Below are 288,358 nucleotides of genomic sequence, written 5' to 3' on the forward strand. Positions count from 1 at the left end.
CGATATGCATGGCTTACACAAGAGCGGTGAGGGATATGCATGGGTTACACGAGAGCGGTGAGCGATATGCATGGGTTACACAAGAGCACTGAGCGATATGCATGGGTTACACAAGAGCAGTGAGCGATATGCATCGCTTACACAAGAGCGGTGAGGGATATGCATGGGTTACACGAGAGCGGTGAGCGATATGCATGGGTTACACAAGAGCACTGAGCGATATGCATGGGTTACACAAGAGCAGTGAGCGATATGCATGGGTTGCACGAGAGCGTGAGCGATATGCATGGGTTGCACGAGAGCGTGAGCGATATGCATAGCTTACACTATGTTCCCATTATAAATGTGGCCCGAGTGCACCTATTCTCTGCCATCGGGTGTTCAAGAAAGAAAGATTGCTAAAACGGAGCTGCAGTACCCTGCCCCCGAACTCCCCCCCCTCTCATGCAGTACCCGGCTTCTGTGCATCCAGTGCCACCTGGCATACAGCGTCCCCGAGTCTCCAGACCCAAGTGCTTTGTGGGAAGGGGCCCTAATGTATGCAGATGCACAAGTCTCTGATCTGTTCCAAGCAGAGGATTGTGGGTAATGCCGACATGGGTGAATTGTGCAATGACATCTGCACACTCGGGTGCATTCAAAGTGCTCGTGAGAATTGTAGAGAGCGGAATGCGACCCTTGTTTTAAGCTTAGAATGGATGTGAATGAGAAGGAAGTGGGAGAACGTGCCACAGGCTGCCCTCTCTTCAGTCTCAGTTCCCTTGCAGGCAGCAGTGCTTCAGTCAGGGGCGTTGCTGGGGGGGGGGGGGACGGGGGCTATAGCCCCTGATCTTTGGGTTGTAGCCCCGGATAGAATCTCAGGAGCTACAGCCAAAAGACTAGCTAGCCCCCAGTCCCGACAGTTCTGACATCAGCTTAGCCCCGGGCCTTTTCCAGACCTAGCAACACCCCTGACTTCAGTTGCTCTTAGAACCTCTCCAGTCCTGCAGGACCTTCCCAGTCCCAGTCCTGCTGCTGCTGCGCGGCTCCTCCCTCTTGGGTCCATCCGGTGTTGATGAGGTGGCTGCCAAGTGACGCAGTGTGCTTGGCAAGGGGCGACCCTGTCCATTCCCATTTTGGCAATGACTCCATTTCGCTGCTCTGTGCCGGGGTTTTGTCATACGGGCCAAGGTGCATAGTGATAGTGGTCATTAGATTGTTCATGGAGAAAAAGAGACCGAGGCAAAAGTGCCTTCGGTGTGGGCCGCACACCCTTGATTCCCACTAAGGGTTAATCGATTTCTTTTGTGCTCGTTATTCAGTTGATAAAATCCAACTTCAATCGTAGTTCAAAGATATGTGAATTTTTTAATTTTTCAATTGTTGTGTTTATAAAGCTCATAAAGAATTGTGCTTAATTGGTTAAACTTCACCAAAAAAGCTAATTATCTCAGTTGAGGCAAAACAGAAAACCCATCCGGCTAATGCATTTCGGATTGTATCCTTCGTCAGAGCCAGGTTAGTGCTACACACATTATAATGCATTGTAGGTGGATTGAGAAGGTTTACAATGTTTAAGTTCATAATTGATCCGTACATCATGTGTAACAACCAGATATTCAAAAATTAACAACCAAAACAATCATAATTAACAATCAGGGCGCCCACAAGGACAAACAAATATTTGACATAAAAGTGAAATTGGAGAAAGGAGACAAGAAAACAAACAAGTAGGCATACATCATTACAGATAGTAAAAATACAATGTTTACACAGATAATGATTTTACTCTATGGTTCAAACAGTTAATGGGACTGATCAACTACATACTAAAATTGCAGGTTGAACCCTTTTGGTGACTACGGTGCTTAGAGGTCAAGCTAGGCGGCGTGTGCTTACTATGCCAAAGTGTTAATTGTCCTACTATATTGTGTGAGAATCCCTGTGGCTAGTTAAACATTTCACTAACCTGTATGCTAGTATGCAACCCACGCGTGCTGTCCGCGTGTGGTGTTTTTCTATGAAGCACTGCCTGGTGTGGAGAGAACAAACGTGTTATCTCCTCCGTGTAATTAGCTGCTATCAGTCTATACGCAATCTGACTTCGCGTCGCATTGTGCAAAGGTAGGGCTTACCTGGAGCGTTGTGAGCAGCGTCTTGCTCAATCAACTCCGAACAGCGTCTGGGACACGCGGTTCGTGTCGTTGCCCTGGGCAACGTTATGTAAACAAAATGGCCGTTCGTGTATTACCAAGTCGGCCATATTGGTAAAGGCAATATTAGAACATGAATGGCATAGAGTGTGAACTATGATTGGTAAATATAAAAAATGTAAATGTTAAGATATTAATTGCGCATGTAAAGATATTACAGCTTCTGCGTGTTGTAAATTGTGCAGCTAACACATGTATGTTTCTAATAGTATATTAAGATCCATCGTGTACCTCATGGCTTGAGGTGTCTAATTGGCTATTAATGTAAAGTCATGTAGCGTAAAGATATACTGTCTAATTTACATAAACAAAAGGTAATACAAAATAAATACTAAATAATAAATGATAAATGTTACAAGAACTATCTGAAGATAGTTTAGCAGAAGACAACAGTGTTTTCAAATCGGGTAGTGATTTATACTTATTGCATGAGCATGAAACAATTTAGCATGTTCATTATTGGCATTGCACGGTGAACAAATAGTGACATTATTACAGAAAGCAGTTGAGATCAAATTCCTCATTGAGTCCTCGTGGTGCCAAAGAATCGAGACGATCTATCCAATAGGCTTCTCTTTGTTGCCTTCTTTTTTTCAGATCAGCATATATGCTTGTCATTTCCAGGGTTTCCAGAATTTGGAACTTGACTTGAGAGATGTTGTGCTGCTTTGCATTAAAGTGTCTTGCTACGGCTGAATTGATGTTCTTATTGCGTATGCACGATTTATGTTCATTCATCCGAATTCTCAGTTTACGCCCTGTTTCCCCTACATAGTAAAGTCCACATGGGCAACGTATGCAGTAAATGCAGTTTTCAGTGTTACAGGTGCCATAGCTTTTTATCATGATCTTTTCTCCCGTGTATGGATGTGGAACCAGTCCTCCTTTAATAATGTTGTTACAATTACTACAATTTAAACATGGAAATGTTCCCGTCTTTTTTAGTTTGATCCTTTTGGTTCTGGTATCTCTTGTGTTGACTAAATAGTCCCTAAGGTTGCTGGATCTTTGATAAGCAAACGTTGGGGTTTCTAAGAAGAGATTCTTAGTTCTTTCGTCATTTTTAAGTATTGTCCAATGTTTATTTATACATCTTTTGATCTGCATGCTTTGGGATGAATATTTAGACACATATACAAGTGATGGGGATTGTTTTTTGTCCTTTGGTACTAAAGTGCTGGTTCTTGTTATTGTTTGTACCTTTTCTTTTGCTGACTGTAGATCTTCGTTCGGGTATCCCCTATCTTTAAGTTTTTTGCTTAGTTTTTCAAGTTCTTGTTCGTACTCTCTGTCATCACTGATAATTCTTTTTAATCGCAACATTTGTCCATAAGGTAAATTCTTCAGAGTGTTTTGTGGATGGAAACTCATACAGTGTAATAGATTGTTCCTGTCTGTAGGTTTTGTGAACAAAGAGGTAGTAATTTGTTGGTTATTTACATTCACCAGGATATCCAGATAATGGATTCCAGGATTGCCAATTTCCGAGGTAAACTGAATACGCGGGTCTATATTGTTGATATAACTTATAAACTCATTGAGTTCTTCTCTTGTACCTTGCCAGATGCCGAATATATCATCTATATAACGCACCCATGTTTTCAATTTATTCTGCCATTCAGGTTTTTGCAAGATATGGGTCATTTCGAATTGGTACATAAACGCATTTGCGTAAGCTGGTGCCATTGTAGCTCCCATCGCTGTTCCGGAAGTTTGGATGTAAAATTCGTTCTTATGTTCAAAATATGAATTCATTGCAATAAAAGAGAGTAGTAATAAGATAAATTCTTTCACTGCTCCTATATCGTTTTCCTGTAACAGGAGCCACTCTACGGCTTCCTGTCCCAAGTCGTGTGGAATGCTTGTGTAGAGGTTAACCACATCTATGGTGAAAAGTATGTCGTTCTCTATAAGTTGGACTCCTTCTATGATGTTCAGAAAATGTGTACTGTCTTTCACATACGTAGATGTCTTCTGTATTAAAGGGTTCAAGAAATAGTCTATGTATGTTCCTAGTGGTTGTAAAATCCCTCCTGTGGCTGCTACTATCGGTCTTCCAGGTGGATTATTAAGATTTTTATGGATTTTGGGCAGCAAGTAAAAGTGAGGAATGTTTGGTTTTAAGTTCAATAGAAAGGCCTTTGTCTTATGTGTTATCATCTCTCTTTCTTCTGCTTTTGTAAGAAGTTCATCTAGATCTTTTAATATTCCCATAGTCGGGTCGTGATCTATTTTGGCGTAAACATTATGATTGTCCGGTTGTCTTTTGCATTCATTTTCGTAATCTGAGGTGTTTAATAATACCAATGCACCCCCTTTGTCTGCTGGTCTAATGGTTATTTTTTCATCAGAGTATAGGTTCTGAACAATTGACATTTCCCCTCTGCTGAGGTTTCTGTTCTTTGTCATTCCATATTTGATCTTTTTAAGATCTGTTATAACCATTTTTTCAAAAATGTCGATTGCTGGTACATTAATTGGAGGAGAAAATTTACAACACGCAGAAGCTGTAATATCTTTACATGCGCAATTAATATCTTAACATTTACATTTTTTATATTTACCAATCATAGTTCACACTCTATGCCATTCATGTTCTAATATTGCCTTTACCAATATGGCCGACTTGGTAATACACGAACGGCCATTTTGTTTACATAACGTTGCCCAGGGCAACGACACGAACCGCGAGTCCCAGACGCTGTTCGGAGTTGATTGAGCAAGACGCTGCTCACAACGCTCCAGGTAAGCCCTACCTTTGCACAATGCGACGCCAAGTCAGATCGCGTATAGACTGATAGCAGCTAATTACACGGAGGAGATAACACGTTTGTTCTCTCCACACCAGGCAGTGCTTCATAGAAAAACACCACACGCGGACAGCACGCGTGGGTTGCATACTGGCATACAGGTTAGTGAAATGTTTAACTAGCCACAGGGATTCTCACACAATATAGTACGACAATTAACACTTTGGCATAGTAAGCACACGCCGCCTAGCTTGACCTCTAAGCACCGTAGTCACCAAAAGGGTTCAACCTGCAATTTTAGTATGTAGTTGATCAGTCCCATTAACTGTTTGAACCATAGAGTAAAATCATTATCTGTGTAAACATTGTATTTTTACTATCTGTAATGATGTATGCCTACTTGTTTGTTTTCTTGTCTCCTTTCTCCAATTTCACTTTTATGTCAAATATTTGTTTGTCCTTGTGGGCACCCTGATTGTTAATTATGATTGTTTTGGTTGTTAATTTTTGAATATCTGGTTGTTACACATGATGTACGGATCAATTATGAACTTAAACATTGTAAACCTTCTCAATCCACCTACAATGCATTATAATGTGTGTAGCACTAACCTGGCTCTGACGAAGGATACAATCCGAAATGCATTAGCCGGATGGGTTTTCTGTTTTGCCTCAACTGAGATAATTAGCTTTTTTGGTGAAGTTTAACCAATTAAGCACAATTCTTTATGAGCTTTATAAACACAACAATTGAAAAATTAAAAAATTCACATATCTTTGAACTACGATTGAAGTTGGATTTTATCAACTGAATAACGAGCACAAAAGAAATCGATTAACCCTTAGTGGGAATCAAGGGTGTGCGGCCCACACCGAAGGCACTTTTGCCTCGGTCTCTTTTTCTCCATGTTCATTTTCTGTGCCCAACACGGTGGCACATGATAGTGGGCTGCACCCCATTAACACATTTATTTACAAAATAACATTCCATTGGAAACGAAATACACTATTAAGAAAGGAAGCAGTGCACTCTCGCCCCTCTCTCTTATCATTAGATTGTTCATCCCTTTGTATTTCTTCTCTGGATCCGGGATTGGTAACAGGCTTCTGAGGGCTCAAGTGTTTGATGGACTTCTAAAAAAAGAAGAAAAATAGACCTGACCAGGACAGAAGCTGACACGTACTGGTCAGTGAGAAGACCACAAATTGCATGCATGACTCCAGGCACACTGGTGAGCTGGGGACATAGCCCCCTAAGCCCCCCCTTCTCTTGACCAAGTCATAGCCATGACCCTGTCACAGATAGCAGGGGTGTTGCTAGGTCTGGAAAAGACCCGGGGCTAAACTGATGTCAGAACTGTTGGGACGGGGGGCTAGCTAGCCTTTTGGCTGTAGCTCCTGAGATTCTATCCTGGGCTACAACCAAAAGACCAGGGGCTGTAGCCCCCTTAGCCCCCCCCCCCTGGCAACGCTCTCTGACAGAAAGCCCTTTCTATCAGAGTGACAGCAAGGGCGCCAACACAAACTGACAACCTACCTGTAGCACGTTCCAAGGAGAGCTATCTGCCCTGTCACTTTAGTTTTGGCACATTACAGGAGTCACTCCCTTTTCTTAAACAGCTGACCGTGTATGGAGTGCAACATTTCTGCCCAACGCTCAGAGGGCAGGGCTACTGGGAACTACTGGGAAGTACTGCAAGTGAGAGGGTACCCAAGGAAGAGTGTGGGACAAAACTAAAGAGAAATGCTCAGTCAGACAGAGTCAGTCGAGCAGGAATGTAAAAGAGAGCAGCACACGGGACAGGTTAAGGGCCTAATTCACAGAAGTGTTTTATAATGGCAAGACGCCATTGGAAAATGCTCTATGAATAAGGGCCTAAGTATCCTGGAGTCAAGGTCAGATGCCTTATGTTGACTGACTGATGTCTTGCACGTGTACCCCGCAAACACTATTCTTGGGGTCTCCTGTCACTTACATGCTATGCTGAAAGTATACACATTCTGAAACAATGACTTCTCATATTACCTAAAGAAGCAGCGTTCTCTACCTAGTGATGTCCCTAGTTACTAATGGCAGTGTGACACAGGTGGGCAACAACCATGGTTGAAGCCCAGCAATACGGATGCCAGTTAGAGTTGGGCCAGCGGGTACGTTTCTGTGGGAACATCGCCATGCAAATCTCCTCAGCGCATTGGCTACATTCCTGCATTTGGGAGTCAATCTGGAATTGCAATACAACTGGCATTGTCCAAATACTGCCCTGAACATCATGCCGCTTCCTTGCCTCGGCTACTTCCTCCTTCCCTAATCACTCTTGAAGCTTTGAAGCAAACTCACGGCAAAAGCACTACACAAGCACCATGAGCATGTTAATATTAATGTTAAAGGATATTTGTACCGCGCAATATCACCACCGAGTGGTCCCCTGGCGCTCTGGCGGCTCTGAAAGAGGGGAAAGGGAGGGTGAGTTAGTGGGAAAAGGCTGGAAAAGTGCACAGTGATGTGCTGTGGGCACCCTCAGCCCGGTGGGTCCGTTGGCTGGGCTTGGGGTTTTTACGGTCGGTAGCCGTCATGTGCTGTTGTGTGAGTCTATGTGTGGTTTGTTTTGTTGTTGCAGTGTAGTGAAGTTTGTGCAGATTGTTGTGCTTTAGGCTTGTGGTTGTGTTTGTTTAGCGTTTGAGAGGTGTATGCAGAGGGGTGAAATTGTTAGTGGATTGGTTCATTGGCATTGCTGTCCGGAAGTGAGGCGCTGAATTTCCGTATTCTCTCCAGGTGCCGTGCAGGAGCATCTCTGCGTCTCTCCTGATCTGGCCCGGAAGTGAGGCGCTGAATTTCCGTATTCTCTCCAGGTGCAGTGCAGGAGCATCTCTGCGTCTCTGTCCTGATCTGGCCCCGAAGTGAGGCGCTGAATTTCCGTATTCTCTCCAGGTGCAGTGCAGGAGCATCTCTGCGTCTCTGTCCTGATCTGGCCCGGAAGTGAGGCGCTGAATTTCCGTATACTCTCCAGGTGCCGTGCAGGAGCATCTCTGCGTCTCTGTCCTGATCTGGTCCCGAAGTGAGGCGCTGAATTTCCGTATACTCTCCAGGTGCCGTGCAGGAGCATCTCTGCGTCTCTGTCCTGATCTGGCCCGGAAGTGAGGCGCTGAATTTCCGTATTCTCTCCAGGTGCAGTGCAGGAGCATCTCTGCGTCTCTGTCCTGATCTGGCCCCGAAGTGAGGCGTTGAATTTCCGTATTCTCTCCAGGTGCAGTGCAGGAGCATCTCTGCGTCTCTGTCCTGATCTGGCCCCGAAGTGAGGCGCTGAATTTCCGTATACTCTCCAGGTGCCGTGCAGGAGCATCTCTGCGTCTCTGTCCTGATCTGGCCCCGAAGTGAGGCGCTGAATTTCCGTATATTCTCCAGGTGCCGTGCAGGAGCATCTCTGCGTCTCTGTCCTGATCTGGGCAGGAAGTGAGGCGCTGAATTTCCGTATACTCTCCAGGTGCCGTGCAGAAGCATCTCTGCGTCTCTGTCCTGATCTGGCCCCAAAGTGAGGCGCTGAATTTCCGTATACTCTCCAGGTGCCGTGCAGGAGCATCTCTGCGTCTCTGTCCTGATCTGGCCCCGAAGTGAGGCGCTGAATTTCCGTATACTCTCCAGGTGCCGTGCAGGAGCATCTCTGCGTCTCTGTCCTGATCTGGCCAGGAAGTGAGGCGCTGAATTTCCGTATTCTCTCCAGGTGCCGTGCAGGAGCATCTCTGCGTCTCTGTCCTGATCTGGCCCATCCGATACTCACAGTCCCTTTCGCACGTGGCATCCACTCACATTCATCACCTTAGCCAAGTTCGGCCTCGGCCACCTACGTGACACCTGTCCGTATGCAAACTTAAATGCAACAAAGGTTACTGTGGGATCTTCAAGCACGAGAATGTGTGTACGCAAAAAGGAAGACCGTTGCCCAATGAAGAGGTTAACCCAGACCCCAGAGCCTTAAGTCCATGTGAGCAGCATGAGACATGGACATTAGCGATCCATCGTCACAAAACCAACAGGACATGTGCGCCAGGCAACACCAATGCCTTCGTGCATTGTATAACAGGTACTGACTTGGCACCTTTTAAGTGATTTCATGCAAATGACATGTCTATTAGCGCAGGTTAATGGCCACTAGAAAAACTACCTTTCAAGGGAGGTGCTGAAGGTGAGATACATTCAAAAGCGTAAAGATAACACAGACACTTAGCAACGCCAGTGTGGCATCAGAGCTTCGGTTTCAAGCCACGTAAATCTGATTTCAATGACCAATGACCTTCGAGCCATTCCTGTGGAGACATCAGTGCTGGGTGCGCACGGGACACTATGAAGACATTTGATGGTTTGATGCCGAAGCACTCTGGAGAGATAAACCGGTCTGTCAAGCGAGAGGTTGTTAGCAGACGTTACCAGCTGTTGGACACATCTGCGCCCAAACACGGGTTCACAAAGATCTCTCAGTTTCTCCTTTAGCCTGAAGGAAGAACCTGGCACTGGTATTAAAAGACCAATTACCTTCCTGGTTCTGGCTAGGAACTGGAAAACAGTGGACCCGCCACACATCAAGGATTGGCATTATACATTTTGGAATTTTGTCTCTATGGAATGGGTGTCTTACTCGATCCAAGGGGAACAAGCTAAGTTTTCGTCAGAGTGGGCAATGATTCTGAATTTCTTACATGGAGACTATATGGGACAATATTGCCTGCAGAACCTACGAATTTTGGACATATTGTAAATGTGTAAAAATGTGCTTGTCCGCTGTACCAAGTGGGAGGGGGGTACATGGGATAGAGGTTAGGAGGGTTAGGGAGGGGGGAGGAGTTCTGTCAGGGGAAATTTGATTTTAATTGTGTTTTTTTGAAAATTTGAAAATCCAATAAATAAAAAAAATAAAAATTAAAAAAAAGACCAATTACCACAGCCACAAGAATGACTGGTGTTCTCGGATTATGAAGACATAGGGCCTCATTACGACTTTTGCATAATGGGTTAACGGGCTCCGCTAATGGAGGCGGACCCGTTAAACCCATTACGCAAAATTACGAGGTCCCCTCGCGGGACCCGGTAAGGACGCCTGGTAAAACCAGGCGTCGTTACCGGGTCCCGCGAGGGGACCAGAGAGGTAACAAGGGGCCAGTCTTAATCGGCCCGTTGTTAGCTCCCTCTCCCATTCCCATTGAGCCCTATGGGGGCTCAGATGCGAATGGGGAAGGCCCGGGCCCGGGTTCCCAGAGGGAGGAATTACCGGGCCCTCCAAACTTGGAATGGCCTGGTAATTCCCCATTTTGGGAACCCGGACCCGGTTTTGGTGGCAGCCATGCCGCCAATAGCGGCATGGCTACCGCCAAAGCCGTAATGAGGCCCATGGAATTGCAGATCCCACATTCTTTAATGTGTATGCTTTAGGCTTTTTCCAGGTCTCGTCCTGTTTTGTGTCTGTACCAAAGAGTGCCAACCCTGAAAAATGGAGGTCCAGAATCTTGGGCTGAGCAACTACTCTCTGGTTTGTTAACCTGAGCCAAGAGGATCTCCTCCATCACACCAGTATTCGTGGCTGCCACCTTTTTTGGCGGGAAGCATCCCCCTTTAACCATCTTTAAGAAGCCTTCATGTTCTTTAGTGGAAAGACAATGGCCAAGTGCTCCCTCCACGTACACAGGGACCCATTCTATCTAACCAGAAGGGCAGGCACGTTAGAAGCTTCTTGCATAACTGGACACTTAGTGCACCCCTTCTTCACAATGCATTCATTTGGGGTCAGGATGTCAAGGTGGATGAGGGAAATGGTTTCCACTACACTGCCAAGATACTCAGTCTGAATAAAGATTATTTCGGATGAAAGAAGGATCAAAATCCCCAGTCCTGCATTTTTTGCTGCATCTATTCTTAGTATTGGCTGATGCCGGACGCCAAAAAGGTTTCCATTAGAAGTTCTAAAATACTTATATAACTAACAGTACTAGGTTCCATTTATCTATCTGCATTGAAGAGCCAGAATGCAGCTGCCTCCTGAAGTTAAGTAATGTGCAACGCTCGAAGCACTAAGTGTCACAACTGTGAAGGTGATCAAATGTCCCTGTGAGGTATTCTAGATGTGCGTGAGGCAGCTTAGTGGCAAGGTGCTCGCCTTGGAAGCAAGACCAACACGAAGCAACACAGGTTCGATCCCCAGGTCCGCGCGTTATAAATATGCAACTAAGACAACAACAAACAATTCAGTAACGCTGTGTGCGCGCTTTAAAAATGCAAAAAAAAAAAAAAGTTCAGAGAGATTATTCCGTCTATTAGGTGTATCATAGGCGTTGGTGGGGTTGGAACCCTCAAAGGGGCACGTTTCACGCCAAAACGTGTTTTGACTTAGGGCCTCATTACGACCCTGGCGCTAAGTGTTTAACGGAGCCGTAAAAGGCTGTGGCGCCGTTAAACACTTAGCGCCTTACTACGAGGTCCCTTTGTGGGACCCGACCTTAATGGCTGGTCTACACCAGCCGTTAAAGTAGGGACCCGTAAGTACGGTACCGCAATTTGCGGTACCGTACTGAGCGCCTTCCCCGTTCCCATAGAGCCTTATGGGGCGAAAATGGGAATGGGTAAGGGCCATGGTTCAATGGGGAATTACCGCCCGCCAACCTTGGAATGGGGGTGGTAATTCCCCATTGAACCATGGCAGACCCGTTACAACACCGGCACCAACCATGGTGCTAATAGCGCCATGGTTTAGCGCCGGTGTTGTAATGAGGGCCTTAGTCTTTGCTGGTGCTGACGCCACTTGGAGTGATGCTTCAGCTGGTTTGGGTCTAATGGCGTTCAATCCTGATCAGTTGCGTCAACCAAAAAATAATGGGCAGTTGGATTCGGCCTCATTGGCACTGCTGTGTGCCCGCAGAGCGGGCAGCATTTGCAGCTGCGGCCAGCATCCTTGGTGTCTTGTCCGTAAATCCACTTGTGTCTGGAAAATGGAACATGGTGGCAAAAGTCTGAACAGTCAACCCTCCAGTGACACCGAGTATGCCTCAATGCCAAGTGCGACCTAAACCCCTGACTGTCCCTCGATTCCGAACATGACGCTGAAAAAAAAATCAATGACGCTACCAGAGCTCTGAGTAACCCCTCAGGGATGCAAAAATGGGCCCACAATGGTCCAAGGATGGGAAACCCTCCAATGAAATGCTGTATAGACGCTTGCGCCATTACTCTGAATCCAAGTCCTTCTCTATCCTTCACCTTTCTCTGTGGGATTGTTCTCAGACATAAAGCACACCCACTCATTCAAGTTTGGAACAAATAAGTGTAGAAAACCTAGCAAGTGTTCAGAAAGCCTTAGCTGACAGAGCGCTGAAAATCAATGGAGTATCAGTGAAACAGAGGAAACGGTCAGCACCTTGCTTGGTGGGCCTCTGTAGCAGCTGGGCTGCTTACACTTACATGCTCCGTGTCTATGGCTGATGTTACCTTCTTGTCTGTTTCCTTGTTTCGTTTCGACTGTTTTATACAAGGTACAGAACGTGCTGTACAATCTAACTGGTGTGGTTTTTGGCGAGGCAAACTAGTCAAAAACAAAACAGAAAAGCTAGGTAGGCATTTTCTCTTCTGAAAATAAAATGTTCTGTCTGTTAAAAAGTGTTCCGAGATCCGGTGACTACATGAGCAACATTACACCAATCACTTTGTGCCACCCCTCTTGCAACACTGATCTGCCGATTGCAAAGAAATGCACACCGACAAACTCTGGAAATACCGTGAAATACATGGAAATGAGGTGGGGCGGAAGGATGAGACAATACAAGTACAAAGCCACTCTTCAATCTCCAGCATAAAAAATGATAATCCTTGCTATTAATGTGCAATGTTTGCTCCTAAGCTTTCATTTTTACCCATGCTATTCTTCACTAGACAATGGGATCTTTAACCGTGTCCCTTTTTCACTCCAGTGCTGACATCTATCCCAAAAATAGCGTGTTTTCTATTAGTTGGGAAACAGATATGTCACACCTACCTTCCCTGGCAGCTCCAATGAGGAAATAGGCTTTGGCCAAACATCAGATACCCTGTTTTAGTGAGGAGGCCAGTGATTAATGGACCGTTCAGGTGCGCCTTCTAGCGCGTGGCAACTGACGCATGAAGAAAACCAAAGAGTTTTGTGCTCTAGTCAGTTATTCGCATAATGATGTGTTCAATTGAAGACTAGATGTTTTCATAGACCCTTTCTTTTGAGTCCTGTATTACTACTGTTATCACATTCAAACCCTTAAGATTATAGTCTGCCCTCGTCCCGGTTGCCACAAAAGGCAAAGGGGGTAAATCCATTGATTGTCCCGGTTTCACTTTTATGATTGGGATCAATGTAGGCGGTTTAGACACTACTCACACTTGTACTCCTGCAGAGCAGTAATCATTCAATCACACAATCCCAATTCCCTGCCCCCTCCCCCCCAGAAGATTTCCTGGTTTGAGCAGGCATGCAGTCTTATTTTATGTCTGTGGAGACTTTGAGACTGAGTTTTGTATTTGTATTTGTATTTATTGTGTTTATATAGCGCTTTAATCCAAAGCGCTTTACATTATAACAACAAGTTACATAGAAAAATATAACAGTAGAAGCAATTTACAAGACATGAATCAAACCAATAAAACAGTAGGTAGAGCAATTAACCTGTGAGGGTAAGTAAGGGAAGGAGGGGGATGAGAAAGGGAAGGAGGAGGGAGACAGAAAGGGCATTAGGGTGAGGATGTAAGGAGGGAGATGTAATGGTGAGGGAAAGAAGCAGGTAGGGAAGGTGAGTAGGGGAAGATGTGAGGGAGGAGAGAGAGAAGTGAGAGGGGGTAAGGGTATCAGGGCGGGAAATGTAGAAGGAGAGATTTCAAGGAAGTACGGAAGGAGGAAAAGGTGGTGATGGAGCGGATAGAGAGAGGGAGGGGGTTCCAGTGCAGTTAAATTGCAGAGTTTAATTGGAGAATGCTTTAGTCTTTTCTGAAGCTAAATTATAGTACGGGCAGATATGCATTTTAACACAGAAGATCATTCACATATTCAGCAATGCAGCATTGAGAGGTGTCTGACATTCTGCGATAGCACAATGGAGCTTACAATGCATTCAATGGGGTTGTGCTATGTGACCGGATTTCAGCTGTTACATGTTCAATGCATTCAATTGTTGACATAAGCTGCTGCTGTCTATTGGAATTTTGCTGTGCAATGTTGCAACTGAAAGACCCATTTTTGTGTCTTCTTGGCATCCCCACTAGAGTCTAGGACAATGTGAGGGTATTAAATAAAACTGGCCTTTGAATGCGAAACAATGTTTCCCAATTAAGGACAATTCACATGAAATCGGAAGAGTTTGTATTTCATGGAAATGATACCTGGCCTATATATTGGCTGAATGTCAGATGAAATAAATATTTAAGAAGAATGGTGGCTAAGGGTTGATGATCAAGATACACTAATCTCCCGGAGATGGATCCACTTTGCTGTGTGAATGTGTGGTCCAATATGGACTAATGATCACAACTTTCAAATGCCATCTATTCCAATATAAGCAAATCACACAGACAAGCGTTTCTTTGACATCTGAGCTGGAAGGCTAGCTCAGGGGCAACTAGGTTCGAATCCCGGTTCCCTGCTTAGAGACTGGTCTCCAGTATTTAGCGTGTTATAAAAGCTTAATTAATATGGACTACCACAAACAAGAACCATTAAACAGCCACAAATGTTGGCATATCCTTCTCACTTGTTAACTAAGAAAACTTGAATGGGCAGCAATGGGTTGGGATGTGACAACAACTGATTCTAGCTAGAAATACGTTCTGCTCTGTACTTGGGAGTGAGGCTTCACCCTGAAATTTCAGAACCTGGAAGAGGCAAGAGAAGGTACTTGAGCAGGTTCTCCCTTTCGTAATCTGAGAAGAAAGAGATCCTTGCATCCTTCCAGACTCGTAGCTCTGTGATTAGAATTGAGAAAGTGACGGATCCTCAAGCACATATGGGCCCACTGTAAGGAACTCATGGTGGCAACAGTAAAGACAGACACAAGTGATCACAGTTCAAGGGTGTTTATTACACTATAAATGCAGGGTGGAAAAACGCCTCATCTAAACCTAAATTTAAGATGGGAGCAAGCTACCATCAAATGAAAAATAAGGCAGTCCTTGTGGCGTCTTTTCTAAGTAAAAAGGACTATACTAAAAAAAACTATTGCCAAATCCTTACAACTAATTACAGAACAAGTTTTCAATAAAGGAAATAGGGTTCACAAATATTAGGTCAGGATGTGATTGCCAGGGGTCTCCCTTCCCCGCGTTTTGAGCACGGGACAAGGTGGATCTCATGAGCACAGAACACACTTGAGCATTCCCAGCATGAGCCGACAGTTCCGTTCCAGCTATCAGGTTCTTCAATGGTTAAGTCTCTTTTAACAAAAGTCTCTTGCGTTCTAGGGCCTGATATTTTCAACAACCAAACATAAGGTTCTGTTCCACGGTTTGGGTGACGGCTTCACCCCTGGTTCCCCTCTTCCGGGCGCTGACCCCTCACAAGTCGTATTCAACAAATCAATTGAACAGTTCCTGTCTCAATGAACTTTGGGTGATGACTTTCCACTGAGGGATCTCCCAGGACGTGATTGCCAGGGGTCTCCCTTCCCCACGTTTTGAGCACAGGACAAGGTGGATCTCATGAGTATAGAACACACTCGAGCTTTCCCAGCATGAGCCGACAGTTCCGTTCAAGCTATCAGGTTCTTTGATGGTTAAGTCTCTTTTAACAAAAGTCTCTTGCGTTCGAGGGCCTGATATTTTCAACAACCAAACATAAGGTTCTGTTCCACGTATGGGTTTAGGTGACGGCTTCACCTCTGGACCCCCCTCTTCCGGACGCTGACCCCTCACAAGTCGTATTTAACAAATCAATTGAACAGTTCCTTTCTCAATGAACTTTGGGTGATGACTTTCCACCCAGGGATGTCCCTCTTCCGGGTTCAGAGCCCTTTTCAAATGTTATCCTCCCTCCTTCGGGTTTACAATGGCTTTACTTGCATTCACGAGTCTTAATGTCTTTTCAAACAATTCACTGTGGACATCCCTCCGTCGGGTTCATTCCTGTCAACACACTGTGCATGTACTAATTTATACCATGAAGAATGAATTTCCCTTAACTTTCACAAACATCTGGCGGTCAAAGACTTTCAACGTTACAGAGGATTTTACAAGACCCCTGTATGACCACTTTGACCTCTCTTCGCCCCTTCACAAGGTCTTCTGGTTACAGTAGTCTCTACCATATGGTAATCGGCCAGAGTTTCGTGCGTGAGTGCCGGACTGCTCGGTTGCTGGTTTTCCCCCTTTTTATCAATGGTTCTTTTAAAGTTTAAATCAGCCGTTTGCTACTTTTTGTTCAACACAGTTCGGTTTCTTATCGACTCTTCCCTCGACTCACTGGCTGTGATAAACCACTTGGCTTTCCTTCTCTTTGGAGTCAAGGTTGGTACCACTGAGACAAGTGTCTCTCCCCTGCTTGGTAATCAGCGGAGGAGGGTCTTGTGTACCATTGACATCTGCTGCAACACACGTTGGCCTTTCTTCGCTGTCGTATGTTTCCATCTGCAGAGGTTTCACAGGCTTTGATCGGAAAGGGCAAGGCCATTTCTCTCCTTGTCACCCTCTCGGTATTCACCGTCTTTTGCCTCCTCTTGAACTGCCTTGTTTAGCAAGCTCTCACGTCGTGCGGTCTGCCTTGTTCGTCCTGTGCTCTCATGCTCCACCTTTTATCCCTGTGGGGAAGGGCAAGAGACGTCAGGTGTGTGTGATTCTGGTCAATTGCCTGACTTTGCCTGACCCTTGTATTGGGAGATGTCAGGAAAAACGGCTCTGGTGTTAGTCGGTTGTCTTTCACGTTGAGCTAAAGTGTTTGTGTTGGAAAAGGGGAGGGGGCAGTGTTTTGGAATAGGTAGGATGGGAAAAGGTGTTGAAAGAAGGGGGATACCGCTTCTCACCTGTCCGTGTACCACTCCCACTCCCCAAGGACCCCCCATGCAGGTGATCCTCCCTCAATGGTCCACCCACAGGAACTGGATCCAATAGCGATGGCCGTGTCCTGGCCACCTGTATGGCAGATCCACGGGAACTAGCTAGGGAGACTCCTTCAGGTTTCTCACATCACTCAGCAAAATGATGTTTGCAACCACTCACATAAACACAATAAATGGTCCACATTCTTCCCCTGCTCTTCAATGCATATGTGCAGCCCCTGAAAATAAAATGGGGCTTCAAATGAATGGGGATAACAGCTAGATGCTTGTCAACATTGATGCAAGATGGGGTTTAGGAAAATAGAACGCATCACTACTTACAGAAAGAAACTGGGATGGCTTTAAATTCTGGAAAAGATCATACTGTCTATACTCTGGAAGGCTTGCCTGGCCATTATCCCACAATATCTGACAGTGTGGGCTGTACCTCACTACCCCACTGGAGGACTGCTGCACTCTCTATCTCTATGTAGCAGGGACGTCATTTAGGGGTCGCCATAGGTCGCAAGTGCGACCTCTGAGGTCTCCTTTGCGCCCTCTGTGGTCTCCCTTGCGACCTCTAAAAAAAATGTAAGAAATAAAAGGTTATTATTTTTTTCTTTTTTTGTAATGCAAGCTCCTGGGCTGTGGCCAGCACCATGTGGCTGTTTACTTCTGGAGTGGCTGGCTTTCTTATTCAGGCCCCTTAAAAAAAAGAAGAAAATAAGAACAGGAGTGCCACAAGTCTAACACTTTCAGCACTGACCCTAAATAAGAAAGAATAGGAATACCAAATAATGTGTCTTTCTGGAATCCTATACAATAATTGCTAGACTCATTAAAGGTTTTTTTCAGTCACACTTCAGGGGGTGAGTCACTGATTTAGTCTGTTCTTAAACACCTCAACTCAGCCTTTCATTCTTCTGAGGTCGATAAATGAGTACCAACACACATTAGGTGATATTTGGTGTATATTTTTCCTACATAAAGCGCTTAAGCGTAAGTGCTATATAATAACACATCATTATCATTTGGTCATGGACGTCTGCTTGCATTCACAGTAATTTGGTAATATGGGCCTATACACACCAATTCTAACAATACATATGGCGATCCATTCTTGTATGAAATGTACATCACATTATACTGATCTCATAACCCTATGTTTCGTAGTGTGCAATGCTATGTGATGCCACTTCCTGTTTTGTCAACGGGTGAAAGGTCATGTTCCATCGCTTCCTGCGATATCACTTCGGGGCGGGGTCAAATTACATCACTTCCTGTGATGTCATCAGGGGGTCAAGGGTCGTGTGATGTCACTTCCGCTACCCCTGGCATTTTAGTGAAATGAAGTCCCTGTGGGGTAGGCGTGTGGCATGGCACTCATTGCCCCCAGCCTTCAGGCTCCAGACAGCCTACATTTTTCTGTAGCAGCGGAAAGGGTATTTGAAGGAACATGGGTAGTCATCTTCACTGACAACTAGAAAGATTGACTTAAGCTGGATCGCAGGTTCGTATTTATTGCTGTTATACATTGTTCAATGTTTTACTTGTTATCCACTGTCTGTGAGCTCAGAGAAGCTCCTTAGGCATTTGTGGGCTTAACAAATAAAAGAAATGAGATGAAATGACTCACTGTGGAAAAACATGTTGCTTTTACATGTTGACGCGCTTGGCGTGCAGCGATGAGAGTGTCAACAGAAAGGGCACTGGGAAGCTGCAAACTGCCAAACAGAAAGAAACTGTTGGCAGCTAAGCACCCAATTATCGGTTAATGTGCAAAAGCGAGTGCTCCCAGTGGGGGGTGGCGGGGGGCGGGAGGGTTGGTGGCGGAGAGGAATAAGCCCACTCCACAAAATCGAAGCGGAAAACTAAGAGGCAGCAAAGCTGCTGTTGGAGACCATCCCCAGTCGCATCAGCACGAGGGTGGCACCGCTTATACACAGGCTCTAGTATGTCAGCAATAAATGGTATCAGCACCACCAAAGAATAGAACTAGACACGACTGTGAAGGTCCTCCAATGTTCATGTCCATGACAGGTGCTGCTGTCTCTCCAACCAGCATGGCGGGAAAGCCAAGTTTCGGGACTAAATGCAGCCTTTCCTCTGAATACAGCATATAGATGTGACGGTAAGAGCTATCTTCAGAATATGTTAGATTCTATCAGTGCTAACTTAAAATGGTAACCTATTGCATTCTGATGAATACCTTTGTACTCACATCACGAAAACAGATGGCAGGTCATTTTTGAGTCCACAATGTTTGCTGATTTCTCAGTTGTTGTTAAAATGGCTGTGCAAGGCAAGTTTGTCCCTCAATCAAGTTAGTGCAACTAAGTCATAATGAGGTGATAGATTGCCTGGAGCCCATAATCTCCCACATGAGTAAGTACACCTGCCCTGTTAGCATTACCGCAGCAAATAATTTTTTCATAAATCGGATCCCTGTTTTCAATCCCTCTGCCCTTGTACTCTCTCCTCCTCTCACCAAGCGGCTGCACTGAACACTCCGCTCCTGAGTCCACCATTTGGCCCCTGCTTGCCTGCAACCTTCCCAGCTGGACCCCAGGTGCCTTCTTATCCCTGCTGTGTTCTGCCCCAAAGACTCCAGCCACCCATCTGCATGTTCATGTGGCCAGATTCTGTAGCTCTTGCCCAGCCTGACCGGCGTCCCACCTTCACTGTCACACACTATTAAGCAGACCCCAGGACCAGGTCTAGGGGACATATATCGAAATTCTCTAATGAAGTGAATGTCTGGGTGGTGACTCAAGTAAGACAGACACAAATTATCACAGTTCAAAGGTGTTTATTGAACAATGAAAAATGGTGTGCGGTTTGGGAAACACGCCCAATCTAAGCCTATATCTAAGATGGGGACAGGTGTTGACCATCACATGAAAAATAAGGCAGTCCTAGTGGCGTCGTGTCAAAATAAAAGAGACCTATACTAAGAAACCTATTGCCAAACCTTACAACTATTCCAGAAAATGGTGTGGGATAGTTCTCAAGAAAAGAAAGAAGTGTTCTCAAATAATAAGTCAGGATGCAGTGGTTTGGGTCTCCCTTGCCCATGTTTTAGCACGGGTTAGGATGGCAGCTGGTGGAGCACAGTACAGTCTCGGGCTTCTCTAGCACGAGACGACAGTTTGTAATGGCAAACAGACTCATGCTTCTCTAGGCTGTTCTCAGGTCTTAGATGGCCAAGTCTCATTTCTCCTGAAAGTCTCTTGGCTTCAGGGCCTGATGTGTTCAGATAACCAACAAAACAAAAGTTAATTTAACAAATGAAAGTTTGTTCCCAATATTCCTTGGGTGATGGGTTCACCCCTGGGCCCCCCTCTTCTGGGCAGACCCCTGTCAATTATCATTCCCTAGCTTAAATAGGGTGATGGCTTCACCCCTGGGTCCCCCTCTTCTGGGCTAACCCTTTCTCACTCGTATTTCTTTACCTCTGTTATTCTTTTCTCTCACTGGGAATTTACGTCCCTTTCTTTCAGCCATTTTACGGATCAAAGTCTTTGGATTGTACAGGGTTTTTGCACGCCCCTAACGTATGACCACTGTGAATTCCTTTGTCAGCCTTCCTATGGCCTTCTGGTATTTGTAGTTTCTCAATATGGGGCTCGATCAGAGTCTCTCGAGTTAGCACCCACGTGGTGCTGCTTTCCCTCTGCAGCTGGTCTGCCGCACACACTTTTAACAGTTCCTTTAAAGTTCATTAGCTTTGTTCAAAACGTGCCACTTTGCAATTCTCACTGAACACAGCCCGGTGCTTATCGATTCTTCCCTTCACTCACCAGCTGTGATGAACCACTTGGCTTTTGCTTCTCTGGAGTCAAGGCCGGTACCTCAGGCGCGAGAGTCTCCTCTGCTCTGCCTTATCAACATAGGCTTGGCCCGTGTACCATTGACATCTGCAGCAGGACACTTGCTCTATTGTACGCAGCCTTAGCTTCCTCTCCACGAAGGTTCTGCGGTCCTGGGGTGAAATGGGCAAGGTTGTGTCTCTCCTTGCCACACTCTTGCCTCCCGCCGCCTTTTTCCTTCTCTTGAACTGCCACCTTCTATTAGCCGTCTCCTCGTCCTGCCGGTCTTATCCGTCCTGCTCCTGCTGTGCTCTATGGCTTCACCTTTTATCCCTGTGGGGAAGGGAAAGGGCTGTGTGTGATTCTGATCAATTGCCTGACTTTGCCTGACCCTGGTATTGGGACATGTCAGGTAAAACGGCTCTAGTGTTAGTCCGGTGTCCGTTGTGTTGTGCAAAAGTGTTTGTGGTGGAAAACAGGTGTGGGGGAAGTGGTTTGGAATGACCTATGTGAGAGAATGGGGAAAAGGTGTTAAAGGAAAGGGGATACCACGTCTCACCCATCAGTGTCCCTCTCCCCCCTCCAGGTGATCCTCTCTCACTGGTCCATTCCCAGGAACTGGATCCAATAGCGACTGCTGGGTCCTGGCCTTCTGCATGACAGATCCCCAGGGACTAGCTCGGGAGACACTTTCAGGTTTCTCGCAGTGGGTGACATTGTGAAGGCGGCACCACACCCCGTAGGGTGAACTAGAGCAAGGGGGTGAAAGGAAGCTGAAAAGTAGTGCTGGCTCCTAAAAATGGTGCTGACTATGAGGCAGAAAGGGTGCACTCCGGTTTTATTAAGTCTCAAAGATAACAGCACACAGAATGATATACCCTTCTGTGGTGGTTTGTGCCTCGCGGCGCTAAATGGGCCTCATAACTGCACTTGAGGGCCTGTCACAGGTAGGCAACCAACAGAGATAATTCCCAGTACATGCTTGGCTTCCCCCTTATAGACACTCTCTCATGCCTCTGAAACGCCTCAGACACACCGCTGAATAAACTCCTGCTCGGGTCCATACAACCTTTTTCTTCTCCCAGCTGCATTTTCCATGCATGTGAGCAGCTCCTACAGATGCGCTGAATGTGATCCTGTTGGTTTTAAAGACTGGCAACCCCACCCACTTCTGAAAAATGCAGAAGAAGGAACAGGGTGGGAGGAGGAGGGGGCAGTCATGTGCAGAGGAGTAACTTTGCTGAAAATGTTGGGAGGGACATGGCATCTGATGAAAAGGTGCCCACGCCAAATGAATGGGGACAAAATGGTGTGCCATGAAAGTTGGGGGGGGGACAAACACCCCTGTCCCCCCCTAAAATTACGCCCATGGTCATGTGCTGCTGGTGAGGGCACCTCCCCAGCACTGCTTTCAGTGGCTTTTTTCGGACTGTAATACTGTCCACTTATATAATGTGGCTTACGATAGAAATGTTATTGTAAATAGTTTATCTTATTATTTCCCAAATCTGTGGCACACTTTTTTTTATCATCCTCGAATAATCCTGTTGTATTTAAAACATGTGGCTGGCCTGTGGGTTACAAGAAGGGGTCTGCAGCAGTTGCTCAGGGGTCTAAAGGCTGAGGATTGGCGTTTCCTTGTTTTAACACCTCAGGCTGGTGCAGAAAGGGGTGATCTTCCAGCTGCCCGAATGAGCAAGCGGTTGGGAAGTGTGCACTGGGGTGACTTCACAGAGTTTACGAGGGTTTACTAAGAATTATAAGTAATACAGGGGTTTTTCTGTTTGAAATTTTCTTTAGAGAGCACAACCTTATACACATGGAGCAAAGGAGAGCTGGAAATAGCAAGGGAGGGCACACACTGTGGGGGGCAGTTATTCCATTGGGCGATACATTATACTTGGGTGCAGACACAACTATAACTGATACAATTGTCAGGGGACTGGGGGTAGATGTTTCATTCATCTGTCGGACACGGCCCCAGTGACTCTGAAGTTCCAAGATTAACAAACAGAGGGTTACTTGGATTGAGATTGGTATTCCCCCAGTTAGAACATAAATTTAATTTCTGATAAACGTGATAGTTGTAGTACACTGGTGGCAGCAAACATCTTCCTCTAAATTGCACTCTTCGTCGAACTGAAGTCATTTTTATTATACTGAAACATAAATAGAAAAGGACGTTACGGGCAGATTTCAGGCTGCATCGAGGCTCGCCTGGGCTCTCAGCCCGCTGCCCCAGTGCAACGTTGGATGGGTCCGGACTGTGGGTGCGAATATTGTGCAGCCTTGTTGGCACGGTTACAGTGCCTGATTGTGGGTGGCCCTGGGCCACTCGCTGGCCCTAGAGGGGCCTACGGCTGCTTAAAGTAGCTGATATTCATTCCGCGTAATAAGCTGTAAAGCGGAACGAGTATCAGCTACTTTAAGCCGCCGTAGGGCCTCACCGACACCATCAGATAATGGAGAAAACCAGACTAACTTGATTATTTTCAGATCAAGGGAAGGCCAAGTGACCAGTGCCACCCAACTATTTGGCCTTCTCTTGATCTGAAAATAATCGTGTTTCAGAGTTAGTCTGTAGGGCTAGCTGTTAGGTGAGAGCCCATCCCCAGCCGAGCTTCGAGGCCCGGACTAGATGGTGTCTACAACTAGGCCCTGCATTCCCCTCGAGGATGGTTCTGGAGCCCTGTCCTGGGGAATGAAGGCCAGGCTGCACGTAAGTGTAACTTGGTAAGGTGGTTCACTTAACTTACCACCACGGTCTGACTCTGGAGTTGGGTAGGTCCATGCAGGTGGGCCCTGGCCTCTGCTGGGCAGCTGCTCTTCTTCAATCAGTTCACTCTCTCAGCAAGATTGGAAGTGAGAAGGTTGCACGCACTGTGTGCCTGTCACTCCACCCACACTGAAATGTCATTGGCTGGCAAACAGTATAATTCTGTTGCTATGCCCAATTGTAAGCAACAGAACTAATAAGATCCGCTAGTGTGCTGTTTGCGCACAGATCTATACTGGCAGGGCCACCCCTCTAGCACCCAGCTAGAATCCTAGTTCAGATGGATTACGTAGAGTGCGCGGAGCTACGAGCTGTACAAGAAAGCTGCGTAAAATGGGACGTGTCCCTGTGGCAGGCCCATGAGTGAAGTTGCAGCAAGACACAGAGCGGCAGAAGATAATTATTTATGTATTTATTTGCAGGACTGCCGCCGCGCTGCTCAATGCAGAACAGATTCAGAACTTCTGAATCTGTTCTGCACAACTGGAAGTGGTGGAAAACATACACACTGTTCTCTCGCACACTTCGGGGCCCATGGTGGGGGGGGGTGGGCAGAGCCCCCCACCCTATCAAACCACCCGCCACTGCTTATAACAATTTGCAGGTTACATCTGAAAGCAAGAGAGTGGGTGTACAGTATTCCATACCCCCCAGCAATGACCCTTCCTAGAGTGTACAACCACCAACAAGAGCAAAGTACATTTCCCAAAACACTGCTGTCTGGGCTGAGGATCTTGAATGCATTTTCTCTCATGGAAAGGGGACCATGGTGAAAAATTCTAACTATAGTGGAATCTATCGCCTCATTCCATATCAGCCGAGATATGATCAGATTTTATGAAGGTCTGCGTCCTTTGCAACAGTTGTTTTCAACATAAGCAAGAAATAATGTATGCACATAATAGCCACCAAGTAGTTGGCCACCAAAGGCAAAATCAGGAAGTATAGGGGGGGCATGTGGTTGAAGGTAATTGGCACAGAGAGTAGAGCTCACACATTGTGTTTTTAGTAAACTCTCTATCCCATATGATCTATTATCTATTCATGCAACATATAGATCGGAGTGGGGGCACTACAAGCCGGTAATTGCCCTTGGCTGCAAGTTAGAGGTATGAGCTAAGTGAGTTGTCTCAAAGGCAGGCCCTGGAGCATGACGGCAAATAATGCCGCCTCATCCCCCTTCTCTGAGATGTTCCTAGCCATTAGCATTCTGGTTAAGCAAGTTGGTTTAAAGGATTTAGGCTTTGTCCCAAGCATGCGGACAAAAACTTAATGAATAGGAAAACGCTACAAACTAGGCCGACTATCATGAACATAGAAACAGGGTCCTTTTTCCTATGTCTATAGCCGCAGTGATGACCAACGGCGGACCAGATAATGGATTAATGGATGGCCAGGTAAGGAGAGTTGAGGGGATGAGGGGTGTGGGGAGATGGGCCCCTGGTGTAGAGGGGGGGTGTAGAGGGTATGGAGGGGCTTTTGTGGGAGTTTAGGGGGTTAGTGGGAAAGTACAGCCAGAAAACCGTGGCATCTTGATGGGGAAAGTAGCCAGTACCAATTTAGTAAAACCTACATATGCAGGCACACGGTTATCTGGCGACTTTCCCCCGGGTGCACATTTGCATTTAAGCAATGGAATCAAGGGGTGTAGAGACTCATGTAGGAAGTGCACTCATAAACCTAGCATCAGCCCAGAAATGAGAATGATGTCATTCTACAATTGTCCCAAAACAAACCTAGCTATTTTTAAGAGGGCATTGCGAGTTAAAAGCAGTGAAAATGGATGCAGTAATACTTTCACCATACAGAGGCAACCCGTAGTCAAGGAGAAATGCATTAAAGCATTGAAGAAATGGAGAAATAGTAAAAGTCGCAAACAGTTCGTGTGACCCTTGTCAGGGTCTTAGTTCTCTGGGGGAGGGAGTGCAAAGCAGCATTTCTGCCCCTGCAGAAGGTTGTGAAATCAGAAGAACATCAAATGGGTCACAACTGTTTCTGTGTCGAATACAAGAGAGAAGAGTTTGTTATCTGGACAATGGTCTCCTATTGGGCACCATACAGAGATGATCGGCTTAGGAAGCATGGCCTAGCTGAAGGAATGAGCCAAGGCACTTTAATGAAAGCCTGAGGCTCCAGAGGCCAGTAGTCAATGGACTGAAGCCTAAAGCTCCTCAAGATTCACAAGACCGGATTTAAACTCCAAGAAGGAGTAGGACTGTCACCAGGGGGGGATTCAACCGTTTATATATTTCCTCCAATTCTTAGCTAGGCATCAAGAACACAATGAATCCTAAAAGCTGAGATGGTACACTTATTAGCTGTGCCAGCATTAAACGTAAGGCACGGTCTGGTCAAATACTAACAGCAAGAAAGAAATGGACATTCATATAGGTCATCATTCTAGGAAGGTCAAGGTGGCTTTCCAGAGACTATGCAGAACATAGGCGCCGTTTCTTTAGATACCCTAGTGATGAAAATAAAATAGGACCTCATAGTCATTCAGCTACCCTTAGTCTACAGCTCTCCCTCCTCCACGCTGGTTGGGAGCACTGCTCTTGCAGCGGGCCAGGCCAGGAAAGTGTTCTTTTCCATGGAGAAATATATAAATTATATAATTTAGAAACCCTAGGGCCATCGCACATGCTAGAGGCTCCGACTCCTCCCCTCGCCACATACAGAGAGATAACATCTTTATTCAGCGTGAGCCATGAACAACACCATTATCGTCACAATACACACATACAACTCAGACGTTTCATACACAATAGACACCCTGCATACAAAAAAAATGCAGACCGAAATCTGTACACGACATCCAAAGCTTCCTTAATAAAATAGACAGATTCAATTAAAAACTTCTCATCATCACTGTTCATAAAAAAAAAGCCATAGCGTCCACACGATTCCATATTTGATTCTTGATAAGGTGGAGCCTTAGCCACTGTTTTCTTAAATTAACCAAAAATGTACAGTCCGTTAAAAAGTGCGCAAGATCCTCTCTGCGCCCAAGGCCGCATGGACACACCTTATCCGAACCTAGCCACGGCACTCTTGACCTAAGTGGGAGGACGTTTAACCTAGACATTGAAATATATCTGCGGCTGCGCGCCGGAACAGAAATAGAACCAGCTTTTTTAAGTGTAGGGGCATAGCATACATCTCACTTGGAAAGCTTCAAATTCAAGCTCCACAGCTCTCTCCCTTAGAAGACACCTGCGCTGACTGCGGGTTAATTCCCCCAATGCTGTTACGTCCCGCAACTCCCACCCTTTCAGTAGGCGAAGCCCATTATTGTACCAGCACTTCTGCGATATATTAGCGTAGCTCAAAAAAATCGGCACAGGCCACCGGGATATTTCAATTTACAAAAGCGCTTAATTTACAAAAGAATTCCATAAACCTCTGTTGAACCTTCAGGCTGCAGGCTGACGAGGCCTAGCTGGTGCCTTATAGCATCCCACGGTGATCTAGAGGGGGGATCCATTATGCTCCTAAAACCCGAGATCATAAGAATGTTCAAGCTGCCACATGGAGCTGCTCCCCATACTTCTGCTCCATAAAGTACAACAGCATTAATGTTGGTATCCATAACCTGCAGACATTTATCCAGGCATTCCCCCCCCCACATATAATACAAATGAGAAAAACCCCTCACGCTCACATTCATCTGCGTCGCCACTGCATTTATACGGTTACTCCAAACTCCCCCATTAGAAAACACCAAACCAAGATACCTATATCCATCCACCACCACAATGGGAGAGTCGTTCAAAACCCCTTTAGATGTCACGTTCCCTTTACTGAATCTGAGTATCTTGGTTTTCAGGAGTTTCAACTTCAGACGGTGCTCCCGAAAATAATCGAACTAATACTCTAAACTGGGCCAGCGGGGTGTTAAATCCAAAAGCACTGTATCATCTGCATAAAACAGAGCGCTAAAATCCACGCCAATCAGACGTGGTGGGATCAAAGCAGATGACACCTGAGAGGGGTTACAATTGTGAAAAAATAAGGAAAATAAAAGGGTGGCCGGGGGACAAACTTGTTTTACCCCTCTATTATTCATCATATCACCTGAATATTTATGGCTGGCAGCACACCTAATCCTTACTGTGGAGTCCTCATAAAGCAAGGTTACGACTTGAAGAAGCCTTACCGGACCCCCATTCTTCTGAGTTTTGTCCATAGAAGATTACGGCCAGTGTTAGAAGTGAGCGGGAACGGTCAGGAGCAGTGTTCCACTACTTTGATTTTTTTCCGTTTACCACTCCTCTACTTTTTACAACCATATTCACCATTCTAATTAGAGGATTTGTCCATTAATTTCCCTGTGCAAGTGTAAAGTTGTAATAGGAGCCTTAGTTACTCGTCACTCGACTATTGCAATGCTCTGGCCGCAACACCTTGTCACACGTTGCACTATGCTTCCGCCTATCCTCTTCCCTGCCGAGACCACAGTTCCACTACTATTTCGACACCCTTCTACCACTGATTGCGTCTTACCGAATTGAAAGCCTTTGTGAGATAAAGAAATGCCACATACAAATGGCTCTTTCTCCTTTTAACATATTTCTCAACTATGTTTATTTAACATGAATCATTGATGGACAGTGGAGAAAACTTTTCGAAAACCTGCACTGGAATGGGCATTTTCCAGTGCCCATTCTTCCAAACGCGAGGCCAAACACCCCGCAAACATTTTGTTAGAGGCAACTAAAAGCGCAATTGGGCAGTAAAAGGGGGTGGGGGTCCAAGGTATTACCCTTTTTAAATACTGGGACAAGTAAGCTTTTTTTCCAAAAGTGGGGTTTCGAAGAGATATTAGCAATTGAGTTAAAAACACAGGACTAGGGCCCACCATTGAATTGCAGCACTAAATATTTCTGGTCTCAAACCATCAGACCAAGGAGTTTTAGGCTGATTAATGCACTTTACTTGAACCACAATTTTTTCATGCTCCAAGAGAAAAAGCTCACGATGAACTTCACTTCCTCCTGTGTAAATAACTGTTGCCTGTGTCTCTGGCCTACACAGAATCTCTCAGAAATGCCCAATCCAGCAATCTGCAGGTATTTGCCCGATATTACATTCATGCACACCAGTAAAACCCTTTTCCACCATTTTCCTAAATCTTTTAGGACAGTTATCGTGGACACTCCCATATTGCCTTTCGATCCCATTGCCTTTTGATAAAACAATTCTTTTTTAATTTTAAAAGCTTTTTATACTCTCTTTTAAGCTGAGCGAGTTGCCAAGATGAACAGCGCACTCCCCACGAAACCTGGTGGAGAACCCTTTTTGCTTGTTTACGTTCAGCATCGAACCATGTTGTGTTCTCCTTGCTTACACCAGAGTAAACTCTGTTAACTACTGGAGCCTGTGGGGCAATATCATAAGTACGATGCTTTAAAAGCACAGAGAGGTCCAAGAGAGATCAACCCGCGGGTGCGTGGCCCAACCGGCCTGGGGTGTAAGGGACTCGAGTCCGGTAACGGTCCCGGGTGATGGTTACACTGGTCCACAAGCCTGGTCCCACGCCTGGTCCACGGGCTGGTCCAGCAGATAAATCACCGGAAGCCCAAGGCGCCTGGGGCAAGGCCCCTGGGCAAGGCCACAAGAGGAACCAACGCACACATGCCTCTTCTGTAAACTGACAACAGGCAATGTTACCAACTCCTCAGTAGAGAAAGTAGCTATTGGCTGTCCTAAAAGTCACCAGAAGTAGCTAAATGACATCATTGCCTAATTTGCATGATTGCCTGTGCATGTTGTGTAATGGGCGTTGTAGGAGAGAGGACTAATGACGTGGGAGAGACAAAAAGTGAGTTAAAAACTCCTTAACAGCAAATATGACCCAAAAATACACACTGGCAGAGTTACGTTCTTTGTTTTATTTATTTTTTATTTTTGTTTTCTTAAGTTTGCTTTTTAATCGTATGGTCCCGTTAGGAACCCTCAACAAGTCACAGTAAAACATGAACATTTGTAATTATAACATTTTTTTGTATACAATTTGCATTAAGTTATTAACACTCTCAATGGACCAAAAGGAGACAATAGAAAAAACTGTCAATGGCAATGTGGGAAAATAGATGGTAACTTAACTAGTCTGGCCCTAATTCAAGTTCATTGTTTTGTTTTCCAGACCCTCCTCCACACACACAAGCTGTGCTGGCTCACAGCAAGAGTGGGTCATCATCATTTGGGTCAAGTCTCTCTATGGCGACTGAGGGAGCTGACTTAAATGAGTAAGCAGCTGATGTGCTAAAAAGCTGCAAAACATTGTCAGGCAGCTGGTGCTCGTAGCAGGCCTCACCAGACAGTTTCAGTCCATATTGGGTGTACAGGACGGAGTTAAAAGTCTGCAAGGACATCTGATTTCGAAGTTTACTTTTTAGCACACTCATCTGGCTGAATACTCTTTCGACTTCAGCATTCGAGTGTGGCAAGGACAACACAGACACAGCAGCCATGCAAAGTTCTTGAAACGGGTTGATATCCACTGCATCCCTGAACTTCCAAATCTCACTCTAGAAGCCCAGTGTGCATTTAGTCTTGTTCCATTTACTACGGTGGATGGCACAGCATTGCTGGACAATCTTGTCTATCTCGGCAGGGGAGTAGCCAAGGGGCTTGGCTATTTTTTCTACTTCCCCGGGGCTCTTATTGTGCTTTAGAGTTTCCTGCACATTGAAAACAGACATTTGCTGCAATGCTTCAATGTTGTCTGGCAGTCTGACTCTCACCTCATTGGTGAGGAGGATGGTGAAGGATACACAACACTTTCAGACATTGTTTTCATCCTCTGGCGCAAGGTGGAGTTCAGCAGCCTTGGACTGAAAAAGGTACACAAGGTATGGTTAGGGACAGATGTAACCATCTTTCAGTACATCGACATTTGCCAGTGGATTCAGAACCCTGCTGCTCACAGACATGATCAGGCTAACCAAGCTGTGAAGTAGCTTAAGAGGATCTACCTGCTCTCCCTCAAAAGCCTTGATGGCCAACTGTACGTCGTCCAGCACTAACTTTAAAAAAGTCAGATATATGTTTTGTGGATCACTGTACATGGGAGTATAAAACCTCAGCCATGTAGCAGCGTTCACTGGACTTGGTGACTGTGAAATGCAGTCTAAGCTCCTCCCACTGGTCCAAAATGTGTGAAACCGCGTGTTCAATGGAGATCCAACGTGTGGCACACACCTTTGTTATCTGTAAAGGTTTCTCCCCACAGTTTATGGTCTCATATATGGACTTGTAGGCCTCTCTGCCCTTTGGAGACACTGACAACCTGTTATAAGTCTCCCGTACCCACTACTCCACACTACCGGGGATGGTGTCAATGGAAGCATGACTTACAGCAAGCTGCAGAGAGTGGCACACACAGTGAATAAGAACCAGATCTTCGAGGCCATACTCCTCCTTCAGCACTTTTATGGACCCATTGTTAATCCCTGTCATAACAGAGGCATTGTCAGTCCCTATCCCCAGGAGTTTCTCTTTTTTGAGACAACACTTCTCGACGAAAGCCACAACAGCACAGGCTATAGATCTGGCATCTCCTCCCTCCAACTCAACAATGTCGAGAAATGTTGACACAATGTTCTGCTTGGTGTCACTAAAGTACCTTATGTTTTACTTAGCCTAGTGCACATCTATTCTTATTGAAGAATGTATTTACTTTCAAATGGGTAATGTGGTGCCGGGGAGAAAACCAACCCTGACACTGGGTTGTACTAACAAATGTAAAGACAACAGATATCCACAAACTTGTGGACCACTCCCGTCCCCTGCACACCCAATTGGTATTGTATAAACAACCAAATGTTTAGATTATTGACAAATTATATTAGATTAAATAATAACATTCATGCTCCAGTTTTTGATAAAACAGATCAAATATTTGTACTTAATCATATGGTTTCTTGACCATTGGTTCGTATTACATCATATTTGATTTGCAATTAGTTCAAACTGGTGACTTATAGTCATAGAATAAGCCATTCACTTTTTAGCAAAAAAAGACTTCTTATCTTTTCATCACAGGTAGACAATGTCATACAGTGAATTTCAGACAGTCCCACATATGGCTAGATCAAACAAGTCAATATTATGTGATGTGTTCAATCCTTGTATGCTTCTCTACGCGTTTCGGGGTGAGTGGTCCCCCTTCTTCAGGAGTTGTCTATCCAATTCTTTATTTCCTTTTCCAATCTACAATGAATAATTGATAATCATAATTTAGTAATTCTTATGTAAACTAATCCATTATTGTAGTCTGTCATGATTCTATATTTTATAATCACCTGGATACATCTCTCATGGGAATTTGTTCCAAGATTTCTTCCTCCTATCTAATTCTTATGTAATGACATATAATTCTCCCGAAAAAATCAAAAATGCATATGTAAAATCTCACTACCCTTAATAAAAGACAATAGTTGCAATGTCTGTGATCAATATCATGAACTAGTATCTATATCAGGTACTCAGAAATGACAAGAGGGCAGGGCTGGATTGCCCCACCGGGACAGCGGGACATCCCCCGGTAGGCCTCTGGGCATAGGGCCTCTTTGGCCATGGCTCATAGCGGAAGGATACAAAATTAGGCCGAAAATGATCACGTTGCGTACACTTCCAATCAGCCTGGGTGGTTTGAATTGAATTGGCTGCCACCCAGGCACGCTCTGCGCATTTCTTTTCTTCCCCAGCAGGGCTCACGGCTGTGCATGATGAGGACACCGCCTGGGGAACCCGGTGGTGTGTGTTCGCACTGCAGTAGAGTCTGTTCTACGCACAGATTGCACAGGGGAGGTGAAGCATCCGGGTGGCTAAAGTGCACCGGCGGCAGTCTGGGTAGGGTGTAGCAGCCAGGCAGGCCTGCTTTCTGACGACGACAAGCGAGACCAGCAGGTGAGATTGAGAACGGAGCTGACTTGATGGCAGAGAGTCGGCCATTTCGGGAACGGGTGTGTGAAAAAAGGCATTATATGTATGTCGATTATCGACGTATTATATATGGCTTTTTTCACAACTTTCACATTTACACGTTGCGAGAAGGAGGAATTAAAAAAGTTTGCTTGGTGGCTTTTGGGGGTGGGGATTGTTGGGCTGGGCCGGGTGTAGTGTAATGTTGTTGTCTGGCTGTTGGCTGGAACAGGGCCTTCAAACATGGACTGCTACGGATTGTTCTATGAAAGCAAATATATTCCCTGTGTTGCCTGACAAAGGGAGCAGGGAAGTTCTGCATTGACTGCGTACAAATGTTGAGTAGAAGAGATTATGCAAGCCATCGGATGAGGGGTTAATGGCATTTAATGCACTGATTGTTTACCCATAACACCTCCTAGTCTGCTCATGTACTCTACTGATTCAGTTTAGCTGTGCAAAGGGGCGGCTATTTCAAAGAGCCACCAGCTCTTCCCAAACCTTACCCCGTTGGGTGGAGATATCTCCGCATGAGGATGCAGGTGTGCAAGGAGTGGATTGTGCTGCAGAGAGCCCCTACCCTTCCCAACTCTCACCCACTGGGCCAGAGCGAGGTCCCTGAGTTATCCCATCTAGGCTCCGATGTTCTGGCTGTGATTTTACACTAGCCTGATGCCCTCTCAGCATTTCAGATGTCCTCCTGGCTTTGTCCTAGGCAGCACAAAGCCCCTCTGGTATGACCCACGCCCCTTTTGAAAAATAGCGCACATGTTTGTGACACCACACACCCTTTTATCAGTGCTATTGGAATGTGGGGCCATAATGTTCACAAGCATGAAAGCAGGTATACAAGTTTTGGCCCACGCAGTCATGCTACTGCTGCAGAGTAACAGCAAGCATTATGTGCGTTAGTGTGTGTCGGAGGCTTTAAAGCATAGGGACCGGACATAGGCCCTCTGCTGAAGGCTTACTGGTGTCCATTTTGGCGACAGTTCATTTCACTGCCAGGTGCCAGCAGCAGCACTTTGCTAATGATCCTCTGCTGGACACCACACGCCATAGATGGATACGAAGAAGAGCTGGATAAATACGTGCATTTCTTTATACCTGCATTTTAGTGCACACGTTGCCTCTCGTATACACTTGTTGGCACAGTTTACACAATGTTGGGGCCACTCTGCTCTGAGCAGTCTGCTGCACTGAGGGTAGGAGTCTGTGCACGACCCACCAACCCAGTTTAGGCAACTGGCTGGCAGAGAGCACGGCTGGGCCTGTGGCCACCATGGTGATGCCGAAGAAGCAATACACTGGGCCGCTGCCCGACCCCCAGTGTTGGTTTTCGATTTTTCGGTGTAAGTGGTATGCCCGTGCTATCGTTGTAAATGATAGCACAGCCATAGCACTTTACTTAACAAACCAGAAAAACAACACTGAGGGCAGGGGACCTGCCCCGCCCACCGGGGCAATTATCGACGTATGTATAATAAATGCATTTTTCACACTGTCATTTTCCTGCTGCAAGACCATCTCATTTTGACATCTAGACGCAGTTGCATTGCGCAGCGTGATTATCTGGTGCATAAATACTCAGGCACTGAGGCACATTTGTTCATTGAACTACTTCACGTTCTATAGCCTGCCAATACAACCACCCAAATAAAGTGAAGAAGAAGCCGAAATTCTCCTGGCCTGAACTGTACTTAGACCAGGCCAGATGCCCATTCTTCCACAAGGAGATTTACGCATTTGATTTGTTGGATGAAGTATTACCTTCACACCGTTTAAGGTGAGGGGTGGATCACTGCCATAGTAAGCATACTGGGTGGCCAATTCATACACTGGGCCTTATTACGACTGTGGCGGCCACGGTATGAATGGTGCCGGTAAGGGACCGGCACCGTTCATACCGGGCCGCCACATTACGAGTTCTGCAGCGGGGATGTACCGGGTCCGGGTCCCGCGAATGGGAATTACCGGGCCTGCAAAGGTCGGAATGGCCCGGTAATTCCCATTTTGCAGGACCCGGACCCGGACCCGAGTTTGGGGGTTGCCATGCCGCTAAAATCGGCATAGCTACCTCCAAACTTGTAATGAGGCCCATTGAATATTTATTAGGAAGAGGACACTAAGGCCTTTAAAATGGGAATATTCACTCCCTCTGATTTAGGAGCCTGCCACCCGTGATTAAACTATTATGATGATTGTACTAGGCAGTTTTAATCCAAATCCCAGTTTCTTAAGTGGAGCTGTAGAAAGCGTTACTTGGGCTTACTCCCTCCCCTCCCATCCAGAGTTCTCTCAGTCGCTGCGCCATCAGTTGCACTGCAGAGCGTTACAAAATAAAGGGCTTTTTTCAGCCTATATAGGGTCTGTCTGCAGTGTTGGTGGTACAAAGAGAGGATCAGTGGGTTGAGTGGCTGCTGCAGAGACGGTTGTCACTGATTGCCTGCATCACACAGCAGCACCATGTAGAGGATTGGTGCATAGTTATGATTAGCACACTGAATTGCCTTTAGTCACTGATAATAGGTGCTGTGTTTTTCCTGCAATGAATAGTACTCTTAATTGGGAAGGAAGGGCTGTCAAAATGACTGTCTGAATTACATATATGCATGCAATTTCTTTTTCTGACATACGAAAGGTAGGGCGAGCCTCTGAACACAGAATTCTGATATTTTATTTTCTGGCACGCAGATGGACTGTGAATCTGTACCGTGACTACATGCCCATCCCATGTTTTCATATTTTGGATGTATGGTACTGAATAAGGCCCCACACTCTCAATACAGCTTTCACCATAACAACAAGTGCAACATGAAACACAGTGTCATTGGTGAAGTGGATCCACTGATAAGTGTACAACTATGGTTGAAAGCACAGGCGCTGAGTCGCTTTCTCAGGACACTGCGGGCGCTTCATTGCCAGGACTCACTCTCTATCTATGTTAGTTTTGGATAAAATGCCACCTATAAACTGAAACTATTGCAATAGAGTGCAGCTAGGGAGAAATATATGAGGTGAGACACCAAACTTGTATGTGTTGTTTGGTTATTTACCTACCCATTGACTGCCCATGGCCATGCTAATTCTTATGGCCATTTCCACCTGTTTTCTGCCCCTCTCCACCCAAAACACATCCTCCTGGGATCTCTTTTTGCTAGCCTTGCCATCAAACTGTGTTCTCTTTAGTGCCTGCCAGTGTTTTCTCACAGCAGTCTTCTGAGAGTTAATGACTTCATTGGAACTGTAAACGCTCTACTGGTGTAATAGCAATGTCAACCAGGCCTGCCTTCAGCCACTCGATTTATAAGCACTATGCCTGTCCTTCACTGAAGTTCTGTTCAAAACAAGCATTGGCAAAGTCATCTGTTTAAACTTGTGTATCAATATGAGGCATTGACCAGGCACTGCTATTATTTGCCCAGGTACTCTCGCCACTTTGCAGCTGCAACAGTCCAGTTAATACCACTATGGCAGTGACTGGTAAATTTCTTTTCCATGCTTACTCAAAAGTCAAAACTGTTGGCACTGCCAATGCACATTTAAGAATGCCTTTTATCTGTGTACCCTTCCCAACATGGGAATAGGATTATCATTATAATTTCTCATTTATTGCGACAAATACGCTGCCCCTGAGCTGTTCACCTCACCAATGGATGAAATGGATTAGGGATGCATGTTGTCTGGGTACCTTTAATACCAGATGAATTTGTTTTTCTAATCTGTAAATATGGAACGTCCCCAGTTCCTATATCATTGAAGATCTACTTTGAGGGATCATGAATTTATTTAAAGCATCACTTTTCAATCCATATATGTTTAAATCCAGCTTCAAATGCACTAATTTTGACATATTTCATTCAACATTTTCTTGGGGGATACTCCCAATCCCCTCATATGAAGGTTGGGCTTGTGCGCTGTGCTCGCTCCGTCGGCGAAATATGGGGCCACCATGAAAAAAATGTCCAGAGCCACTTTTGGTTCTCAGTCCGGCCCTGTGTACTGCCTCTGACTGGGCACCCCGAGCTTTACTTTCTCTGTACTGCCTCTGACAGGGCACCTCGAGCTGTAATTTCTCTGTACTGCCTCTGGCAGGGCACCTCTGTTCTGCCTGGCATCCATCTGTTGATTTCTTTCAACGTCTTCTGCCCGTATGAAGCAGCAAGTGCCACCACCCGTCTGTGGCCATGTGAGCTGAGATCCTACGGTGGCCAGAGGGTAGCAGTTCATCAAGACTATAGAAATTTGAATGCCAACTTCTCAAATGTTATTTCATGTTGGCTTTCCACTTTCTAGAAATGGCGTGATGTGTGTGCATGCATAGAATTTAGGTGGTGAGTGACTTTTTGTTATGGCTGGCTACTAGCTTGAAACTTTAATTGTTGCACCCACAGAGGCATTTCTAATGTTTTAATCATTTAAAAGGTAGTTCAGAAAACACATTCTTTACCGTGTTTAGAAAAGTCTTCCAATTGCTCATCTTAACAGTACACGGTATGCGCAATTCCCTAACCTTGGACCAATCCAAGCACGAATCCCAAAACGTAAGATTTTTCTGTTACGAAATCTTGTTACTGACTGACAAATAGTCAATGAAAACATTTGCTCCATAGAGAACACCTAATCGGTCATGCATCCATCTGCGTAAAGGGGCTCCACAGTCCCATTTCAGGTCCAGAGAAACTACTCCAATCTTGCCAATGCTAGCGACCCTTACGGTACAGGGATCTCTGCTCTGGAACAACCTTGATCAGACACACAGCCACAACCACCCTACCAAATTTCCAGCTACAAACAGAAAGACACCCTATTTAAAGAATCCTCTTTCGGTTACCACAACATTACAAGACTTCTCCACTCTTCCGTATGGACCAGTTCCGGCCATCCAATGCACTGCCCAATTCATCGGGTAGCTGATGCAGCTCTCAACCAGTTCTGTCACACGTACCTTCTCCCCTAAGTGTCTATCTGATTGGGCTGATTCGAATGGGTACCACACTCTCCAAATAGTCATCCATCTCTATGTGTCAACCACAGACTAGCCATATCCGGTTGTCATAGCTTCAGTAACTTACAATTCTCCTTTACAAGTGTGGTGAAGAAATAGCTCTTGTAAACCACTGGCTTCTACGAATTCAGAAGCCAGACGGAGTCTTGCTACTTAAACAATACGGTTTGGGTATGCTTGATCGCGGTAAAATGACCGCATCTTGTTTGCTCAGGGCCCAATTTAAATGCACGTGAGTTTTTTTTGTTTGTCCTCCGCCTCCAATTTTAAGGAAGCGGGGGACACCCCTGCTCCCCCAAAATTGCAAAATATCAAACATGGCGACCGGGGAACACCCCAGCAAACCCTGCTCTCCATGGTTGGTATTTTTCAATATATGCAACCAAATTGCCCGGAAGGCCAAATCACCCATGCAAAATTCGACCAAAATGGTCATTAGGCCAATTGTTTTAGGTCAAATAGACTAATAACACCAATCCTGGCAACATTATACAGAACCAATAATAACTTGTACCCAAAAAAGAAAGATATGTCTTCCATAAATTTATAGGCCAAATTCCATGCAAACACTGTGGGAATTTTGCTTGGGTGATTGGATGAACACAAGGCAAATCAAATAAAACAAACTAGAATCGAACTGAAAATTCTCCTCAAATAGCTCACCTGTGCATTATTGCAATCAAATCAAATTTAACAAGTTCCCCGTTAACTGCAACCATACCCGAGGTGAAAGTGAAATTCCTATACTCCAACTCCAAGGATCTACAAATGTCATTTACTCCTCATATTCTAAAACAGACGGGGCAACTTCCGGCCCTCCAGATATTTTGGCCTACGACTCCCATAATCCTTAATTATTGACTATACTGATAAGGGTTGATGGAAGTTGTAGGCTGAAAGAGCTGGAGGGCGGCAAGTTGCCCAGCATTGCTCTAGAAAGAAGCCCCAGACAGGAGCACCTGCTAGACATTTCATGTATTTTAGGGCTATAACCCCAGCCGGAATACATTCAGCTGAACACAGATTAAGAGGATCCAACAGGGAGTGCAGTTAGAGCAGGGAACACTTACTGCTGCGGTTTCTGGATCATGCTGCTGTCCGGACCTGTTTTGGCACGGCACACACTGCTCACAAAACGCTTCTCAGCCCACGGCAGAGGGCGGGATTGCAGTTAGAGTAGTTGGGCGGTTGAGTGGCTGCGGCACTCTTGTGATGTAACCTAGGTTCAGCAATCGGGTGTATGAACCCCTACAGCCGATACCTGCAAGAGCAGTTGAACTGTGATTAAACTTGTCTCCTGCCCACTGGAAAAAAAAGGAAGTTATTGCTTCTGTAATAGGGCTTGGCAGGGCAAACAATTCAATTAGAACCTGCCCAAGAGTGTTTGAAGGGTAATAAGTCTCACCAGTACGTGTGGCACTTTGGAAAACTGAAAAGGACCAATGAGGTATAATCTCCATGGATGTGGAAGTAATGTCTCAATTTGGGGAGGACCCCATTGCCAAACAAAGAATCGATACTCTACAGCCAAGTGGTGGCAGGACCATCTAAAGGAGTTGATGTAGGGAATACTACGAGACTACTACTAACACCACCGAGCTTGCACCTCAGCACGCCCTTCACCCTTCCTTTCAGAATACCTCCCTGGCGGCAGCCAGTTTAAGTCTAGAAAAGGCAATTTCCACTCTAGACACCCACGTAACGAACGTAAGAGCCTCACCCTGCCGACTGATTTCCTCCGAGAACGCACCTGTACTTTCAGGTGACTGAATGGAGGACACTGTTTTGGGCATAGTATGCGTGGGGCAGCAATCAAGACTCAATACCTCATGTTATCCTGACCTCCCGATAGCTCCACCTTGGGGGCCAGTACTGAGCGGTTCTAAATCTGCTCCTACAATCAGAGACGTCTTAATGGGAGGGTGAAAGGGGATCTTGCCCCGGGCACACACCTTGTAGGGGGCCCCACAATGCTGTCTGATCTTAAGAAGTCAGTTGACATTGTTTACCAAAGTTAGTAGCACACATCTGGATGTTTTATGATGTGCTGCTGGGGCTCTAAAGACTAAAACTAATGCTTTCTGTGTTCACTGTAGTGTACACCGTTTCTGCGTTCACTACGAGAACTATTGTAGCATTCCCACCTATCTGTGGGAATATTGATCATGTGTAATAACCAAAGTTGCAATGCATATTGATAAATGTAAGTGCTGCAATGGAGCAGAAGATAGCTCCGTGGGTTCAGCATTCATTGGAGAAATCTGTGTTTATATGCAAGATTATGAATACCAAATGACAGCAAGGTTGGCCCAGCCTTTCCCAAGTCTGAAGTTGATCAACCTGCATGTGTATGTACTGTTTTGTAGCACAACAGGTGCTATTATCAGCAGTGTGCCTGCATCAGATAGTGGGTGCTATAAGAAATGGACATAGCATTAGCATGGTGAAGGTCTGGTCTGTTCAGATAGGGAGCTATAAACCATAGGTAGCCACCGCTAATGAGGAGCATAAGTGCTAGTCTGAGAGGCGATTAGGTAGCATGCTTGTATCCTGGCTTTGCCAGCAGGCGATACAGTGACCCTGGACGAATCTTATAGCACTCACATTACTGTATTCTGTGGAAAGGTTTGCTTTTCTCACATGCTGATGGCATTGTTTAGCCCATTACCTGGGCTTTCTTTTTATGTAGACCATTTGAATGGAAAATGTTCTAGTCAGAAGAAAGCAGACCAGATATCACAGGCCTCTGGTAATCATATTTTAAGCTCTGCTCATTTGACACAAAAAACGCCTTTCCTTTTGTACAATTCAAAGGTTGTTCTGCATGTTCATAAATAACAATTTCAGCCGTGTTTGGGGCATATTTAAAACATTAAAATACGAAATTGAAACGCAGATGAAATCGTTTAAGATCACACCAGTTAGCATGCTGGTCGCTATGTGCTTCCCTTGATAATGAAAACAGTGAAGCTAGAATCATTCCCATTTTGCACGATATGTCAATGTTTAAATACAAACCATGATAAGCATATTGGGTTATGTGATGTGTGTACTTTCCAAATGCGTTCTATAAAATGTGATTACTTAAGTTCATGGTACGAACTGGAAAGGAAAGTGGTAAAGTGAATACATTGCTGGGTGTGCACAAATGCCTGCTTCACTGCTCAACCGATGTGTGATCCTGGGCATCTCATTCAATCTTGTATTGCTTGTCAGTCCCTAAACCTTTCAAAATTGGCACCCTTGGGAGTGATTTTGTTCTCAATGTACGATCTGCAAAAAAGCCTCACTCGTGGGTTCACTGGCTATAGTGTTGCTTTCTCCATAATAATAGTGTGCATTGATGTATTGCACACTACAGTCACTCAGTCGGTCTGGCACACCTATCTGGTAGCTTCTAATCATCATCCACTATTTATTCTCTGGTATGTGTATCTTTCGCCTTGCTTCCAATTGGTCTCCTGTATCTCTGCTTGAGCATTCTTGCATTCAGCGAGGCAGCTGATCTTAGTCCTCTGTTTATTCTGAGTTATGTGCACCTTTTTCATCCGTACTGTGTCCTGCGTTTGTGCTATGGCCGGTATACCTTCCTCGGTGCTGCTACTGATGCTAGTACACAAGTCACAGACTGTTAATGTTGGCCTTGAAATGCTACTTGTTCAACATTCTGATTACAGCAAGAACGTAGAGGGTAAGGGTACTGAAAGGGAGTACCCATGCTTACTTTGACCACTGCAAGGCAGTATATCAATAAATGTTTTATGACCGTGACAAGTTTGGAGTGACCAGGTATTCTGGATCCATTCATTTCTTTGGTTTGGTGGAAGGGGGCCCCAAAGGTGTCTCTGTCCCAACCCCCAAAAGCGCTTAAGATGGCCCTGCCTACAATGTTTCGTACGTTTGTAGGACAATAGGATAGGGAAAATCAAGGCACAGTCTGTCCTTCTGACATCTTGCGTCCTCCCTAAAAGAGGTCATATTATCTGCAACTCAGCTTTCACCTCTTGCGGCACTCTCCCGGGAGAACAAAGTGTACTTCCTCCACAAACAATCACCCAAATTTAGTTAACGGGATGGAACCTCCTTCCTATTACAGCAGCAGACACCTCGTAAACTTGGAGTCTGTGGTGAAGTCCAAGATAAATTTGCATCTGAACATTTCTATGAAAGATCTTGTGGGCATCGCAATCTACTTTAATAATAAATCCTAGGCCGAGTCTGACCAGTCCATGACAAAACGAAACATTGGCAATGTCAACAGTGTAGGCTTTTGTGTAGTTATGGAAAAGGCACTTGCCAGACACAGCCATAGTGGTATTAACCATTGATGGTAGCAGGTGCGAGTACCTGGGCATCTAAGAGGAGTGCCTGACAAATACCTAATACTTCTGCACAAGCTAAAACTGTTGGATTTGCTGATGCTTGTTTTTAACAGGACTTCAGTGAAGGACATGCAGCGTGCTTATAGGGTTGAAGGCAGACCTGGTAAGACATTTTTATTACACCAGTAGCAGGTTTACAACTCCAATTAAGTATTGAACTCTCAGAAGACTCTACAAAGACATTGAAGGTAATGAAACCCAGAAGGATTGGGTGTGGATTTCCACAGTGCAGCCAGTTTTACAGAGCACCCAGAAAGATGTTTTAGATGTTCACCAAAAAACCTCAATGAAACAGTTAGGAAAAGTATCACTCCAAGTATATCTGGGGGAAAGTGGTCTTCACACCCTTTTATAGGGAATCAAACACTCATTTGATATTAACATTAAGAATAGGAAAGGGGTATTGAGATCAAACTTGAAGAAAGTAAACGCTGTGATGAACACTAAGTAAGACTAAAACGGATAACAATAAAGTACAAAAACTGGCTTAAACAGTATAAAGTAAGCACTTGCATAAAAGTGAGCCAGTTTATGATTACACTACTGGCTGAAAGTATATCAGGGGAATCTGGGGCTTGTTAACTAATGATTAAGAATTCCAGAGTTAAATTCAATATAACTTCATTTCTGAATCAGTATGGTGTGCCTATATTCAGAAATTATACTGTCGAATATATAGGAGAATGTTTACTCAGACACAACCCACAGATGGAGGGTAAATCTTGACATTGATGATTACTTGCCCTCAGCCATTTGAAAAACTCCAGGGTCTCTGGCCCGGACAGTATTTCAAAAATAATCTACAAAATTGACATTTTGATTTGGCTATTATTCTTACAGTTTGCCTCTGCCATGACAGTGCCTTTGTTGTGACCAAAAGGTTAATAGTACCCATTTACAAAATGGGAGAACGAAATTCACCCTTGAATTATAGACCAATCTTTATGATTGACACTGCTAGCAAAATTCGTAACTCCTCTGTCTTCAAGGATCTTATTTCATGAGCAGAAAAGAACAGAAGCTTAAGTATTTCCCCAAACCGGATTTCCCGAAAAGAAATATGGGGGCATCCCTACATGGCTTTAAATATGGACTATGGCAAAAGAAAGCCTAAAGAAGTAAAGGGTATCATGGGGTATGGGCAGGTATATGCGGGCGCTTGGGTTTCGAGATATGTGCTTAATGACATAAGGGTAAGCGGAGCAGCTGTAGATTCTGGAACTACTAAGTTAACCCCTGCCTAGATAAGTAACAAAGAACCATAACCATGTGTGCCAGTATCAATGCTCTCGTACAAGCAGTAAATGTGTCAACCAATTATAGTATCTGTGCAAGCTCATAGATTCACCATTGATTCGATGGTCAAATGACATATTTATTTGTCGACCTTTTGGCAATAAGCCCTTTTGCCAACATGTGTTTCGACCTCTGAGATCTTTTTCAAGGCAAAATAAAAAATTAAATACCGACTCTCGCTCAATATACACTGTCAAATATAACATGCATGAGACCAAATAATTAAGACATAGTTTCTATGTTTGTTTCTAATTGTAATATATTCCCATGGAATTATTTTGTGGGATAATAACACTATGTCCGAATTATTCGGTCTCATGCATGTTGTATTTGACATATTGAGCAATAGTCTGTCTTTAATTTGGAATTTTGCCTTGAAAAAGACCAGGTCGAAACACGCATTGGCAAAAGGGCTTTTTGCCAAGAGGCGACAAATAAAAATTTAATTTGACTAACGAATCAATGGTGAATCTATGAGCTTACACAGATACTATAATTGTATGACACATTTACTGCTTGTACGAGCGCATTGATACTGGCACGCATGGTTATGGTTAAAGAAGTAAAGCTGCTGCGTTATACACAGTCACTCTTGACATGGCCACAGCATTTGGCAAGGTAGACAGAAATCTCCTTTGGAGGAAATTAGACTGGAGGTTGACTCTCAGTTTGGGAGTGGAATATCTCGTCCGCCCTTTGTTACTAGATTCGGTAGTTGTTTGTGTGCTCCGGGACCACAACGTCCTGTACGTGGTCGTGTCTCCAAGTATGGTCCTCTTCACACAGCCTCTGCCTCGCCATCTCCGCACCCTGCTCTGCTCTGCTCTACTGTGCAGATTGTGCCTCCCTCTGGTGTCAGCTTTCTCCCATGCTACATTCATCTCTGCTGTTGTGCACAGCTCTGCCCCACGTCGACGTTCTCAATCCGGAGGCTTGCCACGGTGTAATAATAATAAGTGACAGTCAAGCCTGTTCAGCACTGCCTTGATCCAAACATGCAGAGGTAATGTCAGTGCTACCTTGAGTCCAACACATAAATGTGATGTCAGTCTTTCTTACTCCCATGTAGGTAGATAACACTTTAGGGCATAAGGAGTTGCCCCATAGGAATGGGAGTCCTTGTCCCCCAGCGAGATCCCACTTTCCCAAACAGCTAGGGAGGGTTTTGTTGAGCGGCCAGACATCCCCCAGCTTCAAATGGGGTGGCTCCCCCTAGGGAAGAAGGGACGAATTCTCGAGGTTCATCACAGCTCCCATTATTCCACACAAACAATAGCCTCTAGATTTGTCTAGACGTTGGAGGCTCTCTTTCCAAAACAAATTAAAGTAAACGCAGGATTACGGAAGGGGTGCATTTTATCACTGTCTTTTCAATTTGTATATGGCTGAAATCCAAGAAGCCCTACTAAGCCCAATTACTTTACTCCCGACATAGGTTTCATCCCGGTAGGGTGGTTAATGTAAGTGGATGATATGTTCCTTTTAGATTCCACTCGCATAGGCTTGCAAAGAAGTCTTAAGTACTTTGGAGACTTTGTAAAGGGTAACAAATAGACAATTAATACTAGTAAATCAAACGTCATCACTTTCAAGAGGGAGTATAAACAGAAGAAATTCAATTGGTATGTTAACAATGAGGATATTGTGGAGGTTGATGTAAGAATTCCCCAAAGGTTTGTATTTGCTAACAAAAAACAGTTGGAGTTGGTGAAAGACAGTCAATCGCAAAATGAGTGCCTTTATAGTGCAAATGAAAGGTATCTTTGCTGAAGAATGCGTCTTTTCTCTTTTACCTTTACACAGACCCTCAAGGATTTTGTGACATGAATTATTTAGCGGCATATACAATGCAAGATTTGCAGCACAACATCGAATTTTCTAAAACTAAAGTCACTCTGAGTATAACCTATGGTCTGGAACTATTAGATATAACCAATTGGACCTGGCTAAATGTACTCAAAGGCACCTTATGGTGTTCAGTTCTCTGTCTTCCTCCTTCTCTATCGATAGTTTGAATGGAACTAGGATTAAAATCATCATGGTGCAATACTGTTCAAAGGAATAGGTTGCATTTCTTCTTCAAGCTATTAAAGAGCAAAGGCAACTCTTCTCTGCTTTAAATGAAGTAGCTAAATTGTGGGGTAGAGGGTGAAGATCTCAGGGAGTTTATAATGAAATGTGAAACTGACCTCAGAGAGATAACTATATAGATCTGCACTGCGAAATAGAAACAGTGGATCCTAAAGTTGAAATTAAGGGAACGTGACCGCATTGAAAATTGAAAGCACATAGGAGAAGTATAACTGTTTAAAGATTTATCTGAGTATCTCCTGATTCTATGTTCACCGATGGCTTGTATAATGAAATTTCCCTCCTCCTCTCTCAGGACTTGGTTCTAGAGATTTCGCTTAAATATATTTCATACACTAGAAGTGATTGGCCCCCTCTGTGAACAGCGTACATGTAGGACTTGCAAATCACCAAGAAAGACTGCATCACTTAATTCTAGGATTCTCCTTCCTTGTCCAAAGATGTCGCCTATATTTTTAGACATGTATACATTCGGAGAACACGGTCTCCTTGTGGCTTAGACTAATAAACAGGAGGCATCTTTCTTTGTCCCTTTCACAAATAGCCTTCCTAAAAGGAAATTTTGCAAACTTTGCGGGTTGCTCCTTAAATTATGAACTAGGTTATGGTAATTCCTTTTAATATTGATACTGGGGTTCGACAGGGGTGTGTTCTGGAACCCCTATTATTCTCACTATTTATAGATCATTTATTAGGAAAAATAGTTGAATTAGAAGCACATGCACTGCGGTTGGACAACCAGAAAGTAGCACATTTGTTTTATGCTGGTGATACATTCCTGTTGTCAAAAACCTAGACGGTCCTTGTGAGAAACCAAAGGGTGTCTCACCTGCTAGTCCTCGGGGACTTTTCATCCAGGTGGCCAGGACACGGCCATCGCTTTTGATAAAGTTCCTGAGGGTGGAACAGTGCGGGAGGATCACCTGGAAGAGGAGTATTTCGGGAGTGGGGGTGAGGCAACCGATGGTGAGATGCGTTATTCCCCCTTTTTTGTTCATCTACCCCATATTATTTTGTCAGATTTTCCGAAGTCCCAACTCCCTTCATTTAAACAAAAAAACACAGGGCAGAGGAAGAGGGTGACTGAGAGTAACCAGACTAACTCTCTCACATCGTACTGGACATGTCCCGTTCCTCGGGTCAATATCAAAAATATATGTGAACCAGTAGATAGAGGATGACAGGGTTATCTCATTCAACTTGTTATCAAAACAATTTTATTTATAAAAATACAAAAATATATGTATAAAAATGTGTATATCATTGCCAATCTCTGATCTATACAAAGCAATGAACTTATCATAAACTCAAATACACATACACATTTATGCTCACACTATAAATTCTCCGTCACTCATTCATACCTAGACTTTCAACAGCAGCAATGTTTGGACCCTATCCTTAGGTTTTTATAGATTTTATTATATGTTTTTGTGTATATGGTGCGGCTCACCTCAGTCCATATAAGGCAAGACTCAACAAGTTCATTGCTTCACGTCCTGAGGAAGGTCTGAAAAACAGAAGGGCTACATTGTTAGTGCTCAAGTCTATGACCGAAACACGTGTCTACAAAAAGAACTGCTCTAAATCAGAATGAAGAGCTATTGACCCTTGTACTAAGTATAGGGTCCAAACATTTTGTAAAATTAAGTGTATGGAATATGTTGTAACAACTAGGTTTAGTTACACAGAAATGTAGAGAGCCATTGCTGCTGTTGAAAGTATAGGTATGAATGAGTGACAGAGAATTTATAGTGTGAGCATACATTTGTATGTGTATTTGAGCTTATGATAAATTCATTGCTTTGTATAGATCAGAGATTAGCAATGATATACACGTTTTTATACATATATTTTTGTATTTTGATAAATAAAATTGTTTTGATAACAAGTTGAATGAGATAACCCTGTCATCCTATATCTACTGGTTCACATTGTTACATATTTTCTCCGTTACTCGGGTCAGGCAGAGTCGGGCACTTTACACTAAGTGCATACACCTGATACCAGTTTGGTCTCCTCACACAAATTAAAGACAATACCTAAAGACAGACTCTGAGCAAGGCAGAACACGAGTACGAACAGAACCTCTGGGACAAAGGCACACATACTGAAGCAAAGCAACGGACCAAGCGACGAGAGCAGCAGGCCAAAAACCCCAAGGATTTCCTACTTGAGGTCATTGCCTCTGACAGACCGCAAAACACCCGTGGAGAAGGCCAGATCACCCAAATGAATATTGCATTGTGTTTCAAGGACGCCAGTGACTGTGACGGGTGAACGGCAGAGTTGGGGAGGTGAGGGCAAGGCTGTGGTACTAGCCTTGACTCGTGAATTGGAAATAGCAAAAAGAACCACACACAGCCGGTGAGTTGGCAAGCAATCTGAGAGACTGGTGTGTGTTAAAGATAATTAAGTAGCAGCATTACATCACAAGTGAAGGCTGCACGCGTGTGGATGAGACACGAAGAAAGGCAGACCTGTGAATGAACTTTGAAGTAAAAGGCAGCAGTGAGATCAGTGATACTAAGTAACTGAGTGGTCCGGCAAAAGGAAATAGCCCATTTGAAAGTCTCTGTGAAAGGTACATTGTTTGATGCTAAAAGGCGAACAAACAGCAAGAGTGAATTAAGCGAGAGTAAGCATGAACTTTGAGTGTAAGTGGTCCTGCAGTGGTCTGTAAAGAGAACCAAGCACGTTCGAATGTCTCCGACAGGCAAAGGGGGTCTGAACCCGATTGAGGGAGACCTGAAGTAAAATAACTTGGGGAAGGGAGCCCCTTGCAAGTTTGTGTTGAACTTTGACGTGAGAGGTCTGAGCCCGACAGAGAGGGGCCTACGTGAACTGTGTGCTGTAAGGTCTGAGCCCGGCAGAGGGGACCTTTGTGAACTTTACGTTGGAATACAATTTTGAAAGTCAAGAAAGAGACTTTAATGTGGAAGGCTAGGCAAGACTCAATCCACGGTTTGGAACTTCTTAGAGTGTTATAAACTGAGCCAGAACCTTACTCCATGAGGTTTAACGTGAGGAGGAGAGCTGGTTCAACTACCTTTATTATTTTGAACACTGGTTTTTCCTTTGCATAAATTTCTCCTTTTTACACTTTTTGTACAAGAGATAGGGCAGTGTGAGAAACCTGAAGGTGTCTCCCTGACAAGTCCCTGAGAGTCTGTAATCCAGGTGGCCAGGACATGGACATCGCTACTTGATTGTTCCTGGTCCACCAGTGAGGGAGGATCACCAGGATGGGGGGTCCTCAGGGAGTGGAAGTGGGACACCAACTGGTGAGACACGGTATCCCCCAACCTTCCACGTAGGATGCACAAACACTTTTCCCCCCTTTTCTTACACAAACACTTTTGCACATTACAAAGGATGACAGACTGACACTTGAAATATTTCCCTGATATGTCCCAACACCAGTGTCAGGCAATGTCAGGCAATTGACCCGAACCACACACACCTGAAGACCCTTTCCCTTCCCCAGAGGGATAAAAGGTGGGGCACAAGAGCACAAGATGAGCAATGAAGACTGCACATCCAGGGAGCTAACTCAACATGGCAGTTCAAGAGAAGGAGAAAGATGGCGCATACCGAGAGGGTGACAAGGAGAGAAGCAACCTTGCCCTTTCCAATCAAGGCCCGTGAGACCTCAGCAGAAGGAATCGTTAGACTGCAAACAATAGACAGTGTGTGGTGCAGCAGATGTCTACGGTACACAAGACCCTCCTCTGATGATAACCAAGATGGGCATAGCCGCTTGTTTCCGTGATACCAACCTTGACTCCGAGGAAAAAGAAAGCCAAGCGGTACATTACAGCCGGTGAGTCGAGGGGAGAGTTAATAATAAACCAAACTGTGTTGAACGAAAAGTAGCAAATGGCTAATTGAACTTTGAAAGCATAAAGAACAATTGTTGTGAAAGGGGGAAAACCAGCAACAGAGGAGTCCGGCACCAAGTGGGTGCTCACTCAGGAAACTCTGGGCAATTACCCAAGTATTGAAACTACCGTAACCAGAAGGCTTTGGTAAAGGTGAGAGGAGGGGTCAAAGTGGTCATACAGGGGTCTTGTAAAATCCTCTGTACAGCTGAAAGCCTTGACCGACAGATGATTGTGAAGCCAATGGGAGTGAATCCTGCATCGTAAGAGTTGAATGGAAAAGACAAGATGTTATGCTCACCTGGCTCCCACAGAGGCGTTGATCTGGACTGGACTGCTGCGATCTCCACCAATGTGACGCGTAGGGCCGAGATGACGGACTGGACTGGCCCACCTAGCTTTGTTTGCTTGGCCCGTAGGAATATTCTTCTGCAAGTGGAGAAAGGGAATTAACCACCCGTGGAGATGAGCGTAAATCCCCCAACCCCGTTGTTCTCCCACTGATCACCTTGGCTGTCCCCTCTTATAGTCTCACCTGATGATTTTCAAAGATGAGCTATCCATCCTGCATTGAGCGCAGGGGCGCGTAGATAACCAGTTGTTTCACTGGCTCGAAGGAATTGGTGAGTTCCAGGACAATATTGACTCTGATATTCCCGGCAAGACGCCGTAAGTATGTAGTTCGTAAGAGTTCAAGTGCCTGACTTTCACTCTTGTCCAATTCCTTGCAGGTTGCAGCTTGACCTTACTGAAGAGTTCCTCATGGCAACCGGTAATGTTCTGGTAAGGATTTGTATTATCCAACACTGTTCGATAAAATAATGTCCACATGTAACCTGTTGTTTTCTCACTTATTCAGGCGCTGAGAGAAAGTATGAAGTCTCTGGGAATAATGCCTCCGGTGGTAATATCAGGTAAGTCTTTTGTGGCGAGGAGGGTTCTCCTTGTTAGTCCCTTGTTTCACCTTGCTGTCCTTTTGTTTCCCCTTAGGGGCTGGGGTTCGGCTAGGATGCAGTGGAAGCTGCGCCGACCCGTGAAGAAGAATAGTACCCCCGGTGGTAAAATCAGGTAAGTCTATGGGGGGTATTCCTCTGTGTATTCGCTTGGCTCACCTTGCTGTTCTTGTCTTCTCCTTAGGTGCCGGAGTGCGGCGGGAACATGCAGGAGGATGCAGTGAAATGTGAAGATGCTGCGAAGGCCGGTGAGTTCAGCGCGGCGCTGCAGCAGGCGAGGCGACGCGCATAAAATAACTTCTTTCTTCCAGCTCGAAGGCGCGATGAATCGGGAATTCAGGTAAGGATCAAAGGTATTGCTCTTGTTCTAACCTTTTCTCCTCCTCTCTCCCTTTTTCTAGGAGCTCCAAACTCGAGGCGGGCGTGGCAGAAGACTGGATGCAGACTTGCAGGCACAGTGAGCGTTACGCTGCTGGATGCAGAATAACGCGAAGCGTATGCTGCTCTTCGGGCGTGGTTTAAATAGCCTCCAAAGTAGTCCCAGGTAAGTATTCCTCCCCACCCCCACCCGAGTAAAAAAATAGTCCCTAGATAAAATAGTCCCTTCCAAGCCTCTTTTGGCTTGGAGCTCTTGCAGCATGGTCTGCATCAGGTAAGTTTGCAGCATGGTCTGCATCAGGTACATTTTAATCTATGAGCCTGGCGCCTATGGTGCCAGGACTGACTCTCCATATGAGCCTGGCGCCATAGGCACCAGGACTGCACCCAAATAGCCCCTAGAGGGGTTGTTGGGCTTGCTTGGGGTAACTTGATGCCTGCTTCCGGGGTTGCTGGACTTGGTCTGGGTCCCCGGGGGTAGGCATCATGACAGCACTCCCCCCATGGCCCCTCCTAAAGTCATTCTTCCCTGTGGTTTCGGTTTGTCTGGGAAATTTCGGTGGAATTTTTTCACCAATCGGGGTGCATGAACATGGTCACTAGGTTCCCATGACCTTTCCTGTGGTCCGTAACCTTTCCAGTCGATTAAATAAAAAAGTTTTGACTTTATCAGCTTGGAATCCAGGATGTTCTTAACTTCAAATTCAGGTTCTCCGTCTACAAGGATGGGGTCTGGTGGCTTGGTTAGTCTTGTCCCTGGTTGTACTGGCTTCAAAAGTGACACATGAAAGACGGGATGAATTGGCATATTAGCAGGTAAGTCCAACTTGACAGCCACCGGGCTGATAATGGCCTTATTAGAGTAAGGTCCCAAATATCTGGGGTTAAAGGACTGCGTCCCCTTTAGAGGTATATGTTTTGTGGCTAACCATACTTGGTCTCCTATTTGGTATTGTGGAGAATCACTTCTATGCCGATCAGCATCTTTCTTGTATTTTTCTTTCGCCTGTTTTAAATGTGTAGTTGCTTCCTTAAAGGCTTGTGTAATCGTAGCGTGCAGATGGTCCACTGCGGGCATTTCTAAGTGTTGGGGTGAGTCAAGGTCTGAGGTTCGAGGATGGTGCCCATATAAGGTATAAAAGGGGCTTTGTCCAGTTCCAGAATGTACTGAATTATTGTATGCATATTCGGCGATCCAAAGAATGTCTTTCCAATTACTCTCCGTCTGATGTAACATACAACGCAGGTATTGTTCGAGAGTCTGGTTGGTCCTCTCCGTTGGACCATCGGTCTGGGGGTGGTGACTGGTCAATAACCTCACATCAATTTGCGCCAATTGACAGCATTTTTTCCCAAAATGTGAAATGAATTGACTGCCCCGGTCAGAGACCAATACGGACGGAAATCCGTGTATGCGAACAATGTTTTCGAGGAACTCCTTGGCCAGGATTGAAGCAGAAGGTAATCCCTTTAAAGGAATAAAGTGGGCCATCTTGGAAAAAAGATCCACAATAACTAGAATGGTGTTAAATCCATTGCATGGGGGTAGATCAGTAATAAAGTCTAACGATAAGGTGTGCCATGGTCTAGGTGGAATGTCTAAAGGTTGTAAGAGTCCAGCTGGTTTTTTCTTTTGACTTTTGTTTTGGGCGCAAATGCCACAAGACATCACAAATGATTTAATATCCTTTTAGCCAGGTGGGCCACCAGAATTGTCTTTAAAATTTAGCTTCAGTTTTTGCAATACCTGGGTGCCCCTCCATTAGGGTATCATGATAACGGGAAATGACCAGCTCTTGTAGTTCCTTGTGTGGCAGAAATAGCCATCCTTGGTAATGAGGCAGATCATTGGTGACAGAGTAGTGCGCACCTTTCTTTACCCAGTCCTGCAAGGCTGTAGAATCAAAGAGTTGCTGGATCTTTACCTGAATGTCCCCTAGAGTCTGTAGAGTAGTCATGCCAAGAATCCTTTGTTCGGGAATTATAGGTACTGGTTCAGGGTTCACTTCTGCCTCTCCCATCCTTATTCAGGATAAGGCGTCTGCTTTATCATTCTTACAACCTGGTCGATAGGTTATCACGAAATCGAACTCCGCAAAGAACAATGCCCATCGGAGTTGAGGTGACGATTGGGCCTTGGCTGTCTTTAAATACTGTAAGTTCTGGTGATCGGTGATCACAGTAATGGTATGCCTGGCACCGAGAAGATAGTGCCACCAAGCCTTGAAGGCAGATACAATGGCTAATAACTCCTTATCGGTAACCGCATAGTTTAACTCAGGTGCCGAGAACTTTCTGGACCTAAACTCTACTGGGTGAAGCTGGCCAGTTTCAGGGTCCTTTTGAGACAGGACAGCTCCCATGGCTGGACTGGATGCATCAGTTTCCACTATGTATGGAAGTTCAGGGCGCGGGTGCTTTAATACAGGTGCAGACGTGAATTTCGCTTTCAGCCCTTGGAAGGCATTTTCAGCTTCTTCAGTCCACATAAAGCGTTTATTTTTTCGCAAGAGTGCTGTGATGGGATGTACAACATGTGAAAAATCCGGGATGAATCTGCGGTAGAAATTGGCAAAGCCGAGCATGCTTTGTACTCCTTTAACTGAACTTGGTGATGGCCATTTAAGGATTGCGTCCACCTTTCCTGAGTCCATTCGGACTCCCTTTGCGGTCAGGATAAACCCAAGGAATTCAACTTCTGTGGCATGAAAAACGCATTTTTCCAGTTTTGCATAGAGTTTGTGCTGACACAATTTCTCAAGGACTGCTCGGACGTGCTTCACATGGTCAGATTCTGAAAAGGAGTATACTAGAATATCATCGATATATACGACAACACAAACGTCAATGAGTTCACAAAGGACATCGTTCATGAAGTATTGGAAGGCTGCAGGTGCATTGCACAAGCCGAAAGGCATCACCTGGTATTCGAATAACCCATACTTAGTGCGGAAAGCAGTCTTCCATTCGTCGCCCTCTTTTACACGTACCAGATGGTATGCCCCCCGGAGATCTAATTTAGTGTATATGCAAGCGTCCTTCACTTGGTCTAGTAGTTCAGGGATCAGAGGCAATGGGTATCGGTTCTTAACAGTTATCTGGTTCAATACGCGGTAGTCTATGCAGGTTCTGAGGTCACCTTCCTTTTTGGGCACGAAGAACAAAGCTGAAGATGCAGGGGACTTAGATGGGCGAATAAAGCCCTTGGCAAGGTACTGGTCTAAGTATTGTCGTAGGTGAAAGTTCTCAGGTTCCGTAAGTGCATAGATCCTGCTACAAGGGGGTTGTGCACCAGGTATGAGATCGATTTGGCAATCGTACGATCTGTGAGGAGGTAAGGTGTTTGCCTGTTCTTTTTGGAAGACATCCTGGAATTCTTGGTATTCAGGAGGTAATTGCATGACTGCTGTGGTTACTGTGGCCAGGCCTGCGCTCAGATTCTTCTTTGGGTAACAGGTTTGCGCACAATCTGGGAAGGTTATTCTCTTCTCTCGCCAATCAATACAAGGATTATGTGTTTCCAACCAAGGTATCCCCAGTATTATTTGGAACTGTGGGGCCTTGATTAGATCAAACACAATAGCCTCTCGATGCCCATCCAGACCCAATAATGGCATCTCTGTGGTGGAATGAGTTACAGGCCCAGAGGCAATTTCAGTTCCATCAACTGTGGTGATGACATCTGAGGTGGTTTTTCGGCAGAGAGGCAGATTCATCCTGGAAGCCAATTCGTAGTCCACATAGTTTCCTATGGCCCTGCTATCAATGTATGCCCTTACTGCGTGCATACACGATGGCTGCCCTGGATCTACGAGGACTATAGGTATGATGAAATACAAGGTCTGAGTATCCTTCTTCAAGCTCGGCAAGCGGACCTCTACGCTTGTCGGGCGTGGTCGTTTCCCGAGTCTGACTCCATATGGCTTTTATCAGCAGCTCCTACCACCTTCTTGGGTGGTTTTACAGAGCAATCCCGTAGAAAATGCCCTGCCGTTCCACAATATAGACACAATTGCATTTGCTGTCTCCTTTCTCTTTCCTTCTGGGTTAAGGGTCCTTTAACCCCTCCGATTTGCATGGGTTCTGAAGCCTCTGCTCCTTTGGGGTTAGCGTGGGTTTTGACCAACACCCTGTTCTCAAACTTGGCTCGATCAGCTTTTCTGTTCTGAAGTCTATGATCTAACTGGACCACTAAGTCTATATATTCGGCAGAGTCTTGAGGTGGGTTCACAACTTGAGCCAAGACATCCTTGAGTTCTCCTCGAAGCCCTCGATGAAATAACGTGATTCGTTTTACCTCAGGCCATCCAGTTTCCACTATCAACCTATTAAAAGTCGCAATGTAAGATAGAAGGTCCTGGTTACCCTGTCGTAGGGACAAAAGTTCGTTATCCAGGGCCTGTCCTTGGGAGTGCCGGGCAAATAGTCTTTCCATGCTCGTTTGGAAGCCCTGAAAATCCCGTAGAATTGGGTCATCCTGAGTAACTAGTGGAATTGACCAATCAGCTGCACTGCCGCTGAGATATGACAATACAAAGGCTACCTTGGCTTGATCGTTTGGGAAGGCTCCAGGTCTGCATAAAAAGTGCAAGCGTCATTGGTTCATAAACACGGCGAACCTTTTGGGATCTCCAGCAAAGCGTTCGGGTGGAGCTAATGGAATATTTCCAGGTAGGTTTATTTGCACAGGGTTACTCGATAACACAGGAGCTGGATTTCCCCTGGAACCAGGTAGGGGTGCTTGTCCAGCCTGGCTTTGCAATAGTTGCCTAGCAAGGTCATCAGTTCGCTCCTTTGACAAAATCAGTTCCCTCCTAAGGGCATTGGTTTCTGGGCGGGCGGAATGCCCTTCAGCCCTCAGTTCACCTAGTAATTGGGCCAACTGGTCAGTCTCTGAGGTATCCATAACGCCCGGATGGGAATTTGTAGGTAGTCTTCGCGTTCTGTTACGCTCACCTGGCTCCCACAGAGGCGTCGATCTAGACTGGACTGCTGCGATCTCCTCCAATGTGACGCGTAGGGCCGAGATGATGGACTGGACTGGCCCACCTAGCTTCGTTTGCTTGGCCCGTAGGAATATTCTTCTGCAAGTGGAGAAAGGGAATTAACCACCCGTGGAGTTGAGTGTAAATCCCCCCACTGTTCTCCCATTGATCACCTTGGCTGTCCCCTCTTATAGTCTCACCTGATGATTTGAAAAGATGAGCTCTCCATCCTGCATTGAGCGCAGGGGCGCGTAGATAACCAGTTGCTTCACTAGCTCGAAGGAATTGGTGAGTTCCAGGACAATATTGACTCCGATATTCCCGGCAAGACGCCGTAAGTATGTAGTTCGTAAGAGTTCAAGTGCCTGACTTTCACTCTTGTGCGATTCAGGTTGCAGCTTGACCTTACTGAAGAGTTCCTCGTGGCAACCGGTAATGTTCTGGTAAGGATTTGTATTATCCAACACTGTTCGATAAAATAATGTCCATATGTAACCTGTTGCTTTCTCACTCATTCAGGCGCTGAGAGAAAGTATGAAGTCTCGGGGAATAATGCCTCCGGTGGTAAAATCAGGTAAGTCTTTTGTGGTGAGGAGGGTTCCCCTTGTTAGTCCCTTGTTTCACCTTGCTGTCCATTTGTTTCCCCTTAGGGGCCGGGGTTCGGCTAGGATGCAGTGGAAGCTTCGCCGACCCGTGAAGAAGAATAGTACCCCCAGTGGTAAAATCAGGTAAGTCTATGGGGGGTATTCCTCTATGTATTCCCTTGGCTCACCTTGCTGTTCTTGTCTTCTCCTTAGGTGCCGGAGTGCGGCGGGAACATGCAGGAGGATGCGGTGAAATGTGAAGATGCTGCGAAGGCCGGTGAGTTCAGCGCGGCGCTGCAGCAGACGAGGCGACGCGCATAAAATAACTTCTTTCTTCCAGCTCGAAGGCGTGATGAATCGGGAATTCAGGTAAGGATCAAAGGTATTGCTCTTGTTCTAACCTTTTCTCCTTCTTTCTCCCTTTTTCTAGGAGCTCCAAACTCGAGGCGGGCGTGGCAGAAGACTGGATGCAGACTTGCAGGCACGGTAAGCGTTACGCTGCTGGATGCAGAATAACGCAAAGCGTGTGCTGCTCTTTGGGCGTGGTTTAAATAGCCTCCAAAGTAGTCCCAGGTAAGTATTCCTCCCCAGCCCCACCCGAGTAAAATATAGTCCCTAGGTAAAATAGTCCCTTCCAAGCCTCTTTTGGCTTGGAGCTCTTGCAACATGGTCTGCATCAGGTAAGTTTGCAGCATGGTCTGCATCAGGTAAGTTTTAATCTATGAGCCTGGCGCCATAGGCGCCAGGACTGACTCTCCAGGCTGCACCGAAATAGCCCCTAGCAGGGGATGTTGGGCTTGCTTGGGGTAACTTGATGCCTGCTTCGGGGGTTGCTGGACTTGGTCTGGGTCCCCGGGTGTAGGCATCATGACACAAGATTGGCAAGAGTGAACCCGAACAAGGAATCCCAGTAAATAAGGGGTGAATGTCAGAATTGTCTGAGCCCGAACAAGGGAGATCCACGGGTGAACAGTCATCACCCGAAGATTTGTGAACGCAAGAAGTGACTGAGCCCAAACGAGGGAGATCCAAGGGGTAAACAGTCATCACCCAAAGATTTGTGAATGCCAAAGGGGTCTGAGCCCGAATGAGGGAGATCAAAGGGGTGAGTAGCCATCACCCGAAGATCATGTGCAAACAGAAAGGAACTTTGAACTTTTGTTTATTATTTTGAACCACAGGCCCTCTAAAACAAAGGAAAATAACTATCAGAGGACAGGGTATCATTAAAGAACTTTCTAAGGGATCTGCGAATGGAAGAGGGGGATTGTGATGGTGGAAATGCATTGGAGGGCCTCCAGGCCCTTGTCCTGTACTCCCTTATCATGTGTGTTCTGTGTTGTTTTCTGCACAGGAGTCCATGTGGGACTCCTGGCAGTGCAGCTCTTCCTCTTTCTGGTTGTGGTGAACAGAGACCCTTGGGATACCCTTATGGTGCCCATGGGTGCTAGAACGACCCTGTGCCCCTGATGTATGTTTTTGGGCACCTGTGTGTGGCCCACAGAGCAGGGCATGGGCTGGTGGCAGCTCCATGCTGAATTCGACAGTTGCTCTGAGTATCCTCCATTTTGGGATACCCAGGCCCTGCCATAGGAATCAGTGGATTCCTGATAGGAGACAAGATGGCCCCTGTGGCCTCTTGGTTTCTATTACCTGTTAGCTTGTTTTCCTAAAGTCATGGGAAGCATTGACTCTGTCTCTTCCCTTGACTGGCTGTTGGGTGGAAGAACCATATATGGTATTGTGGGGAAGTCCGAGGCAAACTGGTTGGAGCTTTCCTAGTGACTGTATGTTGTGGGTACACCCTTGGGGTGGTACCTGGGTGAATGGAGTGTGTAACCAATATGCATTCCATATCATGGTTATCTGGTATCTGTGTATGTGACACAAGGAATGAGACAGCCAAGCCCCGAAATTGACATGAATGCGGTGTGGTGTGCTGAAAGGCTGGGTGCTTGTCCCAAGCAACATTCCTTATTATGGGTGTCTGGGTGGAAGTGAATTGCCTGAAAGCACTGTGAGTCTGATTGCCGGCCTGCCTGCATGAATGCCCTTCTGAATGATTGGCTGCCTGAGCTTGAATTAGAGAAAGAACAGTATATCTGGGGACCTCTCACTTGCCAGAATTGTTCAGAAGCTGAAGTTGAAACTTGAAGCAGCTTATCTTTGAAGCCCAGCTGGAAGAAGAAGGTATGCCTCTGTGTTCCTTCGACCCGATCTGAAAGCTGTCGAGTCTGTCAGCGACTGATCCAAGAGAGGACCTGGCTAGGAGACCTCTCCCTGTGCTAAGAGGGAACATCGTGCAGAAAACTGATCTTCACCGAGGCACCCTAGAAGCCAGTCCTGAAAGGCTGTCGACCGGAGACAGGGTCCGCCGAGGAATCTCGAAGTGAAGCACCCAGACATCAGGGCCATCAAAGTCCATTGCCGTTGACCAGGGTTCGGAGGATTGCTGTAACCGCTCGAAGCCAGTCGAGTCGTGTTGCCCAGATGTGGGGACAGCTGGACACCATGCTGCTCGATGACCGGAGCTTCGCCGCTCCACCTTTGCCTAAGACACTTTCAAACGAAGGATTCCCTTGCCATCACCCTCGACTGCTCTGTCCTGCTGGAGAAAGTCGAGGTCGTCGATGAACCAAGTAGAATCTGCTGGTGGGTTTCCCGCCACCCGAAGTCCACAAAGACGCCAACGAAGTTCCAAAAGCCAGCAGTGGGTCAGTCCTGATCGTCCACGCCAACGCCGACACCCAAAGCTCTCTGCTTGGCTTACGTTCTACATCGAGTCATCTTTGCGGCATCAAACTCTTTTCATCGAGGACCTTCGATGACTGTGTTCACCTTCTCCAAGGACTATTGACGCCCTGTGGCTCCTGCTTTAAAGGGAGTTCACCCTTGAGGGATCAGTCGAGGAACCGTCGAAGAAACTCTGCTAAACTCAGGTACATTGTGATAGTAGAACATTTTAGAAAGAACCAGACTATTTTAAACATATATGGACTGGGCTTGTTGATACACTTTATTTACAGGTTGCCCAGGTGGGGGGTACCTCACACAGAACTATGACTTAGTAGCTTAAGTACTATTCTGCCATTGTTTAACCTAACTTGTTTTCCTTCCTATGGGCCTCATTCCGAGGTTGGCGGGGCGGTAATTCCCCATGCCGCCATGGCCCTTCCCCATTCCCATTTTTGCCCCATAGGGCATAATGGGAATTGGGAAGGCGCTAATTACGGTACCGCAAATTGCGGTACCGTAATTAGCACCATGGTCCCTTTGCGGGTCCCAACTTTAACGGCTGGTCTACACCAGCCGTTAAGGTCGGGTCCCGCAAAGGGACCTCGTAGTAAGGCGGTGAGGGTTAACGGTCACCGGTAGCATTACCGGTGACGTTAACCCTTACCGCCTTCCGTGTAATGAGGCCCTATGTCTTATGTTGGTTCACATTGCTATTTGACTTGTAGGCCATTGAAGCTGCCAGCACTTGGTGCATTTTAAAGGAGTCAAGAGCTGACACCCAACGCCCTCTGCTGGGCCTACGTTCTTCATCGAATCATCTTTGCAGCATCAAACTCTTTTCATCGAGGACCCTCGATGACTGTGTTCACCTTCTTTGAGTACTATCGACGCCCTGTGGCTCCTGCTTTAAAGGGAGTTCACCCTCAAGGTATCTGTCGAGGAACCATCGAAGAAACTCTGCTAAACTCAGATACATTGGGGTAGTAGAACATTTTAGCAGGAAACAAGACTATTTTAAAGATATCTGAACTGGGCTTGTTGATACACTTTATTTACAGGTTGCCCAGGTGGGGGGATCCTCACACAGAACTGTGACTTAGTAGCTTATGTACTATTCTGCCATTGTTTAACCTAACTTGTCTTCCTTCCCATGTCTTATGTTGGGTCACATTGCTATTTGACTTGTAGGCAATTGAAACTGTCAGCACTTGGGGCATTTTAAAGGAGTCAAGAGTTAACTGTGGCACAACATAGATATTGTACATATTTACCATATAGGATTTGCCAAAGAACAAACTATATTATTGATTATGTATATATATTGAACATATTTTATGTAAAGAACTGTGTTGTCACATAACATAGTGTGTGGACATTGCTTTGTGGGTACTTGGGGATTACACTGTACTTAGCCTGCATCACCTCCTGAGAGCTTAAGCCTTGATTGCTCGTCCATTCTACCATATAGAGAATCTTGGCTGGGGTGCTCTGTGCTTCTACTCTGCCATATAGAGGGCAGGAGTACAGATAACCCCCCTCCAGTCTTTACACTGGTGGTAGCAGAGGTGTAACCTTGCCACCTACAAAATATCCACACTTTGTTGATTTAAGGTTTAGTTGTGTACTAAGATACCTACATGACAAGCAATGGAATCTATTGCAAATGATAAATTGACTAGGATGAGCTTTGAGGCTCTCCAGAGTGCTTGTGAAGCCAGGAAGTTAGACTTTGAAGATAAGTCCAGGGCAGAGCTGATAGCTGCCCTGGTGGACAACCAGACTGATTGAGATGCTCTTGATAAAGGGTGGGGTGCAACCATTGAGGACCCTACCCCAGGGGTTGTTATTGAATCTGTTTCTGGGAGTGCCACTTCTCTTGCTGCCTCTATTCCAAATCCCAGCACTGTTTCTTCAGGGAATTCCTTGGAACTTGAATTATTGAGGATGGAATAGGCCTTTCAATATAAAAAGTTGGAAATGGAAGCTGAAGTAAAGAAGGAGGAGTTGGCACAGCAAGTGATACTCAAAGATAGGCATATTGAATGTCAGAGATTCCAGTTGGAGAAAGCTAGAGTGGAGACTTCAGCCAAACCAGTTGAGAGTGTCAGGTCCCCTGCTACCAAGTTTATGAAAGATTTCATTGGTGGGTTTGCAGAAGGTTCTGATATCCTCCAATGGATTGAAGCATTTGAAATGGCTTGTGGAACCCATGATGTTGATAAAAGAGATTGGGCTAAGTGTGTACTAATTAGAGTGTCTCAGACTGGTTATGACTGTATTCTGAAACTGAGTGTGGAAGAAAGGGGTCTGTATGAGTGCAGGAAAACTGCTTTGATTGGCAAGTTTGGCAAGACACCTACCCAATACCTTAAAAGGTTCAGGGCATACAAGAAAAGAGAGAATATGTCTTGGGTTGACTGGGTGAGTGCTGCACATATTAACATGATGGGGTGGATTGATGGATACAAGGTGAAAACTTTTGTTGAATTATCCCACCTTTTGTTTTTTGAGCATTTCTTCTGAAGCCTGGTCACCAGAGCTGCATCAGTATGTTGCTGACCAGAACATTTTGGATCCGTTTAAGCTGGCCAGGCTGGCTGACAAGTGGGTCTCCCACCAGGTGTCCGCTAAGGAACCCAGTGGGAAGGACAAGGACAAAGAAAAGGGGGCCCCTCAGAAGTCTGAGGAGTCCCAAAAGTATCCACAGTTGAGCCAATCTACACCTTCCTCTCCGAAGACCCAAAAACCTAGTGGGGATAAGTCTTATGTGGATGGGAGTAAGAGCAGTGGCCCTCCTGCTGCAAAGCAGGCTCCCAGTGGATCCAGTACCGTACCTCGCATTCCTGGCCTTGTTGGGACTGTGGGGCTCTGGACCACAAGAAGGGTGACCCCAAGTGTAAAGGTAAGGCACTTGGGGTCCAGGCTGGCCTACCCTTGCTTCATGCCTGAGCTGGAGGCCACTGTCCTCCCATCCTCTACAGGAATCCCATTTGGTGCTCCTGGAGAGGTTTCCCTAGTGTCCCTCGGGGCCTGGGACCAGTAAACAGAAGTACTGGCTACTATCCCACAAAACACCCGCAGTTTTTTGAGAAGTGTCCTCCTGAATGGCCAGTCTTCTACTGGTTTGAGAGACACTGGGGCAAGTATGACAGTGGTGGACAGTACCCTGCACATGCCAGAGGACTATGTAGGTGCTCCCCTGAGAACTAACAGGTTAGCTGGTGGGGCTCCCAAATCATCTCCTGTAGCCGTAGCCACCATCACGATTGCAGACAAGACAGCAAAGCTTCCCTTCCTGGTTCAGGACAATGTACCTGCCAACATTTTGTTGGGGAATGATCTAGTGGAGTTGGGGTTGATCTCGGATGGACTACCCCAGACTGCTGCTGCAGTCACTAGGTCTCAGGTCACAACGGTTTTGACTGCTAGTCATGTACCCAAGTGTGATGCTGGAAATGCATCGAAGGGACAGGGCCTCCGTATCCTTGTCCTTTACTGCCTTTTTATCGTGTGTTCTGTCGTGTTTTCCGCGCAGGAGTTCATGTGGGACTCCTGGTGGTGCAGCTCTCTCCTTTGGGTTTGGTGTACAGACCCATGGGATACCCTTATGGCACCCATGGGTGGGGGTACAACCCTGTGCCCCTAGTGTATGTTTTTGGGCACCTGTGTATGGCCCACAGAGCAGGGTAAGGGCTGGTGGCAGCTCCATGCTGAATTTGACAAGTGCCTTGAATATCCTCCATTTTGGGATACCCAGGCCCTGCCATTGGAATCAGTTGATTCCTGATAGGAAACAAGATGGACTCTGTGGCCTCTTTGGCCTCTTGCTTGCTATTACCTATTACCTTGTTTTCCCAAAGTCCTGGGAAGCCCTGACTCTGTCCCTTCCCCCTGACCGGCTGTTGGGTGGAAGTTCCATATATGGTGTTGTTGTAAAGTCCAGGCCAGAGTGGCTGGAGCCTTCCCAATGACTGTATGTTGTGATGTTGTCGGTACGCCTGTGGGTGGGACCTGGGTAAATGGAGTGTGTGACGAATATGCATTCTGTGTTGGTTGGATGTCTAGTATCTAGTGTTTGACACAATTGGCCTCATTACAACCCTGGCACTAATGGTTTAACGGCGCCGTAAAGAGCGTCGGCGCCGTTAAACCATTAGCGCCTGATTACAAGGTCCCTTAGCGGGTTGGAGGCTTTAACGCCTGCTTTTTGGGGACCTTGGAGCTAATTACAGCAACCGTAATTTACGGTTTAAATTGCCCTATGGGGCAAAATGGGAATGGGGAAGGGCAAATGGTGAATGGGGAATTACCGCCCCCGCCAACCTTGTGATGGAGGCGGTAATTCCGCCATCCACCATGCCGGAGACCGGCATGGACCATGGTGCTAATATCACCATGGTCCAGCGCCTGGGTCGTAATGAGGCCCAATGACTGAGACAGCCCTGCCCGAAACTGGTAGTGTGGAGTGTTGAATGGCTGGGTACTTGTCCCAATACACTTAACTTGTTGTGAGTGTCTGGAGACGAGTGATTGGCCTGAATGCACTATGCACCTAATTGGATGCCTGCCTGCATGAATGCCCTTCTGACTGATTGGTTGCCTGAGTGTGGCCCAGCATAATGAATGGGAGATCAACTAATATATCTGGGGGCCTCTCACTGCTAGAATTTGTGTTCAGAAGCTGAAGAGTAACTGGAGTGAAACTGAAGCTTAACCTTGAAGCCCTGCTGGAAGAGAAGAATTGCTGTTGCTCTACTTCACAATCTGAAAGTTGCTGTGTCTCCAAGGACTGAACCAGAGAGGACCTGGTAAGGTGCCCTCTTCCCGAGCTATGAGGGACCATCGTGCACCAGCTGATCTTTGCCAAAGCTCCCTGGTAAACAGACCTTCGACAGGCTGCCGACCCGAGATGGGGACTGCTGCGGAATCCCAAGGAGAAGTGCCCGGACTGTTGTCCGCCACTGTCGATGACCGCCGTCGCCGACCGGAGCTGCCGTGCTCCCATTTGCCAAAGAACTTCATTTGATCCAAGGACGCTCTTGTCTGCATCGTCACCGCTGTATCCTGCTGGAGAAGGCCTTGTCATGGTCCAATCTTGAATCTTCCTGCAGGAGTGATGCTGGCCCACCAGACCCCCTAGATGTGCCAATTCAACAATCTCAAAAAGATATAATTACTAAACTGGCAAACCCAAGGGGAAATGGGAATGGAGAACAAAACAAAAAGGAGATCTTCACTGGTATTCTATGTAGACCTCTTCTCTACTGGTTAGTCATCTGGAACTGGTAAACTGGCTAGATGCTTCTTCAGTGTTGAGTCTGTGAAGATCTAAACACATATAATATTCTATTAATATTACTCTAATTATTTCAATTTCTTTTGTATGTATTAGTTTTAATAACATCTATGTATAAATATATATACCTGCGGCCTATGCTGAATTGCTGATAGGCTTATCATTGCTTAGTGTCTTTTAAATATTTTCTTTGACCTCTTCTTTAAATTCAAACTGAAAACTTTAAAGTCTTATTTAATTATGAAGCTAAAGTGTCCAAAAATACTTCAACAATGTGACTTGGAAAATAATGTCCTTGACTGAATGTTTGTAAACGTCTCCAAAATCACAATGAATTGTTTATGGAATACATTTTCTTGGTAACTTTCACTTTAACTGAGGAACAAATGTTGACATGGAATAGGCTTCTATTATAGTCCGGAAAATAGCGTGCTCATACCTTGAATGAAATTGATTCAGGAATCTTAGATGAAAATGTGCTCTATAAAAATACAAAGCGAACGAAAAATATACTCGCCTCTAATCCAAAACGCGCCTTGTAAAATGAACCGCGCACTTGAAGAGAAGCTGCACACACCTTGCACTCTTGAAAAGCTCCGCGCTGTAGCAGATGACCGCGCACTGTTTAGGAGCCGCGCACACCGCGCATGCCGGAACGGAAATACGCTGCTGAAGATGACCGCGCACAAAAAAAAAGAAACGCGCACACCACGCGATCCGGAAAAGATCCGCGCACCAAAGGAAATCCAAGTATCCGCCCCGATGCCGCGCCTGCCGTGCAACCGAATACAAAAGATATTTCATGCGTCACAACCAGGAAGTCAATATAAACAAAGAAGGACGTCAGAAACACGTCTCCTGGTCCGTTCCTCTAAATTTAAAAAAAAACGAATGTCACGCGCACGCGAACATTCAAATAAATATTTTCTTTTGGTTAGTACTATATTAGTATTTTTAAAACTCTATTTTAGTATAAACACTATCATACAATATAGACCAAGGTTCAGCACATTTATAATACTAAACGCTAAATTACAGAAAAACAACTGCAACCGCAAGTACTAAAAACCAAACATTCACTTATCAGACGGTAAAACAACTCGAGCCAGAGCACATTTAGTTCATTGCATTGTAGAATTATAGTTCAAAAAATATTTCTTGACTCAACTTGTAAATGTCATTTTGAATAATAAATATAATGATATTCCACTCATGGATTTAGCTTGCTTCATCTGTATGGAAAATAGTTCTTTCAATGCAGGATAAGTTCTTCTTGAACTACTTTATCTTCTTAAGAGTAACTTCTTTTTAAATAGTTTCTCAAATTCAAATTTAGTTACATTTTCTTCAGAGCTAAATTAACTGCTACCTTCCTCTAAGGAAACTGGAATGAAAGGCAGTTTAGAATCCTGGTGAAAGTTCCAAGTTACCTCACAGCACTTCTCATCCAATCACTGTTGTGGAACAGACTCACCATCTTGGCTTGGGAAATTAGACACTTCCTGATTAGATTAACATTAAGGAAATGTATTTAAATAATCTAATGTAAAATTCAGAATTAACATCTATACCATATTCAACCATGCTTCTACATATGTGTGTGTTGGTGTAATCTCTTAAATGAGTATTTTCTAGTATAGTGTCTCTTAGAACATGTGTAAATGTGCCATGGGATCCTGACAGTACCCCCTCCGTAATGCCCTGACCCAGGGCCAACCTTTTCAGGATGTAAATGATGAAATCTTTTTATCAATCTAGGGGCATTTACATTATCAACTTTCTCCCACGAACGCTCTTCAGGACCATATCCTTTCCAATCAATCAAGTATTGAAGTTGACCATGAACAATTCTAGAATCTAAAATAGCTTGCACTTCAAATTCATTCTCATCCTCAGAAAACACAGGACCCGGAACTTCATGCATTCTGGTATCATTCCTAAATTTTTTTAAATCATTTTACATGAAAAGTTGGATGAATTTTTAATCCTGAAGGTAACTTCAATCTCACAGATACTGGGGAATAAACCTTTTCAATTTCAAATGGTCCAATATATCGTGGACTAAATTTACTTCTCCCCTTCAAAGGTACATTCTTTGTAGATAACCATACTTTGTCTCCGATCTGATAAGTTGGTTCTTTTCAACGCTTTCTGTCTGCAAATTTTTTATAATTCAGTTTGCTCTTATTCAAAGCCTGAACAGCATGTTTCAAATTTTGTTCCATAGCAATCAACCTACTTTCAACATCCGGAACCTCAATGTCATCCAAAACCACCCCTCTCAAAAATCGTGGATGGAATCCCTGATTTAAAAAGAATGGAGACATAGAAGTTGAATCTTTAGTAGCATTATTATAGCAAAATTCTGCCAACCAAAGTAATTCCAACCACCCCTGACCTGCACCAAGATAACATCGTATATACTTCTCTAACTCTTGGTTTACCCTCTCAGTTTGACCGTTACTTTCAGGATGATAACTTGTCGTTAAATTAATCTCAATTTTCAACTCTTTGCAAAAAGCTTTCCAAAATCTAGATACAAATTGAGATCCTCTATCAGAAATTACTTGATTAGGTAAACCAGGCAATTTAACAACATTTTGCAGGAAAGCCTGAGCTAAAGATGTCGCTGTAGCCGCTCCCTTAATGGGGATAAAATGACCAGCCTTAGAAAACACATCTACAACTACAAGAATAGTAGAACAACCCTTGTCAGGCGGTAAATCCACAATATAATCCATTGATACCGTATGCCACGGACGAGGTGGAACAGGAAGTGGAACTAAATATCCTGCAGCTTTCTGATGATCAGATTTCGAACGAATACAAACATCACAAGTTCTCACATAATTCTCAGAATCTTCCCTCATTCCCTTCCACCAAAATTCCCTTTGAAGAAGATCAAAAGTCTTCTTAATTCCAGGATGACCAGCCAAAGGGGAATCATGACAATTCTTTAATGCTTCAATTCTCAATTCTTCAAAAGGCAAATACAACTGTTTTCCAACATATGGTAAACCTTCTATAATGTGACATTCAGAATCTTCTGCCGCCCAATCTGATAGTTCCTTGTCAGTAAAAGATTGTAAAATCGACTCACGAAAATTCTGAACTTTCTCAACTCCAGCAATGACAAAATTCTTTTCTGCCAGCAACGGCATAGCTATACAAGGATCATTCTTCAAACTTCCAGGAATACACCTAGACAAAGCATCTGCTTTTCCATTCTGACGCCCAGGTTTGAACAAAATTACAAAATCATATTCTGCAAAAAATAACGACCAGCGTAACTGCCTTGGTGTTAAAGTTCTTGCAGACCGAAGAAAAGTTAAATTCCTATGATCTGTCAACACAGTGACTCGGTGTCGAGCTCCCAATAGATAGTGTCTCCATTCAACAAAAGCTGCCTTGATTGCTAACAATTCACGATCAGAAATCATATAGTTTCTTTCAGCTGGCGAGAATCTCTTAGAAAAGAAAGCTACAGGATGAAGCTGCCCCGTAACACGATGACGTTGAGACAATACAGCACCCATAGCACAATCTGAAGCATCAGCTTCCAAGAAAAAAGGTTGTTCAACATCAGGGTGTAATAGAATAGGTCCAGTAACAAATTTATCTTTCAAAAAATTAAATGCTTTCTCAGCTTCTTTACTCCATTCAAATTTTACTCCTTTCTTTAACAGCCTTGTTAAAGGAGAAATAATCTGTGAGAAATTTTGTATAAATCTGCGATAAAAATTAGCAAAACCAATAAAACTTTGTAAGTCTTTTACAGAATTTGGTTGTGGCCAATCTCGTACAGCTTTTACCTTAGCTGAATCCATTTCTAATCCTTTTGGAGACAAAACAAAACCTAAAAATTCCACTCTATCAGTGTGAAATTGACTTTTTTCAAGTTTTGCAAACAATTGATTTTCTCTTAACTTAGTCAACACCTTTTTAACATGTTCAATATGTTCATTCAATTCTTTAGAGAATATTAAAATGTCGTCTATATATACTACGACAAATACATCTAAATATTCTCGAAGAACTTGATTAATGAACAATTGAAATGCAGCAGGGGCATTACAAAGACCGAATGGCATGACTTGATATTCAAACAATCCATATCTAGTTCTAAATGCTGTCTTCCATTCATCACCCTCTCTCACTCTTACTAAATGATATGCTCCTCTTAGATCTAATTTAGAAAATATTTTGGCTCCTTGAATTCTATCCAACATAACTGATATTAAAGGTAATGGATATCTATTCTTGATTGTGATTTTATTCAATGCACTATAATCAATACATGTTCTCAAGGTCTTGTCTTTTTTGGGCACGAAAAATAATGGTGAAGCTGCTGGGGATTGTGAATGTCTAATAAACCCATTGGGTAAATTCTCATTACGATATTCCTTTAAATGTTCATTTTCTTTTTCTGTCAATGCATAAACCCTCCCACATGGTATAGGTGCTCCATCCTCAAGGTCAATTCTACAATCAAATGAACGATGTGGGGGTAATTCTTTAGCTATTTGAGTATCAAACACATCTTTGAACTCTTGATAACAATCAGGTAAACAGCCTGACACAGCTCCTATCACATGTTCCTTAACAACTCCCGCAGCTAGACAAATTCCTTGAACTTCAGAAACTCCTTCCTGATCCCATTCTTGAAATGACATAGAACATTGTTCCTTACACATTTCTGACTTGAACTCTACTGTTCTTCTTCCCCAATCAATATGTGGATTATGCAAAGTTAACCATGGCATTCCTAAGATTATTTGTAACTGTGGTGCATCAATTAACTCAAACACAATTTCCTCACCGTGTTCTTCACCAATTTTCATTCTTAATACACCTGTCATCTTTGTAATTAACCCAGATGTTAATTGTGTACCATCCAAAGCCCTCACTTGTTCAGGAATTCCCTTAATTACCACAGGCACTCCCAATCTTTCTGCTAAAGTCAAGTCCATAAAATTGCCAGTTGCTCCACAATCAATCACACAAGGACCTCCACATTTTAATTTACCATCCCAATATAAGGATACATTAAGAGTGATATGTGGTATAGCAGTCTGAATGGTATTTGCTACAACTTGTCCCTTTCCAGGAAAAGAAAGAAGTCTTTTAGGAGCACATGGGCATTTTCCTACAAAATGTGTTCCATCTCCACAATACAGACATAATTTCTCTTTGCATCTTCTCTCCTTTTCTTCTTTAGTTAAAGGACCTCGAATTTGATTTTCACTCAATTGCACTTTAACTTCTTTTCCAGCATTTTGTTCTACTTTGGGTCGTTCACTCCTACTCCAAGTTTTATTTTCGAAAGAATTTCTCCTTTTTTCTGTTCTACGCTCCAATAATCTTAGATCTAACTGAATCACTAAAGAAATTAAATCCTCACAATTTGTTGGTCTCTCTACAATTGTTGCTAATGCATCCTTTAATTCCTCTCTTAAACCTCTCTAAAAGATGGAGGCTCTCTTTTCCTCTGGCCACTCACTCTCTTGCACTAGTGATCTGAAGTGTGTAATATAGACTACCAACTCTCTGTTACCTTGACGAAGTTCTAATAATTCTCCATCTACACTCATAGATGAGATTCTTTTATCAAACATTTTACGGAATTCTTCTTTAAACAGGTTCCAATCCTTAAGTTCTCTTGCACCTCTTTCTACAAAAGGAACTGACCATGCAGATGCCTCTCCCGTGAAATATGAAATTAGAAAAGCCACCCTGGCCGTTCCTGTAGGAAATGCTTCTGGTCTACACAAGTAATGTAATTCACACTGCATTAAAAATGTTTTTAATTTTCTGTGATCTCCACTAAATCTTTCTGGTGGCGCTAATGGAGTTGATACTAATGAAATTCCTGGTGTTAAATGTATCTTTGTCTTATCTTTTCTTTCTTCTACTTTATAAGCTGGCCATTTTACATTTAACTCTGGGCACAGAATTGGTGGTTCTTGTTCTAAATTTCTTTTAGTCTTAGAAGTACTTGGAGTTTCTGATTTATGTACATAACTACTTAACTCTTCCATTTTAACTCCCAAAGTTACTGTCTCACTCTTTGCTAACTTCAAATCTTCTTTTATTTCCATTAACATCTTACCTATAGCCCCCAAACTTAACTCTGACTCTGGTTCCATTATCACTCAGGCAGGATTTAAATACTTGGGCCTTTCATTCTGTCATGGTCCAATCTTGAATCTTCCTGCAGGAGTGATGCTGGCCCACCAGACTCCCTAGATGTGCCAATTCAACAATCTCAAAAAGATATAATTACTAAACTGGCAAACCCAAGGGGAATGGAGAACAAAACAAAAAGCAGATCTTCACTGGTATTCTATGTAGACCTCTTCTCTACTGGTTATTCATCTGGAACTGGTAAACTGGCTAGATGCTTCTTCAGTGTTGAGTCTGTGAAGATCTAAACACATATAATATTCTATTAATATTACTCTAATTATTTCAATTTCTTTTGTATGTATTAGTTTTAATACCATCTATGTATAAATATATATACCTGCGGCCTATGCTGAATTGCTGATAGGCTTATCATTGCTTAGTGTCTTTTAAATATTTTCTTTGACCTCTTCTTTAAATTCAAACTGAAAACTTTAAAGTCTTAGTTAATTATGAAGCTAAAGTGTCCAAAAATACTTCAACAATGTGACTTGGAAAATAATGTCCTTGACTGAATGTTTGTAAACGTCTCCAAAATCACAATGAATTGTTTATGGAATACTTTTTCTTGGTAACTTTCACTTTAACTGAGGAACAAATGTTGACATGGAATAGGCTTCTATTATAGTCTGGAAAATAGCATGCTCATAACTTGACTGAAATTGATTCAGGAATCTTAGATGAAAATGTGCTCTATAAAAATACGAAGCGAACGAAAAATATACTCGCCTCTAATCCAAAACGCGCCTTGTAAAATGAACCGCGCACTTGAAGAGAAGCTGCACACACCTCGCACTCTTGAAAAGCTCTGCGCTGTAGCAGATGACCGCGCACTGTTTAGGAGCCGCGCACACCGCGCATGCCGGAACGGAAACACGCTGCTGAAGATGACCGCGCACAAAAAAAAAGAAACGCGCACACCACGCGATCCGGAAAAGATCCGCGCACCAAAGGAAATCCAAGTATCCTCCCCGATGCCGCGCCTGCCGTGCAACCGAATACAAAAGATATTTCATGCGTCACAACCAGGAAGTCAATATAAACAAAGAAGGACGTCAGAAACACGTCTCCTGGTCCGTTCCTCTAAATTTAAAAAAAAACGAATATCACGCGCACGCGAACATTCAAATAAATATTTTCTTTTTGTTAGTACTATATTAGTATTTTTAAAACTCTATTTTAGTATAAACACTATCATACAATATAGACCAAAGTTCAGCACATTTATAATACTAAACGCTAAATTAGAGAAAAACAACTGCAACCGCAAGTACTAAAAACCAAACATTCACTTATCAGACGGTAAAACAACTCGAGCTAGAGCACATTTAGTTCATTGCATTGTAGAATTATAGTTCAAAAAATATTTCTTGACTCAACTTGTAAATGTCATTTTGAATAATAAATATAATGATATTCCACTCATGGACTTAGCTTGCTTCATCTGTATGGAAAATAGTTCTTTCAATGCAGGGTAAGGTCTTCTTGAACTACTTTATCCTCTTAAGAGTATCTTCTTCTTAAATAGTTTCTCAAATTCAAATTTAGTTACTTTTTCTTCAGAGCTAAATTAACTACTACCTTCCTCTAAGGAAACTGGAATGAAAGGCAGTTTAGAATCCTGGTGAAAGTTCCAAGTTACCTCACAGCACTTCTCATCCAATCACTGTTGTGGAACAGACTCACCATCTTGGCTTGGGAAATTAGACACTTCCTGATTAGATTAACATTAAGGAAATGTATTTAAATAATCTAATGTAAAATTCAGAATTAACATCTATACTATATTCAACCATGCTTCTACATATGTGTGTGATGGTGTAATCTCTTAAATGAGGATTTTCTAGTATAGTGTCTCTTAGAACATGTGTAAATGTGCCATGGGATCCTGACAGGCCTGACCGTCAACGCGCCGAGGAGCATCCGCCGGTGGGTTTCCCGCCACCCAAAGACCACAGAGACGCCGACGACTCGATGCCCTTGCTGGGCCACAGTTCTTCAAACTCTTTTCGGTCCAGAACTATCGATACCGAGGTGCCCCGCACGCCTCTTCCTTGCAGGACGTTTACGCTTCAACGTCAATGAGCACCGCTAGGAACGAAGCTGCCACTTCACCGTCGTAGCTCACTCTGTTCTCCGTCGGACGTTCGACGACCCGTGACTCCTGCCTTAAAGGGGGGCACTCAAGAAAGGCTGTCGATTCCCCGCCGAGGAACGCTACAACACCAGGTACTTTGGGGTTGCAGAACTATTGGGAAGTCTATTGTGAACAATATATGGACTGGGCTTGTATCTTTATTCTACAGGTTGCCCAGGTGGGGGGATCTCCACACAGAGCTGTGTTTAATGGTAGCAACCAGTATTCTGCCAATTGTTCAACCGTCTTGCTTTCCTTCCTCTCTCTACTGCTGGTTTCCTCTTTATTGATCTGTGTGACATTTTGACAGTATAGATGATGCACTTTAATGAGATCTGATATTATTTGTGGTACCACTGTACAACTGTATATATTTACCATTGTTGATTTTCTGAGCACAAAGTGAGTTATTGTGATAGTGTACATAACCTTGAATATTAATTATATAAAGACTGTGTTTTAACCGATACAGTGTGCGGACATTCCTTTGTGGGTGCTTGGGGACTAGACTGTACTTAAGAACCAGCCTGCATCACCTCCTGAGAAGCTAGGCCTTGATTGCTCGACCACGTACCAATAATAGAGAATCTTGGCTGGGGTCCTCTGTGCCTCTCCTCTACCATATAGAGTGGAAGTATAGACACCCCCCTCCAGTCTTTACACCAAGTCAAAGGGGAGACCCAAGGCAAAACGGAAGAGCAAGTAGGCCACCTCTGTGAAGGGGGCTCCTTCTCTAGCACCCACTGGGATTCAGGCTCGGGACGGGCTGGGTCCAGTTGTAACCCGAGACTCAACTCCTGAGGGAGAAGAGCTAGAAGTCCCTCCTGCAGGAGAGATGGTCAACCCAGAGGATCACCCTAACCTTCAATGCCTGCTGGCTGAAGGGGGGCCTTGTAGGGGAGACTTCTGAAAGGGTCCAAAAGAGTGCCACTCTCTCGAGGGTCTAAGAAAACCCGCCTAGGCCCAGGCACAAGGTGATGCGCCTAGGTTGTTCAAGCTTTATTGGGAGGGTGACTTCCTTTGTAGTGAGCCCACTAAGCATGAACCTGGTGCCCTCAAGAGGTTGGTGGTACTCAAGGTTTACAGGTCCTTCCTGTTGCAGTTGGCGCATGAGGTGCCCTTAGCTGGTCATCTTGGGACCAAGAAGACTAAGCAAAGGCTCTCGCACATTTCTACTGGCACCGAATGGGAGTAGCAGTGGAGCCCCACTGCCGGACCTACTCCACTTGTCAGTTGTCTAGCAAGACTGGAAGCAGTGTCTATACCCCACTGCAGCCTTTGCCAGTGGTTGGCACACCATTTGAGAATGTTGGTATCAACATTGTCGGTCCCTTAGAACCTCCCACATCAGGCGGACACTGGTTCATCCTGGTCCTGGTTGATCATGCCACCAGATCCCCTGAGGCTATATCCCTTCGGACCATTACTGACAAGGTGGTTGCCAGGGCTCTCCTGGGCATTTTTACCAGAGTTGGATTCCCTAAAGAGGTGGTCTCTGACAGAGGATCCAACTTCATGTCGAGTTACATGCAAGTGATGTGGAAGGAGTGCAGAGTAACATATACGTTCTCCACCTCCTACCATCCCCAGCACCATGGTCTGGTTGAGAGATTTAATAAAACTCTCAAGTGCATGCTAGGTGCTTTGGAAGAGCCCCTAAGGAGGAAATGGGATGTCCTCCTACCATGCATGCTGTTTGCCTATAGAGAATTGCCTCAAGAGGGTGTTGGTTTCAGCCCTTTTGAGCTTCTCTTTGGACATACTGTGAGGGGGCCCGTTGCCTTAGTAAGAAGGTTTGGCAGCCACCCCTCCAGGTAATGCCAAGCAAGTGGAGGATTATGTGTTAGGCCTCACACGGAGGATGGCACATATTATCGGCCAGGCAACAGCGAATCTTAATGCGAGCCAAGAATTAAACAAGTACTGGCACTACTTTAAGGCCTCAAAATTAGATTGGACTCCAGGACAGGAGATCCTTGTGATGGAGCCTACCAAGCCTAGAGCTTTGGCAGATAAGTCGACTGGACCCTTCAGGATAATCTCCAAGATGGGCGAAGTCAACTATCTGGTTGACATGGGAGTCCCTGGGGTAGCCCCTCTGGTATTCCACGTTAACAGGCTCAAGCCTTTTCACAAGCGAGAGGAAGTGTCATGTCTTCTGCTAGCTTCAGAGCAAGAGGAGGATGAGAGTCAGCCCCTTTCGGATTTGCTGCATAGCAATCCTCAGGATGGCTCAGCGGAGGGGGTGCATCTCTCCCCAGACCTGACCCCAGAGCAGCAGAGAGCCTGCAGGGCTTTGATCCGGCAGTGTGCCCCTCTGTTCTCACTAACACCAGGCCTCACCCCATGGTGCAGGCACGAAATTGACACTGGTGACAGTGTACCTGTAAAAAGAAGATGCTAGCGAATGTCAGATACCGTGAAGAACCACATCCAGGCTGAGGTTGCCAAGATGTTGGATCTGGGTGTAATTGAACCCTCAACCAGTCCCTGGTCCAGTCCAGTGGTCCTTGTCCCCAAGGCAAGTTCCCAGGCTGGTACCAAGGTTTGCCGGTTCTGTGTGGACTACCGAGGGGTCAATGCCATCACCAAAACTGACGCTCACCCATTGCCCAGGTCTGATGAGCTTGTGGACACCATAGGTGCTGCCAAATATGTGAGCACCTTTGACCTTCTCTCAGGCTATTGGCAAATAGCTCTGATGGACCATGGCAAGTAGAAAACTGCGTTGTCAACACCTGAGTGGCTCTACCAGTTTAGAGTCATGCCTTTTGGGTTGAAGAATGCACCTGCACCTTCCAAAGGTTAGTAAATCATGCGCTTAGTGGGCTAGAGGCCTTTTGTGAGGCCTACCTAGACGACATTGCTGTCTACAGTTCCACCTGGGAAGAGCGTTTGACTCATTTGGATCAGGTGTTGCAAACCTGGCAAAGTGCTAACCTCACTATCAAGGCCTCCAAGTGCCAGATAGTTCAGGGGAAGTCACTTACCTTGGTCATGTTATGTTATGTTATGTTATGTTATGTTATGTTATGTTAACAGAACTTGTTGAGCGCACGTACGCCCTAAGGCATCTTGGCGCTAGTAGCATGATAGACAATTTAGAAGATGGAACTGAATTCTAGAATAGTGTCGTTTTTAGAAGCCGGCGGAACACGTGATGATCAGCGGTTCACCGTAAGGCAAGGCGAAGGTCATTCCAGGCTTTGGTGTCTACCACCGAAAAGGCACGGCCTCCTGATCACACTAGTCTATACCGAGGGACCGCTACCAGAAGAGCCGTCTGGGAGTGCAGAGAACAATTAGGCGAAAATTTCACTTGCAGGTATTCAGCTCCAAGACCATAAAAGGCTTGGTGCACCATACACATGGACTTAAAGGAAATCCGGTCTGCATCGGGAAGCCAGTGCAGTTGCCTTAGCAATGGAGATATGTGGGCTCCAAAAGGTGGGTGAAGAATAGCTCTGGTCGCAGCATTCTGGACTAACTGTAGTCGCTTGATCAGGTAACCAGGTTGAACCAGATAAAGCGAGTTACAGTAGTCCAGTACACTAAGGACCAAGGATGCGACCACTGGGGCTTGACATGCTACAGGAATAAAAGGGAGAATCTTTCGGAGAATACGGAGCTGGAAGTGGACGGACTTGCACACCACTACAACCTGCTCATCCATGGAGAGGGATGCAGAGCGTTTAACCCCCAAGTTTCTGACAGACGTTACAGGCATGGGAAGCGGACCAAGAGAGGAGGGCCAGAAATCAGCGGTCCAAAATAGGTGGGGAGGTGTAGTACCCACGACTAAGACCTCAGTCTTACTACAATTGAGCTTTAGCCAGTTTGTCCTCATCCATGTCCCCAAATCCTCGAGACATTTTTTGGGCCTCACTAGGTATTATCGGAACTTCATGGTGGACTATGGAACCATAGCTGCCCCTCTGACAGCTCTGACAACGCCCAAACAACCGAGGCAGGTTAATTGGATGGAAGTCGGTAGGTCGGCCTTTGTCGGCTTGAAGGAAAGTCAGTGTAGGAACCCTGTGCTGTGTGCGCCCGATTGCAGAAAACCCTTTATTGATCAAATTGATGCCTGTGACACCAGAATTAGAACCGTCTTGTCCCAGTTAGATGACATAGAGAGGGAACATCTTATCATATTCATCAGTAGGCAACTCAAAGGTGGAGAACTTAGGTGGGCTACTGTTGAAAAGGAATGTTTTAGTATTGTTTGGAGCCTTCTGCGTTTTAGACCCTACCTTATGGGGTCTACCTTTACGGTCCAAACAGACCATAAGCCCTTAAAATGGCTTATGCAGATGAAGGGTGCAACCCTGAAACTGCTCAGGTGGTCCATTAGCCTGCAAGGGCTATACTTCACTACTGAACATAGATCAGGGAAGAGTTGTGATAATGCAGATGGCCTTTCCAGAAGGTTATGTTGACCATCTGGATGAGGGTGTCAATCTCTTGGGAGATTAGACCACCCTAACCTCAGTCTGGAGGGGGGCTGTGAAGCTGGAAATGCATTGGAGCGACAGGGCCTCCCAGTCCATATCCTGTACTCCCTTATCATGTGTGTTCTGTGTTGTTTTCTGCACAGGAGTCAATGTGGGACTCCTGGCAGTGCAACTCTTCCTGTTTTTGGTTGTGGTGAGCAGAGACTCTTGGGATACCCTTATGCCATGCCACCAATAGGTGGGGGTACAACCCTGTGCCCCTAGTGTATGTTTTTGGGCACCTGTGTGTGGCCCACAGAGCAGGGTATGGGCTGGTGGCAGCTCCATGCTGAATTTGACAGATGCTCCGAGTATCCTCCATTTTGGAATACCGAGGCCCTGCCATAGGAATCAGTGGGTTCCTGATATGATACAAAATGGCCCCTGTGGCCTTTTGGTTTCTACTACCTGTTACCTTGTTTTCCCAAAGTCCTGGGAAGCCCTGATTATGTCCCTTCCCCTGACTGGCTGCTTGGTGGAAGAACCATATATGGTATTGTGGGGAAGTCCAGGCCAGACTGGCTGGAGCCTTCCCAGTGACTGTATGTTGTGGGTGCACCCTTGGGGTGAGACCTGAGTGAATTGAGTGTGTGACCATTATGCATTCCATGTTATGGGTGTCTGGTATTTGTGTGTGTGACACAAAGAATGAGACAGCCTTCCCGAAACTGACATGAATGCAGTGTGGTGTGCTGAAAGGCTGGGTGCTTGTCCCAAGCCATATTCCTTGTTATGGGTGTCTGGGTGGAAGTGAATGGCCTGAAAGCATTGTGAGCCGGATTGCCGGCCTGCCTGCATGAATGCCCTTCTGAATGATCGGCTGCCTGAGCTTGGCTCAGCAGTGTGAATGAGAGACAAAACATTATATCTGCAGACCTCTCACTTACCAAAATTGATCAGAAGCTGAAGTTGAAACTTGAAGCTGCTTATCCTTGAAGCCCAGATGGAAAGAGAAGGTGTGCGGCTGTTTTCCTTCAATCCAATTCAAAAGCTGTCGAGTATGTCGAGGACTGATCCAAGAGAGGACCTGGCTAGGAGACCTCTCCCAGAGCTACGAGGGAACATCATGCAGAAAGCTGATCTTCACCGATGCACCCTGGAAGCCAGTCCCGAAAGGCTGTCACCGGAGATGAGGTCCACTGAGGAATCTCAAAGTGAAGCAACCAGACATCGGGGCCGTCGAAGTCAATTGCCGTCGACCAGGGATCGGAGGATTGCCATAACTGCTGGAAGCCATTTGAGTCATGTTGCCCAGAAGCAGGGACAACTGGACGCCATAATGCCCGATGACTGGAGCCATGCCGGTCCACCTTTGCCTAAAACACTTTGAAACAAAGGATTCCCTTGCCATAACCATCAACCTCTTTGTCCCGCCAGAGAAAGTCGAGGTCGTCGACGAACCGAGGAGAATCCACTGGTGGGTTTCCCACCACCTGAAGTCCACAAGGACGCCTATGAAGTTCCAAAATCCATCCGTAGTCGAGTCCCGATCGTAGAAGCCGACACCCAATGCCCTCGGCCAGGCCTACGTTCTTCATCAAGTCATCTTTGCGGCATCAAACACTTTTCATCGAGGATCCTCAATGACAGTGTTCTCCGTCTTCCAGGACCATCGACGCTCTGTGTCTCCTGCTTTAAAGGGAGTTCACCCTCGAGGGATCAGTCGACGAACCATTGAAGAAACTCTGCTAACCTCAGGTACATTGGGGTAGTAGAACATTTTAATGGGAAACATTACTATTTTAAACATGTATGGACTGGGCTTGTTGATACAATTTATTTACAGGTTGCCCAGGTGGGGGATCTTCTCACAGAACTGTGACTTAGTAGGTAAAGTACTATTCTGCCATTGTTTACCCTAACTTGTTTTCCTTCCTATGTCTGATGTTGGTTCACATTGCTATTTGACTTGTATGCCATTGAAACTGTCAGCAGTTGGTGCATTTTAAAGGAGTCAAGAGTCAACTGTGGTACCACATAGATATTGTACATATTTACCCATATAAGATTTGCCAAATTACAAAGTGTATTATTGATTATGTATATTTATTGAACCTTATTTATATAAAGAACTGTGTTATTACATAACATAGTGTGTGGGCATTCCTTTTTGGGGGTTTGGGGACTACACTGTACTTAGGAACCAGCCTGCATCACCCCCTGAGAGCTTAAGCCTTGATTGCTTGTCCCTGCTACCATTTAGAGAATCTTGGCTGGGGTGCTCTGTGCTTCTACTCTGCCATATAGAGGGCAGGAGTACAGATAACCCCCCTCCAGTCTTTTCAGGGATCCATAGGTGAAAGACATCACCCGAGGATCCTGATATCACTGAAAAGGAACTCTTTGTTCATTATTTGAATACTCATTTAATACATCAGGCCCATGGTGGCAAGATACTGTTTGATGGAAAAGAGACTTCACCACTGAATTGCTCTGATTGCTGAAAGTGGAACTGTTAGTTAGTGCTGGAAAAGCTTGAGTGTGTGCTGTGCTCCAAAATCCACCCTTGTCCCGGGCTGAAAACGTGGGGAAAGGAAACCTCAAGTACCGATTTATCATTTGTGAACACTTCCTTCTTTCTTAAGAACATTATCCCACACTTCTTTTTGTATGTAGCATAAGAATTGGCAATGGGTTTTTTCTTAGTAAAGACCCTTTTATTTGACACAACGCCACTGGGACTACCTTATTATTATTTGATGGTAGAAGTTTGCTTCTATCTTAGATTCAGGTTTAGATTAGGCGTTTTTCCAACCTACCTTTCCAGTTTAATAAACACCCTTGAACTGTGATCACTGTGTCTGTCTTTACTGTTGCCACTATGAGTTCCTTACAGCAGTGTTTGCTAGCACAGGTCATTTTGATTTGACGGACTCCACTAGCACTGTTTTGTTTATCATTTGATGGTTGAGACTACTCCCATCTTAGTTATTGGGCAAAATAGGAGTTTCTCCTACCCCAACATTTCCAATAAAGGTTTTACACATTGTATCCATTGTGTCAGTGTCATACTTGTGATACCATGCCTTCCCTACAGCCTCCAACGCCACTTGGCATCTTTTAACAATCTTGTAAAGAGAAAATGTCTGACACACAACATTTCTAACACCAAGATATTGATTGGTCACCCCCATGGGTGCAGGAAAATGTCAAGGCCACATTTTGTAATATAGGGCCTTTAAAGTATAGATGGTAAATATGTTGGACTACTTAGGTGTATGGTTTGCACTACTATTATCAGATTCCGCAAGTTGGGAAAAGCAGCAATTTACAATCCCGAAAGGGCGAAGTGATGCTTAATCTCTCCAGAGATTATGGGGACTGAGTGATTATAGAGTGCTCTTGAGGTTTACAACTCTCAGGCCACAGTGGTAGGCATTTATGGCACAGAACTGTGGGGTGTGAAAAACCTAAGGGTGTTCTCCCGATTAGATCCCGAGAACCCCTTATTCAGATGGCGAGGGTAGGGCTGGCACTCTTAGATCCCAACCCTGGGGGGGATGAGCGAGCGTTCCAACAAGGCCCACGGGAATAAGGCCATCGCCTGTTCTCTGCCTGTTCTTGCCGAGACTGCTGTCTGCCAGACCCCCTGGCTCCCACACCTTGGCTCCTCCTAAAGGTAACACTTCTATTCCACCTCAGCCATTGCATTGGGTGACCGCATACTATACGCGCGCCACTAAGACTGTTGGACTCATATGCTTGAACTTTTGAACTGTTATACACTGATGTTTACACATGGGTGACCGATTGCCACTAGAAATAGTTTTGTCTGCTGCTTGATTGCTCCTACCTAGCTTCTAGTCTCCAGTCATGCGAGCCCTGCAAGTAGAGCCACATTCAGATTGTATGCGAACATGTACTAACAACTAGCCACTGCCAATCCACTTTGCCTTCAGTAACAAAGTTGCTTTTTAATTGTCTGTATCGCTTCCCTGAATCTGCCTGCTTACCAATGCACAAAGAGCTATGTTAGTCATCTGAGACGGTGTCTCATGCCACATATATTGAAATTTGAAACTAGATGTGCCTGAGTTTATGCCTCATATATTGAAATTCGAAACTAGATGTGCCTGAGTTTATGCCTCATATATTGAAATCCGAAACTAGATGTGCCTGAGATTATGGCTCATATATTGAAATTCGAAACTAGATGTAACTGTGTTAGCTGTGATTTGGACCAGATGCCCCATGCATTGCCTACTGCTGCTGTGTTAACTGTGATTAGGCCCAGGTGCCCCCCATGCATTGCCTACTGCTGCTGTTCTCTCACTACTAACCCAACATCCACACCAATATGCTGATCCAGAATTTTACCTCTGACTATATTTACCTCGCAGTATGCTTCACCTTTAAACTGTCAGCATCATTAGGACTACTACCACACTATTACTACACCCCTACTGCTACCCTACACGCCCACCCCTTCTTCTCCTGTGCCTCACAACATATACCTAACATGGCCCCCACCTCACACGAGCTATACCTCAATGGCACCTCAGACTGCACACAGCAGCAACACCCTACGTCAGCCACTACGGTCGACACTCCTGCTAACCCTTACCTTAACTCACCATCCCTCTGGCTCGAACACTTTGCCATGAAGCCCTCTCCTAACCAACCTTGCTCTGTGCCCGCCAGAAATCTCAGATTGGGAGCTAGACTCTCCCATTCCTCCTACCGCCCCACCAACACCTACCTGTCAACCAAAAAATCTTGCACCAGGCCCATAGCCTCTTCCCACCCCCACCCATACTGGACATTACACCTGACGCGAGTACCCCACCGCACAGCCCCATTACTGATCTTAAGGCTGCCCTGATCAACAATAGGTCACTCACGGCTCATGCACTCCACATGGCTGACCTTATAACCACACAAGACCTGGACTTCATAGCTGTTACTGAAACCTGGCTCCACGCAGCCTCAGGACCTCTGCTATCATTAGCAATTCCCAAAGGCTACACGATCATTAGATGTGACCGTAACACGGACCAAACTAAAGGAGACGGTGTTGCCATCATCCACAAAACTTCAATCAACCTCCGCATCACCACCCCTTGCCTAATTACCTCAGCAGAGCTACTCACAGCCAAGCTAGCCATCACCCCCAACCGGACCATCACACTTCAAATCATATATCGACTGCCTGGCCCACTATCATTGTTTTCTGAGGACCTCTCCCACATCCTCACTGATAACACTAAGTCCCAAATCATAGTACTAGGTGACTTCAATCTAGGCTACCTAGACCCCAACGACGCCCCCACTCAGGACATCAACAACCTGCTACTTAACCTAGGCTTCACACAACAGATCACTCTGCCTACCCATACCAAGGGCAGGACCATCGACTGGATAGCTAACTTAAACTGTGACACAAATATCGAATCCATTCAACCATGCGCATGGACCGACCACCATCTTATCACCTTCAGCATCCCTGCTAAAATCATCCATCCCACGTCCAAAATAGCGCCCGTCACTGCCACTAGAAATGAGTGTAACATAACCTGCGCTAAACTGCTCCCACTCATCCTCCCTGCTCTCAACGATATCTCATCCTCATGTTCTGACCCCACTGCCTTGGTTGACTTATACAATCAAACCATGCTCAAAGTGCATGATCTTATTGCACCCTCCAAACTAAGAAAACCCAAACCCCGGGCCCACCTCAATTCCTGGTTCACGCCACAGCTGAGAACCTTACGCAAGGAAAAAAGGACCCTTGAAGCACACTGGAAAAGCAATCCAACGGAAGCCAACAAAGCTAGTGTCGCCTTAGCTACTCTTGAATACAAAGAAGCCATACTCACAGCAAAAAAAGAGACGTACAACAAATGCATTGAACTAGTCCAATCTAACACCAAGGAGCTATTTAGAATCCTGAAAGAGCTAGAATCCCCTGCCACTCCTCCCGACACTTGTTCAAGGACAGCACCTGATGTGCTAACATCCAAAAAGCCCTCCTTGGAAAAATCGTCACCCTCCAAACCAAAATCAACGATAAAAAAATGAGTTTGCAGCCCAGCCTACAACACAAACCACCCGAGGCTATCATCAACCCTAACACTAAACCCTTGAAACCCTTCTGCTTCACACCTCTCTCCATCACTGAAGTAGAACACATTATCAATAATCTTAAACCTACCAACTGTCAGGGGGACCCCTGCCCCGCTACTATCATCAAGGAAGCCGCTCATAATTTAGCGCCCTTCATCACCACACTCATCAACTCCTCCTTCAGCACTGGGATTGTCCCCGACAACCTCAAGGGTGCCTGGGTCATCCCTCTCCTGAAAAAACCCACCCTGGACGCCAACATACCCACTAACTACCGACCGATCACTACGGTCCCTTTCCTCTTAAAAATTCTTGCTCGTGCTGCATACCTGAAGATCCAAGACTACCTAGAAACAAATAATCTTCTGGGTCTGAGGCAGTCTGGTTTCCGCCCACGATACGGCTCTGAAACAGCTCTACTTGACCTTAAAACCCAGATCGAAGACCTCAAAGATAAGGGCAAACTGGCCGTCTTACTCCTCTTAGATCTCTCCGCGGCCTTCGACTTGGTTAATCACCAAATCCTATGCGGTCACCTAAAAACTGCCGCCCACTTCTCGGACAAAGCGACAGCCTGGATCTCCTCATTCCTGGATAATAGTTCAATGCAAGTCTTCTCCCCTACCACCACCGCAGAACCTTCCCCAGTCACTTGCGGAGTGCCTCAAGGATCCTGTGTATCCCCGACACTGTACAATGTATTTACAAAACCTCTATTTGACATTTTGGATCTTCTGGGTGTCACGTATACCAACTACACTGATGACACCCAGATACTTATCCCCATCAGAGGTGACCACAAAACCGACTCAGTCACCATCAATGCCATTTATCAAGTTATCCAGGCCTGGATGGCTCACAACAAACTGTGCTTAAATGACAACAAGACGGAGCTCATCATCCTTGGTTCCCACCAAAGACTTAACAAACTCGACCCCTCGTTTAAAGCCTTCACCATCTTCACCATTGATGGCAACACCATCAAAGTGGCCAAGGACACAAAAACGCTTGGTGTCTACATCGACTCCACTCTCTCCCTATCCAGACAAACCAACGCAGTATCATCATCGGCTTCATACACTTGCAAGCTCATCACAGCTTGCCGCCCCTTCCTCTCACAAGCCAACTATACCACATTAGCCAGGACCTTGGTCCTATCCAAAATTGATTATTGCAATGCGCTCTATCTAGGGACTAACCAATGCAATATGAATAAACTTCAAATCATCCAAAATAACGCCATGAGAGCGGCGCTCAATTTTCCCAGGAACCTCTACATTTCTGATTCCAGACGAAGCCTTTGCTGGCTCTCAGTCTCCAAAAGTGTCTCCCTCAAAGCACTCGCTCTCACACACAAAAGCCTCGCCAATCAAGCCCCCAGCTACTTACCCAGTAGATTTGCATTACACACCACTGCGAGACCTCTCAGAAGTGCCCAAACCAACTGTCTCTCTGTCCCATGCTTCAACTTGCAAAGATCTGGTGGACGCAGCTTCCCAGTCCTAGCAGCCAAACTGTGGAATTCGCTACCTAATCCACTAAGAGCAGAAACTTTGTTCCCGGCCTTCAAGCGCAAGGCTTCAGCCTGGTTGTCTGCCTAGGACTTGCTATGACGCCTAGCTCACAACGTCTAGGGTCTCTACAACCGCGTCACTGACTCACTACCATTACCTGCTCTTTCCCATTGTATATTTCTTGTATAAATGGCCTATTTATGTATATCTCATTCAAATGCCTTATTTTACGATGCCTGTAATGTTGTATAATTTGTATATATGTATAATCTATTCTACTGCTTTATTTTTACTATGCCTGTAACCAAACTGTAACTGTAACTAAATAATGTGCCCGGTTGCCCTTGGGTCTGGTGCGCTATATAAATAAAATACAAATACAAATACAAATACTTGGGTAGGGGAGCTTGGGGTTATGCCTCGGGGGAATGCCCCAGGTGAGACGCTGTATTATATCGGGGAAGAGGATGATGAGATTTCTGAGGCTTTTATAGGCTGTTCTAAATCAACCTCCCGTCTACCCAATGAATCTCCCTTACCAGAATCCAACAACCCCTCTGCATCTGGTGAACCTAATACGAACCCAAACCCTGTTGCAGTGGGAAAATACATCTCCCAGAATTCTTATTTTTTGATGTTGCCTACCCGAGTACTCCGAGTCATTTCTCTACCCATCCCTCTGATTATTATTTCCCGAACTCCCAGTCTACTTTGACAAAACACTACAGTTCCCAGATTCCCCCTATTCATTTCATTAAAATAATCCCGGTCATCCCCTTGACAGACCTCCAAACTATTATTTTACAAATGTCTCCCATTCATATCACAATCCCTGCAATTGTCACCCTTCTGAGTTTACCAACACCCCCTAGGACATGGGTTGATGAACTTGGAGGTAGAAAGAATCCCCATGGGAATACGAGGGCTATGATTGCATATGAAAGCCTGCCAGGTTGTCCCAGTTTTGAGGCCAGGCAGCGTCGGGCAATTGCTGACAACTACACACACCTGACTATCTTTTCCCTTCCCCATAGGGATAAAAGGCGGAGCACGAGAGCACACTGGGAGCAAGGCCGGACGCACAAGTAAGCAGCTATTACAGGACGGCAGTTCAAATGGAGGAGAAAGACGGCGAGACCTGAAAGGACATCGAGGAGTGAGTTGCCATTGCCCTTTTCCATCCAGACCCACGAAGCCTCCGCCAAAGGAAACATAAAACCGGGAATCGCAGTTGGCGAATGGTGTGACAGATGTCAGCGGTACATGGAACCCACCCGCACTGATAGCCAGGGTGGGGAGACGCAGTTACCATTGTGGTACTGTCGTTGACTCCAGCGGCAAAAGAAACGTCAACGAGTTCAGCACAGCTGTTGAGTCGGAAGAACCTGATAGTGGACCAGACTGCGTTAGGCTCAAGGTTGCAGTGGCAACATTAAGAAGATTAATAGACAAAGGTCTTTTCGTGAACAAACTTGGTACCAGATATAGAGTGGTCCAGTGCCACGTGGGTGCTCATTTGAAGGTCTCTAGCTGGTACCCCTCTCCTGAACAAAGAGAATGTGGAATTACAAAAGTATTGAAACTACCAAGAGGCCATAGGGAAGGCCAGCGTGAGGTGTCAAGGTGGTCATACAAGGGTCAAGCCAAACCCCTTGTACAATTGAAAGTCCTTGACATGTTGCAAAAGTATTGACGATTGTGAAATTGTGAACCCGACTGAGGGAATTGTGAAACAGGCGTTTGCGCCCGGCTAAGGAGAATGTCGTGCGAACTGTGATTTTGCCATAGGCTAACAGAATGACCCAGCGAGACATGATCGCCCTTTGGAAATCTCTGTTTAAAATTGGCAAGTGCTTTGAAAGTAATTTCAAATGGTTGTTTAAAAAAGACATTGGCCCTCATTACGACCCTGGCGGAATTCGGAAAACGATGGCGGAAATGCAATACCGCCATCGAATAGCGCTCGGTGCGACTATGACCCGTCACCGCAAAGTACGAAGCCATTAGCGACACCGTAGTGAACGCCAACGCTAACTGCACCAAGCACGCGCGCGCGCGCCATGCCAAACCGTAAATACCACCATGGCGCAAGGGTACGCTAATTCCGACCCTAGCGGACATGTACCTAACGCCATCAAGCATGGCGGAATGTACCATTCCGCCATGGTGAGAAGTACGGCATCGCGAATCAACCGTAAACGGCCCCACTGAGTGCCTGTACACCGCTCCCTGCCCACAAAGTACAACTCCCCGTAGGTGCAATGAAGTCACAATGCAACCAGTGAAATGTACAAGTCACCAATGCATGCCAACGAACAAAAGAAACACAAGAGGGGCCAATGGGAGCTGCAGGGCACAGATGGCACGAATACAGAAGCCAATCCAATGGACATGACCACAGTCCCCCCCCCCCCCCGAAACGCACGCAAACACAGGCACCTGTGACCAGCAATATTCCGAAAATCACATCATTCCAGCAGTCCACCTGGCTGACCGGCATCTGTTACACAAAACCCAATCCCCCGCCCCTGAGCATGACAACATTCAAACAGTCATATTGGCAGCCCCCATCCCTGACCTCACTGGGCTTCGTAGGCAAACGCGCCCAGTACAGTACCACGCAACTAAACTCCGAAGCTGGAACCCAATGCAGATCTCCTCCCAATACATCGCTCCCCAAATAGGAATATGCCACATCACTTGCAAAGAAGAACGCTACACGGGCCAAATCAGAATAGAAATTTAATGCACAACAAAATCACCAAGCCCATACAGCCATTAGGCCATGAACTCCAAAACACATTTCACCATTGTGGGCTGCATCCGCAAGAAATGACCAGCCACTACTTGTGTGACGCCCTGTTCCATCATGGTACACAGAGCCACATTCACGTACGAAAAGGCAACATGGAAGCGCACAGAACCGCAGGGCCGTCCCAATGGGGAGGCACTAGTCCAGCTGAAAGGCCGAAATGTTGCTCCGAGCCACCAGTACTGCGTAAGGGCATGTGGCCCATTGGCGATCGTCCCATAAGATCGTAATGCTGCTCCACTGATTAACACGAAGCAGCAGGTGTCGGGAGTAAAAGCCATCTGCAGGAGTGGCATACAGATGGCAGTGGCAAAAGGGGAGGAGATACCTGTCAACCAAAAGAAAAGAAAAAGAACAGAATGGCAATCAGAACTACATCCGAACAACTCACTTCAATGATCACACTAAATCCACAGCCATATGCATGCTAGCCCACTCCAAAGGATCATCACCACCCCAAAACCACTTGCGACTCATAACCATCTATATCGAGGTGTAAACACCATCACAAACGAGTGTACCTGTGCATGCGTCTGTCAAAACAGAATCCATCAGATGGGATTGGTAACGTGCATGGACACAAGTGTCTGAGGGCGCGTCGAGACAGGGAGGGCTCAACAAGGCCAGATAGACGATGGTCCCACTATGGCAGCCCTGCATCACATAGCGCAGGGGAGGCGGATAGATTCCAAGAAGCCCTGTACATGGCAAACTCTGTATCAAATCACCTGCCCATGCATCCATTCATCATTCCCTCATCCCGGGATTAAAACGCCTGAATATTTACTCACATAACATTAGAAATATCCATTGAGTCTGTGCGTTATGCAGCCTGCAAAATCCACAGTGCCCCAGCCCGTAATTCCAGTGTAGTGAAGTAACATGTATTTGGGAACGTCCGGCCTCATCGCCCACGTCGCTATTGCGCATCCCAAACCATTCATATCAATCATTGCATCCTCGCCATGGCCCCTGTCTCAAGGACATTGAACAATAGAACGTTATATTTGCAGTCAGACCTGTGGGCATTTCCTCGCGGCTAGCTGAAAACCGAAAGCGCCGCCCTTCGAATTCCTCATTTGCAACATCACGTCGAAGAGGCATCTGTGGCCGTTTGAAATCACTAATTAATCCATCTAGTGCGGCTGTGTGTGAAAATGGCAACTGCCTTCACCCACAAATGGGACGCCCCGCCCGTCGTTGCAACTCGGTACAGTGATGCATGAGGGCCCACCGTTACTCGAGTACTACGTTCCACTGACCCTTCACAAGTCTGTTCGCGACTGCACAGATAGTATGTGAAACAATGGGACCACAGCAGAATGAACATATCAACCAATGTTACACGGCCATCGGGTACAAATACATGATTGCAATAGCAAGATGCCATTCCTCGAATTGCAGCGTTGTGTGCGGGACGTGCTCGGCCAAAGGGGAGAGCAGCTTGCACAGGTGGAATGAATCACCACAGGTGGAGGCCATACAGCCTGAAAACACATAAATTGCACACCCAGTCTCCTCCCACAACCACACCCACTCCGAAATGCTACCGGCAGGACTCGCGATGTTGGCCCTGGGGGACCTGATAGCACTGCAAGTACTCCAACTCCAAGAAGAAGACGAACACCAACTACAACCGGCCGCACGGAGGAGACGCAGGAGGAGGAGGAGGGCAAGGCAGGGCCAGCAAGGGCCGCCAGCACAGCCACTACCACCACGCAGGCAGCCCGCAATCCCACGCCTCCGAGCACATCCGTTCAACCTCACTGATGAGCAGATCCACACCCTCTACCGTCTGGACCGGGACACCATAGCCGCCATTGTGGACATGACACAGGCTGACCTTGTCAGCATGATAGATAGCCCAACCGCCATCCCACCCCTACTGAAGGTGGTGTCTGTACTCCACTTCCTGGCCACAGGCACCTACCAGCACACAGTCGGACAGTTGCATGGCATTTCTCAGCCACTGTTCTCACGGACACTATTGCAAGTGCTCGATGCCCTCCTGCAGCACGCAGACGACTACATCTCTCTACCACGCTCGGAGCAGGAAATTACAAACACAAAAGTGGGATTCCATGCACTTGCCGGCATACCGGGTTGCATTGGTGCCATCGACTGCACCCATGTGGAATTGGTCGTCCCACATGCCATGGAGGCCCAGTACCGCAACCGAAAACAATTTCATTCCCTGAATGTACAAATGGTGTGTGACTCCAACAGGATCATTACACATTGTTGTGCCCGATTCCCTGGATCAACCCATGATTCTATGGTCTTGAGGAACTCTACAATACCACGCTACATGGAGCGACACGCAGGGAACAGATCCTGGCTACTCGGTGAGTCTCATTACATGCATGATAATGTGGGGTATGTGATTCGGCAATGACCTGGCAGGAAGGGGGGGGGGTGCGTACGTAGCAATGGCATTCCACATCATACGTTTATCGTCCACATACAGGTGATGCTGGATATCCACTGAAGAGATGGCTCCTCACACCAGTCCGGAACCCACGGGACCAGCATGAGGAGGACTACAACCATGCCCACTCACGTACCCGTGTAGTCATTGAACAGGCATTCGGCCTACTGAAGGGTCGTTTCCGCTGCCTCAGCAGGTCTGGCGGGGCACTCCTGTACCACCATGAGAAGGTTGCAAAGATGGTGATGCCATGTGTCATGCTCCACAACATGTGCGTACGTAGAAATGTGCCCATGCCCCCTGACGCAGAACTGCAAGCACCTGATGATGGTCATGATGAGGGTGGGGATGTGGCAGCACCTCAAGGAGTCTGCGAGGCACCGGAGGGCCGTGACATTCGTCAGCATCTCATTGATGCATGCTTCTAGCACTCACGCCTGGTGGCTGATACATGGACACGGGACTCGTGGCACTGTGTGTGTCTGGGACATGCACAATATGGACTGTACGCCTATGATGGCCTAGTACACAAAGATCAATGTCCACACATCTCATTGGTTGATCGTGCACTGTTTATGGCATATGTGATATCATGTTGAACACCCTATCGACCCGCCACCCAAGTGAGCCCAACACACCCCCTCCACCCTCCTACCTCCCCCCCGAACACCAGTGTCCAAAGATGCTCATTGTCAGTGGGCTGTCGCTATTGCAAGCCCCCTCTGCGGGTATCAGGGGCACCCCTGCCTGTGGAGCGCAGGTTCCTCCCAGATCTACGTTGGGGGCTGCCCTGGACGGAACTTGCAACGGATGATGTCTCTGCCTGCTCACGTCCATGCATGTCCCTAAGGGTTTGCGAGAGCTCAGTGAGCACACGGCGCACTGCGGCAAGTTCGGCACATACGTCTTTGGACGTCGCATGCAGTTCCCCCCTCAGGCTCTCGGTGCTTCTCTCCATTTGTGCCCTTAGTGTCTCTGTACCTCTCTCCATTTCTGCCCTAAGTGTCTCAGTTGATGTTTCTATGTCTGCCTTAGTGCCCCCACATTCATCGGCATGGTCCTTGAGGAGCGTGGCCAGTTGCTGCTGTTGCACGATTAACTGGTCGAGGGACTGTTGCCTCTGCTGGGCCATGGCCATTTGCGGTGGTGTCACAGAGGGGCTGATCACCTCATGTTGCCTTGCCACAGGGCTTGTGGGGGATGGCCAGTCGTCGTCTTGTGGGTGCCCCTGCGTGGTATACTCATGTTGTACGGGATGGGACAGACAGGGGATTGGGACAGGTCATGGATGGATCTGACTTCGACATCCCCGTCTTCTGTGTCGGAGCATGCTGCCATCAATGGGGTGTCACCTATGGTGCTGCTGCCACCAGAGGCAGTGCCTTCTGTGGCATCCGTTGGGGGGACCTGTGGTGGTGGTGGTGTGGGCATGCTGGTTGCTGGGGTGCCTGTTGATGTTCCCTCCTCTGTGCTGCCACCTGATTTGTGCTGCTGCCGTGTCTTGATGCGTGCAGCTGAGGTGGAGGGTCTTTGGCCGTTGGTCTTGGCCCTCTTTGCAGGTGTGCTGGTAGGGGTGTCCTGATGCTCGTCGTTTGGATCGGACCCTGTGGTGGAGTAAAGGAGGGCGAGGGTTATTGATGGGTCTGTGGGAATTGGAATGGCATTGTATCACATGCATTGGGGTGGTACCTGAGGGTGATTTGGGTCGGGGCCTTGGAGGTGCTTTCATTTGTGTGTGGAGTGAGGGTGCAGTTGTTTGGCAGCCTGCAGTTAGGGTGTGCCTGCTGCACGTGTAGTGCGTGTTTTAGGGGTTTTTAATTAATTATGTATTTATTGTGGGTTTTAACGTGCGCTATCAGGCCGATGTGTGTGGACGTTCTCCTGGACATGTGTTTCTGTTGCACTATGTGGACACATGGTACTTCACATGAATGGACTTTGTGGATTTGGCATTGTTTTATCTGGCCCACCTACCTGAATCTTCGGATGTCTGCACTCCTTTCTCCATCCCTCCGACTCCCTCTATGCTCTCCATTCCGATGGTGGAGGCACAGATTTCTTCCCAGGGGGTCAACTTGATGGGTGATTCAGGACCTCCCCCGGTGGCTGTGGCAATGTTGCGGTTGGCAGAGAGTATGCTGCGGACGCGTATCCGCAGGTCGTCCCATCGCTTTCTGCATTGCTGTGGGTTGCGGGGTGCGGTCCCCACCGCACTTACCCGCTGTGCCACCAGAGCCCATATGGCCTTCTTGTTTGCAAGTGCCGTCCTGGTCATTTGCGTGGAGAAGACGACGGCTGCATTCTCCTGGAGGGTCTCTGTTAGCACGGTGAGTTCCTCACGGGAGAAGTGGACCTGCCGCTTGCGGTCGCACGCTTTCTTCGCTACTTTTCCCATTTTTCTTGGTTTCGCTAGGGTGGATGACGGGTTGGGGTGTGTCTCAGGGTAGTGTTTTTGGTGGTTGTGTGGTTTTAGTGGTTTTATAGGTGTACGGCGGGATGTTTCCCGTTCCGGGCCCATGTTTTTACTTCCGTTTCCGTATATTTCCGGTCACCGTACTTTCCGGTAGGCGCACACTGCGGTGTCCGCTGTGATGGGTGGCGGTATTGCACCTAGGGCGCCGTACGGCGGCGGTGTGGGCCGTTTTGGGGTCATTTCCGCCATCGCGGACTTTGCACTTCCGCCATGCCGTGGTGCTCGTGCCCGATGGGTCGGAATGGGCCGCACTTTGCTCCTTCGTGCAATGGCGGAAACGCTATTTACGCTGTGGCGGTCCGGTCAGTCACTTTCTGCCAGGGTCGTAATGAGGGCCATTGAGACATTTGAATATTACAAATGAGGAGATTGTGATTGAAAGGCAGTAGTGAACTCGACTGAGGGACGTCAAGAGAAAAGCTAAGGGAAGTGAATACCACATTGTGAAGAAGCTAAGTGAACTACATTGTGTTGACAAGTATGAACCCGAGTGAGGGATGTCCACAGTGCCTGGTTGGTCTGAGCCCGAGTGAGAGAGGCTGACGACTGAGAGAAGGATCGGAGCCCGGCTGAGGGGGATCCAAGGGTGAAGGGCAATCACCCGACGTGAAGATTAGCAGAATGAACCTTTTGTTTTGTTGTTTTTGGCATATCAAGCCTCCTGAAGAAAGGACTTTGCATGAGAAGAGACTTGGATACAGAAGGCCCTGATATAGAGAAAAAGAACTGTAGGCTAGTGCCAGAGAAGCCCAGGAGTGTGCTGTGCTCAAGAATCCCACTGTGCCAAAAAAACGTGGGGAAGGAGACCCCAGCCATGACATCCTGACTTATCATTTTGTGAACCCATCTTTCTTTTCTTGTGAACATTATCCCACACTATTTTGTAGCCTAGCGGTAAGGATTGGCAATAGTTCTTTTTGTAGTATAGGCCCTTATTATTTGACTAGACTCTACTAGGATTATTATTATTATTTGACGGTCATAGCATGCTCCCATCTTAGATTTAGATTTACATTAGGTGTTTGTCTCACCTATTTTACAGTTTGTGTGTGTCTGTGCCTGTCGTGCTTTGATAGCCATGCCTTCCTTACAGGGGCCACAGAGATGCTGCATCAATGGAAATTAAAGAAAATTTGATTTTTGAGAGACTTTTATCTTACCCTATAGCGCCCCGTCATTTTTTACAAAATTGGAACTAGGTGTTAAGGGCATAATATACAAAGTGAGGCTAAAAGCATTGATCTATTGGGTAAACATATGTAAACAGTGAGTACCTCAATGATTCCCAGAGTCCCCTACCCCGGGGCTCCCTATTTGCCATGGTTTAAAAATTGTTAATCTTCCTTATTTTGTTTACAACATTCTGAACTTTGGGCTAATCCCAGTCAGTAAGGACTGCGAGCTAAACAGATGCTGAAGGAGACCTATTGCAACTGGATGCTCAATGACCCATGTGCTATAAATGCATTCACCTCTCTCCTCAAGCACTCCTTTGTACACCCTCCCCTCAAAAACATTCTGCCGACCCTTCCTGTCTGGCAAACTACTGTCCTATCTCCATTACCCCCTTCTTGGGCAAACGCTTGGAGAAGCTGGCCATCTCCTAGCTTATCCACCACACTGAATCTGTTGGTTGTCTCCATGACCACCAGTCTGGCTTCAGAGTTGCCACAGGCAAGGAAACTGTTCTCCTGAACACCCATGAAGACTGGCTCTCTAATATCGATTCCAGCTACCCTTCCGTCCTCCTCCTTCTTGACCTGTCCTCTGCATGTTTTACAGTCAATCATTACACCCTGATAAATCGGCTCTGTGATACTCTTGACATCACAGATCTGGCTCTGGACTGATTGATCTCCTTCTCTGACCTCAGGGCTCTATCCTCTCGCCTTGGCTGTTCAACATCTACCTGGCTCCTCTAGCCCACTTGATCTCCAACTTCTCTCCCAACTTCCAGTGTTAAGCGGATAATATGCAGCTCTCCTTCAAGCTTTCCTCCTCCGCCTCCTTCCCTTCCCCTCTCATTCCTGACTGCCTGTCTGCTATTCAGGCATTGTGGTCTGCTAACAATCTCTGCCTTAATGCCAGTAAGGCAGAGATCCTTCTCATTGGGACCCCTGCACCCTCTTTCCCACTCACACTCTTGCCACCCTTCATGGACCCCCTCCCCTCACCATCTTGTTCGAAAAAAACCTTGGTGTCATTTTCAACTCCTCTCTCGCCTTCTCTCCTCACATCACGGACCTCGCCAAGAAGGCCCACTTTCAGCTACACCTACTCAGAGGCATTCTCCCTTTCCTTACCTTCCCACAGATACTCGATGTCTCCAGAGCTCTGGTCCTCTCCAGGCTGGACTACTGCAACAGCCTCTTCCTTAATCTGCCTAACTCATCCCTTCACCCCCTTCAAATAATCCAGAATAGGACTGCAGGATTTATCCTCGGCCTCAAGTCCAGGGACTGCATCTCCCCAGCCCTAAAATCTCCCCACTGGCTCCTGGTTGCTGCAAGGATCAAGTTCAAGACCCTCTGCATCATCCATAAGGCATTTTGGGGCCTGAGAGCCCCTCGCCATCCAACTCTCTCTCCCTAAATACCTCTGTGCTAGAGCCCTTCATTTGTCTATCTCTAACTCACTGTAGATCAGACTCTTTTCCAAGCAGAGAGGGGGGTAGATCTCTCTCCTCTGCCGGTACCTCCCTCGCAAATGGCCTCCCTGGCTCTCTCAGACCTGAGCTGGATCTTTTTAAGTTCTGGAAACTTCTCAAGACCTTCCTTTTCTGTTCTTCCTTCCCTCACCCACGCCCCGGCTAATGTCCTTGTCTGATTCTTGACTGGCTGACTGGTTCCTCCGAGTCTTCAGGGCACCAGCCCCCCCATTCCAGCCTACCCCTGCACTTGGTGTCTCCGGAACCCCCCCTCAAGCTGCACTTGCACTTCTGGGCCCCTCCCCCAGCACTTGCCTGGCTGGGCCGCACCCTTGTAGCTCTTCCGGCCCCATACAGCACATTCAGCTTGTGGACCTTCCTTCCCCTGCACTCTCTGCTTTCTCCTGACTCTGTCAATCTGGCCTCCCCTAGCACTTGCTAATCTCATGGGCCCTTAAGCCCTGACCAGCACTTTCACCCTCCGCTTTCCCATGCACTTCTCTTCTGCACTTGCACATTCCGAATGTTGCATGGCCTAGTGCAATTGTTTTTGTCCTTCCTTTTCGCCCACCCTCTTGTCTTGTTGTGCGTTGAAGCACATTGTGTATAGGCAAATTATAAATACCCAATATTCAGGATTTCTAAAGCAAGACAGTTCACACAGTTCACAGTTTTCTGTTTTAGAGAACCTATGTCGAAAACGGCTTCCAAAGCCCACAATATTTGATACACAGCTCACAAAAAGAAATAAAATCATTAGAGAATATTTGAGCATTGAGTACCCTCTATGATTTGAATCTTATCTTGATAGATGGGAATCAAGGGAGCATGCCATATTATTAAACTTTGTATGGGAGTGTGTAGATTGTCCCTCAAAATACCAATAATGCACAACATCTGACGAAACATTAATTCATTTAATCCATTTAATCTTGTTATGCCTTTACATAAATCTGTGCGGTATCGCTGGCTGAAACTATTACCGATGACAAAAGGAATCAGAAAAGCAAAAACTGCACTTCATTTTTGTAAAACAGACAATGATTCAGCAGTTCAAAATGCCCTAGTTCATTTTTTGAGCCATGCTTTGGGGAAGAGATCAAAATATATGGCATTACACGCCTAAACCTGAGTTCATAATGCTTGTTCTCAATTCACCCGAGCATTATCAATTTATTTCAAGCCATTATACATTTTATTTATATGGCATTCAGCACTTTATTATAAGTACCTAATGTACTATCTGCTCCATTTTAAATGTTCTAGGTCCTCCTAATGTACTATTAGCTCCATTTTAAATGTTCTGGGTCCTTTCTGAAATCTTTTACCCCTAATATACCTATAGTAGGAGGCTGATTATGAAGTGCATGTCAAATGCTTGTAAGAATTGCACACATATTTTAGTTATCTGTTTTATGCTTGATATTTTTGCCTTTGGTCTGAAATTATATATGTTTTTAATCCAGGTTTTAAATTTATCAATTTTATGAGATTATATGTTTTATTCACGCAGCAATGGAATTCATGTATTTTTGTGTACCAAATAACCATCAGGACATACTCAGCCTCATTATCAGACCAGCGTTAGCCGTGCCTGTGAAACCGGCATGCTGCTGCCGGACTCGTGGGGATTTACCGGCTCCAGACTTGCCGGAATCACCAGGGCATTACAGCCCCGGTGGTCTGGTAATTCCGGAGCTGGTATTCCTTTACTCCCCATTCCCATGGAGTCAGGACTTCATGGGAACGGGGGCAGTGGAAACACCGGCACCATGCGGCAATGGTGCTGGTGTTTCCACGTCCGCGGGTAGCCGGAGGCATTATGCCCGCCAGGTCACACCACATGGCCACATAACTCTGAGTTAGCGGGTCTGGAAAATTGTGCCGGTACGGTTTTACCGGCACCGTTAAATCAGCACTGGCTAACCCGTAATGAGGCCCAATGTATTTTATATTTTATTGCTGATATTATCTAAAATACAGTTGACCTTAAGAGGATAATATTTCTGATTCTATGTTTGTTGCTGTTGAAGTATATTTTTTCTTTTGCTTGTTTTTTTATGAAATTGCCGAAATAAAAACAAAATATATGGATATTTGAATAACAATTTTTTTTTACAAAAGATTTCAAGTTAAACCAACCAGAACTTAAAGTCTACAAGCATTCGAAATAAAACATTACGGTAACATCATTTAAATATCATCAATACATTCAAATATATATCTTAAAATGAAAAATCATGATAACCATGACTAACCCTGTTTTTTGTTTTGTAATATTTAGGGTGCATTGTAAAAAAAAAAAGTTTGAAAGTGGTAATTCTGTTTTTCTTTACTAATATTTAGGTTGGGTTGTACAATGTTTTACAGGGAATGTGATGTTATTTGTTGTATGTATATCTGTTTGTAATACTTAAAATATGAAATTATTTTTATTTATGTATGTTTTTAATGTGTATTAAATTTGTCCTGGTTTATTACAGTATTTAAATTATGCGTTAGTACATGTTAGCATGAATTGCATGTTTGCATTTCAGCTTCTTTAAAGTATAACTATTGTACTTTAGATGTTAATACGTTTGTAAATTGTGTACGTTTTGTATATATTTATGCTATTTGTTAAAGTGACTAAACACAAAGGTTTCCAGAAACACTGTGCCACAAAGAGTCCACAATTTTGGAAATGCAATCTAGAATTTAATTAAACAGACGAAGGTCAGCCTGACACGTGTTTCGAGCTATCCAGCTCTTCTTCCGGGGCTAATTAATCACAATTTACAATCCATTGACAAGTATAACAAGGATAATCAGAGTAATAAAACATAATGGAAATTAAAGGACCCCAAGTCAGTAGGGTACATCGGTGTGGTTATGCTACACAAAATCAAAATAAAACAGTTTGTCACAGAGATCAGATTTACAAATGACAGTTTGCATAGAGAATGAAGAAGTACATATATGATTTGAAGTGATGACCCCAACCGAATGATACATGAAGAGGGCAAAAATAACAATAAAAAGGGTGGGAGAGAATTGGAGAGAAATCCACAGGTTTTTACATTAGTATATAGCTCCAATTGAGTGCAGCGCGACCAGATGGCCGAAGACAAAAATTCAAGACAGAATCAATAAGCAAAATGTCACTGTACCTTTGATTGATAGCACGGGTCTCAGCGTAACTCATAAGCGTGGGCCAAAATGCCCAAATCAAGTAGATAATTACTAAAATTACAAGGAAATGATTGGAGTGCATTAGTGATAAAACCTCAGAATAGTGCTCACCAACCAGATCATTATATAATTGCGTCACACAAAAAACACCTTTCCAAAGTGCCAAATTAATAGACATTTACAACGCAAAACACTAGGTAAATACCAAGGTCCTACCTCTTATGCTTCGCGTATGCGGATAATTCTAAATACATAAAACAAAAAGGGGGAGACTGCATTAGACTCCCAAAAAAACAAAGCCAAACGAGGCAATCACCATTATTTAATGCACTTATTACAACATAGTATTGCATGTATATCCCAATAAAGGGTCAACTAAGTTAAGCACCATAATTCTAAATGGGTGAGCTACTAACTAAGGGTTAAAATCAAAATGTTTCACACATCTAAAAGTTCGCTCTTAATTACTATTCGTCATATCAGCGCACAGTGTGCAAAGGGAAAGTATTAGTCATGCGGGGACCGCACCATCCATGCGCTAAATTGAAAACTAAGGGATCGTAAGTAAACTCACCTACCTTTGCAGACGAATAATTCAGACTGCAGTGTCCTCGAGCACCAACTTGTATCGGTGCGCGAGGATCACTGAAATAAGTAACCAGAATTGCTTGGGCTGTTAAGCCAACAAGCCAAATGCGGACCCACTGCTCGCCATCTTGGATGAGTATAGTAAATGTTCAAGAAAAAATAAGCGCCGTCCTGACTCAATATGCGTGTCAAAGCAATTGAAAATACAATTCAATGACCAAGCAAAGAAATAATTATTGCCACTAATCTCCATTTGGTTAAGAAAAAAGGGGGGATTGCGTAATGGCGACATGAATTATTATTTCCACCAATCCTGCCGCGCCGCCCTGAATTGGATATCAATGCATGTTCCATACATTAATCAGCCCGTCTCTCCCCCATACAGGCAAGCCAACATTTTGCATGGTTAACCAACGCATATACAGCATATTAAAAATTAAATATTAATTTCAAGACATTATATGAGAGTGGCTGCATTTAAGCAAGTGTATAGCATTTAAAGAAAATCCTGGCATACTGTTTGCATTATATATAATGACATACACAGATGTAACCACATAATACATATTCAAAAAGCAAAATCACAGAAAAACTGCAAATTCATGATCCGATTTAAACCCATATAAACCGTTCGATATTTGCATATGAGTCGAGCCTCCAATTGTCTGAGTTTGAGGACTAAATTGCCCCCTCTTTAAGGCAACACCACTTTGGCAAGGCCCACAAATTTAATGTGCTCCTTAGAGTCCATTTGATGACAAGCTTGCCAATGGCTGGCAAGTGGATATTTAGCTTCTTGGTTGCCTATCGTTGACAAATGCTCCCTTATTCTGATTTTGAGAGCTCTGATAGTGCTCCCTATATATTTGAGTCCACAGACACAGATCACATAGTACACCAGAAATTTGGAATTGCAATTTATGAAAGATTCAATCAAATGGTCACCTAATGTGTCAAAGTGAACCAATGAAGTTTCAAATGCATGAGTACACATGGAGCAGCTCCCACATTTATGGAACCCTTTATTTTGGGACAAATTCAGCCAACACAGTTTCTGTGTAGGGTTACTCATGAATGATGGAGACAGCTTGTTTTTAAGAGATCGACCCTTGCTAAAGGTAAAGCTCGGGTTTCGGTCAATCCAGTTTGTAATGTCTTTGTCCAAACGCAGTAAATGCCAGTGTTTTCTGACAATGCTGTACACTTTGGCACTGTCTGTATTGTATCTGGTAATAAGTCGGATTTTCTTACCAGCTAAAGAAGTGTCGCGCAATCGCGGCACTAGCAAATCCTCTCTCTATAGCGAATGTACAACTTTCTGAGACTTATTAATGTTAAGGTTTTTATAACCCCTTGCTTGGAATCTGGATTTGATGCAGAGAGTCAGGCACTCTCTGACTCGAAATCTGTAGTCTCTGTACAGTTGCTCCTAGCACGTATGAATTCCCCCTTTGGGATATTCTCAATGACATGTCTCTTATGACAACTTTCCGCATGCAGGATCGAGCCGACCGAGGTGCTTTTGCGAAATGTTTTAGTAATAAACCCACTTGCAGATGCTGAGATGGTCAAATCTAAGAAGTCAATATGCGTTTGACTGTATGAATGTGCAAATTGAATTCCAACATTGTTACTGTTGAGGAAACCTACGAATCGAGTCAGATCAGCTTCTGTACCAGTCCAGATGATTAGAACGCCATCTATGAACCTTTTCCATGGAAGGATAGAATCCCTAAATTCCACATTACTGAAAACAAATTCCTGCTCAAATTGATGCATAAACCAATTGGCCAGCGCTGAGGCAAAACTTGCACCCATCGCGATGCCAATCAGTTGTTTGTAATAAGTGTTATTGAAAAGAAACACATTGGCCCTCGATTCCGAGCTGGGAGGTAGCCATGGCACTATTTGCACCATAACTGCCTCTAAACCCGGGTCCGTGGCTGGCCTGGGTGAATGAGGACTTACCGGGACATTCCGACCTGTGCGGACCCGGTAAGTCCCCATTCACCCGACCATTCCCAATTCCCATTTGAGCCCCCATACGGCTCAATGGGAATGGGGAAGGCGCTAATTACAGGCCAGCTCATAGCAGGCCTGTAATTAGCACCCTGGTCCCTTAGCGGGACCCGTAAAGAACGTGTGGTCCGACCACACATCCTTTGCAGTTCCCGCTAAGGTACCTTGGAATTGGGCGGTAAGGGATTACCGGCACCGGTCTCCTTACTGGTGCCCGGTATCCCTTACCGCCCAACTCGGAATGAGGGCCATTGTGTTGTAAAGTGAATAGTAACACCTCCTTTATCATTTCTAGCACTGTGTGCTGATATGACGAATAGCAATTAAGAGTGAACTTTTAGATATGTGAAACTTTTTGATTTTAACCCTTGGTGCGCCTTAGCATTAAAGAAACAAAGACATTTGGGGAAAAAAACACACTAAGCCATTATGTACAAGAAAACAAAATCCCATGGGGCCTGAGAATTCTAATTCTTCCTGATTTTGAAGACCCTTTAGATACAGATCTATTGACAGAGTAGGAACACAATCTAACATCTAGCTCCAACAATATGTTGAGATTACTAGTTGTTTTTAGCACACAAAAACACTTATTGGGGTCCACCTTTTCAGTGTGGAGGCTGATCCTTATGTTGGTACCATTTAATGGGTGACCTCAGAGGATGGATTTCACAGAAGATTCCTCATAATGTATGGGGGCTCCTGTCCTTAGGCATGGGGTGCCTGGGGCTGTTGTCCATTTCAGAGACGATTGTGTGATTTCATAAAAACTTGGGGCCACATTTCAGTGAGGAACTATTTTTACTTTTTATTCGACCTTCATAAGAAGTGTGTGGTCCCTGAGTTATACGTCACTCGGTAGTATTTCAAGAGTGAGGTTTTTGTAGGAGAAATTTAAACTTTAAAAGCAACGAACTTCGTCCATGGTGCAGAGTTATATGGTGTTGTTCACAGGGTATCCCGAGTTGGTTTTTGGAATATCCTTAGTTAAAAAGTGGTCGACCGGTTTCGATGAATTTAATTGATCATCTTCTTCAGGACCTTGATTTTGGCTTGTCTCTAGGAGATCAGGGGTATGGAAGGGGCACCGTCATCCCTTTTACCTCATATATAGTAACTGACAGCCGGGTCTTTTTTGTCATGCGTGACTCCAGTCCGTCGGAAAGTCCCAATACAGATGTCAGGATTTTTTATGGTGCCATTGCTGCTGGGGACTTTGCTGTCCAAGATGGGATGATTAAGCCAATTTGTGTTCCCTGGTGACTTGAAGCGAACGTCCGCTTCATCACGTGGGCTACTGTGCATCACACGGGTTTCAGCGTACATACCAGAATTTAAAGAGAGACAGAATATCACCGATCAAAATGCACAGAATGTCCAGGAAAAAAATGTTATAGATCTTCTATCTTTTGTTTTTGTCAATGAAAATGTCTCTCTTACAGATAGTGCTTTGCTTTGTAATGTCTTAACTGGCCCAGGAGCCCCTCTAGTAAAAGATTCTCGGGTGAATGCTTCCGTTGATTTGGCAGTTATTGACATAGATTTGAATGCATCTTGTTTTTCATCACATACACTTTCAGAAAATCTGTCTAAATCGCATGATTTATCTATGAATTCTAGTGTGTTGAACTCTGTTAAGGAGCTCTCATTTGCTGCTCCAACTCCTCGTAAATTGAATCCAAATCTGTGGCCTCTGCATGAGGACAGAAAAGCGAAAATAACAAATGGTTTAACTGAAATAGCACTAACTTCAATGAATTCGCCATCCATTCCTTGACAAGGCTGTTTGAGACATTAAATACAAACATTGCTCATCAATCACTGCAACTTGAACACATTCTAACTTGGCAGCAAACAATTGTCAAAGAAGTGGAATCCTTTGGGAATACATTAAGTTCCAAAACTGTAATGATACCGGTAAGTTGCCAAACGGATATACAAGCAGACGTGTGTAATAAAAGCAAGCTATACACTCATTCCGTACCTTTTATCCCAGAGCCCATCATTGACTTAGTTTGTGAAGATTCTAACTTACCCACCGAAGAACTGCAGGGTTCCAGAACAGGTGATCAAGCTGCCTTACGGGGAAAACCAAACTATGCCTTATTCTCGGGAGGGAGTGATCACATATTAGGGGTTAAAGCCAAACCTATACAAACGAAGGCTGATCTGAAAAATAAAACCCAAAACATCAAAAATGTTATATCAACCTCGCCATCACAAATGAAACAATTTATTAAAAATCTTCACCAACCACGAACTCCTGCTGACACTGCTTCCAAGGCAATTGCCAAAAAAATATGCTACAGGCACACTCCAAGAGAAATCAAGCGTTATCAGATAAGAATGAATATTTACAATCATATAACCCCCTTCATGCATTGGTGGCCGCGGCTTCAGCTGCTCCTGCTGGAAGCACAGAGGCTCAACCTACTAATGCAACACCACATAGACATATAATATCAACATAAACCAGTTTAATTGATCTTGAAAAAGAAAAACTAACCACTCGTTGTAGCGAAATCAGACAAGGCAAATAGATAAAACAAACCAATGTTTGCAACAAAACACATTTAGTCAAGTGCCGGACATAGAAAAATCTGTCCAGGACTCAGCTAAGGTTCGACAGGAAAATAAATCCAAAGACCTAACAGGTCTGAGAACAGGCTCTGAAATAAAACATCTGATAAAGAAAACAATATCTCAAATTCTAGAAGAAAGAGTCTCAACGAATGCTCAGTTAAACCAAGTACCTCCAGTTAATTTGCAAAAACCAAAAGTAATGAGTCGGACAACAAAACGCCCGGCAGTACATTCACTGACTATGATGTGTCATCCCCTGCCAGCGACTCAGTATAACCTAAATCGTACATCAGTTTTGTCAATCTTTGGTGAGATTCCAGCCTTAGATGACATTAGAACAATCGATATTGAACAGGTAGAATTTACTGAGGTAACCAAAAGAACATCAGTGATTCTGTGGATAAATTCCAGAGTGGTATTAAATACTATTTGGGCAGTTAAATCAGAACTCTTTGATCTGGGCTTTGTAATTCTAGCAGAGCCCAGCCAACCAGAAAGTGGAGCGTCTGGATCGCCCAATTTAGTGAGTCCCTTGGCGACTCAGTCAATTGAAAAACAAGTAGCACTTACTGGAGCTTGCAGCTGTGGCCAGAGAGCCACTCAACATTAGCTATCTTATGTGAGTTATGCCCTATTGTCTTTGATCAGTTGGAACTCTAGAGGGTTTAAGCATTTAACTAACAATAACACATCTACCCTAGAATTAGATGACACTGTCATGTTACAAGAGACATGGCTCATGACCCTACCATCCTGGAATAACTATGACATCTACTTGGTACCAGCAAACAAGGGTAGTCATGGTAGACCGACATTGGGGCTTTTGATTGCCATCAAACAGAGTTCCTATATAAAATCGAAAGGTGTTTTCTCCAAATCTGTATGTCCAAATGCTTAAATTGTCTTGGAATAAAATCTTTTATGCTCTTATGCATGTATATTGGAACCCTGATGGGTTGTCTGACGACATGTTTCTGGAATCTATGAATGAAGCATTAGATTTGGTAGCACAAGACAATAAAATCAGCCATATAGTAATAGCTGGTGATTTAAACTTGCATTGTTTGAATACCAATAGACAACTAGAACGGACTTGATTATTAAAATGGTCCGAATTTATTAAATTTAGAAATCTCTTCATTCTAAACGGATCCTTTTCGTCAAACCTCCCACCAAAACCAACTTGGCATAGAGGCTCCAGTAATGGTATTATTGATTATATCTATGTGGAAGCAGCTTTTCTGACTCAAATACTATCCTTTCGAGTTATACATTCTGATTCAAGCGATCATAACGTGTTAAATATTATTTGGGTTCCTAAAGGCTTGCCCATTGCAGTAAACCGTGAATATAACAAGGGCAAAGTATGTGTAAATACTGCGCGAAATTGATTAATTTGGACAGAATCCTCATTGAAGGCGTTTAGAAACCATTACGATTTACAGACAAACCAAGTGGAAAATGCAAGTCAAAAACTTCATGTAGTGTACCCTGATTTAATGCAAATATTTCAGCCAAACTCTATTCGACCGAGGAAAAAACAAATGCATGTCTACAACCAAGAAATTAAAAAAATGAAAACACAAATTCGATATGAAAAACGAGAAGTACTAAAATTACCCCTTCCCTTAAATGTAGAGCTCACACGTATTAAAACAAAATATGAAAACTGGTTTAGGGGAATTAAATCAAATCTCTATCAAATTGACGGTAGCAACATGTTAAGAAAACTGTCCAATAAAAACTCTTCCCAAACCTGGAACATTATAAACCAAGCAACAGCCGGACATCAGGTAGCAGTACAATCAAACTGTGTCACTGAACGGGACTGGATTAAGTATTATGGAAATATATACTCCCTACTTGGCTCACTGACGAAGATTGAATTATCTACTGAGCAGGCTGCTTTCTCTTTAAAATATGAAGGAGATGACATACACCTGGACCTGATGGTTTGTCTAATTTGACCATGAAACAGTTACCTGACATTTGGGCATATATTCCAGTACTCATGTTTAACAACATAATATCTTCTCAAAAAATCCCAACCTCATGGAAACATTCGATCACCATTCCTGTATATAAAAAGGGTGATTGTGCAAATCCGGCTAGTTACAGACCAATATCATAGTAGATGCCCCTGGTAAGATATTTAGTCGCATCATTTTAAAAGAACTGAATGATTGGTCTGCTAGAAATTTCAAGAGAGATCCTTTTCAGTCGGGATTCGTTACTGGGTTGGGTACTGTCCCAAACATGATTACTTTAAATATGCTAAAGTCACAAAGTGCCATTCGGAAACAACCTTTTATTTAGCCTTTATTGATTTCCGGATGGCATTTGTCTCTATAGATAGATATCTGCTATTTGAAAAATTGAAAACTTTTGGCTGCCCTCCATCATTACTAGCCTACTTCATACTGATAAAACCATGCAAGTGCATTTGACTTTGGAAAGGCTCTTATCGGCGTCATTTAACACCTTTCGTGGCCTTAAACAAGGGTGCATTTTGGCCTCGATTTTGTTTAATCTTTTCATCTTGGATATGGGGGACTCCTTTTTTAACATCACGTCTGACGCTCCTAAACTGGGGAATCAGCGTATAGCCTGGTTGCTATACGCTGATGACCTACTACTTATATCTCAGACTCCAAAGGGTTTACAAAATTTACTAACTTCATTGGCCAGATTTCTTGAAACAAATGATCTTATAGTGAATCTAGAAAAATCACAAGTAGTGGTATGTAAAAGTTCAAAGAAGATCAAATCTAGTAATTACATATGGACTCTCCAAAATGTGGCCTTGAAGATTGTTTCTGAATATAAATACCTAGGTCTGATAGTACAGAACAGTATATCCAACTCATTGTACATAGCCAACATAGAAACAAAAGTGACAACCCTGATTTCGCAGGCAAAGGTCTTAATTTTCAAATATGGGAAATTTACATACAAACACATACTTCTCTTTTACGAACAAAAAGTCATCCCTATTCTGACTTATGGATTTGAAACTATGCTATATACTCATCAACAGATGTTGAACACACTAGAGGCTCGCTTTTGGAAAAAAGTGTTAAGACTCCCAAATTGTACCCCGATGCCGATTCTAGGTTTTGAATTGGGCCTAGTGTCCCTGGCAGGGCGTATTCTATGGAGAATGTGTTGTTTGTTTCATAAATGCCTATTAGGCTTGGAAACTAACAACTTTTTGAGTGTTGTAGCACATCAATTAACATCATCAAACCACGCATTCGCATTGAAATGGCGTAATTGCGTATTAGATGTTTTGGCTGAAGCTGACATCACTATAGCCCTCTTAATTGAGAATCCTACACGAGCCAAGGTGAAATTTTACCAATGGGATTGGTTAAAAAACTGAGAAAAATGCATGAATTATAAGGATTTTAATACGCTCAGATTTAGTTATCAAAGGTTGTGGCACATGTCAGGCTACCTATTTAAATGTTCTCCTCCAGAAATAAGGAATAAATACTTACATTTCAGATTAAATTTGTGGCCTACAAGGGATATTCTAGCTCAGAGAAATGTAATATTGAATTGCAACAGAAAAAGAGACACTGCAACATATAGTGGTATCGTGTCACAAACTGAATGCACAGCGAAATAAGTACTTTGAGAAACTGTTTTGTTTGTATAATGTGGCTGGAGAAGATCAAATTTGGCAATTAATGTTCTCAAGTATGAGGTTTGCAGTGATAAAAGCAATAGTGCTTTTTCTTGAAATAGTAATTCCAGCCAAAATTATAAAATAGTTGCTCTGTTTCCACCAATGTTGTTTGAAAACTATGGGCCTCATTATACGGTAGGCGGTAAACCATGGCACTATTATCGCCATGGTTCATGCCGGTAATTTACCGGTACCGCCTTGGAGGAAAGGGGAATTACCGCCCTATTCCAAGGTTGGGAAGGCGGTAATTCCTCCTTCCTCCATTGCCATAGGGCATAATGGAAATGGGGAAGGCGCTAATTACGGTACCGCAAATTGCGGTACCGTAATTAGCACCCTGGTCCCTTTGCGGGTTGGATTTTTAACGCCTGCAAAAAGCAGGCGTTAAATTCCCCAAACCGCAAAGGGACCTCGTAGTAAGGCGGTAAGGATTTACTGGTACCGGTAAAATACCAGTACCGGTAAACCCTTACCACCTACCGTGTAATGAGGCCCTATATATGTTATGAGAAAATGGTAGTGAGCACTTGATATTGTTTTTGTTAGTTTAAGAAATGTTGCATTGAATTTTTAAATTTGGTACAAGTATAATTGTGCAATTCTAACTAAGGGTATCATTTTTTAATTTCTCTGTAAAAATGTAAAGATTACAATTTAATTTTAATTGTGAAACAAAACAAATTTTGTGTATTTGAAAAGTTGATTTATCAGCTAATTCAAATTAAAAAAAATAATGTACTTTTTTAAAACTTCAGGTAGTTGTTCAAGTACTATTGCATTTCATACATTATGGTGTATAAAATAATTATGTGTTACTATGTTGCTAACTTGCTAACTTGTCGGTTTTAACTGTATTAAGTTTATGTGTTTTGTTATTTCAAATTGTATTTGTACGACAGCCTCCACATCGCCCCTTGTAGCCGTTACTTACTTCCAATGTTAACAAGAAAGTTTTAAAAATAGTCCAATGAAAAATACAAATTAAACATTTTTTTAAATTTCAGTTATATTGCCTTGATGTATAAAAGATTTTAGAATAATACAAATTAAAGGTTCTTTTTACATATAGCTCATAACATGAATACTTTTATATACTTGTTCAAAGTTTTTCTGGGTATCATTACAGAAATCATCAGAAACTGAGGAAGTATTTAAAAGTATACTAATATGATATATATATATATAATTAAGATATATTATGAATATTTTGTTATATTTGTTATTACATAACCAAGAATTATATTTAATTGCTGATTTTTTAATACAATTATGTAGGTATTTCTAAAATATATGGCAATTTTTTATTTATGTAATTAGCTAATTATTGAAATGTTTAATTTTAATTGTGTCATGGCCTACATATCACTCTTTACAGCCGTCCATTACCTACAATGTTAAAGACCTGAGAAAAATAGTCCAATTGAAAAAACTAACAGGGTAATTCATAGAATCCAGCACACAAGTGGCGCACGCGGCTGGCGCACAGTGTGCGTGTGCGACAGTCTGCGCCAGCCGCGTGCACTAAAATCCATTTCCGCGCACAGCGTATTCATGGATTTCAACATCCAAAACCAGCCGTGGCGCAGAGTGGTGCAGCGACCCCGCAGCAGCGCCAGTTACGCCCCCAACCCCTCCCTGTGCGCCATACACTGCGCACAAATTCCTTACATGGCACACAGGCCATTGGACCAGCATACAGCCCCCCTAACCACAACCACGAAAACACCTGTAAAACTCCCTGCGCACCCCTCGGAATACATGTACACCCCAGCGAGTTTCACATGCGATTGGCCCTGTGCGAGCGTGGTATGTGTATTTCAGGGGTGCGCAGGGAGTTTCACACGCGATTGGCCCTGTGCGAGCGGGGTACGTGCATTACTGGGGTGTGCGGAGAGTTTCACACGCGATTGGCCCTGTGCAAGCGTGGTACGTGTATTTCGGGGGTGCGCGGGAAGTTTCACATGCGATTGGCCCTGTGCGAGCGTGGAATGTGTATTTCGGGGTGCGCGGGAAGTTTCACATGCGATGGGGCCTGTGCGAGCGGGGTATGTGTATTTCGGGGGTGCGCGGGAAGTTTCACACGTGATTGGCCCTGTGCGAGCGGGGTACGTGTATTACTGCGGTGAGCGGGGAATATCACACCCGATTGGCCCTGTGCGAGCGGTGTACGTGTATTACTGGGGTTCGCGGGAAGTTTAACACACGATTTTGCTGTCAGAGCGGGGTACGTGTATTTCGGGGGTGCGCGTGAAGTTTCACACGCGATCTCGCTGTCAGAGCGGGGTACGTGTATTTCGGGGGTGTGCGTGAAGTTTCACATGCGATTTTGCTGTCAGAGCGGGGTACGTGTATAGAGTGGGGTGCGCGGGGAGTCCCACATGTGAATTGGCAGTGTCGGTCCTCCCAGGTGTCCCCTCTACCCCCTCCATGGCCCCTGCAGGCAGCCCACACCACAGGGGACTACCCTGCACCCCTGGTCATGTCCCTCAGGCAGCCCATCCACCATGGGCATGCCCCCCAGCCAAGCAACATGTCACCTTGCAATATGATCACCAACTCATGTCCCCCAGTTCCCCCACCCACCAGCAGTGAGGGACACCTGCCAGCAGGCCCCCACTCATGTCCCCCTGCAACCCCACCCACCAGCAGTGAGGGGCCCCTGCCAGCAGGCCCCCACTCATGTCCCCCTGCACCCCCGCCCCCAGCAGTGAGGGGCACCTACCAGCAGGCCCCCACTCATGTCCCCCTGCACCCCCACCCCCCAGCAGTGAGGGGCACCTGCCAGCAGGCCCCCACTCATGTTCCCCTGTACCCCAACCCCTCAGCAGTGAGGGGCACCTGCCAGCAGGCCCCCACTCATGTCCCACTCATGTCCCACTCATGTCCCCCTGCATCCCCACCCCCCCAGCAGTGAGGGGCACCTGCCAGCAGGCCCCCAATCATGTCCCACTCATGTCCCCCTGCACCCCCACCCACCAGCAGTGAGGGGCCCCTGCCAGCAGGCCCCCACTCATGTCCCCCTGCACCCCCGCCCCCCAGCAGTGAGGGGCACCTACCAGCAGGCCTCCACTCATGTCCCCCTGCACCCCCACCCCCCAGCAGTGAGGGGCACCTGCCAGCAGGCCCCCACTCATGTCCCACTGCACCCCCACCCCCCAGCAGTGAGGGGCACCTGCCAGCAGGCCCCCACTCATGTCCCCTGCACCCCCACCCCCCCAGCAGTGAGGGGCACCTGCCAGCAGGCCCCCACTCATGTCCCACTGCACCCCCACCCCCCAGCAGTGAGGGGCACCTGCCAGCAGGCCCCCACTCATGTCCCACACATGTCCCCCAGCAGTGATGGGCACCTGCCAGCAGGCCCCCACTCATGTTCCCCTGTACCCCAATCCCCCAGCAGTGAGGGGCACCTGCCAGCAGGCCCCCACTCATGTCCCACTCATGTCCCCCTGCATCCCCACCCCCCAGCAGTGAGGGGCACCTGCCAGCAGGCCCCCAATCATGTCCCCCTGCACCCCCACCCCCCAGCAGTGAGGGGCACCTTGCCAGCAGGCCCCCACTCATGTCCCACTGCACCCCCAAACCCCAGCAGTGAGGGGCACCTGCCAGCAGGCCCCCACTCATGTCCCCCTGCACCCCCACCCCCCAGTAGTGAGGGGCACCTGCCAGCAGGCCCCCACTCATGTCCCCCCCAACATGTCAACATGACCCACAATCATGGCCCTCATGGCCACCAAAATCCCACGGCATGCCAACCCTGCCCAAATAACCAACCAAGTATAACATACACCCCACATTGAAATGCCCATTACATGAAACAACCCAAATGGCATGTATGTACATCAACACATGTCCGTCACACACACACAATGGGTGCCAGTGAATGTGAAAACCCACATCGAGACATGCATGAAACCAATGAGAGAATACCACACATTGAAGTACGGGAAAAAATGTATTGAACAAAAAATGTGGTGAAAGAAATTCAAAGACCAAACAATGTACATAAGGAAAACAATGCAGAATGCCACATAATGATAAAAAAAGGAAATCAGAATCCAAAATATATGAAATCAAAAATGTCTCCAAAGTCTCCTTCCAACAAAGCAAATCCAAACAGAAATGAAAAAGTAAAATCCATTGCTCCATGGAAAAATCAAAAAAGAAAATGCCAACAAATCCACACTCCAACTATTTACAAGGATGAAATCCTGGGTCCATGAGCCCAACTGTCCAAATGAAACCTACAAAAATACACTAACTAATGAAGAACTATATACAAAAATGTAGGGTATTGTCCAAGTGCCCCAAAAAAAATGAAAACAAAAATGAAACCTAACACTAATTAACTAACTATTTACAATGGCAGCGGGCTAGTCCGACGGCTCACTTTTTGATGTCCCGGGCCAGGGCATCATCGAACTCCCGCTCAATGTCCTGGAGGCAGTCCTCTTCCATGGCCCAGAGGGTTCGCAGGGACGATGAAATGTTGCCCTCCAACTCCCTGCGAATTGCCTCGAGGCACTCGGCCCGCCTCAGTGCCCTCCGCAAGGAGTTCTCCGCCCTGACCATTGTGAGCCGTGCCTCTTCCGCCCGCTGCCGCTCCGCATCTATGGCGTGGCCCAGCCACTGCCACACGGAAGACACTTGCAATCCTGGGTCCTCTGGCCGATGCCTGCCCCTCCGATGTTGAAGGCCCCGAGCCATCATTGCTCCCACCATGTTGCTGTTGCTGCTGTGCCTGTGCCTGCGCCCTGGCTCTTGCTGCCTGCACGTCCTCCTCCGGCTGGGGTGCAGTTGTCGTGGTGGCCACCCCTGCTGGACGTCCCACTGTGGCAGGGACGTGTCCTCCACCAGCCTAGCCGCTGGGTCAGAGGCAGCTCCACAGGGTACCTAGGTGATACATGGGTGGGAAGATGGCTTTGGAGGACGACTGGCGCGTAGGGGGTTCAGGTGAGGAGGGGGTCGCAAGAAGGTCCAGCACACGGAGGAATCCAGCACTGGTGACCCGTCCCAGTAGGTCAAAACGGTCAAAGAGGCATCCGAGATGACATGCAGTGTCTTCACGAAAACACCGCAGGTCACCTCGCATGCCACGTTGACGCAACGCTATCCCAGCCAGGACAGGCTCAACCCGGTCCCGGATAGCCACGTCAGCAGGGAGAGGAAGGCCAGTTGTTGTGCGCCCATCCCGTCCCTGAAAACTGGTCTGGACGTAGGCATTCCTGCTTGTGCCGGATGATGCAGTCACAGGATCAGGGACAGGATTACACACAGGCACCTCTGTGGTGGCCTGTGCTGCCTCCTGTCCCTGCCCCTGCACTGCACCACTGGCACCAGTGGAATCCCCACCTCCAGACCCCATGTGTGTCCCTTCCACGGACTCCTCCCCCTCGAAACCCCCCACCAATCTGGATGACTCCATGCCATCTTCCTCCATCGGACCCCGTGGGGTCTCAGCTGCCCCTTCTGCTGCTGAGGAGTCCATCTCCAACCTCCGCCTCTTGGGATGCGGCACCAGACTCCTCACTCCCCGAAGAGATGACAATCTGGGAGGGGAGCCGGGCCTTGCGTCTCCAGCTGGTGGTGCGATCCCTGCCGCTTTGCTCCACAGCACCCTCTCCGCCCTCTTCATCAGTTGACGCTGCAGACAGGAAGAAATAGAACACAGGCATCAGGGCACTGTACAATGGACTGATACACACATGACAGTTGCACATGAGTGGCAGTGTCAAACTTCAGACATGGCATCACACTCCCTAACACACATGTCATTTCTACTCACACACATGAGCAATTCCACAGCAATATTGCACTAGGCAGCACCATCCATACACATACAACAGCATCAGCATCCGAAGGTGAGCCTGACGTCACATGAAACACAGGGAGTACACAACACATGCACACACACCAACACACTTACATGCATGTGTATATGTCCACCACATGCATCAATGTTGCATCACAGTTGCACACTTGTCTAATACACACACATGCACATGTACACAGTGCAGATACATGCAGCTGGAACCAACATGCCAACGTACATACAGAGTAATTCAAACATGTGTGCTCCCACATCTGCATTTGTCCTGCATGCTTACCCACACATACACCATCCATGAGAGGACTCGCATGTGTCAGCCTCACGCCCCTGTACATACACATCCATGCATGCCCTACAGAAACACATGTGCAACCTGCACAGAACTGGCACACCACGACACGCACAGCGTCCAACCAGTATGCATGTACACTTACCGCTCGACTCCAGACGGGTCTGCCTGTCAAGGACCTGGACGTGGAGTGCTGGGCTTATGCGTTCCAGGACCCTCATTTGGTGGTCGGACAGGTGGCCCTGACGCCCCTTGGCATCCGCTGCCTTCAAGAGGCGCCGGGCCTTGTCGAGGGTCCTGGACCTGAAGTCTTCCCAGCGCTTCTTGACATGTTTGATGTTGCGGACTGCCACCCCCTCCTCTTTGATGGCAGTCACGATGTCCATCCAGATCCTGGTCCGTCCTTCATAGTCGGCACGCGAACTTCCAAAGAGGGCATCATACTGCCCCAGGACTTGCTCCACCAGGACACCAACTTCCCTGGCACTGAAGCTGGTGGCCCTCTGCCTCTCTGGCTGGAGGTTGCCAGTGGTGCCAGATGGTGTTGTGCCCGACATGGCAACCCCAGAGGCAGGTGTGGGTGGGCAACTGGGTCCTGGGGCTGGGCTGTGGAGCGATGGTATCCCAGTCGGGAGTCTTGAGTTCCAGCAGGGATGGTCACAGCACCTTCACCCCTGGCTGACGTGCAGGCAGCAAATAGCAGGGCACGTGGGCAGCAGGCAGGCAGCAGCAGATGGCAGGTGGGAGCATGCTCGAGGCTCTTGGGGGCAGTAATTCGGTCTTCTGGGCAGGAGCGTGGTCTTCCATGTGTTGCCGCGTGGCCAGCTTGATACGGAGTGATTTGGCACCTGAAAAAATTGCACGCCAGCGTGTAATTCGAGGAAAGGGCTTTAGCGCGTAAGCGCGTCTGTGACGTTACGCACGCGGATGTTTCCCTCGTGATGGGTGCATAGTAAATCAGGACGTGAATACACCGCACGTACGCGAATTCATTGGATAAGACAGGTTTCCCTCAACACGGGTGCATGTTCATCGTACACGTGCAAAAACTGCACGTCCGAGTGTCAGCTCATGTAATTGGAGGAAAGGGCCTTAGCGCGTACATGCGTAAGTGACGTTGTACGTGTGGGCCGGTTTAAAAGGTACGTGTAGGACGCCATTTACTTGTACGTGCTTTTCGTGGAGAGCGAGTGGGTGAATTTTGTACTTCTTGTCGGTTCACGCGCGATTACTTCAAAGTGTTTCAAGTTCGTACTCCCTGTTACCTCTGACAGCGTTCAATTTTTTTGTTGTGCCTGTTTCCTCTAACAGTGTTCACTTCTTCTTTTGTCCTGTTTCCCCAGACAGCGTACAATTCTTCTTTTGGTGGGGGTGTTGCCAACACGCACACGCGCGTCTTTTTCATGTTCTTTTTCCAGACATACGGTGACTCTTGCGCGTATTTACCAACTGTGCTTTCCCCGTGGCTCGCATACCCCTTCAGAGGTCATTGTAGGCTGTGTGTATTACACGTACGCTTATTTTTGTGTTTCTGGGTGCCACAGCGTAGTGTGGGTTCATTTTTCCACGCACATGGTCTACGAGGGGTTGCGTGCACGTTCATTTTTGTTTTCGGGGTGCCTGTGCGTTGCGTGACCCGTCATCTTCCGCCAGGGGTCACAGACAGCCTTGCTAGAGCACTAGGGTACGAATTCCGTCTAGTACCCTACCCCTTTCACCCCCAATTGCCCAGGACAATAGTTTACTGCTACTCCCATATGCACAACAACATCAGTGCCATGGTTGGGAGGCGACCAAGTGGTAAGGGAGGCAAAGGTGGCCGACCTTCAAAAGGTGGGTGTGGTTGGCACAGTAGGGGACGTGGCCAGGATTTGCAGGGTGCCCCTAGACCCCCATGTGTGGAGGACCAATCAGGGACACCCATGCCCCACCCCCCCATGGTTGTGGGAAACGTAGCTGACACCATCCCAGCTCAGCCCTTGTTGGACCGGCCTATTGTGGCGCCTGAACCGGCACAGGAAGACTCCCAGGCTGACTTCCAGGTCAGCAAGTCTAAGCCACGTGTGGCGGTGCAAGTTGGTGTCACCAGGCCACGTGGATCTGGGGCAGCAATGTGATCTGCTGCCCCAAGTAGGCAGGGTGGGGAGGCTGCAGGGGCAGCTGCAGCTCTATTCACCCCAGCTCTGAGTCTCCCAGCCGGGACAGTGTCGGTTCAGGTCCATCAAACCGACGTTGCCCCTGCCAACATCACCCTGCAGCCAATGCCTGCACCAAGACCTATGGTCATTGTACCTTCGCCCCTACTGACCAGAGCGGCGTAAGCCACTCAGGATCTGCACCACCTTTGAAAAAGAAGAAGAAGGGTGTTCTGGAACTACAGGCTGAGACCCCAGACACGGCTACACACTCCGGCACGTCAAGGAAGCCTAGCTTTAATGACGCCAAACTTGATGCACTTATGGCCTATGTGTCGGCACATAGCCGCGAAATGGTGGTGACTGCAGGGTGCAAGACCACACCTGGTCAATGTAGGGCACACTGGCAGACCATCGCGGACCACATTAGTGCCCTTGGATTTGTGAGGCGCACAGCTGATGATTGCTACAAGCGGTGGAATGACCTGAAACGCAGAGCAAAGAACAAGCTGGCCTCAAATCATGCCTCTACTCTGGTGACTGGCGGTGGGTCTCCACCAGAGGACAACCAACTCACTGAACATCAGTCTGTTGCTGGAACCTTCGTCACAGAGGAACAGATCCAAGGCGTGGGAGACCTACCTGATTACGACGAATTGTCAGGTGAGTGCCCATGCATGTGTGTGTAATCCATGTGTATGTTGTTTGGGTGACGGGTTCTGATTGAGTGCCAGGTGAGGGTGTGTACTCCAGAGTGGTATGGGTCACCTATGTGCTTCCTCCAATACATTCACGTGCCTTGGATTTGGGTATGACAGTATCCCTTCTGCCCACAGTAGCCAATTAGCGCCACATTACTGCAGTTGCCCTTGAACTGTCATCTTGCAACAACATTGTTCTGATTTTTTCAGTGTTCATTCAGGCTGATTGTTTCAATTCTCAAATTTTTGCAACGCATTTTTCAGCCCTAATGCCGCATATGTGACATGCTTCTGTCATTGATTACACCACAAATTGGGCCACATTTGTTACCTAGTTATGTGAATGATTAGACCATTCAGCCCGATAGAGTATTGGCCTGCTCACATTTATTTTTAGGGCCTGTTTGCATGTGGAACATGATAGTTGTTTCCTGTCATGTTAAAGTGACCAACCAATGATGTGTACATCTGCCTACAATCACTGTATTATTGTACACTGGATGTGTTGCAGTATGTGGCACATGCATATTTTGCCACACTATTTAGGATTTTTCATCTCATCATGTCCATCTCACATGGATGGGTGACAGTACTCATTCACTGACATATCGCTGTAGTTGTCTAATGTACCATGGCTATGCTACATGCCATCTGTGTGCGGGCATGTGTCATGTATGTGTATTGGACATGCCACTCACAGGCTAATGTGTGATGCCAGTGCTACCCACCATGCAGCAAGTGTGTTGCTTTTCCATCTTGGTGTCCTCAGTGTCTGCTTTTTGCCTCCCCTTCCAACTCATTGACAGTGCATGCATGCCAGGGTTATAGTCATGTGGGACATGTGTAAATCATGTACAGGATCTCTGTCTTGTCAGGCCTATGTGTGTGCTATGGTGCTCATGCCTGTTTCCATTTGTTGTATTTCGTGTTTTTGCAGGGGATGACGCACTTGATGCTGGTGAGGTTGAGGAGATGGTGCAGACCCAGGAGGGATCTCAGCCACGACCGGGCACCAGTGGAGGATGTGGTGTGGTGGTGGGTGAAAACCCTTTGTTGCTGCAGACCATACTGTCCAAGAGTGTCTCTGGGTGCACCCCCCAGACCTCTATTCAGGTGCTGAATCGGATGATGAGACTTATGTGCTGTCGCAGGTGAGTGCTTCTGGCAGGGATTCTGTTCTGTCCAACCCACCTGCACCAGGGGTAGAACCCTCTATCGGGATGTCAGTGTTGGTAGGTCCACCTTTGGCGGTTACGGATGCAGGGTCACACTCCACAACGTCTGATCCTGTTCCTGGGCCAGCAGATCAGAGGGGGAATGCAGTCCTGCAGCCTCAGGCAGTGCCAGCACAGCAAGGTGCAGATCGCCTTGCCCCAAACAGGTGTGGTGCCCGCCGACACGGTGGCCGTGCGCCACCAGGCAATACTGTATGGGAAAACTCCATGTACGGTATGGCAACCCAACAGGCAGCATCAGTTGAAATGATGGCTCAGGCAATGGAGAGGGTGGCCACTTCCATTATCCCCCCTGAAAGGCAGATGGAGCAACAACAGCAGGCAACAGACTCCATTTGCCAATCACACAGGTAAGACATGTTGGCGTCCAACAGGGACCGACGGGCGGCACTGGAGACTATGCGCAAAGCCATATCAATAGAGTCACAGGGCCACAGGGAAGCCCTGAGGGTAGAACTCCATAACGTCAGGGAGACTCTGCTTGAACTTGAGGCTTCCCGAAATTTTAGGGCAGAACAGCAGCTGGAGCAGCTCACACGTTTGCTCTCAGCTGAGCTGCAGGCAACCCGTGAGGAGATCCGGGCATCACACGAGGCCATGCGTGCAGAAATGCAGGCAACCCGTGAGGTGCTGCATGGGGATCTCTGCACTATCATCCTCCAGAATCAGACCTTCCAGAACCACATGCTTGCTGCCATGGAGGACCATATCAGGGCTTTGCGCGGGCTGCCTCCCATAGCAGCACCACCTCCTGATGCAGCAGCAGAGGGTGAAGAGACCGACAGCAGTTCTCCCACAATGGCATAGCCGTGCAGGCCATAAGCCCATGGAGGTATTTTTTTTTCCGCAACATCCACGCAGGTGGGTGTTGGTGTGCACCCTCTCCTTGAACCTCCTGGGTGGCCTCCCCCCTGGCCATTTTTTAATTTTTTTATTATTTTGTATTATTTTTTTTTCAGTGTGTTGCCTTGTGTGGCTCCCGTGGGCATCCACAGTGTATTCCGGCTGGGCACATGCAGGCTTGTCCTGAGTTTGGGTTAGATGCTTGGGTTCATGACACACACACCCCTCCTGCTTCCCATTTCCATGGGCTTGCAAAGGGTGTGACCAAGTGACAGTGACTTACACGGTGACATTGGGCTCCCATGAGCTGTGTGGGCAGTCTGTAGTCAATACTGTGTGGACATCCCTAGTGGGTATTGTTGTTGTATTGAACACTGCATGGTGTATTGATATGTGCTTGTGCCTCCATGTCTTCCTCAAAATTCGCAGGTACTTTCTTCATGTCTTCACAAGGCCGTCTACTTTGCAGATGGAGTTCATGTTGTATGCAGTACACTGACACATTTGCGTGGCAGCAACACTCTGCAGTTGGAAGGGGTCGATGTGATGGCTTATTCAGGTTGTAAGCCTACCACTACTTTGACTTTGTACTGTCATGTTTTTTCAATGTTTCATGCTGTGTTGCTGTATTGTATTGGTGGTAAGTGTTTGGTCATGTGTGCTGTTTGTTATTGATTACTGGGAGCATATTGTCTGTGGGCTGTTTCCATTTGGGACAGTGCACTTTGGGACACTTGTGTCAGGTCTTGTGCATTGCTTTGTTTGCTTTCACATTGCATGACATGTCATGGTGTGTTGGGTGGTGGAGATGGGGAGGGGTTGGGTGACATGGTTATATTTTCATGTTGTATTTTGCTAGGGGGTAGTCATTCATGCAGCATGAATGTATGTCTTTTAATGACACAGCATTGGTTGTCTTTCGGTAGGTAGTGATGCACACAATGTAACACTTCCAGGTGACCAATCTCAGGCAGTTATGGTTGTGACAGTTGACTGTCCCTTATGTCATCATCATTGATTGTCAGCTGATATGTGCCAGGGCTCACTTTTTGATGTCCCGGGCCAGGGCATCATCGAACTCCCGCTCAATGTCCTGGAGGCAGTCCTCTTCCATGGTCCAGAGGGTTCGCAGGGACGATGACATGTTGCCCACCAACTCCCTGTGAATTGCCTCGAGGCACTCGGCCCGCCTCAGTGCCCTCCGCAAGGAGTTCTCCGCCCTGACCATTGTGAGCCGTGCCTCTTCTGCCCGCTGCCGCTCCGCATCTATGGCATGGCCCAGCCGCTGCCACACGGAAGACACTTGCAATCCTGGGTCCTCCTGCCCTCTGGCCGATGCCTGCCCCTCCGATGTTGAAGGCCCCGAGCCATCATTGCTCCCACCATGTTGCTGTTGCTGCTGTGCCTGCACCCTGGCTCTTGCTGCCTGCACGTCCTCCTCCGGCTGGGGTGCAGTTGTCATGGTGGCCCCCCTGCTGGACGTCCGACTGTGGCAGGGATGTGTCCTCCACCAGCCTAGCCGCTGGGTCAGAGGCAGCTCCACAGGGTACCTAGGTGATACATGGGTGGGAAGATGGCTTTGGAGGACGACTGGCGCGTAGGGGGTTCAGGTGAGGAGGGGGTCGCAAGAAGGTCCAGCACACGGAGGAATCCAGCACTGGTGACCCGTCCCAGTAGGTCAACACGGTCAAAGAGGCATCCGAGATGACATGCAGTGTCTTCACGAAAACACCGCAGGTCACCTCGCATGCCCCGTTGACGCAACGCGATCCCAGCGAGGACAGACTCAACCCGGTCCCCGATAGCCACGTCGGCAGGGAGAGGAAGGCCAGTTGTTGTGCACCCATCCCCTCCCTGAAAACGGGTCTGGACGTAGGCATTCCTGCTGGTGCCGGATGATGCAGTCACAGGATCAGGGACAGGATTACACACAGGCACCTCTGTGGTGGCCTGTGCTACCTCCTGTCCCTGCCCCTGCACTGCACCACTGGCACCAGTGGAATCCCCACCTCCAGACCCCATGTGTGTCCCTTCCACTGACTCCTCCCCCTCCAAACCCCCCACCAATCTGGATGACTCCATGCCATCTTCCTCCATCTGACCCCGTGGGGTCTCAGCTGCCCCTTCTGCTGCTGAGGAGTCCATCTCCAACCTCCGCCTCTTGAGATGCAGCACCAGACTCCTCACTCCCCGAAGAGATGACAATCTGGGAGGGGAGCCGGGCCTTGCGTCTCCAGCTGGTGGTGCGATCCCTGCCGCTTTGCTCCACAGCACCCTCTCCGCCCTCTTCATCAGTTGTCGCTGCAGACAGGAAGAGATAGAACACAGGCATCAGGGCACTGTACAATGGACTGATACACACATGACAGTTGCACATGAGTGGCAGTGTCAAACTTCAGACATGGCATCACACTCCCTAACACACATGTCATTTCTACTCACACACATGAGCAATTCCACAGCAATATTGCACTAGGCAGCACCATCCATGCACATACAACAGCATCAGCATCCGAAGGTGAGCCTGACGTCACATGAAACACAGGGAGTACACAACACATGCACACACACCAACACACTTACATGCATGTGTATATGTCCACCACATGCATCAATGTTGCATCACAGTTGCACACTTGTCTAATACACACACATGCACATGTACACAGTGCAGATACATGCAGCTGGAACCAACATGCCAACGTACATACAGAGTAATTCAAACATGTGTGCTCCCACATCTGCATTTGGCCTGCATGCTTACCCACACATACACCATCCATGAGAGGACTCGCATGTGTCAGCCTTACGCCCCTGTACATACACATCCATACATGCCCTACAGAAACACATGTGCAACCTGCACAGAACTGGCACACCACGACACGCACAGCGTCCAACCAGTATGCATGTACACTTACCGCTCGACTCCAGACGGGTCTGCCTGTCAAGGACCTGGACGTGGCGTGCTGGGCTTATGCGTTCCAGGACCCTCATTTGGTGGTCGGACTGGTGGCCCCGACGCCCATTGGCATCCGCTGCCTTCAAGAGGTGCCGGGCCTTGTCGAGGGTCCTGGACCTGAAGTCCTCCCAGCGCTTTTTGACATGTTTGATGGTGCGGACTGCCACCCCCTCCTCTTTGATGGCAGTCACGATGTCCATCCAGATCCTGGTCCGTCCTTCATAGTCGGCGCGCGAACTTCCAAAGAGTGCATCATACTGCCCCAGGACTTGCTCCACCAGGACACCAACTTCCCTGGCACTGAAGCTGGTGGCCCTCTGCCTCTCTGGCTGGGGGTTGCCAGTGGTGCCAGATGGTGTTGTGCCCGACATGGCAACCCCAGAGGCAGGTGTGGGTGGGCAACTGGGTCCTGGGGCTGGGCTGTGGAGCGATGGTATCCCAGTCGGGAGTCTTGAGTTCCAGCAGGGGTGGTCACAGCACCTTCACCCCTTGCTGACGTGCAGGCAGCAAATAGCAGGGCACGTGGGCCGCAGGCAGGCAGCAGCAGATGGCAGGTGGGAACATGCTCAGGGCTCTTGGGGGCAGTAATTCGGCCTTCTGGGCAGAAGCGTGGTCTTCCATGTGTTGTCGTGTGGCCAGCTTGATACGGAGTGATTTGGCACCTGAAAAAATTGCACGTCAGCGTGTAATTCGAGGAAAGGGCCTTAGCGCGTAAGCGCGTCTGTGACGTTACGCACGCGGGTGTTTCCCTCGCGATGGGTGCATATTGAATCAGCACGTGAATACACCGCACGTACGCGAATTCATTGGACCAAAGGCCCTTTAGCGCGTAAGCGCGTCTGTAACGTGACGCGCAAGGGCGTTACCCTCAACACGGGTGCATGTTCATCGTACACGTGCAAAAACTGCACGTCTGAGTGTCATCTCGTGTAATTGGAGGAAAGGGCCTTAGCGCGTACACGCGTAAGTGACGTTGTACGTGTGGGCCGGTTTAAAAGGTACGTGTAGGACGCCATTTACTTGTACGTGCTTTTCGTGGAGAGCGAGTGGGTGAATTTTGTACTTCTTGTCGGTTCACGCGCAATTACTTCACAGCGTTTCAAGTTCGTACTCCCTGTTACCTCTAACAGCGTTCAATTTTTTTGTTGTGCCCGTTTCCTCAAACAGTGTTCACTTCTTCTTTTGTCCTGTTTCCCCAGACAGCGTACAATTCTTCTTTTGGCGGGAGTGTTGCCAACGCGCACACGCGCGTCTTTTTCATGTTCTTTTTCCAGGCATACGGTGAGTCGTGCACGTATTTACCAACTGTGCTTTCCCCGTGGGTCGCATACCCCTTCAGAGGTCATTGTAGGCTGTGTGTATTACGCGTACACTTATTTTTGTGTTTCTGGGTGCCACAGCGTAGTGTGGGTTCATTTTTCCACACACATGGTCTACGAGGGGTTGCGTGCACTTTCATTTTTGTTTTCGGGGTGCCTGTGCGTTGCGTGACCCGTCATCTTCCGCTAGGGGTCACAGACAGCCTTGCTAGAGCACTAGGGTATGAATTCCGTCTAGTACCCTACCCCTTTCACCCCCAATTGCCCAGGACAATAGTTTACTGGTACTCCCATATGCACAACAACATCAGTGCCATGGTTGGGAGGCGACCAAGTGGTAAGGGAGGCAAAGGTGGCCGACCTTCAAAAGGTGGGCGTGGTTGGCACAGTAGGGGACGTGGCCAGGATTTGCAGGGTGCCCCTAGACCCCCATGTGTGGAGGACCAATCAGGGACACCCATGCCCCACCCCCCCATGGTTGTGGGAAACGTAACTGACACCATCCCAGCTCAGCCCTTGTTGGACCAGCCCATTGTGGCACCTGAACCGGCACAGGAAGACTCCCAGGCTGACTTCCAGGTCAGCAAGTCTAAGCCACGTGTGGCGGTGCAAGTTGGTGTCACCAGGCCACGTGGATCTGGGGCAGCAATGTGATCTGCTGCCCCAAGTAGGCAGGGTGGGGAGGCTGCAGGGGCAGCTGCAGCTCTATCCACCCCAGCTCTGAGTCTCCCAGCCGGGACAGTGTCGGTTCAGGTCCATCAAACCGACGTTGCCTCTGCCAACATCACCCTGCAGCCAATGCCTGCACCAAGACCTATGGTCATTGTACCTTCGCCCCTACTGACCAGAGCGGCGTAGGCCACTCAGGATCTGCACCACCTTTGAAAAAGAAGATGAAGGGTGTTCTGGAACTACAGGCTGAGACCCCAGACACGGCTACACACTCCGGCACGTCAAGGAAGCCTAGCTTTAATGACGCCAAACTTGATGCACTTATGGCCTATGTGTCGGCACATAGCCGCGAAATGGTGGTGACTGCAGGGTGCAAGACCACACCTGGTCAATGTAGGGCACACTGGCAGACCATCGCGGACCACATTAGTGCCCTTGGATTTGTGAGGCGCACAGCTGATGATTGCTACAAGCGGTGGAATGACCTGAAACGCAGAGCAAAGAACAAGCTGGCCTCAAATCATGCCTCTACTCTGGTGACTGGCGGTAGGTCTCCACCAGAGGACAACCAACTCACTGAACATCAGTCTGTTGCTGGAACCTTCATCACAGAGGAACAGATCCAAGGCGTGGGAGACCTACCTGATTACGACGCATTGTCAGGTGAGTGCCCATGCATGTGTGTGTAATCCATGTGTATGTTGTTTGGGTGACGGGTTCTGATTGAGTGCCAGGTGAGGGTGTGTACTCCAGAGTGGTATGGGTCACCTATGTGCTTCCTCCAATACAGTCACGTGCCTTGGATTTGGGTATGACAGTATGCCTTCTGCCCACAGTAGCCAATTAGCGCCACATTACTGCAGTTGCCCTTGAACTGTCATCTTGCAACAACATTGTTCTGATTTTTTCAGTGTTCATTCAGGCTGATTGTTTCAATTCTCAAATTTTTGCAACGCATTTTTCAGCCCTAATGCCACATATGTGACATGCTTCTGTCATTGATTACACCACAAATTGGGCCACATTTGTTACCTAGTTATGTGAATGATTAGACCATTCAGCCCGATAGAGTATTGGCCTGCTCACATTTATTTTTAGGGCCTGTTTGCATGTGGAACATGATAGTTGTTTCCTGTCATGTTAAAGTGACCAACCAATGATGTGTACATCTGCCTACAATCACTGTATTATTGTACATTGGATGTGTTGCAGTGTGTGGCACATGCATATTTTGCCACACTATTTAGGATTTTTCATCTCATCATGTCCATCTCACATGAATGGGTGAAAGTACTCATTCACTGACATATCGCTGTAGTTGTCTAATGTACCATGGCTATGCTACATGCCATCTGTGTGCGGGCATGTGTCATGTATGTGTATTGGACATGTCACTCACAGGCTAATGTGTGATGCCAGTGCTACCCACCATGCAGCAAGTGTGTTGCTTTTCCATCTTGGTGTCCTCAGTGTCTGCTTTTTGCCTCCCCTTCCAACTCATTGACAGTGCATGCATGCCAGGGTTATAGTCATGTGGGACATGTGTAAATCATGTACAGGATCTCTGTCTTGTCAGGCCTATGTGTGTGCTATGGTGCTCATGCCTGTTTCCATTGGTTGTATTTCGTGTTTTTGCAGGTGATGACGCACTTGATGCTGGTGAGGTTGAGGAGATGGTGCAGACCCAGCAGAGATCTCAGCCACGACCGGGCACCAGTGGAGGACGTGGTGTGGTGGTGGGTGAAAACCCTTTGTTGCTGCAGACCATACTGTCCAGGAGTGTCTCTGGGTGCACCCCCCAGACCTCTATTCAGGTGCTGAATCGGATGATGAGACTTATGTGCTGTCGCAGGTGAGTGCTTCTGGCAGGGATTCTGTTCTGTCCAACCCACCTGCGCCAGGGGTAGAACCCTCTATCGGGATGTCAGTGTTGGTAGGTCCACCTTTGGCGGTTACGGATGCAGGGTCACACTCCACAATGTCTGATCCTGTTCCTGGGCCAGCAGATCAGAGGGGGAATGCAGTCCTGCAGCCTCAGGCAGTGCCAGCACAGCAAGGTGCAGATCGCCTTGCCCCAAACAGGTGTGGTGCCCGCCGACACGGTGGCCGTGCGCCACCAGGCAATACTGTATGGGAAAACTCCATGTACGGTATGGCAACCCAACAGGCAGCATCAGTTGAAATGATGGCTCAGGCAATGGAGAGGGTGGCCACTTCCATTATCCCCCCTTAAAGGCAGATGGAGCAACAACAGCAGGCAACAGACTCCATTTGCCAATCACACAGGTAAGACATGTTGGCGTCCAACAGGGACCGACGGGCGGCACTGGAGACTCTGCGCGAAGCCATATCAATAGAGTCACAGGGCCACAGGGAAGCCCTGAGGGTAGAACTCCATAACGTCAGGGAGACTCTGCTTGAACTTGTGGCTTCCCGAAGTTTTAGGGCAGAACAGCAGCTGGAGCAGCTCACACGTTTGCTCTCAGCTGAGCTGCAGGCAACCCGTGAGGAGATCCAGGCATCACGCGAGGCCATGCGTGCAGAAATACAGGCAACCGGTGAGGTGCTGCATGGGGATCTCCGCACTATCATCCTCCAGAATCAGACCTTCCAGACCTGCATGCTTGCTGCCATGGAGGACCATACCAGGGCTTTGCGTGGGCTGCCTCCCATACAGCACCACCTCCTGACGCAGCAGCAGAGGGTGAAGAGACCGACAGCAGTTCTCCCACAATGGCATAGCCGTGCAGGCCATAAGCCCATGGAGGTATTTTTTTTTCCGCAACATCCACGCAGGTGGGTGTTGGTGTGCACCCTCTCCTTGAACCTCCTGGGTGGCCTCCCCCCTGGCCATTTTTTAATTTTTTTATTATTTTTTCTTATTTTTTTTTTCAGTGTGTTGCCTTGTGTGGCTCCCGTGGGCATCCACTGTGTATTCCGGCTGGGCACATGCAGGCTTGTCCTGAGTTTGGGTTAGATGCTTGGGTTCATGACACACACACCCCTCCTGCTTCCCATTTCCATGGGCTTGCAAAGGGTGTGACCAAGTGACACTGACTTACACGGTGACATTGGGCTCCCATGAGCTGTGTGGGCAGTCTGTAGTCAATACTGTGTGGACATCCCTGGTGGGTATTGTTGTTGTATTGAACACTGCATGGTGTATTGATATGTGCTTGTGCCTCCATGTTTTCCTCAAAATTCGCAGGTACTTTCTTCATGTCTTCACAAGGCCGTCTCCTTTGCAGATGGAGTTCATGTTGTATGCAGTACACTGACACATTTGCGTGGCAGCAACACTCTGCAGTTGGAAGGGGTCGATGTGATGGCTTATTCAGGTTGTAAGACTACCACTACTTTGACTTTGTACTGTCATGTTTTTTCAATGTTTCATGCTGTGTTGCTGTATTGTGTTGGTGGTAAGTATTTGGTCATGTGTGCTGTTTGTTATTGATTACTGGGAGCATATTGTCTGTGGGCTGTTTCCATTTGGGACAGTGCACTTTGGGACACTTGTGTCAGGTCTCGTGCATTGCTTTGTTTGCTTTCACATTGCATGACATGCCATGGTGTGTTGGGTGGTGGAGATGGGGAGGGGTTGGGTGACATGGTTATATTTTCATGTTGTATTTTGCTAGGGGGTAGTCATTCATGCAGCATGAATGTATGTCTTTTAATGACACAGCATTGGTTGTCTTTCGGTAGGCAGGGATGCACACAATGTAACACTTCCAGGTGACCAATCTCAGGCTGGTATGGTTGTGACAGTTGACTGTCCCTTATGTCATCATCATTGATTGTCAGATGGTATGTGCCAGGGCTGTGTAGCACTCCACAGGGGTGTGATTTTAGGTGAAGTAATTAGCCACCAGCTGCGTATGGGCTGCCTCACCACGTGCCCCTTGTGGAGGCACCACCATGTCCACCGGCAGGCCCCGGCGTGTTGCAACTTTGTGTGGTACACATGCTGCCACTATGATCCTGCACACTACTGGGGGAGCGTATAGCAGCTGCCCACCAGAACGGTCAAGGGAGCGAATGCGTGACTTGAGCACTCCGAATGTGCGTCCACTATGCCCCGGGTTGCAATATGGGCTGTGTTGGATCTTGGGTGGTGTGGTGGGGTTCCGAATTGGCATCATCATGTGGGTGCTCAGAGGGTAGGCACTGTCCCCTGGGGAGGTGATGATGGGTATCATTAGTGGGGTTGTGACATTACTCAGTATCTGACATGCATGCATGTGCAGTGGCATTCATACTCACCAAGAAGTCATTTATCTCCATGCCGGCCAGCTTCTAGGTCCCGGTTTAGGGTTGACATTCTGTATATGAAACTGTCATGGGTGGACCCTGGATAGTTGGCATATACTGAGGTGATGATTCCCTTGGTATCACATACTACCTGCACGTTGATGGAATGCCAGTGCTTGCGGTTTCTATAGATGTGCTCTGATGCCCTGGGAGGATTTGAGCCACATGGGTGCAATCAATGGCACCTAGCACTTTTGGGGATGTGTGCCGCCCCGTAAAAATCTTGGACAACAGCCTGCCTTTCTGCAGGTGTTCTGGCCAGGTATACGTGCCTGTGGACTGATGGCCGTGCAGTCATGATGGCCAAGACCTGGTGTAGGCAGCGTGACTGCGTGGCCTGTGACACCCACCCCACCCACTATGGCACTTGTCCGCTGAAATGACCCAGTAGCCAAGAAGTGCAGTACATTGAGCACCTTTTCCAAGGGGCTCAGTGCTTGGGAGCACAGGGTGGGTGATGTGAGGTCATCCTCCCACTCACTCACCAGGTTGAGTATTATGTGAGGTGGAAACCTGTACCTCCCATACACCTGGTCATCAGGCATCCCAAAAAGGCTGGTCCTGGGTGTAAAAATTCTGGCCCTGACTCTCCTTCTCCTCCTCCTCCTCCTCCTCCTCCTCCTCCTCCTCCTCCTCCTCCTCCTCCTCCTCCTCCTCCTCCTCCTCCTCCTCCTCCTCCTCCTCCTCCATCCCTCGACCACTGCTGCGAGGAACGGTATATTCATTGTAGCGTCTGAGCTTGTTTGTTGTTTGCGCGCACTTTTATGCTGTGCGGGTCCGCGTACGCCTGCTTCCTGCTGGCATACCTGTTTCCGGATTAGCGCATCTTTTTTGACGCACACGTTAGCCCTGTTTGATTCCATGAATACGTGTTGTAGGCGCGCGTGTGGGCGTTCCGCTCATTTGACTCCTGTACTTCCATGTAACGCTGACATTTTCACGGGTTGTTCACCAACGCCGCATGTTACGCCCCGTGTTCCGCCTACTTTTGTTGTGTGAGCCGCGTGCGCCACGCTGTTTGGTGAAGTTTGCGCCCGCGTGCGCCACTGTTACCACATCGCCACTTACCTGTCATAGGGGACACACCTATGGGTCACGGCGCGCCCCATCCTGGCGCTGCTATCCTCGATACCGGCTGGGGGGACCGCGGTCTTCTGCGGCACTCTGCGCTTCCGGGGTTTCTGTGTCTCGGGATCTGCGCATGCGCGGAAGGCCGCGTTTCGTTCTTCGCGCATGCGCAGTCCACGGAACGCTTGGGAAGCCACAAGCTTGCTTCCCAAGCCTCGCTCTGGGCACGGCAGCACTCGGGAACAGCACGGCTTGCGTTCCAAGCCTCCCGGGTGCTGCCCGCCCTATTTAAGGGATATAATCTTGAAACTCACCGCGTCTCAACGCGGTTTGTTTCCAGATCGTGCTTTTCGCTCCTGCAGTCTTCCGCTGCGCCCAATTCCTCCTTGTTGGATTCCTGTTCCTCCTGTCCCCTCCTGTGTCCTAGAGTTGGTCCTTCCTTCCCTGGGTTCCCTTAGACTGCCTTGCTCTTCTCCTTCCCTCCCAGCCTTGCTTCTCTTCTGCCTTGCCTGCTGCAGCCCCTTTGCCATGGACTAATCCTTCCTGATCAGCCTGCTTGCTTGCTGTCTTCCCTGAGCCCTGCAGCCCTGCCTCGGACTACTCTCCTCTGACCAGCCAACTTGCCTGCTGCCATCCTTGTGCCTTGCACTGCCTTGGACTACCTACACTGCTCTACTATTGGTCCCCAGCCGTTTCCTGGAATCTTGCTACTTTTTGTGGACATTTATCTTCAGCCTATTTTTGGGGACCTCTCAGAAGCGGATTCCGGCATACTGTCCGCAAGCATCGGCCCTCCAGACTACCCCGGCGCCACAAGAATCAGGGAGGTGCACGCTTGTGGCGTTGGGAGCTGGTCCACCCCTAGCCCTGTTGATATCAGGGAGAGGGCTGCACTGGTTTCTCGCCTTGCACCTTCTGCAGTCATCTATCGGACAGCCTGGCGACCTCACCACGATCAACTACCGGAGGTTCAGGTACTCAGCGCCCTAGGGACGCTATCTTTAACAGACACGCAGGATTTCAGCGCACATCCATGGATTTACACGCGCACGGACTTCCATGAATCGATGTGCGCGGGTTTCGCTGCGATTTTCGCACTTGCGCTGCGATTTGCACGCTTTCACATGCTTGTGCGGAAATTTTCAGCGCACATTTATTCCATGAATCGGCCTGTAAATCAAAATGTCAAACATTCCATATATATTGCATTTATGAATAAGATTTTGGGAAAAATACCAATTAAAGCTTCTGCTTACATAGGCATTATAACATGAACAATTTTATGTACTTGCTAATATTTTCTGTGGGCATCATTATGAAAACTGCCAGAAAATGAGTAAGCATGTAAAAAGTATAAATACATGTTATTATTGAATATATTAGGAATATGTAATTAATTTTTTTATGATGTACCCATCACTTTTTTAATTTGCTGTTCTTTTTAATAAAATTATGTAGGCATCTTTTAAATTCCATGGCAATCTTTCTTTTATGGTAATTTGCTCATCATTACATTCAAACCCTAATGAATCTAGTCGTACACACATTATATAACGACTGCTATCTTTGATGTACCCATGATGTAGTATACTTTCAGTTTCATAATTGGTTCCACAAATAGAAACTTGTGAATCTGGATAGTTTATTAACGTATTGAATTTTACACTATGAGCTCTATATCTTAATAAAATTAAAATGAGGTAGTTAGAACGATGTGTAACTTGAATTGTTTGGTTAATTGGTTAGTTGCATCAGATCTTTGAATGGAATCTTGTTAACATTAGGAATATGTAACAGTACAACATTTTCATTAATAAGAGGTTGCATGTTTGATACATTACAGAAGACATTCACTGATTTCTATCTGCATCATTTATGTCCATTGTACTATTAACATTTACTCTTGCTGTAAATACATTACAATACATTACACGCAGTCTGTTGTATTGTTGTATACATGGAATGTGAGCTGTGATTTTTTGGTACATCGGTGTATATATATATATATATATATATAATGTTTAGGTATGTTTCAGAACTCAGCTGATGCAATTTATCAGTGGCGGGTTGCCATTTGCTGTCCAAATGGCAATGTGCACTACTGTGTGCCCTTCCACTTCAACAACAGCTAACATTTTAACAAACAGAATGAGCACAGTTCTACACAGTCTCCTTCACCTTCCACTATCGCAAACATTCAGAATAATTTCAAGCTACTTCTTTTCACCCCCACTTTTCTTCACACAGTCCCAGAGACAATGAACAGTTAATCACCAGCTGAGCGTTTCAGTCTGCAAAGAGCAAAACGTTGTAAGACAAATGCCTCCTCACAGGCTAAAACTGAAAGTAGGTGCTCTAATAATGCTACTACTCATTCTTATGCCATGACAGTGACCCTGCAATGGAGCAAGATTGACAATTACGCCTCTACAAAGACACGTCATAGAGTCCTGTGTAATCGATGGAACTTAGATACTGTTCTTATACCGTGCATACACCACATTCCATCTGATACAAATACGCCTTTCAAATTCAAAGGAAGACAGTTACCTATACGTTTAGTCGAACATTAATAAGTCACTGGGACCTACGCCCCCTTCCTAGAAGTGATCGCTGGTAATTCTGATGTTTAAGAAGAGGGACAGAAATGACCCTAGGAATTACCGACCGATATTGACCTTTAAGATATTCTAGAATGGCACATGTTATGCCAGGAACGGCTAGTTTACTATACATACACCAGTACATGTGTGTACTCTAAATGAAGACACATAACTCATTAATCTGTAACAACCTTATGGGAGTTATTGGAAATTGTTTGCGTACTGCATGAATGTCTTTTTAAAGTTGAATGCGTACAGTAACCCTTTTTTATTTCTTGCACTTCTTTAATATTATCAACATTTATTGCAATATATTAAATGAAAACATTTCTCGCATGGATTTTAAAACCAACTATATAGTCCATTGCCCCATTGACTAAGCCTTCTTCTACACAAACATTCCTTTTTAACATTACTTTTGCATTAAAACAAAGATTTGAACAAGGTTCCTGTTTTAGAAACTATGTTGTAATTCATTTAAACTTATTTCGCTTTTTCTTGCATCTTTTTAGTTAAAGTAGACTGTTCCACTTTGTCTACTGATTCAAACAAAATAATATTTTGCTTTTCTTTAGAAATCATTTCAGAATTTAATTTTGCACAATTTGCTAAAGTGGACATATTGGTTTTTGTCCTCGATTTACTAAGGCACTATATACTTGTTCTGCCCTTCTTTATCATGCAAATTATCTATTTTTCATTCTTGTAATTTAATTATGGTGCTCTCAGTAACTTTGCAGATTCAAATTTCCTTCAGCATATTTCCATATTCAATATCTTCAATTCGTCTTATCTTTTCTGTTAAACCAAAGTAATTGAAATAACTCCATAAATGCACATGACCTAAGCTTCAAATGGATTTTACATAATCCTTTGTTTTTAATGTTTTTAAAACAGGTTCTCCATTTACTGGTGTTAACTATAACAAATCACCAAATACAAAAATGTTTTACCACCACATAGTGTACACACACAAATATGAATGAAAGCATTATATATGAAAACATGCTGACTTCATCAATAATTAAACCATTCATATTTTGTACATTTTTTCTTTAGTTCTAGTGCTGATTCAGTATGTAGTTTTTCATATTGTAATTTTGTATCAGATTCTACTGGTGATAGACAGTCTATGCCAATATTGTAAGTAGCCAGAACAGTAGAAGCTGCTATAACACAAGCTAAAGGATTAAATGTGACACACAAATTTGGATATAACTTTAATTAAAAAGCTTTTCCCTATACCTGCTTCTCCACCAATATATAAGACTGTTGGTTTAAGATTATGTACACACAAAGTCTAATTTCATTTAAAAGCTCATGGCCAATGTTAGCAACAAAATCATGGAACACCTTTTGTTCTGCATTTCATTGAGCAACAGGTTCTTCTAAAGAATCAACCCGTTGGTTATATTGTTGTATTGCAGCAATAACATCCTGGAATTGGTTACTGTGTTTCATTGAAGCAGTTGACCAAGAGGATCCATGCCATTTGAATTAAATGTTGATTGTTGTGCATATTTAGCTAATTCTATTTCTAAAATGTGTTCTTGTTCGATTTCTTCATCAAGTATTTTTGTTTACATTTTAAAAGAACGGCATTTAATGTGATCATTTTAATTAAAAGAAAGATTTTGACAGCATTCTAAAAATAATAGTAAGACATAATCATTGCATACCATCAACTGAGTGTATATAAACAATCAACCCTCCCCTGTTCCCCAATTCCTATCCCCCATCCCAACAAACTCCTGACCATGCGTCATCCATGAAAACTCTAAGGGGTGTGCAGGTTAGTACCCCAACATCTCCCCACCTTGCCCATAACCCCCTACACATTAAGAGGCCTCAACCGACTACTCATGGGGGTTTCTCATCCGAGGGGTACAGTGAGCCATTCAACAGTGTTGCCCATTGTGTCCTATTCGTCGTTGTCACCTCGATGTACATACTTTCAATCCTAATCAATGCAGCAAGGTCTGCTGTTGCACACTTAGCCAGGTCCCTTGCCCAATCTGTGTACCTAGGGACCTTATGGCTATAACACGCCATGGCTAACTGATGTTTCGCTAGAACCAGGACCAAGTCAGCCATTTTGTTAAGTTGTTTCATCAATTTCTTTCTGGGGAACTGCCGCAGGAGATATATCAAAGGGAAGTCCTCTATCCAGGTAGACACCCTTCCCCAGAGTTTGTCTATCACCCCTCTTCAGAATGGATGGAGCTCCAGGCACAGCCAAATGTGTAGAAGCTTGGCCTCATAAAGCCTACATTGAGGGCATTGAGAAGCCCTCGCCGGATTCATCCTGTGAATGTGGTTCATGGTCATATAGGTCCTATGTATGGCCTTATATTGCAGAAGTCTGAAATAAGCCTTCTGAGACACCCGCTACGCATATGTTAAATGTTAAATATTAAATGTTAAAGGTATTTGTACCGCGCACGGTCACCAACGGAATTGGTCCCCAGGTGCTCTGGCGGATCTGTAAATGATAAGGTGGGGTGGGTTATTAAGGTGAAGAGGGAGTAGGATAGTGAGAGGAGTGGGGTTCTGTTGGCAGCTTCAACTGGGTATACACCAGATGCTGAGCTTTGGTGCTGGTATCGGGTCTGTGATAGGCCGTGTGTGCTGTTGGTCCGGTTTAGGTGTTGTTGCAGTGTTGTGAAGTGCGTGTGGCTTGTTATGCGAGAGATGGTTGTGTGAGTTTGAGTGAGCTAAGTATGCAGAGTTTGAGCTTATATTGGTTAGTGGGTTACCTGACCTTTGGCATGCTAGCATTGCAGTTCTGTCCCACTGTGGCACCAGCTGGTCAACTCTATCCAGATGCGGCGCGGGCCAATGTCCAGAATTCTATCTGGGTGTGGGCAACCCAACAATTCACAGTCCCGTCCAGATGCGGCACAAGGTAGCGTCCTGAAATCTGTCCAGGTGTGGGCATGCTATCATTCGCAACCCCACCCGGATGCTGCGCTGGCTGGTGTTCGCAATTTCAAGTGTGGCACACGCCAACACTCAAGTTTCATTCAGGCGCGGGCTTGCTACCCTTCAATTGATCCCATCTAGATGCAACACATGCTAATGTCCACAGGTGTGGCCTGGGCTAGTCTTCAGCTTTGACCTAGGTGCTGGCATGCCAACTCTCATGGTCCTATCTAGATGAGATGCAGGCTGACATTCTCAATTCTGCCCAAATGTAGACATGCTAATATTCACCACTCCATCTAGGGCGGGCATGCTAGCATTCAAAGTTTCCTCTCGACGCAGGCCAGTGTCCAACAACTATGTGCAACAACTCTTTCTAGCTGTGCCCGGGATACCAGCGTAAAATAGAAAATGTCCCTTCATCAACTCCATTGTCTCACATACATCCTGAAAGTGCCTTAGGCGCCCATCTTTAAACATGTCCCCTGAGACCACCAAACCCATTGCACCCCATACATCCAATCTTGCCCTTCCTGCAGCACCCAGTATTCTGTGCCCATACATAATGGGATATGTGGGGAGTAAGGTCTCATGCAGCCCTTTTGCAAACCCTTCTACACAATCGTACCAGATACAATTCTCCTTCACCTCCTCAGAAAGCCACAGCATCTCTGTAACATTACAGGGCGTCACAGACCCAGCCAACAATCTCCATTCTGGGGTGTTCTTATCCAAGAACCACTGTGCCACAAATTGTAATTGTGCCGTCAAGTAATAAGCCTCCAGATTTGGAACCTGAAGACACCCACAAGCTATAAAGTCCCTGCAAAGTCTTCAAGGCAACCCTTTTTTGTCTTGTCACCCACAATACTCCTCTTATAATGCTATACAATCTGCTGAAAGTGGGTACAATAGTATAAAAGTCTGGGAAGCACTACCAACTTCACCAATGCCACCCTAAACATAACAAACAGAGGCGGTTTATTCCAGAATTCCATCAACTTCTCTATCCCTGCAAAGGTGCATATAGTGTTATCCGAATGTGTCTCAATAAAATCTTTAGGTATTTTAATACACATATACATGAATGTTTCCTGTTCTCAGCAAAAAAGCAGGTAGGCCTGTGGGGGGGAGTTGGGAGACACTGTAGAACCCAACAGATATATACATGATTTAGAGTTGTACATCTTTATCCCTGAGAGTCCCAAAAGTTGTCTAACACTTCTAGCAATATGGGTACATTCGTCCCTGGGTTTTGTACGTACATAGGCATGTCGTCTGTATATAAAGAAACAACATGTGTTGCGCAGTCTATCAAAATACCTGCCTCAGCAAGTCCCGCCTAAGCATACACGCCAGCGGCTCCAAAGCCAGCGCAAACATGATGTGGGCTGGGGGCACCCCAGTTTTGATCCTTTTCCTAATCTCTAACTATCAGAGACCACTTTCCCTGTCCGCACAGTTGCCATTGCCAAGGTGTACAGCAGCTCAATCCATCTTAAAATGTTGGGCCCAAATCAGAACTTTTGTAACACAGACCACATGCATTCCCAGCGCACAGAGTGGAAAGCCTTTCCGGCATCCAGGTACACTGCCACACAATGAATATCACACTCCTACATATATGCTATAACATGAATTAATCTCCTCAGGTTATGTCACATAAAACCCACCTGATCCGAGTGCACCAAACTCATCAACACTTTCGGCACTCTAGCTGCTATCAGTGCACTGAGGATCTTCACATCTGTATTCAACATCGACAAAGGGGGGTACAGACCCATTTCCCAAGCATCCTTTCCCTGTTTGGGGACCAGCACCACCAGTGCCTCCCGCATCAATGAAAGTAAGGTGCCGATCTCAAAAGTGTACTGGAAGACCCCAAATATTTGCCACCTAGCGTTGCTGGAAATGACTTGAATAATTTTGACACAAGGCCATCCAGGCCTGGAGTCTTCTCCTGGGGAGCCCCTGTATAACAGTCTCAAATTCCATCAGAGTGATGGGTCCATCCATCCAGCCCCTTCACATGCATCCTAGTGAGGCTTGTTATATCAATCAGGCCAAGCATGTCTTCTACCCCACCACGCCCCCAGCTTGGCAGCCCTCCTTCTACAAGGCCCCATAAAAATCTTCAAAATCCTTATTTATCGCCAGTTGCATGTACACCGCAACCCACTCCCGGGTTCATACCAGCATAATCGTTGTCACTTATCGCTCACTTCAGATAAGCCTTGCCAACAGTCTACCAGACTTAGCCTCCTCTCTATACTGACCTTCCACATAGGTACAAAAGTCATGTTTTCCCCACTGCTTCCCATTCTACCGCACTCTGCACTTGCAGTACGCCTAGCACCTTCTCCTTCTCCCGCTGAGATGCCCTCCCCTCCTTCAATCAATTGTATACCTTTCTCAGTTTTCTCAAGAGACCCTTTCAATGTGGATCTCACCCCACATGTGGCAGATAGGCACACCCCACATATTACCACCTTGAACACCTCCCACTCCACTAGCACATTACTGGCCATTCCGTCGTTAATTTCAAAATAACTATGTATCTCTGCCTCCGTGACTTTAAAGGCCCCATCCCGCAGTCCTTCCACCATAAATTTCCACAGCGGTACGGTCATCCTAGTGTTCTGTATTCTTACTAACATCAGTACCAGTGAATAGTCTAAAATTGTTCTGCCCAAATAAATAACATCCTCACAAACCTGTAAATCCTGCTCATTCACAAAGAAGTGGTCAATCCTAGTGTACACCCCAGGAGGGTAGGAGTGAAATATGTAAAACAGTGTTCCATCCGGTGTTCCATCGGGCGTCTGACCCTCCACACATTCTCCACACTGAAGGCCTGCATACTGTCTATTAGGGATTGCAGAGCCCTTCATCGAGCAACCGGTTGGGTAGACCTATCCAACACTGGGTCCAGTATGCAGTTAAAGTTGCTTCCCCATAGCCGTAACGCCTGTCTATATTCAATGCATCTGCACAATAGATGAGGAAAAAGGTCTGCTGTGCACATATTGGTTGCACAGGAGTTGAGACACACATCCCTTCCCTCAATGGAGCCTTGTACAATTGCACATCTTGTACACGAAAAGAGGGACAGTACTTGCCATGAAAATCAACCTCCCGTCCCCCAGCGTATGCGGTGTACGTGGATCCAAACCCCTGTCCACCCCCCTTTCTAATTAATGCACCAAGTTTATCTGGTTGGAGATGTGTCTCCTGAAGGAACGCTAAGTCTGCCTTCAATCTCTTAAGGTAGTCTCAGACCCTACATCTTTTAATGCATTCCATGACATATAGCTAAGCCTCCCCTTCATTAAAATGGCAAACCATCTGATCCTAAACTCACTGTAGTATCCAGGATCTACCATACCCCCAACCTGAGTAAGGACAACCCCCACATGCCTCCCATCCTGTAAAACATAGATGCGTACAAGTGCTCATCAACACCCATTCCATCCCTCCACCACTCCATCCCCATGATATGATATGATATGCCATCTGTAACGCGCCTACGCACAAGTGTTTCCATCCAGATGTACCCCACACAACCATAACTAAACAACCAAATTCCAACAGCAAAAAGCTATCAGAGAAGGTCCGGGTCACACAGTGCCCAGAAGCAAGCCAAACGCAGCACAGATGGTCTTGTTAACTAGGGCGTCTTTCCAGCTGGTGGGCGTGCTCTACGCAATGGGAGACTGCAAGTCCTCTACAATTTACACTGTCCAAATACAATCACCTAAGCTTTCCAAATATTGTCCTTGCTGGTTACTTGTATCCATATTTTCAAGATCATCCATGTCCCACTAAAGACGACAAGGTACAGTCCTCATTCCACACAGCACAATCATCCTTCCACACGGTAACCTCCCATAGCATACACCTCAGACAGGAGCATAGAGAGCATCATTCTGACCCCTAGGGCGGCTGTTGTGTGCACCGCCAGATCCCTCTTTTGCCTTTCCATCTTCGTATTCCTTACTCCTTTTTGTTTCAAACTGGCTGAACCTCTTCCACAGTCTCCAGGGATTCTCGCTCTCCTCACTGCCATCATGACCTTGAGTGTCCAGCGCCTGTTGTTGCAGCCATCCCATGTTTAATGTGATCCTTATGATGTGTCAATGCTGCTTCTAAACTATTTAAATTTTCTATTATTCTGATTCTTTACTCTAAGGTAAAAAGTAGACTTTTGTAATGTCCCTTTTCAATGATTTCCTTCTGGGTAATTGTAATATTGTACAAATAGACACAGGACACATGTATTAAATGCTCAGATTTATCAGGTTACTGATCACCAAGCATGTTGTTGTTTACTATAATGATATCCTCACTGTCTGGGTAATGGAGAGCTAACATTTCTATTTAATGATACGGTTTTAAAACTTTACATCTGCTTTCTGGGTAGCCTAGACTAATCCACTTAATATCTACACTTTTGCCATAAAGGTGTGTTCCTGTAAATCTATCTGCTGCTTCATAGGTCCCAAATTAACGATGTGAAAGAGTTTTAACTCCTAAGCTAATTAAACAAACTGAAAGTGGCCTTTCATGTGCAGTTTCATCCCAAAGATCTTGCAGTTGAGTTTTGTATGCCTTAGTTATGTCTGATGTTATGTATCTACTTACAGCCACAGAATGGGCAGCTACACATTGAATATCTATGTTTGCATTCCTCAAACTAAAAAGTACAGGGCAATGGTATTTTATATTATTTGATTTGAATTTCTTTTGAATTCATATGATCTTTTGGGAGTTTTACGTTACACATGGTGTCTAATAGTTCAAAGGTGGTCATTAATCACTGTTGCTTCACACTCTTTCCTTGGAAAACCAAGACATCTTTGGTAAAAGCAGTTATTTGACTTGTATGTTTAACATGTGCATTTGTCATTTGGAGAAAAAAAAACATTATATTTTCAGGTAAAGTTGGGCTTTTATCAGAGCTTGGAATTGTGCAGGTAACATTTTTCTATAAAGTTGCTAACTATTTTAGAATCATCTTCACCAAATAGAGGAGCACATTTAACCCTTAAAACCATATGTTTATGAGGTGCTCCTCGATATTGTTATTCCTTTCTCAAAAAGTAATGTGTAACTTTACCTAATGGTGGGCACTGTATGTTAAAAAAGATGTCACGATACATTTGCTGGATCAAGTGCACAATGTTAATTTGAAGTTGAAGCTTTAATGTTAGGAAGATATGCATCTGCTTCTGTTAAGAAGTCTAATAATTCTTCCCATGCATATTCTGCACATCTTAAAGTAACAAACCATGTTGGCGGACCAAGGTTTCCCAACATGCAATTTAATTATTGTAAACGTCTATACCAATATTCTCTTGTTCCTTGCATATTGACTAACATGTTTGTAATCCGACTTTCTAAAACTTGATCTTTAGCTTCAACTTTTTTAACTAGTGTTAAAGCCATCATATACCATCTTCCTGTATTCAAGGTATGAGCAACTCTGTAACATAGTGTTGCTAATACACTTTCATAAAGCAAGTCAAACATATATTGATGATTTAGTTTTAAACCAAGGGTCTGTTGAATAATTGTGATTTGTTCTATATTTTGAAGCAGATGTGTGTACCTGTCAGTCATCACATCTTCCACACTCTCCTGATGGAAACAAATGAGCAAAGCATAGTTAGTCTAAGTATTCATCCCAAACACTTAATAATGTGCCTTTTGCATGTCCTATTTGAAATAATTCTGTTGAATCATATATAACTTCTTTTGAATGTAAAGGGTGGATAGTATATTCTTGATATAGATTTTCTGTATTTTGTCTTTGACTGTTTTTCTGCCACATCTCCAGTGTTTAAATTCATATGTTCTTCAACATATGCATGCTCATAATATTTATTATTGGCTTTTAACCATGTTAAACATTGTGCCACTTTGTGTAAATCAACATGTTCTTGCCATTTATAAAACCTTTTGTTCGTACTCCATTCATTAAAACTAACTGATTTTCCAATAGCATCACTTACACCTAAAGCTTCAACATTATCATGTATATTTAATGGTAAGTATACTACTTTGCCTTTTAATGCTTTTGTTAATTCACTAGCTGGTCTTTTCCAGACTTTTTTGTAAGCGCACAGTTGTTTAAAAAGGACGCACTAATAGAGTTATTGTATGTTCATATACGTTTAAATCTACTAAAATGTTTGGAATAGGTTGGGGTTTCATATTATTTACAATTTAACACAAAGGTTGTTCATTTTCATCTAAATATTTACAACAACCTTAACAAATTGTTACATTTTTTCTCTCGGGATTTTGTCTTCAAGAAATAAATTCATTAAGTCCAAGCCTCATTTTGTTTTCTTCAATGGTGTTTATTTCATCTACATGTATTAATTTGACTGACATTTTATAGTATGTAAATTAACAACATTCTGTGACAAACCTAAGGGTAGTGTGGTGAAGAGCACTCAGTCGAATGGATGACAGCTTTGCTTGAAGTCTGCCCTTAATAAACTCAATATGGACGCAGACGTGCGTCTCGGTCTGTATCAGACCGCTCTTCACCACCCTACCCCAATTTGGGGCATCTTTTTCATACCACTTGCTTTGATAAAGACCCACGCGGTCGAAACACGTGTCGGCTGACTACAAATTGAGACTATGAGTCCACATGAAACAATTGATAAATAAATAAAAAATACACTTAAAACAGACTTTTAAAAGAAAGTGTGTGGTTAATCCACTTTTTTAAAATATCAAACTAATCGCAAGGTATCCAGGAGAAACCCTTGATCGTACAATAAAGGAGGTGTGGGCTTCACCTCAACCCCATCCTGTGACCTGCGGAAAAATTAATTAGGACACCACATTAATCATTGGAGCTTAGTACGGACGGTTCTACACCTAGGGCCCAATTACGAATACTCTTTATATTTGAACACTAACTTTCCTTTGCATACATAATCTCACTTACACACTTTTTGTACAAGAGATAGGGCAGGCATTAGGTTTCTTTACTATAGACCATTTTGATTTGACGAACTCAACTAGGACTGTTTTATTTATTATTTGATGGTCGAGACAACTCCCATCCTAGCTATAGGGGAAAGTAGGAGTTTTTCCAAACCCTGAAAATTGAATAAAGGTTTTACAAATTGTATCTATTGTGTGACTGTCATACTTCTGATGCCATGTCTCCCTTACATATGGTGGCAGAGTGGGATCTGACTCAATTGATAAAAGTTGAGAACACATGCTAGTCGTTGTCATCCCAGAGGAAGGGGAAAACTGGATTATTGAAGCCCTTGATTCTGATCGAATATCCAACATTAAGGAGATCTTATTCTCCCAACTTCAAATCCCGGTTAGCCAACAGGATTTGTTTTTCAAAACCCAGGTGCTATTAGATACCCCACCGATAACCCGCTATCAGATACAACAACGGGACTGAATAGTCTAAAAAATAAGACCCTTTTCATTAGACCTGTCGCCTTAAACCCACCTTTTCCCAAACCCTTTTTTTCGGTGCCTAACCCCCTTCATCTGAATCAAGCTTGGAAGGTCCAAACCTTCTCTGTAGAGGTCGAGACCCTTTTCTCCTCGAGTCAGAAAATCCAACATAAGGAACCCTTACCACTCCAGGAAATATGGCCGATATTGAGACAGTCGTAGCTCAACTGGCTGCCCATCAGATTTAGGCTGAGGCTCGCTTTCAAGAAAATTTGACAAAGTTGGTTGAATCACAAGCAAGACCTTCATTACCTCAAAGTTGCTACTGCACAACTTCAGGCCCGTTTGGAGGCCAGAGTGTTACTGCATTCCAAGTAATCCTGCTTCTGGGCCCACCACGCCACAGGAAGTGCCTTGGTGGACCCGCAGACAGAAATACTCACTCAGATGGACAGAAGCAAGATGGGACTGCTGATGTTACTTGACCTCTCAGCAGCTTTCGACCTGATTGACCATGTGATGCTTATAAACAGGCTGAAGAACATAGGCTGTTGCTCAGAGGAAGCCGCCGCCTGGATTTCATAATTTTTGGACAACAGGATGTCCAGAATTGTTTGGGGTATGGCAAGTTCACCTCCCGAAACCTTGAGGTATGGTGTACCTCAGGGCGCATGTCTTTCCCCGTCCTTGTTTAAATCTTCTGCCAACCTCTATGTGTCTTACTGGTTGAATTAGGAGTACGTTTTACAAACTATGCTGACGACACACAGCTGGTGATCGAGCTGTGTGGAGTATACGAGCGAGACGCTGAAATATTGTGGATATACAATTCGATTCAGAATTTGATGGCTAACAACAGAATATGCCTTAAAACAGACGAAACCAAGCTGCTTCTCTTTGGCTCTTTCTCAGGCCCGAGTGAAACTCAAGGATTGTTACACAGGCTTCACTATTGACAAGCATTCCATTCCTGTGGGCGCTAAGGTCAGAACATTGGGAGTCATATTTGAGGCGTCTCTGAGCTCCGATGCTCACATTCAAAATGTGGTTAATAAAACCCAATACCACCTTAGACTTTTAAGATTAGTTAAACCTTACCTTTCGGAAGCCAACTATACCAAACTGGTAGGAGCATTGATTAATCCTAGGATAGACTATTGCAATGCACTACACATTGGCATTAATAAAAGAGCACTAGGACATCTGCAGGTGCTACAATACAATGCTGTTCGCATCATGAAAGGCGTGCGCAGACATGAACCAGTATCGGCTCACAGAAAAAGCTTACATTGGCTTGCAGAACTCGCTTTAAAGCCCTTAATGCTGTCCATAAATGTCACTATAGACAGGCCTCAGCATATCTAAAAACTTGCATAAAAGTGCATACTCCCAGGAGAGTTACTAGATCTGGTGAGGGTATATGTATGGCGATTCCAGTAACCAGATGAGAGGCTTGGGAAGATCTTTCCCTGTGCAGGCTTCTGTATTTGGGAATAATCTGCCTGTGGATGAGACACGAAGAAAGGCAGACCTGTGAATGAACTTGGAAGTAACGATAGCTGTGAAACCAGAGATACTGAGTAAGGGAGTGATCCGGCGAAAGGAAGTAGCCCACTCGAAAGTCTCTGTGAAAGATTAAATGTTTGTAGCAATGAAGTGAAAGAACTGTAAAAGCAAAGTGGTCAAAATTAACCCTGAGGAAAGGGGAAAGGGAAGAGTAAAAAGGTAATTGTTACGCTCACCTGGTTCTACGGGGGCGTCACCCAGCAGTTGGGGTTCAGATGTCCCTCCTTGCGATGCCTAGATACGACCAGCGGAAGAGTTCTGCCTGGAATACAGGTAAGCTATGTTCAGGACTGGGCAACCTGGGTAAACAGCCTCCCACCTCCCTGTAGGTCTGCGACCCTTCTGGACTTCTCCTCACCTTGTTTTAGATGTTGGCGGGTTCTCCGTCCTGCTTTCTTGGCAGGGGCGCGTTGTGCTTGGTGGGCAATGGCGATCGAGTTGCTTCACTGATGCCGGCCCGTCATGAGTCTTTCAGGTAGGTCTTATTGCTGTGAATATTGCTGTTCTTGCATGCCTTTTAAACAATGTCTTTTTCTTCCTAGGTACGCGGAAGTCCAATATGTGGCAAGGCAGAATCTGTGTTTCGCCGGTAAGTATGGGTTTTTTTGGAGCGCCTTGATGCGGTGAGTAGGCGCTATGCGCTGCGCTTAAGTTGCCTTGCCTTTGCTAACCTGTTATCTTTTCCTCTCCACAGGTCGTGGTACTCGGCCGGAGCATGGAATTTCCGTAGTGATGCTGGTTGAGGAGCAGCTGGTGAGGTAAGCCTTTCGGCACAGTTCGTTAATTGTACAATGTCTAATGCCTTGTTTCTTCTCTTTTACAGGTCCGTCGATCCGAAGGAGCGCTGGTTCCAGGATGATGGTCGGGAGAGCTGCGGACCGCTGGCGATGATGTTCAGGTAAGCTGCTGCCTTTTCTCACGATGTCTTCTCCTTTCCTTTGCAGGTGCTCTTCTTCCGAGATTCGTGGCTGAAGCTGAACACGGTGAGCGTTACGTTGCAGAAATGCAAACTAACGCGAAGCATGTCAGTCTATTCGGGTGTGGTTTAAATAGCTTCAAGAAAGAAGTCCAGAAAAAATAGTCCCCATGGTACCACACCCATAAACACTACACTGAAAGCCTGGTTTCAAGGAGCCAGGTTATGAGGATGCCTCCACATGACTGGCATTAATGAAAAGTAGTTCCCAAGCACAAGTCCATTTTCAAACATGAGCCTGGCGCCAAAGGTGCCAGGACTGGCCCCAAGAAGGCCTAGGCTGCAATTTCTTGGTTTTAGTGGGGACTGGAATCAAGACTCTCCATGGCCCATAGGTTGGCCAGGGGGTCTTCAGAGTGTGGGTCGTAACAGTAATCAATGAAGTTTGGTGCTTACGACATTGAACTACCTAGACCAAGAAGCACTGGGGCGTATAGCACAAAAGTGTGAGCGGAAGTGAAAGTTGAAGTGGTCCTGCAGAGATCTGTAAGTGAAAGCCATGCACATTCGAAAGTCTTCGACATCAGGAAACGGTCCAAGCCCCACTAAGGGAGACCGAAAGTGTAATATGTTAGGGGAAGGGAACCCCTAAAGTATGTGAATTAAGTTTGGGGAAGGGAACCCCTGCAAGTGTTTTGAACTTTTTCTTTGAAAGGTCTGAGCCCGCCTCACGGAGACTGACGTGAACTTTTTGTTGAACTGTGTTTTGGAAGCTGGAAAAAGAGACTTTAACGTGGAAGGCCAGGCGGGCTTCGTTCCAAGTTTTGAACTTCCTTTGTGTTAAGAACCTGAGCCAGAGTGTATCATCCTGTCTACGGGGCCCCCTTACTCCGTGCTGTCTAAAGTGGGGAGGAGAGCTGACTCAGCCACATTTATTCTTTATATTTGAACACTAACTTTCCTTTGCATATATATTCTCCCTTACACACTTTTTGTACAAGAGATAGGGCAGGCATTAGGTTTCGTTAGTATAGGCCATTTTGATGTGACAGACTCAACTAGGACTATTTTATTTATTATTTGATGGTCGAGGCTACTCCAATCCTAGCTATAGTGCACCATAGGAGTTTTTCCAGACCCTGAAAACTGAATAAAGGTTTTACAAATTGCACCTATTATGTCACTGTCATACTTGTGATACCATGCCTCCCTTACAGCGTCCACCCTGAGGCTACAAATTAAGCCGGTGCCCGCAGAACTGAAAGCGACTTGCAAGCCAGACTCGCTGAGGTCAGAGTGCCAGCCTGGGGAGATGAGAGGAGCAGCAAGAGCCACCAGAGGAAGGCGCAAACCGTGAATGCTGGAAAAAAGACACTTGGAAACCACGCTGCTCCAGGCGGGCTGCTTACTACGAATGAAGCTCCAAAGCAAAACGAGATACCTATTACATACCAACTGAATGGAAGTTTTCTAATAGCGCTTACCTAAATATATTGAATACCGAACTGAATTAAAGTTTCAAAATATCACTAAACTGCTGATTTTGGATATCAAACTGAATGAAAGCTAAAACCAGCATTAAAACTATATTATATATATATATATATATATATATATATATAATAACGAACTAAGCAGAAGTTTTAAACTGCATGACACCACGCATATTAAACGCTGAGCTGAATGAAAGTTTACAACAGTGATAAATCAAGCAGGTTGAATACAGAATTGGCTGAAAATACAAATGTTACACTTATAATGGATATTAATGAACTTTATAAGCAAAACCAAGAATACAGTCTAAAAGGAGAAACACCATATGAAAGCAACCTATGGTGAAGGAGCGCAACCAAAGGCGGCATGAACACAGAATTACAGTATTACCACCAAATGAACTTTGTGAATAAATGCAGTGCGGCAAGGCCCAAGACTGGCAAAAGGTGTGTGATAAAGCCAAGAGGCCAACAAGGAAGTGTGCCTTTTCACACAGTGGCAAATGCAGAGAAACTTGTGTGGGCTGAAGAACCGAGTGGGCCCTGGTTGCACAACCTGTGATGGGTGGACTGTGTGGTCTGATAACTGCGCCTGGACTAGTGAGCCTTACATTATAAAAGTTAAAGGGACTGCAAAAACTACCAAGAAGGAACTCTATGAGTAAGCTGGTGATGCAAACCAGAAGAAGGGCCAAGTTGACCCAGAGTCAAGTTGAACTTTTAAAAGAGTGAATCATCCATTGATTGCAACATTGAAGTCTTGGGGAAGGGAACCCTGAGGCTTATTGAACTACAGCTAGCGTCTTGAGCATAAGGACTCAAGACCCCTTTTTGTTTGAACCGTGCTACGTGGAAGTCTTGGGGAAGGGAACCCTGAAATTTGATGAGGTATAACTACCCACTTGAGGACAGGGCCTCAGGGCCTCAGGGCCTCTTTTGTTTGAACTGTATTACCTTTAACTTAGGGAAGGGAGCCCTAAGGACTTTGTGGAACTTTCTTGAACTTGGGGAAGGGAAGCTGAAGATAAGCTTTGAGCTGGAAGAAGCTTAGAACTTTGTGTTGATCACCATTTCCTTGATTGTTGACATCCTTACACACTGTTTAGCTTTGGTTGTGAGGGCAAGCATGTTTTTGATACAGACAGGCTTTTAAGTTGCACTCTTTGACTCAGACTTTCCTTAGTTTGGTTTGGGAAGGGAAATCCCACCTCAGTATAGGGCAAGTTAAGTCTTCTACCATCACGAAATTAATAAGTTAATCAATATGGTTTGTTTGAATTGAAGTCTGTTGTCTGTGCCTTACTTCTTGATGCATCACAATTCACATGCATATAAAGGTTGTTTGCTTATTTCCAAGTTTTATGCTTGGATTAGTTTATCATATTGTTTAAAACTTTGAGTATCAGCTGGGTGTTGTAAATTAATGGGTAAATTACTGGCCCTCATTACAGGTTTGCTGGTCCAGAATTAACGGTGCCGGTAGAACCGCACTGCATCGTTTTCCTTACCGGCAAGATACGAGTCATGCGGCGGGTGCTGTCCCGCCCGTCAGATCTGACCTCGCGGGCGGAACGGCACCCACCCGCCGAGATGCACGGAAACACTGGCACCATTATGACATGCTGCTGGTGTTTCCGCTGTCCCCATTTCCATGAAGTCCTACGGGACTCCACGGGAATGGAGATTTACAGAATTGCTGGAGCCGGATTTACCAAACCACTGGGGCTGTAATGCCCTGGTAATTCCGGTAAGTCCGGCGCTGGTAATTCACTACTGGTCTGGAGGCAGCCTGCCGGTTTTACCCGCACAGCTACCGCCGGACTCGTAATGAGGCCCACTGTTTTCCTTTGCTCGTTGGAAATGTTCTTTTGCAATATGTTGGTCTTGTATATCATCACAAAGGTTTACAAGATTCAGTATTCTTTGCAATTCCATACATTGTTGTAATTCTAAAAGTGAGTCTGCTGTTTTTTCTGCTATATTCATTTTCCAAAGTAAATGTCTAAAGGCTGTATTATGTGCAGCAAGCATGTGAATAGGATGAAATTTACTATACAGTGATTTCTAGAAGAACGGGAAGTATGATGTTCTTGTAATCCGGTAAATCTTCTCATCTAACACAAGACAATTTATGCATTTATTTTTACAATTAATAACAGGAAACCTTGTATAAGATGTTAAGTGTGATTCTTGTACAGCTAAATTCATATCCACTGATTTACCTGTGGCACTTCTTGACTTGTATTTGGTTCTTTTGAAATGGTTCGATGACTCATCTTCAATTAAATCATGAATGTTTCCATTTACATTCAAATGAAATGCATTACTTTTTGGAATAAAAGCATATGTTATGTCATTGTTTACTTCGTACGTTTTTTCTGCAAAATGATATTCTGAATTGGATGTATGTATACATTGGCTTAAGATGTTATTTTTATATTTTGTAACAATGTAATTTTGAACATTAGAAATGTTATGTAAACAGTTGTAGGGAAATAGTCAATTCCTTTTGACCATTTACAGTGTTCTTAAATAACTTCTTTTGTATAGCTAATGTTTTGTCTGCAACATTTTAAATGTCATTTTTTGCTATGCATCTAAGTGTACCTTTGTGAATTTAAACCTCATTAACTTTGTAATACTTTTTGATCATTTAGCTAAAAAACAAGTATTCAAATTGTAAATGTATTTGAAAAGCTAAATCTGTATATTTGTTTGGGCATTATTTCATTTTCTTTTCAAATTACTAGATGCTTGTATTGAATCGGTTGTATTATGTGATGTGTCATTTTGATGCTTGGTACTTTTTTAGGTGCAATTGCTTTGGGTGTTCTAGTTTTTTTCACCATTGTTGTAATCCGATTATCTGCAAAACATTTTTACAAAAAACAAATAGTACATTGTTTATTATATTCATTTTGTTAAATAACTTTAGAAACAAATATTTTATCTTGATGTATTTATAAACAATACCAAAGGACTTATGTGCATATTAAATATACCCTTTCAATGAACATTAAGAAGATTCCATTGTATGTCATGTTTGTTGATGTTATTCACTATACTACATTTTGGGACTTGTGGTACGAAATGACTAATTGAAATATTGGATTAGTTGTATCAGTAAATTAAGTGAGTTATTTTTACATGAACTAAATGAACATTACTCCATCAGTTGAAAATGACCTTGCACATGAACTTGACTTGGGGAGATTGGAGATCAAAGATTTTCACTAAAGTAGGTTGCCTTGTATAAAGACAGAATATTAGTCAAAGGTTTTGCAGAAAGAGGGTTTAATATTAAGTAACAAGTATGTTTAAGAACCATGTTTAATTTCTAATGAATAGGTACGGGTAAGGAAAGGAAAATGTACTGTGCTTGGTTAAAATAATACTTAGTATTGGTTCAGGCAGAACACGTGTTTTTTTTATAAATAAATCAAAGTTTTTTACAAATCATGTGATTGGAAATGTTCTAGAAGCTTCAATTTGGAAAAACAGGGTTTTTAAGAACCAATTGGATTTATATGAAGGTGTGTCTTTTAAAAGGAGGTTTTTTTACACTGAGTTTTGGTTGCTGCATTTTCAACCCATTCAAACTTTTGAAAACGGTTGGTTGTAGCATGATTTATAGGGCAGTTAGTATAATTTCTTCATTTTGCTATTTATTTTTAAAACTTAGATTACTTTTACATTGTTTGATTAAACCGTTTTGGATATTAATACTGTATTTTATTAATGTTAAACTATTTTAATCGATGTTATGACATGGTGCAATATAAGAGGCCATTGTTAATTATCATTATGTATGCTTTAACTATAAAGTTGTTGGAATAACGAACATTTTTATTTTTTTAAACTTTTTGCGTTTACTAAAGCAGCACTAAATTATTATAGCGTATGTGCGACATACGTTTTGACTGATGCACTTTTCGTATTGCAGTGTTAATATTGTTTTCTGTTGAAGGATAGCTGGTTGTAGTCATACTGTTCTTTCTAGGTATAATATGAGATGTGTTTTGATTTTAAACATTTTCACACATTCATTTTTTTGTGCAGCATAATTACGAAATGTTTTCTAAAAGGTAACAGTTTAGAATTAACAATAATTTGCTGTAGGCTTACATAGACTCAACTTCCAAGTATTGTTGAGTTGTAATAATTACAATTGATGGAGCATACAATTTATTTTTATTTGAATAAAGTCACAGAAGGTTTTGACAATTTGTATCGCACACATTGTGTGCATTGTTTTATGTTCATACTACACACAGTTGGTTTGTTTTTATTTTGTTAAAAATGTTACATGGTTAACGGATGTATTTTATAATTATATAATTGAAATGTATTTTTATAATGAAAATTCTTTATTTTGTTTTATGGATAGGTTTTAGAAATGTGTGTATACAATATTGAGGTGTTGACAACAATATCTGTTCCTGGAAACAATCCTTCTAGGCATAGCAAGTCATTTTAAATGTTAAGGCAAGTTAGTTGTTCATAATTATATCATTGATCATTTATTCTTATGATGAAGATCCTTTAATTTGTATCTGAGATGAATATTTTCAAGAAACATACGGCCAACACGTTATACATATAAATACAATGGTTTTGTAATCTACTAGTTAGTTGTATCCATATTGTTTTTTGTTGAAATTATATATATTCAATATTGAATGCGTATTCTATTAAAAATTACTTTTTATTTCAGTGTAATTAGTAATGTTTTCTAAAGGTAGGGAATGTGCATTTTTTAAAGTCACGCAATGTATGTTTTTGAAATATGTTGTAGTTATTAATAACAAATAAATGTTTGTATTCTTACATTCACTCACCTTCTATGTATTGTTTTCTTGATCCAAATGTTTTCAAAAACCATAAGGCTAACATTTTGAACGCATTGATGCCAGTTTAATGTTTTATATGTATGCTTCTAAGATAGGTTTGTTTTTTTCTTGATTTTATTATCATGGATATGTTTTAGAAATGTATTATTATACATCATGGATATGTTTTAGAAATGTATTTATGAAACTTTGAGATGCTGCCAAGATGAAAATGCTTACATACACTGAACTCCTACTTATTATGTGATTGCTATGAGTGTTTTCAATAACAATACAGCCAACACGTTGAACTTATTGTTTAATGTTTAATCCGTATACTTCTAACATAGGTATGTTTTTTCCTTTTTTTGTACTGGATAGGTTTTATAAATGTTTGCATTAAATATCGACATTCAGCCAAGAATGAAAACACAATTTTAGTTTCTGGGAACAATCCTGCTACAAAAACTATGAAACGGTGGCCAAGATGGCGGAGACGTGCACCTCTAACCCTCTCCATCTACGGCCCATTCTGTTTAATTATTCGCCTTGTAGATGGCAGAGATGACTATCCCTTGGCTCTGCTATGATCGTGGAGCTGGGGGAGCGACATGAACACCAGCGCTGAGGGACATTACCTTAGCATGGAGATGTGAGCTGTGTCCCGTCGGACCCGGACTCCCCAAGCGGCATCCAACTGCTGGTGATAGGACTCGCATGTTGGTGTTGGCAAGGGGTGAGTGACGAGTGTGGGCAGGTTGGTGGGGTGGCGTGCGTCCCCGTTTTCCTACTTTCCATGGAGGAGACGGGGACCTGGACCCACAGACAGTGACACAGGGCTGAGCCCACAAAGGCCAGCAACAAAACGGAGCAGTAGCCGGGCTTTGACTCCCCCTCTGGGGATGGGGAGATCCAGGGAGGGGCATGCTGGTCTCTCTGGATCCTCCAAATTGTGAGCAGCACAGGCAGCAGTAGAAAGGAGGCTGAAGACCCCCTGAGCCCACATCGCACCAAGTAAGTGGAGGCAGGAGGCCAGGCCAGGGTCTCAGTTGTCCTCCTGGTGGGGATGGGTGCTCACTGCACACCGCCGACTCAAACATGCCAGGAGAAGCCCACACGTGCCAGAGCCAGCCTACAGTGACCTCATGGCCCCTTGGGACGGACAGAGGTTCTAAAAAACCCTCTGAATCCATCGATCAAGCGGGAAATGGAAAATAGGGGCTGGACTAGACTCCCCTCTATCCCCCTGCTGGGGGGGCCCTGAACGGTGCACTGTTGGCCAGACCACCATCTAGGAGACCCCAGCCAAGGCTACAGAACCGCCCCTGGCACTGCAGGATGCTGAGACAACCCCACCATAGAGGTGGCAAGTGTAGAACAGGGCCATGTATGAGCCAGAGGGGCACCACAGATTGTGCTCAGGATTTGTGCAGCAAGCGTCAAGCTGACCAACCCTGCTCAAAGGCGAGGCGCTGGTGGTGGACCCAGGCCCAAAGAAGACCTGCATTTAACTGACACTAGGGGAGCCTGAAGAGATCGGAAATAGCTGGGCCCCAAACCAGTTGGAGATGCCTGGTGGTGAGAAAGACTATCTGTGAGCTAGCCCTCGCCCCTGAAAACTGTGCCTCTGCCTCTCCAGGTACAGAGGAGTCTCTTCACCCTTCACCTATCACCGGAGCCTGCATAGGAAGCGAGGGAGATGCACAAGTCAGCCAAGAAGAATAAGCCGCAAGATACACAGCAATACTTGGAGAAGAAACCAATACAGAGGAGCGGCATGGAAGGGGAGGCCAGAGGAGTAGATCCCCTCAGCCCGAGTATACAGAAGCTCATGCCAGACTTCCTAACCTGCGCACTGGACCCCCTCAGGAAGATATACAAAACTCTCTGCACTCCGAGATAACAGACCTCCGTAAAGAGATGGCCGAATCCACTAAGGAACTAAGAAAAGCGGTTTGGGTGCTGGGGGCGAGAGTGGACCAAGGAGAGCAGTTGGCTGCGGACCTGTCATCTGAGCTCAAAGAGGCTTGGGGCCCGCTAGCTGCGCTCAAGGCGGATACTGATGCATTGTGCTTAAAGTGCAAGGACCTGGAGAATAGAGCGAGGAGGGAGAACCTGTGCATGAAATATCTCAAGTACGGAGCTGAAGGTGGCGATATCAAGGGGGGTGTCCAGCAAATCCTTCAGCAGCTCCAACCGAAGGGAATCCAAGCCAAACTTAAGATAGACAGAGGCCAAAGAGAGAATCCCCGGATCGCCCCCCCCCCCCAGAGATATAGTGGTAACGTTTCAGGATTACAAGACTAAGGAAGCAACCTTGGGGAGGCGAGAAGGGTTAATAAAATTCATTTTGGAAACTCTGCTATTCAGATATTTCAGGACGTCTCCCAGAGCACACTTCAGAGAAGGCGGAGGCTGACACCAATTACAGGGGAACTCCGGGGATGAAGGAACGTGGTACGAGTTGACATATTCTTTCGGCCTGCAATTCAAACCAGAGGGCATAGTCCAAACAGTGTTTTCTGCGGGGAAGTGAGCAAAGCTGTTAAGCCTTCAACTAACTGAGGAGCACCGGCCCATAGGAGGGGCGCTCGATCGTAGAAGCCCCATCACCAGAGAATGGAAAACATTCCAGCGAGGAAGGAAGAAATTGGACACGGATCAGCAACGCTGATACTCTACCACCTTACCCAGAGGGATTATAGAATCTACTGGTGAACCTGTGGGGGTCGGAGAGTGAGACAGCCTGCCTGGTGGACCCGTGCCTGCTTGGGGTGACCGTTGAAATATTAAAATGAGTTTTCTACTATGGGCCCTTGGGATTGGGTTAAACAATCTTCCAGGGTGCTGTTGATGCATTGGACAATCAGAATGCCATCTACTAGTGTTACAAGGGTTGGTGGAAGGGAGTGGGGAAGAAACTATACCTTCCACTCTGAGATATAGCCTGAGTGGAAGTGCAGAGGAACATAGGTGTGCTAGGGGAGGTATTTCCGGGCTTGCTCTTAGGGTAGTTGACCAACAGGAATGGGGGGGGGGCTGATCGCACTTGAGGAGGTTACCTGGGCAAGAGACACGAGGCAGGGGAACATGGCAGATGGAAGAAAAGGGGGTGACAATAGCGTGGTATGAGCCACGGTGACTGGCGCTACAAAGATAGACGTGGCAACCTTGATTTTTCGTGGCCTTAATACCCCGACTAAACAGGGACAACAGTTAATTGAGCTTCGGCACCTCCAGATGCATATAGTTGCACTTCAGGAAATGCACTTATTGGCTAGGGACCAATTAAGAACCTGCAACAGGCTCTATTCCCACCAGGTCTATGTCTCAGCACAAAGAGAGCTAGGATTACGATAATGATACACAAAGATCTGGGGTTGGTACACATCAAGAGTAAGAGGAGCGGATAGGAGGACGGTTATGGTAGTGGTCAAAATGTACAGGAAGCTGGTGTCTATAGTGGCCTTCTACGCCCCAAATACCACCCAAGGGTCATTTATGCTGCAGTTTGGGGACTCTGGAGGAGTTTGGTCAGGGTGAGGTGTTACTAATGGGCGATATGAACATGGCTATGGAGTAGGGGCTCGATAGGTCCACAGAGGTGACGCACCCGTCGACAGGCGTGGCCCTCGCGCAAAATGAAGGAGCGCCTTCAAGATCTGAACCTGATGTATGTGTGGCACAGTAGAAACACTACATCAAGGGTGTATACACACAAATCGCATGTGCACCTATCAGTGGCAAGAACAGACAACATCTTCCTGCCAACTGAGCTGATCCGGGTGACTCTTTCGGCCGAGATCGAAACAATGACAATGACAGATCATAGTGCCATAGTGTTGTGGCTTAAAGATTGGACTGAGAGACATCCAAGGGCTCAGTGGAGACTACCCCTGGAGTTCATGAGGGACCCAGTGTGCCTACAGCGGCTTAGAAATACAATCAGGGGCTATCTTACTATTAAGGCTCCGGCCGACACCTCCCACGGGACCCACTGGAATGCTCTTAAAGCAGTGGCCAGGGGGAATATAGAATCGAGTACAGAGGCACTGAAACGCCTGGGTGGGCAAGTATAATGGCAGCTCCTGCATGAGGCGAAAGAAAAAGAAAAGGAATACAGCAAGGCTCCCCACAAGGAAGACCCTTAGAGAGAACAGAACAGTGAACAATCAGCTAAAATTGCTTAGAACTCAGAGGGCATGATGCACCCTGCACTGTCTACGTCAGCGCAACTATGATCAGGGAAATGCCCCGGGGAGGCTATTAGCCCAGCTTCTTAGGCAACAGAGTGGCTCCTCCTTTATCTCAACCCTTAGGGATGCCCAGAACAGAGAGTGAGGGGAAGAGTCCAATAATAAGGATCTCTTTTACGAATTTTACAGCACACTCTATTCATCTGACGAGTCAGACGCCCAGAAGTAGAGGGCATAACTGGATGGGGTGCAGTTGCCGCAGCTATCCCCCATAGACAGAGATGACCTGGATGCGCTGATTGACCCACGGGAAATTCTAAGCGCAATCCGACCACTAAAGGCTAACAAATTCCCTGGGCATGATGATTTACCGCCCAATTTTACAAAGGCTTGGCACAAATCCTGGCTAAGCCCCTGGCTGATATGTTTAACACTCTAAGGGAAGGGGGAAATTTAACGTTATCTATGACAGAGGTGCAGATAGTAGTTATACCTAAAACGGCGAAAGACCCTAAACAGTGCTCGTCATATAGACCAATAGCCCTTCTGAACCTAGATTTGAAAATCTTTACAAAATACTATTGAGGCATAGAAGCTAATGCCACCCTTAATACATCCAGATCAATCAGGTTTTATTTGGGGAAGGAGTACTACGGACATCATTAGGAGATTACTTCATCTGGTTGACCAATCTAGCAGAAATCAAGCTCCTTCCATCCTGCTTGCACTTGATGCTCAAAAAGCATTTGACAGGGTAGAGTAGGGATTCCTGGGACAAGTGCTTAAAAGGTTCAACATAGGCCCAATGCGACACATGATACTTGCCAACTACGTCACCCCTTGGCCTGTCTTATGGTTAATGGGACCCAAACCCTGATGATTCACTTAAAGAAAAGGACGCGGCAGGGTTGCCCCCTGTGGCCTCACTTATTTTCCATGGTTATGGAGCCTTTGGCGGTGCATATAAGGGCTGACAGACAGATAGCGGGTATCAAATTTAGGGGGCCCAGCAGAAAATTAACTTGTTTGTAGACCATGTTATATTGTCACTTTCGAATCAGAGCAACTCCTTGGCCCATGTCAAAGAAGAGTTGCGACTGTATGGGAGAGTCTTGGGCTTTAAAATCAATTTCTACAAAACTGAAATTTTAGGGGTCAACATCCCCTCACTTCTAAGGTCAGAGTTCGAACAACGCTTTCCATACACTTGGGCGACAGGATCGCCGAAATATCTAGGGATAAACATACCAGCAAACTTGACCCACTTATATAAACTCAACTATAGCTGGAGCTCTTGACATCTATCCTGGTTTGGCAAAATGGCCGTCATTAAAATTAATGTGCTCCCATGATTCCTGTATCTCTTCCAGTATATTTCTATCCCTGACCTTAAGCGCACTCTGAAAATGTGGGAGGCCTTACTTCTGCCATTTATATGGAATGGGGCCTCTTCCAGGGTGAACAAACAAACACTGTATGCCCCAAGGGCTCAAGGGGCATGGCCTTTCCCAAGCTTCTCAGTCATTACCTGGCGGCACAGATCAGACCTATGTTCGACTGGGTAAAAAAGGATTCCGGAAAGATCTGGGTGGCCATGGAACACGCTGTAGCGGGAAGGCATCTATGGACGCAACCGTGGGTCCCTAGGAGTGGCCGGGCCTGAGGACTAAATGTAAATCCCATCACCAGGGCTACCCTTCAAGCCTGGGACAATATGAGCACATTTCCAGGGGCCTGCTACTTCCCTTCTCATTTTCACCTTGTTCATTCGCAACAATAGCTTCTCCACAGGGGTCTTGGATAAGGGATACTGGAGGCGGTTTGATAAGGGGGATAACAAGGTGGGAGACCTCTTCCCCTGGGGCAAAATTAGAACGGTTGAGGAATCTAAAAATGTAATGGGGCTCACAGAGGGCGACTGTTTTCGAAACCTGCAAGCCAGACTCTGAGTGCTTTACCCATCTGTTAACAACTGGGCTACCAGAGAGGTAACCCCTCCTGACATAGTCTTTCAGGAACCTGCAGAAGCCAAAGGGCTGATATGCAGGCATATAAAGCAATAAACTCACTCTTGCTCCTTGAAAGATGATCCTACTGTGCTGGCTGAGAGAGAGAGCTGGGTAGAGAGCTATACCCCGGGACTTGGGACAGGGTATATGCAGGAAATCAATCCAAGCTGTGCCCACAGTTGGCGGAAACATAGGCCAAGATACTAACCAGATGGTATAGAATTCCCTCCTGGTTACACCAGGTATTCCCGACGATCTCAGAGTTTTGCTGGAGCGGGTGCAGGGCAAAGGGAACTTTATTACATATCCTATGGGACTGCCTGGCGTTGCAAGGCTTCTGGCTAGAAGTCTGGTCTAAACTGAAGGACATAATGGACACAGACATTCCAGAAGATCCTGTAATATGTATCCTAGGCCTGAAGGGCTCACCTAAACAAACGTGCATGGCAGCGGACCTCAAGCTGGTAGCGTATCTCCTGCTGGCGGCCAAGCTCTCTATTTTACATTACAACCTGAGACACCAACTATAGGTATATGGCTGGACAAAGTCTGGAACACTCCTGCCATGGAAAAGCTTACAGCTAATATGAAGAATCTTTACTCACGTCTGCAACGGTCTGGTCCCCCTTTTTGAACTATGCCCAGAAAGACTTTAACGCCTTAACGATCCCAACAAGATTGAGAGCCCCCAACCTTGTTGAACAACCATAAATGTTTTATCCAAGTCGTAACTACTCACTCACCTTGTAGGATATATTGTTGTATGTAATGTGTTACCTGCAAGCCCTCCCAGGGAGGAATGGGGGGGTTGGGCGGTAATGATGCTTTGTTTGGAAGTTGTTATGTAACGTTGTTGCAAGCCAGCTTGGTGCAGCAGCAGTTGTCAAAAATATTTCAAAACCTAATAAAATCTTACCTTTTAAAAAAAATATATTAAACAAATATAGGTGAAGTATGTTTTTCTCTAAACTTTATATGAATGAAAGTTGTGTTATACAATACAAAATTGTCAAAGAAAGTAGTAACCAAATAAAATATTGTAGACACTTATGTAGCAGATAGCCCCCCTTCTGGCTCCCCTGAGGACCCCTGCCCACCCACACTCCTCAAAAACATCCTAGCCTCTACCGGTAGTATCGCACGCTCAATCCTAAACAACCAACTCTTCAGGATCCTTCCCGGAAGCACTAAAAACCTCTTACATCATATCCATCCTCAAAAACCGACACTCGACCCACTCCTCCCCAAGAACTACCGCCCATTCTCCAACACACAATTCATCTCCTAATTCATGGACCGTGCAGCATACAAGCAGCATAGCCTCTTCACCAAAGCCAACAATCTCCTAGACCCTGCACTATCAGGCTTCAGGCCACTCAGAGGAATGGAATCCTCCCTAGTATCCATCTGAGACGACCTAAAAAGAACAGCCGACGCAGAAGGCTCCACTGTACTCATCCTACTGGACCTCTCTGCAGCCTTCGATACCATTGATCACATTATCCTACTAAACAGGCTACCAACACTAGGAATTAGATACACAGCCCTCTCATGGATCTCCCCTTTCTTCTCAAATCACTCACAAATCATGCACCTCCACCAGTTCACACCAGTTCACATCCACCTCACGACCAGTAAGGAAGATGTGCCATAAGGAGCATCCTTATCTCCCCTAATCTTCAAATTCTACCTAAAACCCCTGCCTGCAATCATGCGCTCATACAATCTTACTTGCTACAACTATGCAGACGACACCCAGATCATCCCTAAAATCCCCAAATCTCCAGGCTCCGGCAGTCCGGACCTGTCGTCATGCATCTTGGATATTGACCACTTGATGACGACCAACCACCTCATCCTCAACCTTAGGAAAACTGACATTGTAGTTTGCAGGAAAACAGCCCCTCCTCCCCAACCGATTACGTGGCCTCAATCCTTAGAACATGCACCAGCAACTTCGAAAGTGGTAAAAATCCTTGGATGCACATTGGACATGGACTGGGCTCTCAACCAACACACCACCTCTGTATCCAAAACCTGATTCTTCCATCTACGGATTGTACCTTACCTCACCTATCCCCACTGATTTTCTGCCATTAACCTGTCCCGCCTAGATTAGGCAAATTGCCTCTACCTAGGTGCTCCAGCGTTTCAACTAAGGAAACGACAAAGAATCCTGCTTATTAACCTACCTCCAGAGACCACATCAGCCGAACACTAAAAGTCCTCGATTGGCTCCCGATTGGTTCACGCATTAGCTTTAAAGCCATGTGCATCACCCACCGCGCCACCCACAATACCGGCCTGGAATTCCTTGAAGACAAAATCTTTCCCTACTCTCAGCCCTCAAGGAATCTCAGATCTCACACAGCATATCGCCTAGTGGTCCCACCTCACAACTCCTCCAGGATGGGCAAGTCCTCGTTCTCCATCCAAGCGCCAATTATCTGGAACTCCCTACCCAAACTCAAGATCTTAGTTTTATATATATATATATATTTTTTTTTAAGTTTGACGTGTTATAATAACACCACTTAAAATGTTTACTAACAGAGGTTGACAGTTTAAAGAGTTCCTTAATTGTTTGCATGCATTCATTATTTATTGTTAGGCTTGGAAAGTAACACGTTTAAAATTTTATCTACTAACATAATATACAGCTATTTTTGCTAAATATTTATATACACTTACCATGCTGTACTTGTTTTGGAAGAGGACAATGGTTCTCATCGAATTCCACTCTAATAATTTATTTGGTAAGTTCCTTGCTTTGGTCTTCCTCATGAAGTATATTAATATGTATATATTCAGCAGTTCGCTCACTTGCAATAATGAAGTTAGCAGGAATAATGACTCTGGCCCTCTTGTTTTTGTTATTTTTTATCCTTTGTAGAGGAATATTTGTGATGTTTTCAGTGACTGCTTTTTTTGTTGTTCAGCTTTTTTTATACTTGCATTTTCCTGCTAGAATTAAATTAAAAAGCACAGTTTTATTCTACTTTTAATTTTTTTCAAACAATCACCACGGCTAGTTTTATTGTACATTTGTCTGAATAGGACATTATTTTCAAAGACAGTGCTTTCATTTTTGTGGACTTTTAATTTCAAAATAAGGACAATTTATTTGTGAGGGAAAAGACTTCTTACTGGTGTTCAGTGTCTACATTTTTGCTATATATTTTTATTTTATAGCAGCTAACTGTACTTCCATGATTTATAATGTTGTTCATGTTTCTTTTTGGCCTCAATCGTGCTCACCATTTGATTTTCATCCTGCCTTGATTTTGAGATTAAGACATGTTTTTATAATAGTTAAAAAGTGTACATTAGGTGGCCAGGAGCGCCAGCAATGCGGTGGCTTCCTGACGGCCTCCGTCCGGAACCCGCGGCTAAGAGCTATAACTTAATAGTTTCGGATCGGATCGATATGGCTGTCAGATTTATGGCAACCGGAAGATCTGGAGCTCTTGATGCTGCCCAGTAGGGCTCCGATTACCCCCTAATTGGCCCTGAAATCACCTGGTCCCTCACGCGAGCCGAGACGTGGCCAGCACTTCCAAGATGGCGGTCGGGACGGGCATCATGCCGAGACGAGAGGCGCGCTGAGGAAGGTCCCCGCCCAGACTCGGATGCTGATGCGGAGCCTGGGAACAACCGACGGCACCAATGGCGACACAGAGGAGACCAACCGGCTGGTTGACTGAGCCGTGCAGGAACGAGTGCAGCGGCCGGCGAGCGGCCTTCTTTCCTCCCCTTTCCCCCCTCCCGATCCTTGGGAGTGACTCCAAAGGGGAGGGAGCAGGCTCGGTGCCCGAGGCGCTGGTCTGGCGGGAGCTCCCGAGCCCAGGCTTCATATTGCCTGGATGGCCTGCTGCAACTAGACTCCCCTGAGGCATCTGAAAGCGGCGGCTGAAGTCCTCCAGGCTCGAAAAAGGTGAGCACGCTGCAGCAGGGCCTTGGGGGATGCTAGCTACCCGCGGCCATTCAGAAGGGTCACGGCTCTACTGCTGCTCGGGCTGTGCATTTTCTAGGCCTCCCCCTCCAACTTCCAGGGTACTCCCCTAGTACAGGCACAGCCTGAGGCCTCCCACCATCAACGGCACCCCCCTGGGCCTGCGACACAGCGACTCCAGCACAACTCTGACACTAATACCACAAGAGCCTGAGATTAAAACCCCCGCTGTGCCTCGCCGTCCAGTTGCTTCCTGGGGCGCCCCTGCCCATTGGTCTCCGCTGCCCCCCGGGTGTTCCGGGTCTCCATCACCACAGCAGGAGATATTCCCCACCCCCCATCATCAGATCCCAAGTAGCTTCACCAGGGGTTCAGCCCCCTCCTCTTCATCGTGCCTGAGGCCCAGGGATCGGCACTCTGAGTTCCCCCTTGGGACCCCAGTTTACCACCACCTGACAACCCGGGAGCCTCTACCAAATAAGGAGATCCCTGGAGTCCAGCTGACCCTTGCAATTCAAGCATTACAGTCCCAGAAAGTTCAGAGTCATAAATCCAGCAGAATGGCAAAGCTGCCTAAAGCAACCAAATCCTCAGACATCTCCACCATGCTGCTAGCAGCGGACAAGACAAAGAAATCAGACCCCTCCCCGAAACTAACCCCACAGAAGGCCCCGAGGAACAGGGGAAAACTGGCCACTAGGGAAGACATCCAGGCCTTCATGTAGGACATCAAAGCGGAGTTTCGATCCTGCATGACAGAGCTGTCCACGCGGATGGAACAAACAGATCCAACGACTCACAGAGGCGGAGCAAAGGCTGGGGGAGGTGGAGGATTTAACCCAGAGTCACGACACCACACTAATAGATATGAGACGTGAGATCCAGGCATTACAGAACAGGAATGAAGTGCTCGAGTTTAAGCAGGAGGATCTAGAAAACAGGGCTCGAAGAAATAACCTGCGTATCCGAGGGGTCCCATCAACGATCCAAGACAAAGAACTGCCGGAGTACATAGGCAATTTCTTCCAAGCTCTGCTCCCAAACATGGACAAAACCCAACTCATCCTGGACCGCACTCATAGATTGCGCCCAAGACGAGGAGTGGACTCGGACGCTCCCCCGGATGTAATCACCAGAGTCCATTTCTACGCCACTAAAGAGGCCATCTCGGCGATAAGCCGCACCAAGGACGAGCTCTCATTCATGAGCACCCAGCTCCAGATATTCCAAGACCTCTCGCTGATGACCCTGCAGAAAAGATGGCTAAAGCAACAAAGGAGTTCTTTGAAGAGAAAAAGAATGAAGATACCTCCCCAGCGAACACATGGGACGCAATGAAGGCGGTGGTGAGAGGGGTGTTAATCTCCCAAGGAGCAGCCTACCAAAAACAAAAGCAACAGATCCGCCGCAACCTGGAGGACAAAGTGCAGGAGGTGGAGACAGTATGTAAAGCCAGAAACTGGTCCCCGAGAACCTACCAAGCCTTGCATGCAGACCGGAAGAAGTTGGAGGCCCACTATGCAGAGGATACAGCTCAGCTTCTAGCCAAAACAAAACAAAGCTACTACGCCAGAGGTAATAAAGCAAATAAATTCCTAGTGGAAAAATTATCGAGAGTCAAGAAAAGGAACACAATTATAGGCCTGCGGGATCCCGAGAACACAGTGCAGTTCGCTGATCGTGATAAATTGCGGATAGCGGAGGCCCACCTTGCAGATACAATGTTGGCAACCCCGAAATCCAAGGAGGAACAGCATGTCTACTTGCAGGAGGCCGTCCTACCTCACATCACAACCATAAGAAGGGAAGAGCTGGAAGCCCCGATCACCAGCGAGGAAGTCGACGAGGCCTTTAAGAGCCTGAAATCAAGAGCCCCGGGACCAGATGGGTTCTCGCCTCGATTCTTCAAACTCTTCCGGCCCCAGCTGCTGGTCCCCATGACAACGCTCTTTAATTACTTTGCGATCTCAGGATCTATTACTCCGTCGATGCAAGAATCAATCATAGTTCTAGCTCTCAAACCAGGAAAGGACCTCAGAGATATCACGGCATGCAGACCCATTTCTCTGTTAAACCTGGAGACGAACATTTATTCGAAGGTCCTGACAAACCGCCTGGCGAAAATACTCCCGGACATTAAAGATCCAGACCAGACAGGTTTTATAATGAATAGAGCAACCACGGATAACACACGTAGGGTCCTCAATCTGATTGAGATAGCTAAGCGAGACTCACGAAAGCTAGCCCTGCTGGCCTTGGATGCGACCAAGGCCTTTAATAAAGTGGACTGGTCGTTCCTCCGTCTCACCTTGGAATCCTTTCATCTTGGACCCTCCTTCTTGAAGCTCGTCCTAGCGAATTACTAAGCTCTGCATACCCTCCTCCGAGTGAACAGCCTACTATCCAGCCCAATCCCCCTAACATGCGGCACTAGGCAGGGATGTCCTCTCTCCCCTCTTCTCTTCACTCTGGTAATGGAACCTCTAGCCCAACGGATCCACCATAGCGCCAGAATTAAAGGCCTCCAAGTAGGCCCTTCCCAACATAAGATCGCGCTATACGCGGACAACGTGATGCTGACCATAACCGACACCTCCCAGTCATTGAGGGCCGCTCTAGCAAAAATCCACAGATTTGGAAGAGTCTCGGGATTCTCCATCAATTTTGCGAAATCAACAGCCTTGGGAATAGGCCTAGAACGGGGAGACAAGGAGTCCTTTAGATCTCATTGCTCGATCCCATTAAGCGAAAAGTCTATCCCCTACCTTGGGGTCCAGATTCCCGCCTGCCCCGAAGACACCTACCGGATAAACTTCCCGACTCTATTCAAGACCCTGGAAAAATACCTGGATCGCTGGCTCTCACAGGAAATATCGTTAATAGGTCGCATTGCGGCCTGTAAGATGAACCTCTTACCACGATTCCTCTACGCCTGCTCCGCCCTCATGACCATAATCTCCCGCCCTCCGCTCCAGCGGCTACAGAGGAAGATATTCAACTTCATTTGGAGGGGGAAAAAATCACTTATCCACAGAAAACCATGCTGTGTACCCCAAACCGATACTCTTGTATCCAAATCAGACATTGGTGCTCGCATCCCCAGACCCGCATGGCAGCCACTCGAGAACTAGAGTCCCCCGAGTTAACGGCCGCAGATCCACCGAGCCGAGGGCGAATTTCAACGTTATACAAACTATTGCATACAAATCTGCTTACAGCTAAAGCAACTTATATGTCACAGTGGGAAATAGAACTAGGACATCCGATTCAAGACCATTCTTGGACCGACATCTGGGCACGTACTCATTCGTCCTCTTTCTGTGTTACCAACCGGGAAGGTGCGCACAAACTCCTGCTAAAATGGTATTATCCACCGCTTCGACTACACCATTTCAATCAGTCCCTGAACCCGCTATGCTGGCGCCGATGCGGCATGACAAGCTCCTACCTACACATGTGGTGGACATGCCCGATAGTGGCGAACTTCTAGTCCCAGTGTATAGCCACCATAGCAGACATCACCCAGACCACGTTGCCACTGGAACCAGAATCAATCCTACTGGGGATCCCGATCCCAGGCATATATCCGGAATCTGGCAAGCAGGCGACTCTCATAACGCAACTGCTCCTAGCAGCAAAAATCACAGTAGCCCGAATGTGGAAATCCCCGGAGGGCCCCCTAATGATCCTGTGGTGGCTGAAGCTTTGGGACATCTTCATAGCGGAAAAGATCATGGCGGCAAACAGAGGCCACCTTCACTGCTTCACAAATATTTGGTCGCACGTGATAGACTATGACCAGCACTTCCCAGCCCTAACATACAAACCACGCTTGGTGGTGAATGCCCAACGGGCTGAGGACAGGGACCTGGCTCAATCAGCAGAGGAGCACGACCCGGAAGGTAGCCAGAATTAGAGGGGGGGGCGGAAACTTAGGGGATGATGAAAGTGACTTGAAATGTAACGAATGTCGAATGGTTGTAATGTAATGTTTTCCTGTGCGCTGATCAAAAATAAACAAGTTAAAAAAAAAAAGTGTACATTAATAACAATGTTATATGTTCCATTTTGAAACACATATGAACATTTCAATGAAGTTTTTGTTTAAATAAAAACTATATTTGTTTTTTGTGTTTGAAATATATAATACATATAACAATATATTACTATGCTTAGTTTATGCCAATAGGAAATATTATAAATATGATGAATTCACACAAAAGAACGTATGTGTGTTTTCTGTTTCTGATGACTTGTGGGGTTTTGAGATGTGTAAATGGTACGTACACGAGTACATTCGTACTATAGGTTTTAGCATTGCAATTGGAGGGAAATGGATTAATAATGTGTGATTATCATACACATACACACATACATCTGTATAACCCATAAGTGTTGTTGAATGTACAAAAAGAACGCAAACACGTCCTTTTGTATGCTCACTTTATATTAATGAGAAGTGTGTATGTAGGAACATTAATTTGTTTGCTAATTTTAAGTTTGGTTTATAACTGCAAGGGATTTGTAATATATAACCATTATGTACAAACATACAATTGTAAAATTAATAAGTGGAGTTTTTTTAATCAATCATACACGTATGAAAGTACAAGAAAGGTACTACAGTGAAGGTACTACACTGTAATGCAACTTGGTATGGTGATTTTTTATTAATAGAGACAGCTTGTTTTTAAATGTACATATGCTACGCAGGATGACACATGTGTATGCTCCCGTAAAGATAATAAGTAGAGTTTTTTAAATAGATTATACAAGGAAAGTACAAGGAAGGTACTACACTGTAATACAACTTTGTATGATGTATGTAAGGATGCACGTACAGCCATTTGTTTTTAAATGTACATATGCTACACAGAATGATACATGCGTATGCTCTCTTTATAGTGATGACAAGGGTTAAGGTTTTTTATTATGACTAGTATGTAAGTATACACATACTTTTGTATATTCAGTTTATATTACTTTTTTCTTACACACTTCTAGTGCCAACACGCATGCATTTGTAGAATTAAAAATACATTTGTATTCACCTTTCTCCATTGAGGACCCGTTTCCAAGTGTTGCCATCTTTTCAATTTGCTAATAAAAGGAGCATATATTTAAATTTAAAAAGGGAACAAGCATAGATTTTCTTTTACAATTGTATTCATTGGGTGTATTTGTTCAATTATTTAAAAAGTTTATAAAGTATACTTACTTTTCATCCGCTATGACAACCATGTCCAAATGTAACATTTACTATTGTTTATAGGTGTGGTTGGAAAGGTGGCATGTTTTGTTTTTGGGCGATTATTATAGAAACATTGTTGTAGTTTACATAACACATATTCACTTACTAATTGTTAGTATATGCGTATTTATATTAAAAGTTGTATGTTGTGATTTTGCTTTTGTAAGTATGTATCAATAGTAGTGGTATATTGTTTGTTTGTTATTAAGCTTATGTTTTTAACTTGTTATACAGTTAATGATTTAAATGCATTCGCAACGTGGGTCGAATGAACATTACGCATGTGCTGGTGTTAGTTTCTATGTTCTTCTATGGTGTGGTGTAATGATAGCGATCATGAGCACATTTTGTCAAGTTACGCATGTATTTGTTGTTTGAATCTGCATTATGCATGTACTTGTGAAATTATTTGTTCTATTTACGTTTCACATGTGCCTTGTGGTTTGAATGTGCATTGCGCATGTGCTTATGAAGGTAATGTATTTTGATTTACATTTTGCATGCGCTTATGTTTAGTGTTTTGCACGTGTTCTGCAGTTTGCATGTTTTTTTATTTCCATAGGCAGATGGTGATTTGAAGTGCTAACGTTACAAAGGTTTCTGTTAAAGTTTATAAATAAAATGGAAAAAGAAGTACATTTTGTATATTTTAATGTAGAGAAAGACTGCTGATAATAATGGGAAACTCCTTGCTTTTTTGTGTGAAATACGTTAAAAGGTATTTTATACGTAGAGAATGAATATTTTGATAATGTGAGATTCCTGGATTTCTTGGCTGGAGCGTTATGTTCGCCGACTATGAATAGTTTCACCATTTGCAAATGTACATGTGCAATGGCAAGGCTATTGTGGTGGAAAATGGACACGCACAATGAGAATATGTTGTGTATCAGAGCAGTGGGAAAAATCCCTGATCTGATTGTGATTAATGTTGAAGGGAACAAATTGGGATTTCAAAGAGGAACAGAGTTCTGGTTTGAAATGAAAAATACCTAGGTTCTGCTATCGGCATTGTTTCCAGGAACCAAAATTGTATTTTCATGCTTGGCAGCATGTCATATTTGGATGCATGGAAGTGGCAATCACCGAGAATAAATGTGTACACATTGGGGGTGGGTGCTTATGTTTTGTGTGAATTCTGTATTTTCTTGCTTGACTATGTCAGGATAGGTGTGTATGTTGTGTATGGGTGTATGGGTGTGTATGTTGTGTGTGTGTTCTGTTATGTGTGGGTGTGTATGATGTGCCAGTGTGCATGTGGTATTTTGTGTGGGTGTGTATGTTGTCTGTGTGTGAAATGTGTATTTGCTTGCATGAGTGTATGTTGGGGTGGCTGCGTAAACCGTGTACGTTGGAATGTGTACACAGTGGGGGGGGTGCGTATGTTGTGTGTGAATTCTGTATTTCCTTGCTTAACTATGTTGGGGATGAGTGCGTAAGTTGTGTGTGAGAGTGTATGTCGTGTGTGGGAGTGTATGTCGTGTGTGGGTGTGTATGCAGTGTGTGGGTGTGTATGCAGTGTGCGGGTGTATGTGGGATTGTGTTTGTTGTGTGTGAATTTTGTATTTACCTGCTTGAGCGTATGTTGGGATATGTGCACAGTGTGGATGGGTGCATATGCTGAGTGCCCTGATGCCTGCAGGCTCCCGACGCGTTATAAACAAATGAATAAAAAATAAATGTGTGTGTAGTGTGTGAATTCTTTATTTCTTGCTTTAGTGTATGTTGGACTGTATACGCAGTGTGGGTGGGTGCATGTGTTGTGTGTGTGTGTGCTCTTTCATACACTCCATATACAGTCTATATGAAATATGCGCATTCATTCGGCACAAGCAGCAAATATAGATGCATTTCATTTTAAATTCTTTTTCAGTGCACCAAATGTAGTTGTCTGCAAATAATGAGGAGATTCGAAGCAGCCAATGTAGAGATATTTAAGTCGAATGTATTATTTTTTTCTGTGGGAAAACTCCATGTTAAAAGCTGTTCAAAACAAGATCAAAGTTAACTTTTTTTTAAACTAGGAAGCCGTTAATGGAGAAATCTGAAATTTTCAATGTACAGGTGGCTGCCTTGAAATATGACTCTGGAATATTTGCAGATTTTTTTCATGCAAGCATTCGTAAATTATTAAGAAAAGTCATTTTCTGAAACACCATAGAGACCTGTCTTAACCTCAGCTATGCCTCGTACAAAGGCATTGTGTATGGCAGTTGTGCAATGCCAAACCCATACATATATACAAAAATCTAGGCCAGAATTGGCGCTGTATCCTCACAAAGGTCTCTGTGGCCAAGGTAGAGGCTCTGCCCAAGTCCACAGGACAGCCATTCCCATAGACTCACACACTATATACACCCATTAAAAATAAACGGAGATTATGGAGGACAGTAAATGGAATTGTTTTACCGGAGTATTGCGCAGCAGTGAAGTAAAAGCCCAAAATCTAAACTACATTCGGAAAGGTACCGATGACCCTTGCCAGCAGTGTGAGGGTGGTGCTTGGGCAGTGGGGCCGCAGATCAGATATGAGCATAGGAACCCCCCATCTCATGTTGCTGGTGTGAGCATTAAGAGCTCAGGAATACAGCCATCATATACCATGGTGGGGAGAGAGAGAGACGAATGTGGAAGGATGTTTTCTGAAAAAATACTGCCATTCCACTTCATGGGAAAAGGGACAATGAAAATGCTTGGCCACATGTTAAAATGGGGCGAGTCATCTAAGGTTGTGAGGAGAAAAGGGGTGAACTTTGAGCAGTGGAAAGGAATGCAGTGTGAAGGTGCCCTTTCGCTATAAGCAAGAAAGAAATCATAAGGAGGATAACATACAAATATGATAGGTGTAGCCTGGGGAAAATATTGTACAAAAACATGAAAAAGAAAAAGAATGCCAAAAGGATGAAATGTTAGGGCTCAAGAAAAGCTTGGATGAAGCAATTAATATGGAAAAACAGGCAAATGGTCTGAACTAGAGAGGTGGCTTTTTTATTGTTATAAGTGCGCAAAGACAGACAGGGCTGGGGTGGGAGTAGCTTGCTCTATGAGATTGTTTAATTATCCTTAGATGGATTGCTGGAGCTAAAGTAAATCATTGTTGCCACTGACCCTCTCATGGTCCCACCAATACGCAACATCCATGGTGTATATCTGTGCCGTGAGCTTTAAGTAGTTTGGCGTCACTAGGTAAAGATAGAGGTATAAGACACCAATTATGCAAATGAACATTTACCAGATAGACTGCCCTTATTTTGTCATCTATTTGCACTTTTGGCATTCACAGTCTCACTTTCACAGAATAAAGCAGTTGTGCAATGCCAAACTCATACATACAAATATCTAGGGCAGAATTGGTACTTTATCTGGCCAATGTAGAGCCTCCGCCAATTTCCATAGTCCAGTCATATAGGGTTTAGGCGCTCACACTGCATGAGGTGTAGTAAGGTCAACATGGGACCACGATTAAGGATACAAGGGTTACATGGACAAAAAACACTTTGTATTTCAACTCCCATAATCCGATCCAATATCTCATTAGTCAAATAGCCATTTGAACTTTAGGTGCTTGTCTTGTGAAGGGTCTAAGCACACTTTTGGGAGACACCCACTTACCACAAAACACCCTACACTCGCTCCCAGGTTCGAACTTTATGCTATAACCATGAACTCATGCCAGAAAGCAGATTAAATTAACAAACAGCAATTTTTGTAAAATGGGAAAAATAAAAGGAAAGTTAAAAATCACAGATATTTAGAACACAGTCTCATCTCATGTTCCTTTTAGCCAGTGTTGAGGACCCTGCTCAGCTTAACGACTGGCCTCTCATCTCAGGATGGCACACCTCTGGTCAGAAACTGCACTCCCTTCACCCTCCTGCTCTGGTCAGTCCTTAAGTGAGATCGTGGCAAGCAAGGAATGGCGCATGGGGGCAAATAAAAGCCTGGGCACCTGCACATGCCTGGTACAAGCCCACGGGAGAGTCCCTCCCTATCAACGTATGGGCCCATTTCTATAAGGTAGGCCTGTCAATCAGTGACACAATCTTCCAGAACCTTACTTCAGTGCAAAATATGTTTGTGCTGGTAGAAAAACACACTTGGTATCGATCCAAGTCACTTCTACCCCTCCCAACTCAGAGCCCAGCTGCAAAATCTCTGAGATGTCTCTTATCAGAACTGTTCAAAAAAGCAGGGGCGTGGCGTGCACTCCAATTCCTGGCCAATATATTACCTGAACAAGTGTCCAAAAACAATCACAGGGTTAAATCCCAAAGTGTCCAAAATATTCACTGGGTTAAATCCCAATTACTGCCCAATAGTTCACAGGGTTGATTCCCTTTTTGCACTGTTGTGCTCCTCCAAGTGTAAAAAAAATTCACAGGGTTAAATCCCAATTTGCTGCCCAATAGTTCACAGGGTTGATTCCCTTTTTGCACTGTTGTACTCCTCCAAGCGCGTTCGTATCTGCAATACTCATCAGGAAGGGTGAGTTGCCATTCAATTCAGGTGAAACCAATATAAATGCAGTTGCAGTCTCTAGGAATCATGGTCAATATAGTGAACCCATTTAAACAATTCAGGCGACCAGTGAAAGACTCCCCTCCAACACACACATCATACCCTTAGCAGGGGGAGTTTTGGATACTTGTTCAGGTAATGTATTGGCCAGGAATTGGAGTGCGCGCCTCGCCCCTGCTTTTTTGAACTCTTATCAGAACTGCTCGGGTCAAGCGGCTTTTCTCATGCAAATGAGTGCCTGTTTACGAAGGATGGCAGAGCCACTGTTGTGAAAGAAAAATGGTTCAGGGGAAGCTGAAACATATGCATTGCCATTACGGCCCTTAATTCTGCTAGTTAGTGTCATAGGCCCTCATTACAACACCGGCGCTAAACCATGGCGCTATTAGCACCATGGTTGGTGCCGGTGTTGTAACGAGTCCGCCATGGTGAAATGGGGAAATACCGCCCCATTCCAAGGTTGGCAGGGCGGTATTTCCCCATTTCACCATGGCCCTTCCCCATTCCCATTTTGCCCCATAGGGCTCAATGGGAATGGGGAAGGCAGCAATTACGGTACCGCAAATTGCGGTACTGTAATTGCCTGTGAGGTCCCTTTGCGGGTCCCTACTTTAACGGCTGGTCCAGACCAGCCGTTCAGGTCGGGTCCCACAAGGGGACCTCGTAGTAAGGCGCTAAGTGGTTAACGGCGCCGCAGCCTTTTACGGCACCGTTAACCACTTAGCGCCTGGGTCGTAATGAGGCCCATAGTATTACAAGACTGGCCCTCTAGGCACTATAATGCTTTTATACTGCAGGTCTGCAAGCACTCAATACATGCCACTATTAGCTACTAAACCCGGTCCTATGTCCTGCCTTTGCAAGCCGCACTTGTGCACAATACAGTTAGCTCAGCAGGTTTTGTACTTGCGCATCATTTTATAACAGTGCTATGATCATAATTTTGCAAACAGCTTTCTCGGCTAATGTTACTGTGTTCCCGGACATGATGCGGACTCCTGCTTCCAGATGTACTTTTGGTTATCAATGTCATCTTTGACATAATGGTTAGGATCGCTCACTGCGAGGATGTTCTCCTCTGCATTTGCTGGACCATTGGCTTCTCCTATGGCATTTCATCCATCAAGTTTTCAAACAACAAGCTACTACCCTCTAAAATAGTGGAATCTTCTATGGATTGATACGGCAGGTTTTTAGTGGCAAAGTGTAGCCGAAGTGGGGGAAAAACATGAATGTCCAATTGATTCTCCCTTGGATGTCTTTTATGGCCAGCTGAGCACATAGTGTCTCTCACTTCTTGGGATTCCATATGTTCCTGGTTGGAGACTGACCCTTTCACTTCCGGCAACCCTGCCTTCCTGAAACCATTTTGCTTTTCTCTTTTGTTTTTTGTTAGGATTCTCCCCTTGATACTTTGATTCTTTGGTCTTGCTCTTTGTTATCTTTCCCTTTCTCTTATAAGTAGTCTGACGTGCAGCCAAGGGTTTACCCAACTTCTTTTTTCCCTTTTCCTCTCAGGAAATGTAAGATTATAGCTGACTCGAGACTCTAAGCAAGACGTATTAATCTTGTTAGGGATACACGAGTCAACATCTAGCACCGTGTAGTGATTAGGTGTCCATGCTATCTGTGTATTATGAATGGAATATTGACTGAGTGACATGGAATGCTGTGGTTGAGAATGTTGATGTATGGTTGAGAGTTCTATGTGAGACAGTTGGATTTATGTAGCCTACCTGAGAGGATGCCGGTGCATGTTTGCCTGGAGCTCACATGAACTTGACATGATAAACCATTAAGATGTACTGGAAATTCATTAAAGGAACAACTGGAACATCAAGAGATGTCAGTCATCACTGGGAACCCAGAGCTTTAAAATGGCGACGAGGATGCTGGCTGTGCTGCGGGGACAGCACTAAGGAGGGCACATGCACCGACCCCCAAACCCAAGAAGAAGATCCTCTCAGGTAGGGTGAGCGCTTTATGTAGTAGGCGCAGGAGGGCCCAGCGCAAAAGGGCACAGGTGCAGGAGATAAGGAGCTGTGCCAGCGCCAGGGGCCAGATGACCTGCCAGCAGTTGGGCAGGTTAAGCACAGCGGGCGCCAAGAGACTGGCAGAGGAACAGTGGCAGGCCTGAGGGCCCATTGACTGTCTTGAAGGGCTTTGTGAACCTGGAGCTGCGGCATAGAGGGGCTAAAGCCCATGGCAGTAGCAATTGAAGAGGCTTAGAGTCTGAGCTGCGCCTGGAAAACTGGGAAGCCATGCTGCGCAGCTGAGGGGCTTGGAACCCAGGGCAGCGGCATTGGAAGAGGTTTGGAGCCTAAGCTGCACCTAGGAGTAACTGAGAAGTGATTAGAAGGGGTTTGAAGCTCATGTGCAAGGTGCCTGGTGGGGCTGGGAGCCCATAGTGCAACCTTGGACTAGTGACATTAGTGGGGCCTGGAGCCCATTACAGCGCCTGGAGGGGCTCATAGCCCATATGCTGTGCAGAGGAGGGTCCTGAGGACCATTACAGCGCCTGGAGGGGTTTGGAACCCATATGATGTGCAGAGGAGGGTCCTGGGGGACATTGCAGCATTTTGGAGGAGCTCAGAAGCCCTAATGGTGACTTGGCTATGAACTGCGATAAATGGCGGACAGGCTTGGAGCTCATTGTTCATAACTGCGTTTTAGAGCCCATTGCAGCGCACAGAGAAGCATACAAAGGTGTTGTACGTGTACATTGGGTACAGTTACTAGACTGTAAGAAACCTACCTGGTATGCTGCTGGATGAGCGGAGAGCCTGAGGCTGTGGAGAGTGCTGAGTGGGGGGCAGGGGCTCTGGGATGCGGTGAGCGGCCCTGTTTGGCAAAGCAGACTCTCTGTTGTTGCGACTGAGAAGTGCTGGAGCGCATAGTCCGTTGGAGCCGGAGCTCTGTCTTCTTCGTTGGCTCTTTTGTAACTGATGACGTAATCCAGATTGTTGGGGGATTAGCGATGGTCACGGTGTGTTTGGAAGCTTGAAGATGTCATGGAGGGAATGTTGGGGGCTGCTGAAGCAGGGAACGCTGGCCTGTTCATGTCCACAACAACGGCCCGCAAAGAGTTTGCGAAACAAAGGTTAAATAAAAGGACCTAACGATGTGGTCCGACGTCGGTCTTAAAGTACTTCCTGGTGATCGAGGGCTGTCCTTTCAGGAGGAATGAATCTGTCGTGAGGTGGATTTAGCAGCCAGGACTATGGCGGTTAGTAGGGAGAGTGCCGCGGTCAAGAGATGTGCCTCTGATGGGATTTTTGACGGGTCCTACACAGGAGGTGAACGGAAAGAAATGCAGTGAATCATCAGTTGGGAGCTGCGTATCCATTGGTATTTAGTTAAAGAAGGAAGCTGGCAAGAGAGCAGAAATGTAAAAGTTTAGTGGTTGCTTGCTGTAGTTTTAAATATGTTTTGTTAATGTTAAATTACTAAGTCATTTAGGATAGAGTGATGTGAGGCCTTCATAAGTAGGAGACACTTAGAGCCTTATCACGAGTCTGGTGGCAACCCTTAAATGCGGTGGTAGCGCTATTACCGCCGCATTTAAGGGTCCGCCAGATCAGAGCTGGGGGGAAATCTGCTGCAAATTTGACGATTTTCGGCGCTATTACCGCCAGTGGGAAATCCGCTGGCGGTAATAGCGCAATTTTCCCCATTGGGCCCAATGGGGAATGAGGAATTCCCGAATGGGCCCAACGGCGAATCGGCACTAACCGTTCCACCAAACCCGTGATCCGGCGCTAATAGCACCGGGGGTTTGGCGGTAGGGCTAATAGCGCCGGCGGTAATAGCACCGGCGTTACCGCTCAACTCATGATGAGGCCCTTAAAGTATGCGATTGTGGTGTGAGCCATAAGGGCGTGAATGTAGTAGCCTTTGTTTAAGAGCACTGAGTTTAACAATGTTAGTTTCTATGGAATAGTTATGCATAAAACTTTGGAAGAGTGTGCAACTTAGTGCAGTTCAGCTAACTTGGCCAATGGTATTGACTAATGATTTTTCTTCCCCATAAATGGACTATATAATACAATGAGCAATGTGGACTGGGAATGTTGCACTATATAGAGTCAGTAATGCATTTGATTTTATGTCACACTAATATTTTGCCTTACAGGTGGGACTTATGAATGGACATTTGTGCTTATTTTGAAGTGGTTTTGCGCCTATTTTTAAGACTAAGAAGCGTAGTTAATGTTTCTAATGTTACGAATATACTGTAATGAAATGTTATTGCAGTGTGGGGTGTGTTGGTGCGAATGTTGCCTGTATGCTAGAGCTTTTGTCTGAAGTGGTGATTTTTGGTGCTTGTGTGGTAAAAGGTTTTGTGAACGGTGTTCTATGGTGTTGTTTCTTCACAGCAGTTCTGTTAGCTAGTTGGATTTAGAGAAAACATGCGACGAATAGGGGGTGGCAACTTTGCACCGTGGGTGTTGTAGATGTTGTTTCACTCGGGCATTTGGAACGTCCAACCTGGTTCTTTGTAAGTTTTAGGCGCACAGCATAGTGTTGTGTTTACATTGAGGCTGTGAGAAGAGGAGTGTGTGTAGTGCAGGTAGTGTGCAGTTGTTCTGGTGAATGTGAAGCATTTGGTGTTGTGGTGTGTGTGAGATGATATTTCCTCATAGCAGTGGTTGGCTTGTATGATGGGTCATGAGGACACAGGTGACGGATGGGGGTGGCGGCACTGGCACTTTTTGTGCACATGTTTTTGTGTTGTTTCACTCATGTGTTTGGAACGCCCAACCTTGTTGTTTGGTTTGTGTGGGTGCACAGCTTGGAGTTGTGTGTGAGGTGTGGCTGTGAGGATATTATTGGCAATGCGTTGCAGTATGGTAGAGGAAGACCTGAGGTGGTGAAGATTAGTAGTAGTGAAATTTTCAGTGGTTGGTGTCCTTGCTCCACTGTGTAGAAAAGGGGAAGGGCATTGCTGATATGTGTCTTGGTACCGGTTTAGCTGGTGACGTGTTCAGGGTACAGTTTTGGTGATAGTAGTTTTGGTTGGGATGCACGCGCAGATGTTGGAGTGTTGTGTGTGTGTGCAGTGTGTATTGTGAGTATGACCGGGTCTTGGTAGGTGTTGTTGTTGTTGTTGTGTAAAGAGGGGAGATATGTAGTGATTAGGTTTCCATGTTATCTGTGTATTATGAATGGAATGTTGACTGAGTGACATGGAATGCTGTGGTTGAGAATGTTGATGTATGGTTGAGAGTTCTGTGTGAGTCAGTTGGAGTTATGTAGCCTGCCTGAGAGGCTACATAACTCCAACTGTCGGTGCCGGTGCATGTTTGCCTGGAGGTCATATGAACTTGGCATGATAAACCATTGAGATGTACTGGAACTTCATTAAAGGAACAACTGGAACATCAAGAGATGTCAGTCATCACTGGGAACCCAGAGTTTTACACACTGCTTTTTATTCTTGCTGTTTCAACTTTGGCATACGTCACTGCCTTCCTTGATAACTCCAAGGAGGTTGGTTCTTACTTCAGACAAATCGGTGTCAGCTTTTTTATGTGTGACTGCAAGACCTCCTCCATGGATTTCTGGATTTCAGAGACTTCATGAATAATGCGTTCTTCTACAATACACGCCGTATTGGATAGAACTGGTTTAATTTGAAAAGTTTCATTATTGCTTTTAGGTGGTCAGAATGCATGGTAACTTTGTTAACTATCCTCTAACAATGGTTTACCAATGGCGTCAAAAGAAAGTCTAGAGCCTGCAATGCTAAAGTGGAGGTCAGGGAGTTCTGGCAACTGGGGAAGTCTTCCAGGATAGAAAGTGGGGCAGCAGACAAGTGTTTTATGTTGTTAATTGTGTCCCTTTCATTACTGGCCTCATTTACTACAGATGAGTTCTCTATCAACTCCGCAGAATTTGGAACATTCAGATACAGTTCCATAATATTTTTATCACTAGTGTTCCTAGTTTGATCAGGAATTGATTCAAAAAGAGTGGAGTTGTGTAGCGGCATAACCGGGGAGCCCAAAAAGCTTAAGAGCGAAGCTCTGTCCGATAGTGCATTTAGTTCCGCACTAACAGTTCTCAATTTGCTTGCAGGTGGAAAATGTGTTGTTAGGAGCTCCCTTCTCTCATCCAGCTTCTCACCTTCCGACTGGGTTATTAAAGAAATATGTGTCACAATGCTTTTCCAGCTATTCGGGTCGACTTCAAATACTTCAATAAGGAATTCCAAGATTTTGGTTCAATGACAGGCCATGGAAATATGTATATGTTCTGCAAGTGATCCCTTTTTACTGCTGGAAGGATTGCCAGAGAAGGTGTTGTGCCGCTGCAGTACCAAGTAGCCTTATTTCAAGGTGTCCTACCGCTGCAGTGCTGAGTAGCCTTATTTCAAGGTGTCCGACAGCTCTGAGGGCACTCCCCACAGTCACAGCAGCACCACTTGGTAGCAATGGTCACCAGGGATCCGAGCACAATGAAGCAGTTCTCACGCCATGTAAGCAAAGGGATACTTTTACATCCGATAAAACAGACATCAATACAGTTGATTAGTTTAAATAATTTCATTGAAGTACACTTCATATAGTACTGCAAAAATGTGCCCCACATTATACAATGAAAGATTACAAAATTGTATCGCACCCATCAACACTATGAATCACAACATCTATTTTACCCCAAACAATAAAGGTTTAAAATAAAAGATGGGCACATTCAAGGGATTAGCAAACAGTCTAATAGAATATTCACCTAGGAAGTTGTGCCCCCAAATGACAACAGCTTGTATCCTTTTGAACATATGAAGTGTGTCATCCCACCACAGTCACTCCAGATCATCCATAACTTCTATGGCCGCATCCATCTGGGATAAGAGAGACACCTTCCAGTGAAGCTGCACCCTATGTGATATTCTTGTTCAATGATGTTTTTCCAGGGCAATTTAACCACACCACATGGGGACAAGATTCCCCTCTTTCCCACAGTTAACTAAAACTGCCTTTAGGCTGTCACCTAGCTCACACGCTCAAGACTATTGCCATGAACGGCAATTTCAATTACTGTGGAATTCTTATCCCATTTTCATGCTGCTCCATTCCATTAGCTGACTCTAATCAGCATTTCATATAAGATTGGTCTCTCTTCCTGCATTTTTTTGACCCAGGCACCTTCATCACCTATATCAGGTTTTCATACCTATGCTACTTTGTCCTCATCCACTAAAAGTCCACTTTCTTGGATCTTCGTAGAACTGAAGATTGCTAGAGTGGAATGAGAATTCCAATTGCTTACAAATGTTCGATCACGTTCCTCTTCAATTATGTAAAAAGATACCTTGTGAGAACCTCTGGTAGAATCTCCTTCATTTGCTAGTATGTGGAGTACACCCTATGTGCACAATACAGGACAAGGTTGGAGTTGTCAGCTTCTGCTAGGATCTTGCATGTAGCATCACATTATACCTCTATGAATATTGTGACCTGTACACAGTATACAATGGGATCTGTATTCTGAATCTTCTTGCTTGTAGAGTAGCATTTGAATGTAAACTTTCAGAGCATTCACTAAATCGTGTTGAGCTCTACGTTTATGAGTACGCTTGCATTTGTTTATCTCACGCACCTTGACCTTCTCTTTGGTGGGAATCACATGGTTTTTCTTTTTACCAATCAATTGGGTTTTGGCAATAGAGATTTCTTTACCGATTTCACTTATTATTTGGGCTAGATCTACTTGCTAACCGGGCTGTTTATCCAACATTTGTGACTGGGCTGGAGGCATTGGATCAGCGTACACCAGGAAGGTATGCTTCCAATAAATTTCCTGCACCAGCATCATTTCTTTAAGATTAATCTAACGCTCTTTGAGTTTTAGGGTGCTATTCGTTCTTTATTAAAGACACAATGATTGTAATGTTTGACCATGGGCCCCTAGAAGCTGGAATGACTTTGCAACTCTCACTTCTCTTTAGTCCCTGGTCCTCTCGAACATCAACCGTAAGAGCAATATGACACATCCGAGTATTCCTCACTCCTTCTACACTCAGCTTTATAAAAAGGAACCGGGTTCCCCCCGACTCCTCTTCCCCTGCTCATTGCAGGTCGGTGATTCCAGTACAGTAAAGACTGACCTGCCACAGACCCACCAGTTGAACTGAAAAAATGATAAGCAGTGATGTATTCTTCATATGCCTCATGAGGGACCTAACACATCTGCAGTCACTATCCACTGATTCTAGGCTTCATGGTGCAGGCAGCTCGCAGTAGCAGGTGGGGGCTCTCAGGGTGCACATCTGCCAATACAACTCCGAGGGCCATGGCCAGCCCTCACCCTCTGATGTCATTAGAGCTCAGCCACGGGACTTGGTAGCACCACAGTGAGCATTGCCGCTGTTCAACTAAATGCAATCAAATGGGATTGATGGGACACAGGTTGGTAAGCCTTTCGGCAGAGCACGCATCCCCATGGTTTTGGTATGCCACTTGCAGGGCTTCCAGCTCTGGTCCAAGGCATGAGTGACCCAAGGGCCTTAGCAAAGTCAGATGCAGCTTCCAGGCATTACAAGTGCTGCATTTGCCAACTTGTGTCTGCCCACAAACGGAAAACTGGGCATTGCAAGAACACTATTTGGTTTCCCTTTCACTCAGCAAGTGTTAGAGCTGCCTTTACACCGCCAACACTACTCCGGAAACTCCAACCCACAGGGCTTCCACAGCACTCCTGCAAGCCTATCAGTCTTGCAGCAACTACCATCTTGCCAATGCTTCCGATAGGAAGGGTGGTGTCGACCGGCTCAGATTTTGCTTTCACAAGCAAAGACTTCATCTGCTGTTGCCCACTCCCATTCTGCATCGGCATTGCCACCCAGGTGCTTTGCGTGGGGGTTGGATAAGGAGGAACCTCCCCAATTCTACAGAAGACCCTGTGAGTAGAAACAGAACACAATTCTACATGTTCATCTTCACCTAGTCCCAACCAACTCATCTGGACAGACCACTCTGCCATCCCTTTCTCTGTCCTCACTCCACCCCCCTCCACTCAAGACTCAACCTTCCCGCACACATTATCACAAATGCTGGAACAGTCAAGGTACTTCCTGATCTAGCTGAAGCCCTGCTACACAGTCTCCCAGCACCGCCAACCTCAAATAGACCATTAACCATTAAATCCTTTGACTCCTGGCTTAATGAATCGCTACTTCCTCTCACCACCTCACGCCCGCACCCTCTCGCAAAGGTCTGTCCCCCAAATGGTTCACGCCCCACCTGAAGACCTTCAAAAGCAAAAATAACTCTCCTGAGCGCAAATGGAGAACATCTAAAACCTCTCTCAGCAGATCTATGTTCGCCCGCCACCACCGTAATTACAAATCCGAGTTATCTGAAAGGCCAAAAAGGTCTATTACAATAAACAAATCCTAAACTGTTGTAACAGCAGCAAAGAGCTCCACAGGATCTTCTCCGAATTTGTGAAACCCTCCTGCACCTCTGCCCTGACCACGCACACGCAAACGCACTGCAACTCCCTCTCCCCTCCTTTCTACAACACATCGCTAGACAGGTTGGCAGCCCTTAATACCAAACTTCCTACCCTCACCTCCTGCCCCACACCTGCTCCTCCTAACTTCACTGCTCTGACTGCCACAATACCATCTTTCAACTCTTTCAACCCCATCTTGAGAGACGAGTCCCTTGATCTTCTATCTGGCAGCAGACCCTCTGTATCCCCCATTGACACCTGTCCAGCCTCTCTTCTGAAAGAAATATTCTCCTCCACATGTGCAGGAGAACAAGCAAAGTCCATAATAAATGACTCCCTCACCTCTGGCATCTTTCCTGAGGACTTCAAAATAGCGCAGGTCAAACCACTTCTGAAAAAGGCATCCCTTGACACCCTTGAGCCTAAGAATTACAGGCCAATTTCCAACACTCTGATTCTTGGTGAAACTCATTAACTGGGCTGTGTACTCTCAGCTCAACCGTTTTGTAGAATCCAACAACCTACTTGACCATGCTCAATCAGGCTTCAGGCCGTGCCATGGAACAGAAACCACTCTGATCTCAATCTGGGATGATCTCAAAGTCTCGGCAGACGTGGTGGGCTGTGCAGCGCTGTTCCTTCTTGATTTGTCAGCCGCCTTTGACACCAGTAACCATTCTACCCTACTCGAACAACTACACTCTCTTGGAATCCGAGGCTCAGCACCAAAATGGATTGCCTCATTCCTCAACAACAGGAAACAAATCACTTTCCTCTACCCTTTTCTCTCAACCACTCATACCGTGAACACTGTAGTATCACAAGGCGCCTGCCTCTCTGCTCTCCTATTCAACCTCTATCTGTCCACTCTACCATGGGATCATCTGCACGCACAACCTCACCTGCTACAACTATGCTGACGATATCCAAATTATCCTAAGAATTACCAAAACAAGCCTCAACCCACGACCCACCCTTGAAGTTTGCCTTAGAGACATTGGCTGCATTATGGACCCAGGGTTTAACCCTCTCCCATCAGGTCAATAATTTATCAAAATCCTGTCACTACCACCTCAAGCTCTTAAGACGCACTTTCTCTTAGCTCACCTACCCCAACAGACTCGCCACTATTATGTCCACCATTATGTCAAGACAGGACTATTCCAACTTCTTACATCTGGGTACACCTGCATACAAACTTAAACTCCAAAGAGCCCAAAACGCTGCCGCCAGACTCCTTCTTGCACTGGGACACAGTGATCACATCTCCCCCGCTCTCTGCACCCTTCATTGGCTGCCTGTTGGACGAAGGGCCACTTTCAAAATCCTGTGCATTATCCACCGAGCAGTGCACAAAACCGGCCCAGCATACCTACAAGAGAAGATTACACCCTACAACCCATCACACACCCTAGGGTCAAGCACTGCCCTCTTACTAGTGATTTCAGCCTCCAATTCAACCAGATTGGAGGGTACGCCTACTCATCCCTGGCTCCAACCCTGTGTGGAACTCACTCCCTCTCACATTCGACACACCCAACTCTACATGGCCTTACGTAAAGCTCTAAAAACCTGGCTTTTTCCGTAAACAATGACTAAGGCAGACGAAACTCACTGTTATTGTAGAATCATGAGTTCAATTACATTAAATTGGAAAGTGTCGGTCAACAAGTGTTCCTAGGAATACTGAGGGGGAAGGGACCACAGAAACGGACCAATAAGACATGAAGGTGGATTTAGGAACAGTGAGACCACAGTTTGCACCCTTTCTGTCCTGCAGACACTAAAATATGCATCTACCGACTCTCCGCTTCCCGATAGTACTAGACAGGCCTAGCAGCCTCTTGTGCCTGATCATACCCATTCACCCACTACCTTGCCCGACTGCAAACCGAAGATAGGAACCCTCCCAGGGCATCAAGCAATCGGGCTCTATAATGTCTCTGTCCTGCCTGTCTTTTAGCACCACTGCCTCGGTAGGACTATGTTGCAGTGAGATATATCCTGACCTATAAGCAGTATCCTGCCAAGACCTACACTGTACCCACCATAAACCACATCCAGGGACCCGGGACACATAGTGCCGAGCCTAAGAATAATCACCCTCTGATCGTGCAAACCATAACTTACTCCGGTCCAACCTGTGAATCTACCTCAGAGTACCACCACCACGAAACATAAGGACGATCATTGCCAGCACATCTCGACCCAGAAGGTAACCAGGAACAGTGGGCGCCTAAGAGTACACCATCCACTCCAGACACTCACCTCTCCTACCACTATGCTCACTCTTCACTTTACACCAACAAACAATAGAGCACAGCTATACCCCTCGATCAATTTCAGCCTAGCTGCACAGATACAAACAATTCTCCATGTACACCTCAACAACCTGTTAGAACGCAGCTTTACCCCATGAAAAAATCAGCCTAGCTGTGCATATAAACATCCCACACAGGCCTAATGCCAACAGAATGCAGTCTAGGAGACCAACCACCTGACTGCACACATTCGACTAATCTCTCAATACCACCGCACCTAGTGTTTGTTGGATGCAGCCACCATCACGTAAATCACACTGGCTGCACACATATTGAGTGCACCCAAGCACTGTATTCTACCTTACTCTCTCGACTGAACTACGGTCCCCAAGGGCGTTCAACCTACAAGCGCTTTGAGATCATACCACTGATATATAGGGCGCTATATAAATGCCAAATAACATAATATAACGTAACATAACCATTTGAAGTCAGTAGGAGGTTCTGTAATGAATGCCCTCCTGCATCTCAACTTTTACAAAAATGTGCCCCTTTCAAATTAATTTCTTAAATAAAAATTTTAAATATGAAAGAATCGATACATGTAGCGCGACATTAGTAACTCAAGATTAAATCTGTCCTGCAATACAAACACTTAGCAGGGTGTTCAATCAATAGAGACACTGGGCCTCATTACGACCCTGGCGGAATGGTTTTAACGGCGCCGGTAAAGGTGCCGGCGCCGTTAAACCCATTCCGCCCTATTACAAGGTGCCCTTGCGGGACCCGCTCTGGACGTCTGGTCAAACCAGACGTCCTTTGCGGGTCCCGTGAGGGGACTAGCATGTTAACAATGGACCTGTCATTAACGGGCCCGTTGTTAACATGCTCCCCATTCCCATTGAGCCCTATGTGGGCTCAAATGGGAATAGGGATGGTCCGGGTCCGGGTTCCCTGAATGGGGAAATACCAGGCCCTCCAAAGTTGGAATGGCCCGGTATTTCCCCATTCAGGGACCACGGTCCCGGACCCGAGTTTGGAGGCAGCCATGCCCTTATGACTTCATCCAAACTCATAATGAGGCCCTGTTGTCGAGAGCCATGAATGTCAAGACAGGAAGAATCTCTCTGTGCAGACAGATCCTGGGTACGAAATGATGCTGTAAATGCAATGACTGCTCTAACCTTTTGTGCCTGTCCTGTCAAAATACATGTGGAAGAACAAAAAAAACCTAACTTCAGTAAAGTTCTATCTGATGGATAAAGCATTCCTTCCATGAGTACCTAATCCCTTCAAATTCACTTTTAGGTGTATACGGGTCTGGAATCATTGTGGGGTGCTGCATGACTCTGCGTTGACTACAACCAGGGGCGATTACATCTCTACTTCCTGGAAGTGAAGCCACTGGTACGTATACAAATAACCGTTCCAATCTATTTTCCACAGATACAGACACAAAGGAACAGTGTGACTGCTACAAGAAAAGAAAAAAGATTATAAGCAATATGACTAAGAAGGCAGCAGGGTTGTTGAGGAATCTCTGGGAATACCACCATATGCATGATATGATATTTTATATATAGCGCTCCTATACACAAGTGTTTCAAGGCGCGACGAGGCAGGGGAGGGGAACAAGGGCGGACAAGACAATGGGCCTCATTACAAGTATGGAGGTAGCCATGCCGCTTTTAGCAGCATGGATACCCCCATACCGGGTACCGGGTCTGGGTTCCAGGAATGAGGAATTACCGGGCCATTCCAACCTTGGAGGGAGGGCCCGGAAATTCCCTTTCCTGGGACCCGGACCAGATACATCCCCATTCCCATTTGAGCCCCCATAGGGTTCAATGGGAATGGGGAGGATTCTAAAAACGGGCCTGTTAATGACGGGCCCGTTGTTAGCATCCTGGTCTGCTAGCGGGTCCCGCTAAGGAAACCTGGTTTTACCAGACGTCCTTAGCGGGACCCGCCAGCAGACCTCGTAATGAGGCGGTAGAGGGTTAACGGCGCCGGCAGCTCTACTGGTGCCGTTAACCCTCTACCGCACTCGTTGTAATGAGGCACAATGATCTTACTAGGCCCAGTGACATTGAGATCACGCAAGTGCAGGGGAGAGGGAAGGGGAAATGTGCCAGCAGAAGGGGAGGAGGAGCAAGTGCAAGGCATAGGGTCAAACATCAGAAAACATTAAGAAATTAACCAACTAGTTCCTTCCTTTAACAGATTCCTTATATCTTGAAAGACTCCCCAGCCATACAGAAAAGAGGGATAGAAAATTCAAGAAATCTGCACTATAACAAGAAGTTCAGCAGTTTCAAATAGTCTCAACTCAGGCAACCTCTCCAGCAACTAAAACAAGACAATAAAAACATGCAAAGAGGCTTCCTTTCCATAGCCACCTGGCAGATTTCCAACAAGGTCGAATAAGGCACCTGGCCTATGGAGCATGCTCTCAATCCAGTGGACACCTCTTTCTCAGCCAGATGAAAGCAGTTTGTGATGAAAGAACTATCCATCGTCAGGCAGTCTGCTTAGAGACTGGTCTCCCAACCAGGGCCAGCAAAGCAGCTGGTCATTTTGACAAAGATTCCTTCTTCCTATGCCTTAGAGTCAAGTGGTAGAATATCTCTTCCATCACTAATGGTAAAGGAAAGAAAACACAGGAAGATTTTTATTGTCGCAAATTAAATTCAGAGAGCCCAGCAGGTAAAAAGAGGAGATATACTCTGAGGCTCACTTTTTCTTCCAAAAAGCCAAAAATGGTGGCGACACAGAAGGGGCCCGACACTCTGATTTTGATTCTACTAGCAAAGGCGCATGCTGGCAAGAAGGCAACTATTAAGGCTTGCAAACATACACTACGAGAGTACACAAATTCAAATGGAAGGGAGTAGCAGATTAAAATCTTCCTGTGGAGTCTGTGAGGTACCAGAAGTAGGGCTTGGACACAAGGGTGGCATATTTTGGCATATAGACTTTTATTGACCAATAAAGTTTGGGGAAAAGGCCTCTCTGTCCCTAAATCTAAGAGGGGGATCCCTGACTCAAAACAACTAGTAAAAACAGGCAGGATGTCCAAAAATATTAAGTCTGACCCAGTCTCGCACCCAAAACCTAGTTATGTGCCTTGTACTAAAAACTAAAAAGACGGTGCAAGGGTGATCTCACTCTAAAGAAAATAGTGTTCATCAAGGCCACATAAATGTTATCAGCCAGTCAGACTACCAAAATATTCACAGCAATGTTCATGAAAATAAGGTTTCAATTTTAGGGGGTTGCTCCTTTCCCCATGACTTAAAAAGGTCAAATGTCTTTCCAGTCTCTTCGCACACAAAACACAAAGGATTCTCTAGAAGTACAACACGTTCCTCAGCTCCAGGGTTCTAAACCCCCTTGGTTCCAACCTTTTATTTGTGTGCGAATCCCATACTCGCAATACTTGAGGGGTCCTGGTATACTCTCCTGCCCAGCCCCAGTTATTTCACATATTGGGCCTCATTACGAGTACGGTGGTAACCCGCCGGTGCTACAGGTGGGTTGCCGTTGGACTGGTAACACTTTTCCGGCACCTAATATCCCGGTGCCACCTGAACATTACAAGTCTCGGCGGATCAGGAAGTCAGGCACCAGAAAATGTTGTTCCCCATTCCCGTGGGAAGACGGAAGCACCAGCACCTTTGCTAATGGTGCCAGTGCTTCCATGACAAATCTGTCTACAGGGACCGTTGTGCCTGGCAGGTCACAACTGCCTCTGCAGGCAGACTTTTAGTGTGGCGGGTATGGAAAGGGTGTCGGTATGTTGCTACCTCGAGCTCCTCGGGCTCTCAGCTGTGCTACATTTAAACTCCTGTATTGGGAAAAGGAGTTGTTCTGAGCCATTCTGATTTGTTGAAGAACTCGACTCCTCTGTTCGGTTAACCAGAGTGATCTTCATCCGCGCAGTCCTCTTCCTCATTTCAGTACATGGTTTCAGATGCAATAAGTCAACGTCAATATTGGTTAGGTCTTTACTCTACATGAATGAACTAGTTTCATTGGTTTCACAATACAACATCTTGGTCCTATCAGGGCAGATGGGAGGGGAATGTATCTTCTGAAAAGGGGTTATAGGACTTTCAACAGGGTGGTACCGCATATCCTGAAAATGATCGCCCCTAGTCCCGTAAGGGCCTTCCTTCCCAGGTGATCCTCCCATTGTGCGCCGCCCCCAGGGGGATTATTGTACTGTGGACGCACACACCCTGAGAACCTGGGAAAGGTTTCCTCCACTAAGTGAGAAGGGACGATATCCTCAGATTTGTCACAAAGGCATTTTGGTCAAAGGAATTCACCATGGCTTTCAAAAACTGAACAAAGGTCGGAATCGCAAAAGGGGGGCAGTCAAACTGCCTTAGCCATGCCAACATTAAGTCATGCCTTAACCATGCCTTAACTAAGCCTTAACCAAACACATCAGGCATTCTACAATAAGTAGACAGCCCAATGGGTCTAGGGTACTCTCATGACACAAAAATGAATGAAGTAGCACTTCTATTAATTTGCCTGGGACGGACAAATTACTTACTTCTCAGTAATGCTCTTTCTGATTGACATTCCTCCAGTGGATTCCTGATCTTTGACATTTATCTTCCAGCGGAGCTGATCTTCAGAAACCTTTCCGTCACCACAGGGTTCATTCGCAGCCCACCCGGTGCCTCTTCACGCCAGACATGATGTTGAGATGGTATATATAGAGGTTCCTGTGACAATTTTTACAGCAAGTGCAAGATTAAACTAGGTGTGCACATGTAAATAATGTTTTTAAAATTAACCAAAGAGTGGCTTGTCAGAGCTGAAGCTGCTGACATTTCTGGAATGAAGCGTGTTTAAACAGGAACTTTAATTCTGTAAAGATATCAAGAAGAAGCCTGAAATAAAGAATAAAATAACAAACTCTTCCTGGCAGCACAAGAAACACATAATATATAGATTCTGTCATTTATTGGAGATCGCTGCCTCTTGTTGACTGTCAGAATAATAAGTAGACCCGATTAAGTCAGACCCCTTGCTCACTTTTCATGTATAAATATGGTGTCATTGAAAAACACAACACAATATGCACATTTAATTCCCCAGGAATACAGCAAGCCATGGAATTAAAGCCTCCAAGAACTGGATTTCTTCAAATGTCCTTATAATAGGGATAGCATGTGTAAAGAGGATATCCTTACAGCAAAGTTGCACTCCCAGTTTCAAGGTGATGGAAACAATATGTAATTTGCTCCTTTTTACTGCCATGTTAGTAATTCATTTCAAACTATATTGTGTTAAAACATAACAACAGGACAGGAAATGCTATTGAATTTTGTTTCGCTGTGCCATGTATATTGAAAGGGCAGGCCAGCATTGCAAAAATTGAGAAATTAAACCCTAAATGGCTGACTTCTCAAGCGTACCAGAGGGTATTTTGAAACTTGTTTGGGCTGGCTCCAATGATCATAAACAAGCCCCATGTTAGATGGTTCTATGGCCAACCCAAATTGCTCATCCATTGCATTGAAAGCTGGTTTCTAAAGAGATAACCCCTATAAACGTACTGAAGGCATTTACTAATGGACATAAGGCTTTCAGCTTCAAAGACAACCTGCCCCATACTTCAACTCCCATATCATAAAAAAACTGCATTAAATCAAGAAGTCAAGGAGGAAGGTGACTGAACTCTAGGTGTGCAGCAAATACATCTGCCTTGAATTGTTCAGGGTGAAAGGTTATAGAAAATGTGCACAGCCAAAGACATTTGTTTGGATAGTGATAACATCAAGAGGGAATATGTAGGTGGCATATTGTCACTGCCACATGGTGGAGAACAGCTTCAAATGCACACCAGGGACCTCAATTTGTTTAGCATAAAAGGAAATCTCACATTAAAATGTGTAATTACAAAATTAATCGGTTTTGTTGTAACAGAACCTCAGACTGACTTCAAATATAAATATGTTGTAGCCAGGGCAGTATCGATTACATAACAATTATGTGCGTAAAGATGGTAAAAAAGTGTAAAACTGTGAAATGTCATCACATAATGTCCATCAACATTTCTAAATGCTTGCCCCGACTTTCACAATATGAGAATGCACGTATTATCAAGGTAGCACATATTGGTCAATTTATATAAATAATCGAATTGACATTTTTGTTGGGAAGGAGCAGTTTTACCTCCCACCTTTTCCTAGTCATGTGAGTAAGAAACCATACCACTCTGACAAATGAGGGGTGGAGTAGAGTGCTATACAAGTCTGTACTTTATCTAAATTGCATTGGGGTGGAGCCTGCCCCTACTTCTTCCCAGATAAAGGATCCTGCCACACTTTTGCGGTAGATCATCTGCCCGAGGTGGACATAGCATCATGTTCAATATCACTGGGGACCAAGTCTCCCTGGCCCAGCCCATGGTGTTCAGAATCATGGTTGTTTTACATCCATTCAACTTCCTCAGCAACACTGGTATGAAAGGAAAAGGGAAAAGACATACACCATGCTGAATCCCTACAAAAATGACAGCACATCTCCTAGAAGGGCCTCTTGAGACCCTCCCCCCAAAAGATTTAAGCATATTTCCAGTTTATTATGGAAGTGAATACGCATTATGGAAAACATTACCTGGAAAACATCTGCTCCATAAACTTGGTGGAGTTGTGGTGAGGCAGAAGAAGAGAAGCACTGTGATAGGTGCAAATGAATCATATATGCAAGGGGTTTATTCTCAGCTCGGAATAGAATGTTGTGTAAACCAGTCTAAAGCAACTGGCAAATTGCTAAGTATGAGAGTTGGGATGCAGGAATGGTAACTGAGTGTAATGAGAAAGAGATTGAACAGAGAAGGAAGAATAGAGAGCAGTCAGGGATCTGAAAGCTATGCAAACATCGGTATCAGAGTAGTGCCATTTTAAATCCATAAGTGACAGAAGAATAATTCCAAGAGAGGCCTCACATACAAATCAGTGCCGAGTAGTGAGGTAGAGTTGTGATGCAGAAGAGCTGGTGACAAGCCGAACAAGACAGGTAGGACATGTGAGGGGAACTGGGAACCCAGATGCCACAAAGGTGTTGCATTATGAGTGGTGAAACAGAGATTTCAACCTGAAATGGGGGCGTTCTTGTGAGGAGGTCTTGCAAATGCATTCTGATAGACATAGCCCAATTGTCAGCTAAACCATTAAGAGAAGTGACAGAAGTGAAAAACATTCATGGTGCCTTCTGGTAGACATGGTCCTAGTTGCTAGCTCAAGGATGAAGGGAAGTGAAATAATAGACAAATATTCATGTTGTATGCTGGTCGGTCTACTTGGCACTTAAGCTGGCAATTGAGAGAAAGAACTGAAGAAAGTCATTTATGTTGCACACTTGTGGATTTGGTTCAAACTGCCAGCTTAACTATCAAGAAAAATGAAGAAAGACCTTTATGTATGTGGTATATTATGTATATATGTTTTGGAACCATTGTGCATTCCAGCCCATTCAGGTTCCAGACAGTTAGTAGGTCCGGTCATGCTTTGAGTCTGGTCGCTGGTGGCGTTTTATTCTTTTCATCTCAATAAAACATCACCAGATCAGCAGTGTGTTATCATTCCCTGCACTGGCAACAAGTGACCAACCCCATTAGGTGTCCCGAGAATCCAGTGGGCCCTGAGCAGAATGAAGAATTGGTAAAAAAGGAGCAGAACAGTCAGTGATGCTCCACAGCAGGCTGTGTGTGGCTACCGAGAGCCAGGAGATACCATGCCTAGCGAAGTTCCAGCTCGTCACTTGTTCCAGGCTTGCTTTGAGTCTGGACGCTTGTGTTTTTTGTTTCTTATCTAAATCAAATATACCCAGCTTTCCAGTGTGTGACCATTCACTGCAATGCTGATAGGTGCAGTTAAAGATTGCTAAAGAGAACTAAAAGGGATGCCTGTATTTGTGATCAAACTCTGAAATTGCAGCCCAAAGCAAAAGAACGACAGAGTATTGAAAGAACATTTTTTTGTAGCAAGATTCTTCTAGTGAGGGGATATATTCTCATTGCTCACAGAAAGATCTTGAGTGCAAGTTCCCAAGCCCTGTAAGAATGCATCCATCACCGGAGTGATTTCAAAGGCAATGGTGGACTGAATGATTTTCACTATGAAAGATTGGGGAGTGACCCCCACTGCAGATGCACAAAAACTAAGGATCCACCCATAGGAGGTCTCAACTCACCCGAATCAAGGCTACTTAATATTTGGGAATTTACCCGAGGTACCATAAATAAGCATGGCAGAGGTTCTAAGCCTATGTATTTACCAGGATTGCCCGAAAATGCACTCGAGCCGCTCTTCCATCCAACGCTACTCGATCTCAATCTTATAATACTCCAAAACTGCCAAGTAATTCCAGTACGTATATATTAGCTTGACCATACTCTTCTGTGTCATTGCTCTCTAGAACATAGCCTATATGTAATGGACAAACACATGAATTCTAATAAAAGCATTTAGCCTTATCTAACTCCATCCCTGTGTATGCAAACACCTTTCTCAATCTTCCTCTCTCATACTTCATCCATGCTTATAATATTTCCCTGCACACTATGATCTGGTGACCTCAGGGGGTGTGCACAATACACCACGGACAAGGATTATGTGTTTTTCAACTGCTACGTTGGAGATTCAGTGCAGAAAAAGCACAGTACCATAACAAAACTACTGGCTCTTCAGTCCTCACTGGAAAATGTCAACTATGTGTATGATCTGTGGGACAAGAAAAATACATGGAGCATTCGGTTGGTCGGACGGACGGAGGAGTCAACATATCCAAATTACTTGCATGTAAATGATAAGAGAACAGCCTAGCATTCCCTATTCTAAAGGGGGGTTCCATAAGGGCAGTGTTTGTGTATACTGTAGGCTTGCCCTCTCATGTGCCTCGTAAGGATACATTTAGAAATTGTGTAAGTCAAAAAGTGCATAATGTAAGAGGAAAGTCAAACCTGGAGATTAAGAATGTAGTATGCTGTTGAGGCAGGCAGTTCATTGGCAACTTCAGAGGGACAAGATGGCCCTTGCCTTTCATTGATAAATTAATTTCAATACAGCAATGTATACTGCTTTCGGAGATGGGTGGGCACATGAAAGTAGTCCAACAGGTAGGCCCGAGAGCAGCGTTATAGCCCTGTCTTCTCCCAAAAAGCCTTATGTATTGCTTTTAGCACCCCTGAGTGCTAATACAATTTTTGTTTTTAAGGGCAGCACCTACTTCCCTTAATAACAAACAGCAAACAAATATGTCTGATTGGAAACAACTTTTTTCCAGGGCCTAGAGGCTATCCAGAAGGTGTGGAGGTGAACTGGCTGGATCTGATGTGAGTGATTCTAGCATAGACACCGGCAACAATGCGCCAAGATGATGGCTGGGCAGAGGAGCAGGGGGCTTTCATGGAACGTGGGCAGCTACTTGTGGATTCTGACTGCATTGCTGGCCTTCTGATCGGGCCAGTGCCTCTCCTCTGGGTGCTATCATACAATCATATTTGAAGAGCAAAGAGAGATCTGGAAATAAATATAGTCTATGGTTTTGCAGTAGTCTACTTGAGTGATCAATAGATAAGACTTTACAATGAACGCTGTTTGGGGATTGTGCCAACTTTTACAAATCCCTCTGCCTCGTCACTTCTTCCTCAGACGGGGAACCTTCCCATGGGGCCCGGGAGGTGAGGCAGCTACCCGATAGTGCCCCTGGGGTGGTACTCAGCAGGAGGATCACATGAGAGAGGGCCCCCTCTGTAGGAGAGGTGAAAACTATCATGAGAACGCAGTATGACAATTACCACTCTATCCCCAGAACCACGTCCCCACACATTGTTAAGACTACAACATTCCCATTCTCTGTACCCCTTCCTTCAGCTCATAGTTACTTCATGCAGTGTAGACCCGTTTATGAGTATGAGGGAAACCATACCATGATGAAGAAGAGTAAGGAAGATTATGGCTTTGTAAATAATGATACGAGGAACAAAGAAAGAGGAATGAAGAGCCCTCTGCAGAGCCAAAGCCAACCTACTAGCTCTCACGTGAGCTGGCCAAAGATAAAGAGAGAGGAAGGACTTCTCTCTGAGTCTGATCCCCCTTGGAGGAATCAGGAGTTAGAGGGAGCTGCCGTGGAGAGAGGGATGCCAAACAGCCAACCTATGGGTCCCAGCAGAGCATGCCGCTCACATCGCGGACCACAGCGGGAGAAGCACGTATCCGGTGGCGAACGGGAGAAGGTGCTGCTACACCTGTGAGGGACCCAGGGCTGTGGAGCCACTGCATGGCTTCAAGGGAGCAGAGAAGCTCAGAGAAACCGAGAGCCGGTGAGAGAAGCATGAAGTGGTCAATAGCAGATAAGAGAAACCTGCAGGTGCCAAGAGCCGACAAGAGAAACCCGGCAAGACCCAGTGCCATGAGAGAAGACCACCCTCCCTCTGAATTGAGGGGTTGTATTAAGAAGGGAGAGATAAAGACATCCTTTTTTCCCTACCCCTCGAACTGTGTGAAACTACCTTGAAAGGTCCAAGAACGACCAGGGGAAGGAGGAGACTCCACAACAGTAAGGAACTGCCTAACTAACAAACTGGCTAAATATAGAAAAAAAGGCATAGTGACGGCCAGGAGAAGACAATCTCATCTTTAGTCACTAATTGCCAAAACCTGTCCAGAAGGAAGAAATCACCTATATGGAATCAGGGTGAAACTAGTATTAACATTTTCTTTTGAAGTGTGAGGGATGGAAATAGGTTTGGGACAAAGGACGGTGGACTATATTGTGATGGACATTCTGACACTATCCTATTTTGTTGAGGCTGGGCATCCCCTCATAGTTATAGGGACAGACAGGTTTTCTAATGTATTTCCTTTCAATAAAAGTCTATGCCCACGGGGGCATGGCTAGGCAAGTCATCGATAAGAATGGCCCGTAAGAACCTCTGATGCAGTGAAGGAGAAAAGGCACAACACCCCTCTCCTAGCTGCCTAATGCTGAAGTGAAAGGCGGCTCAAATGAAGACTCACTGCTAGCTCTGCCCTTTTCCGCATCCGGCCCTCTGTCCTCTGAGGTAGCGCTTTGATAGGAAGAGCGGGCTTGTGCCTGTAGCGTGAGGGCCTGCGGCTGGAATCACAGTGTGAGGGCTGGAAGGCAGAAGGCGTCCCGGGAACGGTGAGGTGCTCCACTGGCTGATACCCACTGTGATTGTCCAGGCTGCAAGGAAGTGGGGGCTTCACCCGCCGTAATATTTGCTCCATTGGAAACAGTACTGTGTGTCCCCCTTATGAGAAACCTGAGGGTGCTCACCTGAGTAGAACCCAGAAATCCTTATCCAGGTGGCTAGGACACGAGCATCGTTGTTGGATCCAGTTCCTGAGGGTGGACCAGTGGGGGAGGATCACATGGGTAGGGGAACCCAGGGTCGTGCTCGGGAAAACACCCCAAGTGAGACGCGGTACGACACAGGGGAAAAAGACGAGGTGACCAAGTCTCTGAGGTGTTTATAGGCAACTCTAGACCAACCTCCCTTCCACCCAATGGATCTCCCTTCTCTAAATCCAACAACCCCTCCACATCTGGTAAACCTATTAGATATCCAAACCCGGCGGCCCTGGGGAAACTACATCTCCCAGAATCCCTGTCGTCCTGTTGTCTATTCGAACACTCCCAGTCATTCTTTTCACTGTTCCCCTGATTATTATTTCCTGAACTCCCAGTCTGCTTTAAGCAATTTGTTCATTTCAAAGTTGATAATCCCGGTCATTCCTGCTTGTTTCACAAACCCTACCCCGTAGGATATCTGGAAGATTTACCACCCCCTCATTTTGCTAAAAACACTTTCTCATACTGTAACAGACAGTGAACCAAAACTGTTTACCTGGCATGTCCCGACACAATGATCAGGCAAAGTCAGGCAATTAACAATAACCAGCACACCTGGTGTCCCTTTACCTTCTCCACAGGGATAAAAGGCGCAGCATGAAAGCACACTTTGAGAAAGGCTGAACGCACTAGGAGACAGCTACACCAAACTGGCAGTACAAAGGGAGGTGAGACCAACAAGGACGACAAAGGGGAAATTGCCCTTGCCCTTTTCAACTCAGACCCGTAAAAGCCTCCAGAAGGGAAATCGTAAAACTGGGAGTTACAGCTGGTGCGTGCAGGCAGAGAGGCAAGCTGGCTACCGTGGTACTATCCTTGACTCCAGAGAACAAAGAAGCCAACGGGTTCAGTGCAGCCAGTGAGTCGGAGGAATCTGATATGAAACAGAACTGTGTTAAACCTAAGGTTGCAAGTAGCAACATTTTGAACGCAAGAGGAAAGAACATGTGTGTATGTTTGAACTTTAAAGAAAGCCCAGTTGAGGTCCAGGTGGAGAGGGATCCAACACCATGTGGGCGCTCATTCGAAAGGCTCTGACCAAGGCCTGTTTTGTTTGAAAACTACAGCAACCAGAAGGCCCTATGCAAGGGTGGCGTGAGATGCCAGAGTGGTCCTATAAGGGCCACATCAAATCCCTTATACAATTGTAAGGCTTTGACCAGAGGAAAGCTAGCGGAAGGGAACTGTGATAATTGGCAAGTGTGAACCTGATGCAGAGGGATTTAATGGTTGTAGCTTGCTCCCATCTTAGATTTAGAATAGCCGTTTTATCTCACCCATTATAAAGTTCAATAAACACCCTTGAACTGTGATCACTTGTGTCTGTCTTTACTGTTGCCACCATTAATTCCTTACACCCTGCAATGTTGGCTGTAACCCACACTGCAGGATCCGAACTGCGTTAGTGGCAGCGAAGTTGCGTGCCGGTGTGGCGCAAGGAAACTTGCCCAGTGCACAGGGGCCTCCCTCTGTGCTGGGTGCACAACCTCTGCGGGGATTACATCCTCGATGGGGGTCTGTTGGCTCCTCTTACCAGCGAGGCACCTCCAGCATTTACACACTGGCTGAAGTTGTTGCAATCCAGTGTTGTGACTCTGCCTGCAGGCTATTATAATTAGCCACACATGACATGCATCTTAGCTTCTATTTCCATGCCAGGCCAGTTTGGGGGTGGTCTTACCTCTGGCATGATCTGTTGGCAATAGGTGGAGACTTTGGTTGATCAGAATTTATGAGGTATATCTTGTGATAATGCTCGCCTGAGGTCAAGTGACAGCAGGTACAGCTTCAACATCTTTGCTCACCTCAATCTATGGCAGCGCCTGGGTGATTTTCAGTGTCCGCTCCTCCTGTCGTGTGTCTGTGCGAGGTACAGGCCTGTGACTGCCTGGCATTTGGTAATTGCACAGTTCCACCGGTGCTCCCTGTGCGCCCGTGCTGTGGATGTCTATAGCTTTGCAGTGTGTGGCCCACTGGGTGCTGTATCTGGGGATTTGAGGACTTCAGGTAGCAATAGGGGGTGAGCTTCCGGTGGTACCACGTTCTACCTCTCCTGTCGCCATGATGGCCAAAACACCCACGTCGGGCAAACAAGGAGATATCTCAACAATGCTGCAGCCAGCTGACAAGACCAAGCTCTGTGAAATGGTGACAGCCCAGGTCCATTGGACTGTTCCACTCCCAGCAATTCTTACACAGATGCCCACCAAATCAAATTTGCAAGATTTATTGGCGGAAATCCGCATAGAAATCCACAAAAGCACAGAGGAGCTCTCCCACAAGATTCTGGCACTAGATAAGAGGGTTTCTGAAGTGAAGCAATGGTTCTCGGAAGCGGATGACGCATAATGCGAACAATCGTATGAGGTGGGTGAGTGTTGTAACAGATTGGAGGCCTTGGAGGCATGCTGAACCCAGATTGTGATACCAAGAATTCATAAAGACATAGTACTGGAGAGGGCCCATGCTCATTTGACTGGGGGACATTTGGGAATCAGTAAGACCCAAGCCCAAATCGTGAATAGGCTTTATTGGCATAGTATTTATGCTGATATTAAAAGTTTCTTAAACACCTGTGAACTTTGTGAAAAGGCCAGTACCAAAAACCCTCCTCCTGCCCCTTTACAGACTGTATCTATTATTGATGTCCCTTTTTCCCAAATTGTGATGGACATAGTAGGACCCTTGTAAACCTCAAATTTGGGTAACAAATATATTCTGCTTATTTTAGACTATACTACCAGATATCCTGAGTCTTTTCCTTTAAGGAATAATACCTCTCAACAAATCTTAAAGCATGTATTACTATTTTTTCTTAAACTTGTTTTCCAAAAGAGAGCCTAACTGATCAAGGTTCTACTTTCATGAGTAAACTCATGGCGGAAGTAAAAGACATTCTGCAAATTAAAACCCTCAGGACTTCGATTTATCACCCCCAAATGGATGGGTTAGTTGAAATGTCAATCAGACTCTAAAACATATTTTGAAGAAATTGGGTAAAGCAGATGGGAAGAACTGGGATGTTATGAGACCGTGGGCCCTGTTTGCCATTAGGAAATCTCCACAGTCATCTACTGGACTGTCTCACTTTGAATTGTATGGCAGGGAGCCCGGATATGTGTTAGACATGCTAAGGGAAATCTGGCAGGAAAGAGAGAGAGCTACTATTCCTTTATCACAAACTGATCAAAAACAGAAAGAACAAATGGCACCAGTAAGGAAAATAGTTCACTTAAATATGGTAAAATCCCAGGAACAGCAAAAAGAATGTCAAGACAGGAAGGCATTGATGAGATCTTTTGCCATGGGACAAAAAATATTGGTCCTTCTTCCCTCTTCTGATAATAACATGCTATCTAGATCGCATGGACCTTATGAAGTACTTTAACAGATGGGGCCTTATAATTATAAAATATCCCAGCCTGATCTGAAAATTAAAACCAATATATATCATAATGACTTACTCAGAGTGTGGAATGAACCTATGGGTAAAGATACTTCGATCATACTAACCAGTCTTCTATCAGAAGAAAATCAGGAGAACCAATTTATTTCCCCTTAGCTACCCCAAAATCAGAAACAAGAGATATTGGATTTATTAAAATGTCCTCATGTGTTTAGACCAGAACCAGGGAGAGTGAAAGGAGTGTACCAGTCTATACATAATCCTCCATGACAAGTAGTACATCAAAAACCTTACCGTATTCCTGAGAGTAGAAAACAAATCATTTAGGTGGAAGTAGAAGGAATGTTAAAAGCTGACGTAATTGAACCATCACAAAATCCATGGTCCTCCCAGATTGCCTTAGAAGCCAAACCAGATACCTCTTGGAGATTCTGTATACATGACCGAAAAGTGAATGAGGTATCCCAATTTGGTAGCTATCCTATGCCCAGAATTGACAATTAAATTGATAAATTAGGTGATGCCAAGTACTTTTCGACCATTGATCTCACAAAAGGGTATTGGCAGGTACCTGTTAATCCAGCCGACAAACCCAAGACTGCTTTTTCTACTCCTCTTGGGTTATTTACATTTAAAGTATTGCAGTGTGGCTTACATTGGGCCCCAGCTTCCTTCCAGAGATTGGTGGATCAAATCTTAAGACCTGTGTAATCTTTCTGCGGGGCTCACATTGATGACATCATTATATATAGCAAAATCTGGCCTGAACATATGTTCCATTTCTACCACGTCACCAGAGCCTTAAGAAAAGCAAGATTAACAGCTAACCCAAATAAATGTCACCTGGCTAGATCAGCGGTTTAATACTTGGGCTTCTTTGTCGAGAATGGTCTAGTGCAACCCCAACAGGATACAGTTGAGGCTGTAATGAGAACTTCCCTTTCCAAAACAAAAAAAAAAGAGTTACAATCCATGTTGGGTCTTGTTGGCTACTATCGAAGGTTTATTCCAAATGTTTCCTTCATCTCTCATCCTCTTACTGATCAACTTAAGAATGTGGCCCCCAGAAACTATAGTGGCTACCAGAAGATCAAACGTATTTAGATAAATTGAAACATATACTATCTAGAAAAAATGTTTTGAAAGTAGCCGACTTTAATCCACCCTTTATTTTGCAAACTGACACCTCCCATATTGGCTTAGGACCATTGTTATCTCAGCTCCATGATGTGGTAGAACATCCAATCATTTATATAAGTCGGAAATTGTTTGAACAGGTGAAGAACTATGCTACTCTAGAGTTAGAAGCCCTTGCCATCAATTGGACAGTAACCTATTTTAAATACTATCTGTGAGAAACTAGAAGGTGTCTCACCCACTAGTCCCTGGGGATCTGTCATCCAGGTGGCCAGGACATGGTCATTGCTTTTGGATCCAGTTCCTGGGGGTGGACCAGTGTGGGAGGATCACCTGGTTGAGGGGTCTTCAGGCAGTGGGACGCCGGATGGTGAGACGCGGTATCCCCTTCCCTTTAACACCTTTATCCCATCCTACCAGGTTGGATATTTAGTAACACTACTCCCACACCCCCTTACAACATGAACACTTTCTCACAGACAGCCCGCTATGCGAGAAAACGGAATAACACCCAAGCCATATACCTGACATGTCCCAATACTATGGTCAGGCAAAGGTAGGCCATTACTTCCCCACAAGGATAAAAGGTGGAGCTCAAGAGCACACTAGGAGCGAGGCAAGGCACACGAAGAAACAGCAGTTCCAACATGGCAGTTTAAGGAGAGAAGAAGGACGGCAAGACAGAAGGAGGGAAGTTCCCTTGACCTTTTCGACAAGGAACCATTACTTTCCAGAAACCTCGAGAATAGAAATTGTAAGACCAGGAAACCAGGCTGAAGAATCCTGCATTGTGTGTCGGAGGTACCCAGGCCAGTCCGGCGTCAATAATCAAGGTGGGGAGAAATGCCAGCCGCTGTGGTACTGTCCTTGGCTCCAAGAACAAAGCAGTGTCAGTGAAATCAACACAACTGTTGAGTTGGGGGGACCGATACAAGACCGGTCTGTGTTGAAGCCAAGGTTGCAAGCAGCAACATTGTATGGGGAGCGCTGGAACAAACATAGTTTGAAACACGTGTGATAACAGACGCAAGTAAATTTGAATTGCTGATGTGTCATTTGACAGTGGTCCGGCACTGCGTGTGTGCTCAATCAAAGGTCTCTGTAAGGTATCCAGCTGAGAGGTGGCAAAAGTGAAAGAATTGTGAATCAAAGTGGTCCTGTGGCGTGTCAAGTAAAATCCCACGCACAATCGAAAGTCTTCGATGTTGATACAGTAAAGAAGGTTTGTGGCATAGTAGATAAATTTGGTACGAGCCAAGCAGAGGGAGATCAATTGAGAGCTTTGTGTTAAAGCGGATCGGAGCCCAGTAGAGGGGGACCCGGGGTGAAGCGAAAATCACCTGAGAAGGTTTTGTGTTGTTATAGTGGGTCTGAGCCCAGCATAGAGGGACCCGAGGTGAAGCAAAAATCATCCGATAATTTGTACATGTGAAATCCTAAGAAGAAAGGAACTTTGATGTTTGTTGTGTTGCATTAGGCCCTCTGAAATAAGAGACTTTTAGTGGCAAAGAGACTTTGGTACAGAAGGCCATGATGTTGAAGTTTTGAACTGCACCCTCGTACTAGAGAAGGCAGAGACTGTGCTAAATTTGAGTGGGCCACCTTATCCCATGCTAAAAACGTGGGGAATGGAAGCCAACGGCTTGAATATCCTGACATATCTTTTCTTTTGCATATCATTCTTTCCCACACTATTTGTATTTAGAAGTAAGGATTGGCGAAAGGTCTATTAGTATAGGCCCTTTTATTTTGACAGATTCCACTAGGACTGCGTTATTTTTATTTGATGGTCGGAGCTTGCTCCCATCTTTCAATTTAGGATTCGATAGGCATTTTTCAAACCCAATTGAAGTTCAGTACACACCCTTGAACTGTGATCACTTGTGTCTGTATTCCTGTTTGATACCATGCCTTCCTTATATATCTTACAGGAAGAAAATTCAGGTTAGTTAGTGAAGAATTAGAGATTATTCTCCCCAGAACCTGGTCTGGGAACCCTCCTCATGTGACCAGGGAAAGGCAGACACCTCCTGACCCCAACCCTGGGGGTGGTGAACTGCAGGAGGATCCCAGGAGGGGAGGAGGACAGACCAGGAAGACTGGGATAACCTCCTTTTTATTGTTCCCCATAATCCCACCCTTTTCATGGCACTTTGCCAAACTGTAGAAGTTGAAAAAGCTAACTTTGGTGGAAGAAACTACAAGTCCCAGAATCCTAGAGGTACTGAGACGAAGAAGAGGGCTGAAGAGACATGCAGATGTAGTAGTCAGGCAATTAAGCCTAGTAGCCATTGCAGTAGTCAGGCAATTAAGGCTAATGGCCGACACCTGAAGATAATTGTTCAACCTATGAGGTATAAAAGGCCCCAGCAGGAGAAGAGGAGTCAAAGGAGTTGGATTGAGAACTGGAAGGCTGGCTGTAGTAGCAGTAGTAGAGGAGAAGCACGAGGCTGGCAAATCACGAGGAAATGGAAGAACAGAAGGGACACCGGAACTTGGAGACAGCAGATTTCACCTGCAAGTTCTGAGAGAGTCCTATTCTCCCAAAACCTGAATAGCTGAGGCTGCACTGCGGAAGATATCCTGGAGGCTGAGATTTCCCCATGTGAGCCTTGTTCCTGTGATTGCAGAGCTGTAAACGTGCAGGCGACTAAGGCCAGAAGCACAAGGCAAGCTGAAGGTCTCAGGAGGTAAAAGAAACTCCTAATTCAAGTGGCCAGACAGACGAGACCTGTACTGGAGAGGGGAGGGTACCCAGTGAGCCAGAAGTAGTAGAAGTGGTCGAGGAAGTCGGGGAAGCAATGCAACCCGCAAAGGCAGTGTCCCTGAAGCCAGTGAGTGAAGCACTGCATTCAGATTCACTGCGCAACCCTTGCCGGTAACAGTATCTACCTCCTAAGTGTCTTATTCACAATAGAATTGTAACAATCACGTATCTTATAAAAGACCTGATACATGCATGAGAGTCAAAGTAATTTAAACTCCATTGTTGAACTTTAAAACTGTTGCTGACTGACGGATTGGTTGCGTGTCCTCAATTAAGAAGCAGAACGCTTCCCGTATCATTACCAAATACCTAACTTTTACAAATACACGAGATACAAGTAACAGAGTGAAAACTACATAAAGGGAAGGTCACATGTACCCAATTGAGTTTCCCAAATGAAGGCAGAGTTTGATACTTTAGCGTTACATGGAAATACAATACTTGCTTCAACTTTACACCTTAAAATCTACATAAAAGAGAGGTTGCATATACCCAATTGTGTTTTCACTTGAGAGACTGAACTATACACTATATCCAGAAGTGACATGTGTTCTATTTCCAAGAAGTAAGAAGTCAAAAGTATTGGAGAGGAACAAGCAATACCCAAGCCAAGAGGCAGCCCCTTTTCATAGAGAAACCAGTCTTGCTAAGAGTTAAAGAGTCCTCTAACTCTACTGTGAGGTTAGAAAAATTGGTACACACTTGGACTGCACCACCCGCTTGAATGGATGAAACTTGCTCACACTTGATTTGCTATTGTCAAAACAATGTTTTATTTTCACTTGTTAATTAACTCCATTGCCCGTTTTGTTTGTTAACACGTCTGCTGACTGGAGCCGACGCGAGGGACTGAAACACTAAGAAAACAAAGGGATTAACTCATGATTACGTGAACATGAATTTTGTGATTACCTAAAAAGGATTTTTGCCCAGACCTTTAGTCACCGTTTTGAAAAAGGCCCTTGAGAGGCAGAAACACGTGTTAACAAACAAAACGGGCAATGGAGTTAATTAACAAGTTAAAATAAAAAATTGTTTTGACAATAGCAAATCAAGTGTGAGCAAGTTTCATCCATTCAAGAGGGTGGCGCAGTCCAAGTCTGTACCAATCTTTCTATATTCAGACCAAGGGAAGGAGGGGATTGGTCCTTCCCTAAACCTGCACACCAACGCGACACCAGACTGAAAGTATTAATCTTTAAGGTCGCTGGCTTAATTATCTACTGTGAAGTTGTTAGCCGTCAAGTGGCATAAGAAACAAGTACACCATTGTTACCTGAAGCTCAGAAAGTTACACATAAGGTTCTGGGTAATTACCTGGGCTGTTAATGGCAGAAAGGTGGGAATGAAGCTGGGGAAAGGGAAACAAATGCATGTGAAGAATACTCTGCAGTAGAATACAACCTCTGGTGCTGAAGACTGCTGAAGCGAGAAAGGAGTTAGTATTGTGGGCAGAAGCAGATTGTTCATGTTGCAGTCAGACAGATGGAAGAGGCAAAGAGGCTGCCCCCTTTTTAAAGGTTTTTAAAAGGAAGAGTGCCTTACCTATCTGAAGGGGTTGAAGAGTGTTGTCTAAGCCTGACTACCTTTTTTAAAGTACTGAGTAATAGTAGTAGCAATTGAACTGTGGTGGTATATTAAGTTGTCTGCGGATGTTACATTTAAGTGGTTGAAAGCCATAAAGTACTGTGTGACAAAGGTGACTGTTCTCATAGTACCAACAGTAGAGATGTGGTTGTTGATAATCGAAGCAGCAGGCCAGAGGAAACATCCTGACAAATGTACCAAACAAAGTTGTAAATGAAGAAGTCCTAAAGAATTGTGTATTATTGACATTTGGTGTTACGAACCAATGGTCCCTATGGCAACAGTGGAGGAAAGGGCATCCTTGTGGACTATATTCCACTCCAATATGGCGCCATGTTCACCCAAGAAATCAAGCTGAATAAGTATTCTAGCTTATTTCAAAATGGTGACTGGAAGACTGGGGAGCTCCACACAGCACTGCCGGCAGCTGATACTGAATATAGAGCTTCATACTGGTAAGCTCCTTGCATTTCGGCAAGCACTGACGCTGTTCTTGTTTTTTCCCTGTTCCTGTGCCCGTGTGCATGATCTTCGCTCTTTCGAGTTACCTCTCTCTTTTTACTTTGTACCTATTCCCCCATTGCCTGCTGCTTTTTTCTCTTTGCCTTCATTTGTTCGCTCTTCTGCTCGTGGCTGATCGGCGCTCCAATCTCGCCTTGCTTCCTTGCTTTCTCTGCTTCATGGCCGTTTCCTGTGCTGCACTTATCAGGATGCTGCTCTCCTTGGGTTTTATGGTGCTTTTCCATCCGCTCAGAAATCCTATTACCACACTCGTCCAGCATATGGATTCATCTACACAACAACACAAACAAAGAGTTTTTTACCCAGGTGGGGTTTTCCCTTGTGCTCTGCCCCTTTGGGCACACACATCCCTGTGACTTCAAGGAGGTGGATGTTCATTGGGGTTGTGTCTACTTTCAGCCTAACCAAGCAGAACGGAGCCCCGAAATTCACGGACCGTCTACCTCCAGTACAGGTCAGTCCTTGCTAATCTTAACAGTAAGCGATGCCCGCTCCATCATCAGGGGCCAAATGCAGCAGGTGAAGGCAGTGTTGCAGGACCTTACTCAGGAAGTACAATACCTACAGGATGAAAATGTAGCATTAAGACAAATGGTTGCTGCAACTCCCCCCAGAATCGAATGACCTCCCACTCCTTTGGTTTCTGGGAAATACGAAGGGAACCCAAAGAAATTAAAATAATTCTTAGACACTTGTTTGGTACAATTTACCCTAAAAACCTTCATTTTTTCCCAACCAATCGCTCCAAGGTGAGCTTTATGGTTTCAAACCTAGCAGGAAGCGCCTCTTGTTACCTCGAACAATTAAGTGTTGGATTCCTATCCTGTCTTTGTTAACAGCCTGAGAGGTATGTTTGGTTGGCAGGAATTTACTGTCACATCACAAGAAAATCTTCTTGACATCAAACAGGGTTCTCTGGACATCCTTACTTATATTAGATAAGTTTAAACAAATGACCTCTGAAACCACATGCCCGGACAGTGCCTTATTAATGCTTTTTCAGAGTGGATTAGCAAATGAATTGAAAGATGAGGTGTCGAGAGTACCAAGACCTCTTAACTTGGCAGAAATTATTGCTTTGGTGTTACAGATAGATTACTGCATCCAAGAGCGTCATTTGGAAAGAAAGAAGAACCGTATTGTGAGAACACCAGAAAACTATTGCCCCATTTCGCAGTCTATTGCAGAAGAACCTATGCAAATTGGGACCATTAACTTCAGAAGAACAAATTTGCTGCAGAACCCAGGGGTTATGCATATATTGTGCATCCAATAAACATCTTGTTAGAGATTGTCCTGTGGCTCCTCCAAGACCGTCAGGAAATGCCAATCTCTGTTCGTAAAGGGAACTATGAACAGGGTAATAAGGCAATGTTCCCAAACCCATAACCCTCAAGACATGGTGATGGTGGTCCTCAGAGTCAATCTCCTAATCAAGGACCAATTGTTGCAGGGTATTCCCAACCTCATGGTTTGCAGGGCTGTAGGATGTTTTTTAGACGCCCAGTGGGCCAAAGAAAACCAGGTCCCTAGGGTGCCCTCCTCAGTCTTGATACCCGTGGAAGGAGTAGATGGTACCCCTCTGTCCTCTGACCCGATCAAAGAACAAACTTTGGACATTACCATGCAAATATGCTCTCATACGCAAGCTTTATGATTTGATTTGATAAAGGAAGCTGTAAGGAACTCATGGTGGCAACAGTAAAGACATACACAAGTGAACACAGTTCAAGGGCGTTTATTAAACTGTAAATGCAGGGTGGGAAAAAACGCCTAACCTAAACCTAAATCTAAGATGGGAGCAAGCTTCGACCATCAAATGAAAAATAAGGAAGTCCTTGTGGCGTCTGGTCAAAGTAAAAGGACTATACTAAAAAAAACTATTGCCAAATCCTAACAACCAATTCTAGAAAGATTGTAGGAAAGCGATTTCAATAAAAGAAAGACGTGCTCACAAATAATAAGTCAGGATGTGATTGCCAGGGGTCTCTCTTCCTCACATTTTAAGCACAGGACAAGTTGGATCTCCTGAGCACAGCACACAGTCAAGCTTTCCCAGCACGAGCCAACAGTTCCGTTCCAGCTATCAGGTTCTTTGCTGGTCAAGTCTCTGCAATAAAAAGTATCTTGCCTTCGAGGGCCTGATCATTTCAACAAACAAACACAAAGTTCTCTTTCACATATGTCTTTGAGTGAAGCTTCACCCATGGGTCCCCCTTTTCCGGGTGCAGAACCCTCACAAGTCGGACTCGACAAATCAATGAAACAGTTCCTTTCTCAACAAACTTTGGGTGGTGACTTTTGACCCGGGATCTCCCTCCTTCGAGCTCAGACACCTTTTCTTTCATCAGCCTCCCTCCTTCAAGTTCACACTGGCTTTTCTTGCATTCACGAATCACAATGTCCTTTCAAACATTTCACTGTGGACCTCCCTCTGCCAGGTTCACTCCCATCAACACACTTTCAAACTTTGGACTCTTGCACTCACTAGTCCTTTCAAACAAGCAGGATTTGTTTCCTTGCACTTCACAATCATCTGTTGGTGAAAGACTTTCGACTGTACGGAGGATTTTACAAGACCCCCGTATGACCCCCCTGAACCCTCTTCTCACCAGGTCTTCTGGTAACCTGTAGTTCAACAGCAGGCTAATCGCCCTAGAGTTTCTCGATTGAACACCCACGTGGTGTTTGATTCTGCTATGCTGGCTTTCGCCCTTTCTTATATCAATAGTTCTTGTATCAATCCCTAACTAAAGCCTCCTCCCAGGTGGCCAGGGAAAGGCAGACGCTTCCTGATCCTAACCTTGGGGGTGGTGCTCTGCGGAAGGATCACCAGGAAGGAGAAAAGGCTGAGGGAAATGAGAGGATTCTAGTGGATGAGATACCGTATGTGCCTTCTTGTGAAGGAAAAATTATTCCACTTCCACAATATGTCATGGTTTGTTGCCACTATAACTCTTCTGTGTCATGAGTTAACCATCTTAGCGTGGGTGGACTTAGAAACCTTGTATGAATCAAACAGATCCACATATTTCTCAAAATTAGGTAACTCAGACAATTGAAAATCTCCCTAATAATGGTAGAGGAGGTTAATGAATGTTGACAGCATATCATCTAAAAATGTCTATTCCTCGTTAACAACTAACCTGATGACAGATTCCTATAATGTTCCCTTAGCAAAGGTTATAAGAAGTAAAGACCAACACCTGAATAAGGAAACAGTTAAGAAAACTAACTTTGTGGTTCAGGACTTCAACTCCCATAATTTCCTTAGAACTGGGACGAGGTAGATGGATGCAGAGGAGCAAAACTATAGTAAGCAGTTCATTAGTGGAGATTGTCCACACCTCAGGGAGACTGGGTGGTTTAAATGGCCCCCTCAGGTGCAGACCAGAGAAGAGAAGAGATGGAGAAGTTAGAGAAGCTGGAGAAGCCATAGAGGCCAGAGAAGCCAGCAAGGTTGAAGCAGTGGAAGCAGTGCATGCTGTGCGGGCCGTGTATGCAGGTGGAAGCGGGATTACGAAAGCGAGATGATGCCGGGACCGCTGAAGGTCCCGAGAGGGTCAGTGTCTCTCCATATCCCCCTTGGAGATGTTGCACAGCAATAGGTCGGCGTGGTAGAAAATGCAGCGAGATCTCTGACAACTGGGTCACACAGGAGACTCGCAGGAGCTTGGGAAGCGCCGAGTTGGCGTGATGGCAAAGAGAGCAAACACCAAGGAACTGTTCACCAGGTTCAGGAGAGCCACAGAAGCTAGCTGCCAGTGAACGCTGGCAAGAGCGACTTACCCTGCGAGTGCCCCACTTGCAAGTGGTAACGGAGGACTCTGGTTCTGCTTGCATGCACCAGGTCAGCCGCGTTGTCCATGTGCGAGTGACAGAGGCGATGTTATTGAATACCGAACTATCCGAAAACCATGGATGTGGCGGTTAAGAAAACAAAGTAGCTGTGATATTCCTTGTGAGTTTGTGGAGATTGCAACAACCCGTGGGGAAAGAACAGAAAGAACTAAGCCATGCAAGCAATGCCAAAAGAACGCTGTACTTGGGCAAATTAAGATAACCTAACATTGCCAAAAGGCAGAGAGAAGCAATACGAATCACAGCGGTTGTAGCATGCACTACTCATATGCTGAGAAGAATGTGTCTGATCTAAACTTACATTGCCAAGGCCAAGTAAGCATCAGGATGAGTCTGTATCCTAGCTAATGTGCAATTACTTAAGCAGAAAGGAGGAAATGGGGGCAAACAGGATGCCCTTTTGGAGTAAACTATCCAGAGGGAGATGAGCATGGTGTGTAGCAGAGCCCTAAGTTGTTCTCCTAACAACTTTGTTGTGTTTGAAGCAGAAGGAAAGAAAGGTGGCAAACCTGCTTCCCTTCTGGAGTGAGTTATCCAGGGGGAGATCAGCATCATTTGCAGAACAGTCTAATATGGTTTTATCGGAATGTTCTATTCCGAGAAAGCTGCTAACATTTTGATACCAAAGAAGACTATTGAACTTGTTGTTCTAATTTACCATTGAGGCACTTTTCTGTCTGGTGGTTGTGAGAAATAGAAGGGCAGGCGAGTATTCCAGTAGGGCAAGAAGTAATTGCCCAGAAGAAACCTGGCGAAAGCATAAACCAGATAGTAGAAGGTGCAGGTGCTAAAGCATGGTACTAATAGAACACAGCATGTTGAGTGGTGAAATTTGCATAAGAGTTGTAAATGCTAATTTAAGAAAAAGTTCAAATTCTTTTTGCAGTTAAAGTTGGGGTGAACCATCCTGACCAAACTATTCCTTGTCGCCGCAAATGTGATACAGTTTTTATTCCGGGAGGAGTGAGAGCTTATGACTTTTGCAATGTACTTGGTTGAAACAGCAGAACTTTGTGAACTTGAGTATAAGAATTTAAGAACTGTTTTGTAACTTTGTGTTAATCGGATTTCCTCGGTTTTCTTTTTCAATTGTGTCGAAGACCCTGGTTTGATCTGGGGGAAGAGAAGCTCACCTAGACCACGATAAGAGACATTAATCACATTGTGAAGCAGGTCATATGTTACATATTGGTGTGAAATGGAATTGCCATATATTTCCTTTTTTCTTTGATTGTTGTATAAATGTGAGGGACAGATAACCTTTTGTTAGAGTGTTTCCTTTAGTTTATTTTATGCAGGGTATCCTTTTCAGGGTAAGGGATAGTGAGGCGTTTATGCAACCCATTTCTTTAATGAAATGGCAAAAGTTGAAAACACTCTACAAAGTTGTCCGCTTCACATTTCTGACTCCTCACAGTAGGGACACTGATATAATAAAGATATTTGAGGCTCATTTTGGGGATCGGGGGTGTTTGGAGGTGAGCCAGTGCAGGCTGAAGAACAGGCCCAATATTTGAGGGACGCAGATCTACCGTAACTAACTGCTGAAGAGCATGAACCTTTGGAAATCCAGATTGTGTTAGCTGAGGAGGAATGGGTGATTAAAACGCTGAAGAACAAATCCCCTGGCCCTGATGGATTTAAGGCTCCCTTCTATAAAAAGTTTCGCCCTCTTCTGGTTTCCCCACTGGTGGAATTCTTCAATTCCTGTTTGGTGTCTGGGAGGCTGGCCCCTTCTATGGGTACCTCCACGACAGTGTTGATTCCCAAGCCGGGGAAGGATCCACCTCTGTGTGATTCCTATCGCCCCATCACCCTTACCAATATAGACTCGAAACTCTTCTTCAAGATCCTGGCTCACCGCATGATGGAGGGTTATAGACAGTGACCAGACGGGGTTCATTACGGGTCGTGCTACCCATGATAATGTGAGACAGGTCCTTCATCTGCTGGAGGTGGGGCAGCTCTTGTGGGCGGATGTAGTGATCACAGCGTTGGATGCCCACAAAGCTGTTGACAGGGTGGGCTTGGAATACATCCAGGGGGTTCTAGAACATTATGGGTTTGGTCCGGGGTTTACCAAATGGGTTATGGTCATCTATCGGAATCAATCAACCTCCCTCCGTGCTGTTGACTAGTTTGCTGATAACCAGGGGCATGAGGTAGGGCTGCCCGCTTTCCCCACTGAGGTTTGCTCTGAGCATGGAGCTGCTTGACTGCCATAATAGAGCCAACGCAGCCATATACAGGATATGGATATTTGGGGAGGTGGAGGCTATAAGGTTTCTCTCTACATCAATGACATCTTGCTCACTCTGCACAGCCCCTGTACCTCACTGGGTGCAGTCTTACATGAACTAGCGGATTTTGGGCGGGTCTCTGGCTTCAGACACACCTTCGATAAATCACATTGGATGGATGTTTCCCTGAGGTCTCAGGATAGGTCCCCGATTGGAGCTCTGACTCTGATACATGGATCCCGGGATTCCATACCCTATCAAGGTGTGCGTATCCACAGTAGGATTTTGGACGTTTTTACAGAGGCTGTAACTTCCTGCCTCTGTTCCAGGAGTTGTCTGATGATTTAATTAGGTAGAGCCAGCAGGAAATATCCTGGTTTGGCAGGATCACTGCAGTTAAAATGAATCTTATCCCTCAGTTGCTTTATCTTTGTTTACCGCTGCCATTTAGGTTCCCTGATTCTGAACTTCGACACTTCAGGGAAAGATCCTTAATTTAATCTGGGGGAACAAGCGGGCGAGGATCTCCAGGAAGGTGTTATTGAAACCCACAGAGGTAGGTGGTCTGGGAGTCCCCGACGTATTTCGCTATAACCTAACGGCGCAGTTATCGCATTTGGTTGCATGGGGAGATGGCAATATGCAACTGAAGTGGAAAATATTTAAGCAAGCCCATTCGGCAGTCAGGTTGATTCATCTCCTGTACATAGAGAGGAGAGACTTGATACTGGAACGTGGGTTCTCACTCTTGGCCACAACTAGGAACACACTTTAGTATGTGTGGAGGGAACTCCCTGGATGAGGTGCAGCTCTGGGGGTGGGCCCATTTACACTGGTCTGGGGCAACCTGGACTTCCAGGCAGGTTGTGACAATCAGAGATTTGAGGTATGGGTAACCGGTGGGTTGGGGACTCTGCAACAGTTATATAGGGATGGGTGCCGACTTACTTTTCAAGAGTGTAAGGAAACCTTTTCCCTGCCTGAAACTGAGCAGTTTGGTTATGCGCAATTAAGACATTGGGCCTCATTACGAGATAGCTGGTACGTTTTCCTAGTTAGCGTCATGCCGGTGCCACTGTTTTCGGCAACCCGTGATTCCAGAATCACTGGATGAATACGGGTTGTCGGGCACGTGTATTCTGGCATGCCGGAAACAGTGGTACCGGCATGCCGGAAACGGCGATACCGGCATCAAAGAAACACCATAAAAATCCCAAAAGCTGACAGCACCATCGTCCTCAGTGCCTCCAAATCCGGCATCACGAAGTTGGACCCAGCGGCACCGGAAACTGCAGTACTGCAATTACCGTGACCAGAATCAAAGTGATCGCCGGAACAGGGAACTGGCTGGCGGCCATTACAAAAACACAATCCATTGCAATCCTCAAACCACAGGTGACATCCACCCCTCCTGACAGGACAAATTACACCAGTAGCATATCATCTAGAGTGTGAGAGACCCGCAAGCGGAAACCATGCGTCTCTGACCGCGACCTCAACATGCTTGCGGACACCATTGCAAGAAGAGCATTTGGGAGGAGGCGGCCAAGAAGGTGTCGGCAGTCGGGACAACACCACACACAGTGCGAGATTGCCACAAGTGCTGGGACGATCTGCGCCTGAGGTTACACAACCTCCTCTCTGCCCAGCGGAGAGAGGGCATGGCCACAGGTGGCGGGAGCGCACCACCAATATGCTTGATGCCTTGGGAGGAGAGGTGCAGCAGTGTGCTGCACCTGGAGTCAATTGAAGGGGCTGGTGCTGTGGAGCCGGATCCAGGACACCCGAAGAGGTTGGTGAGTACACGTAACCCAAATGTAATAATCAACATCCCTGGCCTCCCTGCTCCCACCACTGTACCAACATATCACAGAAATGGGAAATGCAGCATCCACAACCCCATAAACACCACTTGCACCAAATCACTGCAGTGCAGATCCCCATCTCCACCCACACATGACCACTGTTGCCCACAAAGTCAACATGTATCCCCCTCGTCCCAGCCAGTCCCACCCCTGGGCACAAATTCACAACTGGTACAGGCAGCAAGCTCATGGTTGCCCCATCCATACCACACCCCAACACCCCACCTTGTGAACACCCCCCCTAACAATGTACAGAGCAAGAGGCAGAAGACCACGACAGTATCCCCAGCGCAGTACTCTCCCATGTACAAACATCACACATCCTGCAGCCCAGTAGACATAACACAAGCATGTGTTCATCATTCCATGTACCATGCCATGTCTCCGACACAGCCCAGCCATGACCGCTCACTGACAACATGCCTTTCTGATTCCCTCAGGCACATCGTCCGACAGTGAAGTGGCTCATGCAAGCACCTCAAGGGGCCCCAGCCGCCGGCACCATCAGTCATCACAGACCCCCACTCCCCAGGACACTGCAGTATCCACTGGCACAACTGCCCCAGTCACCACAGCTGCGGACAACCCGCCAGCACCTCCCCCATCACAGTGACCACAGCTGCGGCCAGCCTCAACCGCCAGTGACCACAGCTGCAGCCATCCCACCAGCCCCAACTGCCAAAGTGACCACAGCTGCAGCCATCCGGCCAGCCCCAACTGCTGTAGTACCACCACCAGCACAGCGGCCACATGAATGTGGCCATCAATCAAGTGCTGAAGAAGTAGTAGCCAATGTTGGATACGACACAGGTGAGACCAGCGACCACAGCAGCTCTGAGCCTGCAGTATTCAGTCCGATGAACCCAATGAGTCCAAAACGCCCACCCTTCCCCAGTGTCAGGGAAATGGATGGCCGACTCTGCCGCATTGAGGAATGGCAGGATGCCTTAACTGCCCTAGTGCAGCAGCACCTTCAAGAGGCACAGTTGATGAGGGAGTGTACAGGCCAATGGCCACCGCAATGCATGTGCCCTTGTATGTGCCACAACTGCCATCGTCCTGATGACCAGGAGGGTATGCGAGGGCAATAGTATCATGTCCTCCATTGCCGAGTCCATAGAAATGTGCCTTCAGGCATTCCGAGAGACAGCCCACTGAGCAGGCACACACACCATCCGCAAGTTCTGTGCCCAGCAGCCCAAGGCGTCGTTCGATGCGCGTGTCATCCTACGCACACAGTTGCATGCCAGATGGCAAGCAGCACACAAATAGGTCCACAATAAACATGTGCCTTGGATGTGTCTTCTACACTGACTAAATGGACAACATGACAAGTTGTTGAGAGATAGTTGGTGAGGGGGAGTGGGGAGAGATTTTTGGGGAGGGGGAAGGGATTATTGGGGAAGGGGAGTGGAGTGGGATAGTTGGAGAGGGGCAGTGGGGAGGGATAGTTGGGGAGGGGTGGTGGGGAGGGGTAGTTTGGGTGGTGGGTGTAGTTCGATATTTGGTTGCATTTAATTAATTACATTACACTTACATTACACTTGGTGTTTCATAGAAATCATGACTGGACATTAATTTTTTTAGAGTGAGTGTTTAATTTCCTGTACAGTGCTGAGTGTGTTAGCTGTCCTAAGCCATGTGCTTGTGTGATGTGCTCAGAAGTAGTGGTTAATCAGTGCATCGCGTGCCTCATGGCCATCCATGGCATCCCTGTGATGTGCAAATGGCCGGTTCCTCATCACTGTCATTCTCATCCTCTGCATCAGGTGGCATGGTGCGCCTGATACACATGTTGTGCAACATGGCACAGGCCAGGACTATCTTGCCTACCTCCACAGCGCTGTATATCAGTGCACCCCCCTGATCTGCTCAGGCAGTGGAACCTTGCCTTTAACAAGCCAAATGTCTGCTCAATCGTACAACGTGTCCTGATGTGAGCACGGTTGTATCCCTGCTCATGCTGGTTCTGTGGTTGCCTCACCGGGGTTATCAGCCATGGCATCAAGGGGTATCCAGCATCACCTGCACGGGAGGGACAGAAAGGGGGGAAAAATCATTGTGGGGCCAATGTCATGTTGGTACAGTTTGTACATTGTTCATTTACTAATGCAAGTTATCACATGCGATTTGCACAAGACGTAACATATGTTAGATGAGCCTGGTGCCATGTGCATTGTTAATGGAAATTGCTGTGTGTGCATTGTACGGATAGTGAGGTGTAGAATCGGTGATCTGATGGCTTTCTGTCTGCATTCATCAATGTCAATGTCAATAGAATGATACAGTCAAACTGTACATTTTGCTTGTCCGGGTGAAAATGTGCCGGTGGCATTACCAGATGGCTTGTTTCTGGGCATCTGCCTGCAACAGCTATGTGCCCGAAAGGTCAGACACTGTCGGGGGCCGCAGACCTGGTAGGCAGAGCTGTCATAGGAGCTAAAGTGTGTTTACGTGCACAAACTACAATTGCTCTTATTTAGGGATTGTGTGAAGTTATACATGATATGCTGCATGGGAGTGGTTGATGAGTATCTATGAATCAGATGAATGGATGGATGTATGCACAGAGAGATAGCATTGAAGGATTTGATTTGATTGGGAAGGCGATGACAGGCTAATGATTGCCATGCAGCCAATATGCGTGGTCCCTATGCATGTTGGATGGGTGTTTTACTGTCACTTTTCCATCGCCCATTCACACCCACCTTGTCCTATGACCACGTAACCTACAACTCAGACTAATGCATATTCCAATCTGGTTTCAATTTGCATGTCATATGATGGTCATATCACCCATCCATTCATATGGCCAGCTATTTTGTTGCCGTTCATGTCACATGCATATGTGTATGTGCACTTAGAACAGGCAGGCAAACTGGCTACCTGCTGTGGAGTACGCTAGTGGGTTAGGGGTGGGCTGCATTTGAATTATTAGTCTGTGCTGCAGGCAGTGTGGGTTGTGCTCAGTGGGGTTTTTGCAGGGGTTGTGCCATTGGTGTGATGGATACTGGTACCTGTAGTTCATTTTATGTTCCAGTCCAGCTTTGCTGTTATTATGCATACACATGCTCCGTCTGGCCATTTGACACACGCGTGTCATGCCCTTCAACTCATGCATGTAATTTGTGTGTCGGACATTGCATTGCACACATACACTGAAAACAGTTGTCGCCCCCCCCCGCCCCCCCCCTGCTGCCCAATTCCACAGTGCACATACTTTGGTAATTACACTCATCCAACAGCCAGGTTTGCTCTAGTGTGTGTTAGGCTGAGGTTGAAGGGTGTGGCCTTTATGCGGGGTATGGGTGGCTGCCTATGGGGTGCTACCTGCTGACCATTGTTATTTTGCATGGCCATGATGACCCTCCTCCTGTGCCTCCCTCACCTCCTCTGCCTGTTCCAGTTGCATCTCCAGCTCCATTACTGCAAGCATGGTTGGACTGTAAGGGGTTTGGGAGTGGTCCCTTTGTGCTTTTACAGTGCTCATGGTGAGCACCTGGGCTGATTTAGGTCACCTGTGGCTTGTACCTGCAGACCTGACACTGTTTAATGCCTGGTCCGGGATGCCAGTGTTTCCGGCGCCATCATCACGGTGCCAACGCCACTTTTATGCCGGCGTTTCCGTGAAGTTGGTACTTGGAATGTGTCCATACTACAGCCGTACCAGTGTTTCAGGCACAGCCAACGTGTCAGTCTGCAGATTCCATTCACGGTCCTGCCGGATACGGTAGGTCACTTGGTGACAGAGTTTGCACATTGCCGGTCCAGAAACAAGTGCCGGTACGGTCCAACTGGCACAGCTATTTCCAGACCAGCATACTTGTAATGAGCCCCATGTACCTCTCACCCACCCGTGAAAAGTGGGGCCACTAGGCAGTTGAATGCTCTTGAAATGGTTGTTCAGGTAGGGGTCCTCTTGGGCCGGGTCTCACCATTATATAAGCAGCTAGATACAGAGATCGGGTGGTGCGCTTGTCATATATGAGTAAGTGGGAGGATGATCTTCGTGTGCCAATAAAGGATGAAATGTGGTTGCAGATATAGCAAGAATGCATAAATCTTCCAGATGTGTCACAGATAGGGAATGCTCCTACAAGTTCTGTCACAGATGGCACCTCACACCGGAGAGGCTTCACTGCATGTCGGCTTATTACTCTGCGAACTGCTGGTGCGGCTGCCCTGAACTGGGTTCTCTTTTACATATGGTAGGGACGTGTGGGAAGATGGTTGTCTTCTGGAAGGAGGTGCTGTCCAAAATTAAGGCTGCCAAGAGGTTGTCACTTCCCATCGATCCCCGGGTGGTTCTTCTAGGCGATGGGATATTCCCCTTGACGGGTCCACTGGCCACCCTAATTGGACACTTTCTCTTGGCAGCTAAATTCAGTATTGCCCGAAACTGGAAATATGTGGACGGTCTGGTGGTCCAGATGTGGTGGTTAATAATCTGGGATATCCTGGTTGCAGACAAAATTCCTGCATTATGCGAGGGGGAAGTATAGCAAATATGTGTCCGTCTGGAAGTCACCCGCGATAGTCGTCAAACCCCTACTAATGCGTCACTTTTCATTGTTGTAATGAGCCTGGTCTTGATAATGGTTTTGGAGTAGAAGGTCTCTGTTGTATTATGGGGCTGTGAGGTTCCAGGTTGTGGGAATTGTTCCTGTTGCACAGAAAATATGGCTTTCTTTACCCCTTGTCATACTGACTCTTGGAAATGTAATCTTTGTGTTGATGCATACGTCATTTCCCAGTGTTAAATAAACGTTTTTGGGGAGAAAAAAAAGTCTATGCCCACAAACACATGACCTTTGTTTCCCGTGTCGTCTTCTGCCCCCTTACACTACACTGTCCTCTCTACCTTTGGAAATAACATCAATTACTCATGCCTCCCTTTCCCCCAATGAGTGGAGGTCTGTTAATGTATCAGCCACAATTGTATCAGATAAAGAGCTGGAAAAGGTGAGTAACCTTGGAGGAAAGGCATGGATCTACCGCAGGAGTTATTCCGAAAATAGGTTCTCAGGCTATTGGCATTACATCTATCCTCGAAATACCAGAAATTATAAAGGACTTATTAAGCAAGCTCGACTCAGCTCAGCCGGAAGGAACGACAGAAGGCACACCGACGACTGGGATTGAACGTGTGCTATTCTGAAACTATGTGTAAGGCTGGTAACTGTAGAGCCTAATGACTAAGTCGGAGAGCAAAATCCCTATGGGCTTCGTCCCTTGCCCCCGCTGAGAAAATTGATACTAGGGAAAGGGAGGCTAGGGATAGAGAGAGGCTGACAACGATGTGCCAAGAGGAAGCACTGATAACACAAAAGAAGAGTGAGGAACTTGGCACTCAGCCCTACAGTGTAAGGCAGAGACCCGTCAAATTTATCCAACTGGTACCCTTAACCACAGTCTTGGAGAAACAAAGAAACAACTATTGGGAAATAAAGGCAGCAACCAGGAAGAGGAGGAAGTTCACAGGCTCCCCAAAAGATCTGTTGCGGTTCAAGTGTGATGACGTGCGAAGCGCCAAAATACTCATCTGACCCTTAATTGTCTACTCACGAGAATGACCGCTCATCATACTCTAATGCTCCAAGAGATCCGTTAGGGGATTGGCAAAAGGTGAATTTTATTTGCACTTTTAAAGGTCTATCCCATGGGAACAGAAATGTATATAAGAGGACTCTTTTTTTTATTATTGTGTTTGGTTTAATAGAAAACCTTTACAATGATTCGAGTTATACTTAACATAAAATACTTAACATAAAACAATTCAATTCAGAGGACTCTTTTAAATGCATTAGTTAAAATACTAGGGGTAGCGAAAATTCATTAAAGAAATGTTCTTCTATTCTAATTAGATCCGATTGTACTGCGGGGGCTGCAATGTGCGTATAATAACATTTAAGAACCCTCATTTTAGGACTTGCCGCATTAAATGCAGGGAAGGATTAGCCTATATGGGCAATAAAGTCTACATTGATGGAAATGCTACAATCGATCACCTCCGCGATCTACGGTACAACCTGCTACTAACAGCAAGCATGTGGAGTACTGGCATTCATATATTTGTAAGTCTCCCTTTAGTACCGGAGCAAAGTACCCTTTGCCGTATACTCTGTTGGATTGGAAAACGTGGTCTGCTGCATCTTATAGTATTACATTACTTCACGGCTTGCCTAGTTTCTTGTGTACTACTGTGGACATTATACTGAAACTAATTTCACCTTTATCCTTACTTTTTTAGATCAAGAAAAGCATTGTCTAGGCTATTTTCACTTAATCACTTAAACCATAGGCTCCGCCTCTTTTTTTTGGCGCAAGCCGATTTAATTTGGAATGCACACACACCAGAGCAAAGTACTGAGGAAGTACCGCTTTGGCACGGGCTGAGCGGGTTTCCTTGTTTACGGTACTGTCCCTCTGACTCTTAGTTGTGATTTTGGGCTTTGGAGCTGTCTGTGTCAGTGTCAGTTGTAGTAAACTGTTATTTGTTTGTTGCTTATCGTGTGAAAATCGCACTGTGCTCACTTTAATATCTATAAAGCCTGACAAGCTACAAGATGAAACAGAGCGTTTATACGCTCCGCACGGACATGCCCTCTCTCCAGCTTGAAGGCGAGGGTGTTGATAGTTATAACCAGCCCAAAGTGGCTTTATCCACCGTGCTTATGCAACAGCAAGTGTGCTCCACTCCAAATGCCCACACAAAAGCAAAGAAGTTTGTGACACAACACACCACTAGTTCTAAAGCTATTGCTGCACGTGATATATGGTTCTTCTATCCCGATCCAACAGTGAAATTGCTTGCTTCTAAAAGTGACAGTCATCTGCCTTCAGTTCTTGGTGATGCAGCATCTTGTAATATTCATATTAACTTAGATGCAGAGACTAAGTCTGCCCAGGTCACTACTTCTCACATTTCCCTTTCTGACAGTACGGTCTTGAGAGGGGATTCTTTGGCTCCTATAGTCACAGTAAGTCGGGACAAAAACTCTGTAGCTTCTGATGACGTTGCAGTCATCGATCTAGATTCGCCTGGCTCAAACTTCACTGTACAAGAAACTATTGAGAATTTATCTTTCTCGCCCAACAGATTCTCCAATGCAGACTTTACAAAATCAAATGTAACTTCTTCCTTTTTAGCTCCCACCCCACGGAAATGCAATATCACAGAAAGTCAATCAAATACCCAAGACATCCCCCAAAGGTGGTAGAACTAACATTGGAAGCAATGAATTTAACAAAGAAAACTATAACCCAACTTTTTGACTCATTGCTCAAAGTTTTCAATTAGCTTCTGTTATTGCGTGGCAAATGAAACAGGACAAATACGTGGAACAAAAAGGTGCTCATTCAGTTGAACAAACTCTTTGTAACATTCTATGACAAGACAGGAGGCTCGCATTATGCTTTTCTTTCTTTAATACTGCCAACTCAGCATTTTAAACGCTCAACTTTTTTGTTTTAGTTTTTTCTTACATAACTTTAGGAAAAACAAATGCAAAAATTACAAGTTTCTCATTTAAACAAAACTCCACAAGCTTCTGTGGACCATCATTCCCAAGATCCTGAGGTCCTTTGTAGTCCTGACCTTCCTTTTCCCACCAATCATGCTTAGGTCATGGTATAAGGACTCTCCCCCTTCAGGTCCATTCCTCTTTCTTTTTGCTGCCTTAGTGAGGTAACTGCCAATATTATGCTATTGTTTAGTTTACAGAGAATAGCGTTGGTATTTATGTCTTTATACTAATGATCTTGGAGATATTATGTCAGATTGTTCGTAACGTTATATTTTGAAGTGTTTTAGCCTCGTTCGAAGCGCGTGTCATTTAGTTACCGGAGCGCGCGTACTTCGTTGGGAACTATGTATTTCTTTCAGCGTTATGAGGAGAGGCGGGGTGGAGCCGTGAGTAAAGCCGCTTGCCTCAGGCAGTTACCCCGCTCTCCATGTGGAGGCTGCCGCGTCGCAGTACGCTCGGGGCACTAAGCGGCGCGGGAGCCAGCCTACACACGTAGGTTACAGCAGATCGATTCGTGGCGTACCAGGGTTTTAGGACCCGGCGGTGCGCGGCCTCCCTCCTGAGCCTTCCCAGCATTCCCCTCGGCTCTCCGACATTCATTTCATAACGGATTGCAACGAAACAGATCGGAAAGTCACAGGGTTAGCAACCTGAGATTTTGCCTCATAAAAAAAAAAGAAAAAAAAAAAGAAAAAAGACGAATGATCGAAAAGATTGGTTGGCATGGTCTTCAGTGGTCATTCAAACAACCACACGACATAAAAGCTAGAAAGGCTCAGAGTGTGCTAAATAAACTCTGATTCAGAGCCTGTGATATACGCTGACGCCTAAGAAGTTAGCTCTGCTAACACAGGATTATGGCTCATTCTTCACACCCAAGGGACTCCCATTGCACTACTCCTGAATGGAGCGAGCAAGAACGGGAAGAGGAACAAACATGGCAAGAGGACGATTTGTCTCTAAGTTTTAAAAAGGTGCTGGGGGATTCCCTCACTCAAGCAGTGTCCCAAGGGGTGCAACCTTTAGTTCAGAGGTTGGAGATGCTAGAAGCAAGCTTGGCTGAACAACATGAGCAATTAGCAGCCAGGAAAAGACGGGCGGATAGCCCTGGGGAGGGGACGTCAGCGAGACACCCTTGTGAAAGGGTTGACAAGACGGGGTGTAAGAAAGCCCGACAGAGCCTAGACTCTTTGAGCCCCGCGGGCACAGATGGGAGGGACAACGCTGTTCCCCACAGTCAGAGCGACCCTGTCGCCAGATTAAAAGAGGCCTTTCTAGCCAAGATGGCTGAGTGTCATGATACTCCCCCTTCCCTAGGGGTGGACAATTCAAGGGATTACGAAGAAGGCTATGCCCCCGATGACGAGGGGCATGAGGAGGAAGATATGGCAGTGCCTAGAGAGGAAAGTGTCCACGAAGACGAGGACAACATTGCAGATATGTTCGACCCGAAGGCTATTAGGGACCCTAAGTCTTCTGAATGGGTGCCCTCGCCCAGAGTGGCATTGTACATGTCACAGCACATCAGAAAACCGTTGGACAGAGAAGTCCGATCCCGCATGCGGTCGGAATGTCCGAGACCGGAGCTGCCGGGGAGATTAGCGGATACCCCGGACTTGGACCCAAAGATGGTCACCTTCGTTACCAAGTCCTCCCAAGACATTAGGAAAGGGGTAGATCGTGCTTGGAGAGGTTGCCAGGACAAGCTCCTGGATTCAGCTGGACCGCTTGCTAAAATTATGGATTTGGTGGAGAAATCGAAAGACACCGGTACTCCGGTAGATGTCCAAGTATTAGGTAACTGGGCCCAGAGAGCGGTATGTCTTCTTGAAAACGCCAACTGCGCACTTTCTTCAGAAAGAAGAAGAGGTGTACTCTTGAAAATTGATAAGAAGCTTAGCGACCTGGCCACGTACGAAGCCGGTGAAGGCGCAAAAGGTCTTCTGTTTGGCAAAGCCTTTGCTAAGGAAATGTCTCAGTTTGTGGGCACATACACGGCCCTCAAGGGAGCACAGAGCTCAATTAGGAAAATTTTCCCAAGGCGTGTTTTTACCGGGATAGGACGTTTTAGAGGTTGCTCGTCCGGTCGGTTCAACTATCAGCGAAGGCCTCAGGGCCCACGCACCCAGTATTGGGAAGGGCGCCAACAAGACACCTTCTTCCCGGCAAGAGGAAGACATCCGAGAGGCCGCAGAGAAAGGGGTTCCTTCCGTCAACCCAGTGCAGCAGGCGGCGAGTACACCAAAGGTTCCTATCGGAGGGAGAACCCTCCTCTTTCTGGAGCAGTGGCAAGCTTTATCAAGCGATGCTTGGGTATTACAAGCAGTAGAGGGGCTGCGACTAGATTTCATAGATGCTCAAGTTCAGGCCAGGGAGCCTTTTCCTATTCATATGGATCGATAAGAGCAATCGCTTTTGCACAGCGAATTAGCGAGTTTAGCGGCCAAGAAAGCGATGGAGCGTGAGAGCTTGCTAGATCAGGGTTTCCTCAGCAACATGTTTTTAGTGCGCAGGGGGGAGAAGATCCGCCCGTCATAAACTTGAAAGATCTGAACAGCTGGTTACAGTACAATCGTTTCAAAATGAAGGGCATTCACCTCCTGCGAGACCTTTTGAGGTCAGGAGATTGGTTAGCGCGTCTGGACCTCAAGGACGCGTATCTAACGATTCCGATAGCGATGACCTTTCGGAAATATCTAAGATTCCGGTGGGGCAGGGAGATCAGGCGCTTCACATGTCTCCCATTCGGTCTAGCGTCAGCCCCGTGGGCTTTCACGAAAGTGATGAAGCCAGTTGCAGCGGCTATCAGAGAGAGAGGAATACGGATGATCATCTACGTGGACGATATCCTAGTGATGGGGTCCAACAAAGAGACTCTCGCAAGAGAGGTGCGGTGGATTTTCAATTTCCTATCTTCTCTAGGATTCTTAGTGAATTTAGAGAAATCGCAGTTAGCGCCAGTGCAAAGACTGGAATTTTTGGGATTCACCATAGACACGGTGAGAGCGGTTTTAGAGCTCCCAAGCCACAAAGTAAGGGCGATAAAGAAGGAGCTCAGACTAGTGTTAGCAGGACGATCTATTTATCTTCGGAATCTGGCCAGAGTAGACGGGCTGCTTGCGACTTCCATTCAAGCCATTTTCCCCGGTCCGTTGCACTATAGAGCATTACAAGATTGAAAATAAAACACATGCGCAGGGGCTTGAGGTACCATCAGATAGTGGATCTAGATCAAGAAGCCATAGCGGAGCTATGGTGGCTAGAAAATATGGAAGCCTGGAACGGGCAGCGATTTTCGGGGACGTGCCGGAGTTGACCATAGAGTCAGAAGCGAGCAGGTCAGGCTGGGGAGCCAGGTGTGCTCAGACTCAGGCAGGGGGGGAAATGGTCAGAGGAGGAGTTGAATCTCCACATAAATTGTCTCCAGCTTCTAGCAGGCTCCTTCGCAGTTTGGGCCTTTACGAAAGACAAAGTGAGATGTTGCGTGTTGCTAAAGATGCTAGCGGAATTAGCGAAAAATTTCTGGCATTAATGCCTACAGAACAACATTGCAGTAACCGCAAAATATCTTCCAGGGAAACAGAACAGTATAGCAGACTGGAATTCTCGGTATCTTGCAGACTCCAGCGATTGGAGACTGCACCCCCTGATTTTCAGGCGCCTTCAGAAGATATGGGGGCCCCTGGAGATAGACCTATTTGCCTCCAGGCTGAACTCTCAAGACTCCACGATACTACAGCTGGAGGATAGACCCGGGGGCAGCGGGTACGGATGCCTTCCTGCAGCCATGGAGCGGAGCAGTGCATTACGCTTTTCCCCCATTCGTGATGATCACGAGAGCTCTAGCCAAAGTCCGCAAAGACAAGGCAGATCTGGTGATGGTGTTGCCTTGCTGGAGAGCTCAAGCCTGGTTTCCGGTAGCGATGGAACTACAGATTTTCCGAGGATGATTCTGAACAGGCAGGAACTTCTACTCGATCCATCCGGTCGGACCCACCCGCTGATCGAAGCGGGAACCTTGCAGCTCATGGCATGCAGGGTTTCAGGAAAAGATGGAACTTGCCAGGAATTTCAGAGCACACTGCAGACTTTATCCGAGATTCCTGGGCACCTTCCACCGTTAGGAGCTATAACACGGTTGGGCACGATGGTGTTCACAACACAGTTTGGATCCCGTTTCAGCTCCTCTAATACATCCTCAATTTTTTGTCTTCAAGGTTTCAGGACGGCTGTGCGTATAGAACGGTGGGAGTGTACAGATCAGCAATTTCAGCAGGTCATAACAAAGTAGAAGGTAGGTGTCATGATATACAAAGTGCCAATTTGCCAATCAGGGCTTTAGATGACAGCATTAGCCGCTGAAAGCCAATAGTTTATTCAAAGTATGAGCTAAATGCTGAAAGTAATGTGGGATAGCGCCTCCATTACGCTTTAGGGAGCTACAAGGAATATGCAGGCCTAGTAGGGGTGGCAGGTCACATTATGCATTGTGCATAGACAGGCAGGGCGGAGGCCCCAGTTCTGTAGCTAATAAAGACATTATTGGATGGTTTGGAGAATTATAGCACCTATATAGCGCTTAGATCTTTGAAGCGCTATGGGCACTAAGCTATGAGTGCATGCCTTTTAGACTTTGCTCACATGGGGTTAATTCATCTTGGCTTCTGTTAGAATATTCTGCCTTTCTAACTGTAGCCCTGCATGGCTTCGTAAACAAATCCTGTTTCCCTGAGAAGGCCTGGTACGGCCTTGCCCACACGCTGATAAGGACATTCCAGTGCTTTCGCGGAGAGGGCTCCAAGGGAGGGGTAGGAGCGAGCAGGGAGCATCTCAGAGAGAGTTGGGTTTTTCCATGAGCAAGCCTATATTTTGCACAGGGAAAGTTCTGGAACTGTACGTCATGTTGATTGATGGCACGAGAGCACAAAAGGTGCACTCACCCAGAACTGGACGGGAGATCGATCCATGGACTTGGTTCGAGCAAGATCGAGTGTCCGGAACCTGATGCTATGTCGGCACCCTGCAGCGCTGTCATCTGAGCGGGACTGGCAACAGCTAGCTTATGAGGGCCAGGGTCTCCCAGCGCTGATTGAAGGGGCGCAAGACTGCGTTTCTCTATGTTTCTCTAAGTTCTATGTTTCTCTATATTTTGTGTTTGCTCTAATGAGCTTTGTAATCTTCGCTAATACTTGAATTCCAAAGTGTTGCTAAATTCACTGTTTATGCTTTTTGTCTAATAAATGCTAAACATTTTGAAGGTGTCATTTTTCACTGGCATGAGTTCACTGCTCAGCACGATAGAACTTGTATTTTGGGCTGAATTGGGTAATTTTTGCTCTCAAGGGCTGGTCCCGAGGAAGATTTTCCCCTTTTCAAGACAGTAGGCCAGGAGGAGAGAATCCTGCCGTCCTGCGTCTCCTCAAGGGCATAATATTGCGAAGACCGCCCGAACCCAAATATGCAGTTCTTTGGGACGTCACAGACGTGTTTCAGTTATTCCTGAGATGGCCGGAGAATGACGCTTTGTCACGGTCACAAGCCATGCTCTTGTGCCTTGTAGCCTGCTGGAGAGTGTCAGATGTGAAAGCATTAGAGATTGATAGGAAAATATTTTATCCAGAAGGAGTGGCGTTTACTATCGTTAGAAGGACCAAGACTGATTCCGGAGTTATTTCCTACCCGTATTTTACAGGGAATAAAAAGCTAAGCGTAGCGCAATGCTTTAAAGATTATGAAGCAGCATGCGAGCAGATTAGACCGCGCGGCGTAACACAACTGCTTATAGCGCGCAGAAAGCCCCATCAGGCGGTAGCTACAGTGACCATCGCGAGGTGGGTGAGAGAAGTGATGCAATCGGCAGGGATAGATTTATCCTTATTTGGTGCGCATTCAGCGAGGGGAGCGATGGCTTCTAGGGCGTTCGCATCAGGTGTCTCATTACAAGATATTATGAAATCAGCCGATTGATCCGCTGAGTCTACCTTTAAAACGTTCTATTTCAAACCAGTATCTGATATTCCAGAATAAGCATAATGCGAGCTTCCTGTCATAGAATAAAGATTGCCCACGCTATTAGCTCAGGAAAGTCTTCATTCTATTAAAGACAAGGAGGCGAGCATTATATCCCGCCCGAATTGTTGAAGAGAATGCTTAATATGATAGGAGATGTAACATTTGATCATTTAAATGTGAGAATGAATATAACTTTTGATATATACCCGCCCTCATGTGATTATCTCTGTTCTCATAGGAGACGACCAGAAGACATCTTGAACACTTTGCCAAGGCGCAGCCCTGATGCAAGTAATTTGTCCCTGTTGGACCGTTTGGACACGCCGGTTGCAGAACAGGACAGTTCTGGTGATATAAGTTGGACAGTTCAAGAGTTATATGGTTTTAGTGACTGTTGGCAAAGAAAGAGGAATGAACCTGAAGGGGGAAGAGTCCTTATACCATGACCTAAAGCCATGATTGGTGGGAAAAGGGAGGTCAGGACTACAAAGGACCTCAGGATCTTGGGAATGATGGTCCACAGAAGCTTGTGAAGTTTTGTTTAAATGAGAAAATTGTAATTTTTGCATTTGTTTTTCCTAAAGTTATGCAAGAAAAAATTAAAACAAAAAGTTAAAGTGAGCGTTTAAAATGCTGAGTTGGCAGTATTAAAGAAAGAAAAGCATAATGCTCTCCTCCTTGTCTTTAATAGAATGAAGACTTTCCTGAGCTATTAGCGTGGGCAATCTTTATTGTGCCTCCCACATTAGTGCCTCCCACATTAGTGGATAAATGCACTTTCCCCTTAAAACCTTTGGTACCAGGTGCCCTTGTGAAGTAGAGTAAAAATATTTCTCTTTCATCATTGGAAAAATGCACCCTTTCTATAAATTCCTTGGTCCCGTGTCCCTCCTTGAAAAACAAATACAAATAATATTGACAATGTTGATTTAACACCTTCATTATCATACATCGGCAAAATTATCACGGAACAACTACCCTGTAAAGGTAAACATGATGTCAAACTAAATTATCAGAAAAAGAAGCTTACACCATAGTTTATAAAAAAAAAAGGAACCGTTAACAAGAGTACTACTGTTCCCATTGGTCAAAAACCAAAAAATATAAAAATGAGTAAAGTTACCACAGCAGCAGCTACGAAACATTTTATTAAAACTTTGACTGTCTCCCCAAAGACTACTCATTGAGCATCTATGGCTGTAACTAAGAAATACATGCAATTGAACCAAGCACGCAAATTGAAACTTGCTCCTATAAATATCACTACTTCGACTATAATTCCGTATGCACCGTTGGATAATCTAGTTGATGCAGTTCAAGGTCATGAAAATCTGCAACTAACTCTAGAATCCAAGAATGCTAAATTTCCTATACCTGCTGATACTGATCAAGCAACACAAGATATAAGAAGACAGGAGATAAGGATGGAAGTTGATGCTTATATGAGCAGATTTCCAACTGCTCCAATACTACAAGCTCCAGCACTAATTCTCAGTATATGTCCGCCTTCGGCAGTCCTTGAGCCTCTAAATCACCTTTCCCAGTCGGATAGGCGATCTGATCAAATTAGCAAACCGTGTTTAAAAGCACAGTTTTACAATAGTGGGTCGGTAACAGTGTCTCAATCTCCACATTCTAAACAGGCCGCTGACATAGCCCTATTATTACAATCTCTCTTACCACCAAATCAAAATAAGTCATCCACTGTAACAGTTTCTAATACTCAAAAAAATCAAATTCTAAAACCAACTCCAAATTTGAAAAATTGTAACAAGAACTCTACTGCCCTAATCCTTGGCTGTCGACCTTCACCCTATCCGCAGTATGTCCTCAACAGACTTAGTGTTTTGAAGTTATTTTCCGACATTCCTCTGTTGGAAGACATAGGAACCGCAGATATAGAACAAGTTGAGTTCTTTAATGACTCTACATTGAGTAGTGCCCGTTTGTGGCAGAGCTCTGGAGTTGTTCGGAATCTTATCTGGGAAGCCAAAGACCAGCTCCTTGCTCTGAGTTTCTTAATATTGGTGGGTCCCATCAATGCTATTAATGAACAACCAAAAATGGGTTTGTGGATAGAAGCGGCCTCAAAGGAGCTCGCTAAAATCTCTACTGTAAATAATTCAGAACAACCTCGTTTGAAATGCATTTGTAATTGTGGTTCCAGAAGTTAACTAGCGCATGAAAGAGTAAATGATTGCTTCATAACACAAGCCTCTTGGAATACACGTGGTCACCATCATCTGATCAACAATGAAAAGTGTAAATTGGACAGTTATGATCTGATTTTATTACAAGAGACTTGGCTTACTGTAGCACCCACTTGGAATGATCATGTGCTTCATTTTACCTCTGGCCTCAAGGGAGATAAAGGTCGTCCTCTCTGGCCTCCTAACAGGGTCCAGATTTAGCACAAAAATGTGTATAATTTTCACACATACAATAGTAAACTGAGTATGGATTTGGTATTGACACCGACTTGTATGCACTAGTTAACCTATACTGGAACCCCAAAAGGCATTGATGATCAGGAGGTTCTTGTCGGACATTACTACTTTGTTGGATTACATTGTATTACTGCCTGAAATTGTGCATACCATTGTGGCTGGAGACCTCAACTTACACTGCTTTAAATAAAACTACAGTCATGAGTCTTCACGACTTATACAGTGGGACCAGTTGATGGCATCTCAAGGTTTATGCATGCTTAATGAAAGCAGTCCTGATATTAGTGGCTCGAAACATACATGGACACAGGGTTGTAATAAAGCCACTATTGATTATATCTATGTAGATGATAAACTATTCTTTAAAATTAATTCTTTTCAAATTAAATCCATGGTGGGCAGTGACCATTGAATGCTTATCCTCAAATGGAATGTTGCTCCATGTCAAGTACCTCAAGCAACTTCCTCTATAAAAGGAACGAGGTTTGTCAACAGTCGATTAAATCGTATAAAATGGTCAGAAAAAACATTAACCCAATTTGAGCAAGCTCTACACTCTGCTTTCATTCATTCTCGAGCGACTCAACCATTCTGCGATATCCCTTATTATGATCTTATGCAATGATTTGTTGTGGGAAGTAATAACCATTCACTCTATTTACGTCGAAATCATAGCTCATCTACAAAAGCGAGAAGCCATGAAACTTCCAATAGCCATAAGATCCAAAGCCTTCATTAAGGCCATGACTACCTACAGAAATTGGTGTCGCTGGTACTGAATTAAATTACTGCAAAAAGATGGTGAGACCATGCTAATAGCAACACAAGATAAAAACACTGCCCATATCTGGAAAGCGTTCAATAGTGTACTAGCTACTCCGCAGACAATGTCACAAATGCATAGTGTACCAGAGTCTGTGTGGATCGGTCACTTCACGAAGATTTATGCTAGCCCAAGTTCTATAGACAAAGAAAAAGAGACCAATTCTGAAAGCCCTTTCTTTATTAATATCAAAGACTGACATATTATACTTCATCAAAACAATAAGTCAATCAATAGCTCCAGGCCCCGATGGTCTATCTAATAAAACCTTCAAACACCCTGAACTTTGGTCTACAATTTTACAGCAAATCTTTGAACAAATTAACATTACCCATAATATACCATCTTCGTGGAAACATTCCATAATCGTCCCTATCCATAAGAAAGGTGACCGATGTGTGCTTGAGAGGTATAGACCTATTGCTTTACTGGACACCCCCCCTCCCCCCTTGTAAAATATACAGTCATATTCTATTACAAGAACTAAATTCATGGACCCTCAGAGAGTGTAAAAGAGACCCTTTTCAATCGGGTTTTGTCTCTGGGTTAGGCACCGCACCCAACATGATCACCCTAAATATGTTAATCATATTTAGAACGAAATCAATCCATCTATATGGCTTTTGTGGATTGCCGCATAGCCTTCGATTCGGTCGACCGAGAACTCTTATTTGGTCAACTGAAACGATATGGTTGTCCTTCGTCACTTCTAACAGTTATCAAAAAATTGCACACAAACACGACTATACAAGTCAGACTTTCACTAGATGGCACTCTATCAGCCAAGATCAAAACTCAGAGGGGATTGAAGCAAGGGTGCACACTTGCATCAACTTTATTTAATCGCTTTCTTTTGGACATGGGAATGTCGTTTGAAGATACTGTTACTGACTCCCCTAAATTAGGCCTCCAAAAGATTATCTGGCTTTTATATGCTGACGATCTCGTCCTACTATCTCAAACTCCTAAGGGACTGCAAAATCTATTGAATAAACTGGACAAATATGTCGGTAATAATAACTGGACTATCAATGTTGAAAAAACTCAAATCCTAATCTGTGAGAAAAAAAAAGAATTCTAAAATGTCAAATTATCAATGTTCCCCTGCAAGGGAAAAAACTTATGGTGATATCCCATTATAAATATCCGGGATTACCCTTTTCAGGCTCTACGTTTGACCAGGTCTATGAATCCACTCTTGATGCCAAAATCAGATCATTAACATCTCAAACGAAAATCATACTGCACAGATATGGAAAATTTACCACGGCCCACATACTGACCTTTTTTCTTCAAAAAGTGGTCCCAATTGTATCATATGGATCTGGCACTGTACTACCTAGATCAAGACAATTTTGGGACCGTTATGAGGGAAAATTTTGGAAATCAGTTTTGTGCTTATCTGTCTGCACTCTGACAAGTTTGTTACAATATGAATTGGGCTTTGTTTCTATGTTCAGCCAAGTCCTTTGGAAAATGTGCAATCTGTATAGAAAATGTTAATTGGGAATGAATGCACCAAACATCTTGGGCTCAGTCGCAGCTTACATTCAGACATTGGAAGCTCAATTTCCAAGAAAATGGGTTAAATGTGTCCTGAATGCCCTTACTGATGCAGGTATAACAATTGACTTACTGTTAACAAATCCTGTGAGGGTCAAATTACAGCTCTATCGCTAGGATTGGATTATCACACAAAATCTTTGTGCACGTTATGTAGATTTTAATCTCCAATTGTTTCCACAGAAGAACTTTAGAACTATGGAAAGCTATCTGATTAAATGTCCTTCAGCTTCCGTCAGATCAGAAATGTTAAGACTCCGACTGAATTTATGCCCAACTAATCAAATCTTAGCAAGAAGAGGCATTATAAACAAAAGTCAAAATATTTGTCGATTCTGTAAGGATGCAAAACAGTTGGAGACTCTATCACATTTGGTAGTAGTATGTCCAGCACTCCTCCAACTCCGAGTACGGTATTTTCACAATTTGATGCAATTTTCATGTGCTCGCAAAATAGATTAAATTTGGAGTGCTTTAATCACCAGTAGTAGAATGGTGATACATATTGCTTTAACTCAATTTATAAAAACAATCATACCAAGAGAACCATATCTGAATTCAAATTGAGTAACAGCAATTATGGAGTTAGTCAAGACTCATCTATCACTAAATGAGCTTTGTTTGTAAAATACCGAGAAAAATAAAAAAAAATGGTCCTCTTTAAACTTGTGATTTTCTTATATACCTCAAATCCATTTTATTTTCCCATTGTTTGATTATGATTTGATTTAAATAATGAATCATGTATTTAGATCTGTTTTAATACTTTGGATTTGTGAAGATTGTATGTCTATTCATGTTAATGTTTATGAACACTTGTATATTTCTAAATATCAGTTGATGCAAATAATGATTTTATATAGGCTTAAAAGTTACATTTTGAAAGGTTGAATTTTTCAGCCAAACAAAATAAAAAAATAAAAAATTCTCCCTTTATACTGAAGATTATGGACAGAGTGGCCTACGAACAACTATTGTGCCACATGAAAGATCATCCGATTTTGAATAAAGGTCAGTCAGGTTTTGGACCCGGCTTCATCACTGAATCAGCTCTATTGGAATTAAAGTCCAATATAATGGCAAATATCAATGATGGGTAAACTATGCTGCTGCTGCTGTCCTTGGATTTGTCTGCCGTGTTTGATTTAGTGGACCACCCTCTCCTGCTGACTAGATTACAGGAGGTCGCAAACTTTAGTGACAAAGCGAGGGACTGGATGCAATCTAGGCAACAGGACTATGCGGGTTTGTAGCAAGCTAACGGAAGCGGACGCAGTCCCCCTTAGCTATGGCGTTCCCCATGGGGCTTCTTTACCCCTTGTTCTCTGCAACATTTTTACGGCCCGTCTTACAAATACAAGGAGAAAAAAATATGCTTCTCAAATTATGCGGACGATTCTCAATGCCTCATTCCACTAATCAGGCATTTATGAGAAAGACGCCAAAACGGTGTTGGAAATCTATGATTTGATACATGAATGGATGGACATGAGTGAGCTGGCCTTGAACCACGAAAATAGTGAACTTGTGCTCGCTGGGTCCAGGTCCAGACTCTTGGAGCTAAACTCGGACTATGACTTCTTTCGCATTGCAAATCATGCTATCCCCACCAAAGGGAAAATAGAAATATTGGGTGTGATTTTTGACCAGCCTCTTAATACGACAGCCCAAGTCGACAGCCTGGTCTCAGCATTGGCTCATTATGTAAGGCTCCTTTCACACATTCGCCCATTTCTTTCCCAAAAGGGCTGCAAAATGGTAGCTCAAGCCATCATTTCATCGAAAATGGACTACAGCAGTTCCCTCTTTGTGAGGGTGGGAAAAAGAGAACTCTCCAAACTTCAAGTAGTTCAAAGCAGTACCATCAGTGTGATCATGGGAATGCGGAGGTAGGCACATGTGTCTGAGGAGCGCAGAAATCTGCACTGGCTTCTCATCCTCCCTTGGATTGAATTCAGGTTACTCACTATTACTTACAAATCTTTGGCAGGGCTCTACACTGCATATATAGTTGTAGACTTAAAAATAAAGTTGAAGTTCGATCTCTCCACTCTAATAATGCTACAATGTTGCAAATACCGAAAGCTTCACTCAAATTGGTAAAAAAAGGGAGCGTTCTGGGTAGCCGCACCTGTCAAATGGAATGCTTTGCCCCTCGAGCTAAGAAATTGTCCCTCCTCGGAGTGCTTTAAGAAACATCTTAAAACACATCTCTTCAGCTAACGTACAGTTTAGGCCCCCGCTCTTCTCTCCTCTAACATCTATTGCTTTGTGGGCACCTGTATGCCTCCGGGCCACTTTGTTTGCGCCTTAGAAATAACTTGTAAAGAGGGCAGTAGGGAGGAAAGACAAAAAGGCCACATATTGAAGGCCAAGCCAGCAAGTGAACTGATTCATGGTAACCAGAAGAAAAGTTATACATCGAAACTATTATTGTATGCCCAGGAAACAGTATATGGTTGCACGGCTCATATCCCATCAGTGAGACTCTAGAAGGAAACGAGGAACCACGTATTTTGGTGAATTTGTAATGCTGGAATGTTGCAGGCATAAAAGAGAAAGTGGAGAATAATGAATAGTTAAACTTTTTAAGGAACTGAAACATTATTTGCCTGCAAGAGACCTGGTCTTGGTTTGGGTTTATCCTTCAAGGATAGGACAGTGTAAGGGTGCAGAAGGAGACTGACACAAAGGTGGTAAAGACTTTTATTCTATTTGAAAAGAGAAAGGTCTAACTGTCCCCATTTCTATGAGGGGTTTCCCTGCCTCAACTAAATACTAAAAAGGGACCTGTCAGAATGCCCGTTTAACTTAAATGCCTACCGTCCTGTGCCAAAATCCTTAGTTCTGTTCCTCACACTTATAACTAAAGTAGATACGGTTAGAGTGTCCGTTGCCCAGGAGAATGGCTCCCTTCTCCTGGGTTTGTGATCTTCACTTCAGGAACTTCAATAGCTCTTACCAAGAGGAATGACTCCCTTCCCCTGGTTGGTCTATTCTCAACATAGAAAGTTAAAACAAAGTTCACCTGTGGAATGACTCCCTTCCCCTGGTTGCAAGTATCTTCAAACAAACAAAAGAAAACAAGCCCAACAACCCTTTTCCTCTTGGGTCGTTGTGACTCCCTCCTCCTGACGCTCTCTTCACAGCATGCCAATCACACTAGACACAAGGGGAATGACTCCTTTGCCCTGGATACTCCAGTGTCTCCTCTTTGTTGAAATTGTGCTTGGGTCCCAGACCCAGGTTCTTCTTTGAGTCAGCAGACCTGGTTAACTAACCTGCCACAAGGAAGAGGACTTGTGTCTCTGTTTGGACTTAGGTCCTTGACTCGGGTATCTCTGATCGTCATTGGTTCTATTCCTTTCACTGACACAAGCAAGATTTCCTCTGATGTACAAATAGTCCTTTTGACTTTCAGGGTCCTTGGTCGGTCTCTGGTGGTCAGCGGTTATGTTCCTCCTACTGACACAAGGAAGATCTCAACACTTATCAAGGACTCGCCGGTCCGACTTCTCGGGACAGTGTTACAATTCCCCTCAGCATCCAGAGCTGTGTGCAGTGTTTCTCCTCTAGGATCGGATGGGGTTTTCCTTCCTTTCCCACCAGCGTACCCCGGTATCAGGATCCCAACATCCCACAACATCTCTGCTCTGTGTGGTTTGCCAGCTGGACTCTCTCAGTTGTCCTTCTTGTGGGATACTAGACTGTTGCGCCCGGTTCTGGAGACTGATCATCACGTCTGTATGCCTCTTCTTCATCACAGTATTTTCAGGTTCCCTCTAGTTCTCTACCTGATAGTAGTACATAGATTTACTTTCGACAAAGAGGTTCTTCACAGAAGAAGGTTACAGTATGTGGGAGTGTGTTGGTGTTACAAGGGCTTCACCCTATATGGCTGTACTCATCCCTGAAGGGGTATACCTCCCCATGAGAACTTCCTGAATGATATCACCCCCAGGGGGACTATCGGGTAGCAGCCTCACCTCCATGGCCTCATGGAAAGTTCTCTACCATTTAAGATAAAGGAAGCCTTGGGACTACGGGTGGCCTGGTGGTTGCCCTAAAAGATATCCAAGATCAACAGGGTTGTCTAATTGTGATTGTGTACTTACCATATAATAAGGGTAAATCCATTAAAGAGGTGTTTAGGAAAACAGCTGACGTTATAGTCAATTATGAGAGGACCCTTAACATAACAATTTTGTGGTATTTCAATGCCAAATCAGGCATCACAAGTAATATTAATGAGAATAGAAGACTACTTGAAAATGTCTGTAGAATCCCTGTTAGGAACCCTCTAAATAAACCACAAGATCTACAGGGTACTGAGCTTGATTCTTTTACAGTAGTTCATGACCTAGTGGAACTTAATGGTCGCTGTGAAGGCAACAAACTTCCCGGATGTACTTTTGAGCCAGGGAATAGTACATCCATCATAGAATATTGCATGCTGGATTGTTTCCTTTTTTCGACAGTACAAGACTTTGCAGTGGTCAGCCACCCAGAGAGCGACAATTTTTACTTTTTTCAAGCAACAGCGATTTTGAACACCTGGCTACTGCCCCTCCAGTCACATTGGACTTCAAATAAAGTAGAAAAGGCCACGCACTATCTGAGTATATAATTAATCTCCCAGAATGTATGTCTCGATTGGTAACAGAGATGATTACTAGTGAGAAATAATCCTTGATGAATTTGAATTACTTATGGAATTCTTATGGGAGATATGTTTTTCACTTTCCGCTGCTCAGGGGCAACTCCATCCGGGAGGGGGAAGGGATGCCCCCTGGTACAACACAGAATGTAGATCTTTAAAAACCAACCTACATGTGGCTTTAAGATGTGGGAAGGCATACGGGGGAGTGCTGCCTAAGCTTAAAAGAGAATATAAAACCCTCCTGAGGGGAAAAAAAAGATTGTATATAATTAGTCTCTGGGATATTATGGAGAAGGTGGTTCTACAAAAAGATGTCCAAAAATTCTGGAAACTAGTGGCAGAAGGCCTCGATGAGCCCAGGTGGGGCCACTGAAGGGACTAGAACTCCAGATAAATGGATTAAACACTTTTTCAACCCAGTGGTGATTATCAATGAATTAGGGAAACCCTTTAAGGCATGAGACAGTCTGTTCCAGGAGGGAGGTTTTACTTTCCATCAAATCTATGTCCAACAGAAAAGCTGCAGGCCCTGATGGGTTTCATTTTGATGTGTACAAATGGTTCCCTGATTGGTGGATACACCTACTTACGTGTCTCTTTAATGCTATTATTGTAGTGGGGGTTACACCAACATAATGGAGCGGGTGCCTTATAACTCAAGGTTTAAAAAAAAGGCTCAATTAAGGACCCTAACTGCTACCGCTCTTTAGTAAATGTATAAGCTTGAACAATGGGCGGTGACCAATAATATTTTGAATGCTTCTCAAGCCAGGTTTAGAAAGGTTTTGTTTCAACACTTGACCACTGTTTTATATTGAATGTCTTATTAGAAAAGTATTGTAAAATCAGAGGGGGGAAATTGTACGTTGCTTTTCTGGATCTGGAAAAGGCTTTCGACTCTATACATGGGAATATTCTATGGAGGAAGTTGGTAACCTGCATGGTTCCCCAAAGTCTTTTACATTTGGTTCAAGCTTACTACTCAGAAACCCATGCAGTTGTTTTCTGGCCCTCAAGAGGAGGTTTTACACCAATTTGTTTCACTAACAACAGTGTAAAACAAGGGTGCTCTTTGGCTCCTCTTTTATTTAGCTTATTTTTATTACATTTGAATTCTGTATTGAGTGGGTATAACATGCTCCTCCCTACCCTCTGTAATGTGGCTTATGAATCACTTCTGTTTGCAGACGACAAAGCCTTCCTAGATTTAACGGCTTAGGAGTGGGGATGGGGGTTAACTTCAAAGGAGTCTTGAGTATGCAGAAAGTTATTTTTGCAGAAATTGTCTAAACCTGAATATGGAAAAAAACTGTTTTTTGGGAAAGGACATAATTATTAGGTTTGTAACCAGAGTAATAAAAATTCCCTGTGGCACTCATGGCTACAGTGCATGGCCAAGACGCTGTCAGATGGATGCCAGTCTGACATAAACAGACCAGGCGTCAGAACATACTGGTCTGGCCCCTAGAAGGCTCCTTTGATGAGACTCACCTAGCTGTGATGCGTGAGGTTCTTAAAAGGGAGAAAGGAAACTCAGCAGTTAGGCAGTGGGAGTCCTACACGTCTGGTCCCTGCAGTGTGCGTCTGTGGCAAGGAAGAAGTGGCTGGAACAAGTGACCTTATAGGGGAAGCCAGAACAGCCTAAGTTAGAGAAAATTTGAAATGACCCCAGTTAAAGGTGTGACCCCCCCACCTGTTCCCAGTGTAGCCCCCAGTGACCCATTCTGCCCCAGAGGATGATATAGATTTTCCTGCGCGTGCTCTCCCACCCAGCTATTCTGCTCCCTTCCTAGTTCCTGCCCCTCGGGTGTATGCCCCTTCTGCATCAGGTCCTGTACTGTCACCATATGGGGGCCAGTATGGAGCTTCTAGAGGCTAAACTGGGAGGTGAAAGGGACCAGGCGGGCAGGGTGCAGGGACCTGCGATTTGCTCTAGAGGACAGCACACTTTAATGGGGTAGGAAGAGGAATAATTCACCTCTCCCAGATGCCCCCTCTGAACCTCCAGTATCAGAGCACTCAGTACAGGCCTCAGCATGTTCCAAGCCAGTATCCACCTGCATCCCTGTTAGTTCAACGCGTGCATCAGGACCAGTGTGCCTATTGCAAGCGATGGAGTACAACTGTCCTCAGGGGATTCAGCATCAGATCAAGGCCACAGCCCTCTCTACTCAGTGCAAATCGCAGGTCCATGCACCCTGCCCGCCTGGTCCCTTTCACCTCCCAGCTTATCCTAGACCCCCAGATCACAATGCCGGGCAGGCCAGAGTCCCTTACAGTTCCCTCAAGCTTGGCAGAAACTAGACCCAGACAATGTACCCCTGGCACCCCAGCTCCTTGCCCTTACCATCCCCTTCCCATTCAGTAGCCCCTATGTGACATAGGTGACATAGGTAGGTAACAAGTGGGCCAGGATGCTGCTGGACACAGGAGACATCTTCAGCACACTGAGGCTGGGGTAGCTCCTGGATTCCTCGGTGTCTGGATAGACTGTCACAGCTGTAGTAAGAGAGGACATCCCATCTAAGGTGCCTGTATCATTGTGGTGCACTGTGTCCTCTGGTCCACTACCGCACTTCACTTGACCCTGTTGCCGCTGCCCTAACCTCTTGTCTGTGCACTGTTGCAAGTTCTGTGTCCCTGATCCATTCTCCCCAGTTCTCCTGTACAAGATCCTGTAGCTAAACTGACACCATTGCTACACACACTGCAAGCTATCATAGGAACAAAATAGAACACACAGCCTGGGGAAAAGAGAAAGGAAGAATGGGGAGCTACAACCTAAGTTGTCCAAATGTGCCACTTGCCCTCATGTACATGAGAGGTATGCCCAGCCGCTTTGCTGGACTCTCCATTTGAGATAATGAAGGCAAAAACAATCCCCCTGCCAGCTGCAGGTCCTCCCTCTGTGACCAGGTTGCTTTTGGCACTGTCGATTCCGTTCTGGCATATGTCAAACAACTTACTTCATTCATGAGACAGGTCAGCAGGGCACAACCTGTGCCAGGCTAGACCAGATCAAATTTAGTGCAGGAGTGAGGCTAGGGCACTGCACCCCAGAGTACAGACTATTTTTCCCCAAAATCTGCCCTCAGCCCCGCTCACAAACCCTGCTGGCATGGGAATAGTAGAAGATATTTTCTTGGAATGTAGTCCCTTGAACTTAGATTTCTTTTTGGACCTTTGTATTTTGACAAACCATTTTTTTGTAAATGTTTCCAGTAACGTTTGGCATATTCAGCTCTAATATTTTTATATTTGGATTTTTTTTGTATTTTGATAATTTGGAAATGAAATATTTTATAATAGTTTTCTCTTTTCATTCTGGAATTTATATTGTTTTCTTTTTAGATTATGTTTTAAGCTTTCTCTCTATTGAAAGCAAATATTTTTCCTTATGAAGTGTAGTTTATTTGACATTTTCCATTCCAGCAAAACAGCCTTGCCTTTCATCTTCGCACTATGCCATTGTCCCATCTTCACGTACCAGCTTTCAGTTCCTTCCAGCTTGCTTTCTTCTGAGATCTCTGCTTCCTCCTGGAACTAGTCAACTTTTCATCTGCTTCCCAAAGGACTTGGAGGAAAGAGAGGCACAGTCATCTGCACACCCTTTGCTCAAACCAGGTGTTCTTGCTCCCTGTGGGTCCCCAAAGCCAATCCGTAATGTCTGCCATCCACCAGTTACTCACACTTGCTTCGCTCCATCTGCTCCTCCCTCCTGCATTATATATACTGGAGGGTAAATCCCCTACTCTGTGGAGGACTGGGGAAAGAATTCAACAAAAAACAGATAATGTCCCCACAGGGTATAAAGTAATGGTGATGCGGTATACACGTTACCGATGCTCACCTCGTTTTCTCTGACCTCAAAGAACGGGCAATTTGTGCACAGAACTATTCCAAACAAGGATTACCAGAGTCTGGATATATCACTCCTTAATTCCAGATGGTATCCTGGCAGGATTTGCACAAAACTGTTTCAGAGAAGGATCACTCCTGTCTGGTTATGCTACTCTCTAATTCCAGACGGTGTCCTTGTTTTCTCTATCTATATACATTAACATCTTATTTGCATGTAATCATGTCATTTCTGTTATCAAAAGATCATTGCTTTAGTTTTGTCACTTGACTAGATGTGAAATCTAACCATAAACGAAACAATATTTCTCGTTATTATTACTGCATTAACAGACTACCTCCAGATCTGCCAGTTGGTAGCCCACAAACTCTTGGATATGTGCCCATATGCCACCCTGTCATTGCGCAGAGTTCCAGTTCCAGTGTGTACCTGCCTGTGTCTCCTCCATCGAGGACAGCTCAGTGCACACCTGGAAAAAGTGTCTCTACTGGTACAGTACAAGGACACCTTCACTGGGTGCTTCAAGTGGAAAAGAAAAGGGGCAGCCAATGTGGGCACCACCACCAGATGCCAGTCCACGGTACTCCGGTCACACAAGCGCCCCTGGCTATACAGCACTGGACATCTTCTCCCTGTGAGACCACCTCCTACCTTACATTGCCTGCCGGGTATGGAAGATGCCCTTGCCCGAGTGGCAGCCAACAGTCACCTGGTTGGCACCTCAAGAACTCTTCTAGATCTGCAGTAGCAAGGCCTTCATGCAGCTGCCTAAAGTGTGGTGCGGCAGCTGTGTCCTGGGCCACGTGGTGCCTGCCATTGGGGTGACCAAAGAAAGACATCATGGCAAGATCGGAAATTCCTGTGACCTAAAACAAGCCCATTACGCAATTAACACCTACACTCCTCTGCTGGACGCACAGCTGTATGGCATCGCATTAATCCCCAGATGGGTCTCATGAGATTAGGTTGGGCTAGATATCGGTTGCAAGTAATTCTGGAAATGGTGGCGGATGAAACTGCTGTCTCTCTTCTGAACAATGGCCACGGAGCAGAGGGAGTTTAGAAAACTGGCTCTCAAAAACTACAACATGATATTGGGCTTCATTAGAAGTGTGGTGGTCCGTAACAAGGTTACCAGTAGGCTTACCGGCACCCTTGGTTCCAGACCACCACACTAGGAGTCTGCCTGCCAGGGCCATTGCAAACGGCAGGTCTGAACATGCCAGGCATAGCTGCCCCAGCAGGCAGAGTTGCCATTGAAGCACTGGCACTGTCAGCAACGGTGCCAGTGCTACTGAGTCCCCGTTCAGAATAGGGACTTACATTTTCCGGCGCCTGACTTCCTGGGCCGCCGGGACTTGTTATGTTCCAGTGGCACCGGGAAGTCAGGCACCGGAAACATGCTTTCAGGGTAGGCGGCAAGCCGCTGGTCTCACCTGCGGGTTACCGACGACCTCGTAATGAGGGCCATTGGCTTCCCATGGCCGAGTGGGTGCACTCTTGGATTAGAGCAGTGTGTATGTGTTGCAGACTCGAATGATGAAATCTTTCACCATGCCTCTCCTATTACTTCCTTGGGGCCACCACCAAGGATACAGCCAAAGACTTCCTGAATGGAATAAAATACTTGTTCAGCTCCTTCTGGGACACCTGCTTTCATATATCCTGTATGCTGTTGGTGGGGTTTGCTTAAACTAATTGTCATGTACAAACTACTCTGGTGCCTCATATCAAACTGTTGTCAAAACCCTGTACCCTACTTGACCATAGCCTATATCCCACTCACATCCTGGAATCCACACTCAAACCAAAAACTTTCCGGATTGAGGAGTGATGCTGGTCACCAGCCCAGTGATCTGGCTCCTTTCGGGAGGCTGTGAATATGGCAGTTTCTATATCCCTTTTCATTTGCAATGTACTACATGACTTAATTTCCACTCTGAATTCAATGTATTGCACAACTTCTTTTTCCAAAGTATTGGGCGACTTATGTTTCCCCCAAATACATTTTCCTCTGTGTCCCCTGAACTGTGGGTGTGTGGGTGGGGGGGGGGGAAGAGGTTGTGTACCCAAGACACAATCCCTCCAAGAACCAGTTCTACCTGTTGCATAGCTGCAGTCTGGAACCCCTTTCAACTCTTCTTCCCACTTAGCCCATACTATAATTTCTATCTCCCCTAGGACTTAACATGAAGCCTCTCTGAACCCTGCAAAACGAGTTCCACTTGTTGTGTCCATCGTGGTTGGGGGCTCTGGAATGCCACATCTCCCACACCCATCCTGCCCATGGCCAAGTCACCAGGCTAGCCCCTGACCCTTGTACCCTTTCAGGGAACCTCCTGCATTCCCCGGTCCAACAAGTAACCTCCCCTTTGGACCCAACCGCATTGAACTCTATAATTTCATCTCCCCTGACCCTACAATTAACTTCCCCTCTGGGCTCAACTCTCCTGACCTGGGAATCACACAGAATCCTGGCAACAGTCAAACACTTGCCTGGGTGGGGCAGCCAGCTGGCCCTGAAGGAGGTGGAGCAACAAATCATGTCCTGACAACAGTCAAACAAACACTTGCCTGGGTGAGAGGCTGGCCCTGGAGAGGGTGGGGGAAAACAACCTTATATAAGCCTGTGGAGAAAAGACTGAGGGCGCTCTCTTTCTTGGTTGCTAGTGGGGGGTTGCTGATGAGGGGAGCAGCAGAGCTCAGGAGGCCCCTTCCATAGGTATCCTTATCTTCCCTTTCCATCCTTCCCCTTAACCTGCTCTATATTTCCACCAGTAGGGCCCTGGCCTGTCTGCCCCCTGTCTCTCCCTCTCCCTGCCCCCCTCTCCCTGTGTGTCTCTATGTGTCTCTCTGCGCCTGCTCGCCTCTCTCTTTTTTGCCCCCTCAACATCTCCACCGGAACACTCTCCAACCCTTCTCTTTCTCCCTTGGGATACCCGCCTCCCCCTTGCATTCAAGGGGGCTCCCCAGGCCCCCAGTTTCAACACCAGTGGGTGTGTCTAGCTAGTATGCCTGCCTTGTACCCGCAGACCAGTGCAGGCAATGACCTGTGTCCAGTGTGTATAATTTATCCTGCTGGCAATGAGTTTACTCCTCTTCCTGTAATAAATCTGTTCCCGATTCTACAAGACTTTGGTGCCTTCATTGTGTTCAGACTTTTCAGCGTAACCTGCCTGTTATTACCAGAGGGGGGACCCAGTCTGTCTGCATACACAACACACCCCCAACGGGTCTGTTGACTCCCTGGTCCAAAACTGTTGTTCTGACTGGGGTCTCCCTCACAGCCTCCCCCATTTTGGCCTGCCTCCCACTTCCACAATATTATTGTATTTGGTTTAATGGAGGAATCCAAATTAATAAAGATTACTACTAACTTACATTTTTAGGAAGAGAAATGCAAAAAAAAAAAAGTATTTCAAAAAGTACTGGCCCTTGCAAAAGAGAATATATAGTTAGCTTGCTGGTTTGAAATTATTTGAAAAAGAAAACGTTTTCTGGTTAACTCTCTGTCACAGATCCTTGGCCCCTTTAAGAGTAGGGGAGATAATTTACTGCTGTAGTCCCTTTGAAGTTGCTGACAACCAAGCCAGCATTGTCGGGAGAGCCTCCAAGACAAGAAAAGAAAGCAGGGTGTTGAGCGTTTTCTCTGAACAGGGTAAATTAAATCGCCAACTCTGTTACGCAAGGGTCAAAGTAATTAGAACACCTTCTGAATTACATTGCAAATTGACATGCAATACTGCTTATTTTATGCTTTGCAGAACTGAGATCCTCTGCGTCCTCTCCTCGCTACAGCCCTGTGCTCCTATGGGTCCCCTCCCTCCACACACGTGCTCCCATGGGTCACCCACTTCTTCCAGACCTGTGTCCCCAATGCTCCCCGTGCCTCCAGACCTGTGCACCGTGGACCCAAGCTTGTGCCTCCAAACACACCCACAACCCCCCTGCCCCCAATCCCTCCAATTCAGACCCATGCTCATATGGGATTCCTCCAGGCTGCACTCTTGTGGCTCTCCTTTCCCGTCAGACCCACACTTCTATGGCCTTTCCTCACCTCTAGAACCATGCTCCTATGGCCCACCCTTCCCACCAGACCTGCTCTCTCATGGGCCTTGCCTCCCTCCAGACCTGTGCTCCAATAGCCCTCCATTCCTTCCAGACCTGCGCTCCTTTTACACTCCGAGCTACACCCAGTTGCCCTCTGCCTCCCTCCTCTCTAGACACACGCCTAGATGTTTCCTCTCTCCCGATCCACACCCAGATGCGCCCTCTCCCCCGATCCACACCCAGATGCCCCCTCCCTACAGACCCACGCCCAGTTTACCACCAACATCCTTCCAGACCCACAATCTGATGCCCCCCTCCCTCCAGACACACACCATTCGCATATTGCACCGGAAGAAATGTTGCGACCTTCACTAAAGAAACCAACGGCAAGATGGTTCAGACCTCACCTCAGAGCCCTAAAGAAAACAAATAGGAACAAGAATGGAGGAAAAACTATGAGCAGCAGGGGAGGGGGGGGATTTTTTTTTTTTAAACAAAAAAAAAAAAAAGACAGATGCGTCTATACAAAGCCGAAATCTTCTAAGCAAAAAAACGATGCTACATTGAACACATCAAAAATTCAATCAACACCCAAGAAGAATTGTTCAGCATCATTAAAGATAATAAAGCTGACAGCCTGCAACATGCCCACTCCCTCACCGAGACCGTGGGATGAACTTGCAAACCATTTCCAAAAACAAAATCATCCAGCAAGTCATCAAGAGTATGCCCAGGACTCTGATATGGTCAGATACTCACAAATACTTAGGCTGGGATGGAAAGCTAACTCCAGCACAACACTGTGGAATAACAAACACCTCCTGGAAGTGAAACTCCCTAAATGGCACTCCTGGTCCCAACTAGGCATTACGAAAATTGGGGACGTAGTTAGAGAAAACGAAATAATACCATTCGAAGTTTTAGCTACCACCTTTACACTTCCCCCTAATGAACAGTACCACTATGTGCAGCTTAAACATGCGCTACAGGTTCATCTCCGCGATATGATAGACATGCCAGACTACTCCCCGCTGGAACGCAACCTATTCCCAGAAATGGTTAAACACAAAGTCACGTCCACATTATATGGTGCCATAACTTCTTTCGCCACGAAAAAACTGTCAGGTTTGAAGGCCAAGTGGGAAAGGGATGTGGGCGCCATACTTCCAGAGGACTGGGTGGCTGCACTAATGTTTCCCAGAGAGGTGGCCATCTCCTCCAGGTTCAGGTTAATACAACTGAAGCTACTGCATAGAATCTATTACCCGAGGGTAGCACTATTCAACTGGGGGAAAACCAGTGACCCGCACTGCTTGAGATGTAAAAGGGAGGAAGGCTCCTATTATGACATACTGTGGGAATGTGCCGTCATCCAACAATACTGGCAGCAGTACTGCAGCGAACTGTCAAGGGTAATGGGCAAAAGAATCCACATGAGCCCCAAACAACTACTGCTGGGAATAGAAGAGGATATCGAGCTAACACGTTATGAAAATGCGTTTCTATCTACCACCTGTGCAATACTCAAAAGAAATATAGCGCAACTCTGGGGCTCTGCAACAGCACCGACTTATGAGCAATGGATCACAGATGTGGACATTTGTATTGCAATGGAAAAAAAGTATATAAAGCTCGGGGATGTCCTGAGAAAGCTCAGAAAATATGGCAAAAATCGGAAGATGCACACTGAGCAGTAACCTATATGGCTAGACTGTGCTAAAACCAAAAGGACTCGTAAGGGAACCAGCCTGCGTAATATTAATGTGGTAAAATGTCCGGTTATGCTAAGCTCCTCTGTATGTAAAGCAAGGTGTGGAACTACGAATGAGCGGGAAAGGGAAGTATTGGTTACCCCGTTGGTCGGGGCCGTATGTTTTCTTTGTGTTAATAAAAAACAATAAAAAAATAAATAAATAAAAAAACAGTATGCCCAGGAGCACCAACACCACCTATTACCAGCCAACCCCAGAATCACAACACTAAACTACTTCTCACCAATCTTGGCAGAATAATTGGCCAGCTCAGCAAATAAAAGCAAGTTCACCAGCAGAACCTTGCCTGCCGGACGTGCACAGGCAACAAGAGATTTACCATAAGGCTTCAAAACAGCATACATTAAACCACTTGAAGAGCCCTCGGGGAAACACAGAAGACGACCTAACCAACTACTGAACGTTATCAAACATTCGATAGATGGTGAAACTCCTAGGAAGCTACGTATACAAACAGATCCTGGAACATGTAGAAAGCAAATCGGATAATAGAGCAGGCACAAGTCAGTTTCAGACCCATGAGAAACTGCACTACTATCCGTTAGGGATGACCTAGAAACCACTGCTGAATCCAACATAAACTCAGAACTAATACTACTAGAACTATCAGCAGCCTTTGACACAGACCACCACAAACCCCTCATCAAAAGACTCAGAGAAATAGAATCAGAAACACTGCTCTACTATGGTTAAAGTCCTTCTTAACAGAAAGGACAGAAAAATCCCGGCTTACCCACTTCAACTCAGCACCATGCACTCCAAGCTGTGGAATTTCACAATGCTTATCACCCTCACCACTACACTTCAACGTTCAAACGACCCCACTCATCAAAACACATGGACTCACCACTAGAACTATGCAGAAGACACATCACATAAATCATCCATACAATCAACAATACCAGAGACTCAGACCAAACCCTTATCAACTGCCTCACAGAATTAAACAAATGGATGAGCACCAACAGCCTTAAACTCAACCCGGACAAAACAGGAATCATGATCACACCAAACAACCCTTTGAACAAACAAATAGTAAATGAACCGGAACCTTTTAGAGTAGTTATTATTAATGGACAATGACTTAACACTCCAACCACAAATCAACACAGTAATAAAGAAGTGTTTCTTCCACCTATGCACAAAAAGATACTACTGTTCCTCACGTTCCAGCACAGAACACTTGCATGTTATCTCCCTCATGATGTCAAGAACGCAGCAGCATGACAACCCTGCAGATTACTAAGAGAGAACACATCACAAGAGCACTAACAACCCTACAATGGTTACCAACCCAAAATAATAATTTTCTGCAAAACGCTCATCATGCGCCAGTCGCGCGTTCTTTTCTTCGCTTTACAAACACTGCGCAACTTACACCCTGTTCCATGTATACACATAAACTGACATGCATCCATCTGCATACACTTACCAGCAGCATCGTCTTGGTGCCTGTACTTCGGTGGCGTTTGGGAGCCCGACGGCTCGGAACACGTCTCAAACCAGGGCGCTGACACCTTGTGGGCACCGCCATGTTGCTTCTACCGCGCATGCACGGTGGCCCGGTTCTCTGGTTTCACGCATGCGCAATGGATTCTGTGTTGGTTGGCGGAAAAGGCAAGCAAGCATCATGGAGCTTCACTCTCAGGCCGCTGGAGTATTTCAACTCCCAATCCCACTTCCCCAGTGTCTTATTACGCTCTGGCAGCATCCTTGGTTGCTGGTTCCCCTTCTGTTCCCTGCATGCCTTGTTTCACCTGTTTTCCTGATTTGGCTCTACGTCCCTGCTCATTCCTGCTCTCTCCTGCCTGTCCAGTCTCGCCTGTTCGGCCTGCCTCGTCAAGCATCTTCCTTCTGCGTTCCTGCCGCCTAACCCTTAACTAGTCTGATCCTTTTTCGCCCTGGAACATCTCTGGAGGTGTACATACCACCGGCCGAACAAACGCCTCGCTTTCCCCGTCAGTGTTCAGACTGTCCTCACGCCATGATAATACAGGGCAAGCACTCACATTGTGTGGAGAGTTGGGCGACAACAGCAGGTTCTCCCTTTCCTTGCGGTGCCGAGCTGACTCACTGCTCTACACGACGTCCATATTCTGTCCAGACCAGTCATGACAGATGACTGAAAAAGACCAGGTATGCAGTGCAGGCAGAACGCCGTCCTTGATAGCCCTGCATAACCCACAGAGCAATCCACGGCCAAGGAGCGGAAGTCATACAGAAGAAATCTCCATCTACAAATTGAACATTGAGGTCCAGCAATGACATCCGCCTCGAAACTAAGCAATACTCAAAGTTTACATTTGGTGGAGCTGCATTGTCCGCCATCTCAGCAAAACTTTGGAACTCTCTCCCCAATGAAATTAAAACAACAGAAAAACCTAAAATTCAGAAAATTCCTAAACACATGGCTCTTTAACTCACCTAGCTAAACAGGAAGTACAATTGAAGAGAAACAGTCAACCACAACACAAGGAGACACAACATACCAAAAATCAAAACCAGACTGCCCGAAACTGGGCTGCCCCAATGAAATAAAGCATATTAAAGCAAACCACCATACAGATATGATCCCAGCCAAATCAACATAACTCACGCAAAGAAGCACACAGACAACTCCCACCACTAACCCTACTCAAAACTTTCCGTTGTCCCACAAACTCACCTTCAATCACCAAACAAAACACACACATGACTCCACCCTACCTCAGCACAAACTTGAAATCACGGCAAACTGCACATATACTCAAACATCAGCCTCAACCCAACACACTACAGAGAACAAAACCACAGACATGCAAACATCTCCATAAACACTAAAACACCACAAATTCAGCACCAACTAAAAGCACAGTTTCTCCAAAATGACGCTACCAGCAGCTAAACAAAGCTTGTTTGCGATCGCCCTTTCCATCTCACTAACCTTCCGGAGCCCTGCTTCATTTTCAGATACACCAGAGCACCTGGAGACAATGGAAATGGCAGCGGTGACGCATAAATCACAATATCATAACCTATGTTCCCCATCAGACCAACACAGATTCCCCATTGGCCAAAGCTAGATGGTAGCTTCCAGATACACACCTATATTCCCCACTCCATACCAGACTTGCCTACAATTGAAAATCAAAAACCCTGTGATTTCTCTAGCCCATCGTGCATGCATGCCTCAAAGAAGTGCTATAAACTCTGCCCCCACCCTAGTATATGTACAAATCTGAAAAATCGAATGCAGCAATTGCAACTTACTATCAGCATCTCGACTTATATTTCTATCTGGGGAATTCATCTTTTGTAACGTGCTTAATACCAGAGACCAATCTCTAAGCGTTCAACCAGGATTCCAACCTGTGTGCTCTGCGTTGTTTTGCTCTCAAGACAAACTAGTTGCCTCCCCACATGGGGCAAGCATAAATATTACTGTTCTGTTAATAATTAGCTGCACACATCTGTTCCGTTTAATACACATATTTCACGAAAACTCCTTAGAGAAGGGACAGGGAGATCTAATTACTTGCCTGGGATCACACGCTTTGGGCGGTGAAGCCGCGATTTGAGACGTGTCTACAGTTTAAGCACTTAACCACATATCTTCTGATGTATAGTTGTTAGGAGTATGTGTTAATGTTTGCCTTTAAGAATAGTGTTTTATAAAAAATAACTTCAGCAGAACAGAAATCTTAGTAAAATATTTTGACAAATATATAAATCCTTCAAGAAATATGTTAAGCAAAAACAGTATACAATTTTAGTCCCCTCACGCCTCAGGAATGTAGGAATACAAGTTCCAGAACGCAAAGTATGCCAGTCTAAAAAATAAAACAAATTACCTCAAGGCTTAAAGCCACATAACAAAAGATACTTTGAGAAACCGCCTGCTTTTAGAGATCCTGCTTATTTATATGTGGTGTGAAGACAATGTCAAACTCTGCACTCATGTAGTTGTGTGTGTCCAATAAGAATACAAAATGAAAAGGTGAGTTTAAATACGTCTGTATTTAAATGAAGCGCATCATTTGATATTTCACTGGAGCGTGATTTCTCCTTCTGCTGCAAAATGGCTAATGCCACCTTCAGTCTTTTTTGTGACCCTTAACAAAGACGTGCAAGGAGTTTACATGACCCAGAGGGGGCTTGTGGACTTTGATGCCTGGGCGGCATGCTCTGTCTCTCTCTGAGGCATCCTTTGATACCTGCTGATGGAGACAGACCCTGCATGTTATTGCAGCCCAGACAATCTCGAAGGTTCCACGCTCTTCCCCGGAGACGAGCATGAAAACCATGAGGTTTGTTTCTAGACAGACTATGAAAACTCGGAGGTTAGGCAAGTCTGCAACAGACAGACGCGTCCATCTCCAGGTCCAAACCCAGATTCAAGTAATGTGTTGCCCCGTGAACTGTTCTTTTCAGACTCTGTCCCCGTTGAGAGTCCCTGACAGGCCAGAATCGGCGAATTGATAAGCGCGGCGCTCAAATACTATCTTCTGCCAGTTCCCTCGTCTTTCATGGTGACCATCCGTTTTCCGGGGAAGTTTCTCGGTCTCAGAATTGTCAATGTCTGTGTATAAATCTCTGCACACGAAAAACACACGCTCTTCTTCTTCTTCCCGCTTGAGATTTGAGCAGCTAAGACTTGGGCTACGTACACGGCCACGTAACGTGCTCCGAGGCACGTCAGGGGGAGGGGGCGGAGCGTAGCGAGGGTCCGTTTCTCTGATGGGAACTAGACATTTCCCTGCAGTGATGGAAGCTGAGTTGGGAAGCTGGAGTCTGCAGCAACTGCCCAATGGACCCTTCCCTCTCACAGAAGAACTTTAAGTCCAGCAGAGAGTGATCATGGAGATACTCATCCTGTGTGCTGTTTTCGCAACAGGGGTAAGTGCTATAATGTTGTGAATCAGGGAGAACGAGAAAGGACGGGGCAGGATTTGCTGCTTTATCTCGCGGGCACTTACCCTCCTTGGGCACCCTGATAAGATACACCGCCAGACTTGTGATGCACACCTCTGTTATGTGCCCCATTCTTCTGCATTGCCGCTCCCATGTGGGCTCTCGCGCACCCTGGGCGCCCTGCCTCTGCCATTTGCCCACTTCTCATGCGCCAGGTAAGCTCAGCCATATAGATCGCTACCTTGTGTTCTTGTCTTCTGCGCCATGCCTCAGGGAAGCAGAACTTCCTGGCCAAGTACCTCGCCAAAGTGTCCATGCACCCTAACTCTCTGAAGGTAGTGCCCCCACCAGCAAACCTTGCCCTCGCATGTACTCCCGTTGTCTCCTGTTTAATCGCTCTATCCTAATCACACACTCAGTACACCATCTCACTGTCCGATGTCAGCCTACGTGTTGCATATTAACCCTCCCCTCCCCCAAATTCCCTCATTTGTACCTGATTTTGTGGATTAGGAATCTACGCTTCGACATGGAAAGAGCCTAGACATCTTCCTTCTGAAATAGATATTAATTAATTGCACCTGTCATAATAACCTCTGTTTTGCGTTGTGTTCATTTTCAAGGCTCTCATGTTTGATTCAGTCACATACCAATGAGGCGAGGAAGCAGACATTCCCCGTTGCCTCTAACGCCTTTTTGTGTTATTTTCCAAGAAGTTATATCAAACGATGCTATACCATTGAGTGGAATTATTAACATGCTGGTGTTTGATGCGTGTGTGGCACCGAGTCCGATGCATTCTATCTAGTCGCAAGAAGGGATCCTTTAAGGGGATGATTAAAAAAAAAGGACGCTGAGTTGTTTATTAACCGATCGTAATGTTTGTTTGACCCTATTGATTTGACTGCTAGTGTTAGAACTTGGCTTTGCGGAAATGGCTGTAGGCGGTGCCGACTTAGAGAAAGACATGTTCGAGACCGGTCTAATGTGTTACTCCTCACGCGGTTCTCACTATCTTTTGAAACATATTTTTTTTTGTTAGAGTTCCACCTTAACGTTTTTTTGGGTGATTTGCTACTGTTACTGCAAGGGCACGCCTGGCCACACGTATGTTTCACACAGGTCCGGCCTTAGCTTTGGCAGGGCCCAGGGCGAGTCAACAACATTCCCTAGGTCCTGCGGGGTTGGCGGGGGCTCCACATTTTTTTGTTGCGCTTCTAAATTTTGCGCACCAAAAAACCAGCAGTGGCGCTCTATTTAATGAAGTTCTGAGCGGGGAGTTAATCACTTCAATAGAGCACGACTGTCAAACCCCCATGGGGCTGCTATCCCATGTTTGAAAGCCGTGTACCTATTTTAATAAAATGCACCCTGCCAGCAGGAGAGCGGAGCGCATTTCATTACAATAGGGCGCCCGATGTGCATTCACCCACCATTTCAGCTCGGGGGAGCCCTTGAAAGACTCCCCTTGAGCTGGCGTGGTGGAGGGCTAATGTGGCGCCCTGGGTGGTCGCCCCCTGGGAGTCCCGGCCCTAAAGCCGACCCTGGTTCCACCACACAACCATGCTATCACGAATTCTAGTGGCACCTTCCAATATATTAAAAACGGCCGTCACTTGAAAATGCTCTTTATGACGAGATGTTGCATTCTATCTGATCCACTGCAATTGACTAGCCATGCATCCATACTTTCACAAACACACACCTTCTCAACCCCCTGTGGTGTGTTGCTAAGGAATATGTATGATGTTAGCAGGGTGCACAATTTCCACTCGCCGCTAGCCATTGGCTAGTGATATTTGTCCGTTGGTAAGAAATGGTGAGCTGTGTGTATGTATAGAATTGAGTGGCTAGGGACTTTTTTTGACTGATTAGTAGCTTCCAACATGAATTTGCCCCCTTGCATTAGCATTCCGTAGATGTAGAATGTGGTGAGATTGTGAGGTGAGGCAGAAGGACAATTTGCAAAGGTGGGAAAAGGCACTTGTGAGTGTCTCTGTGGTACCAATGTTTTTGGATTAATAAACAAGTTTTCCCCTCACCTGCCTGGTCGAATCCTTTATTGGATATCACAGATTGGCGACAAGCGACACCGGTACAGGACTCGCCCTATAAAAAGCACTGGTAAAGGAAAGTAAGCCTGTTGTTTGTTGTTTTTTCTAGTTGACATTATACCATAATTTTGATAAGGCGTGCATGGCAGAGCATTAGAGGAGAGGACCCTAATACGTGAGAAAGTGGCAACGGAAATAAAGAAAGGACTATGGAGTAAGGGACAGTTGCTTAGCTACTTCCAAGTAAATAATTGATCACAATACAGAGGTCCTTGGTGTTAGTCTTAGCGGTGCATGACAGTGGCGTGAGTTATGGTTACATAGCCGGCAAATTTCTTTTTCGTTTTTCGATATTACTTTGCAACCATAACGTCCGTTTTTAACAACGTTTTTTCAATGCATGTCAGTTTTTTTATTAGTGCAACCATAATGTCTCTTTTAACGTTTTTCTTTTTATTTTTTTACTGCATTTCAATGGTTTTTGTAATTGAAAATGTTTTGTGATGTTACAGCACTGCATATATCTTATAACAAATTCCTCTTTTGACATATATGAAAGGACTATAAACCTCCTTTAATATATTGTTTGAAGCGCATACTGATGTTTGTCATTTTCAGCAGCACATGCTGGGGCTGCAAGTCATGGTTGAAACCACCCTTGTTATTCACTGCACCAAGCCTAAATCCTTGTTCAGTGTCCATGCTGGGGCTGCAAGTCATGGTTGAAACCACCCTTGTTATTCACTGCACCAAGCCTAAATCCTCGTTCAGTGTCCACTAAACCCCCATAATGGGACTACTGGCCGACATGGCCAGAGTCCACAATCCATGGGGAATGGGCTTTGTCCATGCTGCAGGCCTCAATAAGCAAATCGGAGTAGACATTTGCCCTTACCGGGGACCTGCCCACTGTCCAGTCACCAAAATCATATCACTATTTTGTTGTACCTATCTTTTGACCCTTTGGAAAATAAAAAAAAACACAGGAAAGCTTTTCAAAAGCATGTTTTCAGGCCCTTGCTTCTGCTCCCTGTGCAAGTTTGCTGTAAACAAGTCCAGCACTTCAGGCTGCAGCCGCAAGCATAATTTTATTTCCCCAATCAAGCCTATGCCAATTTCAAAAATGTTACCACATAGCTGGCCCTGTTTCACCTTTAAATGGCAGTACCAAACTCCTAGACACAAAGGAAGGACTACATCCATTGGAGCCATTGAGTGTCTGCCTTACTTTCGTTCTGTCATGAATTTTATTGTGCACTGGGCAAACCATACTTGAGCAAGCAACCGGCTGTTTGCGAAATGCATAGTTTTTACTTTTATTCTGTCCTTTGTGACGCCTCATAAATTGGATTTTTAACTTTGAAAAGCATTCCCAGCGAGTCTATTTTCCTGCAATTTTACAGAGAGCCTATTTGTTTCGTTTAGCTAGCTAAATGCACTACACGCTATATATCTATTCTGTCTAGATAGATTAAAGCTGCTAAATGACTAAGCACTATGCACTTTATAGTGGATTTGTTTACATAAGAAAATGCTGCTAGCAATTTTGCACATTAAGGTTGTTTGAATAAGAAAACGTTGCCAGTAATGGAGCACTGTGCACTTTACAGTGGGTTTGTTTGTTGACATGATGAAACGTTGTCAGCAATTCTACACAGTAAGGCTAAATTTTGGAGACCTATATGAAATGTGTCTCATTCAGCAATTGAAAATGTCACAATAGTGCAAATATGTTGTGAGAAGCACTAAAGCTTTCAATTTAATTTTCGACCTGCTTCTATATGACAGCATGATTTGTATTAAGCTATCCATGTAACACCGTGTGGAAATGAACAGCATTGTGCTGGTAATTCCCTTGCGAAATACTTAGGAATATCAGTATGACCTACGAGGTTATAGTGCTCCTTAATGAATGTAACAGCATATGTACGTATGAATAAATATGTTATGATAAACACCAAGCACTTTTTCAACCATGATACAATAAGCACTAAGTAATTTGTACTTATGTGACATCATAAGCACTAATACATTTGTACTTACTCAATCTATACCCACCAGTGGTAATGCATAGGTAAAATACACAAAGGAATTAATCGGTCAGTAATGAGAAAAAGGTCCGAGAGAAACTAGTCCTTTTTCGATCTTTGTTTTAACAGACCGGATGTTTAAATGTGCACTGGGTATTGTGACAGTTGGTTGTGAACAAGCGGCAAGGAAGCCGCAAAACAAGTCAACGCTAGGTTTTATAAGCCACATTATGGGAGCATCATATTTTGATGAATTATAATTTCTTTTTTGCTATTGTCATGATCATTAAATAAACGTTAAATAAAGGAAGAATGTTAACGAACAAAGGCGGATCCTGATGATTATTCCTAACCACGGAGAGTGATGCTCATCTGACTGATAAAGTGTTCAGTGTTAAGAGGAGATTTATATTCAGTAAAAGAACTTTGTTAAAGGGACATTATGGTTAAGTTGCACCACTAAAAACCTATGAAATTCAGTGAAAAAAAACTTTGTTAAAGGGACGTTAAGGTTTCAAGTAAAACCAAAAAGCCGCTGAAATTCACCAGTTATGGTAACCTAAGCACCATAACTCGCGCCCCTACCATGCACTAAGACTAACAACCAGGACATCAAATATGACATCACATGTGCATTTACTTTTCATGAAAAGTCTGTACAAAGGATTCTTAATGTAATGTTGAAAAAAAAAAGTGTCACGGATCATTGGAATAAAGATCATGAGGTACGTAGTGCATTAAGCAATGCGTTGATACAAATAGCATTCTATTATGAAGTTCTTTCCAGTATACTAAGCTACTCTTGTAGAAACATAGGCATTGTGAGCAGCATACATGAGAGAGGTGCAATATTAATAATCTTGCCATGTTCAATAGTAAAATGATAAATGCTTTCTTATTAGAGTTTTGCATACTGTGAAACATTTCATAAGTAGCTAATAAAACCCACTTACTACATAATTGTATTATTGCAAACAAAACGCAAACCGACAACAACCCATACAAATATGGGCATATACAAGAAAATGTAGTAAATAAAAAAACAGCACTATTACAAGGCAATCTTCATAACTTAACTGATTATCTTCATGCACAGAAATGATTGCTCTGCTTCAAAGCTACTACTTCCCTGTGTATAATTAACACATAATATGACTAGATCCTAAGGAAAGTAGTGTGAGTACAATGTATACAAATATGAGCAGATACAGAGAAAGTACAGTAATAAAAAAACAGCAGAACTATAAAAGAAGTGTTGATAACCTTACTGATCATATTCATACATAGAAAGCATTGCTGTCTTCTAAGTCTGTGTTTTCCCCTATGTATATGCTTCATATGCTGTGAGTGAACTCCAAGTGAATTACTGTAAGAACATATTTGAAGTATAAGTATAAATGTAGTACTTTTTGAATTTTCAGTTCCTGACTGTTACTGGCCTACATATGTCATTAAAGAAAAAAGATGTCATCAGTGATGTCATCAATGCCATTTGTGATGCCATCTTTGATGTCCTGGGTGTTAGTCTTAAGAGTGCACGGTGGTGGTTTAGGTTGCCATAACTGGCGAATTTCAGGTTTTTTTTGGGTTTTACTTGAAACCATAACATCCCTCTAACTAAGGTTTTTTTTTTTTTACTGAATTTCATAGGTTTTTAGTAGCGCAACTTAACCATAAAGTGACATGAGTGAAAACAGTGATACTAATGGTAGACACTACACTTCTCTATATAAACCAATTATTACCCATTACTCTATGTGTACTTACCACATTTTTTTTATAAACACACCATACAGACATTAAAAATACAGAAACAGATACCTTAGAAAATCATCTGCAGCAAATGGAGCAAAAAATGGATCTATTAAACAAATGGTATGCTCAGAAATAATATTGTCCCGAGGGGTCGGGCATGTGTTTCTAAACATACATTGATCGAGCGTACAAACATTTCCTATGCACCTTCCCTTAGTTTGCCTCTTTTTTTACACATGCAAAATCAGGCAGCAGGGCGTGGCCATCTTGTGATAATCTTATCCGTTGCCGTATCGCCCAAGGTGGACTGCCCTGGCGGCACTAATTCATATGCCCCGCCCCTGAGGCTGACATCACCAAAACTAATTGTATCCTCTGTCTATCTCCAGGACGTTACTGGGCACTATAGCCAAACGCACCTAGTCATCACCTACGTGATGATAACGTTAGTTGCCGCAGAACCCGGAATATAAACCCGCATCCTCTCACAGCACAGCGCATCCCAATTTTTAATATAAATCCATACGTTTATAATAACTGTCCAATTTTTAAAGTCCTTTTATTTCAGAATAAACGCTCGGAGAACATCCGGCGATTGCCATAATCAAGCAAATGCGTAATTATTTTCTTCATTCTCAATCCACAAATGTTTATCGTGAGTCACACGGTGTTCCTTTTGGGAATGAAAAGCTCATTGGACGCACTGTGAAACGCAAAGCTTTTTCATCCGCTTGGCGCTAGGCCACCGTAAACGATGTCAGGTTGCTCCTTTTCACTGGTACCACGTAAGGGCATATCGGCCCATGGCGATCGTCCCAAAGGAATCATTGTTATGCAGCCATTCAGGTGTATCTGCAGCTGCCGGTTGAAAAACCTGTGTCAGTTGGTATCTGGAATCGATGACCATCGCAGAAAGGCAGAATGTAGCTGTTTACAAAACGATAACCGAAATGTGTCTCAGTAGACGATCTTTAGTACAGTTTATCATTTTAACCATTAATTCGGCCCCGCGTTAAAACCAATGATGAACACGGACGTCAAAACAATGGCAACACAGAGAAAACAACGTGAAAAGTAGTCCACAATTTGCTTCAGAGGTTAGTGCTGTGGAGTATGTTGAACTCGAAATGGGATGCGGATGCTGACGCTACAATCGGGGAGAAAGCTAAAGGAAAGAAGAACACATAGACGGAATTTTTATTAATATTAGCGTTGAATTACGCGTTTGTGGAACCTGGGGGAACCCACTAGTGGACTACAAGCATCTTGCTACTGAACTGCTCTTGTGGGCGAGACAAAGGCCACTACACACACACACACACACACACACACACACGCTGTATTTGCGTGTCGTTGCAATATGACACAAACAACAACCGAGTACAATGTAAAGCAGCAATAATGGTCGGCGAATGATAAATTGACTCGTTGGTCTATAAAATCGTTGAAAGTACAACTTGCATAATATTTGGCATTTCCATTCTCTCGACGTAAAGCTGACACTTCGTTCTTCAGGGAAACACATTTTGTTCCTTTGTCTACCACACCTACCGCTAAGAAGCAGCTATCACATGAATGCCACACCAGCTGCACACATATCCGGTGCTCACACGCACCTTCATGACTCTCTCTATTCTCTCTACTGACTTGAACTTTGGTTTCCGAGGGCGTTCAACCTACCAGCGCCTTGAGACCATACCAATGGTACATAAGGTGCAATATAAATGCAAAGTAACGTAACATAAAATGCCGAAAACAAGGGGGATCCTGCGAATCTCTCTGCCAGACCTTACTCCTGGGTGCGCAAGCCTTACCCAGATTCTTTAGCTCACTATCTTTCACAGAGGAGAAATATCCCAATCATATCACTCTTTGCCCTGCCCAGTGGCAGTCCAGTACCGAAAAGCTAGGCAATTGTACTGAACAAGAGTACCAACAGCAACCCCAGACACGTGTTTTGGTCTGGCTGCACCTCATCAGTAGGGTGGAGCTCTGCCTCTCTAATAATAGTGACCAAGGGGTCAACGTCTGGCTTGCCCTAGTAACTTAGGGTGAGACCCAAAGTTACTTAAATATGCAAAAAACAAGGTATGTCCTGGGATTGCTATTGGTACTCTTCTTCAGAGGAAAGTTGCCTTGCATTCCGGTGCTGGACTGCCCCAGGGCAGGACAAAGACTGATATGTTTGGGATATTTCTTCTCTGTGGAAGACAGTGAGATGAAGACTCTGGATAAGTCTCTCGTAACTAGGACAAATGTCTAGCTGAGGGACTCCCAGGACCTCTCTTGGTAATTTGCATGAAAAAACTGCATACAACCACAAAAGGTCAAACGGTAAGTATATAATAATTGGACTCACAAACACCACAGCATAACACACCCATTCAAGCAAACACCTGACCATACAACGCAATCCAAAATGATTGCTTCCATGGGTATTTTATGTTGCAGCGCTTGTTGCCAAACACTACAATCTTGACTCCATGGCCTGGCCAGAACTCTTCATACAGCCTCACCAAAAGAAACACTAAGTACATAATAATTAAACTCACCACCACAACATAACACAGCCATGCAAACGAACACCTCACCAATAAATACAACCCAAAATGCCTAGAGTCTTCAATACCTACATTCTGAACAGAATCCAACAAGCAAACTAACACACATCGTCTCACTGTCCTATAAAAACTATTACCAATCAGTACACACAAAACATATCCCCTAAGCAGCCCACATACCACAGTCAAAATCTTTGGTAACATGGGTGTGTTATGCTGCGGTGGTTGTAGCTAGGGCCTAGAGTCTTGGGCACTTCGGCCATGCACCCAAGACTCTAGGCCCTGGCCAAAACCACCGCAGCATAACACACCCATAGAAACAAACGCTTACCAAATGACCACAACCCAAAAACATAATACATCCACCTCAATACCTACCCACTTCAATTAACATTCTAAAAAATAATTGCAACCAACGTAGAAACCCTTCAATACATACCCTCTTCACCCAATGCTCTTCTAATGACCCAAAACCAACATCATAGTAAACTAAAATAGCCAGTAGTGCACCCAGTGTTCATTATGTCCGCGGACACCACAAACACATCACTGCCTTCTCCCACCTAAACAAATACAGTATTTGACCCATCTCTTACTCCCCGGCCCTCTCCAAGCACTCATACACACCAACACACTCCTCAAAATTGGATGTATGCTCACTTCCAGCGCATGTCAGTGCATCCAATATGGCGGGCGCATCAAAACAATTTGGCGCACCTCACGCCTCATCCCAGCCAATCGGAGAACACGTTGAGTGTCCGCAGACACGACGCAAGCCGATTATCCAATCGGTGTCCTGTCCACGGAGTGAACTGGGAAGTGTGTCCGCGGAGCGGACATAGATATCACTAATTTCCTTGCCTTACATTTTGGTCGATTTTTAAATAAAAACTACTGGACGGATTTACACCAAATTAACAAAAGCACGCATTCGGGACCATGCCGCTGCTCCTGCCGCAAATTTGTTGAAAATCCATCCAACAGTTTGGGCTGTAGGCACGACAGACATTTTTTCCCATGTTTATGGGGGAAAAAACATTTTTTGGGACCCCCCCCTATAACTTTGCCCTCCCTTGACCAAACCTCACCAAACTTTGCAAAAAATAATCAGAGTGGGCCATACATTTTTTTTTGCAAAGTTTGGTGAGGATTCGTCTAGGGGAAGCAATGTTATAAGCGACCCACAAAAGTGCTCTTCCTATGGCTTTAGCAATTTAACCATAACTACATGGCCGCTACTGCAGGCCATGTAATATTTTTTTTTTTTGGTTGGAAGATGTGTAGTGTGTTGCTAATAAAAATGTATGGCATGCTCATTCCACAGATGTGGAATGGTGTGACAGATTGTGGGGTGGGGCAGACGGACGGTTGGAGAAGGTAGAAAGCAGGCATTTATAGATAAATAAAGAAGCATAACTCACCAGCCTGGTTGAATCCTTTATTGGGTACCACCACCCACACCCTTATTCTTTCACTTGTTGTGACGTCTAGCCTACTTCCCATCCTCTCACCTTTGCATTTCCTCCAGCAGACTGTGGCCTGGTGTCCTTTTGGGAGTATGATGGGCAAGCCCCCTCGCTGTAAAGCCACTACATTGGTGTTAATTTCTAAAGCTTAATAATATAACATTAACTTATTTATTTTCTGGTGAGCTACTACTCTTGTCGATGAATATTGTTTTTTTTTTTAGGATGTATGAATGAGTTTCCTTCTACCCAGAGTACTGCTGGTATTTCTTTAAGCTTTTTTTATTTTTTTGTCATGATCATTAAATATTTTCATGACACAAGATCATGTTATCCTTTGCTTTAAATATTTACTTCTATTTAGTAAAAAATCCCTAAGGAATCGCCTTAGGTATCGGGAAATTCTTGTGACCAATGACTGTTTAATAACCAACTAATCCAGTACATCATTATTGAAACTCAACTGAACCACAAAGTATTTAAACAAAAAGCCTTTAATTATTAAAAGTCTAACCAATTTCCTATCCAAGTCAAATATGATCCTATGCATTTTGGATAAACAATCATTCTTGAGGGAAATATCTGCCTCCCAAAAAGTATCACAAAGAATACACTAATTTGTTGTCGGGTTTCCTTTACAATCACTGTTTTAAAGGGATCTAGTAGCACACCAAGCTAGCACAAAACCACAATATCTACACAGTTGATTTCATTGAAGTCCTATCTCTCCAACAGAGCCACAGCGCTCCTGCTTGTGTTGAGCGGTGCACCTCTGGAGGGGCATTGGAGCTCTCTTGTCTTTCTCCTGTCGCAGAGCCCTGCTTATGCGACTCTTCCACTGGGCTCTGCATCAGTCTACCAACTTTAGTCTTCCCTAGTGCCGCAGTTTGGTCTGCATGGAGTCACTTACTTGACATCTCAACTGGAGTCGGCGTCGGCCTGGAGAAGGAATGCTTCCTCGATCTTGCAGCCTCCACGGGCTGCTCTGGCCAGCCTGCAGCTACATCTTGCCACACTTCTCTGGTGTGTCTAGGGCCTTGGCGCCAAACACTAGTGGGCTCCCTTTTATCACGCTCACCCCAGGGTTTTTTGGCATGGTCAAACTCCACACAGTCTGTTGAGAACCTCCTGTGATTGGTCATCCTAAGGAAGCACCTCTTGGGGTTGGCGCACTCATAGGGGATTGGACACACATTTCAGATCAGAAGCCAAGTCAGCCATTACAAAAGGGTGTATGTGCTCATTGTGAACCCTAGCCCCAGATACCCTATAAAAGTGTTAGGAATACATGTCGCCATCCTTTATCCCCTATTTCTTTCAATGTCTCTGTCCCTTAGGGCAGAACCCCCTCCAGAGGAATCCTGTTTACCCTTTCCCCCAATGGTTCTTAAGCGAGTTTAGGGGTTAATTCAGAGGTTAATGTAAAAGACCCCATTAGAAAATATTAAAAATGTATGTTGTTTGTTATTGGCTGAGAAGTTCTCATTACAGGATCAAGGTACAGTTCAGGGTTCGGTCAGTTTTCACAAGTTCTTTAAAAAGCTGGTATGCTGAATAGAGGGCTAAAAGTAAGAGAAACAACTGTGCAAACCGAAAACAGCAGTCTCGAGGCCTGTTAACCGATAAACCGGGTGATCTGCAGAATCTGACATTGTCAAAGGTGTCCATAAATGCACACCAGGACAATCATGGAGGGTACAAATAGAAACAGGCAATTAGCAGCATTGTGGATAGGAAGCCAGAAAGATCTCAAATATCTTTGCATATATTTCAATTATCTCACCTTCAGCACGCCTAACCAGACCATAGTGCTCAAGTGCAATCTACAAGGTATTATGTGAGCTCCTTTTCACAAACGGTTGCTTTTGTCACTGTCCTCTGTGTGGATGGGGATTAGATCTCCCTCGAGTCGAAGAATCAGGACTGTGGAGAGCAGAAACAGTCTGAGGATGTTCCTCTGCTGTGTTTGAATGCGCACTTACTGACAATGTGATTGCACCCCCAGTTGGAGCTGCCAACAGAGCCTTTCTTTAAGTAATGGTAGGATCCTAAATAGATGGGGATGCTGCAGTTCTCATCTCAGAAGTACAGCGTATAGCAAGAGAAGTGGATGTGAAGGAAACTTGCCACGCCCCTCAATCGGAGGGTGCGGCACAGATGTCATTGCGGCTAGTCCAGGTGCTTCTGGCGGAGACTGGACATGTCAGGAGTTGGAAGCACAGACCCCCATCAGATGCCCTTAACACTACACTGCTGTTTGTGTGGAGAGTAATACATGTAGAGGTCCTTCCCAGTGGAGCTGTACAGCCAAATTCTTCTGGTGCACTTGTCAGTAGACCCAGACCTCAGGTTTGAGAATGGCAGGGACCTGTAGCAGGCTTTGGTAGTGCTTCCTTGACCTGCAAATAGAAAGCTGTGATAGCCTTCACAACGGACTTAAACATAATGTAATATTGTCTTCTTCTAATTGCAAATCCATACATTGTGCTGTCAAAGTAGAAGGGGTGGGTTGTACCCAGACTCTTAGGACTTCCAGCAATTCTCATGAGGTGACAACACATACTTTTTGTTAGGGTTGTCCCACCTGTGAAGCAATACAAAGGCCATGGCCTCATGCCATCAGATGCCAGTTTCTTTACACAATTTGGGATAACCTGTTCTTGAGGTCACCATTGCAGCAATCCTCTGCACCATTAGATTAGGGGTGGTAAGCACAATGAAAATGCTGGCAAATATTAAGGGCCTTACAGAGGTCTTCAACCACTTGCTCAGTAAAGTGGGTACGTCTGTCACTATTAATGACTGCAGGAATACCAAATCTAGGTGTAAACTCTATAAGTAATGTTCCTTTGCGACAGTGATAGAATTAGCCCTTCGACAGAGGTAACCCTGTACACACCCTCTGATCATGTCAATGACCCCAGGACAATATTCAAAGTTATGGCATTTAGAGGGCTGCATAAAATCAATGTGAACATTGAGAAAAGGTCCCTCTGGGGCTGGATGTAAAGAGGACCAAGTCTATACAGCTTTCCTCACATTATGGGCCAGACAAACAGTGCCATTACTGCAATAGCTCTGGGCCAGACTAGGGAAAACGGGGCAAATATTGCAGGGGATTACACAGTGGATTTCCATCATTGATCAGTGGATCAATAAGGCCCATGACATTTTTCTTGGAAAATCTTATCGTGTTGCACCTTTGTGGTTTTGAAGTGACCTTTTTACGTCAATGTCTGTGTTCCATTGGTCAGCCTGGGTATTGTAAGGAACTCATGGTGGCAACAGTAAAGACAGACACAAGTGATCACAGTTCAAGGGTGTTTTTTACTGTATAAATGGGTGAGAAAAAACGCCTGATCTAAACCTAAATCTAAGATGGGACCAAGCGACGATCATCAAATAATAATAATACAGTCCGAGTGGGGTCTAGTCAAATAAAAATGGATTATACAAAAAGAAAATAGGCCAATCCTTACTGCTATGCTCCAAAATGGTGTGGGATGATGGTATAACTGGGGTCTCCCTCACGTTTTTAGCACGGGACAAGGTGGGACTCTTAAGCACAGCACAATACTGGGCCTCGCCAGTACAAGGTTACAGTTCAGTCTCTTGCCTCAGAGGACCTGATGTGTCACAACCAACAAAAACGAAAGTTCCTTCAATAAATCTTCACAGGGTAATTACTCTTCGCCTTAGGATCCCCCTCTGCTGGGCTCCGATCCTTCGTACAACGTTGGCCTCCCTCAGTCAGGTTCACTACGGTCTTCCATTCAAACGTTACATTCAAGAATCTCAATGTCTTTTTATAACAACTGCTCACTGTGGACATCCCTCAGTCTGGTTCACGCTTGTCATCACAATGTTCACGGCTGTATCGCTGTTCACCCTAATTCTCATGCATCCGTCAGCTGGGTTTGCTTTTGCCAATATCACAGTTCACTTTGCTTTATCACAATACGGGATTTGCTTCTCTTAGCATCCCTCTGTTAGGTTCACATAGCCATTCTAACACAGTTCATGATTTGCACATCTCATAAGAAAGTGGGGTTCGCTTCTCCTAGCTTTCCCTGGGCATTTCAACTGTGGCAAGTGTGAGCCGGGTTCACACTTGCCACAGCTCACAAGACGGAGTACTTTGAGACCCCTTAGGTTCTTCCCTTTACCTAAATCCGGGTCTTAGCCCCCAGTCAGACTTTCCTTAAAGCTCCCAGGCAGGCTTCACACAGTTCTATTAATACATAAGGTTCCCCTCCATCAGGCTCAAACCTTTATCGGTGTCCCTTAAGCCTTGGCTTCCGTCTGTCGGGCTCGAGCCGCTTGACCTTCCACTGTTTGTTGGGTCAGAGACTTTCGAGTGGGCGAAGACTTTTATTGGAACCCCAGCCTGACCACTCTGACCATTATTCCGCTCTCATCATTCCTTTTTTATGCTTCACTCAACCTTGGCTCTAGCTGTATTGGTTTTCACATTCACCCCAATGCCTCTTGAGAGGTGTAATTGCTTTATATTTCCTCTGGGTTTCCCTTTCTCACACTCGAGTACCCCTTCTGCTTCGCTCCCCCGTTCCAGCTACCCACATGCTTACCGGGTTTCTTTCTTCATCCGCCGTGAGACTTACTCGGCTAGCGTGGCGCTGTTGGGAATCTCCCGGGGTGGGGGGGGGTGAAGAGTTCTGGTAGGAGGTCAAGGTCTCATCACCTGCCCCTGGACTTCCTTGAACATGCCCAGGGGAAGCACGCTTTGCAGTAAACACAACCAGCAGTCTGCCTTCTTTAGCCCTAGGGAGGTAAGGCTCCTTCGCTGGGCAGTAGTCCCACACAGGTACTGGCTCAGCACCTCAGCCTTCCTCCTCCTCTGGGCGCTCTCCACTGCTTCCTAGGCTCCCTCCTGCTCCTTGGTGTGCTTGGATCTGTGGTAAGGATCCTCTGCCGGACTCAGCCTGGCGGCCCCCTCCTCTGCTTCCAAGAGCAACGGACCTGTCCTCAGCTGCAGCTTCCCTTTAAACACCTGTGTGATGTTAAGGTGTAGCAGGTGTGTGATTAGGGTTGGGTGTGCCTGACCCTGCCTGCCTGACCTAATTAAGGGGACAGCCTGCTGTCAGTGTTGTAGTTTGTCTTCTGTGTCTTAGTAGGTTTTTCACTGGTAATCTTCACCCCTCCAGATCGTCTCTTCTTCCCAGTATTATGAGAAAATGGGGGTGGGGGTTCTGGTAGCATTTTGTCAAAGCAGATTGGGGGTTTCGGGAAATTATCAGAGGGACATGGAGAAGAATGACTGGGAGTACTCTGGTACGCAACAGGAAAACAGGGATTCTGGGAGATGTTTCCTACTGTAATGGGGTTTGGATTCTTAATGGGTTCACTAGATGCGGAGGGGTTGTTGGATTCTGATAAGGGAGATATTGGGTGGAAGGGAGGTTGATCTACAACACCCTATAAAAACCTCATGCACTTCTTGCCTGGTATAATACCACGTCTCGTCTGGAGCGCTCTCCGAGCATAACCCTAGGTTTCCCTACCCATGTGATCCTCCCTCACTCGTCCACCCCCAGGGTTGGGTTCTGAGAGCGCCAGCTCTTCCCTGGTCACCTGAATAAGGGATTCCCGAGGTCTACTTGGGAGAATACCCTCAGGTTTCTCACCGTATCCATTTGATGTTTTTTTTTGTGACATTATCGGATGTATTCATTAATTTGAGCACTTTGCAGGCCGAGATGCCCACTTTCGGGTTTGGGAGCGGTTATTGAAGGTGATCTTGTAAGCCGACTTCAAGATTGTTCATGAAGTTTATAAGAATAGCTCTCAAGTAAATTTGTTCAGATTTTAAAAAGTCGAAACTGAGCACATTGCCATTGTCTTCATATTGCTGTCTAGATCAAGTCCCAGGGTTCTAGCCAGCGCTCATTTAGGTCTCCATCCATCCTTCCTCCGACTAAAGATCGTGTAACTTCTCACATTAGGCTTGTAGACGATTACCTCTTTAACTGACTGGCCTTGACAGTTGTTTGGCAGCAGAGGTGCATGGTATGTTTGTTTCTTGTGCCGCTCATAGGGCTTGAATATTAAAAAATCATGTGCTTCTGTCCTGCTATACAAAAACATCACATGGGATAAAATTATTTGCTTAGTACTGCAAACATTGTTGGGCTGTGGCAGGCTGACAAGGAGTCTGTTCTGTTGGGTCATGTTCCTCCGCTTTTATACTGCATCACCACAGTCTAAATCCCTTGAGACTACTCAAGAGATGGGACGGAAATATAATGGGTCCCACAGTTAGTTTATTACCAGCACACACGAGTAAGCTTTGGAAGTTGGTATTGTCAGAGCTTCAGTCCTAAAGGTCAAACGCCGCCGAACCTTCCCAGTGCTAATGCACGTTGGCCAACTTCCTTTGCCCCCCTGCAACCCGCCCCACCCACCTCGGGCTAGCACATGTGAGGGATTGGAGCTTTGCTCCAGGTGCTAATAGTCGAAAGTAGGCCAAAAGCCATTTCATCTTCTGCCCTTTGTATGCTCCACAATGAAGACGCATTTGAAATCGACTGTTTATAAGCCTGAATGGTAGATTCATCCAGTTTGCCGTTACCACTGGCACTGCCTTAATGAGTCCAGTTGATCTCAGTACTTTTATAACTTAGAAAGTGTGTGCTGTTTAGGTTTCTTGTATATCTATTAAAGTTCGGGAACCCTTTCCCCTCTCCCACTCACTGTAATCCTGCCCATCAGCTACAAGTGCAAAGCACAGTATCTCTTTGTTGCACACCCCTTGCATGGTAGGGGTCTAATGCTGGCTCAAAATGAGATGTGTTCCCTGCATCCTCTATCCGTTGCTAACACTTCTAATCGTGTTGTCAAGCACAACTCTCTGCCCGTGGGAGCCTCTGGATCAGTCAAACATTGTTACTAACCCCATTTGTGGTACTCCAGTTTACGATATCTGCTTGATAAAGATGTGAGTGAGCCTAGGGAGTATTGAACCATTATCTGAACGTGAGCCCCGCTTCATCGGAAATTCGTGCAGTATCTGTAGCTCTCTCCACTCCCTCGATAACGGTAGGGTCTGGCCTTGGCATCAGACACATACGCCTTGTTTCCCTCAGCAAGGAAAGTGTTGCAGCATGTCCCTTAGCTCCTCAAACTGCTCTATGTCTGCAAACTGGGGCATGTCTGACACCTCTCTGCACTCGCCCCCTTTCCTTTTGCAATGTAACTCATTGTTAAACTATCTTTCTTTTCACTGTCACTTTAAATTGATTTCTCTTTAAACCCCCTATTCCTCCCTGCCCTTTCGCACCCTACTATCCCATCCCCTATGGCGCTTTAAAGCCTTCTGAAGGCAACATTTGAGCTATACAGTAAACGGCATTAATAAAATGCATTCGAGCACCACCGAAAGGATTAAAAGCAGAAAGTGGTAAGTAGGTATGCAGGGCTCGAAATAAGGATTTGATGAGCCGGATCTAAAAGCGGCTCCTGGGTATCGGTCATTGCAGAGTAAGCAGGATCTACCTATTGGGGAACGAAGAGCTAGTAAATAGCGTGCTGCAAATTTAACTTCCACTTGAGGTGAAACCCTTCCTTTTTATATCGATTTAAATATCACCCATTATGCCATAAATGTCTTTTAAATGTATCCCAATACTCCAACATAAACATTCCAACACCTAGAGTTAATGTCCGATATGTATGTGTTGATGACACCAGCTGACCTAGAAATCAAAAGTAGCTCCCGGTAGCTGTTGGTGTCGACCCAGCCAGGCTCTCCTAGTCTATACCCTGGAGCTAAATAGCTTCCAGACATTTTAAACGCCTGGTATGTACTTCTGCTGGGCTGCAGAGGCATCTTGGAAAGATGAGTTTCCTTTTGGGCCTATTTAGAGTTTGTGTGAGTTCCTTATCTTCTTTATATAGAAAGCGAAATGTATGTTTGTCCGGCTATACAAATCCACACCGTTGAACCCACTGCTACCAAATTTTCCATGGATTCCTCATTTGTCTGGCGCAAGAGTGTAGTCTATGGGCCTCATTCCGAGTTGGGTGGTAAGGGTTTACCGGCACCGGTAAGGATGCGGTAAACACTTATCACCCTATTCCGAGGTCCCTTAGCGGGACCCGCAAAGGACGTGTGGTCTGACCACACGTCCTTTGCGGGTCCCGCTAAGGGACCAGGGCGCTAATAACGTAATTTACGCTTTCCTCATTCCCATTGAGCCCTATGGGGGCTCAATGGGAATGGGGAATGGTTTACTGAATGGGGACTTACCGGATCCTCCAAGGTCGGCATGACCCGGTAGGTCCCCATTCAGCCAGACCGGACCCGGTTTTGGAGGCAGCCATGGCGCTAATGGCACCATGGCTACCTCCAAATTCGGAATGACCCCCTATGTTTGGATGCAAAATATTCAGTGCTTAGACACCCTCATTTACTGATGCTCAACACGATTCACTACAGTAGGTACTAGAAGGAGGCAACATTTGGAAAAGTGTCTGAAGCAAAATGTTCGATGTGTTGGTTATTCCTTTGAAATGTATTACTTCTGTATACAGTTAGTGTTTTATTAAAGCATTTTTAAAGGGAATAAAAAAAGAAAAATAAATATACATATTTTTTTTATCACGCCACTCCAAATATGGGAAATGGCAAGGTCACAGTTTACTTAAGTTCATTCACAATAAGAGAGCACAATCAATCAATAATTCTTGGACACTTTCTTAAATGTGCTAAAGCCATTGAGTGACTGAAACATGCCACACAAAAAAAACGAACATCACTTGGAAAAGCGCCATCTGATGGGGGGTGGGAGAGGGGTACTGCTATTGTATGATGGGGTTGAAGGGACCTGGCACCCCCGGGGATGACTGTACCCTATTGCGTCTTGTCACCAGCTCAGCAGGGAAGGTTGTTTCTTTGTAAAGGAAGAGAAACGGCATTTGGGGACCCCCCTACCATCACTGATCCCATGTTCCGACTATGGGGAGGGGAAAGGGGACTCTGGGTTAGGATCAGAACACTGACTCCATCCCAACCCAGCACATATTTATTTAAGGCTTTAATTGACAGTGGTAAGTTATATATGAAATGCATTGAAAATGTATTGGTGTTTTTTAAAAAGAAAATTATGGTTGTTCTGACAGAAATAAACATGTGTTTGACTTCATGTTATTGTGTTAGCTTTCCTTTCTTGGCTGGCTTCCCTTTCACGCACAACTTACATTTAATTTCCTCTGCCTATTCTTTAAATCCCTCCACGATCTGGCTCCCCCTTATCTCTCCTCTCTCCTCTCTTTCTATACTCCTTCACGCTCCCTTCGTTCAGCTGATCACTTCCTTCTCACCGTCCCTCCTCCCCCATGTGCCTCCTCCCGCTTCCGCTCCTTTCAGCTCCTAGCCCCCCTCCACTGGAACTCTTTACCTCTCTCAATCCGCGCTATAGCTAATGTTTTCCTCCTTCCGCACTTCCCTGAAATCTCTCCTTCTCCATTCCCCACCATGAATGCTACCCCACCTCTGTTTCTCTCCCATCCACTTGAATCTTTCCTATGATCCTCACTGCCCTCCCCCTTCCCCTAATGCTCCCTCATTTTCAGCCTTATACCCCTTCCCTCCTCCTTCCCTTCCTTATCCATTCCCTATTCCCCCACAGATTAATTGCTCTACCTACTGTTTTTATTGGTTCGATTCATGATTTTATATTGCTTCTACTGTTATAATGTTCTATGTATATTGCTTCTACTGTTATAATGTTCTATGTATTCTGTTATAATGTAAAGTGCTTTGCATGAAAGCGCTATATAAACAAATAAATATAAATACAAATTAAACTGGCCAATTTCAGACTACAACTGGAAGATGCCTTTGAAAATTGGGAGATTTCTTATCCAGAGATCAACAGGGGCCAGATGTTGGTAATCCAGAGAGATATCCGCTGAAACTGGGCTGATGGGAAGGTTTGACTACTGTGAGCCTGCTGGTGCCTTTATAAGAAGAGATCATCTTTAGTAGGAGCCTGTCGTGCATATCTTCTAGACTGTGAGCTGGATCCTGGGGCCGGGGATAGTCAGCAAGAATCTGAAGAAGAAACCTATTACATTGGCAACCAGCTTTTCCTTGGGGACCTACAAACCCAATCTAATGAGGACCATGCTAACAAATGGCAAAGTAGCCAAAGGCTCCAAGTTATCCTGAAGTAAACACAGAATCACTCGGTAATAGTCCAGGGAGTATCTTATTTATTCATTTATGGCTTTTCCAGGCCTCAAAACGTCCACTCGCCACTAGCCATTGGTTTGTGATAATTGACCCGTGGCGAAGAAATGGTGTGCCCTGTGTATGTGAAGAACCTAGGGGGCGAGTGACTTTTTATACCTCTAGCTTTCTGAAATGTTTACCGCTGGTATTTTATAAAGCGTTCCACCCCACCGAGAGGCTGCTTCACAGCGCTAAAAGTGCATATTACAGTACAGATAGAAGGGCAGTGCTTTAATTATTACTATTTATGTAGTTTACACCACAAACTGCACTTCCTCGATGCTAAACCAATAGGTCTTATGCCGAGCCCCACACGAATTACAGCCTGGAGGCCTATTTGTCTAGTGGCTCACAGCGAGGGTTCCATGATATGAAGTGAGACTGGACAAATTCCTCAAAACCTCGAGTTCGACTTCTGGATATGTGCGCTGGGCTTTGGGGCTTCTGGTAGAAAAGCTCTTATGGCTTAACTCGGTCTCTGGACCTGGTTTATTTAATTGCATTTTATATGCTGCGCTTTACATTGCACAAGCAATCAATTGGTATCTGAGCACTGTACAATATTTACAGGTAGCAAATCCTATGCAACGAAAATAAATGTAATCAAAAGACCACTATCGTACAGCGAGAATCCCAGTGAAGATGACCTTTCAACCTTTGTCTAAAAACAAGGCAAACAGGTGTGTTGCGAGCAGGGGTGTCACGGTATTAGTTTTATGACGGTACAATAACCTTCTTGCCAAATGACGGTATATCATGGTTATCGTGGTATAGCAAGTGGACTTAACTAATCTTAACAAATATTTTCGAAAAGGTCATAAATTGTCAGATTTATCATTACAAACAAAACCAGGCACCCAGGGCCAGAATTGGGCTTTTCAACATACTTTCCACTGAAATGCCACCCCTTGCTTCCAACAAACAAACACACGTGTGGAGAGGAGGAGGGGGGCCCTGCTGCGACTGGCAAAGCGAACTGAATAGCTTTTCTTAGGTTGTCATTTAGGCTTTTAGCTCCCCCACTGGCTACTGGTGAAGATGAACATGTTGCCATCTTGATAACCTGCATGCCACAGATAAATGGAGTCTGATGGTAGTATACGCTTGTGCGCATACACACACACACACATGCACATGCACTCTCTCTTTACGTTTCAGCCTTTAGTTTACTTCCGGGCCAAAAGGTGTTTAGTAATCACGGACATGTTACCCTTTGGTATGGCAGCAGGGAATACCCACAGAGATGAGTACATTTCGTAATGTGACTTATTATATGTAAATTCAATGATAGAACCAGGGAAATCCCTCATTGTCATATGTTTAGAAAACATTATCCATTATAAATATATAAACCCCAAAGCCGCCAACCCAAAGTACCGGGAGGATAGCTCAGCGGCAACATGCGTGCATTGGAAGCAAGACCACGAAGCAACACAGGTTCGATCCCCGGGTCCGCGCTTAGAAACCTCTGGGTGTTTAAGCGCGTTATAAATACGCAACTAAGACAAAAACAATTTCTTTAACAGCGCCTCGATGCCCGCGGGCTGTGTGAGCGCTTTAAAAGAAAAATGTAAATTAAAAAAAAAAAAGTAAACCCTTTTCCTTCTTGGCACTGTATTTATTCTTCCTATTGCTAACATACTGATTTTGTGTCAGTCACGTGTGGTTTATGGAATGGCATTAAAAACTGCTCAAACTGAAACTACTTGGCAGACGGCACATCCAACAGTGCCTTACCAAGACTGCGCAGCACTTGCTTACTGCAGCCTTTCCAAATCAGATTGAAAAGCACACTTAACGGTATGAACGGCATACCGGTATAAACAATGTGACGGTTATTATTGTTCAATTAAGTGGTTCACGGTATCTTTAACGGTATACCGTAATACCGTTACATCCCTAGTTGCGAGGGTCAGGAGGGAGGAAAATGCACAGTGAGGGTGCGGCTGCTGTGAAGGATTGTGTTCAGGTTCTGCATTTCCTGAAGCTTAGACTTGGGGTGTTCCATGTGGGCCCCTAATGCTCTGAGCCCCAACTAAGACATTGGCCCGCCTTATTAGGTCGCCGTTTCCGCCGCCCGATATTCTGGTAATACAGAAATATTGTGTGGTGGCGGAATGGTAAGTTCCCATTCCCATGGAGTCTCTGTAGGAATGGGGACACTGAAGCAGCCGGTGCACCAGTGATTATTTTTTTTTTTATTTTTTTTAAAAATTATTTATTTATTTATTTTTGTTGCCGTTAGGGGCCTGAACTACTGGCAGGTCAGGCCTTCCGGTAGTTCACAGCCCCTACCGGAAGACATGGAGTGAGCCGGTCCGGAAAATAAAGTCATAACCGTTGTTAACAGCATTTACTCCAAATGAGGGCCATTGAGTAGAGAGTAGCACTTTCAACTTTGGGTTAGGGCTTTCCTCATGCGGTGTGAGTAAGAGATCAGATTATAAGGCTGGGTGAGTTCTCCAGCATGGGGTCTGGCATGGATTCACATGCTCATGAATATTCCCCGTCGTCAGGCCGGGAATCCTCGGTATAGAAAAAAATCAGTATCAGTTTCGTTTCTTATCTGTCTTTCTTAGTAGTAACCAATCACTGGTCTCTGGGTCATACTGCCCCCAGCCAATGACTGCCCTCTCCCTAAGCCCCGCCTCTGGCAGCCATCCTCAGATTTTTACGGCACGTTCAAGTGTTGGGAGTCCTCGTGCTTAGCTCTCGAGCTTTTGCTGCGTTTTTGCGCTTTTTCAGGCGATTTTTCTCATTTTTCGGTTAAATAGAGCCTCAAGCTCCACCGTTTCTACATCCGATCAACGGGGATCCGTTTCAGAGTTTTCTACGCCCCTCAAGGGTGAAGATTTCGTCGAGTTACGCTTTTGGAGGATTCCAGAAGTTCCGAGGCCTACCCCGGACATGGCCCAGGATAAAGGGAGCTTGACGCCCGGGAACCTGTTCAGGACCTGCCCTGGATGCCACATTCAGAATGTTTTCAAGGAGGACGAGCATTCGCTATGCCTCTACTGTCTCCATGAGGACAAGACACACATGGAGAAGGACTGTGCGTTTTGTGGAAACATGTCTTAGCGGACCATGAAGGATCGCCACCTCCGTCTCACCAACTGGCTGGAAGGGAAGAGCCCGTCAGGCAAGAAGAAGAAAAAGAAGTCCGAGCGGTCTTCTAAGTCCTGTGAGGGCGACCCGGTGACGGGGGCCCAACAAAAGGCCAAGCACTGCGAGTCCGCGGGCACCGGGAGCGCCGAACGGTCGGGCTCCTTGGCTGCCAGGCAGGGCGCATCCTCCCCGGCGCCATCAACCACGAGCCAACGCTCTGGCTCGGGTAAGAGGAAGTCCGAGAACCCGGCGAAGCTTCTAGAGAGGCCCCGGTCGATCTCGAAGATTACGGCAGAGGGGGAGCGAGGCTCGGACCCTCCCCCCAAGGTGAAGGCCCCAAGCGTACAGAAGGTGACAATGGCCTTAATTCACCCTGCTAAGACCTCGATTGAGGATGTCGCAGCGGCCCTGGCTCAGCCTGTGGAGGCTACGCCAGTGGAGGCGACCTCAGGACCCAGAGTCTCCCTCCCACCGCGGAGGGAGTCGTCTTTCAGGCCCATTGAGAAGACCCCCACAAAGTCCTCATTGGAAAAGGTGGGGGAGGGGCAGGTGGCCATCGTGGATATGGACACGACCTCTGAAGAAGAGCTCATCGAAGTCGTGGAAGAGGTCCAGCCCATCGAGGGCGACGACGAGAGCGATGGTGTCGCCGGTGAGGTTCCTCAAGAGCCCTCGCGCCCGTCGTTTCCGGCGCCGCAGGACACTTTGGCGGCCATTTTGTCAGCGATTCAGTCCTTATGCTTGGAGATGAGGACAAGGTTGCCCCTCCCCCGACAGACGTACCTGAGCCAGACCCGACGGTGGAACCAGAGCCGGGACCTTCGGAAAGTCCACCGCATAAGAGGAGGTCCACCGCATAAGAGGAGGACGCATCCTACGCCACCTCTCCCACCTCTGCGGCCTGCTCTGCCCTCCCCCCCCGGTCTACTACCCACGGGGATGATACAGGCACGGACACAGCTACGACAGGTACAGATGACGACGGAGGCGACGACGGGACGTGTCCCCCTGTTAGGGAGAATTCTCTCTTTAGGCTGAATTTCCTAACCTAGTGAGTCCCCCAGCAGCTTTGCTGGATTTCTGGAGTTTGTTTTTTTTCTACTGCCAAGAGTGAGACTCTTTTTCTCTCACTCTTGGACATGATTTATGGTGTTCCTTTGACTGTTAATGTGTTTTATGGGCTATGGGCTCCTTTTCTCCATAGGGTCTCATGTGTTTTTACTATGTGTGTTACACAGCACCCACATTGCCGTAACACAGGTGTGTCATAGTGACACCCCACCATAGACTCCATACCCTGGGACTGACTACTGTCTCCCAGGGCATGTAAAGTCACCATTGGCTTTACTAGTCCCAAATTATTAACAGAAACCAGTACAAACCATCATATTGTGGAAGTACTGGTCGGGGCAATTCGATTGCCCCGGGGTCTGTTAGTCGAGGGGGCACGTCTCCGTCCCCCCTGATCGAGTTTTGGCTGATGGTAGTGGAAACTACTTTTTATATTCGACCGCAAATATTTCCCTATGGGATTTTCCCATTGTTCGAGGCTACCAACTTTAATTATTTAATTCTCATAGCCTCGAACATACCGCCGGTTTATTTATTTAATATTAATTCGCCGGTTGGTATTTTTTGCCAAGACTCGATTCTAAAATGGCGTTTGTGTTCTCTTCTGTGACTCCAACCCAAGTCGAGCCCTTTGTTCCACTTTTTGGCGGGCTTCTCCACAGAAGCCTCCAAAAGTGGTGCCACTCTGTCTGGGTACCACAGGGGGTGTGGGTTTAGGCACCCTGGACTGAGTTACCTTGGTAACTCAAGTCACACTCTTGTGTGATTGGCCCAAGTGGTGAGCCGGCCGGCGCACCACTTAGCATGTTTGACTGACAGCTAGGCTGAGTGAATGGGGGTATGCTGCATAAAAGCAGGGCTTTGTGGACTGGAACTTCAGAAGTCGCCACATGACCTGAGAATCCGACGAGTGAGAAGCTGAGCCGACCTACCACGACGACACCACCGGTGGAGCCCTGCGGAACCGACTCACCACTTCCCGACGACAGAGAAGATCTCCCGGCTGGAGAGGTTTCTTCCCCTGACTGGTGGGCACAACCAGTTTACCTTCTTTCTTCGCACCCCAGACCTGTCTGTGGTCGAATTGCCCGTGCCAAGCACCCCGGCAGCCGGATAGCCACTCCCCACTGAACCGCGAATCAACGGACCGCTCCTTGTACCTGAGAAACTCCGCGGCTGGTTTCTTCCCTGGCAGTGCAACGGACTCCTGTCTTACTCCCCGACGAGATCCTCTCTTCCCCCGGACGAAGCACCGACATGCATCCGCTGCCCGGAACAACTGCCCCCGCTGGAGTGTTCTCCCCACTTTAAGGTACCGTGTCCGCCAGGCCTCCCTTTCTAAAGATTGCTACAAGGTAATAATAACTCCTTAACCTTCTGGACTGGGCTGACCGCCTTGACCCTCTAACTGGTCCCTCTCTTTGATCCAACTCCTTTTTGAACCGTTACAAGACTTTTGTGCACTGCAACCGTGTGACCTTGGACACATTTCGTTTGGATCCTCTTAAGCGGATCCGGCCTACTGACTCTGAATTCCTAGTGTTACTTTGCCTTCCTCCCTTGTTGTGTTCATGAAAAAGTGTTGGGATCTGTTTCAATTTATTCTCTGCTTTTCCCTCCCTTTAAAAACGAATTATTAGAGTGCCATCTATGTTAGGCGCTCACCGCTGTCTGAAAATAAGTGGGACTTTACTTAAGACTTGTCTAATATTCTTTTAAGGGAGTGTATATCTTTTAGTGACCATGTTTTTGAATTGCTTACTATTAGTGCCTGTGTGTTTTTCTAGATGTGGGTTTAAATAAATAATTATATTTCTTTTACACCAAGCCCTGGTCAGTGTTTACTTGTTCCATTGTGTTCTCTTGACCTATTGTGAATACTCTGTATACTGCCTAACTCTTCTTGAGGGAAGTCTGACTGCTCAGCCACAGTTACCAAGTGAATCTGTGTGGTACAGACTGCTACCAAGTGGGTTTACTGCCAAACACCTGTAGTTCTAAATCTTTTGCAGTGGTCCCAGAGGGAACTGCACAGGTTTCTGCTTAACACCCCCGTCGCCCCTGCTTGGGCGTCCCCGCCCGACGAGATTGGATCCTTTCATGCCATGATTTCCAGGGCATCCAAGCTCTTCCAGCTCTGCCCAGAAGAGAAGAAGGAAGGGTTCCTTTATCAACGGTGCAAGGCTAAAAGGAAGACGGTCCTCGCCGTACCACTTCTTGATGACTTCTGGGATGAGGGGTTCGCCCTCCTCAAGAACCCTGCCACGGCGCAGGCAAAGAGGGACCGGTATGAGAAGAAGTACCGGGTCCCCGACGCTGCCCCCTTGTGCCTTCGGGCGCAACCTACCCCGGATTCGGTCGTCTCGGCGGCGGCAAAGAAGAAAGCTGGGGGTGCATCGGCCTCGACATCAACTTCCCCGCCAGACGGCGAGGGCAGGAAGCTGGACACGATGGGACGACGGGTCATCTCATCCGCAGCGACGACTACCAAGGCGGCCAACGCCCTGGCTCTCGTAGCCCGCTACGACAGGGAGTTGTGGTTCAAAATCGCCCCTCTGTTGGACTTCCTTCCGGACGCCAAAAGGGCTGAGGCCCTTGAAATCCTACAGGAAGGTGAGATTGCTTCGGACCACGCCATCACGGTGGCAACGGAAATCGCCAACACCGGTTTCCGTCAGTTGGGCAACGGCGTTTGCCTGAGACGAGGAGGATGGCTCAAGGCGACGGATTTCCACCAGGACGTACAAACCAAGGTTTTGGACATGCCCTTCGGCGGGAACAACCTGTTTGGGAAGGCGGTTGATGAGTCCCTTCAGGCCATCAAGACAGACACGAAGACTGCCCGGGCACTCCAACAACGACGGCCGTCCTTTCGGAGCTCCGGAGGCAGACAAGGTGCCTCCAAGGGATTCGGCAGTGGCTCCTCCACGTACCGCCAAGCGGCAAGATCTTCATCCCAGGAAGCCTACAGGGGACGCGGCAAGTCAGATGGTGTCTGTCATCGTCGACATGGAGGTCAAGGAGGCAAGGCTGCCTCCAAACAAGATTGAACCGACCGTGGGGTCAGGCCCCCGCCGAAGCACCCCGGTGAGAGGCCGGCTGGCGAGGTTCGTCAGCGTGTGGGAGTCCATCTCCACCGACCGTTGGGTGCTGGACGCCGTGGCCCAAGGGCACGCCCTCGAGTTTCAGAAGAAGTGCCTTTGCGTTCCACCCGTGGCCAGGAAGGAAAATCGCGTCCCTCAACTACTGTTGGAAGTAAGGGCGATGCTCAAGAAGGGTGCCATCGAGCTCGTCCCAAAGAGGCTTTGGGGCTCCGGGGTTTACTCAAGGTACTTCCTGTAAAAAATAAGACAGGAGGATGGCGCCCCATCCTGGACCTGAAACGACTGAACAAGTACATCATGGCGCGCAGAAGTTCCGGATGGTCACCCTCCAGCACGTACTGGGACAGCTAGAGGAGGGTGATTTCCTGTCGTCGTTGGACTTGGAGGATGCGTACTTCCACATCCCCATTCTAAAAAGACACCGAAAGTTCCTCAGGTTCGTGGTCCAAGGGCGGCACTACCAGTTCAAGGCCCTCCCGTTCGGATTGAAGTCGGCACCCAGGGTGTTCACCAAGTGCCTTGCACCGGTGGCGGCGTGGCTGCACCTACAGGGGATCCACGTCTACCCCTACCTGGATGACTGGCTCATCCGGGCAAGGACAAGGGAGCTCGCCGTGGAGCACACTGCGAAGACCGTCCAGCTGCTCACAGACCTGGGATTCTCCATCAACTTTCCAAAATCCCACCTGGTTCCGTCGCAAGTCGCCCTGTTTCTGGGAGCCAAGCTCGACACAGTGGCGCGGCTGGCCTCACCGTCAGAGGAAAGGATCAGGACCATTGTGGGCAAGGTGCAGCATCTGCTGGCCACAGACATGGCCAGGGTAAGATCTATCAAGTCCCTCCTCGGGATGATGTCCACCTGCATTTATCTGGTGCGCCTTTGCAGGTTTCGGATGCGCCCCTTACAAGAGTTCCTCGATGCCCGCTGGGTCCAGTCGACGGGCAGCTTCGAAGACAGGATCCCCCTCAACGAGACGTTCCGTCAGGCGATCCGTTGGTGGGGTAGCCGCTCTCATCTGTCGGCGGGCACGGACTTTCAGACCCCAGCTCACCAGGTGACGGTGACGATGGATGCCTCCTTGGAAGGTTGGGGAGCACACTCCAGAGATCTTCACGCGAGAGGCCTTTGGCTCCCGGAGGAGAAGTCACTCCACATCAACATCTTGGAGCTCCGCGCAGTGTTCTGGGCCCTCAGGTCTTTTCTTCCGTCCCTCAAGGGCAAGGTGGTGAGGATCTTCACCGACAACACCACCACGATGTTCTACATCCAGAAGCAGGGCGGATCCAGATCCCCTGCCCTATCCAAGGAAGCCCAGGATCTGTGGCATTGGGCCGTCGCCCAAGGGATGTTTCTGGTGCCTCTTCATCTGGCAGGAATAAAAAACACGATGGCTGACTCACCCAGCAGAGAGCTGCGCTCGTACCACGAGTGGGAACTACGCCAGGATCAAGTGGATCGACTCTTCCGACGATGGGACGAACCCCAAATCGATCTCTTCGCGACGGCGACGAATTCCAAGTGCCGGAGGTTCACCAGCAGATTCCCCCAGCCGAGGAGCATGGGCGATGCTTTCTCGTTCCCCTGGGACGGCCTATTTCTTTATGTGTTCCCTCCACTGCCGTTGCTGCTCCGGCTCATCAACCAGCTCAAGAGGTCCCGGTGCAGGATGATCCTCGTCGCACCGGCGTGGCCGAGACAGATCTGGTTCCCGGACCTTCTGGACTTGTCAACGTCCACACCAGTCAAGCTGCCGACAGACGCAGATCTTCTCTCCAGAGAAGGAGGTGCCATTCTTCACCACAACCCAGAGTCGCTGACCTTGCAGGCCTGGCTCCTGCAGCACTAGAGTTGGGAGGGTACGACATCCCGGCCGACTGCAGAGAGGCCAGGGCGTCCTCAACTCTCAAGTGCTACGGACATAAATGGAAGAGGTTCTCTGTCTGGTGCCGTGCACAGAAGATTAACCCTCTGCAGATTATGGCCCCTCAAGTATTGCCGTACCTACTGTCATTGGCCAAGGCTGGACTAGCTCACGCTTCCATCAAGATACATCTGGCCGCCATCTCACGATACACCAGAACTACGGGACGGGCGTCCTTGTGGTCTTATCGACTGGTGAAGGAATTTATGAAAGGATTGTTTCCCGATCATTCCCGCCGGTGAAGGCCCCTGCACCGGCGTGTGAGCTCAACGTGGTGCTGACCAGGCTCATGGGGGCCCCTATTTGAGCCTATGCATTCGGCACCGTTTAAGTTTCTGTCGTGGAAGACAGCGTTTCTCGTGGCCATCACCTCCACACGACGAGTGGGAGAGATCCAGGCCCTATCTTGCAAGCCGCCATACTTGACGTTTCACGACACGAGGGTGGTGCTGAGGACGCACCCCTCCTTCATGCCCAAGGTGCCGTCGGACTTCCACCTCAACGAACCCTTGGTGTTGCCAGTTTTCTTCCCGTCTCCTTCGTTGCCGGCTGAAAGGACTCTGCACTCGCTGGACGTAGCTAGAGCGCTGAAGTTCTACGTGGACCGCACGAAGAGGTTTCGGAAGACATCACAGCTGTTTGTGAACTTTGGGACTGTGAATCAAGGGAAGACTTTCTCGAAGACTTCCATTTCCAGATGGCTCTCCGGCTGCATCATGTACTGTCACTGGTTGGTAAACCGACCTCTGCCCGGCCGTCCGAGAGCCCATTCGACCAGAGCGATCACTGCTACCATGGCGTTCCTGTCTGGTGTGCCCCTGCTGGACATCTGCAGGGCTGCGACGTGGAGGTCGACGCACACCTTCACAAGATTCTACTGCGTCGATCGGTACTCCAGGGAGGAGGCCAGGGTCGGCCGAGCAGTGCTGCGCAACCTGATCGCCTAAGGTGAGCCTGGTGAGGAGGTAAGAGTTGCTTAATGTTGAGTTTTGGATGTAATGCTTAATGTTGAACCTTTGCCACCTCCCGTGGTTGTGCATGTGTGTACTGCTATGTATTCTCTTATTCATGAGCATGTGAATCCATGCCAGACCCATGCTGGAGAACAACAGTTACAGGTAAGTAACTTGTTCCTTCTTCAACCTTGAAATCGATGCTATCCTGCCGTTGTGTCCTACCACAGTAACTCCCCACACTCCTGGGTAACCGACTGACTGCTGGCCTTTCATTAACCAATCACCAGCCATATTTTGAAAGGAAATTGTTCCTTTAAGCACTGTACAAACATTCAATTTGAAAACTACTAATCAGCCAAACATAGAAAACTTACTAGCCACCTCAATTGTATACATACACTTAAGTACACCATTTCTTACTCGCCAAGGGTCAAATATTACTAGCCAATGGCTAGTGGTGAGTGCAAATTGGCACCCTGCTTTACGCAAAGAACATTATCTGCAGATGTTTGTAACTGTGGCCGTATCACAAGGTACACCAGGCAAGTGCATCTCTTTTTAATACATGTAAGCTCCCGAACCGAGTTAAAATTCCCCTTTTAAATGTATTTCGAGAATGTAAAGAAAAAGATGTGAGCTACTGTATGAGCCCGCACCATGGCTATTGGGGCATTGCCAGGTAATAAACTAATGCGGCTCAGGACCATCTGTGCAGGTCTGTATGCAGCACTTAATTTGTGACAGAGCTGTGTGGTGCACAGCACCAGGCCTTATTTTAAAACACAGGATCAGCCTGTATTAGCTCGGGCTCCAGTACTGTCATTTCTGGTCATGTTGTTTGCCATGCTTGGTCTACTGCTTGCAGGGCTGTTCTGTCCCAGCATGGCCCTCGAAAAACAGCTGCTTCTGATGTGTATACATCCGTTACATTTTTGGTGAATTATACTGATTCAGGCTCTCTCTCGTGTCATGTTTTGGAGTATTGGATTGTTGCATGAGCTCCCCTTCAAGTGTTATTTAGCAGATTTAGTTGGAAAAATAGCTTTAAAATGCAGCATTTGGCAAAATTGTTTCAAATCCCTGAAATCTTGCTTGCTTTCTATGGACACTTGCATAGTGGTTCCCGTCTGTTGTACAGACACCCGAAAAAAGTATGCTTACACAACAATCCATAGCTGTTCCCTGAGAACAAAATAATTGGAGGGAACTTTGTCGGAGTCACTAATGTGGTTTCCCTAGTAGCTTAGACCTGTCTAATTTAAGAAACTGTGCTCTAAATTGACACCAGTACTTCGTAATCAGTTTTATTGAATTTGCTAGGCCAAAGATCATTTTCAATGCACCATTTTGTACCATTTTTTCACAAGCTTACATGTTGGGAAATATTTGCAAGATCCCAAACCAAACAATAGAGCACTCTTCCAGATCTTCCGCACCGGGACATTACATGGTGCAAGTGGTCCAGCTAAGGCCAACGGAGAGTCCTGGCACTGACCGTATGTGGCCACTAGATCTTTTCTGAAGACCCCCTGAGGTAACACGTGGCCACCATGTATCTCCTTACCAAACACGTGTTCACCCGAGTGGATGAATTGAGCCTGTACAGTACAGAGCTTCCTTCCGGCAAAATATTTCTTACTGGAGTGCTGCTCTGTGGAGGCACTAGGCCCAAAACTCCCATGTTGAAAAAACTCTCTGCCCCTGACTGCAACCCCCCGTCCCCCGTGCCAGGTTTTAAAGTTTGATTGAAAGCTTAGAGACTTTTAAACCATTTTTGTATCTGCATATTGCAATCTGCAATTTTAAAGTCGTCCTTTACTCTCCAGAATAGCCCAAGTCTGAATGCTAAAGTGGTCCAAGTGAGTATACATGGCTCGTAGTTTGCTAACATTTCATTACTCGGGTGTGTATTGTGGCAGATATACTGAGCACCTGCCCAGTATACATTACATGCTCGGAAGGATTGCATGCTTGAGTTGCTATCACAGACATGGGAGATTTACCAAATCGGTGGTCATTCTTATGCACCTAGATTTCGTGCAAAGCAGCCAGCATCCGACAGTTGGGACATCCCACATTACTCTACACCGACCTCCGCCCCTCTGCTCTGCACACACTACTCTGATGAACCATATCAGTCTTGTCATGCAGATGGGCAAACCCAGTGTCACTTTCCAAACTCCATATGATGGGAAAGTGATTACTTTCCTCGCTAGCAGTGACACGAAGTTCATGTACGTACTAAACATCAGCCCCACTAACGAGAACATAATCCATAGTGGCTATTATACCAGCTACTCTGGTATAATTTCTAAGGACATTGTTTTCTAACTCGACCATTAACCATCCGCAATCTCAATAGAACTAAGGCCTTATAACAAAGCCTACCCTTGGAGTCGATTATCTTTTTTGTTTTAGTAAAGCCTGAGGCATATGCCTTAAGGTATCAACTATATGTGCAGAATGTACACTCGCCACGATCGATTGGCTAGTGATATTTGATTCTCGGCAAGTAAGACTTGTGTACTGTGTGTATATACAGCATTGAGGTAGCAAGTGATTTTTTTTAATTGCTGGCTAGCAGCTTGCGACTTGGAATTTTTGCACCCTGATATGGGCATCACAGCAGTCCATTTTCGTCCTGATTTTAGCATTAAAAACTTCCAGGACCAAAACTGCTGTGATGCCCCCATACCACCAGTCTAATTTGTAAGCCCACAATTCATTGCTGTGTGGCTCTGATCTAAAGGTGAGCTTCTACTGGTGGCTACTAGATGTTGTGATGAATCATTTGATTCTGTCACTTGGCGGCTGGGGCTTTCCTTGTTAGGCTAGGGAGGGGAGCCTGCTACTCGATACCCTCCCTAGGGGGTAGAGGCAAGCAGGACCTCACTGGGAGAGGCACCTCCCCCCTTCTGGGGATAAGGGACCCTGTTCCGATGAGGACTTCCTGCCCAAATACCTCAGCAACCCAAGTTAATAAAACCTGCTGGAGGAAAACAAAATGAATAATTTTACATGCGCTACTTTGAAACTTCTTGAGAGAATTTTTTACTGCGATGAAGAAAACCAATGGAACAGTAATGATCACCAGTCCGACACAAAAGAAGGACTATGACGGTCTGTAGGGGATGCCCCAGCGGAGCATAATAAGTATTGGAGGTGGAAAAGGCGAGAAGAGCGAGACCCGGGAAGTTCAATGGTGCTGTGGTAGCCGAGTGAGACGTGAAACAGTCCACGGAGGAAACCTGGATGCAGAGGTGCCCGAGTTGCACTAGAAGCTGATACACTCGGTAGAGTCGAGATAACAAATACAGGTCTCGGGAAAGCGATATCCAGGCCTGCCGAGGAAGGAGAAGAGATGGGACACACTTTCACAGAGGGTGTCGGAAAACGAGGAAGAGACAACAGAATTTGCCGCTCTGACCCAGGGAAAAGAGAGGAAGAGGCGACCTACCGAACCAGTGACACAGCTCCAACACCATGAAGGTAACTGGAGGAGAGGGAGACTTGGGGAGGGTAGCAAGTATAGTAAACCCTATACTCCTCCCAGGGAAACGCAAAGTAACCAGAAGAGTGAGAATTATCACTGGGTCTGTCATACTCATCCCATTGAGACGTAAAGTAACTAGAAGAGTAAATTACATTATTGTGGTAATCCTATTCGTCCCAGTGACAAGTCCAGTGATAAGAGAATTAGTAACTTGGAGAAGTGTAGGAGTACTCAAGATACAAGTTGGTTGTCAGACGGAGACTGTCAAGCTTGCGTGAGAAAGCCAGAGTGAAAGTATCTCAAGGAAACAATACGTCTTTAAGTAAGGCTTTGAACAAGACTTTGAATTGTCACGAGAAGAAAAGGCAACAGGAGTGGAAAACCCCTAACTGAACTAAAAGAACTGATTCAAGTGATAGCTGAGAACGATCGTATATTGAAGAAAGTCTGCTGAGAAAGCAGTTTCAGGAGAAGGACTTTAGTTGTTTTGATACTGGTGGAAAGGTCAGAATAGCAGATTCGGACAGAGGACAGACCATTAATTTTGGACTTCACAGGTGACCGACGAGCACCTAGTTAGTTGTGTTAGGTAGGGAAACCCAAAAATTAGGAATAGTGCGGCATTTCATTGTTATTGGAATGCAATCCAGTACAGAATGGAAAATTCTAGTATGTCTCCTTCTGTCACTCTACAGTGTCTTGAGTGTAGTGTAATAGCTGAAAAGGCAATTTTCAAACTCATATTTGTCTGAAATGAAGGTTAGAGAAGCAATAACAGGGCTTGCTTATGTAACCCAATAAGGCTTGTAATTATGCATTTGCTAAGGGTCTGGAAATGACTTCTGCTGATGTTGCTGGAACGTTGTGGAGTGTTATCACTTGCATTTGTTTCTGGCCATCAATCTGCTTCCATTATATCAAATTTAATAGTGGCTTTAAAGGAAGCTTTCCACATTATATTCATGGTATTTTATTACCAGCCATGTAATGTGGTTATTGGAGAAATCTAAAAAAATGTTTTTTTGCTTCTTGTATATCAAAGTCCTTACCTTGTTCAGCTATGCGTGATAAATGTGATATTATATTTTTGGCATGTATCTAGCACAAAGGCGCAAAGCCACCATTGGAAAGGCCTGGTTATGCTTGGATGGCCTTGTAGCACTTTGTTAGCTTGATAGTACTTTGCTGTACTGGTCTTCGGTCTGGCAGATCGTAGCCGCATGTTTGCCGGTTTGTAGGATGGAGATTGGCCCATCTTTCGATCGCGTCCGCTGTTACGCGTGATAGTCTGGTATGAGTCCTGGACTGATTATGCCTGTGTCTCAACTATTCCATGAGGGTAGAAAATGTTCAGGCTGCCCTAGTTTAGGTGAATGATATCCAAGGTTCTTGAATGTAATGTGGGTCAAATCCAAGGATGCGCGAGATGTGAACTACTGAATGGAGAAGTGTGCAATATTTGTTGGCTATGATTAACTGCAATCATTTGTGCCATTTAGTAAAACATGACCTAACTATGAATGTTTAAAGCTTTTTTGACACTTGTAAGAACTCTGGTGCTGGCCCATGCCCTCGAACCATAGGAGATTGTGGATTCCTGGATGAAAGATGGATTGCAGCAGTAGCACCTGCTCCCAGTGTGGGGAGGGTCGAAATTGCAATAGTTGAACATACTTGCCATTAAGGGAGGGTGGGGTAAAGAAAAGTGGGATCCAGCTACAGTTATTCCCTACTATTTCACCACACTGCAAGTGTGTTTTGCTGGAGTCTTTGGTCATGCTCCATCCCATTTTAGGAGTAGGCAGGGACCCACAGTTCTGTACCCACCATATGTTACTCCCTTAAATGAGGAACACAGGCTTAGGATGGTCCCCCTTTTTTCTTTTTTGTTGTAAACCTTTCTCTTCCTCTTCTTCAGTGGGAGGAAGCTGGTTTGTGGGCCGGTGTTCAGTTGGTACAGAGACAAAGAGGCTGTCGTTGACCCTGAGTTTGGTAGGTCACCATTCCTCCATCTTTATATTCAAAGTGGATGTTGTCTGTGGATTTTCTGGTCATACTAGGAACGCACAAGGAGAGTAGAAGGAGGCAGTAGAGCATGGGGCATTTAATCTACACAGACGTAAGTGGCTTAAATGTCAGAGAGGCAGACCTTCTAGAAGGGGGGGTTATTTATTTTGCCCCGCACTGCTTATATTACTGCATGTCTGTAATGCGTGCAGAGGAAATCTACTATTCCTATGTATACCACAAATTTAGAGGAAAGCTTGACAGACTTTCACTTTTGGGTGTAAGAGTGCATGTTGGTTTTCTGGTTGTAAGAGCAGCTCTGTGTGGAGAACTGATGTCGCGCATCAACCAGTAGACACACTACCAATCACGTGGTGATGCCAGGAAGTGTCCCCACGACTAATAAATGCAGACCGCACGGACCCCAGAGGCACCGGAGACCAAGGCTGAGTGTGTGTCTTCTCTTCTGTGTGTGTGTACGAGAGCCTGCTGCTGAGTCAAGGTCCTGCCTGAGGGGCTCCTGACACCAGGCAAGGCATCTGATGGAGAACCAGTACCATACCTCTCTTCCTTGTAAACTGGCACAGAGTGGACCCCACATTTGGGATAGCAAGAGAGAAGAAGTGGTTGCAAAATTGGGTTATGACTGAGACGGTAAGACAGTGCAGGGGATTATGTCCGCTGCTGAGTTGTGTGCACCATCCTTCTGTGACAAGTTCCAATGTTGACAGGCCAACTGCACCTTTTTGTCCTTCCATAGTTGATCAAATGAGCACCATTCAGCTGGATAATGGTAATACAGGGCCATCGCTGTCAATCTTGAGAGAGAAGATTTCTTAAGAGGAGCAAGCTGGGACCACCAGCCCTTTCAAAGACTTTCTAAGGAGCAATTTGAGGTGCTCACCTTTATAGTTATTTTCCAAAGAACAGTCAGTTCTATTGGTTTAAAAAAGAAAAAAACCTTTAACAAAAAATGTTTGCTTGTTACAAACTCCCTCCATCATTCTTCATATTTCACACGCTACGTCAGATTTTTTTCACATTTAAAAAATGAAAGTAGAGCAGAAACCTAAATCAAATTTTTGATATACTCCTAAGAAGTTTCTCTTCATTGCTCACTTCCTATCATTAAGAGTACATTTTAAAACGGGAGCACAATCCTCAATTTTTGAATATTGCCCTAGGAAATTTCCCTTCATTACTCCCTTCCCCTTGTTACTCACAAAATATTTCCGTATTCAACTTAATGCAAAAATCAGTGCTGGCTTTTCTCCCAAACGGATCATATACCACCATTCATCTATCATCTGCTTCCTTGATCAACTTCCCCATGTGGCGGCATCTCTGGTTCCTTAGACCCACACAGTGCACTATAAGATGTTTCATGGTTTCAGCTGGATCCTTTAGAACACAGAATCTACAGGCTGTGTCATCGATTTGATTTCTCGCTCTCCTTAGTAGGAAATAGATTTAGGCGCATTCTCATACATTGCTCTCTGTACCTTCTGCATGGGCACTTGATCAGATATTTCAGCAGTGTTCTTAAGGCCCTGCTTTCTCCATTGTACTCTCTCATTAATGTGTATGCGTTTCTTTTTGTCTGGGTCGTCATCCAATCGTCATCGTAAACTTTATACTTGACTCTACCTCCGTTCGCAACTAATTCTTCCATAGTTGCGTTTAGGTGGGCCAATCATAAAGCACATTTTTCTTTCCAGTAGTCAAGCTGCCATTCTCTGCTTTTTTTTTTCTTGAACAGTCTCCAGAATGTTTAAAGGGGGAGCAGAATCTGCTATAAGGGACTTAAGGAATAGGCTTACCGACTTCCATAGACTCACTGCGTACATGGAGTACATCCCCAGTTTGAAAAGAATTGGAGCAAGAGTCAACCCCCTCAGCAGTCTCGATAACCTCTTCCAAAATAAACCTTCAAGGATATCCCATGTTTACCAGGGTAGATTCAGAGCTGTCTCAGCCCTGTATGTCAGAATGGGGATAACCTACATATTATAGAAGGCCACGACAAGGATCATTTAAAAATTCTCCATATTTATTATGGAGAACCAAACCTTGACGGGCCAAATTTTTGGTTTTTGATCGTAGGCTCTGAGCCCAAGGGGATTCGATTTATGCTCTGGTTTAGGCACACTCCTAGGTAGATCTTTTCAGTTTTCTCTAGGAATTCTTTCCCCATCTGCCATTTAAAGTTGAGTCTGTTGGCCTGTATGTGACCATGATCATTACCCTTGATTTTTTAGGGTTTACACGGAGAGCATTTTTCTCCATAGGTTTCCAAGTTTGCCAATCTTTTTTGTAAACCTATAGGAGTTTTATCCAGCAGGATAATATCATCTGCATATAGTACCCAAGGTATAGGGCTTCCAGGGGGTTAAAGCACTCACCCTAGCTTGATGTTCTGAGAGGTCCGATGTGTACATATTTAAATAATATTGGTGCCATGCAGCAGCCTTGTTTAAGTCCCTGATGCGTCCTGATTTCTCTAGTCGGTCTCCCCCGGCATGTTCATACGCACTTGCATGGAGGTACCTGAGTAGAGTTCCATCATAGATTCCAACAGATTTCTCGGGCAACCAAAAAACCTTAATTTTCTCCTATCGATCCCATTAAATGTTTGCTCCAGGTCAAGGAAAGCAATGTAGATTTTGGGGTTTTCACTCATTGCCTGCAGGTTCATCAGAAACCGATTTACTGAGGTGCCTACTCCCTTCACGAATCCCGACTGACATGGGTCTAAGATCTTTGCATCCCATGTCCATTTCGTCAGGTGCCCCAATGTCAATGATGTGAACAGCTTTCCCAAAATGTCAAGGAGGGCGATAGGGCGGTAATTCTTTGGATTTGTCCTATCGTCCTACTTGAAAATCGGCACAATTATTGCCTTCTTCCATGAAGGGGGCACTTTTTTTTTTTTTTCTTCTTCATTATCAACTGGAAAAGCTTGTATGCAAAATCTGCCACTGCTCAGGGTTTTGTCTCGGGATATTGTTGGTGATGCCGTCTGGGCCTGGGGCTCTGGAGGTGCTCAACTTGCCCGTTAGAGGTGCTCAACTTGCCCGTTAGAGGGCAAGTTGAGCACCTCCAGAGCCCCAGGCCCAGACGGCATCACCAACAATATCCCGAGACAAAACCCTGAGCAGTGGCAGATGTTATTCCTTTTCAATTTCCTTGACCACGGGCTATCTCCATTAGGGCCCATAATATTTTCCTCTGCGGCAGCTACACCAAAGAGGCATTGAAAGTGTTCGACCCAGATTTCTTCAGATACCCCCACCAACTGCAGTGCATCCTGGGATACACCCCGAGCATTGATTAATTCCCACGTCAATCAGGAATTTTTCCTGCTTAAAGTTTTCAGCATTAGTTCTGATTCAAACTGATATCTTCGATGTTTGAATGCTAATCGACACTATTTCTACTGTTGTTTCCTTTTACTTTCTGTTCTCTGATTACCTCTGCCAGTTTTCTCAGTCCTCATCGTCTAAATTGTTTTCCAGCCTTCACCAAGTCATTATTATAGCTATATTTGTGGCAGTACTTGGGGGTGGGGGGGTTCCATGACCCACTTTTCTTACCACTAACTGAGCTAATAAAGGTGTGTATTTCAATTTGCTTTCGCAGTCGGAATATCCTTCACACCATTATTTTCTTAACTTTATAACTTCTTCTGTGGTAATTGCCAGTCTGTGTCGGCCTTATGATATGAACACTTTGATGGTACTCGCCTTAGCTGCTACCACTGGGGCTCTTTTCCAGCATAGTGATAATAGGGAGTGGTCACTAGACCTCATTCTAGTGATGTCCAGGGAGTTCACTTCCTGCTGGACATTTGAGGATACAAAGAAATAATCCAGGATGTTCTTAGCTTTACCATTATGCCACGTGTGGCTAGCAGGCAGCAATTGAATATCCCTGACATCCATTTCCATGAACCATCTTCTTGCCCTATCACACGAGTCATAACCATGCCTTTCTTTTCCTTTTTTTCTTATTTTTTTTATCGAATGGCCTCGAGTAATTTCCACAACATCTTGTATTCAGATCTCCAGATAGTATAACATAGACTGGGTTTCCTGCAGCAATTGCGTCAATCTGATCAGTAATACAAGATACAAAGTCTATATCTTTCACTTTTGCAGGGTTCCAGTATAGATTTAGTAGTTGTACCAGCTTTTTCTGCCTCCTGCTCGGTCCCCCAATTTCCAACATTAACATTTGTACCCAGGCATTTGGATTGTTCAAGAACACAAATATTTGTGCCCGTTTTGATTAAGCAGTCCCGGATTTAGAAAACCTAGGTAAACGTCACACAAGGGTGGTTCTCTCAGCCAACTTTCTTGTAAGCACAGGATGTCATAGACTTTTTTTAAATCCCAGTCATTGTTTATAAACAGATGGCGGAAGCCCCTGGTGTTCCAGCATCCCAAGGACACAACTTCCACAGTTTTTACAGTATTGCGTTATGAGTTTTTAATTTGAGAGAGCTCCAGGTAAGTAGGCCCAATCCAATGCAGACTCCATTTCCAGTGGGG

General features: G+C 45.6%; 2 protein-coding genes across 2 annotated transcripts in view; both read left to right on the forward strand.

Annotated features, from left to right (window-relative positions):
- The first annotated feature begins 18,833 nt into the window (after positions 1 to 18,833).
- On the forward strand, positions 18,834 to 229,412 carry LOC138583076 (uncharacterized). The gene is made up of 3 exons (XM_069655001.1): positions 18,834 to 19,094; positions 182,954 to 183,052; positions 224,207 to 229,412. Exon 3 carries the CDS (start codon positions 225,162 to 225,164, stop codon positions 226,140 to 226,142), a length of 981 nt encoding a protein of 326 aa, XP_069511102.1. The 5' UTR covers positions 18,834 to 19,094; positions 182,954 to 183,052; positions 224,207 to 225,161; the 3' UTR covers positions 226,143 to 229,412.
- Positions 229,413 to 247,847: 18,435 nt separating this feature from the next.
- Positions 247,848 to 288,358, forward strand: part of TEX2 (testis expressed 2) — a 1,181,730-nt gene continuing 1,141,219 nt past the window's right edge. Inside the window, exon 1 of the mRNA XM_069654999.1 lies at positions 247,848 to 248,017. The gene's annotated coding sequence lies outside the window, so the exon portion shown is untranslated. The remainder of the gene's footprint in view (positions 248,018 to 288,358) is intronic.

The sequence above is a fragment of the Ambystoma mexicanum genome, chromosome 3q (assembly GCF_040938575.1).
Source record: "Ambystoma mexicanum isolate Mex_15411 chromosome 3q, UKY_AmexF1_1, whole genome shotgun sequence".
NCBI lineage: Eukaryota > Metazoa > Chordata > Amphibia > Caudata > Ambystomatidae > Ambystoma > Ambystoma mexicanum.

Coding starts and splice junctions, on each gene's coding strand:
- LOC138583076 (XM_069655001.1), top strand. CDS start 225,162: ATGGCTGTAACTAAGAAATACATGCAATTGAACCAAGCACGCAAATTG.